Source organism: Osmerus mordax, chromosome 19 (assembly GCF_038355195.1).
Source record: "Osmerus mordax isolate fOsmMor3 chromosome 19, fOsmMor3.pri, whole genome shotgun sequence".
Classification (NCBI taxonomy): Eukaryota; Metazoa; Chordata; class Actinopteri; order Osmeriformes; family Osmeridae; genus Osmerus; species Osmerus mordax.
This window is the reverse complement of record NC_090068.1, coordinates 3,311,863-3,551,628: the sequence shown is the minus strand read 5'-3', so window position 1 is coordinate 3,551,628 and position 239,766 is coordinate 3,311,863. Positions and strand designations below refer to the sequence as shown.

Below are 239,766 nucleotides of genomic sequence, written 5' to 3'. Positions count from 1 at the left end.
GCATGTGTATTTTCTTCACATATTGTGATACGTTTTTCATGCCTCAGTTCACATAGAAACCTAAATCATTTTCACATTGGGAATACCCTATCAAATGTATTTGTTTTTATACATATACAAAACAGTTTACACCAATTAAATCACCATTGTTGCTTCCTGGCACTTTTCATGCAAGATCACTATTTATGAAACCATCAGTAAGGCAGTAGCAAATGTGATTTCTAGACATTTAAAGGGGTGATTGACTGGGTTTTTGGGGTATTTCACACTGTTCCTTAAGGTCTCCGAATAGGGTATGTAACATTGGTTGGGGTGAAAATGGCCCGGGTGCTTTTCGATACATCCAGTGAAATTTTCCCCGGAAAAAACGCTAGGTTTTCTCCTTTTATGGTATGCTCATGAATATATAGATGAGCTGGGCGCTGATTGGTTGGTTTACAACAAGTGAAGCTGCGGAGCAAAGACACAACACTCACTGAAACAACGAAGGTGGAGACTTGAAATAAAAACGTACAAATAAATCTATTGTGTCTACACAACACTGTTTTTAACAGATAACATGACTAGATATCATTTGAAATGATTACGTTAATTGTTTCCACTTCAGTTGTCGAAGCAAACAGGCCTTAGGTGGGTAACGTTAGCACTACAGCTTAGCAAACAAACTATCGTGATTCAACTTTATGGACGTCTTTGCAGAGCTTTTTTGCTCAGGGGAAAAGGCCCGCGGAGAAGGAGAGAGAATAATTTTTCAGAATAAAACGTCTTTCAGACTCTGATAATCAATTAATAGGAAATAATGTTATTAATTATTTTTTGTGGGGCCCGGTACGAAATGACCCACGGACCGGTGTGCACCGGTTGGGGAATGCTGCTCTAAAGACCCGGCAATTCAATCAATTTCCCGGCACATTTGCAATGTAATGCAATGCAGATGTGCACACCGCCCCCTACCAAACAAGATGGGTAGCTCGGTCAGCAGGGAGCTGAAGAAGAGCGGCAACTGACGTCACTCTGCTGCGCCGCTCAGAATGCTTTTTCGTTCATTTTGCATTTCTGCAAATGCATTTGAATTTGAATTATGGTCACGATTTTGCAGCCACGTTCTTAAAATGAAAATGCATTTCTGGAAATGCATTTGAATTTGAATTGTGGTCACGATTTTGCAGCCATGTTCTTAAAATGAAAATGTATTTCTGGAAATGCATTTTAATTTTAAAATTTTACTTTTAAAATTTAATTTTGGTATCTATTTGCTGGGGCATATTTTGAAAGTTAAATCTCAAATGTCTATTTATTTTTCATTTTAATTAAGAGAAAGATTAAGCACTCTTGAAGAAGAAAATTAAAATGCAAATAGGATGATTGATTACAAATTTCATTTATGAGTCAAATAATGCAGCCACATTCTTAAAATGAAAAAGCATTTCTGCAAATGCATTTGAATTTTGGTCACGATTTGCTTCCATACAACTCAGCTTCAGTTAGCTCTAGCTATCTTGCTGAAAAATAGATCTGGACAAACACGCATCTTGAATTGTAGATTTACATGACAACGCAGGTTATTTATTTAAATTAAACAGTCAGGAACATGAAATAACGTTAGCCCCATTGCCAATAAACTAGGCTAAATCATCACATTCTATATGCTCTTGCGTCTAGGCATGTAGGCCTGTAAACTGTAGTTTACAGGCCTACAACAGTCTAGGTGTTTTCGCCATCTAGCTGTTCTTGCATTCCTTCCAAATCAGCGTTAATAAAAAGCAGATGAGCTAGAGTGTAGCTAACTAGTCCCCCCAGGATTTCGCGGGCCTTTTTTGTGATAGTTGCGGGCAAAAATTCCTGATTTCGCGGGAGCTTGTCCAAAAAGTTGCGATGAAAGTTGCGGTGTTTTTTAGGTGTTTGTTGCGATGAAATTGCGGGAGGAAGTGAAAGTTGCGATAAAAAGTTGCGAATTTCCCTCTTTGTAATTTTAATTGAGTTATTGGTTGAAAATTAAGTCATTAACAAACATTCAGCAAAAAATAAAACCATTGAGAAATGGTCCCCTAAATAACCTTACTAACATGCCAATTTTCATCATGTCCCATTTTTTATCCTTATCCAACCAGGATTTACATTCGCATGCATTGAAGGGAGGAATCTCCCTTTTTTTAACAAAAAAGATTGAAATCTCTATCTGTCTGCAATACCGCTCTCGGCCTCTACACAACTCGCCGCTCTCACGCTTGCCAGGCATAGACAGTAGAAGAAAGCACACGCAGCAATTGACTGGTTGGGCAACCCTGGATACAGGACTGTTAACGGTGTGTTTTTCGCCTGGAAGTCTCTAGAAATCTGGCACCTTATTGAACAAAATTAAAAAGAGTGAAAGAGTTCACAGACACCAGAATGAACACGTTCACAGTATCGTTCATCAGGCAGTAATACAGTACGTTCAGTTCACCAAAATTATCAACAAGTTTACATTTACATTTAGTCATTTAGCAGACGCTCTTATCCAGAGCGACTTACAGTAAGTACAGGGACATTCCCCCGAGGCAAGTAGGGTGAAGTGCCTTGCCAACGTCAGTTGGCATTACCGGGAATCGAACTGGCAACCTTCGGATTACTAGCCCGATTCCCGCTCAGCCACCTGACTCCCTACAAGTTCATGAACTTTCTTTCAATGAACGCGTTCAGGCGCAACACTGGATTTAACCCCTACTGGAGAGAGTTGTGGGCGGCGACGATGATTGGTCAAAGTTGCGGGAAAATTGCGGTGATTGGTTAAAATTGCAACGTCGCGCTGAATTCGCAGGGAATCGTTGAATTTGCGTGAATTGGTGCGATCGCAACATCGCAAATTCCTGGAGGGTCTGGTTAACATAGAGATGCATGGCTGATGTTTGGCTATACCGTACTGTAGCGTAGAAGATCTCTGCAGTTCGACAATCGACACATTTGCGCGAACCATTTCACCAAGGACAATGTAAAGCAGGATTTGCTATGAAGCTGTTGCTGAAAAGAGGCGCTTTCCGACATTATGTTCATCACAACCGCAAGCTGTGGTATGATTTTGTCGGTAACAGTTATTAGCAATGCTAACGTATCCTGTATCTAGCACCTGCCTTTCTCCAATTCTTTAAAATAGATAATCTAGACAGGCGTTAGCAATAGGCTAGACTGCTATTCGTTTTCTGGCTATTTTTTTCGAAAGCTTCCCTTCTAATGCCGACTAAGGATAGTCTAGCTAGAGTCATTAGTAAGGTATGTTGATGTGTTTAGAAACATATTTAGCATTCTACCTATGCTAGATACAGGAGATGTTAGCATTGCTAATAGACTAACTGTTTGCGACAAAATCATACTTACAGCTTGCTTTTGTAATGAGCATAAGGTTTTCAGCAACAGCGGCTTAGCAAATCCTTCTTTAAAGTGTCCAAGGTTTTCATTCAAAACTGTCTTTGGTGAAATGGTTCAAGCAAATGAATAAATGAGTGTCGAACTTCACAGGGATCATCTCATAGAAAAACATAAGCCATGCCGGTCGAGTGTCTGGTTCCTTGGGAAGATTATAACAAATGTCAGCATTCCCTGTACAGTCTGGAACACTGCATTTACCACCATAGTCCATTTTCAATATGCTAGATATATGTAGCGCGCAGCAAATTTGTGGGCGTGACCAAGGTACAGACCAGAGGCTCTGGCAGAGCCAAAAAAGGTGGAGCCACCGAACTGACGTCCGTTCTGTGGCTTTTTCAAAACCTACTGTTTTACAGCTACATTTTTTAATTGTGAGATTTGCATAGGAAAGAGGTGTCAATGGACTTTGAGGTTCACTGTATGTCCATTTTACCCACTGAACTGTCGTTATTCAACTGTGACAAGGTAAATTCGGTTCTGCAATCAATGACCCCGTTAAAATAAAATAAAAACTAAGTCAGTTACGTAACCTAGGTAATTTAACAAACATTTAAATTTTTGGGAACCTGCGTCTATTTCTTTCATTTTAAATTTAAAAGCAGTAAGTGGTATCAGTTCTTTGAGCTTTAAATCATTCTGCAACAAATTAATAAGGACAGTATAGACTCCATGGCTCTCTTCATCGGTACTTACTATATGCTGTCAGACCAGATGAGCCCAGTATTAAAACTAGTTTTATTTTTCACAGGCGCAATGACTGGTGGTCACAGAGGAGCCAGTTGAATAGTGCCATAAACCCGACAGGCTCCTTTTTGTCTTGGGCTAAGATCATGTAGTCGCTGATTCCACAAAGGCCAAAGGGGGGAAAAGGTCTGACGTTGTTCAGTTCCTATGATGCTGCCCTTTGACGTTTTCTTCAACGCAGCAATTCCTGCCTCTTTTACAGTATGTTGCCTCAGTGCCATTTCAATCTTCCATTACCTGCTCTTCCCAAGGAGACAGAGCTTGATAGTTTGGAATAAGCTATCCTTTTCACCAGGTCTTAAAACCGCATATTCTAAAATGCCCGGCGCGGGGCGTCAGCTTCCAATTCATTTTCAATTAAATCAGGCGTTGACGCTCGCGTATGGCATTGTGGGAAGGCAAGCGGAGCGGAGCGTTGCAAATTGGATTTTCTCAACTTTATGTAAATGAGGAGTGTGAAAACGCTAGCGTTGGCCAATCGGATTGGTTTCTTATTTCTTGTAATGTAGCAACTGTTGGTCATGGTAAACATTTCTAGGTTTTACAATTTCAAGATGGAGGAGAAACTTATCGTATCAAATCAAATTTATTTGTATAGCCCTTTTTACACGCAAGCATGTCACAGAGGGCTTCACATACGCCCATAGAACTGCCCCTCAACCAACCTAAACCCTCAAATCGTATGTGTCTGCACACCCAGTTCTGTTCAGAACAAGTTACGTAATGTGACAAGTCTGAATTTAAAGATTACATTAACCCTTGTGCTGCCTACGGGTCACATTACCCAAAGGTTCATAACGAACCATCGTTGTGTTTACCCAATTTTACCCAATACAAAAACAAACCTTCGCAATGTGGGGGGGTCTGAGACAGCCCAACGGTGAAAAGAAAATGCTTCATTTTGTTTTTGTATGCGGTAAAGTTGTCGCAATACGACGGTAGGTCAGAATGACCCGAAGATAACACAAGGGTTAAAATAATAATGCATGGTGCAGGGTTGCCGATGTTGTCAGTGTCCCTCGTTTGTTTTTATACTTTAAATTCAGTCTCGTCACGTTACGTGACTCTTCTGTGCCATTGCTAGAGCTAGCTCGCACGCCCAGCCGACAAACGACTGCGTAACACATATTTTACTGTAATCTTGCACTAGTAAAATATTGTCTTTTTACACAAATGTTGTGTAAAAGTGGTATTTTGACCTATATTGTGAGTAGCCTACATGAACCCATGTCTGCACGCTTGGCCATGACTACAACAGTGACCTTAGAGAATTACAACTCTGTATTCACTTGTCTAACATGCCCCCGAGCGTGGTGTACTGTGGGAAGGCAAGCGGTGCAGAGTGTTAAACGCTCTAGTGGACACGCACCGCAAGTTGGCCATTATTTTACAGTGTGTAGCAGGGCTGGACTGGCCATCTGGCATACCGGACATTAGCCCGGTGGGCCAACGCATTTTTGGGCCGAATCGCCGATATAATTGAAAGGCTTTTAGTTTTTTTTGGGGTCGGGCCGGTGGTTGTTTTAGTTGTTTTTGGGCAATTTAGGCTACTTTGTTGCCGAGAAGATGCCACGTTGTTACGGTCAGTTGCTACATCTCCAAGGCAACCGCTTGTTGCTAGGTCCGTAAAGACGTTTATTTACCTCTGCGAACTTTCAGAAGGTATATAAACGGATTTATTAACTTTTGAGAACGTCTTCTGGACCAATAGGAACAGCGTATTGGTCCAATTATTACACTAGTATATAAGAAACTAAATCATCACACATTCTACCGATGCTAGATACAGGCAGGATACGTTAGCATTGCTAGTAACTGTTAGCGACAATCAGAATCAGAATCAGAAGGGGTTTTTATTCGCCATGAAAGTTTGCACAGACAAGGAATTTACTTTGGCAGGAGAGCCTACCTAGGCAGCCATTTTCGGCGCCAACTAGAAAGTTACAGCATAACATGAGGAGAGAGGAGGAGAGAAAAAGGCAACACCCAGACAATGCTCCTAGAGGAGTACAGTGTGGGAACAGACAAAAACCTCAGCACATAAGCACAACAACATTTACAAAAACACATGACTTGCAACGGGGAGGGGGGGGGGGGGGGGTAGACAAGCAGCATCTGGACCTGCAGCCATGGTAGGCGCTGGACACAGACCCGCCAGCCACCCTGGGGAAACAAGCAGGCGAAGGCGTTGGATGGGGGTGGGGGGGTGGTGATATCTGTAGTAGGTGAAAGTTAATGTGTGAGTAGGTCTGGGTTGGCGCCCTCGACCTAGGCCACAATCAGTCCGATTCTCCCTATGCAGATTGTGTTGGCCAGGAGACATCCTTGGTCATGACCCGGGAAGAGACCAAACCACAGATGTGGGTTGGGGGGGGGAAGGGAGGAGCAAGATAGTCTCGCTTCAGCGCTCTCCAGGGGAGTTGTTTTCCAGCAACGACCTTGGCCAGGGCCTGTGCTGGTTACGGGGCCGAAAGTGGATAAGATTGGGGTAGTTGTTTTGACGAGTAGCCGCAACTCAATTTTCACGTCCACCCTTCAGGAAGGTCTCCATGTCCTCCATCTTCCTTTGCAGAGCCGCAAACGTATCCCTGTTGTAATCAATGCTGCGTTGTAAGTTCACAGTCTGAGCTACAACAACAATGCCCACCGCATCAATCATATCGGGCAGCCTAACGGGGCTTTTGATGGCTGCAGCCGTTTCCTTGATTTTCCGATATACAAAGCCAGCGCCTATTCCAAACAGCAGAAAGCCTGTAATCATGGTTCCGAATATGAAGATGTCTTCAACGTCCTCCACGGAAAGCGCCGCTAGGCACACGACACGCCAATCCTCCCACGCGTCCATCGTGTAGCCAGCTGCGAACGTCCCGTCCGGACAGTTGGGTTCCCCCGCACCCGAGCTTCTCTACGAGAAGATGGTGTCAATAGCATTGAGAGGCCAGCTAATTAATTCCATGCTTCTAGTTTCGGAGAGCGATGATGAGAGAGTATCTTGAGACAAACAAGACACAAGACACAGCCAAGCAGGGAAGGTCAGGGAGGGGAGGAGAGAAAAATGCGACCGCCTTCGTCGAGAGCCAAAGAAGAACATCATACAGCTTGCGGTTGTGATAAACCTAAGGTCGGAACAGCACCTCTTTTCAGCAACAGCTTCATAGCAAATCATGCTTTACATTGTCCCAGGTTTTCAAAGCTCTCCTCGGTGACATGGTCCGAGCAAATTAATACTTTAGCGTCGTACTTAATAGGGATATTCCCATAGATCAGCCATGCCTGTCTAGTGTCTTGTTCTTTGGGAAGATGGTGAAAAGTGTCAGGATTCCCGGTACAGCCTGGAACATTGCATTGTGCAGTGCTCCATTTTCAATAGCTTGAAAACGTATTAACTTTCTTATTTGTAATTCCTGTGGAAGTACAGAGCAGCGAGCAGCTAGCTAAAAAAAGTGTCCGAAATCTACGCAACCTCCGTTTATATTCCTGGACCAGAAAACCAGAGGGCGGGTAAATGTACATTTTAGGCCGTGACAAAGTTGATGCTGCAACTTGTGACGTCACAAGTTGCACTGTTTCAAAAGCTAGCGTTTGCAAGTTGCAGTTTCAAAATAGTAGTGAGAAGTAAAATTTTGATAGGAAAGAGGTTTCAATGGACTTTGAGGTTCACTGTATGTCTATTTTACACACCAAACTGTCATTTTTCAACTATGACAAGGTAAAATCGGTTTTGCAATCAATCGCCCCTTTAAATATACAAATCATAACTCTAAGAATTAATTAATTATTTAAGTGTAAGATCAACAGATAAGTCTTGAGACCCTTCTTGAAGGATCCAAAACTATCACATGAACGCAGAATGCTAGGCAACTCATATTATAGAATGCACGCATATTTTAAGGACTATGTCTGCAGGGAATGTTTCCGACCAGTCACGGTGGATGTGGGCCGCCTGGGCCAAAAATGCCAGGGCCGATTTTTTGTCCCAGTCCAGCCCTGGTGTGAAGGCTAGCATGTAAGCCTAGGATTTTTATGTTCAGAGAACGAACATTTTAGTCCATGTCTGCTTATGCTGTGATACTGTAGGTCTAACCATCTGCATTTTATTTTGAACAACAGCATAGTTTTCGATTTCCCAAAAGGCTGATTTGAGAGACCGCATTCTTGTTGTGTCGGCTTTGGACGTGCTAAATTGGAATGATCTAATAAAAAGAATTATCTTGTTACTAGTCAAATGGCTAGTTCTGTAGACTATATACATGTGTATAATCAAAGACATGAAGCAAGATTGCAGGTTTATTACCTAAACTGAAATGTACAATTTGAATAATCTAGGTTAAAGATATCACATCCAAATCGAAATTATTTTCTTCGGCCAAGACAACAAAATCTTTCTGTTGCACCGTTCCCCACTCGTCTTCTACGTAAATTCACATGCTGCACTTTGTCTTGAAGTGATCAGCGCGCTCTGATGATTTGCATGTTAAGCAATCAATATTTTTAATTTCTAGTGAATTGTAAGAGATAACCAATCAGGCACAATTACAGTTAGGTCCATAAGTATTTGGACATTGACACAATTTTCGTCATTTTGGCTCTGTATACCACCACAATGGATTTGAAATGAAACAATCAAGATGTGCTTTAAGTGCAGACTTTCAGCTCTAATTTCAGGGTATTTACATCCAAATCAGGTGAACGGTGTAGGAATTACAACACATTTTATATGTGGCCCCCCCCTTTTTAAGGGACCAAAAATAATTGGACAAACAAACATAATAATAAATCTAATTGTCACTTTTAATACTTGGTTGCAAATCCTTTGCAGTCAATGACAGCCTGAAGTCTGGAACCCATAGACATCACCAGACGCTGGGTATCGTCCCTGGTGATGCTCTGCCAGGCCTCTACTGCAACTGTCTTCAGTTCCTGCTTGTTCTTGGGGCATTTTCCCTTCAGTTTTGTCGTTAGCAAGTGAAATGCATGCTCAATTGGATTTAGGTCAGGTGATTGACTTGGCCATTGCAGAACATTCCACTTCTTTGCCTTAAAAAACGCTTTGGTTGCTTACGCAGTATGCTTCGGGTCATTGTCCATCTGCACTGTGAAGCGCCGTCCTATGAGTTCTGAAGCATTTGGCTGAATCTGAGCAGATAATATTGCCCGAAACACTTCAGAATTCATCCTACTGCTTTTGTCAGCAGTCACATCATCGATAAATACAAGGGAACCAGTTCCATTGGCAGCCATACATGCCCACGCCATAACACTACCTCCACCATGCTTCACTGATGAGGTGGTATGCTTTGGATCATGAGCAGTTCCTTCCCTTCTCCATACTCTTCTCTTCCCATCATTCTGGTACAAGTTGATCTTGGTCTCATCTGTCCATAGGATGTTGTTCCAGAACTGTACAGGCTCTTTTAGATGTTTTTTGGCAAACTCTAATCTGGTCGTCCTGTTTGAGACTCACCAATGGTTTACATCTTGTGGTGAACCCTCTGTATTTACTCTGGTGAAGTCTTCTCTTAATTGTTGACTTTGACACAGATACGCCTACCTCCTGGAGAGTGTTCTTGATCTGGCCAACTGTTGTGAAGGGGTTTTTCTTCACCAGGGAAAGAATTCTTCTGTCATCCACCACAGTTGTTTTCCGTGGTCTTCTGGTGTTGCTGAGCTCACCAGTGCGTTCTTTCTTTTTAAGAATGTACCAAACAGTTGATTTGGCCACACCTAATGTTTTTGCTATCTCTCTGATAGGCTGAAAAATCAAAACAAACCTAACGATGGCTTGCTTCACTGATGGTGACAGCTCTTTGGACTTCATATTGAGAGTTGACAGCAACAGATTCCAAACACAAATACCATACTTGAAATGAACTCTAGACCTTTTATCTGCTCCTTGTCAATGAAATAACGAACTCCCTTTATGAGGGAATAACATACACCTGGCCATGGAACAGCTGAGCAGCCAATTGTCCAATTACTTTTGGTCCCTTAAAAAGGGGGGGGCCACATATAAAATGTATTGTACTTCCTACACCGTTCACCTGATTTGGATGTAAATACCCTGAAATTAAAGCTGAAAGTCTGCACTTAAAGCACATCTTGATTGTTTCATTTCAAATCCATTGTGGTGGTATACAGAGCCAAAATGATGAAAATTGTGTCAATGTCCAAATACTTATGGACCTAACTGTATATCAGCATTCGGTAACAGGACTGGTGACACAACGCTTATTAGTAATAGCACATTTTATAGCGGCTGAATCTGGAATGTCAAGTAGCTAGATTGAGTCAGTTAGTTTTTTGTACGTTTGTACATGTTTTGTGTAGTTGTCAAATCTCCCTTCTTACGTAGCCTGTGTTTCTTTCAGATGATCTCTTATAACAGTGAGGTCAATCACACAAAATTGTTTGATGAAAAACATTGATATTTATTGAAGAAAAAAAACAAATTTCAAATTTAGATTACGTAGATTTTCAGAAGTGTTCAGTAGAGTCTTGGTTGACCAAAGAAAATCTTAGTCGGGGACAGCCCAATTTTTTAACACCTAAACCCATGCATTATGATCAACATGAGCCTAACAAGTCAATTTCCTGAGAAGAGAAATTCCATTGAGCTAAAAGGCAAACAAGAAGACCCTTAGTGTGAAGAGGATTGTGCAGTGTGATGTCAGAGTGATGAAATGTATATGCGATTATAGAAGTCTTTCAAGTTGGCGCTTTATCATCCAGAGTTTGAGGGTTTCATATCACATCCAAATTGAGATTTTTCAAACTTTCTACATTGATAAATGGACAGACATACACAATGGTCAACTGGGCCAGCAGTGAATGCTGTGCTCAGTGAAGAGAAGCCTTTAATCTCTTCCCCATGACCCACATTAAATCCTGAGAACCACGTATGTTGGCAGAGTGCCGGGTGTTCAGCTCAGTGCCCCACCCACATCTTGACCCCTTCTGCTCAAACAAGTTAATATGCATCAACCGTAGAGCGGGACTTTGGCCACACAAGTGAGGTTTACACCCAATTCTGAAGGCACAGCTAAACAGAAAGGGGGAAAGGACAAACAAAACATTTGTACAGGAGGCAAAATGTCACGTGACTCAAAATACTTTATTAAAACATCAAACCACACAGATACCAATCATTGAATGGGATTGGTGAACACGACATTTGTTGAACTGTTTCCAACACGCTCTTGGCTTCAAGACATGTTGGCTGGAATAGTTACCCAAGCACCTGTAGATTTGATACATTTGAATGAGTAAGGAATAACCAAAAAGTTTCAGTAGCTAAGAGTTGGCATTGGTAGGCATAAATGTGAGGAACTGCATAAGCCCCTGAGGTGCAATCTCAAGTGAGAACTTGTTGCCCCTTGAAACAGCAAGCCAGTCATTGTGGACCTGCATTACATCCAGGGGCACTGCTCTGGGATCACTGCGTAAAGGGCCAGCAGCAGAATATCCTGACTGGCCCCCTTTGAATGTGATCCACATTTTCAATAGCAACGAGGAGCCCGCTTACCTTTCTAAAGGCGCCCCCAGTCTGTGCATACGCACCACCTGAAAGAAAAAGTTCACATTTAACACAGTTCATTGGAAAGCTTTTGCTTGTAACAAAGGGGGTAACTTGGAAGAAATGTTCCCAGTAGATCACCTCAGCATGGCTGCTGATGAGACCAACTGGGATGAGATTCACTTTATGGTCAATTCCACAGCAAGTCAGGAACTGAGTCTCCTAAAAGCCTTGGTAAATGACCAAATTAGCACTGACAAACATCCAAGGGGGAAAACAGCCAGACGATCTTACCCTTGGTGGGGCTACAGTTCCTCTTGAAACCATTCTTGGTACAACAACTCCCATTACGGGCATACCTGTAAGTGGAGGACAATTAAAAAAAGACTCACTTTCATGACATGCAATATTAAAACCATTTTAAGGACTTCCATTTGAAGCTCATTAAAAGGGTATGATAAGGTGCATGACTGTCAGTACAATACTTTTAGCTAGACCAGGGGTGGGCAATCTTGGGAAAGGTGATTACCCGGGTAATGAAGGGTCATTACCCAGCTTCCACAGAGCTTGAAGCATTCATTTGAAACAGGTGTGCTGGAGCAGGGACACATCTAAAACATGCAGGACAGTGGCCCCTAAGGACCAGGATTGCCCACCCCTGAGCTAGACTATCAAATCAGAGGTCAGAACAGCCAGAAATTCTGTAACATTCTGTAGCAGAGCCCTGTGACATCACCAGCTCTGCACATGGATGAAAGGGTTGGGTATGCTGGACACTTCCAACCCTGGGGCAGTCAGCCCACAAATGGCAACTAGTTAAAGAGCAGTTCAGTGTGAAGCAGTTAAATGAGAATAGGCGTGTCTCTGCACAAATACCATGGATCCAGCCACAAGATGGCACAGATCCCAACGATGCCAGATACAGAGTTACTATTGCACCGTTTTATGAACAGACCACCCTGTGGTGAGGGCTGACTGCAGATACCATACAGTGTGTTACAATTGGGTCCATTTTTTTTTTATCACTTGGCACTTACTTACATCAAGCAACATCACATTCTATGCATATCTATGGTCCTTGGCTGCAAAGTGAGATTCAGATGTTGGAATTGTGACGAGGTAAAAAATAAAATGTATTGACAGATATACCAGGACTTCAGGCACAGAGCATGGAGACCAACGATGCCTGATGTCAAATTGTTCTTGCACACAGTTATGAACAGACCAGACGGAGAAGCCACTGGATGCAGATACCATAGGGCTCCTTTCAAAATGGACAGCTACAAAAACACAAATTTCAGCTAGCATCAAGGAGGATTACTCAAATAAAGTGAAAGCTTTACTCACCAACAGGTAGACTGTGCTGGAGAGCCATCTAGTGCTCATTTACAGACCTACACCTGATCAAAGAAAATGGGTATATGAAACAAGTGAGACAGGCCACAATAACAGCTGTTATAGGAGCATTTTGAACTGTTGTTCTGCAGTAATATCCCACACGGCTAATGTCAGTAGCCATGAAGGTAAAGCAAAACCACAGGTATATTCTATGAGGCATTTCCAACAACTAGGCCCAACCGAGAAAGGTCTGTCGGGATAGGCCTCAGCAAAACACTGGAATGTTGATATGTTGTCAAGAATGACTAAAATTGATCAATTTACACCATGCAACAAACCGTAGCATGTGAATTCATCCAAGAGTATGCCCATCAGCCAAACATCTATAATAGGAAAATAACTTTTATATCATTTACATTTATTCATTTAGCAGACGCTTTTATCCAAAGCGACTTCCAAGAGAGAGCTTTACAAAGTGCATAGGTCACTGATCATAACAACAAGATAGCCAAAAAACATCGCGAGTAGCCAAAACATGAAGCACACATTGTGAACAACCAAAGTAAGTGCCAAAGGGAAGAACTATAAGAGCATGTAGTTAAACAAGTTACAATTAAACAACATGGACCGCTATAAGTGCAAGTGTACCTGTGGAAAAAAGCAAGCAACAGTAATAAAAACAATATATCACAGCGAGAACAAAAATTTAAAACAGTTACCACTAACCACAAGAGCAACAAGTCTCTAGTCAAGAGTCATTGTGATCCTTGAGGAAACTAACATCGGGTCAAGCGAACCATTCCGAACCAAGCGAACCAAGTACCGTTGTACTCACACACAATTCATTTGGGGTAAAACTCAGGTCCGTGTACCTTGTGGCCATTGGTTTTTCTATTTTGCAACCCGTGTTGACAAACGCAAAATAGGGCCGTAATATCGTTTTGTCACTTTAGTAAGTCGAACACACATTTAAGTATAACGGCTTGTTTTTGGTTGTTTAGGTTTTTTTTTAATGATGAAATAACCATATAACACAAATGGAATAACGAGCCATTAATCGTTGTTTTGATTATTCCATATCCTTTATGCTGATATCTGCAAAAGATGAAAAATAGGCTCGTAATATCGATTTGTCCATTTCGGAAGTCAGAACCAGATGATGGGGAAATGCGTGGTATCCGTTGTTTTGTTTTATTTTGGAATAACGGAATAACCATATAACACAAATGTTATTACGAGCCATTTACTCGTTTGTTTGATTATTCCATATCCTTTATGCTGGTATCTGCAAAAAATGAAAAATAGCCTCGTAATATCATTTTGTCCATTTTGGATGTCAGAACCAGATTATGGAGAAAGGCTTGGTTTCCGTTGTTTTGTTTCATTTTGGAATTACGGAATAAAACCACAGGTCGGGGGGGTCGACACATTTATATATCGTTCTGTAATCGTAAATATCACAATATAGTTACCATATTCATTCAATAACAGGTTGGCGATACACAGAAATGTTAACTTTATGGCAGGGAATATCGCCCACTATTACACTGACTGCCATAGTCAAAATTCACTCAATAAACACAGCGCGAGTGACCAGTGCCCAATAAAACAACAAAAAAACACCGCACGCGAGTGACCAGGCAGTGTGCAATACAGAAGCTTATTGAATCACCTCAGTGTAGTGGTGCGTTCTGCGTCGTGAGAAAGTGCAAGAAAGGTAAGTTTTCTATCTAATACCCCTAAAAATCTGTCACGAATGTATTTGTAATGGCTATTAGCTGTAGAATATTCACAAGAATGTTAATGATCGAAACATGGTTAACCACCAACTTAAAAGATCGCTAGCTCAATATCAAGCAAGATAGCTTCATTTGTCTGTCTCATAGCTTGTCAGAATCTGGAGAGATTTCCAACAACTTTATTTAGTGATGAACAGTCAGATATGTTGTAAATGTCTCTGGTAATTTTGTAAAGATCAACTTTTCTTTTTCAGAAAGAAATGACTACAAACAATAGTGTTTGTAGTTTTAGTAGTACGTTCGTGTGTGCCATTGTCGTGCTGTTTACTTGGTTGGGGCGGCGGCAGGGGTGAACTTCGTCCCGGTGGGGGGGGGGGGGGGGGGGCACTGAGTTGACCCCCCCCCCCCCCCCCCCCCGATGTCATTGTATAATTCGCACACTGGAGGCATCGACAACACAGCTGACAGGTTAGGCTCTCCCTGTCAATACACATGCTAGAAAGAGTTTTGGCTTGCTAATGTTGTTGCTAATGTTGCTAATGCTCTGACATTCTGATTCCGCTTCGGATGCCATCAAGCGGGAGCTCTGGTCGTATCAGTCCTTCACTAACCAATCAGCATTCATTAGCAGAATGCTAGCGTGTTATGGGCAACAACGACTCACCCTGTAAGAAATCAAAAGGACATAAGTACTCCTTCATTAAACTTTCGACCTATAATCCATGTTGAACATGCAAAAACTACAATCAAATCAGAGATTTCTCAACGACAATCAGGCGAAAGACACAAATTTAGCCGTTTAGCTCCATAGACTCCCATTCAACATGCACTCGCTCGCGATCACCCCCAGTGGAACTCTGGTGGAACTGCAGCCAAATTCGGTTCAATGGGGCTTAATAGGGAGTGGCAAGGCTCTCCTTAACCCTTGTGCTACCTTCGGGTCATTGTGACCCACCGTCGTGTAGCGAAACCTTTACCTAATAAAAAAAAAAGATTTATTATTTTTGTATTAACCCTGCCACCGCCGTGTCGATGCGACTCTTCCTAATACAAAAGCGTAGATACGTAGGGGAGGGGTATATCACATAATATCACCAGTTAAAACTAGGAGGAACACTCGCGCCGCCCTCGGGTCGTCGTGACCCAAATATATCAGGTTATATCACTAGTTAACACTAGGTGGAGCTGTCCGCGGGTCGTTGTGACCCACCGCAGTGTCTGTGTTGTCAATTACGGCGGTCGAATTAGGTAGGCGTCATTGGGCTCTCTCAACTTGACGAGGTTGGATCCACGCCTCCAACATCTCCCCTGAGTCTAATGACGCCTTTACGATTCGACAATCAGCGACCCCTCTCGGCGGGAGAATTTGCCAGGCGTCGGAGAAACCGCAGCTGGACCTCTCTGCCAATACCACGGTCTAGAGGTGTCATCGCAGGCCTCGAAATGAGACGGGCGACGTTGACCTACATTAAATTGATAAGGTCGGAACGGCGGGAGACAAATGAAATCGATGAGTGTCGCCGACCTTGTCTCGTCCACTTTATTTTTGGTCCAACCGCGGCCTTTACGGTTCGACGATTGGCGAACCCTCTCGGCGGGAGAATTGGCCTGGCTTCATAGAAACCGCAATGGGACCCGTCTGCCAAGCAACCGTGCGGCGGCCCTCGGAATCAGACGGGCGACGTTGACCTAGATTAAATTGATAAGGTCGGAACGGCGGGAGACAAATGAAATCGATGCGTGTCGCCGACCTCGTCTCATCCACTTTATTTTTGGTCCAACCGCGGCCTTTTACGATTCGACGATTGCCGATCCCTCTCGGCGGGAGAATTGGCCTGGCGTCAGAGAAACCGCAGTCGGACCCGTCTGCCAAGCGGCAGGTCGGGCCTCGGAAGCAGACGGGTGACGTGACGTCTGGCGTCAGAGAAACCGCAGTCGGACCTCTTCGCCGAACCTACGGCCGAGAATGGTCGTCGCAGGCCAATATCTCAAAGACGGCCTTTACGATTCGACGATCCGTGATCGCTCTTTGGCGGTCGAATTAGGGAGGCGTCCTTAGAATCATTTGTCCATGTAGTCACGTAAGCTGTAGGCAAGTGCTACTAACACACATTCCGTGGGGGTCAGGACAGCTTCTGTCTAGGGTCACGCAGCTATGGCTCGGGATTTCAGTGCACTGCAAGTTCTACAGCAGATGTTTGCCAATATCGAGCAAAGTGAGTCTGAAGAGGAGGCCGAGGATGTGTCAGAAGAAGACGGGGAAGAGTGTGCAGAGAATGTGGCAGAAGAGGAGGAAGAGGAAGAAGACGGGCAAGAGTACGACGCAGTCAACCACGACGATGACGACGCCGACCAAGCCCCTCAAATCGACAGAGATACTTTCTTGTCGAAAAACGGCCAAATTGAATGGTGTTCGATTGCGTATCGGAGGAATCCGAGGCTGCTGTCGCAACGTGACAGTACGGAGAGGACCCCCAGAGGACCCACAGCTTACGCCGTTTCCCACACTCACGACATCGTCTCCGCGTTTTTACTCTTTGTCACGCCACAAATCGAAAGAGTAATCTTGGACGTGACAAATCGGGAAGGTTATCTGAAATGCGGAGAGGAGTGGAAAGCCATGGACGCCACTGACCTACGTGCCTACATAGGGCTGCTAATCCTGGCAGGGGTGTACAAGTCCTGAGGCGAAGCAGCTGCCAGTCTATGGGACGCGCAAAGCGGCAGAGCGATTTTCCGCGCTACCATGCAGCTGAAACTCTTCTACACCTATTCAACGTCGATACGATTTGACGACCGTGGGACACGAGCGGCGAGTCGCGCGACAGACAAATTGGCGGCGATAAGAGAGGTCTGGGATATGTGGGTAGAGAGATTACCACGCCTCTACGACCCAGGGCCCGAAGTGACCGTGGATGAACAACTGCTCGCGTTCAGAGGACGGTGTCCTTTCATTTACATTTACATTACATTTAGCAGACGCTCGTATCCAGAGCGACTTACAGTAAGTACAGGTACATTCCCCCGAGGCAAGTAGGGTGAAGTGCCTTGCCCAAGGACACAACATCATTTTGCACAGCCGGGAATCGAACCAACGACCTTCTGACTACTAGCCCGATTCCCTAACCGCTCAGCCACCTGACTCCCATTCAAGCAGTACATGCCAAGCAAACCAGCAAAATATGGCATCAAGTCGTGGGTCACGTGCGATGCAAAATCAAGCCTCTGTCACGTCGTGCTCGACGTGACAGAGGGCCTGAAGGATCGCAATGTCACGTGTGACAATTTCTTCACCTCTTACGAACTCGGACGAGAGCTCATGGCGACGAGAAACATGACCATGGTTGGCACCGTGCGAAAGAACAGGACCGAGCTCCCATCCGAGCTGCTGACGACGAAGACGCGACGGGTGCTGTCGTTGCAGTTCGCCTTCACTCTCACCACTACTCTGGTTTCCTACCACGCGAAGAAAAATAAGAACGTTTTACTCATGAGCACACGCCACACAGACGCTGAAATCAGTGACAGAAACGACGGCAAACCGACCATCGTCCTAGATTACAACCTGAACAAAGGAGGTGTCGACAATCTGGATACGGTCATCACGGCCTACAGCTGTAAAAGGAAGACAGCCCGCTGGCCCCTCGTCATCTTCAGCAACATCGTTGACGTCTCCTCCTACAACGCCTTTGTGATATGGAGAGAGGTCAACCCCAACTGGATGCCGCGTAAGCGCAACAAGAGGAGGTTTTTCCTCAAGCAGCTCGGAAGGGCCCTCGTGACTCCACTGATCGAAAGAAGACGATGTCTGCCCCGCATGGGAGCTGCTGCCGCGGTTGTGAAAGATCTACGGATGGCCAGCTGTCGCGATCCACCTCCTCAACGGCGACCCGGAGAGGATGGCGCAGCAGCAGCCGCCGCCGCCGCCTCCTCATCGGCAGGACCGACCTCGCCGGTCCCTGCCAGTAAGAGGAAGAGATGTCAAGTCTGCCCAGTGAAGAAGGACCGTAAAACGTTCACCGTTTGTCGCGGGTGTAAGAGGTGTAGGGGGTTAAATATTGTCCAAACAACCAAAACAAATTCCCCTATGGTTTAAAGGAAGATGTGAAACTGAACAGTGTATTAGCATGAACCAAATAATGCCAATACAAATAGAATTCCAGGTGTTTGACTCTATGGATTAAATCAGAGCAAGAATGGTCAAAGTACGGTTAAATGAAATACGCATTTAATAACATTGCAAATTAATGAAATCAATTACAAGGCAAACATGTTACAATATGAAAGCTTTAAATCTTACCTACTCTACCATGATCATTGTAAATCAGAGAGAAAGCAAGAGGTGAGCAAGGAGTAGGACAGTAGGACAAGGGAGAACTGAGGTAGAAGGTCTCAGGAGATGAAGAATCCACAGAACAATGCATTACAATTCCCTTTATACACAAGGACAACCAATCAGACCACATCTTGAATGGGGTGTGAGGGCCATCAAGTTGAGACCGTCCAGAAACTCCAGACTTTAGCATATGAGAGGTGGGGGCAGGTTTGACACCCAGCCTTACAATCCTCCCTCTTGGACACAAAAGCACAGGCAAAGGCTGCAGTGTTCATCGTGTGATAACCTGCACCCATAGGAAAAAGGAACTTGATTGCAGACAGGTCAGCATTGAGATTCTAATGGTCATGGCTGTTTGCTCAGAGGATCACTTTTGGATCATGGCAATTGCTCAGAGGACCACTTTTGGATCATGGCTATTGCTCAGAGGATCACTTGGAAGAACCTTTGTATTGGCATGCAGACGTGCCCTTGGTTAGCATATTCCTGCTACTTAAGTTCTTGTCCTGTTACAGCAGAACACAATTGGAGCACAGCACTTGGTTAACAATGAACATTGTAAAGTTTGGAGTGACGTTTGGAGTGGTCTGGGGTCTGAGAGAGTCGGATTGGATACAAATGGAAATTAGTGAGACAGTGTCCTAAAACTCAAATGGAAAAAATAGGTTAACAGTCCTCCTTTTTGATAGATGAGAGGTACACAAACATATCATCTAGCATAGATGAAAATGGCAATTAAAGCAAAACAGTGTTCTTGGGTCCAAAATAAACAAAACATAAATTACACAGCAATAATAAAATAAAAGTTATACCAATCTACATTTACAGGTCAGGAACCATTGTGAGTTTAGATAAAACCTAGAACATTTAACACCAACTCTATAAAACACACAAGGTACATACTGATCCACAATACCCAATACTCATCCACACAAAACTCATGGATGGACAAACCATATGCACTATGCATATGCAGCTAAAGGAACTGGAGCAGCAACAAATAAACTGCCCTCAACGAATCTTTGAACTACAACAAACACTAACACAGGGGTAATACAGTAGGAATGTAGCAATATCACAATTTGGACCTGAATTACAGTTAGGTCCATAAGTATTTGGACATTGACACAATTTTCATCATTTTGGCTCTGTATACCACCACAATGGATTTTAAATGAAACAATCAAGATGTGCTATAAGTGCAGACTTTCAGCTTTAATTTCAGGGTATTTACATCCAAATCAGGTGAACGGTGTAGGAATTACAACACATTTTATATGTGGCCCCCCCCTTTTTAAGGGACCAAAAATAATTGGACAAACTAACATAATAATAAATCTAATTGTCACTTTTAATACTTGGTTGCAAATCGTTTGCAGTCAATGACAGCCTGAAGTCTGGAACCCATAGACATCACCAGACGCTGGGTTTCGTTCCTGGTGATGCTCTGCCAGGCCTCTACTGCAACTGTCTTGTTCTTGGGGCATTTTCCCTTCAGTTTTGTCTTAGCAAGTGAAATGCATGCTCAATTGGATATAGGTCAGGTGATTGACTTGGCCATTGCAGAACATTCCACTTCTTTGCCTTAAAAAACTCTTTGGTTGCTTTCGCAGTATGCTTCGGGTCATTGTCCATCTGCACTGTGAAGCGCCGTCCTATGAGTTCTGAAGCATTGGCTGAATCTGAGCAGATAATATTGCCCGAAACACTTCAGAATTCATCCTACTTCTTTTGTCAGCAGTCACATCATCGATAAATACAAGGGAACCAGTTCCATTGGCAGCCATACATGCCCACGACATAACACTAACTCCACCATGCTTCACTGATGAGGTGGTATGCTTTGGATCATGAGCAGTTCCTTCCCTTCTCCATACTCTTCTCTTCCCATCATTCTGGTACAAGTTGATCTTGGTCTCATCTGTCCATAGGATGTTGTTCCAGAACTGTACAGGCTCTTTTAGATGTTTTTTGGCAAACTCTAATCTGGTCTTCCTGTTTTTGAGACTCACCAATGGTTTACATCTTGTGGTGAACCCTCTGTATTTACTCTGGTGAAGTCTTCTCTTAATTGTTGACTTTGACACAGATACGCCTACCTCCTGGAGAGTGTTCTTGATCTGGCCAACTGTTGTGAAGGGGTTTTTCTTCACCAGGGAAAGAATTCTTCTGTCATCCACCACAGTTGTTTTCCGTGGTCTTCCGGGTCTTTTGGTGTTGCTGAGCTCACCAGTGCGTTCTTTCTTTTTAAGAATGTACCAAACAGTTGATTTGGCCACACCTAATGTTTTTGCTATCTCTCTGATAGGTTTGTTTTGATTTTTCAGCCTAAGGATGGCTTGCTTCACTGATGGTGACAGCTCTTTGGACTTCATATTGAGAGTTGACAGCAACAGATTCCAAACACAAATACCATACTTGAAATGAACTCTAGACCTTTTATCTGCTCCTTGTCAATGAAATAACAAACTCCCTTTATGAAGGAATAACATACACCTGGCCATGGAACAGCTGAGCAGCCAATTGTCCAATTACTTTTGGTCCCTTAAAAAGGGGGGGGCCACATATAAAATGTATTGTAATTCCTACACCGTTCACCTGATTTGGATGTAAATACCCTGAAATTAAAGCTGAAAGTCTGCAATTAAAGCACATCTTGATTGTTTCATTTCAAATCCATTGTGGTGGTATACAGAGCCAAAATTATGAAAATTGTGTCAATGTCCAAATACTTATGGACCTAACTGTAAGTGAATGTAAAAGATAGTTGGAATTGCATGTAATCACGTTAAAAAGTTTAAGGTTTGTTTGTCTTGATAAAGGCTCAGCTTATGCTGCATGAAAAATGGGGGAGGCCTACCCTTTCCCAGATCCCAACATTTGGACTCAGTGTGACCACTTCTTAGACAAGCATGACAAAATCTAACTTTGTTGTTAGCATAAAACAAGTGTGTGGGTGGAATAGGCATATTTCTACCAAGATCCCAACATCACATTTCGGTGTGTCCTTGTCTTTTACAGAAGTTACACTGTATATGAGGGGCTGCTGGGGCTTGGGTTTTACCTCTGTCGCCATTTTTATGGCAGCAATGCGTGGCGGATCAGGAACTCAACGGTTCTTTGTAGAACGCAGTTTGGGGATTTGCGCAACAATTCCACTGTCTGTGTCTGAACACTCAGTAGAATGTGAGCCAGTATGGCTGGTCTCTTCACTGTCTTTGTTAACGGTGTATTGTCTTGTGGAACAAAAAGGGGTCGCTGCTTTGAGGACAGAGTTGAGAAGACATTTGCCAATTAAATGTACAGTAATCTTCAATGTTTGTTTCTTTTCTGCTTTCTTTTTATGGACTCCTACAGTTCGCCAATGTTCAATTATTTCAGCTAGCGTAAAATCAGTTTTAAGACCGTTCTTGTCTTTCTTGCTCAATTCAGATAACGTTCGGTTAACGCTAACTTCTTCCCACAGGTTAAGTAATTTGTTAACTTCAGTTTCCCATTCCATTTTTTGTTCTTTTTATGCAGGAGCTAATAGCAGAAACTGGTAATAGGCTTCTACCAACAGAACCAGGCGGAACACAATTAATGTACATTTGTAAATGCTTACTCACCGCACCATGGTTTGAAACGCCGGTATACCAAACTGTAACTGAGTTGCTCGAAACATATCACGTCGGGGTCACCAAAACGAATTCCATTTACGAATGGTTTAAAGGAAGATGGGAAACTGAACAGTGTATTAGCATGAACCAAATAATGCCAATACAAATAGAATTCCAGGTATTTGACTCTATGGGTTAAATCAGAGCAAGAATGGTCAAAGTACGGTTAAATGAAATACGCATTTAATAACATTGCAAATGAATGAAATCAATTACAAGGCAAACATGTTACAATATGAAAGCTTTAAATCTTACCTACTCTACCATGATCATTGTAAATCAGAGAGAAAGCAAGAGGTGAGCAAAGAGTAGGACAGTAGGACAAGGGAGAACTGAGGTAGAAGGTCTCAGGAGATGAAGAATCCACAGAACAATGCATTACAATTCCCTTTATACACAAGGACAACCAATCAGACCACATCTTGAATGGGGTGTGAGGGCCATCAAGTTGAGACCGTTCAAAAACTCCAGACTTTAGCATATGAGAGGTGGGGGCAGGTTTGACACCCAGCCTTACAGAGGCCTGTCTGCAAATCCTGTTCGCATGTATACTGCCCCACATGCCCCACCGAGCTGGGCTTCGGCCAAGGAGAGGTTCCCGTTGACCCTGGAAGACCTGCGGGAGTGTGTGCTGAAGACTGAACAACTCAGTCGACTGCAGAAGAGGGCTTTGCTCAAGCCACAGCACAGTGCTGCTACCGCTACCGCTACCACCACCACATGCCTGGGATATATAGATGATGTATCAGGACGGCGGGCTGGAGGTCTATCCCTAGTGCTGTCTGCGGGTCGTTGTGAAGCACGGTGTCATGCGTGGTGTGACAACTTTTCATGATACAAACATAAATAAAGTGAAACCTTTCATTCCCACGCTGTGGGTCACAACGACCCCCGATACAGCGCGAAGATGGCGTAATAGACAACGCTGTGGGTCACAACGACCCGGAGACAGCGCGAAGGTCGCGTAATAGACAACGCTGTGGGTCACAGCGACCCCAGAGACAGCGCGAAGGTGGCGTAATAGACAACGCTGTGGGTCACAACGACCCCCAAGACAGCGCGAAGGTGGCGTAATATACAACGCTGTGGGTCACAATGACCTGGAGACAGCGCGAAGGATAAGTTCAGGTTGCATAGACAATGAGGAGAGCGTGAGGGTTATTGCGCTGTCTCTGCCTTTTTGTTAGACACGGCAACGTCTGTGTTGTCTATTACGAGACCCCGCACTGTCTCCGGTTCCTTGTGACCCACAGCGGTCTTCTGACAACTTTTCATAATACAAAAATAAATAAAGTGAAACCTTTCATTCCCACGCTGTGGGTCACAACGACCCGGAGACAGCGCGAAGGTGGCGTAATAGACAACGCTGTGGGTCACAACGACCCCCGAGACAGCGCGAAGGTGGCGTAATAGACAACGCAAAAACATTTTCGTTTGTTGGCACATCCAATTCTTGCACATTTTTTCTGTAGCTTAGTTCAAAGTTAGCAACTTTATCAGGCAATCGTCTCAACTACCTAAACTCTCCAACCAACCAGAACTTGTGTATCACCTTGTTAGCTAATGGAATGGTTCGTAACAGGATCAGCTGATAGTAAAAACAACCTAAGTGACCATGCGTCAAGTAGCCTAGTAAGCCTACAAGTCTCTGCACCACAATGGTAGCTCGTTGAGCTAAAAAAAACTTTTTTTCTTTGTCACTGTCTGTCTTTAATTAACCTTATTTTCTTAATTTTTTTAATCAGTGGCTGGTGATGGGACCCTGAGCTGACTGGAGATAGTAGACTGAGCTGGCTGAAGATGGTAGACTGAGCTGTGTCAACATAATCAAATGAGCGATAGGTCTCGGTCTGCTCTAAAAGTTATTTCCCGAACTTTAACCTTCGTCATTGTCTTTCTTGCTCTGTCCTTAAACATATAGTCCCAGTTTCCCAGACATGGATTACGCCTAGTCCTAAAGTAAGAGAAAAATTAAATTAAGATCTCCATTGAAAACGTTTTTAGTCTAGGACTAGGCTTAATCCATGTCTGGGAAACTGGGCCCTAAAGATTATGTTTTTTAATCTCTTCACTCTATAGCCTTTATTGTACAAACTCTACAAAGGCATTGTCTCCTCTCTCTTCAGCTTAAAAAATCTCGCTGACAACAGCATCTGAGGCTAGTTTTCATGATCTTATGTGACTTTCTCCCTCCAATGCCCGTCCCGTGCTTTTAATAAGCATGCTATGTACTGTAAGTCAACTAATTTTCAAATAAAATGTGGTGCACTTAGATTGTAACAGCAACATACAAAATACAGAATTTCATACACACCTTCTGTTTGGAAAACCTTCTCCAGACCTGCATTTTCACTCCTCTTACGTGCTTTAGCTATATTTGTTGTGTTGGTGAAGTTACTGTAACACCCTTGTGATATCCAGAATTACCTAGGTTCTGAGGTGCTGAATTTAAGTTGAATCTTTCCACTGCTTTTTCTGCAAGAATGCTTTCCTTGCTGTCAAAATGTTGCAATTGCAATGGACTCTGAACAAACTTGGACCAACTAGCTTCAGTAAATGGGTAGATTAAATATTTTGGTTTGCTACCTACAAGTAGTTGCATCATTGCAACTACTTGTGGCCTTGAATACACTGCTAGCAATACAATTAATTGTGCACATGCGTGTATTATGCTACTGAGGTTCATTTTCTAACTTGCCAAGTGTGCAGAGATGTCAATATGTATTGATAAGTGTTACTGATGTGGTATACCTACTTTTGGGTAATTATAATTACGTATGTCATTGATTCATGTCATTATTATATGTTTAGGCGACACACACTTAAAACAATACTGTATATTTATTTGAACAATGTTCTGCACATTTCATTATCACTTAACTGTTAACTTGCTCTGATGACTAATACAGCACTAAATTTTCCTTTAATTAGTTGAGAAGCTGAGCTTCTCATTATGCAGCCATCAGTGTGCTGCTGACTGAAGGCCGATTTATACTTCTCCGTTTTTACGGAAACGGACACAGGGAACGCCCTCTCCGATGAGGAACTCCCTCTCCGTGCCCTCTCCGAGCCCCTCGGAGAGCTCTACGTGCACCTCCTGATTTTCCTGACTATCCGTCCGTCTGTCATTTTACGGATACACCTTGGCTGTGATTGGTCCGTATTAAGAACCGCTTGCATCAGGGGCGGGGGCGGAGTTGCCTTGACCAACAAGATGGAACAGAATCCTTTGACCGCCATTGCTGTAAGTTTACAATTCATATTTCAGCTAAACAGTACATGTAAATCAGCATCTGAATTAAAATGTGACTAGAAATGGACAGTGTAGTTGTTGAAAATGTGCTTATTTTATTGATGAAACGGCTAATTTGTAAATTTGCTCCAGCTAGCATCGCAGTGCAGCGCCACCTACTCTTCTGGCAGTGAAGTGTTTTCAGCACCCACAGCCTTTGGAGTACTATAAATTCAACCAATCCATCCGGTGTGCACATGCAGTACATGACTCAAGGCCGAATTATACTTCTCCGACTCCGTTACGGACCGACGAACGGACGGAGTCGGAGAAGTATAATTCGGCCTTGAGTCATGTACTGCATGTGCACACCGGCAACAACTCACAGAATAGCAGGGGAGGCGGGGGAGGGGCAAAGTGAGCTTGAGCGAAGTAAGAGGAGCGGTGTTTGCACAATCACTATGATGTAAAGGGAGTTGTGTACTGAATGTAGAAAAGAGACATTTAAACTTAAGTATCGATCTTTTCACGCAAGTATCGATCAATACTGATACCAATGTTGGTATCGATACGTTAAATCGATCCGTCCACCCCTAGAACACACATTTTGGTTCCTCATTTCGCTTCCACCTAATGTGGGGACTGAAATATTTTCCCTCTGTTGCTCCGAAACGGACGTAAACTATCACACTTAGTCTTCCGTTAGCTAGCTACCGTAAATGTAGGCTACTTTCAAAATGCCATATTTTCCCTTTGGGCTCACCAAAACGGACGTTAAAGCATATTAACCATTCACTGCACGTGATCGCTAGTAAATATATTACACCTGCTAGTCTATCGTTAGCTAGCCTTTAGTGCATTTAAAGTGCCGAATGTGAAGCGGTCGAAAGTGTGGCTGTATTTCACGGCCAAGGATTCCGGCATCGCAAAATGCAACAAATGTTTCAAAATGATTACATGCAAAGGGGGAAGCACGTAGAATTTATTGAAACATGCAGCGACACACGGAATACTTCTACAAGCAGAGGGATACAGCAGTTCGACAGCTTTCGGACATCAGTCCCTGGTAGGGTTGCCACCCTTTTTTTCAGGTTCACGGCCAATCAGAGTCAGAGAAGGGCGGGTCTCTTGGTGGAGAGTCGATTTGAAAGAATGGCGGAGGCAGCTCCAGATACCCCCCGCGTAATAAGAAGTACGCTTATAAAAGGAAGTAGGCTTGACATGCTTCAATACTGCTCACTACTAATTCTGGTCCACTGATGTTAAAAGCCTTTTTTGTGGTCTCACTGTCAAACTTTGTTGGCCTATGGTTATTATATGACCACTTGAGTTGTGATAGAGAGACACATCTGTTCATACTGATTTCAATAGAAGATATCTTTTTATAATGTCCATGTAACAATCTTAGTATTTTTATGAAAACATGTTTTAAGTTGTGATTTACCACCACTGCCACTGCCCCCTAACCTCCCCCCCACCCCCCGTGGCAGGCGTCCCTTCTTATTTTTCTGTATTGAAGGTGGCAACCCTAGTCCCTGGTCCCGTGACAGCCCTCCACAATTTGCCCCTTATGAAACTCAAACCTGTCTGTACAGGCCTCTTCGACACTATCTGAGAGAGTTTTCTCCTTGTCTCCTGGCATGTCTGTGCAGGACATGCCAGGAGACAAGTCAGGAGAGGTCGTATCTTGCCAGAGAAGGCAAATATGGTCATTTTTCTGCAAATGAAGTGAAGCTGGTTTAGGTAGCATAACAATTCAGCATTTATTTTGTTGTTACTTGTTAATACTGTAACTGTTATTTATTGTTAAATTATTGTAGTTGTGTGTTAGGTGACTTAGATTTACTTATTATGTATTTAAGTAGGCTACATCGTTCTCCAGAACAATGTTCTCCGGATCTGGAATCAATTTTTATAAACTGTAAACATTTTTACTCGCCAAGAAAATTTGCGTCACTCATTTTGGTCGGAGTCTACATGGCGCCGGGTCCACAGGTTAAAGAGGCCCAACGCATGTTCGCCGACCAGATTCTGAGTGTGGAGCGAGCAAACTCGGATTCCCTTGTTATCGTACTCGGCGACTTTAACAAAGATAATCTCAGCCACGAACTCCCTAAATACAGACAATTCATCAAATGCCCAACCAGAGAAGAGAACACTCTGGATCACTGCTACACTACAGTCAGTAGAGCCTACCACGCCGTCCCTCGTGCAGCACTGGGTCACTCTGACCATGCCATGGTCCATCTGATTCCTGCATGCAGGCAGAAATTAAAGCTCTGTAAACCTGTTGTGAGGACATCAAAACAGTGGACCAGTGAGGCTATGGAGGATCTGCGGGCGTGCTTGGACTGTACTGACTGGGATATGTCAGTACAGTCCAGGGAGTCCAGGGAGTCAGATGGCTGAGTGGTTAGGGAATCGGGCTAGTAATCAGAAGGTTGCTAGTTCGATTCCCGGCTATGCCAACCAAATGACGTTGTGTCCTTGGGCAAGGCACTTCACCCTACTTGCCTCGTGGGAATGTCCCTTACACTACATGTACTTATTGTAAGTCTCTCTGGATAAGAGCGTCTGCTGAAAGACTAAATGTAAATATGTTCACGACTGCTACCAATAGTCTGGATGAACTCACAGAGGCTGTGACATCATACATCAGCTTCTGTGAGGACTGCTTACATTTACATTTAGTCATTTAGCAGACGCTCTTATCCAGAGCGACTTACAGTAAGTACAGGGACATTCTCCCCGAGGCAAGTAGGGTGAAGTGCCTTGCCCAAGGACACAACGTCATTTTGCACAGCCGGGAATCAAACTGGCAACCTTCAGATTACTAGCCCGCTTCCCTAACCGCTCAGCCACCTGACTCCCCAGCGAGTGCTGTATTCCAACATGCACCAGGGTGAACTTCAACAACGACAAGCCCTGGTTCTCAGCAGAGCTCAGAAGGTTGAGGTCAGAGAAGGAGGAAGCTTTTAGGAGTGGGGATAGAGACAGATTCAAGGAGTCGAAGAAAAGGTTTAGCAAGGCGGTGAGAGAGGCTGAACGACTGTACTCAGAGAGACTGAAGCGCCAGTTGTCTGCTAACGACTCCCCTTCTGTCTGGAGAGGGCTCAGGCAGATTACCAACTACAAGCCCAGAGCCCCCCACTCCACTAACGACTCCCGCCTGGCCAACGACCTGAACGAGTTCTACTGTAGATTTGAAAGACAATTGGACTGTCCTGATCTAACCCCTCCCACCCAAGAGGCCTCCCCCTCCCCCCTCTACAGTGACGACTCTCTCCATTCAGGAGAGTGAAGTTAACAGACTTTTCAAGAGGCAGAACCCCCGCAAAGCAGCTGGGCCGGACTCTGTCTCTCCTGCCACCCTCAAGCACTGCGCTGACCAGCTGTCTCCGGTGTTCACCTACATCTTTAACACCTCCCCGGAGACATGCCATGTGCCAGCCTGTCTCAAGTCCTCCACCAGCATCCCTGTGCCCAAAAGCCAAGGCCAACAGGACTCAATGACTACAGACCCGTCGCCCAGACCTCTATTAAGTCTTTTGAGTGCCTTGTGCTGGCACACCTCAAATCCATCACCGACCCTTTCCTGGACCCACTGCAGTTTGCCTACAGAGCCAAGGTGGATGACGCCGTTAACATGGCCCTCCACTTCACCCTACAGCACCTGGACTCCCCAGCATCCTACGCCAGGATCCTGTTTGTGGATTTCAGCTCTGCCTTCAACACCATCATCCCCGCCCTGCTTCAGGACAAGCTCTCCCAGCTGAACGTGCCCGACTCCACCTGCAGGTGGATCACAGACTTCCTGTCTGACAGGAAGCAGTGCGTTAAGCTGGGAACACAAGTCTCTGACTCCCGGTCCATCAGCACCGGATCTCCTCAGGGCTGCGTCCTTTCCCCTCTGCTCTTCTCCCTTTACACCAACAGTTGCACCTCCAGTCATCCGTCTGTCAAACTTCTGAAGTTTGCGGACGACACCACCCTCATTGGGCTCATCTCTGACGGGGACGAGTCTGATTATAGGTGGGAAGCTGACAACCTGGTGACTTGGTGCAGCCAGAACAACTTAGAGCTCAATGCTCTTAAGACAGTGGAGATGGTTGTGGACTTCAGGAAGAATACAGCCCCACTCACCCCCATCACCCTGTGCGACTCCCCAGTGAACACTGTGGAGTCCTTCCGCTTCCTGGGCAACATCCTCTCCCAGGACCTCAAGTGGGAACTGAACATCAGCTCCCTCACCAAGAAAGCCCAACGGAGGATGTACTTCCTACGGCAGCTGAAGAAATTCAACCTGCCAAAGACAATGATGGTGCACTTCTACACAGCCATCATTGAGTCCATCCTCACCTCTTCCATCACCCTCTGGTACGCTGCTGCCACTGCCAAAGACAAGAGCAGACTGCAGCGTATCATCCGTACTGCTGAGAAGGTGATCGGCTGCAATCTGCCTACCCTCGAGGACCTGCACACCTCGAGGACCCTGAGGCGAGCGAGGAAGATTGTGGCTGACCCCTCCCACCCTGGCCACTCCCTGTTCCAGCTACTCCCCTCCAGCAGAAGGCTGCGGTCCATCAGGACCAAAACCTCACGCCATAAGAACAGTTTCTTTCCATCTGCTACTGGATGTGGGAGTCAGGTGGCTGAGCGGTGAGGGAGTCGGACTAGTAATCCGAAGGTTGCCAGTTCGATTCCCAGTCATGCCAACTGACGTTGTGTCCTTGGGCAAGGCACTTCACCCTACTTGCCTCGGGGGAATGTCCCTGTACTTACTGTAAGTCGCTCTGGATAAGAGCGTCTGCTAAATGACTAAATGTAAATGTAAATGTACTGGCCTCTTCAACAAGGCCAAGGACTCCCATTGACATTCATTCATTATTTAACCCAGTATCTCACACAGTATCTGATTGCACTATGTTGACCACTCATGCTGCTCATTTGGGTGTGCTCAAGCCTTCGGCGAGAGCACAACCTTTGTTCTCTCACATATATATTATTATTATTATTATTCTTTTTGCCCCCCTAAAACTCAGTCAATATTTGGCCTACATAGACAACGTAGGTGTCAAAAGTTTCGTCTTGGTAGCGATTGAGTTGCTTCTATTGGAATTTACGTTCCGTTGCATGGTTTGGGCTTGAGTTAAGTTTTTGTGGCGAAAAGTGAAGCTAACGGTGGCTAATTTGCTAGCCACAGTCACTGACGTTACTAACGTCACTACGTCACTAACGTCACGAAAACACGCATGACTACCTGTAGCAGAACATTCGTTTCGCATCTGTTAACTTGGGGGATAGCTAGGCTAACTATAGCTTTACTGCAAGGCAGCTGCAGAAACGCCACAAGCAAAGAGGCCAGGGTGATAAATATTTACTCATTTTACTTTGTGATAAGACACACAATTGTGATGTGTAATGTACAATATAAGCTGATATTATTAAGGAAGTACATCTACTTTCGGAAACAGTAGTCTACTATTTCACTGAAATATTAGCATCATGACATTAGCCTGTGTTGCCCGGGCAACACATACTACAGTGGTCTATGATGTATCTGTTTTCAATCGTTAAAATAAACATTCCTCACATATACATTTTCGTTGTAGGATTTATTCTGACATTAGTAAACGATTTGTTGGTGAAATTACCATTACCTGTGGTTTCAAACCAGTGTAGCTCACTGCAACGCTGTAGCTTGCGCGAGACACACTACAAAAACATCTAGCTACAGCACTGTACACAGCTGTTTAGGAAGTCAAACGGCGACAGAACATGTTCGGCACTCCCCTTACTTAAATCAAAAGTCTTTCAATAGGTGAAACTATCTGACTACTAACCTGAACTTCATTGCCACAGCCTAAACTTTGTCAATCTGTTCATGAAAATAATTAATTTCAGCCTAAACCGTACAACGGAACGTTAAATCAAATTCAACCAACGCAATCGCTACCAAGACGAACACAGCAGTAGTCTAGTACTGTACCGTAGTAGTAGAATTTACCGGAGCAGCTTCTCCACACAGGGCTATATCGCATTTTGCGTTGCTACTGACAATGATCGCTACCAGTGAGCTTTTTATGAATGAGCGATTTTCCACTAAATAAATGGCAAGCTTATTTACGTTTTGGGGGGCATATTTTCAGTTAGCAGATGGTACTGTTTGAATCGCGATTCCATCTTCTACTACCGGGTAACGTCGTAGAATAATCTTTAAAGGGGGTTCTTTATTAATGAATGAATGCAATGAGTAGGCTAAATGCCTGAAAATATCATGAGAAGGGAAAAACTTAAAATGACGTTTAAGTCATAGAGATTAGGTCAATTTTTACACCGGTCTTCCAAATTTATTCGTTTTGATTCAACGATGAGGCTGCCTCTTGCAGGGGAAATGAGAAGACATCTATTTCATTCTACGCTTCACTCGTATTTTCAGTTGTAAATGAGCAGCAAAAAAAAATGCTTTTAAATCTATGTAATCTTTATAAATAATAAGTATGCATTTTTATATAAAATATACAGAAATATCAGTTGTAAAAATGTCATTCAAAAACTGACCCCTCTGCAACCGACGCAAGCAAGCACACCGTACAATTTCCCCAGAAATTGTACCCTCTCTAGTTATTATTATTCTAGTTCCATGGGAGTCAATGGCAGCCCCTAGAACCCTTGGATAACTTTTTGTGAAATTTGGCACACTCATTAAGGACAGTTCCTTCTATACCTACACCAAGTTACATGTATCCCATTAGACCAGTCTAGCGCCACCAATGGGTCAAAGTTGGCCAAGCCGCGAAGCGACAAAGCCACTTAAGTGTTTCTACCTTTTCTTATTATTATTACACTTCATCTGCCATTGGAGTCTATGGCAGCCCCTAGAACCATATGGTAAAAAGTTGTGAATTTTGGCACACTCATTAAGCACAGTCCCCTCTTTATATTCACCAAGTTTCATGTCTCTCATTGGAGCACTCTAGCGCCACCAACTGGTCAAAGTTGGACTTGTGTTTTATGGGTCATTTGACTGCTTGGCCACCTCATTGCTGCTTGCAGCTATATTTAGGATTCCTCCGTAAGGAGGAAACCTATTGTTATTGTTAGTTTGCATCCCCTAGAACCCTTGGATAACTTTTTGTGAAATTTGGCACACTCATTAAGGACAGTTCCTTCTATACCTACACCAAGTTTCATTTATCCCATTAGACCACTCTAGCGCCACCAATGGGTCAAAGTTGGACTTGTGTTTACACAAGCAACTTTTGAACCGTATGACTGATTTTCAAAAATGAGGTACTATTGGATTCCCTGGATCAAAACGAGTTCAACGCACCCTGTGACGTCAATTTCCGGTTATATAGATTTTCCGCCATTTCCGGTTTTATCAAAAACCTTTGAAAGCCTACTCCTCCTACATTTTTTTTTTGCAATCTTCCCCAGAATTGACACACATCATCGTCACAGCAGCCCTCACTCAGGTATTACTTTTATATTGGATTTTCAAAACCGTTTGTCCGGTACAGCCAATCAAAACTGGCAACAAAGCAACCAAACAGGAATTTGGGTCAAATCTCAACAAATATTTGAGATATCAACACCAAAGTTGGTATATCGGTGGAAGGCACTACAACATGTTACCATGTGCAAAGGCAACTTCATACCTCTAAAAATGATTGATATATAAAGCAAATCGAATTTATCGCTAACGCTAAAATAATGCTTTACACATCCGCCGGCCAAAAACTGATACTCTGATCCAATCACAAGTTCATATGAAGACTCTTGAGAATATTTAGTATACAAATCTGAGAAAAAGTTGACTGTAAGATGAAAATTTTTAGTGAATATTTGAAACATGCATGCTGGGCTAATTGCTAACGAAATTTCCAATGTAATGTCTCCCCTGCTCTTCAGCGCGCTTGTGCTCCACATTCTCACACACTCAGCCTTTCCCTTGACACACGCGCGGGCTTGGCGAGACGCATACACAACATTTCAGGCAATTGTGGGCTGACCAAGCCCCCACTCATTCCTTGGCTTGAAGTGAAGGCCCTTGTGGATCTTGATGGTAATGCATTTTAGAAAAAGTTCTCAAAATCCTGAAACATTGATAGTATGGGCCAGGAGTAACTACCACACCACAAATGACGCACCATTATCCATAGGTGGCGCTACGGCCAGGCCCCAATTGTCTATTTACAAAGTGATGCCATTCGCATCCCATTTGTACCAAAATTCTGAAATTCGTTAGAAAAAAGCGTCAAAAAAGCGTCAAGAACCTATAACGGCCGCCATATTGGATTTTTTTGTACAATAAAGATTTAGGAAACACGTTTTTTCGCTACTTCTCCTACAATTTTTGTCCAATCTTCCCCAGAAATGGCAGGTATCATCGTCAGAGCAACCCTCACTGAATTCTTCAGAGTTTTGAATTTCAAAACCGTTTGTCTGGTACAGCCAATCAAAATCGTCAACAAAGCAACCAAACAGGAAGTTGGGTCAAATCTCAGCAAATGTTTTAGATATCAACACCAAACTTGGTGTGTCACGTGGAATACACTACAACATGTTCCAATGTGCAAAGGCAACTTAATATCTTCAAAAAGGATTGAAATAAAGGAAATCAAATTTATCGGTAATGCTAAAATAACGCTTTACACATTCGCCGGTCCAAAACTGATACTCTGATTCAATCACAAGTTCATATGAAGACTCTTGAGAATGTTTAGTAGACAAATCTGAGAAAAAGTTGACGGTAACATGAACAGTCGATCTTTTGTGAACATTTGAAATATGCATGCTTGGCTAATTGCTAACGAAATTTCTAATGAAATGTCTCCCCTGCTCCTCAGCCCGCGCGCTCCACATTCTCACACACTCAGCCTTTCCCTTGACACATGCGCAAGCTTGGCGAGACGCATACACAACATTTCAGGCAATTGTGGGCTGACCAAGCCCCCACTCACTCCTTGGCTTGAAGCGAAGGCCCTTGTGGATCTTGATGGTATTGCAATTCGGATTTGGTATCCCATTGGTAAGTCTGGATTTTTCTATACAGTGACAATTTGTGAAGAATATACATTTTTCAATGGTTCGCAATGTTTTGGAGGAATCCGCCATTGCTGCTTGCAGCTATATTTCTTATTCTTATTTTTATATATATTTTTTTATATATTTAAATTTAGGTTTTATTCTTAGATTGTTTAGTTCTTAGGAATAGTTAAACTTCTGTACCTTTACTTAATTTAAGATTTGTATATGTTTAGTGTTTGCACCTCCCTGCCACAGTAAATTCAGTGTTTGTATAACATACATGGCAAATAAACCGAATTCTGATTCCGATGTCTGAGTATCTGCCTGTGTATCTGTGTAAAGGGGATTATTTTCGGGCAGCGAGTTTCCAACGGTTATCTTTAGAACCGGGCACTCTGCAAAGGTCATATTTCGCAAGTGTCCTTTTTAAAATCCAACAGAGTGCAGTGCCGAGATTGACGTTGTTTGGATAAGCATTTCAAAATATCCCCCATTTTTTTATTGCCAGTTGCTCTCTGCTCTCGACTCAACCATCTTGAGTTAACTGAGCTGCAATAAGTTAGCTCTCACACTCCGAAATGATATAGATCAACAAAGCCTATATTTAAAGTAGATGGCTTCTTTCAGTAGGTGTAGCTGGAAGGTAATTTGCTCGGCTACAATTGTTGCTGTGTAGACTACACCAGAGCGATGGACTACAAAGTCACAACGATTTAGCTTGGAAAGACAACAGGGATTTGATTTTCATTGCTTTAGGCGTTGTCACTTGCTGGACAACCTTTCAATTGGCAATTCACAAATACGTTTTTGGGTACCCTAAAGCCTACTGTTATTCAGAAGCAAATAGAAGCTTTTATAACCGATATGGCCAGGTTAGCAGTGCTGACTGCCGGCATATGAATCAGCTGCTTTTAAAGGGTTTACGGATGAAATGCTGGCAAGCTAACAGAACTACAATATAAAGTGGATACTTCAAGTATAGATAGGTGAATTTTGTTACATTTGTTACTATTCCAGAGTTTTACACTTTTATTAAAATTGATCAAAAAATTATTCCTGCAGAAGTGTTGAGGAGGTGAACCAACTGATGGAGGGTGGTCACCTAGAGACTTCCCCAGTAGAGCTAGGGGCTGACGTGTTGGTGAGCAAATAAAATTAACCATAAGTGTAAATTCAGCCCAACAAGAAAGGTATTGCAGCTAGCCACAGTTGTATATTAAACACTGAACAACATACAGTATGCTGAGCCCTACAGCACAAGCTTTTTAGGAACCGCAACAGTGTTTGTCTAATGACACGTCCTTTATTTTGTAGTTTGACTTACAAGGGTGACTAAGCAAATGGAGGTATGGAAGCTGGCAGGGATCAGTTTTAGCTTTGCTGATGCTCATGGCAGAACTGTCCTCTTCTCTTTTACTTTAACAGTTTTACAGAACAGGATTTCCAAGCAGACATGATCAGAGCCATGTGGAATGATTTTATTTTCCCTTTGTTGTTGTCAGTTTCTTTTCTTTTTTAAATTGTTTTTTTTTCCGGTTGATCTACGTTGTTGGCTTACTATCTGACCTTCTCTGATTATGAGTTATCAATTTACCTGCAGTAAATTATTATTTTGTAAGACAACTTTGATGTATTTGGTGTTTCAGGCTGTGTGGACCAACCCTATTGATATGGTCAAGATCTATGGATCCAAGTTTGAGGTATTTAAGGCAAATATATGTACATAATATTACTACACTTAGACCATAAGCCTCGGATCTCTCTAGTAGTAAATATTACTATTGATCACTTAACTTTTCTCTTTTTGCATATGCAGCAGTGAGACCGCTTTAAGAATTGGCCAGTGGATGGCACACACCTCCTGGGCTTGCAGAATCTGGTCAAGATGCTTAGCAATGAGGCCCAGCTGGCCCAGAAGAAGGCCTCAGAATCAGCAGTCGAGAAGAACAAGGCCAGGGCAGAACAGCAGATGGGAGGCACGGATTAACTCTTTATCGGCCCATAATATTTCAAAAGCTTTTGGCAGTCGAACACTAACACTTTAACACTGTTGTGAAATAAATAAATATTAGCAAAAAAGCACAAGGAAGATTAACATCTTCCTTCTAACATGTAAAAACACATTTTTTGGGGGGTGGGGTTCTCTACTTTATTTAACAGGATTACATTTTTTATATACAAATAGCACACCATTTGCCAGAGTAAAAATGGGGATAAAGTAATAATAAACAAATATGGAATACAATTGTGAACAGACTGGATTATGCTCTAATTTTAGTTTTTGCAGGGTCCAAAGAAATTCACTTACTGAATAGTGTGTCATCATGGTATTCCATGAATAAAGTAAACTCTTTAGTTATGAAGAATGAATACCCATGGTAGTCTGGCAACAGAATGGGAAAAGGTCTGTCTTTAACACCCTTAGATATATCTAAATATACGGAATACCTAATGTCATATACCAGGTATACTGTATTTATCAGTCTTTAGCCAAAAAAGACCAGATGTCATCCGGACCAGAAAACATTAAAAAACCTAAATCTGTTGCCTGGTGTGCCCCCCTCACCACAGATATACTCTGGAGTACACAGTTTATGCTTCAACCTGAACCTTGCACCAATGCCTTGACCATAATGACCATAACACAGTGTTTCAACACATTAAGCCCATGTCACTGGGGTGGAAAATATTTAACAAAATTAAACAGCCTTCTGACAGAACACACTGGAACATAAAGGTACCAAATGGTATCATATTCAAAGCGAATAAATTGATTAAGCTCATCTTTATAAAGTGAGCTTTGCAAAAATACACTGTTACAAAAGAAAAGACACGACAATTTGGCCATTTGGTGCAAGAGTAAGGTGAAAGGAGAAAAATGCTTCTTTTGTTAATAAAGAACTAGAGAACCACCAAATTTGCAAACACTTGCCTGAGCTAAAAAAAAAAAGACAAAGAACCGAGGAGAGATTTTTCAATACATGCAGGCACACCTCCAGTCAATACAATAGCTGCACAGGCAATGCAGTAGTGTTCAAAGGTACAAAATATTTGTCCAGAAGAAGGATTGACATTCTTGTAGCATCCATGATTGTGATTTTTTTCACAGAAAAAACAGCATTATCAAACATTAAGCAAAGTCATTTCATGACAAACCAAGAACACCTGCATGCATTTTTGTCATAATATTGAGTACAAAGGCGAACATTACAAAATGTCAAAGGTTAGTTCTAATAATGCATTCAATTGAGAGATCAGCATCATAATATACAATGCCTGACACCTGTTGGCTCAGGGAGGAGGGACTTGGGCAGGATCTTGCATTCAAAGAAAATTCTCATTTGTAGAAGAAAGGATGTTGGAATCTATAGAAACTTGCACCTTTCAAATCAATGTCCTTACAGACAGTGAGCTGAGACATTTTTGTCCATTTGAGTAAACTGGTGATATGAAGAAAAAGTGAACCTTAAGTACACCTTATTTACTGATGAAGATCTAATGGCTGTTTAAAATAAGACTTACAGAATTAGTAAGGAATGTGACATCTCTTGAAACATAACACTACAAAATTAATAACACTATCTTACATAAATTATTAAACAAATGAAATAGCTAAGAACAATGAAGGTATTATAATAGTGGAGTAAACAGAAACAAACATTTGTTAATAATAAAAAATAATATTATATTATTATAAATAATAATAAACAGTTTTTACCACTTAGGATCAAACTTTCAGCCATATTTATGTCACCGGCTCACCTCATAGAGCACAAATATGTATCTCTCACACACAAACACACACATGAACATACTTTTAGTCAGGCAGACAATGGGCAACAATAAAATAATTGCAAAGTTTATATAAAATAAATGTTGACTTCATAATGAAGCTAGACATTTTTTGACATATCATTAAATTAGTTTTGACACACAATCTTGTGTATATAGAAGCCTTGGACTAAGCACAGTTGTGCCTAGACTGACAATGACAGCCCTCGTATTATAAATTATAAACAATCAACAACAACAACAAAATATACATATACTGTACATATATAAATGTATGGGGATTAAATAATGTGATTGTTGATGCAGACATCATTTCTGACAGTTTGACATTGGGATTGAAGAAGTTTCTAGATTCCCTTCCCTCTGTCAATATGAACAACTTTGCATGCTTACAATCTCAAACCATGACTTTTCACGTATGAAAGGTTTCAGTAACACAGCACTTGGGTGCACATTCTCATTGGTGTTACTCTGGGATCCGGGGGTTATAATTACATACATTCATTGATACACTCACTGAGGAAGCTCACAATTTACACTACTTGAGAAAACAACATACGTAAGCAACAACATACTTTGCTAGTATAATAAAAATACCTGCACTACACAATCCAACCCAATCCCCAACCACACAGGATGGGATATTAGCAATGATCTTAAACTTATCTGTGTAAAGTGTACTGTATGTAATTTGGCCCTCTCTCCTGCAAAAGTTCCCTTTTCCAAAAAACAGTGGTACAGTTTGTGTGAATCTCTGTCCTGAAATGTTGTAAACATTACATGCTGATGTCTGAAGTAAACTATATTTTTGTATATCCCATGATTATAACAAAGTGCATGCCTTCAAACAATCTGGCATGTCTAACTTGTCAATAAATGATTAGAATCATGTGGTGCAGTATGTCATTGACTTGCAGTATTGTTGGACATACAGCTAACATTTTCTCAAAACACCAAACTGCTGTTGCAGGATCAACAGAAAAACCGTGTCATTACATGAGCCCTAAAGACACAGCACACTACCAGAGGGACAGTATCATAACTATGAATTTAACAGCTTTGGAGAGGAGAGAAATGAAAAGGAGCTTGAGGGTTGGAGAGGAGGAAGCTGGTTACGTAAACATCTCCAAATGCAGGCAAAAAGCTGGAGCGTCGGTCAAGGCTGGACTCTATATCCACAGAGACTCAGGAGTAAGGAGCTTGTTGGGAGTGGGAGTGAGGGGAGGGTGGCCCTTCAGTCACTAAACACAGAACCGGGAAGTTCATTGGTCAGTGTGTGCCAGCGCTCTATTTTCTTGTCCTTGTTTTTGAGACAGTCAAACCAGTGTTTGAGCCTCTCACCATTGGCATTGATGCCCAGAGAAACACCACCTGTGAATGGACACAGGAGGGAAATACAGATAAAACAAAGGGTTATAAAACATTTAATTAACCACGCTATATATAACCACGCTATATAAAAAAATTAGATAGGTATCAAGAGGCAACATGGAAAATGTTCCCTCTACTAAGATTTTGAAATGGGATTATCAAACATTAAAGGCAGGGTAGGCAATGTTGTTGAGAAGCACCTTTTGTCATCTTTGCCGAAAGTAACTTCCCGTCTTGATAGCAATCAATATATCTAAAGGTTTGACGTCAATATGAAATAATTCTGACATCTGTGGGCGTTGCAATACTGTGATAAACACAACCAATCATTAAGGGCTATTGATTGAACAGGCTGTCTGTCTACCTACCTACCTACCTACCTACCTGCACTCACTCTGCCCCTCTACTCAATGCTCGTTACTGTAGTTTTGTGGGAGTGGCTTTGAAGGGAAGAGGTGGTATATTTTGGTTTGAATCTTGTCAAAAAGAAGCTAAAATAGCTAGCGTCGTGCAACTTGTTTAGTGTTTTGCACCTCCCTGCCACAGTAAATTCAGTTTTTGTATAACATACATGGCGAATAAACCGAATTCTGATTCTGAACTTGCCTACCCTGCCTTTAACCACATGTTTGCAGTATTTATCACATTTTGTTTCTATTTAAATTTGCTATGTATGTACTGTACATGAGATATGATTACTCAGTCAAAGAGGCTATATGGCTATCCCGAACAATTGCACCTTATTCATCTCCTAAACTCTCCCGGTTTGGTTGTCTGATTGTTGTTTTAGGTGGTTCTTGTTTTAGGTGTCTGGCCAAGACAGATGGTAAATAGCTGGTGGAGTGTTACGTCCCTCGCCCTGTTTGCATGTGTGTTCTGTCTTGTGTGTCCTCCTGTTTCCTTTTAGTGTTCCTGTTGGTGTCGATGCGCAGTATCATGCTTTCTGTTATTTCAGTTCTTAGTCCAGTTGCACAGGGGGTTTGGAACAGGTAAACTGCCCACATAGGCATACATCCCATCACGTAGCTAACCTCTGTTAAACACCTTAGGTAAGGAACGTGTGCCACCCAATGTATGTTTAATATAGGGACTTTCTTTTTGGTTAGGTAGATAGGACACTTTTTTTGTAATTGCTTTTCTTTGCCACTGTTCGTTATTCAATTGTTCCCTGTGTCGTCTGTTGTTTTTTTGTTAAGAAATAAATTACTTTTCATATACCACAGTGTCCCGGTTTCATGGCATTTCAGTATTTAGGCTTGTGAGTATTGTTACGGCCTTTCCCCTAGACGAGGTTCGTAACATGGAGTATGTGTCATAAACAGAGGTGCCAGGTGCATGATGATCAGCGATCATCTAGTGAGTCTAATGCCAGTGTTTTCCTGGTGTGGGTGGTGTATGGCTTTGCTTTAGCTACAGCCATGGCTAAAAGTATTGCCAGTGCCAGTGACATACATTTTGTGTTTCGCAAAGCTTGCTGCTTCAGTTGTTGTGGTGCCGATTCACATTAATTCCAGATTATTGTGCAGATCTATCAGATGCATTTTAAATAATAACTTAATTGGCCCAAAGCATTCATCACACACAAAAAATACCAGCAGTCATATCAGCACATGGAAAAGTGTGAACGAGTACTAGTTGGGTGATATCACTCAATCTTTCTGATTGAAGAGCAGACTGATTGCTATAAAATGAATGTTTTTGCCAATAAGCCTTTAAAGGGGTGATTGATTGCAAAATCGATTTTACCTTGTCATAGTTGAAAAATGACAGTTTGGTGTGTAAAATAGACACACAGTGAACCTCAAAGTCCATTGAAACCTCTTTCCTATAAAAATGTCACTTCTCACTACTATTTTGAAACTGCAACTTGCAAACGCTAGCTTTTGAAACAGTGCAACTTGTGACGTCACAAGTTGCAGCATCAACTTTGTCACGCCCCAAAATGTACATTTACCCGCCCTCTGGTTTTCTGGTCCAGGAACATAAACGGAGGTTGCGTCGATCTCCGACACTTTTTTGGCTAGCTGCGCGCTGCTCTGTACTTCCACAGTAATTAAAAATAAGAAAGTTAATACCTTTTCAAGATATTGAAAATGGAGTGCCGTAAATGCAGTGTTCCAGGCTGTACCGGGAATCCTGAAACTTTTCACCATCTTCCCAAAGAACAAGACACTAGACAGGTATGGCTGATATTTATCTATGGGAATATCCCTATTTATTAACGCTGATTTGCAAGGAATGCAAGAACAGCTAGATAGCAAAAACACCTAGACTATAGGCAGGTAAACTAGTTTATTGGCAATGGCGCTAACATTATTTCATGTTCCTGACTGTGTTTCATTCAAATAAATAACTAGTGTTGTGATGTAAATCTACAATTCAAGATGCATGTTTGTCCAGATCTATTTTTCAGCAAGATAGCTAGAGGTAACTGAAGCTGAGTTGAATCACGATAGTTTGTTTGCAAAGCTGTAGTTACCCACCTAAGGCGATCCTGTTTGCTTCGACAACAGAAGTGGAAACAACTAACGTAATCATTTCAAATGATATCTAGTCAATCTGTTTAAAACAGTGTTGTGTAGACACAATAGATTTATTTGTTCGTTTTTATTTCATGTCTCCTTTCTTCAGTGAGTGCTGTTGGCCGTGTTGCGTCTTTTCTCCGCAGCTTCACTCATTGTAAACCAACCAATCAGCACGCAGCTCATCTATATATTCGTGAGCATACCATAAAAGGAGAAAACCAATCGTTTTTTCCCAGGAAATTTCACTGGATGCATCAGGGGGGCACAGAACAGCACCCGGGCAATTTTTTCAGCCCAACCAATGTTACATACCCTATTCGGAGACCTTAAGGAACAGTGTGAAATACCCCAAAAACCCAGTCAATCACCCCTTTAACATTTATTAAATGCTTTTATTATATGGCAACGACAGTACGAGCGTTCTGATTGGTTAATGGGTAGTCATGCCAGCCGCGTATTGACCTCATTGCCGGTCTGCGGTCTGATACGTATTCTTATTGCCCTGGTCTGATGTCATCTTCAAAATGAGCGAAATCGAGGAGTCAGCTGAGTTTTACTATCCAGACGAAACTGAAGACATCAACAGCACAGCGACGAAGACATTGTTAACTTTCTAAAAGAGTCGTTATTTGTGTTGGAATTAAAGGCATTTTAGCAGAACTGTGTTGTCCGCTTTCTATCAAAAGTAATTGGTTGCTAGGCAACACCCCTTAACACACCGTGAGAAGACTTGAGAACGAGCTACAATTCGCCTACCATTTATTTTCATTTGCAAAATGAAAAGAGCTAAAAATACCATATAATAAACAACTTACTAACCTCGACCGTTCGGTCATGCATGGAAATATCAAACCTTCACTTTGCCGTATCAACCTCGTTATTTTTGTTTGATATTTCCCGGCATGACCTCACTCTCGGTTGGTAAGTAGTTAATCATTGTTTTCCAGTATAGCATAGAAACATGTGAAAAGAATTATCTACAAATACTGAAGCAGCAAACGTTGCAAATCAAAATTGATGTCACTGCCAATATTTTTGGCCATGGCTATAGATCTGTTTGGTTCAGTAGAGATGAGACATGGTGTCCTATGCATACCTATAAAATCATTGGATTTGCCGATGTCGTAATCCCACACCGTCACCTCCAGGGTCTTCTTGGTGAGGTCTGCATATTTTATGTCGTAGAAGAACTCCTAGTGAGACCGCAACAGAAAAATTGGTTTAAAGAGTTTCATATTTGCAGAGTCTGAGAGAGCATTAATTAGAGCAGGGGTTCTTAACCTTTTTGACCTTGAGGCCCAATTTTTATAGTACAAAGTGGCCCGGGGCCCATTAAATATGAACTATGTATAGGTTTAATTGACTTCACTCTTGGTTTGATTTGTATTCAATAATGAACCAAATCCACTTACTGTTTAACATTCAAAAACCTTGTCAAATAAAATTACATGATAAAATGGGATCATCACAAAGACTTTTATTAAACGTTTATGTAAACCTGCTGTATCCATACTGTATCATGACACCGAACAAGCTGATAATTCATGGACCAATTCAAGCTGTGACAAGAAAAAATTTCAAGGATCAAGTCAGGCTTTTTAATAACAATAAAAAAGACCAATAGTAGGATTTTACTTTAAATTAATAAAAAATTAATTATATATCCATCCATCATCTTCCGCTTATCCGGGGGTCGGGTCGCGGGGGCAGCAACCTAAGAAGGGAGGCCCAGACTTTCCTCTCCCCGGCCACTTCCACCAGCTCTTCCTGGGGGACCCCGAGGCGTTCCCAGGCCAGCCGAGAGACATAGTCCCTCCAGCGTGTCCTGGGTCTTCCCCGGGGCCTCTTCCCAGTGGGACGTGCCCAGAACACCTCACCAGGGAGGCGTCCAGGAGGCATCCTTATCAGATGCCCGAGCCACCTCAACTGGCCCCTCTCGACGCGGAGGAGCAGCGGTTCTACTCTGAGCCCCTCCCGGATGACCGAGCTTCTCACCCTATCTCTAAGGGAGAGCCCGGACACCCTGCGGAGAAAACTCATTTTGGCCGCTTGTATTCGCGATCTCGTTCTTTCGGTCACTACCCACAGTTCGTGACCATAGGTGAGGGTAGGAACGTAGATCGACTGGTAAATAGAGAGCTTCGCCTTTCGACTCAGCTCCTTCTTCACCACAACGGACCGATGCAGAGCCCGCATCACTGCGGACGCCGCACCGATCCGCCTGTCGATCTCGCGCTCCATCCTTCCCTCACTCGTGAACAAGACCCCGAGATACTTGAACTCCTCCGCTTGGGACGCCGCACCGATCCGCCTGTCGATCTCGCGCTCCATCCTTCCCTCACTCGTGAACAAGACCCCGAGATACTTGAACTCCTCCGCTTGGGACGCCGCACCGATCCGCCTGTCGATCTCGCGCTCCATCCTTCCCTCACTCGTGAACAAGACCCCGAGATACTTGAACTCCTCCGCTTGGGACGCCGCACCGATCCGCCTGTCGATCTCGCGCTCCATCCTTCCCTCACTCGTGAACAAGACCCCGAGATACTTGAACTCCTCCGCTTGGGACAAGATCTCCTCCCCGACCCGGAGATTGCACTCCACCTTTTTCCGGTCGATAACGATGGCCTCAGATTTGGAGGTGCTGATTTCCATCCCAGCCGCTTCGCATTCGGTTTCGAACCGCTCCAGTGAGAGCTGGAGGTCACGGCCCGATGTAGCCAACAGGACCACATCATCCGCAAAAAGCAGCGACCCGATCCTGGGGTCCCCAAACCGGACCCCCTCAACGCCCTGGCTGCGCCTAGAAATTCTGTCCATATAAGTTATGAACAGAATCGGTGACAAAGGGCAGCCCTGGCGGAGTCCAACCCTCACCGGGAACAAGTTCGACTTACTACCGGCAATGCGGACCAAACTCTGGCACCGGTCGTACAGGGACCGAACAGCCCCGATCAGGGAGTCCGGTACCCCGTACTCCCGGAGCACCCCCCACATGAGCCCCCGAGGGACACGGTCGAACGCCTTTTCCAAATCCACAAAACATGTGTAGGCTGGTTGGGCGAACTCCCATGCACCCTCCAGAACCCTGCCGAGGGTATAGAGCTGGTCCACAGTTCCACGGCCAGGACAAAAACCACATTGCTCCTCCTGAATCCAAGGTTCGACAATCCGACGGACCCTCCTCTCCAGCACCCCTGAATAGACTTTCCCAGGGAGGCTGAGGAGTGTGATCCCCCTAAAGTTGGAGCACACCCTCCGGTCCCCCTTTTTAAAGAGGGGAACCACCACCCCGGTCTGCCAGTCCAGAGGCACTGTCCCTGATGTCCACGCGATGTTGCAGAGTCGTGCCAACCAAGACAGCCCTACAACATCCAGAGCCTTAAGGAACTCCGGGCGGACCTCATCCACCCCAGGGGCCTTGCCACCGCGGAGCTTTTCAACCACCTCGGCGACCTCAGCCCCAGAGATAGAAGGGCCCCCCCCAATGTCCCCAGACTCTGCCTCCACGTCGGAACGCGTGTTGGTGGGATTAAGGAGGTCTTCAAAGTATTCCTTCCACCGATCCAGGACGTCCCCCATCGAGGTCAGCAGCGCACCATCCCCACCATATACAGCGTTGACAGTGCACTGCTTCCCCCTCCTGAGTCGCCGGATGGTTGTCCAGAACCTTTTCGAAGCCGTTCGGAAGTCATTCTCCATGGCCTCGCCGAACTCCTCCCACGCCCGGGTTTTTGCCTCCGCGACCGCCAAAGCCGCATTCCGCTTGGCCTGCCGGTACACATCAGCTGCCTCTGGAGTCCTACCAGCCAACAAAGTCCAATAGGCCTCCTTCTTCAGCTTGACGGCTTCCCTCACCTCCGGCGTCCACCACCGAGTCCGAGGGTTACCGCCGCGACATGCACCAAATTATATATAAATCATTCAATCAATAAAAACGGGGTGATAAACGGGGTGAGGGATAAAATAAATGCATTCAAATAATATAAATCTATAAATATAAATAAATAAATTGTAAATGAAATTGAAATAAAGTGCAAGTGAAACTATAGCCTTATAATCTGCAAAGCCATTTGAAAATTGCTTCAGCAGTCTCCATTTTTGCATGGCAGAACCAGAAGAATCCTTATATCTGTGATAAATGAACAATGACACAAATAATAACAACAATTAACAACAATAATACAACTCCCTTTTTATCTTCACCTCTTAATGAGACACTTGGGCCTGCCTCTGAGACATAATCAGATCCAGTCTGGGTGGAATGGGAGAAATGCTCACTCTCAGAGTAGCCTCCAGTGTTGTTCTGAGTCTGTTTCGGGCTTTGGTCTTAGTTGTGAATGGGATAAGGAGTTTCACAGCCCTCAGTGCAAGACATGGGTACTCCTTTGAGACAGCAATCCAGAAGGAGCCCAGGTCCAGTTTGCCCCACTGCAGCTTTAAAGTGCTGTCAGTGGAAACTTCCAGAAGCTGGGATTCTAGGTGTGAGGGCAGAGCAACCTCATTTGCAGTGGAATCCACTGAAAATGGGTCCAAAATCCACATGTTTCCCTCTTTGAGATCCTCCAGAAAGTAGTCACCAAATTTATCTGCCAGTTGTGAGAGTTGCTGGGAGACTGAGTCACTGATCTTCACCTGAGGGGAGTTTTCCAAAATGTCGGACAAAAGTGGAAACATGTCCATCCTCTTTTCCTGGGCCCTCTTGGTCCACAAAGCAAGTTTCCTCTTGAAAGCTTCAACTTTGTCTGCAACACAAAATATGTTGCTGTTTCTTCCTTGAAGTGAGGTGTTCAGTTGGTTCAGTAAGGAAAAAATGTCACAGATGTAGGCAAGTTTTGCTGTGAACATTGTGTCAGCATAGTAATGTGCAAGATGGGAATTTTTCTCGGTGAGAAAAGAGAACACCTCATTCCTCAGTTCAAACGAACGATTGAGGACCAGTCCTCTTGAGAGCCATCTCACTTCACTATGATATAGCAGCTGGACATGATCTGCTTCTATGTCCTCACAAAGCTTAGCAAAACATCTGGAGTTCACAGCATTGTTTTTTATAAAGTTTATGGTTTTTACACTTGCATCCATCACCTGGTGGAGATCTGGTGAAATCTTTTTTGCTGAAAGGCTTTCACGGTGGAGAAAACAGTGTGTCCATCAAGTATCTGTCTAATGACACCATGATGCTTGCCAGTCATTGATTCTGCACCATCAATGCACACCCCGACACAGTTCTGCCAGTCCAGGCCGTTCTCAGTGAAGTAGTTATCCATGCAGCGGATACATTCCTGAGCCGTAGTTCGTGTTGGTAGCTCTCCACCAAACAGTATGTCTTCGTGCAAACTACTGTCCCAGCGATAGCGAACAAAAACTAGCAGCAGTGCAGCATTTGTGACATCCGTGGACTCGTCTAATTGCAAATAAAAAAAGGGCTACTTTTTATTCTTTCTGTAAGTTGATGCTGTATGTCTGAGGCCATGTCCGCGATACGGTGACTCACAGTGTCGTTTGAGAGTGGGATGGTCAGCAGCTTTTTTGCAGCGGCCTCTCCGATTAGCTCACGGCACATATCAACAGCGGCAGGCAGAACCAACTCCTCCGCTATGGTGAATGCTTTCTTACTCTGTGCCACACGTCCTGCTACGAGGTAGCTGGCTTTCAATGCACATTTAGAGTTGCTTGTCAGTGACACGACAGACTTTTTCTGCATCTGCAGCCCACTTTCCTTCCTCTTAAAATATTCCACCGGCTTTCCCATGAGCATCGGGTGCTTGGTCTCTAGATAAAAAAACTTTGTCTTTTGGGTGCGGGTGTCGGCAGGACGTTCGTCTTCTTTTTTTCTTTTTTTAAAACTTCTCAATTTCTTCTCTGTGTATTGGCGCTTTTTACACAACTGATTGCATTACCGCCTCCACATGGTCGAACTGAACATGGTCGAACTGAACGTTTTTTGCGGCCCTCTAGGGGGCGCTGGCGGCCCAAGTTTGGGCCACGGCCCTATGGCAAAGAATCACTGAATTAGAGTGCATGAATTCAATTCCAATTCCAACCCCTCATCTTCATGAATGAATTATTTTTCATTTACCATCTCTGACCATATTTCTGATCATCTTTATATAAATCTATCAATTCTCAGGCATATCCGTTTGCCTTAAATGGACCAAATCTCTTCCAAGTGTAGCAAATAGCTGATCTGTGGCTGAAATGCAAACGGACAAAGATGCAGAGCAAAATGTCAGTGTAAATCTCAAGTAGCAGGCCTGCGTGTGGCGATCTATGAGGGCATCCCCTTCTGATATGGCTGGATGTTCTAGGCCAAGGCTCTCCATGCCACTGTCAAGTCTCAGTCATGAATTCAAGTGTTCAAGGACCCGTGAGCAAGTGAAGAAGTGGTCAGCGCTGCGATGGAATCCTCAGTGACATGAGTATTAGGGTCTCTCCTTTACAGGCTAAACAGTAAACTATAAAGGCCACTGATATGAATGAGATTTTATGAGAATATTTGGAAACGCTGGGGTATGATGGTGAAGGCAGGAGACATGAACACAATCACTGTTATTTCCAAAATTGGAAATTTGCAGTAATTGTAATCAAGACATCAACTAATGTGGAAGCAAATAGGCTGACGACTAACACAGTACTTTGAGAACCAAACTGATGAACTACTGGCTTCGGTGATCAAAAAAACATTTGCGTTGAGAATACCCTGACAAGAATCCAATCTCAATTAGTTTTTGCAGACACATTGACACTTAATATAGCAAGGTTCACAGTAATTTGGAGGTAAGACTGTGTGGGAATAGACAGACTAGGTGAATAGCTTTTGGAAGCTGAGTTTGTATTAAAGTTCAAAAGGATAGTTAGCTGTGAAGACAACCAATAGACTGAAATTAGGTGATTGAAGAAGGAGACAGAGGGCACACTGTTTTACCTCATTAAATTCAGGATTTAGGGTCTTTTTCTTCACAGCAGTTTTGTGCTTAGACTTTTTGTTCTCGTCTGGCTTAAGGTACCTGTAGAGGAAGCAGATTGCAGGTTTAAAGCAACACTTATTTTGGTTCAGACTGTAGTCTTCTGGGAATTCTAAATCTAAGGACACATGCTTATGACCACACATGGTGGTCATAAGCATAGTAACAACAAATGGCTAATTCCCTATGTTTTCTAAAACACCATATTAGACTCACACAGATAGTATTTTCAGTAAAATAAAAAAAAGGGAGAAGACAACCAATACATATGTGCATTTCAATTTAACTTAATCAAATAAAAGACAGATATAAATGTTTCTCACAAGAGGGGGGTGTGGGATTGCATCCAATCTGGCAAGTGTATTGCATTCAACAAATGGCTGCCACAATTAGTATTGTTTTGTTGATTACCTGAGTATATTCATACACACATTTGCATGAACGCTTATGTTTGAAAGTAAGGCCCACTTATCAGGAAAATGTGTTTTACTCTTGGCACTTCAAATGTTGGGGTCTTGTGAATGGCCAATGACAATGCACATTCAGGAAGAGAACATATTCAGAATTTGAAATTGTTTTACTGCCTTGCAAGACCACATAATGTTTTGTCTGAGTGCTGAAGAGGAAGATGGTGCGAAGGGGTGGAAGACAGCTTGACTTTGCTGCGAGGGAATGGGATAAAAAAATGTTTTAATTTCAATTAGTAGATGCTATCATGCAAAGCAATATATGAATAGTGCACATATAAAATACAGAAGAAGAAATATGGGTTAAATGCATAGTTCTATAATAACATGGAAATTACAGTAGCTAGCTACAGTCTTAACAACAACATCTCGATTACAGCAGTGTAGACACTGTACAGTGCAAAATTAACAACATATTTGGCATAATATTATAAGTGCAACACCTGTAGGTGTAGTCTTTTGCCAGACAGTATAACAACAGGATATTGAATACAAGGTAGAAGTACTGCATAATAGGAGCGCGAGGACCCTTATTTCTCCCATTTCGTGCAGGAGTCGCAAGACGACCCAATGTCGCAGAGCGAAGTGCCAGAGTCGGTACATACGGCTGGATTATGCCCAGCAAAGACACGTGTCAGATATTTGTGCCTGATCCTTACAGTGATGTGCAGCCAGTGAAGAAACCTCAGGGGGAAGTTGGGAGCTTGAAGGTTAGACGGGCGGCTGCATTCTTGCCAATCTGCAGAGGGGCCTATGACCAATAAGGAGGTAGTTACGGGGCTCAAGATGGGAGAGGACTGTTGCCTACAAAAGTGCATAGGTCACTGATCATAACAACGAGGTAGCCCCAAACATGAAGCATACATTGTGAAACCAAATAAGTCAGAAAGGGAAGAACAATAAGAGCATGTAGTTAGACAAGTTACAATTAAACAGCAAGAACCTCAAAAAGTGCAAGAGTGTACCTGTGAGGAAAAAAAGCAAGCAACAATAATATATTTCACAGCGAGTACAATCATTTTAAGACAGTTACAACAAACCAACAAGAGCAACAAGTCTCTCAATAAGAGTCATTGTGATCCTGGAGGAAACTAACATCAGGTCCAGCCAATCATTCCTAAGTGCCGTTGTACTCCTGGAACAAGTGTGTCTTGAGCCTTTTCTTGAAGGTGGGGAGACAGTCAGTGTCCCTGATGGAGGTGGGGAGTTGATTCCACCATTGGGGGGCCAGTGAATGGAGAAGAGGAGCGGGGTAACATGGGAGCGTCTGGGTAGATTGAAGACCAGACGGGCTGCCGCGTTTTGAATCCTCTGGAGAGGGCGGGTTGCGCATGCTGGGAGACCGGCGAGCAGCGAGTTGCTGTAGTCCAACTTTGAGAGGACAAATGCTTGGACTAGCAGCTGGGTGGAATGCTCAGACAGGTATCTCCTGATCTTCCGGATGTTGTCGAGGGTGAATCTACACGACCGGGAGCATCGCTTTGCTGATTTCAGGAGAATGGCCGAGAAATTTGCTGTGATGAACCTGAAATTTTTTTGTCACCCTGATGCTGCTCGGAAAGTTAGAGCGCTTGTGGAGTTCTATTCGGAGGATCTGTCTAAGGCCGATGATGTGGTTTATGAATTTGTCACATTTCGTACTATGTACCGTGAGCTGAGCATGGAAAAACATGAACGAAACACACACAGCATCCTACCATTTCTCATTGACAACAAAATGGACCATGCTTTCCCCAACCTTGCCATTCTTTATCGCATTTATTTGACAATTCCGATAATCAGTGCTAAAGGCCGCAATATGCTTCTGCGTCTCCGTTTACGGATGGGCGGGCGCACGGATACGCACGGATACGGACGGATAGACAGCGTTTATGGTTCAGGCAGGAGGACTCAGTATGACTTTACGACTACTTTATTTCCCACTATACAAAACTCGATTGTACATTTGATTTGGCATTGTGGTTCTGCTCGCATCGGCTCCCTGCCGCATCCAACGAGACACCGTCTCGACCTCCGAGCAGAGACGCATTCCCCCTGAAACAGGAAACAGAACCAAGGGTGGAGGCCGGGGAGGCGGAGGCAGCAGGAAGACTGAAGTCTATGTCGCACTAGCGATGCATATGCCGGGAACCCCTTATATACCCCGCCCTATTAGGAGGGAGTGCCCTGCGCATAACATGACGCGTTGCTAGTGGCGCGCTATGTCTCACGTCCTCCTTCATGAACCAGCTCCGCTTGTTTCTCCGTAGGCTGTGGGTGCTGAAAACAATTCACCGCCAGAAGAGTAGGTGGCGCAACGGTTTTTTGTAAATCGTCGTGGAGTGTTTATTTACCTAGGTTATCGAGAAGTCGGAGCAAATTTACAAATTAGCCGTTTCATCAATAAAATACGCACATTTTCAGCAACTACACTGCCCATTTCTCGTCACATTTTAATTCAGATGCTGATTTACATGTACTGTTTAGCTGAAATATGAATTGTGAAAACTTACAGCAATGGCGGTCAAAGGATTCTGTTAGTCCTGTTTATCCCGGCAACCCCGCCCCTGACGCAAGCGATTCTTAATACTGACCAATCACAGCCAAGGGGGTGTCCGTAGCTCTCCGTCGCTCACGACGGATAGTTAGAAAATTCAGGAGGTGCACGTCGAGCTCTCCGGGGCTCTCCGAGGGCTGACGGAGAGCTCGTAGAGGGCGTTCCTTGGAGAAGAGGGCGTTCCCATGTGTCCGTTTTTCGAAAAGGCAGAAGCATATATATAAGCCTTAAGGCGGAGAGGCCTTTCAGCCGTCTGAAATTAATAAAGAGTTTCTTGCGATCAAGCATGGGAGAGGAGCGGCTGTCCAACAATCGAGATTGACATTAACGAAGTAATCGACAGATTTGCTAAAGATAAGAACAGACAGATGATGATTTAAATAGTCAAGGGCATTTGTTGTGGCCTTGGTTTCATGTCTGCATATATTCTGCCTTTATAAAACTAAAGTTTCATAAATGTGTTTGTGTTTTGACCTGTGTGTAGGCTATGAGTTTGCTGGTTTTGAATATCCCAATACATGTCAGTTCGGAAAAGAAAATGATTATAGTCTAATGGAATTTTAGTTCAATCGTAGCATGCCTGAAGGTGCAGTGCACCTTGTGTGTTGCGGATTCGGTTTTATTTTCTCATGGGGGCTTGGTTTGCGTGTAGCTCGCCCAAATTGTTGCTGAAAGAATTGTTATATAGGCCTATGTTTGTTTATTATAAGTTGTCACTGTTAGGATGCCTATAGGCTACTGTCTTTAACTTCATTTTGGGGGGCTTATGACCTCTTATCGTTGAATTTGAATATAATGTATTTGGTAAATGGACAGATCATTAATTTTATGCATGGATTTGTGTAGGCCTACTGTGTGTGAGAGATTCTAATGAATGCTGAATGCGAGGCTACTGGCCTAGGCCTACATTTTGTTCGCACATTAGGGGCTATGATGACTGAACACATTATATAGGCTAATATGTTCTATTCACAATAGAGGTTGCCATTGGTTACTTTTTATTGGTGGCCAAGCCGCAAAGCCACCTTAAGTGTTTCTACATATTATTATTATTATTGGGTGTGCTTTGCCTTCGGCAAGGGCACAACCTTTGTTCTCTCACATATATATTTATTATTATTATTATTATTGTTTATTTTCGCGCCCCTAAAAATCAGTCAATATGTGGCCTACATAGACAACCTAGGTGTCAAAAGTTTAGTCTTGGTAGCGATTGAGTTGCTTCTATTGGGATTTACGTTCCATTGCATGGCTCAAGTTAAGTTTTTGTGGCGAAAAGTGAAGCTAACGGTGGCTAACTTGCTAGCCAAAGTCAATGACGCTACTTACGTCACTAACGTCACGAAAACTCGCGTGACTACCTCTAGCAGAACATTAGTTTAGCAGCTTGTTAACTTCTGGGAGATAGCTAAGCTAACTGCTTTACTGCAAGGCAGCTGCAGAAACGCCACAAGCAAAGAGGCCAGGGTGATAACTATTTACTCATTTTACTTTGTGATATGACACACAATTGTGATGTGTAATGTACAATATAAGCTCATATTATTAAGGAAGTACATCTACTTTCGGAAACAGTAGTCTACTATTTCACTGAAGTATTAGCATCATGACATTAGCCTCTGTTGCCCGGGCAACACATACTACAGTGGTCTATGAAGCAATTGTTTTCAATTGTTAAAATAAACATTCCTCACAAATACATTTTCGTTGTAGGATTTATTATGACATTAGATTACAAGTAAACGATTTGTGGGTGAAATTATCATTACCTGTGGTTTCAAACCAGTGTAGCTCACTGCAACGCTGTAGCCTACGCGAGACACTACAAAAACATCTACACAGCTGTTTAGGAAGTCAAACGGCGACAGAACATGTCCGGCACTCCCCTTACTTAAGCTTATTTACGTTTTGGGGGGCATATTTTCAGTTAGCAGATGGTACTGTTTGAATCGCGATTCCATCTTCTACTGCCGGTAACGTCGTAGAATAATCTTCAAAGGGGGTTCTTTATTAATGAATGAATGCAATGAGTAGGCTAAATGCCTGAAAATATCACGATAAGGGAAAAACTTAAAAGGACGTTTAAATCATAGAGATAAGGTCATTTTTTACACCGGTCTGCCAAATGTATTCGTTTTTATTCAACTATGAGGCTGCATCTTGCAGGGGAAATGAAAAGACATCATATTTCATTCTACACTTCACTCGTATTTTGAGTTGTAAATGAGCAGCAAAAAAAAGATGCTTTTAAATCTATGTCAATTTTATAAATAATAAGTATGCATTTTTATATAAAATATACAGAAATATCAGTTGTAAAAATGTCATTCAAAAACGGACCCCTGTGCAACCGACGCAAGCAAGCACACCCTACAATTTCCCCAGAAATTGTACCCTCTCTAGTTATTAGGATTCCTCCGTAAGGAGGAAACCTATTGTTATTGTTAGTTTTATTATTATTGGGTGTGCTTTGCCTTCGCAAAGGGCACAACCTTTGTTCTCTCACATATATATTATTATTATTTTATTTTTTTTATTTTTTTTGCCCCCCTAAAACTCAGTCAATATTTGGTCTACATAGACAACCTAGGTGTCAAAAGTTTCGTCCTGGTAGCGATTGAGTTTCTTCTATTGGGATTTACGTTCCATTGCATGGCTCAAGTTAAGTTTTTGTGGCAAAAAGTGAAGCTAACGGTGGCTAATTTGCTAGCCACAGTCACTGACGTTACTAACGTTACTAACGTCACTAACGTCACGAAAACTCACGTGACTACCTCTAGCAGAACATTAGTTTAGCAGCTCGTTAACTTCTGGGAGATAGCTAAGCTAACTGCTTTACTGCAAGGCAGCTGCAGAAACGCCACAAGCAAAGAGGCCAGGGTGATAACTATTTACTCATTTTACTTTGTGATATGACACACAATTGTGATGTGTAATGTACAATATAAGATGATATTATTAAGGAAGTACATCTACTTTCGGAAACAGTAGTGTACTATTTCACTGAAGTATTAGCATCATGACATTAGCCTGTGTTGCCCGGGCAACACATACTACAGTGGTCTATGACGTATCTGTTTTCAATCGTTAAAATCCTCACAAATACATTTTTGTTGTAGGATTTATTATGACATTAGTAAACGATTTGTTGGTGAAATTACCATTACCTGTGGTTTCAAACCAGTGTAGCTCACTGCAACGCTGTAGCCTACCCGAGACACTAGTGAGTAGCTAACAAAAACATCTCCACAGCTGTTTAGGAAGTCCAACGGCGACAGAACATGTTCGGCACTCCCCTTACTTAAATCAAAAGTCTTTCAATAAGTGAAACTATCTGACTACTAACCTGAACTTCATTGCCACAGCCTAAACTTTGTCAATCTGTTCCTGAAAATAATTAATTTCAGCCTAAACCGTACAACGGAACGTTAAATCCAATTCAACCAACGCAATCGCTACCAAGACGAACACAGCAGTAGTCTAGTGCTGTACTGTAGTAGTAGAATTTACCGGGGCAGCTTCTCCACACAGGGCTATATCGCATTTTGCGTTGTTACTGACAATGATCGCTACCAGTGAGCTTTTTATGAATGAGCGATTTTCCACTAAATAAATGTCAAGCTTATTTACGTTTTTGGGGGCATATTTTCAGTTAGCAGATGGTACTGTTTGAATCGCGATTCTATCTTCTGCCGGTAAAGTCGTAGAATAATCTTCAAAGGGGGTTCCTTATTAATGAATGAATGCAATATGAGTAGGCTAAATGCCTGAAAATATCACGAGAAGGGACAACTTAAAAGGACGTTTAAGTCATAGAGATTAGGTCCATTTTTACACCGGTCTGCCAAATGTATTCGTTTTGATTCAGCCTGTCAGCTGCCTCTTGCAGGGGAAATGAGAAGACATCATATTTCATTCTACACTTCACTCGTATTTTGAGTTGTAAATGAGCAGCAAAAAAAAGATGCTTTTAAATCTATGTAATCTTTACAAATAATAAGTAGGCCCTATGCATTTTTATATAAAATATACAGAAATATCAGTTGTAAAAATGTCATTCAAAAACGGACCCCTCTGCAACCGACGCAAGCAAGCACACCGTACAATTTCCCCAGAAATTGTACCCTCTCTAGTTATTATTATTCTAGTTCCATGGGAGTCAATGGCAGCCCCTAGAACCCTTGGATAACTTTTTGTGAAATTTGGCACACTCATTAAGGACAGTTCCTTCTATACCTACACCAAGTTTCATGTATCCCATCAGACCACTCTAGCGCCACCAATGGGTCAAAGTTGGACTTGTGTTTACACACGCAACTTTTGAACCGTATGACTGATTTTCAAAAATGAGGTACCATTGGATTCCCTGGATCAAGACGAGTTCAACTCACCCTATGACGTCAATTTCCGGTTATATAGATTTTCCGCTATTTCCGGTTGTATCAAAAACCTTTGAAAGCCTACTCCTCCTACAATTTTTGTCATACTTCTTCAAAATGACCAGAGATGTGCTTCAGACCAAGCCTCACAAAAGTTATCCCATGGCGTTTTGATTTTATAAACCGTTTGTCCGGCACAGCCAATCAAAATCAGCAATAAAAGAAACCAAACAGGAACTTGGGTCAAATCTCAGCAAATCTTTGAGATATCAACACGTAACTTGGTATGTCACAAGGAAGACACTACAACATGTTACCATATGCAAAGGCTATTTCATATCTCCAAAAATGGTTGATATAAAGCAAATCGAATTTATCGCTAACGCTAAAATAATGCTTTACACATCCGCCGGTCAAAAACTGATACTTTGATTCAATCACAAGTTCATATGAAGACTCTTGAGAATGTTTAGTACACAAATCTGAGGAAAAGTTGACTGTATTATGAATATATACATTACAAAACACACTAACCATTTAAAAGCAAGCTACTGGAAAATATTGGATTAACAAGAGGCCTATATACTTACCAGCCTAAATGGCCCATATTACCTGAAACACCATAGGACACACAAAGCATTACAGAACATTTAACAGCAAGCTTGTAATGCTAGTTATGCAGCAAAGGTAACGAGCTAATGGAGATGCTACTGGCTTGTAAAGCCCGCTCAGCAGCAATAGTGAAGAGACACTGCAGACTATGATGTCCCTATCCATACCGCTGGATTTTAAAGCCACAATAAATAAAGAGATAAATTGGCGAGGGGCAATGTTCCTGCACTCCTTTTTTACTTTGGTTGTTCACAATGTGTGCTTCATGTTTTGGCTACTCGCAATGTTTTGTGGCTATCTCGTTGTTATGATCAGTGACCTATGCACTTTGTAAAGCTCTCTCTTGGAAGTCGCTTTGGATAAAAGCGTCTGCTAAATGAATAAATGTAAATGTAAAAGGTAAACACCTACGTTTTCACATAGGGGTCGGAAAAGCCGTTGGCATCCATGGCGGCCAAGTGTGCACAGCGGACGATGCCAACCACCAGGCCAGACTTCTGGGAGCTGTACTTGAGAGAGATCATGATGCGGCCCCGCTCCTCCAGGGACTTATCGTCAGTTTTGTCAATCTGGAAGGAGGGACGGAGGAATTTAGAGGTCAAAAAGCTTAATCAATGGATTTGATTAAGTGCCCCCTGTCACAGAAAACGGGGTTGTTTGAATGTTAAAAGTTACAATATCTGAGAGGAAAAGAAAATATGTTATACAACAACCAACACTAGAGGCCCAGCTTATATACCATTAAAAGCAATACGGTGCATCTGGAAAGTAGTGAGGGCATCTGTGTTTCTGCTGAGTGAACATCGTGACTGTCATCTTACTAGTGGGTTAATCTGAATGAATCTTGTTTCATTATTTGTGTTAGCTAGACTTAGTCTCACGGGCAGGGCTCTAGGGTACAAGAGCTAGATTGGTTTATGGTAACTAGCTAGCGATTAAACTTCAGGGTACTCGCCACCGCAGACCCAGCTCTGTTGACATTATAATTAGGGCCATCGTCAGCTGTGCCTTAGCATAATTAAGGCAGCCAGCACTGCAGTGGCAGCCTCGTATGGTGGCCTTGTCTGGCGGCCTCGTCTGGCAGCCTCGGTGCACGAAGACTCGGTCGAACAAAGACAGGGAGTCTACCTGCAGGAGTCCACCGAGGATGGCCGACGAGGCCGGATCACCTCGTCTGATAAGTATCACCCTATTTGTATTCTAATCCACCCAGAACATATTCATAGCTAGCATGTGTTTCTTCAGCATTCCCGCTCATTACACCACTCGCAGACGTAGACGTAGATATGTCACAAAGTATATACCGTCCACTTCTAATCTTATCTACCTATCCAGATCTTCTCCACCTGACCTTTCTCTTTCTATAGGGCTCTGGAACTGCCAGTCTGCTGTGAACAAGGCAGACTTCATCCCAGCGTTTTCATCCCATGCTTCTCTTCACGCCCTTGCGCTGACACAGACATGGATCCGCCCAGAGAACACTGCAACTCCAGCTGCTCTCTCCGTCAACCACTCGTTCTCTCACTCACCCCGCTCAACCGGGCGAGGTGGTGGGACAGGTTTGCTTCTTTCCCCACATATTAAATACACATCCATCCCATTGTCTGTTACTGCCAAATCATTTGAACACCATTATGTGATGCTAACTGATCCCATCAAAGCATTTTTATTTGTCCTCTATCGCCCACCAGGGCCGCTAGCCGACTTTGTGGAGGAGCTGGACATGCTCCTCAGCGTCGTCCCGGATGATGGAACACCGCTGATACTCGTTGGGGACTTCAACATCCACCTCGAAGGAACGCAGGCCGTCGACTTCAAGTCTCTTCTGACTTCCTTCGACCTGAAGCTGCTGAACACACCGGCGACCCACAAGGCAGGAAAACAGCTCGACCTCATCCTGACACGTAACTGTATCACTGACTTAACCTCTGTAACCCGACTACACATTTATGATCACTCCTTCATCCAATTCTCTCCTTCCAACTCCTCCTACCTCCCCTCGTAACTTTCCGCCGCAACCTCCGCTCCCTATCCCCCTCCCATTTCTCTTCCATTGTAACATCCTCCCTCCCTCCCATTGACGAGTTCACGTCCCACCCCACTGACACTGCCACCAACACCCTGTTATCCATACTAACTGCATCACTCGACTCTCTCTGTCCCCTGTCAACCAGGCCTGCACGATCCTCTCCCTCCTGCCCGTGGCTCACGGATGTAATCTGTGAAGAACGGTCCATCCTTCAGGCAGCTGAGAGGAGATGGCGCAAGTCCAAAGTCGGTCTGGACCTCAATAAGTATCACTCCCTCCTCAAATCCTTCTCTGCCCACATAACTGATGCTAAAACCCACTACTTCCTGAACAAAATTAACTCTGCCTCAAACCCTAACAAACTTTTCTCCACCTTCTCCACCCTTCTAGCCCTCTACTCAAAAAACCCTCCCTTAACCCAGCCGTCCTCCAGAACTAAAGACCGGTATCACTGCTACCCTTCTTTTCTAATACAATTGAACGCGCTGTATCTAACCAACTGTCTAACTTTCTCTCTCAGAACAACCTGCTTGACCCCAACCAAGCAGGCTTCAAGACTGGCCACTCAACAGAAACTGCCCTCCTGTCAGTCACCACTGCCCTCCAGTCTGCCAGAGCAGCTTCGAGGTCATCCGTCATCCTTCTGCTGGACCTTTCTGCAGCGTTTGATATGGTTAACCATCAAATCCTGCTCGCCAGACTTTCTGAGATGGGCTTCACTGGCACTGCACTTCAGTGGATCTCATCCTACCTGTCGGGAAGATCCTACCAGGTCTCCTGGGGAGGCAAAGTGTCAGGCCCCCGCCAGCTCTCCACTGGTGTCCCACAGGGCTCCATCCTTTGACCCCTCCTCTTCTCCCTGTACACCACCTCGCTTGGACCAATCATCACCTCCCATGGCTTCTCCTACCACTGCTATGCTGACGATATGCAGCTGTACCTGTCGTTCCCCCCGACTGATCCGGGGATCTCAGCTAGGACCGAGGCCTGCCTCACAGACATCTCCGCCTTGATGACCGAGCCAAACCCTCCCACGATCTCTCAATCACCCTGGGATCGGCGACGTTAACCCCTTCATCCTCTGCCAGGAACCTCGGGGTGACCATGGATGACGTGCTCTCCCTCACAGCCCACATTGCTGCGGTCTCCCGGTCGTGTAGATTCACCCTCTACAACATCCGGAAGATCAGGAGATACCTGTCTGAGCATTCCACCCAGCTGCTAGTCCAAGCACTTGTCCTCTCAAAGTTTGACTACTGCAACTCGCTGCTCGCCGGTCTCCCAGCATGCGCAACCCGCCCTTTCCAGAGGATTCAGAACGCGGCGGCACGCCTGGTCTTTAATCTACCCAGACGCTCCCAAGTTACCCCGCTCCTCATCTCCCTCCACTGGCTTCCCATCACGGCCCGTATCAGATTCAAGACTCTGGTACTGACCTTCCGAGCGGTGAACGGGACTGCAGCCAACTACATCAAGTCTCTCCTTCAGCCTTACACCCCCACCCACCACCTACGGTCTTCTTCTGACAACCATCTGGTGGTCCCACCGCTCAAGAGTGCCCGGTCCCAACACAAGCTCTTCTCCTGTCTGGCCCTCCAAAGATGGAATCAACTCCCCACCTCCATGAGGGACACTGACTGTCTCCCCACCTTCAAGAAAAGGCTCAAGACGCACTTGTTCCAGGAGTACAACGGCACTTAGGAATGATTGGCTGGACCTGATGTTAGTTTCCTCCAGGATCACAATGTCTCTTATTGAGAGACTTGTTGCTTTTGTTGGTTTGTTGTAACTGTCTTAACCCTTGTGCTGCCTTCGGGTCACATGACCCAAAGGTTCATAACGAACCATCGTTGTGTTTACCCAATTTTACCCAATACAAAAACAAATTAAAATACTTTTCTTTTAACCTTTGCAATGTGGGGGGTCTGAGACAGCCCAACGGTTAAAAGAAAATGCTTGTCTTAGTTTTTGTATGCAATACGACGGTGGGTCACAATGACTGATGGGTCAGAATGACCCGAAGATAACACAAGGGTTAAAATTATTGTACTCGAAATATATATGAAATATATTATTGTTGCTTGCTTTTTGTTTTTCACAGGTACACTTGCACTTTTGTGGTTCTTGCTGTTTAATTGTAACTTGTCTAACTACATGCTCTTATTGTTCTTCTTCCCTTTGGGACTTATTTGGTTTTCACAATGTATGCTTCATGTTTGGCTACCCGCAATTTTTGGGGCTATCTCGTTGTTATGATCAGTGACCTATGCACTTTTGTAAAATCTCTCTTGGAAGTCGCTTTGGATAAAAGCGTCTGCTAAATGCATAAATGTAATCAGAATCAGGTTTATTCGCCATGTATGTTATACAAACACGGAATTTACTGTGGGAGGGAGGTGCAAAACACTAAACATATACAGATCTTAAATTAAGTAAAAGTACAAAAGTTTAACTATTTATAAGAACTAAACAATCTAAGAATACAACAATTTAAATATAAAATAAAATATATATAAAAATAAGAATAGAATGAGCAGCGTGAATGGTCAACATAGTGCAATCGGATAGTGAGATAAAGTGGCTTATGCATACTGAATTGCCATTAGATGGACTTATAATAGTTAAATAAGTGAATGAATGTCAATGGGAGTCCTTGGCCTTGTTGAAGAGGCCAGTAGCAGATGGAAAGAAACTGTTCTTATGGCGTGAGGTTTTGGTCCTGCTGGACCGCAGCCTTCTGCCAGAGGGGAGTAGCTGGAACAGGGAGTGACCAGGGTGGGAGGGGTCAGCCACAATCTTCCTCGCTCGCCTCAGGGTCCTCGAGGTGTGCAGGTCCTCGAGGGTAGGCAGATTGCAGCCGATCACTTTCTCAGCAGTGCGAATGATACGCTGCAGTCTGCTCTTGTCCTTGGCAGTGGCAGCAGCGTACCAGATGGTGATGGAAGAGGTGAGGATGGACTCAATGATGGCTGTGTAGAAGTGCACCATCATTGTCTTTGGCAGGTTGAATTTCTTCAGCTGCCGTAGGAAGTACATCCTCTGTTGTGCTTTTTTGGTGAGGGAGCTGATGTTCAGTTCCCACTTGAGGTCCTGGGAGAGGATGGTGCCCAGGAAGCGGAAGGACTCCACAGTGTTGACTGGGGAGTCGCACAGGGTGATGGGGGTGAGTGGGGCTGTGTTCTTCCTGAAGTCCACAACCATCTCCACTGTCTTAAGAGCATTGAGCTCTAAGTTGTTCTGGCTATACCAGGTCACCAGGTTGTCAGCTTCCCACCTATAGTAAGTGTAAGTATTCTCAGTAAAATATTGTCTTTTTACACAAATGCTGTGTAAAAGTGGTATTTTGATCGATATTGTGAGTAGCCTACATAGGGTGACCAGACGTCCGGATTTCGTCCGGACAGTCCGGTTTTCCATCCCTTTGTCCGGACCGCTGTTGTATGTCCTCCTTTTCACCCTTTCGTCCTCCTTTTTGACCCTTCCTGCCCACCGTCGCAATTTACCACTCGCATAGGCTTTCAGATGCCAAAAAGAAAGACCTCCTTCAAACCTACGTGGAGTTTAGAACTCCACTTTGCCTTTAAGAGCAGCAAAGATCAATATCATGCCTTCTGTAAACTCTGTCGTATTGATATATACTTGAGTATTACGAGTAGGGGGAAAGGGCCGTAACGGCATAAGGATAATGCTAGTTCTGCCGGGCACTCTTCCTTAACATCCTTTTTTGCTCCGAACACAACACACAACAACAGCGGATGATAAAAAACCGCTGCTGAGCTGACCAAATTATATGTTTTAATTTCTATTACAATTTAAATAGTTTGGGTAATGGTACTGTCTTACTTTCTTATTTATCTTTTGACTAAACTTGTCTCTAACCAAAGACAACAGAAAATCAGTGCAAGTAATCAGCATTGACAAACTGCAAATATGGCCTTTTCGACAGGTCTGCAAAAGCCTTTGTAAACAGAGATTTGTTGTAGGTTGAGGTCAACAAATGTTTTAACGAGGTCAACAAACGTTTTAACAAATCGAGGCGACAAAGTGTTTGCTGACCTGTCGAAAAGTCCATATTTGGTTTGTTATATACTAAAACAATACGTTTTTAGCATTTAAATCCCAACTCAAACACGACGAATCTGGCAGAAAAAGGTTGTCAACGTACTGTTGTCAACGTCTCCAAGGTAACCGCTGACTAGGTCAGAAAATCGTTTGTTTACCTCTGCGAACATTTAGGAGGTCAACAAACGGATTTGTTAACTTTTGAGAACGTCTCAAATCCTCCCCCTTCCTACAGCTTTGAGGCACTCACCACCCAGTTACTCTGCCGGGGCTAATTAAGGGATAAAGAAAAACAAATTGTTGGCAAGTGACCATGGTATAAGCAGGATAATGCCCGACGAGGTGTACAATATCACCTGATAATGGACGATGCGGTGGCGTGAACCTTGCTTCGTGCTTCCGCGGAGGCCATTATCCCGCTTATACTATGGTCACTTGCCCAAATTTTTTTTTTACAAACATTAATTTATGTTTTCAAGCATTTTGCTAAATAAAATCTAAGGTTTTTTAACGTTAGCCAACACAGTCCGCTCAGCTCATAGAACCAACACCGGCTTTCCCTTGGCTGAGCTATTTGCCCGAAAGCTAATGTTATGCTAGCAAGATTCAGAGGCAATAACATTGTGTACGGTTGACAAACAGTAAATATAATTTTACAGTATGTTTGACAATAAGATTTGCTAGCTAACCAGCCATGTCACTGTCCCAAAATCAATATCAAGATTTTCACGAACAAAGTATCGGCCATAGGCCACTAGGCTACAGTACGGCCGCAGCATGTGGAGCGAGTTTAATAGCAAATGGATGTGAGATGATCGCATCAAAGTTGACATTTTCTCCAAACAGTAATTATAATTTGACAGTATGTTTAACAACATGACTAGCCAGCTATCGAGCCATGTCATTGTCCCCGAATAAAATCAAGATTTTTAAGAAGAAAATAATCGGCCATGTGTAGAGTTGCTGCTACTGTCGTGTTGGCCGCAGCCTGTCTGCAGTAGATTGACTAGCGAGGTGAATAGCGAATGGGATGTGAGATGAGCGGTTACGTGACACTGACACACTACATTCAGAAAAGTAACATTTTTCAAATAGGTTCAAATAAACATTGAAGTCACTCATTGTTGTAAATACAAGTTAGCTTGTTAAAGTCTTTCAAAATTGTAAATGGAGGCTTTGACCCCTGTTGTTATGGTTACTTATTTCAGACACTTTGTACAGGCTCATATACTATATAGCCAGCGCAATAATTCAGAACGGTGAAAAGACAGTTTTGCTGCAATTACGTAGTAGGTGTCCGTATATCAGGTAGGGAGTCAGGTGGCTAAGGGGTGAGGGAAGCGGGCTAGTAATCATTTAGCAGACGCTCTTATCCAGAGCGACTTACAGTAAGTACAGGGACATTCCCCCCGAGGCAAGTAGGGTGAAGTGCCTTGCCCAAGGACACAACGTCAGTTGGCATGACCGGGAATCGAACTGGCAACCTTCGAATTACTAGCCCGATTCCCTCACCGCTCAGCCACCTGACTCCCATCTCCCATCCCTTCTTGTTTTTTCCTAATTTTATTTTTGGTCTAGTGCTAAATTGAGCAAGATTTTCAAGATCCAGCAGTCACAGGCAAGGAAAACTTCAGAAAATATTATAATTCTAGATACTACAAGGTAGAAATAGTTAGAGGCAAGTACCAGCTTCAGAATGGTACTTGTACTTATGAAGACATACTGTAGGCCAGAATGCAGTGCAACTTAAGTGAAACAGCGCAAATGTTACAAGTGACTTGACTGCATTGCCTGAGGAAGAGCTCACCTTCGATGACAGCCAACCAACAGACACTAGCAGATGTCAAAGGGTTGAGACTGTCTATCTACTTATGTATTGTATCGGGCACTTAACATAATGAGTGACTCCCTTTCCAAATTGGCCTGTCCCGTCACAGCGCTGCTTTGCATGAATACAGAAGACCTGTTGAGTGCAGGTGGGTAAGCAGGCTGTAAAAAACGCAGATGGTCTTGCCTCAGATGTATGCAGAAATGTGTACATGTACACACCAAAACATATTTGTGTACACACACAATAAATTATCAGGCCAGCACACACACACAAACCCCCAATGTAGCAGCTGTGGTAGTGGGAGGTGATGGCCAAAAGAAAGCTCTAGACATGGATGCTTTTTAAATTAATTAGCAACTGTCTAATTCAGGAGTCGACACAATGACTGTGCGTTAGCGTAGGATGTGTTTGTCTGTGTGTGTGACATGGCATGAGGTTGTGCATGCTTCCAGCATGTAGCCCCACGCAACAGGATCTGTAAAGATTCTTGCTGCATGAATAAAGCAACAGTGCTGTTCTGTTACAATCCCCCAAAAAGGTCTGCACTACCATTTTCTAAACAAGAGAAGATCTTTGAAGAAATGCTCAGATTATAAACTGTGACAGTGAGAAAATATAATTTTAAATGACTGCATAAATATCACACCTATCCATCATTCCACCACTGAGAAACTGCAGCAAAGAATATATACAAAAATATTTTGTCATTTGCTAAAAAAACTAACCTAAAACATTGCACACATATATAGTACTGCATGTAATCAATGTCTTTACATTAAAATGCAGAACTAAATTGATGCCTTCCGCATTACAATATAACTATTCATATAGGCACTGCAGTAAGCAAGCTGTTGGTTAATCAAACCTCCTCACATATCCATGGTAAATTATCATCATAAACATTCGTGAATGCTCATGATGAGATCGTAAACTTGATGATGAGATCGTAAAATTTGTAAACTATCGTAAAATTCGTAAACATAATAGACAATGTGGATTATATGAAAAGCTCACTGTCATTCACAGATCTCAATCCCATAAACCATCCTCAAGGAGCGGGAAGTGATTTCCTACAGAATCCTCAGTGGGAGGTTCTTTGAATGAGAAGGCATGTTTCAAAACATTTTAAGGAATATAATTAGTTTTCAAGGCCTCTGTGTTCACAAAACAGACGTACTGTGGTTTTTGACAAAAATGAATTTAGTTGGAAAGGACAGAAAATCTACATTCCATATAACTATTTAAGTGTGGCCTTTTCATTAAGTTCTAGTGTATGTTTGTTATATTATAAATGACACAAATTACTGCTGTGAGGGACATTTAGTTTGAAAGTGGAGAGTATAATAAAACGAAGACTTTCTTCCGCCTCAAAAGGTTTTGAATTTCTACATTCAATTTCCTGCAATTCTACCTATTGTACATAGTTTCCTATAATTGTTTTTTGATAAAATGACCAAATGTGCTATACATTTGGAAAGTAAGTATTCAGAGCCATTCACTTTTTCCACAAATACTTTTGTTAGAGGCTTGATTTAAAATATATTTTTATAATATTTAACAAATATTCTTTGTCAGTGATTACTTCTTTGAGTCTGCTTGGGTGTGCCTCTACCATTTGGCTAGTTTTTCCCATTCGTCTTTGTAGATTCTCTCAAGCTTTGATGGGGGAGTCTAAATAATTTATGTGTCAATTTGTGTCATGTATTGTAAAGAGGAAAAATGACCACAAATACTTTTCTGAGGATGCATACATATTCAAAATGGGGAAATGGTGCTCTTGGTGCTCTTGGGTCAGGTGCACATTGTAAGAAAACAACAGGTAACAGGGAAACTCACAGGCAGCTGTTTCTCTAGGCAGTTATAGAAGTTCTTGGTCTGGTTGGGCTTGAGTTTCTTAAGGGGGATACGTGTCTCGCCGATGAACTCATTATGGCGGAACTTGTCCTCGTCACATACCGAAATTCTGAAAGAAACAAAACATGAAGCAAATGAATGGTCGGGTCAAGGTTTTGGCGGAAGAATACAAGAAGCATTCACCCATTTACCAGTTCACTCATTTATATAAATCAAAATACATTATTCTTATTTATCAATATACAAAACTGCCACAAAAAAAAAGATGGACAGAGTGACAAGAAGAGAAGACATTAACTTAGTTACATGGGGAGTAACTTAGTAAAGCTTATCTAAATGGACTGTGGGTCTTAAAATATCACATCCAGCCAACAGGTTTTCTAAGACAACTTTATTATTAGTTGGTGAGGAAGAATAATACACTTAATAATAGGATGTGAATATAAGTGTTAAACTTTGCAGCCCAAGAACAATCATTTTTGTTTCTCAGTCCTGGTTGCCAGATTTGCACAGTCCAAACAAACCACCCATTATCAGACACTCTCTAACCTTAGCCCACCATTTCTAAAATAAAGCAATAAGCAAGATTGTATCGTGGGTGTAATAAAAGAACTGTAGCTTTCAATGCACTTCATTGAACTACAGTGGTATGTGGCACATTTTTACTGTATGTTTATTGTACTGTAACAAGCTATGTGCACAGAACACCATGGTTTTTCTACTGATATAACACCTACAAGACAAGCATGTTGTTGAGATTAAAAGGAAAATGTTTCCTATGATTACAAAGCTCAAGCAGAGGTTTAATATTCCAAATAACTACTGTAGAGTATATTTGACTCTTTGTGAAAAGCACTTATGTGGATATACTAACCCAATATTAGTTTTTTTACATTTAGTTGGACTCAATTTACATTGAGCTTACGTGGTGTGAAATTAGTTTTCTTTTTGTATGTGTAATTGACAAAGAAGAGGTGGTCAAAGGATAATTACACAGTGCTTCTGGAAGAAAATATAATCCTAAAAAGCAGCATGATGGAATTTCACAGCACACTTATTCTTTGTATGGACAAGTGCTAAATTTAATAATAATATTTTTCTTTTGAATGGATTCCCTGGTAGTAAAACCAGTGTATTTAGATCATCAGAATCATAATCAGAATTCGGTTTATTCGCCATGTATGTTATACAAACACGGAATTTACTGTGGCAGAGAGGTGCAAAACACTAAACATATACAGATCTTAAATTAAATAAAAGTACAAAAGTTTAACTATTTCTAAGAACTAAACAATCTAAGAATACAACAATTTAAATATAAAATAAATATATATAAAAATAAGAATAGAATGAGCATGAATGGTCAACATAGTGCAATCGGATACTGAGATAAAGTGGCTTATGCATACTGAATTGCCATTAGATGGACTTATAATAGTTAAATAAGTGAATGAATGTCAATGGGAGTCCTTGGCCTTGTTGAAGAGGCCAGTAGCAGATGGAAAGAAACTGTTCTTATGGCGTGAGGTTTTGGTCCTGATGGACCGCAGCCTTCTGCCAGAGGGGAGTAGCTGGAACAGGGAGTGACCAGGGTGGGAGGGGTCGGCCACAATCTTCCTCGCACGCCTCAGGGTCATCGATGTGTGCAGGTCCTCGAGGGTAGGCAGATTGCAGCCGATCACCTTCTCAGCAGCGCGGATGATACGCTGCAGTCTGCTCTTGTCCTTGGCAGTGGCAGCAGCGTACCAGATGGTGATGGAAGAGGTGAGGATGGACTCAATGATGGCTGTGTAGAAGTGCACCATCATTGTCAGGTTGAATTTCTTCAGCTGCCGTAGGAAGTACATCCTCTGTTGTGCTTTTTTGGTGAGGGAGCTGATGTTCAATTCCCACTTGAGGTCCTGGGAGAGGATGGTGCCCAGGAAGCAGAAGGACTCCACAGTGTTGACTGGGGAGTCGCACAGGGTGATGGGGGTGAGTGGGGCTGTATTCTTCCTGAAGTCCACAACCATCTCCACTGTCTTAAGAGCATTGAGCTCTAAGTTGTTCTGGCTACACCAGGTCACCAGGTTGTCAGCTTCCCACCTATAGTCAGACTCATCCCCGTCAGAGATGAGCCCAATGAGGGTGGTGTCATCCGCAAACTTCAGAAGTTTGACAGACGGATGACTGGAGGTGCAGCTGTTGGTGTACAGGGAGAAGAGCAGAGGGGAAAGGACGCAGCCCTGAGGAGATCCGGTGCTGATGGACCGGGAGTCAGAGACTTGTGTTCCCAGCTTAACGCACTGCTTCCTGTCAGACAGGAAGTCTGTGATCCATCTGCAGGTGGAGTCAGGCACGTTCAGCTGGGTGAGCTTGTCCTGAAGCAGGGTAGGGACAAGCTTGTCCTGAAGCAGGGACATCATAACCACTAGTGCAGAAGAAGTTGGCAGCCCTGAGATCTCTGTATTTCTCCCATCCATGACTGGCCTCCTTCCAGGACAGTCAGGAACAGTGGGCAGCCTTCATTTACGGCGCCCGAGGGCCAGGACCAAGCACTCACCCATGTCTTGGCCAGGGACACGGGCAGTGTTAACCACTGTGCCACTGTGTAGTTTTCATTTGTCTGCTGTTTCCTACATTATACATCGCTAATGTTATGTTGATCAAAATGTACTAAATTGGTTCTCTGATCAATAATTGTACCACCTATCATCTAAACATTTAGTTCATAACAGAAGTCATTACATGCACAATAGTTGAGCCATTTGTCATAATTGCAGCCCTAATTCACCATACAGTGCTTGTACATTTGCAATGTGCAGGCAGTTTTGACACCAGTAAACACATTAATTCATGTAACAAAATTCACTGATCCAATCCACTTCATATTGTCGTTCTGTTAGCTAGCCAGCCCCTTTGAAAGCAGCTGATTATCGATGTTAAAAGCGAATCATTTTCTAAATAACAAACCTGAATTCCCCTATTTTGAATTCTGAATCCCCGTCCCCCCCCGTCCCCCCCCGTCTCGTGTCTCGCGTTGGAGTTACGTTTAGCTATCCCAGTGCTTCGGACTACTGTTTTGTTTTCTGTTATTTTTTCCCGTCTGTTACGGGCGCTTTACACACACACACAGATTCCTGTCATTATTAGAGAGATGTACAGAACTAAAAAGGTTACAAAGACACAGAATATAATAAAAGCGGGTAGGATTGGTTCAACAACTAGAGTATATCACTGATCAGCATTCAACATTTACCTTACCTACACCAGTAAATTAAGTAATGCTGTATATCTCTCTCACTCCCTGTCTTTTTCTCAATATCTCCCTGTTGCAAATGGCATCTCACTTAATAACTTCTTAGCAAATCCTTTTATGCCTGCTGCCTGCTCAGATGTAGCAGATCATATATTGATTATTTAATTGTGTTTGGGGGAAAATATTTGTATCAAATACCTTGTGAAATAGAAGGAACTTCAATAATTGATTAATAATGGCTAGCCCGTGCGTAGCTCTTATCTGAGGTATTGCACATTTCCCAACCTGATATATTTTTGGGGAACACACATGCACGCGTGCACATGCACACTGTCCTCACTTGCCTGTTGGACTAATCCAGCTGTCACACCTCAGCTCACCCGGACAGGATAAGCAGAGGCACCCACATTCCTCTGCTTCCCTCACTACCATTTTCTAGCCTGACCTGGCATCCCTCCGCATCCATCTCCATTACGAGCTGATAGGAGTGAGCCACGGACAGTCCAGATGGAATGGGAGCGCAGACCCAACACCAGTGAGAGCCATGCCAGAGCTATGAACTGCCCCACCCTATAATTTTAATTTCTCCATTTCATAAAATAACATAGAAATCCCCACATTTTAACGCACTTCAATGAGTACAAGCAAGATGAGCAGGTCTTCTCAAGTAAAGTATAAGACATGTGCACACATATCTCACTCAGAGGCATATTTGCTTTTCTCATTCTTGATCATCGTAACGCGTCCTTCTACTGGAACACACAATTATGCAACTGTACAGTAGCATTTGGTTCTTCAATCTTCATCTCTTCTGATCTAAACCAAACCTCAAACTCTATGAAACACACTGGATTGTTGTTTCACTTGTTACAAGAAATTAGTTTCAAATAAATTCTGAATGCTGACATTGGCTGGCACAGCATATAGAGAAGAACATATAAGTTGAGTGACAGCAATGATTTGTTTTCAGGAGCGTTTATTGGGTGTGCTTTGCCTTCGGCAAGGGCACAACCTTTGTTCTCGCACATATATATTATTGGGTGTGCTTTGCCTTCGGCAAGGGCACAACCTTTGTTCTCTCACATATATATTATTATTATTATTTTTAGTGTGTTTGCTGCAAGCAAAAACACTATTGCTATTCGCATACTTATTATTATTTTAATTTTATTTATTTTTCTCCCACTTTTTACCGTCGCCTACTCCTTTCACACCGTTTAAGCTAGAAACACCGTTCAAACTTCATTTGATAAAGTCTGAACTGCTCTAGTGTGCTATTACTTTTCTCATTGATAACTTAGGTTAAGTTTTTAAGGTATTAAAGTTTAAAGTGCTAAAAAAATGAATGGGTTTCAATGGTTCAGAATGTTCAAGTCAAATTCAATTGTGACGTCATGCACTGACAGAACTGTTTCTCACCGCGTCAATTTTTGACACTTTAACACTTTCCTGCCTGAATATGCAGACTTTTTCAAATAATATACCTGAACTGTTTATACCATTTTGAAGACAAGATTTAGGGCTTTCTAATGATGTAAATATTTATATGATCATGTTAGGCAAATCATCCTTTATCAAGACGAATTCACGGAGCCATTCTGACAAAAGTCTTCTCCGTCTGCATTACTTTTTTAGAAAACCTCATTTTTAACCACTTTCCCTAAAAGATAGAGGATAAATTAGAGCGTATGAAATGTGCGTACTTTTGTCATGAATTCAGAACAGCAGACATATTTAAGATAGACTATTTTGTTTAAAAGTTATGACCACTGAAGTGATGAGTGGGATAAAGCAATTCCAAGCTAGCGCGATGGCTCTCCATAACTAAAAACGGTTCTACTTTTTTCCACAATCGACCAAATTGGCCAAACAAGGTATGTACATTGAATTTAAAATGTACATAATCTAGCTAGATTATTTTCCTTTAAGAAAGTTTCACAGAAATCTGCAAAAATCGAGGCTCAACACTGTCATATCCGACTGTCACGAACAGCCAAACCGGGGTCACGAAAGGTTTACTGCAGCTGGCGTTACTACGAACAAAAGCTTCGTAACTGAATTTTTTTTACTTTTAGTTGACGATATTGAACACTATGGAGCTAAATCAGGGCCAAATGTTTTGTTAATTCGAAAAAAAATCTTTTGTCGAAAAACGAAAGCTTGACATTGAAAATGTAAGTTTTGGTCGAAAACTTGAAAAATAGTATTCAAAGAAAAAATAAGTGTACCAATTTTTTAGTTTCAGTTTATTTATTTTTTGAGTTTCATTTTATTTTTTTTATTTTTTTTAGTTTCAGACTTTTGGCCCCGATTTTGCGTAGGGGGCGTGGCTTCAACTCAGAGGCGGTAATTATGAGTGACAGCCTAACAAAGAGGCAGAAGACTCGGCTGTTGGCATGGCGTCCGCTCCGCCAAGGCAACAGGCTGGCGCCAGCGCACAGTTAAGACATGTGAAAGATATTAGCCTTTTTGAATAGATACTTTGGGACATTATCCCCGCAGTGGCATTTTTTTTGTCAATAACACGAAAAGGGGAAAATAGGTGGACAGCTGGACAAAGCTGGAAATTAAGCATCGCTAGCACTAAAGTTAGCATTAACTAACGTTAGCTTCGCACTTCAGTATAGTACTGTACGTAGCTGGTGTTTTTACAGTCAGTCAAGCTCAGTTCTTTTTTTTTTACTTTAACGTGTAGTGTAACCTAGTGTCTTTGTTAACCTCTGTTTAGTAAAACGTAATTTATCAGGCCAACATTAATGTAAAGTTGTATTTGTCTATTCTATTCTAGGAACAAATGAAAAGAGACCTTCTTCAGACACTTTTAACAAAACTGTCCCGGGCCACACAGAGACTCCCGCTGGATGTGAACTATTTACAGTTTGTAGTCAACCAGGAGATGGTCCTTTTTAGGGCATTGTCAGGCCATGTTGAGATGCCACAAGATGTTATGAATGCATTGACAGAGTTGTCAATACTTGTCAATGCAGATGACAGCTCTAATATGAGCCGGTGTCAGGTGCCAGTGATGCAAGCAGAAATGGGACGGCCAAAGTATGTTGTGTCTCCTCAGCAAATACAAAGCCTTGTAGAAATAAAGCCCCTTTATGTGTTAATGACAAAAAAAATGCCACTGCGGGGATAATGTCCCAAAGTATCTATTCAAAAAGGCTAATATCTTTCACATGTCTTACCTGTGCGCTGGCGCCAGCCTGTTGCCTTGGCGGAGCGGACGCCATGCCAACAGCCGAGTCTTCTGCCTCTTTTTTAGGCTGTCACTCATAATTACCGCCTCTGAGTTGAAGCCACGCCCCCTACGCAAAATCGGGGCCAAAAGTCTGAAACTGAAAAAATAAAAAATGAAACTCAAAAAAATGAAACTCAAAAAAATACAAAAAATAAACTCAAAAAAAAAAAGTTGAGCCGTAAAAATAAGTTTTGAATCTGAAAACATTAAATGTGAAACTATGTGAAAATATGAAAGTGAAAATTAATAACTTATTCACAATTATTCAAAAATGTTATCGAAATGTTATTCAACCTGAAAAAGAAATTGGTACACTTATTTTTTCTTTGAATACATGGTTTTATTTTTCAAGTTTTCGACCAAAACTTACATTTTCAATGTCAAGCTTTAGTTTTTCGACTAAAGATTTTTTTTTCGAACAAAACATTCGGCCCTGATTTAGCTCCATAGAACACAGACGTTAAGAAACTTGTCTTTACTCGAAATTTCTTCTCCGTTTTCAATTTGAAGCAGTAAATCTAACACAGTAGGAATTCTCCCACTACATCCGCTCGCTCCGCTTTGACAAATATGTTTTCTCAGTCCACCATACATTAGACAAGCTAATTTTCGAGCACTTTCAATACAAGATACAGGCCATGTTAGAGTTGATATATATATACATAATTGTGTGGGCAATGTAGAACAGCAGACAGATTTGAAATATGATCTTTTGTTTTAAAGTTATGGCCATTCTAGTGACGAGTGCTTACAACGCTGTCATCATAGCTGCCATAGAACGGCGAAACAAGGTCACATAGCTAGCTAGTTACGTCTATCGTTCGTTACCTAAAAACAAATGCTTCGTAACAGTATTTACTTTTTATCGGCGATATTGACAACAGAGGTTAAGGAACTTGTCTGTAATCAAAATATCATCTCCGTTTTCAATTTGAAGCAGTAGATCTAGCTTACTGTATGAAATCTCCCATTGAATCCTGTCTCTAGCTTCGCTTCGACCAAAGATGGACGACGATGATGACCATGCATGCATTATTCACGCCTACAGTACGGTGTTCTGTACAAATACCACTTTGACATACTTGATCCGCTGGCTAGATGTAACATGATCTTATCTACTACCCACAATAGTTCAGCCTTTTTGCAGCAGCATTTTGATCAGTTAGAGTAGCTTTTGCAGTTGCACAACAAAGTCACGTAATCAAAGTAAAAAAAGTATTAAAAAAACTCACCAGGGACAACGACAACATCGGCAAACCTGCACCATGGATTATTATATTTATGTAATCTTTAAATTCAGTGTCTGAACAGGACTGGGTGTGCACACATGATTAGTTTCTCCTCCACCTTGAACCTAAAACCTAGATTCTAGGTTTGCTGACAATTACCATCCGTTGCTACGTTACAAGAAACAAGGAACCAATCCGATTGGCCAACGCTCTTCATCGCTATATAGAAAAACTGTTCCACTGTTCAAACTGTATTTCTGTTTTTACATCTTTCAATTATTAATACTTTTCAGAATCAGAATGGGTTTTATTCGCCAAGAAACTTCAAACATACGTGGAAGTAGAAGTGCACCATCATTGTCTTTGGCAGGTTGAATTTCTTCAGCTGCCGTAGGAAGTACATCCTCTGTTGTGCTTTCTTGGTGAGGGAGCTGATGTTCAGTTCCCAATCGCGGAAGGACTCCACAGTGTTGACGGGTTGCACAGGGTAATGGGGGTGACTGTCTTAAGAGCATTGAGCTCTAACATAACGCTTTAACATTTATGAAATTAAATAAGATACCCTTTTCATTTCACTCTTTTTTCTCCTTTGTCAACCATAAGAAAATATTGCAATGCATGACAATGACAGATATACCTTTAACACTGTCTCACCATTCTGGTTTCAAAGCAACACTTTTTTCATCTTCATACTGCTGACATACTTTTGTCTGCTATGATATTGATAAAACTAACTGTTGTTATTTATGCAATATGGCAGCACAAAGCACTTAAAACATTAATAGGTTTAAATGTCACAAATGTACTTCCTTGCTGCTCACTACATGTTTAAAAGCTACCTACTCCATTCAAACATCAATGCGTTCTATTGACCAGCTGTTTACAGCTTTAAACCCCCCATCTTTCTATATTTTGAAATGGTCATGTTTTAAAATCAATGGAAGTCAATGAAACATAGGTTGCTAGCTTACTACCGTAGCTAGCTCGAGCGCGACAGTAATGAGCATTCTTGTTAGCTAGGTAGCTAACCATGGTCTGCTGTTCTAGCTGAAAAATTATGACTCGGAGTCAATGGGTGGAAATAATTTCTGAAAACAATCTTCTCTCTTACAGTGCTTGTCCAAGTGACTGCTGTACGCCTCACTGGCTTGTAGTGAGTTTTCTTATGCTCTGACTTACTGTACTGTAGTAACGATAAAATAAACCAAATTGGCATTAGTGTACTGTACAGTAAGCCGGGGAGCCCATTATAGGTCGGCTAGCTCTCGACACTCGGAATTTTACGAAAATGTAAATGGAGTTAGCTTATACTCCAAATATAAAACGTTATGTCACAGCATTGTACTTTAATATGTAAATAGACACCTACAGCATATCTAAACATCCCTGCTTAGAAATCCAATCCTAATATGTCGTCAACGTCAGAGTTTGAATCGTCGATAATGGGTCACATCCATACACTTTCACAATAGACAATGACTTTAATATGAATTCCCTTCTTTTAACGGCAGATACTCATCGTGGTGACCGTCCTACATTGACCTGTGGTGAGTTCGCATAGACACACAAATGCTGCCATTACATTTATCTTTCTATGAAGACGACGATGACATTGAAATACATTTCCTTTTCTTAACAGTAGACACTCGCTCTCCAGGCAGATATTTCTTCTCAAGAACTGGTAAGTTAGTTTTTTGAGGGTTTATTTTTTTCCTTAACATTATGTACAATGAGCTATTATGATTAATGTACAAAAATGTTTCAGACACATACAGCTCTGAAATTGTGTTGAAAATGTTATACACACATTACTCTAAATGGGCGGTAATATTTAATTTGTGTACAGCTTTATGAACTAGATATTCAACTATTTTTTTTATGGTTCTGTCAACTAAATTACTTAATTTCTTTGGTAGGTCTGTCCTGGGAGAGAGGAAGCTGTGTGCCTTGGGTGTGTTGGTCTCACCCCAACCAAATTCTCGGTGTTGGTTTGAAAAAACCTCACCTTGAACTGAAATAAATCTCTCTTGGTTTGGGTTTTCTTTAAACCTCACCTTAACAGAAATCTTTTCTTGAAATACGAGAATTATAAATCAACTTGAAATACCAGAATTATAACAACAACTTGAAAGATCTGAATCTCTCTTGGTTTGGGTTTTCACCTTGCCAGAAAAATCCTTTCTTGAAATACCAGAATTATAACAACAACTTGAAATATCTGAATTATCATTGTTGGTTGAAGAAAAAATTCACTGTGTCCAACTGTAAGCATTTGGGTGATATTGTGTTTAACTACACACCCCACACAAGTTTAACAACCATCTTTGAATACTACTGATATATATTTGTATATTGCTGGATTCAAAACAACTTCATATATATATATACACACACACGCAAACTTTATTACTGCAGGCTTGACAACTGTTTAACTTGTTTCTGTGAAATTCCCTAAAAGCATTTTAGAAATCTCCGACCTTCATCTTTGAGTAAATTATTGTCTTTAGTTTTTTTGTGAATTATAGAATATTGGTTCTTTACTGTTTTACATTTACATTTAGTCATTTAGCAGACGCTCTTATCCAGAGCGACTTACAGTAAGTACAGGGACATTCCCCCCGAGGCAAGTAGGGTGAAGTGCCTTGCCCAAGGACACAACGTCAGTTGGCATGACCGGGAATCGAACTGGCAACCTTCGGATTACTAGCCCGACTTCCTCACCGCTCAGCCACCTGACTCCCTTTTTCTGTAGTTGTACTAATACATCTGATTGTAACTCAAGTGTTTTGTTATTGTAATTACTTATCGAAATATTTCACTGTCATTAAAAAGAAAACTGCTGGTTTACCATTTATAATTAATCTCCTGCACAAAAATGCAGAGGAAAGGAAAAAGATCTGCAGCTGCAAAGCAGCGCTGGACGAAGTTGGATCTCACAACTGTAAGCATGCCAGATTTACAGAATCAGATGCAAGGTCCTTGGAACAGACAACAGGTGGTACAGCACACTCACATTGAAAATGCAGAAAACACCCACAGACTGGATGTTGTAAGTATTCAAGCTTCCCACAGTCAAAGTGATAATAAATACGGTTCTTTCTCCAATAATCGACAGTGCACTTGTAATGCGCTAACATTTCTTGTCCATCACTTTGAGAATGAGCATCTGCAAGGACCGGACCTTGATGATATATTAAAGAAAGGTGACGCCATGTACAGAGAGGTTAAGAAAAAGCTGATGAAAGAGGGAAAACTTGTATCTAATTATTTGGCATTTGATGAACTTCCATGCAGAGTAACGACTGATGGACATCGGTACATTGTATTAAAATCACCTGTTATGAATGGTTACAAGAGAGCTTTTGCCCCGAGTAAAGAGATGGAGGAGTGGTACCTTAATCTTTCAACAAGACTTGAGTCTTTGGCATCAGGTGCTAACTATGCATTGCTCACACTGGCTTCAAACACCATTGCTCTGTTCAGAGACAGCTCTGGAAGGTATGGAATCTTTGATCCTCACTCAAGAACGCCTGAGGGGTTTGCATGTCTGAATGGTACGGCCATAATGCTCACTTTCAAACATTTAGGTGAAATGATCGATATGATCCACACAATGTTTTCAGATGTGTCTGATGTCAGCAGCTATGATTTCATGCCACTTTCCTTCCAGAGCGTAATAAGCTACGCAAATGACAACCAAGACATACACGTATCCAATCCTCAGAGTCCTGCGATTGAAGATACATCTAATCCTCAGGAGCATCAACTGTGATGAACCTCCAACATTGAACCCCCTCAAGAAATTGAGCAAAGAGAAGAGAATTAAGACAATGAAAAAACAGAGAGAACAACAAAGAAATGAGTCAAGGAAGCAGAAATGTAGACAAACATGCAGATTCCGCATCTAAACAGCAGAAAAAAATGTTTGAGTCTGCTAAATATAAAAACAAACTGCTGCATGATAGGAACAAATATGCAAGTTGTCTTATGTACAGAGTGAAAAAACAACAGTCAGTACTTCATAGATATTCACATGACATACAATACCGTTCAAAACAGAAATCTCGTGCCACAGACCGCTATTGTCAAGATGAGGCATTCAGAAGGAAACAGAAATCTGGTGCCACAGACCGCTATAGTCAAGATGAGGCATTCAGAAGGAAACTGAAATCTCGTGTCACAGACTGCTATAGTCAAGATGAGGCATTCAGAAGGAAACTGAAATCTCGTGTCACAGACCGCTATAGTCAAGATGAGGCATTCAGAAGGAAACTGAAATCCTATATCACATCTCGATATGCAAATGACATGCAATACAGAGAAAAACAAAAACTGTACATTCTTAACCGGTACAGAAAAACACACATTTCAAACACAATCACGTTAAACGTTGCACACTTCGTTCAAATTACAGATATGTTAATGAACCATTTTAGAGAATGTTGCACAAAATGAGGTGTGCGGTACACATACAAAGAAAATACCAAAGGCACGTACACATCAACCCACAACTGACAAATAAAAATCAAACCCCAGTGGTTCAAGTGGAAGATAGGTTAATGCAACAAGCTATATCCTCCTTCAAGTTAAAGACAGATATGCACGTTTTTCACAGCAAAAGCACCCAGAGAAGTTTTACGGCACGTTACTAAAACTGTACCTTCCCTATCGCTCAGACTTGCAGCTGAAAACGGAACGTTTTCCAACGTATGAATAATTTTTAACTGGCGCCTCTGTGCAGCTTCCAGGAACAGAGTACCTGCAGTCTGTGTTTGATATAGACAACATGAACAGGGCCGAGTACGAAAGGCACAACACGGCAGTAGACAAGGCCATTGAGGAGTTTGAACAAAATGGACCCATTGAGAATGCGTGGACAACACTGGCTCCAGCAACAGAGTTGGTTCGGTTGGAAAGCATTGCAGAACGGGAGGAAGCACACCCTGACGAACATAACGAACAAGATGATGTTCCCGAATATAGCGCTAATGCCACAGATAGAGGAAGTAGTACCGCAGCAATGGAAGTTCCTCAAATAAACCCAGCAGTAATGCGAAAGATGTACCAAAGCCTGAACCAGACACAAGCAAGTGTATTCTATACAGTCCGAGACTGATGCAGAAAATGCGTTTGTGGTCAAAATCCTGATCAGTTTTTCAACTTTGTAACGGGTGGCGCTGGCACCGGCAAATCACACCTTATCAAGTGCATCCACACAGAGGCATCAAAGATACTCTGCAAACTCCCCCGAGTCCGTGAGGAAAGTGACATGTCTATGCCCACTGTTCTGTTGACTGCTTTTACTGGCACCACAGCCTTCAACATTTCAGGCAAAACTCTGCATTCCATCCTTAAACTACCTCGATCTTTAAAGCCTCCATACCAAGGACTTGGAAATTGCTTAGATGAAGTGAGGGCAACACTGTCAAATGCAGAGATAATCATCATTGATGAGGTGTCAATGGTTTCAACACCTCTTTTTGCATATGTGAATTGGAGGCTACAGCAAATCAAAGGGAGGAAGAAGCCTTTTGGAGGTATTTCTGTACTAGCAGTGGGAGACTTCTATCAGCTGCCACCTCTTGGAAAGGCTAAACCTTTGTGTGTATTTGAGGAGCACATCCTTGACTTCTGGCAAGACCACTTTCAGATGATCACTCTTACATAAATTATGCGACAGAGAGAGGATGTTGCTTTTGCAGAACTGTTGAACAGAATCCGTACTCAACAAAAGAAGGATGCTTTATCAGTGGCAGACAAAGAACTAATTTGCCAGGCTGTGATTGACTCAACAGATTTATCAAAGGATGTACTGCATATTTTTCCTACCAACAAGGAGGTGGACCAACACAATTCATATTCAATTTCTGCTCTATATACTGAAATTGTAAACATTGACGCAGAGGATTACAAAAAGGATCCACAAACAGGCCAGATGCAGAAACAAGCTTCACCATTTAAAGGTCACAAAGGAGATCTCCCTGACACACTACAAACTGCAATTGGTGTTCGTGTAATGCTCACCAGAAACATAGATGTGGAGGATGGATTGGTGAACGGCTCATTTGGCAAGATATGTAGAATAGTTACCCGTGTCCAAGATGGCAAGACTGTTGTACAAATGATTGGTTTAGAACTTGACCATTCGGGCGCTGGGCAGAGACACCGCAATAAAATACCTGGGGAACCTGAGAACTTGGTGTACATTGAAAGAACAGAGGAAAGATTGAGAAGAAATGGTGTGGTTCGTCGTCAGTTCTCCATGAAACTAGCATTTGCATGCACTATACACAAGGTTCAAGGGATGACAACCACGTCTGCAGTTGTGTCATGTAAGCGTATTTTTGAACCTGGTATGGCATATGTAGCACTCAGCCGAACAACCTCACTTGGTGGATTGCGCATCACTGATTTTGATGAAAAGAAAATATATGCCGATCCTGACATCTCAACCACTTTGGAGAGCATGAGAAGAGCCACGATGGACAACGTTATGCCACTTTTAAAGGATGCAAAAACAACCAGCCAGACACCAAAGCTAACCGTCATTCACCACAATACAGAGGGACTCCAATCTCATATCAATGATGTCAAGAGTCATCATGAACTGCTCCTTGCCGACGTTTTGTGTTTCACAGAAACTCACTTGTCAGGATCTGTTGTTGCTGAGAATCTCCAACTAGATGGCTATATGATGTTTAAGCGCAACAGGCATTTGTCTTACACAAACTATCAGCATTTGTCCAACAGAAATGGTGGCGGAGTAGCTATGTATGTTAAAAACCACCTCAAAGCACATATCGTGCAATACATGCAGAGTGTAACCGACCTAGAGTTTCTTGTCCTTAAAGTGGAATCCCCTGTAAGGGCATTAATTGCAACCGTTTACAGACCCCCAGATTACAGCCTGACTCAATTTTTGCCAAACCTGCGTAACCTCTTGGACTCTATGGAGATTTTGGATCACCACCCAGTCATTGTCTGTGGAGACTTCAACGAGGACCTGTTGGCCAACACAAGCAAGCCCATCTCAGACTTGTTACATAGTAGAGGGTTCACACAGCTGATCCAATTTGCCACCAATTTGCCACCGGAGTCAGGTGGCTGAGCGGTGAGGGATTCGGGCTAGTAATCCGAAGGTTGCCAGTTCGATTCCCGGTCATGCCAACTGACGTTGTGTCCTTGGGCAAGGCACTTCACCCTACTTGCCTCGGGGGAATGTCCCTGTACTTACTGTAAGTCGCTCTGGATAAGAGCGTCTGCTAAATGACTAAATGTAAATGTAAATGTAAACCACTGAGAAAAATACTCTGCTCGATCACATTTTTATTTCCAGACCACAGCATTTGGTCCATTCAGGTGTTTTGCAGACCTACTACAGTTATCACAACCCTGTCTACTGTGTCATGTCCTCTAACAGTTCATAAAGGTATCAGCTGAGTTTATAGAAAAATGTAAAGTACACTCTTGCACTTTTGAGGTTGATGTTGTTTAATTGTAATTTGTACAAAAGTACAAGATACAAATGTGTAAAGTAGTACAAATTACAATGTGTCTCATTCTGGTACACAAAAAAAATATCACTTGCCACAATCATGTTTTCTGTCTACATTCCTCCAACAGGTCTTAGAATTGTCAGGTAAGACCAACATCCACTGAGAATCATGTATTTTTGAACAATACCACATTGTTGTTAATCTGGGATCATGTAGCTGCTGATGTAAAGAAAATCTAATCATCTGGTTAAAATGCACTGTATCCATTTTTCAATATATACATTGTTGCTCAATATCCATTTTCAATCCATTTTTATGGTCATTTTAAGTGTTCACAATATTGGATAATATTATGGGTCATATAGTTTTCCAGGTAACCATGTTCTGTTTTGCAATATTTTAACACATTTTGGCCTGTGCATTTATCAGGGTGGGTTTGGGTCAGGGTTGATAAATGCACAGGCCAAAACTCTGTCAGCAGCTGTGTACAGCAGCTGTGTACAATGTGTACACAGCTGCTGACGTTTAGTGTAGCAGACATACATTACAAAGTATGTGTTCTAGATGTCATACTTTCTGATGTACGGATATAACTACCAGCTGAAACCCCACACTTCCATCCCCATTCATTTCATTTTAATTCTCCTGTGTCCTCTAATGTTAAGTTTCCTTTCTGATGGACAGGAGACACAGTCCTCTTGTGTCCTCTAATGTTAAGTTTCCTTTCTGATGGACAGGAGACACAGTCCTCCTGTGTCCTCTAATGTTAAGTTTCCTTTCTGATGGACAGGAGACACAGTCTTCCTGTGTCCTCTGCAATGTTAAGTTTCCTTTGTAATGGACAGGAGACACAGTTCTTGTGTGTCCTCTGTAATATTAAGTTTCCTTTCGGATGGACAGAAGACACAGTCCTCCTGTGAGTAATATGTAAAGACCCGTGCCGGTCTTGGCCTGGAGCACTATCTTAACTGTTCATCAACAGTGGACACATCACTGCTGGACCACAGAGACACATGTTCTCCCTGCCAGTGTCGAGGTTTCTTCACAACAGATAATAAGGTATTGTTTTCTTATTTCATTTTATATGTGATTCCCAATGTTTTGTTTTAATTCTGTTTTCATTCATGTGTTAATGTTGTATCAATGCGATCATTTTAATAACACTAATTGTACATCTAATATAACATTGTAATATTAACTTGTTCCTTCAGGTCTTCCTCCTCTGTGATCCCTCCACTTCACAGTGAAGACACTCAGGACTGCAGAGGGTAAAGAATGTATAATACATTACAACACATATTCTAGAACTGTAATCACCAGCTGCATATCAGGCACGACACTAACTATGATCCCAGTTATTAATATGTGTGGCATTTTAATCACTGAATGCATCACGGGCACTGTGCACGAGTGAATATAACAACAGGATTTATGAAGGAGGCATGTCTTAAAGAATATATTGTGCTTATTAAAGTTATGCATTGTGCTTATTAAAGTTATGAACTTAGAAGTGTGCCCAGGCTTAAACATTGGGTCTCACACTGAGTGTGGGAAGCAGGCTGTTCTTTGTGTCTATCTTTTCATTTTCAGAAACAACCTTGAATCTGGGTGGAGATGGCACCCGAGCAGGTGGGACGCGGAGGCAAGAACAACTCCCTGATGCACGAGAGAACAAGCTCAACCCTCTTTTCATCTCTCTGTGTTAATTGCACTGTATATTATATGCTGGGGCAGGGAAAGATAGCCAGTTGGACTTCGTGAACCAGCCCAAAACTCTGTTGCGGGTAGGGAAACGTAGACAGCCCCAGAGCTCTGTACTTGTTGATTTCCAACTGCTGCATTAAAGCTGATATTATCGGACCTCTGCGACTCCAGACCACTCTTTCTAGAACACAGATTTGTGTCATAGAATACCATCATTACTTATTGGAATAGACACAAAGATTTAGAATCCTTCAACTGGTGACCCCGACGCTGAAAAGAGGGAGTCCAGAGGGTTCCGGCCCGACCGACGGATCGGGGGAGAGACCCATACACCGGTGCGAGGAGACAGACGTAATCGTCAGAGGCCTCAACATAAAAAAAGGTAAGCAGACACCTGTTAATTCAAAGTACTGCTATTTGGAACTGAGAACCAAATTTAGACGATTACTATGTTTCATCGTACCTAGTCAAACCAACAGTGGTGGGAAATCAACCGTTTTTGTGTTTTGTCCTTGTCCAAGGGGAGGTTAGAGTCCTCTCCAGGGGTTAGAGTCCCTAAATTCGTTGTCTTGTCCAAGGGGAGGTTAGAGTCCTCTCCAGGGGTTAGAGTCCCTAAACTCGTTGTCTTGTCCAAGGGGAGGTTAGAGTCCTCTCCAGGGGTTAGAGTCCCTAAACTCGTTGTCTTGTCCAAGGGGAGGTTAGAGTCCTCTCCAGGGGTTAGAGTCCCTAAACTCGTTGTCTTGTCCAAGGGGAGGTTAGAGTCCTCTCCAAGGGTTAGAATCCCTGAACACTGTCTATTTGTGGGGAGTCAGATTGAGTTTAATAAAAATAGAGAGGAGTGTGGTGTGTTTTTTCCTTTGACCAAGAAGTTAAAGAAATCCCGAGGAGAGTTGGAGAAAGGTGGGGGCTAAAAGAGTCAGTTACGTTGAGATCTTACAAAGGTTATCCCAGAGGGTATACCCCTGGTTTATAAATAGGTTCTAATACAATTGGAAGAGTTATACTAGAGCAAAATTAAGTGAATAGACGGTAAACGCTAAACAGCTGTGTTGGTCAAAGAATGGTTTGAGGAAATGTATGTGAAAAATTATGAGGAAGCAATTGGAAAGTTACATAAAGGATTGGTTTAGAGAGGATCATGGAAGGTTATGAAATAAAACAAGAACGTTTTGTGGATGTGAAGAGATGATTGGTTTAAACACTGGTGTTTTGAAGAGGACACTATGAATATACTTTGAAGGTATATGGGATAACATTTTAAGTCAAAATAGTAAAATCTAGGGTTTTTAAGAGTTTTGATAAAGGTATTAGATATAATTTGGTTAAAAATGAGAAAGAGAAAATAACTAAATGTACTTTTATTTGGAGTTTAATTGTAATTTGGTTTTAAGTTTTATTTGAGAGTTTTATCAGAGCCTGGCATACTGTTTGGGATAAACAGTTAGGCTGTGATAATGTTGTATTATGAAGAGGGTTATTATAACATTAAGTTCTGAAATAATTTGGGAAGACTCATCAAGTCTGATAAATTGTGGTTATGATGGTTTGAGCTAATTGGCTCGTTTTGAACTGCAGCAAAACGAGTTATGAAGTTCTACCTATCTGACCTTTATAGAAAATATAGTTGGGAAAAATGTTTGGTTAATAGCTACATTAAGAACATGATTTGGTTTATATTTCATTTAAGAAGCATACGGATTCTGGTTTGGCATAATGAAAATTCCTTTGATCATATCTTTGATCAAAAGAGCTGTGATTTGGTAAAATAGAGAATCTAAAACAATATTGGTCTTAAACTTAACTGTTTTAAAAGACAGAAAAGGTTTTTTGGAGTGAAAGAAATTAGACTAACAGTTGATTTTCTAAAGAAGGGAACAAAGAAACAGATTGTCATTTCTAGGCATGACTAATAGGAGTTGACTATCAAATGATGATGTATGGTCTTATTAGATGCTGTTACATGTGTTTGCTCAACAATAAGAAAACTGAAGGGTCAATACTGCCTGGTAATTATAGATACAGTATGTTTACTATGTGAATTGAAGTCTTTCCCAGTCCTATACCAGATGCATAACACCATTTGAATTGATTTATTGGAGATCATATGTAATACCACAACTTAAGCCTTTCACATAGCATGATGAAGAGGCGAATCAAATGGTTAACCAATTTTATAAAAAATGCTAACTAGAAAAGAGATGTCTTCTGCTAAATTCTGTTCCAGGTGAAGCAGTAAACCAAAGAGTGGAGGAGTCAAACGAGGAGATTGGGTATTGATTAAAGTTATCAATGAAAGGAGGGATCTTATGAAATCTTTAAAATATCCTGTCTAATTTCTGGTTTTTCTATTTGTTTCGAATTTATTTTATTTTATTACAATTCTAAAAGCTTGGCTGAAGTTGTATGTATGTGGTGAAGGGGGCCTGTGAGCATGTCCAGGTCTGCCGTGGAGACATGGATGTCGAATGTCCACTCTGTGGAGTGACGGTGGGTTTTCCCCTATATCATCATTAGGGTTTTCCCACTGTGTCCAGTGTGTCCACACCACTTGGCCATAACGCTGCATAGTCTCATCATTATTGTTGATTTGTATGCCAACATTGTGTAATCAGTAATGGGATATTTTTAAATTTGTGTTTGTTGTCACACCCTAAAAGGGTGTGAAAGGAGGGATTTATTTGAACTTTAAAAATATCCACTTTAAATCCTTAAATGGGTTCTTGATTTCAATATCTGTGTTTAATCATTGGTGTTCGACTGTTCGCATCTCATTTGACTCAGTTACTGCTTGATCATGGGAGATAAGGTGATGCTGGGACTGTAACTCTTTTCTGCTTCAGGACGAGTCAGACCGGCGGGTCTGACTACCTAACCCCTGTTCTAAGGCCCCATTCCCCTGGAGACCCTGCCCCACCTGCCCCTATACATCATCCGATGTTCGGGGAAGCCTGTTGTACATTTATGGACAGGACCATTCAAGGTCATCGAGAGAACCTTGCACGCCCTAAGGGTGCTGGGGAAAGGAAGTACGAGGTACCAGTGGAGCATGTGTTGTGCTGCTCCAGAATCCAGTTGTACGTTGCAGGAGTTGGTGGAGAAGGGCCAGTGAACCTTTTGCTATTGCTACGAATGTGAGAGTCCGGAAAAGAGGGTTACGACTAGGCCAAGAGTGATACTGCTTGACCACACTAGAATTGTACTGGACTAAGAAGGTTTCCGCTATTTTACTTAAGAGTGTGCTATATCAATATCAACATGACTGTTGCTGTATCCCATGTATCAGGTCCCTGTGTAACAGGATCATTGTCTCGGCTGAGGATAACCCGACGAAGGGGTTCCAAATGCCGTTGCTGGGGCTGGCTGACCAGGACGAGGAGGCGGTGGTTGGTCCGGGCTATGTTGATTGATCTCTGGTGTTTTCAGAGATCAAAAGAGGGATTAAAGAATGTATAATACATTACAACACATATTCTAGAACTGTAATCACCAGCTGCATATCAGGCACGACACTAACTATGATCCCAGTTATTAATATGTGTGGCATTTTAATCACTGAATGCATCACGGGCACTGTGCACGAGTGAATATAACAACAGGATTTATGAAGGAGGCATGTCTTAAAGAATATATTGTGCTTATTAAAGTTATGCATTGTGCTTATTAAAGTTATGAACTTAGAAGTGTGCCCAGGCTTAAACATTGGGTCTCACACTGAGTGTGGGAAGCAGGCTGTTCTTTGTGTCTATCTTTTCATTTTCAGAAACAACCTTGAATCTGGGTGGAGATGGCACCCGAGCAGGTGGGACGCGGAGGCAAGAACAACTCCCTGATGCACGAGAGAACAAGCTCAACCCTCTTTTCATCTCTCTGTGTTAATTGCACTGTATATTATATGCTGGGGCAGGGAAAGATAGCCAGTTGGACTTCGTGAACCAGCCCAAAACTCTGTTGCGGGTAGGGAAACGTAGACAGCCCCAGAGCTCTGTACTTGTTGATTTCCAACTGCTGCATTAAAGCTGATATTATCGGACCTCTGCGACTCCAGACCACTCTTTCTAGAACACAGATTTGTGTCATTGAATACTATCATTACATATTGGAATAGACACAAAAAGACATTTGAATCCTTCAAGGGCTAAACACATAAAAGAAGCAGAACATCATGCAGCCGTATTCAGTTGTACTGGACATACATGTTGATCTGCCCTGCAGCAGAAAAGAAGGTATTTCATTATTGTGAATTATAAACCTTTTTAGCAAGTTTAGTTTCAGACTTTAGTTTATTACAATAACTTCCTGTTTTCTCTTGTCAGGACCAGCTCTGTCCTCCTACCCTCCATCTCAATTTGTGCATCCATTGCTGTGCACTGTTCAGTTCAGTAGAGACTAACTACAGTTGGTTCTTAAGCGAGAGATCAGGGGCCCGTTCTCCGTACGTCGCTTATTACATCCGAGATCAAATGACACATCCAAGATGACATAATCTTGCTTATCATGATCTGGCTAATTCGGTTCTTCGAACACACTTGTTGTTTATGATTAGTATAGCTGGATTGAGTTATACGTTGGTCTAAAAGGGGGTATGTATCGATAGTACAAACCTTGATCAGCAACGCTGCTATTGGCTGCTCACATAAGTCTATGGCTGCTCACCGTGGCCAAAATCAGCGCCCTGTTTTTTCCGCAACAGAGCCAACAGAGCAACAGCTTGCTCGAAGGTTACTCCGAATTTGAAGATTTTATCAGAACGGCTGGCAAAAAGTAGCAGACCAAATTAAATGTAGAGGAGTGACGCGTTTTATCGCTTATTACAGTAAGCTAGGCCTATGTTTTTTTATTTTCATACTTTCATATTTTCATTTATCATGTTTAATGTCATATGATGTGGTTTCAACAAATGTATTATGTAAATGACACCCTCAAAAAGTATAGGCTAGCATATCGCGCTGTGCTTAAGGAGCCTATCTATCACGCAATGAGCAATTAATTCGGTTTCATGTTAAATTCTGCTAATTCTTGCACCTTCTGCAACAGGTTCCTGTAGTAAATACGGACAAGACATGTCTGTGACAGACTTCCTGTATCACCTCTGCTTGTAAAGCCTCAATCTATTCGTGTTTACATAAAATAAACCTGCTCCCTAGCAGGTTTAAGTTTACGGACCTGGGCCCCGTTCGTCGTAAGGGTTGAAGCTAAGTTCATCAATTGTCCCTTTAGCCTGTTAACATTAGCGAGATGAGTGAGAATAGCAAATATCGGTTCGTCAACGGCTGATCCGCATCCAAATCATGTGGTTAATTTCAATCAGGCTAAACTTATCAGGGAAATTGCACGTGCACGTCCTACTTCAAAAGGCAGGAAAGGTTGATCACCAAAACCGTGATTTTCTAACGGTATGATGGCGGAAAATACGAAAGAGAGAGCGGTGATAGGCTATTCTCGCCATCCGAGCAAACTATTATAATGAGTCTCTATAAGACAATAAGCATATATTATCATGGCTAAGTCAAACACCGCCACCGCTGCCAGAGCAAGACAAGCAGCTTGGCAAAAAATTGCCAATAAGCTAAATGCGAAAGTTTTGGGGAAATGTATAGGCTCATCTTAAGTGCCTCATTACCCCAATCAATCAGATCACATTTCTTTAAATGTGCCTGCTGGTGTAGGCTTAATGGAAATTAATAATCGAATGAGATCTTGCTAGCGAAAATAATGATCTCAACTCTTTCAGAATAAGTAGGCTAGATAAAAACAAGGCCAAAGAGTATCGAATTGATACGAATTCATAGACAATTATGAGGATATACTGCGCTTATATCATGTAGGCCTACTATATATGTGCATGTAGGCCTATGTGTAAATCCCTCTTTGATTTCATTGACTGGGACATGGCCAGGGAATATGATGAATTGATTCATCAGCTGGTTAAGCGCCAAGTACACTTTTCTTACAGCAACGCATGCTGCGGCTTTGCCAATGTTTTCTGCATCGCCTATACTGTATAGAAATGTAGCCTATAGCCTACCTGACGCAAAAAATCTCAAGGCTATGCAGTCTGAAGCACTAGTGATGGGTCGTTCGCGAACGATCCGGCTCTAAGAGCCGGCTCTTGAAGGTGAACGTCGGGAGCTGGCTCGCATATCTGAAGAGCCGACTCTATTTTTAATAGATTAATACAGCCTATAAAAACTAAATGATTATGAAATAATGAATTTTAATTGTATTGAAAATAATTGACTAATTCAAAGAACAACAAAAAAATACTTGTAGTCTTAAAGGCGCACACGATCATCCTCACATTCTGTTCCTGTCAATCCTGCATGAGGGAGGGCCGAGCCAACTCACACAGTCAGAGAGTAGTCAAAACTCGGAGGAGAGCCATGACAAATCAATGCATTTTTAAAGATATGTGGTTACGGTCGAGTATGATTTCATTTCATAATTTAATTCAAATTGTTTTCACACCCATCATAGTCAAATTCATAGTTAAAACATGTCTTTTTTTAAGAGCCGTTCGGGAGCCAAAAGAGCCGGCTCTTTTTGGTGAGCTGAGCCATACGAGCCGGCTCACGAAAAAGAGCCGAAATGCCCATCACTATGAAGCACAGTTAAAGTTTCAAGTAGCTTTATTGTCAATTTCTTCACATGTCAAGACATAAAAAGGAATCGATATGACGTTTCCCACTCTCCCACAGTGAAAAAGCACAGGCACAACAGATAAGACAAGACATTTTGTAAAACATAGCGTTACATATTCACATACAGCAGCATAAGCTCATAATAAAGCATAAAGCTTGCTGCGGCGTGTGATATTTGCAATGCACGGCCCGAGAAGGTCTTGCAAATAGTCGGCTGAATCGATATCGCTCAAACAAGAACTCATCCGTGTGAAATAAAGGATCTTGGCAATCGCGAAGAACTCTATTGGTATGGAAAGCTAATAGAACTAAAATATAGCTCCTTGGTCTCTCAAAAAGGGAGCTGCCATGTTATTTTCCGGGGGTGTGGCAAGCTTATCCAGCTACACTTACGTTAGCCTGCTCTGGAGCAGGTTAATGCTAATTGATATGTTACTATGGTGATTTATCGAAAGTTGCTTCCACGAACCAAAAAGAGGGGCGTTTTGTATCTTAGCCTGACAATTAGCTCGCTAAACCGCTTAGCGAGCTACGACGAATACCCCCCTGTTGCTATGACAGCAAGTCCAGGATGAGCTTCGAAGAACCGAACAATCCAAGATAATGACAAATCGTCAACAATCAAATCCAGCTAACTGAGTTAGCGACGTACGGAGAACGGGCCCCAGGTGTACGACTGGAAGGAAACAAATTGCTGCAGATCAGTCATCAGTCAGTCATCACTGTCACAGTGACAGCCCCACCTTTGTGCAGCATCAAGCTCCTCCCTAAACCAGCTGTAAAGGTAACAATTGTTATCACGTCCTTTGTAAAATATCTCTCTTTGACCACAACAAAAAAAACACTGTTGGTCTTACTACTTGTATTTATTATTCATGTCATCCTGCCCTTTTCAGTCAGTTTTTTTAACAGATATATGAAAGATGAAGGATGGAAATGTGTTTTTGTTGTTGTTGTTGAAATGTGTTTTTGTTGTTTTTGTTTGTCAATTGTTTAATTGTTACATGCATATGAACTAATTAACCTTGAAGAAATTACATATTTGTATCATTATGAGTCATTAGTATGGGGTTTCAGCTGGTAGGTATATTCAAGGTTTTTCACGTGTATACCTATTCTTGGGGTAACCCAAACTCTAATGAAAAGACGAATATTCAAGTGTTAAATTGTAAATTGACTGTATAATCCAAGATAAATGTATTATCTTCAGACTTGGTTCATAGAGCCTTGTCAAAAGATTTAATTGGAAAACAGATTCTCCCAAGCTCGTCTTCTAATCTTGAGTCAACTAGTGATTCTAACCCAATGTTCCATCAAAGTAAGGAAAACCCAGTGTTTCAGTGAGTCTCAGTAAACTGAGCTTAATGTTGGTATAGTTTAAATGACAATGTTGATAAGACTGTAAGTCCAGGGGCCCGTTCTCCGTACGTCGCTAACTCAGTTAGCTGGATTTGATTGTTGACGATTTGTCATTATCTTGGATTGTTCTTCGAAGCTCATCCTGGACTTTCTGTCATAGCAACAGGTCCGTAGACTTAAACCTGCTCGGGAGCAGGTTTATTTTATGTAAACACGATTAGATTGAGGCTTTACAAGCAGAGGTGATACAGGAAGTCTGTCACAGACATGTCTTGTCCGTTTTTACTACAGGAACCTGTTGCAGAAGGTGCAAGAATAATTAGCAGAATTTAACATGAAACCGAATTAATTGCTCATTGCGTGAGGCTCCTTAAGCACAGCGCGATATGCTAGCCTATACTTTTTGAGAGGATAGCCTATCGTTTTTTTGTGACGGTGTCATTTACATAATACATTTGTTGAAACCACATCATATGACATTAAAGATGATAAATGAAAATATGAAAGTATGAAAATAATAAAAACATAGGCCTATAGCTTACTGTAATAAGCGATAAAACGTGTCACTCCTCTACATTTAATTTGGTCTGCTACTTTTTGCCAGCCCTCTTTCTTGGATTTTGCAGACTTTGAGGTGTTCCCTGGCGTTCTGATAAAATCTTCAAATTCGGAGTAACCTTCGAGCAAGCTGTTGCTCTGTTGGCTCTGTTGCGGAAAAAACAGGGCGCTCATTTTGGCCACGGTGAGCAGCCATAGACTTATGTGAGCAGCCAATAGCAGCGTTGCTGATCAAGGTTTGTACTATCGATACATACCCCCTTTTAGACCAACGTATAACTCAATCCAGCTATACTAATCATAAACAACAAGTGTGTTCGAAGAACCGAATTAGCCAGATCATGATAAGCAAGATGATGTCATCTTGGATGTGTCATTTGATCTCGGATGTAATAAGCGACGTACGGAGAACGGGCCCCAGGGCTACTGGTCCTTGAAGTCTTGAACTTCTGTGAGTATTAACCTAGATCTGGAAACAATGTGAAAAGCCTTTGACTGTAGGAAATGAACAATATTGTAAACTATTGAAATTCTAATATATTTATTCATAAATATCAAACAAAGGGCCCAATGTTCAGAAAAATCTGTGTTGATAAATTTGTCACTCTGGCAAAAAAAAAATTGCCACGAAATACATACAATTGTGTCATTTATTTACAAATATTTACTATTGTTTTTTCTCATGGAGAGATGGTGATGATTTTTTGTTTGTATGTGCAATATATGAGGCTTGTCTGCATGTTAGTTTTGACATGCTGATACTAACTACTGCTACTAATTATTTCAAAATTGTCGATTTCTAAATGTAAACAAATAAAACCTGTTTTTGATGAGGTCACCGTCTGCTTTACACTTTTAACATCACTATATTTGCTTGAATACTTTTAACGCTTTTAAACTGATGAAAGTAAATTAGATACTCTTTTCATCACTCCTTTTTCAACAGTAAGAAAATATTTAAATGCATATGTAAATATGTTTCTATCGTGATGGCATTAAATGTTTTTTCTCACCTATACTTTCACAACATACTCTCACATTGTTTATTGCACATACCTCTTTTAAAAACTTTTAAAAACCTTCTTCACTATTCAACTTTTCAACAGCAAACACACACATTTTCTTCAGGAAATGTACCTTTCTAGTTTTTTTTATTATTTCTTTTTGCCCCCCTAAAACTCAGTCAATATTTGGCTTACATAGACAACCTAGGTGTCAAAAGTTTCGTCTTGGTAGCGATTGAGTTGCTTCTATTGGGATTTACGTTCCGTTGCATGGTTCAGGCTCAAGTTAAGTTTTTGTGGTGAAAAGTGAAGCTAACGGTGGCTAATTTGCTAGCCACAGTCACTGACGGTACTAACGTCATTACGTCACTAATGTCACGAAAACACGCGTGACTACCTTTGGCAGAACATTCGTTTCGCATCTGTTAACCTGGGGGATAGCTAGGCTAACTATAGCTTTACTGCAAGGCAGCTGCAGAAACGCCACAAGCAAAGAGGCCAGGGTGATAACTATTTACTCATTTTACTTTGTGATATGACACACAATTGTGATGTGTAATGTACAATATAAGCTCATATTATTAAGGAAGTACATCTACTTTCGGAAACAGTAGTCTACTATTTCACTGAAGTATTAGCATCATGACATTAGCCTGTGTTGCCCGGGCAACACATACTACAGCGGTCCATGATGTATCTGTTTTCAATCGTTAAAATAAACATTCCTCACATATACATTTTCGTTGTAGGATTTATTATGACATTAGATTACAAGTAAACGATTTGTGGGTGAAATTATCATTACCTGTGGTTTCAATCCAGTGTATCACTGCAACGCTGTAGCCTACGCGAGACACTACAAAAACATCTACACAGCTGTTTAGGAAGTCAAACGGTGACAGAACATGTTCGGCACTCCCCTTACTTAAATCAAAAGTCTATCTAACTACTAACCTGAACTTCATTGCCACAGCCTAAACTTTGTCAATCTGTTCATGAAAATAATTAATTTCAGCCTAAACCGTACAACGGAACGTTAAATCCAATTCAACCAACGCAATCTACCAAGACGAACACAGCAGTAGTGTACCGTAGTAGTACAATTTACCGGGGCAGCTTCTCCACACGGCTATATCGCATTTTGCGTTGTTACTGACAATGATCGCTACCAGCGAGCTTTTTATGAATGAGCGATTTTCCACTAAATAAATGTCAAGCTTATTTACGTTTTGGGGGGCATATTTTCAGTTAGCAGATGGTACTGTTTGAATCGCGATTCCATCTTCTACTGCCGGTAACGTCGTAGAATAATCTTCAAAGGGGGTTCTTTATTAATGAATGAATGCAATGAGTAGGCTAAATGCATGAAAATATCACGAGAAGGGAAAAACTTAAAAGGACGTTTAAGTCATAGAGATTAGATCAATTTTTACACCGGTCTGCCAAATTTCTTCGTTTTGATTCAGCTATGAAGCTGCCTCTTGCAGGGGAAATGAGAAGACATCATATTTCATTCTACACTTCACTCGTATTTTGAGTTGTAAATGAGCAGCAAAAAAAATAGAGGGAAGAGACGAGTGAAAGGGATAGAGTGTGTGATGGGGGAAGGGTTACAGCAATGTGAATTTAGGATTTGAATTGGTTTGCAGTTGATGACACCAGTGGCGGTTCTACATTTAATTACACCCAGGGCGAGACGCCCTTCGCGCCCCCCCCCGCCCCCCCCCCCCCCCCCCGCCCCCATTGAAATCAAAAGGCTGTTGTGGTAAGACCGATTATTTTCTATACAGCTAAAACAGCCTGGGGTCAAATTGATACCAAACATAATAGGAGGGTTATATAAACATGCCCTTACACGCTAAATGTCTGTTATTACATGCTATATTAATATAAATTTTAGGGAGGAACACTTTTAGTTATGACGTTAAACTATACTTTGTCACGAAATATAGTTGTAGCAAATAGCAAATGTTCGTCTTTGAAACTACCTACAGATCTGAAAATTCCGTTGGCTAATTACAGGGCCTAACCTAAATAATGAAAATAAATAATAACTGAACTTGTTACAGTTTTGTTGCAAAGCACACTATTATGGTGAAATGTTATCTCGTGTTTGTTGAGTTAAAACCGAAATATTGTTGTTGCATAGCAAGCATCATAGCAAAAAGGCTAACAAACGTAAGAGTTAGCCTATACCCATTTTTTTCGCCATTTCACACAATAAAAAAACCCTAAAATGTGCAGGAACTTTAGGCCTATATTTATAATATTATGAATTGTCCGTTCCATTTGGGAGACCCAGTCAGATGAGCTGTCTGTCCCTCTCCCCTTTTTTCACACAGCTTCTGTACACGGCACCTTCTCAGCAAGCAGGGGTGCCTGCAGCTGCCTGAAGGGGGCGCCAATTTGCCAATTCCCCACACAGTGAAATGATAGAAAAGAGAAAACCGCTTGGCGGCGCAGAAGTAATATTTATTTATTTTATGCTTGTGCGCCCCCCACGTGACATGAAAAAATGCCCCGGGCGGCTGCCCGGTCCGCCCGTGCCTAAAACCGCCCCTGGATGACACTTCTTTGGCATTTCTCTTTGTACTCGTTTATTCTTGGCTCATAGAGTAAAGACTTGCTGACAGAGCACCAAATAGAATTACTACTAGATTCAGTTCACTTCAAAACACTGTGGAGCAACTCAAACGTCCACAAAACAAAATGGTGGGAAAAAGTGTTAAAAGTATATCTGTCATTGATATGCATGAATATTTTCTTACGGTTGAAAAAGCAGAAAAAAGAATGATGAAAAGGGTATCGTATTTAATTTCATGAATGTTAAAGCGTTGGACCTGCACACTTCGAGGACCCTGAGGCGAGCAAGGAAGATTGTGTCCGACTCCTCCCACCCTGGACACACTGGGTCCATCAGGACCAAAACCTCACGCCACGCAAACAGTTCCTTCCCATCCGCTGCTGGCCTCTTCAACAAGGCCAAGGACTCGACTTGACCACTTATCACTTCATCTGCACAAGACACCTTGCCATATTGCATGCCGTATTGCATGTTGCCCTATTTGTATAGCTATATAGCTATTTAATATTTGATTGTATTCTTAAGTTTTTTACATTTTTAGCCCCTTAGTATTAGTTAGACTTGTACACTTCTTATGTAAGATTTAAGATTCTTATATGTTTCATGTACACCACCTTGGACCGATCATCCCCTCCCATGGCTTCTCCTACCACTGCTACGCTGACGACATGCAGCTGTACCTGTCGTTCCCCCCCAAGTGATCCAGGGATCTCAGACAGAATCAAGGCTTGCCTCACAGACATCTCCGCCTGGATGACCAAGCACCACCTCCAGCTGAACCTTGCCAAAACAGAACTTCTCATCATCCCGGCCAGACCCTCTATCTCCCACAGTCTCTCAATCACCCTGGGATCTGCGACGGTGACGGTCGTCCTCTGCCAGGAACCTCGGGGCTACCATCGATGACAAGCTCTCCCTCACCGCCCACATTGCTGCAGTCTCCCGGTCGTGTAGATTCACCCTCTACAACATCCGGAAGATCAGGAGATAACCTTCTGAGCATTCCATCCAGCTGCTAGTCCAAGCACTTGTCCTCTCCAAGTTGGACTACTGCAACTCGCTTCTCGCTGGTCTCCCAGCATGTGCAACCCGCCCTCTCCAGAGGATTCAGAACACAGCAGCCCGCCTGGTCTTCAACCTACCCAGACGCTCCCATGTTACCCCGCTCCTCATCTCCCTTCACTGGCTACCCATCACGGCCCGTATCAGATTCAAGACCCTGGTACTGACCTTCCGAGCGGTGAACGGGACTGCACCTGCCTACATCCAGTCTCTCTCCTCCAGCCTTACACCCCCACCCGCCACCTTCGGTCTTCTTCTGACAACCGTCTGGTGGTCCCACCTCTCAAGAGCTCCCGCTCCCAACCCAAACTCTTCTCCTGTCTGGCCCCCCAATGTGGGAATCATCTCTCCACCTCCATCAGAGACACTGACTGCCTCCCCACCTTCAAGAAAAGGCTAAATATGCACTTGTTTCGGAAGTACAACGGTACTTAACCCTTGTGTTATCTTCGGGTCATTCTGACCCATCAGTCATTGTGACCCACCGTCGTATTGCGACAACTTTACCGCATACAAAAACAAAGTGAAGCATTTTATTTTAACCGTTGGGCTCAGACCCCCCACATTGCGAAGGTTAAAAGAAAAGTTTTTTATTTGTTTTTGTATTGGGTAAAATTGGGTAAACACAACGATGGTTTGTTATGAACCTTTGGGTCATGTGACCCGAAGGTAGCACAAGGGTTAAGAAAGATTTGTTGTATCCAATATTAGTTTATTTCCTCCAGGAACACAATGACACTTACTGAGGGACTTGTTGCACTTGTTGGTTAGTTGTAACGGAGTTAACTACTTGTACTCGCTGTAAATTACATTATAGTTGCTTGCTTTCCTACAGGTACACTCTTGCACTTTTGAGGGTTGTACAATGTGAGCATGTACAAAAAAAGATGGACCTCCTTCCGGTTCAGTACCACCGATGATGAGACAGTTGTGTTTCCTCCGTTAAGTGTACATAAATAAACCAGCTATCCTGCCCTTATAATGTCAGTGCCAACAAGTGTAAAGACAAGTTTCTTAACATCTGTGTTCAATATTAAAAGATCTGTTACGAAGCATTTGTTCGTAGAAGTAACGCCAGCTGCAGCACACACTTATGTGACGCGGTTTAGCTGTTCATCTGTGACATTGTTGAGCCTCGATTTTTGGAGATTCCTGTGAAACTTGCTAAAAAGTAACTAACTAAATAGTAACTAAATTATGTACTCTTTAACCCTTGTGTTATCTTCGGGTCATTCTGACCCATCAGTCATTGTGACCCACCGTCGTATTGCGACAACTTTACCGCATACAAAAACAAAGTGAAGCATTTTATTTTAACCACAGCACAAGGGTTAAGATAAATGTAAATGCCTTGTTTGGCATATTTGGTCGATTGTGGAAGAAGATAGAACCGTTTTTAGTTATGGAGAGCCATAGCGCTAGCTCGTTTTTGAGAGGAATTGCGTTTTTTTGCCATTTTCCCACTCATCACTACAATGGACATAACTTTTAAACCAAATGAAGCATAGCGCAAGTTCAGTCAGGCAAGACCGCTCCCCGCACTCGGGCATCTTCGACAACGTTTCACTACTAACTCCCCCCACTAAGAACGCTCTCCTTTCCCTCTTTCCTATGTTGGGCTGTCATATGGTTCGGTTCGATCATCGCTCCCTTCTATTAAGTAACGCTGTCAAAGAATCTCATGATCGTGCCTTTTAATAAGCTTATCTCCCCGTGTAGTTTCTCCAGGCGTGTGCGACTGTGTGATGCGTTGGCTGGTCTTGCTGTTGTACTTGGGGATTTTTCACTATGTCTGATTCCGAGCCAGAGCTTGAGGGAGTCATCCCGGTTTCTCGCCGTAGCTCTCGGCTTGCTTCCCGTCGGGGCTCCGACGGGTCTGCGGCGGCTGCGGGGCTGCGAGCTCAGGGCGTCTTTCCTGCTCCCGGGTTGGGACTCTCCCAGCTCCAAGCTCTGGCCGCCGAGGCGGACGCCGTGTCCTCCGACCGGGTCCAGTCGCCCCCGGCTTCCAGGGTCATCGGCTCTCCTGTTCGGAAGCCTGCAAGGAAGTCGCTTCACCAGGAGCTCCTGGATCCGGCTGATGCTCTCTCTCGTTTCAACTTTCAGGTTTTCAGGGATCTGTGCCCGGACGCATGCCAATGGCCCCTAGTTGTTCCCCCTCTCTCGTCACTGGCCCTAGATTAAATGAGCACTCACTGCAAGTTTATTTAGAGGCAGCAAAGGGCTATATGAGGAAAGGATTGGCGGCTTCCACCCTTCGATCCTACGATTTCGCTTGGAGAATTTACGCTATGTTTTGTTCATCGCTCTCTGTTCCCCTGGTTCCCGTGTGTGTCAATTTTGTATGTGCTTTTGTTTGTCACTGCATGGATGTTCGCCATTTCCAGCAGTGCTACTTTAACCTTTTCAAAATCCTGTTAAATTTGCCTGAAAACGCCTAAACAGTATACCCAAAGTAAATTGAAAGCTGTTCTTGAACCATTTGGAGTACATGCATGTAAATGGTCTCTTTTGAAAGCTGACACTCTGAAGTTATTTCCCCTGTTGTCAGGACCCCTGTCAGTCCTACTAGTGTTGAGTAATAGAAGCTTGAACACAAGGAAAGGGAAAGTTTCTATTTCCGCCTAGATTTTGTTTTGAAAACAGAGGCCTGAAGAGGCCTAGAGTTGGTAGGTATTAGCTGAAAGACTAAATTAGACCACAGGTTGAAGCCTTACTCAACTTTCCTTCCGTTGCACGGTTTAGGTTTAATTTAAAGGAGTCATTGACTGCAAAACCGATTTTACCTTGTCATAGTTGAATAACGACAGTTCGGTGGGTAAAATGAACATACAGTGAACCTCAAAGTCCATTGACACCTCTTTCCTATGCAAATCTCAAAATGAACAAATTTGGCTGTAAAACGGTAGCTTTTCAACAAAGCGTCAGTCCGGTGGCCCGCCTTTTTTGATAAGTTTAGCCTGATTGAAATTAACCACATGATTTGGATTGATTAACTTAGCTTCAACCCTTACGACGAACGGGGCCAACGTTGTAAGGGTTGAAGCTAAGTTAATCAATTATCCTTTAGCCCCTTAACATTAGCGAGTTGAGTGAGAACAGCAAATATCGGTTCGTCAACGGCTCATCCGCATCCAAATCATGTGGTTGATTTCAATCAGGCTAAACTTATCATGGAAATTGCACGTGCACGTCCTACTTCAAAAGGCAGGAAAGGTCGATCACCAAAACCGTGATTTTCTAACGGTATGATGGCGGAAAATACGAAAGAGAGAGCGGTGATAGGCTATTCTCGCCATCCGAGCAAACTATTATGAGTCTCTATAAGACAATAAGCATATATTATCATGGCTAAGTCAAACCCTGCCACCCTGCCAGAGCAGCTTGGCAAAAAATTGCCGATAAGCTAAATGCGAAAGTTTTGGGGAAATGTATAGGCTCATCTTAAGGGCCTCATTACCCCAATCAATCAGATCACATTTCTTTAAATGTGCCTGCTGGTATAGGCTTAATGGAAATTAATAATCGAATGAGATCTTGCTAGCGAAAATAATGATCTCAACTCTTTCAGAATAAGTAGGCTAGATAAAAACAAGGCCAAAGAGTATCGAATTGATACGAATTCATAGACAATTATGAGGATATACTGCGCTTATATCATGTAGGCCTACTATATATGTGCATGTAGGCCTACTATATATGTGCATGTAGGCCTATGTGTAAATCCCTCTTTGATTTCATTGACTGGGACATGGCCAGGGAATATGATGAATTGATTCATCAGCTGGTTAAGCGCCAAGTACACTTTTCTTACAGCAACGCATGCTGCGGCTTTGCCAATGTTTTCTGCATCGCCTATACTGTATAGAAATGTAGCCTATAGCCTACCTGACGCAAAACAAACTCAAGGCTATGCAGTCTGAAGCACAGTTAAAGTTTCAAGTAGCTTTATTGTCAATTTCTTCTCATGTCAAGACATAAAAAGGAATCGATATGACGTTTCCCACTCTCCCACAGTGAAACATATAAAAAGCACAGGCACAACAGATAAGACAAGACATTTCGTAAAACCATAGCGTTACATATTCACATACAGCAGCATAACCTCATAATAAAGCATAAAGCTTGCTGCGGCGTGTGATATTTGCAATGTACGGCAATGTAGAAGGTCTTGCAAATAAATGAGTCCTTGTCGGCTGAATCGATATCGATCAAACAATAACTCATCCGTGTGAAATAAACGATCTTGGCAATCGCAAAGAACTCTATTGGTATGGAAAGCTAATCGAACTAAAATATAGCTCCTTGGTCAACTGGGTCTCTCAAAAAGGGAGGGCCATGTTATTTTCCGGGGGTGTGGCAAGCTTATCCAGCTACACTTACGTTAGCCTGCTCTGGAGCAGGTTAGTGGTAATTGATGTTACTATGGTGATTTATCGAAAGTTGCTTCCACGAACCAAAAAGAGAGGCGTTTTTTATCTTAGCCTGAAAATTTGCTCGCTAAACCGCTTAGCGAGCTACGACGAATACTCCCCAGGTCTGTATCTTAGTCACGCCCCAAAATGTACATCCAAACCAGCCCACTCACTGGTGTTCTTGCCCAGTCCGAGGTAGCATAGATCTCTGATACTAGTTTAGCTGCGCGCTGCTCTGTGTAGGCTACTTCTAAGGAATTACAAAGAAGAACGTTTTGAATTATAACAATGATATTGAAAATGGACCACGGTCGTAAATGCTGTGTTCCAGGCTGTACAGGGAAGGTTAACACTCATAGTCTTCCCAAGGAGCCAAACATTCGACAGGCATGGCTGTTTGTCTATGAGAAGATCCCGGTGAAGTTCGACACTAAATTATTCATTTGCTCTGAACATTTCACCCAAGACATTTTTGACAACCTTGGACAATTTCAAGCAGGATTTGCTAAGAAGCTGAACCTGAAAAGAGGTGTTGTTCCGACCATATGCTCATCGCAAGCTGTAAGTACAGTATGATTTTGTCGCTAACAGTTATTAGCAATGCTAACGTTTCCTGTATCTAGAATAGGTAGAATGCTAAATATGTTTCTAAACACATCAACATACTTTACTTAGCAAATGATTCTAGCTAGACTAGCTGTAGTCGGCCTTAGAAGGGAAGCTTACGAAAAAATAGCCAGAAAACGAATAGCAGTCTGGCCTATTGCTAACGCCTGGCTAGATTATCTATTTGAAAGAACTGGAGAAAGGCAGGTGCTAGATACAGGATACGTTAGCAATGCTAATAACTGTTACCGACAAAATCGTATTACAGCTTGCGGTTGTGATGAACGTAAGGTCGGAAACGCACCTCTTTTCAGCAACAACTTCATAGCAAATCCTGCTTTACAATGTCCCAAAACCGTCCTTGGTGAAATGGTTAGCGCAAATGTGTCGAGGGTCGAACTGCACAGGGATCTTCTACGCTACGGTACTGTATATACACACATCAGCCATGCCCGTCTAGTCAATGTTAGCTAGACTCTAGCTCATCTGCTTTTTATTAACGCTGATTCGCAAGGAATGCAAGAACAGCTAGATAGCGAAAACACCTAGACTGTAGGCATGTGAACTAGTTTAGTTTACTAACGCAAGAGCATAGGTAGTGTGATGATTTAGCCTAGTTTATTGGCTATGGGGCTTACGTTGTTTCATGTTCCTGACTGTTTCATTCAAATAAATAACCTGTGTTGTTATGTAAATCTACAATTCACGATGCATGTTTGTCCAGATCTTTGTCAGGTTATTTTTCAGCAAGATATCTAGAGCTAGCTAACTGAAGCGCGAGTTGAATCACGACATAGTTTGGTTGCCAAACTGTAACGTTCTACCCACCTAGCTAAGTCAATACAGTTTGCTTCGACAACAGAAGTGGAAACAACTAACGTTATCATTTCAAATGATATCTAGTCAATCTGTTAAACAGTTTCACTCGTCGAAAACCAACCAATCAGCGCGCAGCGCAACAATACGCATGCGTTAATAACAATGCCTGTAAAATCAATAAACTGTGAGTCAGTGGACACCGACTCGGTGAACGAGGAGTTTTAGGTAGGGTTGGGTACGCAACCGGTAGGGATTGGACCGGATTAGAACGCAACATGAAGTTCCACTTCATGTGTCGACTGAAATATTTTACCTCTGTTGCTCTGAAACGGATGTAAAAATATCACACTTTCTCTGTAGTCTACCGTTAGCTAGCTACCGTAAAAGTAGGCTACTTTTAAAATGCCATATTTTCCTTCTGGGCTCACCAAAACAGACATAAAAGCATATTAACCATTCACTGCACGTGATCGCTAGTAAACATATTACACTTCCTCTGCTAGTCTATCGTTGGATATCTATCTTTTAGTGCATTTAAAATGCCTAAAGCAAAGCGGTCGAAAGTGAGACTGTAGCCTATTTCACAGCCAATGATTCCGACATAGCAAAATGCAACAAATGTTTCAAAACTATTACGTTACAGTAGCTTCAAAGGGGGTTCTTAATGAATTATGCATTATAAGTAGGCTAAATGCTTGAAAAATGAAAAGAGAAAAACTTAAGGAGACAGACCCACCTGCAACCGACGCAAGCAAGCACACCCTACAATTTCCCCAGAAATTGTACCCTCTAGTTGTTGCTTGCTTTTCTATAGGTACACAACTTTTGAGGTTCATGTTGCTTAATTGTAACTTGTTTAACTACAGTACTGTGCATAAGTCTTGGGCACCCAAGATTTTTTACGCAAATAATGTCTTATACTGTATTTCTTCAATTAAATGGTACAGCTTTTCTTGAATTACATGTTTCGATGAGGGCGGTGTGTACACGAGGGCAGCTTTTATTATTATTATTTAATTCGTAATTAAGAACAACACAGGAATTGCGCAAAGCAGTTTAGTAGGCGACGTCTCGTCGGTGAGGAGGCAGATGAGGATACTAATAGTGATGCAGAAAGTTTTGTAACGTACCTATTTGTAGTAAAAATAAATTAGAATTATAGTAAATCTAAATTTAATGTTGCTCCATTGTTTCGTTTAAGTGTATCAGATTTGAATGCAATGTTTAATCAAACAAATATATGTGAATTTTTTAATTTGTGCAGCAGTATAAAAGTGCAATTTTGCTAAACTTTAAAATTTATAATTTCATTATTTCTTAATGCATTTTTCCTTAACCTTTTTTATTTTTTATTGTACCTAAGACTTTTGCACAGTACTGTACATGCTCTTATGGTTCTTCCCTTTGGCACTTAATTTGGTTTTTCACAATGTATGCTTCATGTTTTGGCTACCCGCAATGTTTTGGGGCTATCTCGTTGTTATGATCAGTGACCTATGCACTTTTGTAAAGTTCTCTCTTGGAAGTCGCTTTGGATAAAAGTTTCTGCTAAATGAATAAATGTAAATGTTAAATAAAAATAAAAACTATAAAAGAGCCTTTCTTTGATTTAATACGTTTTTCAAGAATCGGTTTAGGAATCTGAATTGTTTTAAAAGTACCGGCCCGGCATTGGAATCGTAAAAATCCAAACAATACCCAGTCCTATTCTTAGGTCATTTTGCTACTTGCAAAGCTAGTTACAGCTGACATAAAAACAGCCCAGGGTGGTGTTATTGCAGAAAACAGCTGGCTACATCCACGGTGTCGCCCTGTTTGTTTAGCAGAACTGTCCGTGTTTTTGTTAGCTAGCTAGCTTCCAGGAGGTACTGTCTACTATCTGGCTATAGCTAGCTGGCAGAAGTGCAAGGCCACACAAGTACCCCTCATTGCAGAGTGCAATTCTGGGCGAGGCTCAATGTTGATTGACCAATGACAGGCTCAACGTGGCCTCAATGTTTTACAATCCTGGGGCCTGTACTACGAATCAAGATTTGCCGTTAGCGAGGTAACTTCAGGTTCAACCCAGGGTTTTCTGTACTACGACGTTGGATCACTTGTTACCGGGGTAGGTCGCCATGGTAACACATGCTGAACGGCTAACCTGGTCGGGAGCAGGTTAAGTTGGAGATCAGAGATCAACCGGTATAAAAGTCCCGCCCACTAACTCATTCTTGAGGATAATGCCGTCACCGTTCATAGAAGATCCTGTGGAGCTTGGTGCGCGGATAGTGAGAGGTGCGCTCAGAAGAGCAAGAACATTTAGAGACCGGCAAAACCCTTTCGCATTCCCTCATGAGTATCTTAATGAAAGATATAGATTCTCAGCAGAGGGAATTACGTATCTTTGCCAGCTTCTTGAGCCGTATGTTGCCAATGCGACACATCGAAGCCGTGCGCTCACAGTCCCACTATATATAGCGTTTCGTTATTTCGCTACCTACTTTTATAGTGTGGGCGATGCGGAGAACCTGAGCAAGAACACGGTCTGCCGCGCAATTTGTAAAGGATTTTCATCAATGGCTGTTGCCACCATATTCTGATTAATGGAGTGATGAAAAAGAGATATCCAAAGTGCCCTTTGTAAAAACTTTGGACTCTAATATCTTAACAAAATGAAACAAGGATTTTCATTCTGTCTTCATGCAATGTTCTGATTTCCGTTCTGGAAATGTATGCAAATTATATCATATTTTACAACTTAATGCATCATTTGCTCATTTAAACATACATTTACAGGAAACTAGTAATGAAACCAATATTTGACCTAATATTAGTTATCAGCTGGGGAGGTTTCATGTTGATGTTATCCCTGGGGTGTCCCTTAACCCATTCTGTTGTCCTTGGGTTGCTTTGAGCCTTTTTCTAATCATTTCCATATCAGAAATTTGTGTTTCTTTCAACCAAAACATTTCAAACCAAAAAGAACAATGTGTATGGTACCATACAATGCTCTTCACAAGTTAAATAAATGATAATTTCACTACTTTCATTGAATTTGGATGTTTCATTCACTTTTATAGCATTTTTCAAAAAGAATAAATAGGACATTGAAAGAAACAAATGGTGAAAACCCCCACAAAAGACTCAAAATGCACAACAAAAAAAGCCACAAAAAGGTATAAAAAGACCAAAACGTAGAACAAAGTTTAACAAATACATCCTTATGTGTTCTCCCTTCCCTAGGAACACAGAAACGCCAGCCTTGTTTTTTAAATTAAAAGCCTCTTATACTCTATATCGAGCTCCAGGGTTCTTTTATACAGGGCCCTCACATTGTCTGCTCCAACCTGAAACAAAGAACATTGTCCCTTTGCAAGGCACACTTGGAGAAAGTTGAAGGTGTCCATTTGACTACTGTGTTTCAAGGTTCATTGCTCATAATTTACATTTACATTTACATTTAGTCATTTAGCAGACGCTCTTATCCAGAGCGACTTACAGTAAGTACAGGGACATTCCCCTGAGGCAAGTAGGGTGAAGTGCCTTGCCCAAGGACACAACGTCAGTTGGCATGACCGGGAATCGAACTGGCAACCTTCGGATTACTAGCCCGACTCCCTCACCGCTCAGCCAACTGACTCCCTAATTTGTGTCTTTGTCTTGGCCTTGAAGTGGAGGTATAGGCTCAGGGGGAGGAAGACGTTCCTTTAACCCTTGTGTTATCTTCGGGTCTTTCTGACCCATCAGTCATTGTGACCCACCTTCGTATTGCGACAAATTTACCTCATACAAAAACAAAGTGAAGCATTTTCTTTTAACTGTCGGGCTGTCTCAGACCCCCCACATTGGAATGGTTAAAAGAAAATTATTTTTATTTGTTTTTGTATTGGGTAAAATTTGGTAAACACAACGATGGTTCGTTATGAACCTTTGGGTCATGTGACCCGAAGGCAGCACGAGGGTTAACACCGCAATTTAATCAATTGAGTCATATTTGAAATAAGCACTGTAAGGACTTGTGTCTCATGTTCAGACCACCACCATTAGCAAGTCATTACAGACACTTCAATCACAGCCACACGTTCACACAGTCTCACCATCTGCGTTGCAAGTGGTAAATAAAACTCAAAAGTGTACCTCCAAAATGCTCTCTGAGCAGGCAGACACAGTTTCCTGATCATCTAGGACCTCCACTTGAGAAAGTAACAGTAATACATTTCACTCCTACAATATTAATAAATAATTGTTGAATGAACATGGTCACATAGATTACTTGAAACATACATATGCTTGGGTTTCCGAGCTGCTGCCACCAGGGTCTGAAGAAATGCCACCTTCCACTCCTTCCATCATGGGGCGACCCTGATAGCTGGAGAGGGCCAGCTCCTCAGCAGGAGTGAAGTCCTGTGGAGGAGGGCCCCCTCAGTTTTCATGCCTTATTTTTCTTCCTGTTGGCTGCAAGCAATTTCATTGTTCTATAGGCCCTTTGTAGCTATACCAATATCCTACAAAAGGGACTGACTCAGGCAATTCAGCCTTGTACTTGTTAGCCTTAAAATATGTGCAAGTAGGTATTGCCTACTGCTACTTACCGTTTTGAATTATGGTTTTATATTTATTTTTCATTTGCTCCCACGATCGTTTGCCACTGCCAGGGTTTACATTTAGTCATTTAGCAGACGCTCTTATCCAGAGCGACTTACAGTAAGTACAGTGACATTCCCCTGAGGCAAGTAGGGTGAAGTTCCTTGCCCAAGGACACAACATCAGTTGGCATGACCGGGAATCGAACTGGCAACCTTCGGATTACTAGCCCGATTCCCTCACCGCTCAGCCACCTGACTCCCAGGTTGCAACTAAAATAATACAGCAACAAAAGTTTAACGTTATGGAATGCACACGTGTAATTATGGTCACATCTTGTGCCTGGGGCACAAGATATCAATAAGTCATGTAGCTTACGCATTTACAGCGTCTGCTATTTTCTGCCAGCTTGGCAGCAGCGACTTTGTTGATTTTTGTCTGTATTATATGTCTGTATTCCTGATATGTTTGTATTACAATATTTCATGCAGGAGGAGTAGACAAAGTTTGGAAGATTATTGTCGGCTCCTCCTGCGTGAAATGTGCGGCTCTTGTTTTGTCCATGTTTGCGATTGGACATACGGTGCAAACACCGCCCCTTTATGTGAACGCGCACGTCTCTAGATTGGAAAGATCTGGGTTGAGTTAGAGAGATGATAACCGCCGTCGTGATACCACTTATCGTGATTGCGATTGTTACGCTTCGCGTAGCCGGGTAACTGAAAGTGATCCAGAGCATGTTGATCTTGATTCGTAGTACAGGCCCCTGGTTTTAACAATTCTTAAGTTTTCGTTTGTTTTAGCGACAGTTAATAGCTAATTCTGAGTTTTGTTGCTATAGGTGACGAGTTGCCTCATGTTATAGTCATGTTGAATGCAGTAATCAATAAAGCAATAATTAGCCTATGAATAGGCTACTGTGTGGTTAGGAAATCTAATATGTCCAGAAAGAAGAGACAGAGAAAGGATGTTAAAATAGCCATATAGTTCAGTATTCCACAACTGAGCCAGAGCATGTTTTTATGCATGTCTGTTACTCGGTTGGAGCGGAATGTCTTCTTTTGAGTTAGTGGCAGATCGCATCGGAGCGCACTGTATCGTTTGACATTGTTAAGTCCGCCTCAAGTCAAGTGTCATTGGTCAATAAAAACGGCGAGCCTCGACCACATTAAGGCCACTTATTGGTCAATCAAAACTTTGAGCCTCGCCCACATTGAAGCCTCACCCCGAATTGCACTGGAATGAGGGGCTTCTCAGGTCATACGCACAGACACCAAGGTGATGTTTCATATGTAGCTCTAGCTAAGTAGCTTGATTTGCTTTTCTGTGATATCAACACTGTATTTTTGTCAGTGTTAGTCTACCTACCCCCTGCATGGAGCGAAGCACAACCATCCAGTGTTGGAGACAGCAGAGCAGAGCAGAGCAGATAGATTTAGCTATACTTTTGTTAAACAATATGTCCTACACCGGTCTTAACTGGTGTGTAACCTCAGCATTAACCTAACTTGCTCATTAAGTAATGACGCAAAAATAATTTCGTTTCCGAAACATAATTTATTTCACAAAACAATTAGCCTATTTTTGTAATTATTAGTCTCCTACCCCTGCTGGGGCTCCTTGGACACCGAGTTCTATTGTCGGGTTTTCGCTGCGCAGTCCGCCCTGCTCCTTGTACGGCGCTCCTTCCCACCCGACCCTGGAGTGCACAGTCGCGGCCCGCCCGGCCCCTGCCCCTTTCACCTCCTCCAGCCCTCCTTCCCCTCCCCACTCCATCACCCGCTGCCCCTCTGTCCGGCCCCGTGGGCACCGACCGCTGGGGATGCCCCATCTTGCTGCAGAAGGGGCAGATGATCTGCCACGATTTCAATGACAGAGGTTGCTCCGTGTGTCAAACCTCAAGCTTGTGTGGTTCTATGCTCTTCCTCTGAGGCTTTATTCACAAAACTGTTTATCTTACCACTAAGAGTTCTCATAAATAGAAGTAAAAGTTCTTAGCTAAGGTTTGGAGGTGATATAGTAACAAAAGAACTGGCCCAGCTGCAACCGACGCAAGCAACCCCACAATTTCCCCAGAAATTATCTCTAGTTTTTGTTTATTATTTTGCGCTTATTGTGGAAGGAATGAGCATTACACCAAGGCCTGTACTCTGCAGTGGGATTCATTTGGAGGTGGAGGGTTTGTCATGGTCTGGGGCTGTGTGTCCCTGCATCATCGGACTGAGCTTGGTGTCTTTGCAGGCAATCTCAACACTGTGCGTTACAGGGAGGACATCCTCCTCCCTTATGTGTTAACCTTCCTGCAGGCTCATCCTGAGAACTCCTAACACACAGAACTGCTCGTTCTGTGTGTTATTTCCTGCAAGACAGGGAGTGTCAGAAATATTAATATATCAAGCATTGCACAGTCAGTCGGTGAACAAGTTAAGAAAGCTGTATTGCTTGCGGCCACAAGGAGACAAAACATCACACGCCATTGTGCTACAAAGTTTGTTCGCTAGTATGTTGTACTAGCAACCTATTTAAACAGAAACGCTCTTGACAGTCATTGGTTAAAACGAAGGCATGCAAATGTCCCATGGCTCTTCTTTCATTGGCTCCCTTGCATAGACCTTGCGCGCGTGTGTGCGTGCGTGTTTGAGTGTGTGCGTGTTTACAACGTCAACCCTGATTAAAACAAAACAGCAGAATCTCCGGTCCTGATGTCGTAAAAGCTCCTCCATATACAGTTAGGTCCATAAGTATTTGGACATTGACACAATTTTCATCATTTTGGCTCTGTATACCACCACAATGGATTTGAAATGAAACAATCAAGATGTGCTTTAAGTGCAGACTTTCAGCTTTAATTTCAGGGTATTTACATCCAAATCAGGTGAACGGTGTAGGAATTACAATACATTTTATATGTGGCTCCCCCCTTTTTAAGGGACCAAAAGTAATTGGACAATTGGCTGCTCAGCTGTTCCATGGCCAGGTGTATGTTATTCCCTCATAAAGGGAGTTGGTTATTTCATTGACAAGGAGCAGATAAAAGGTCTAGAGTTCATTTCAAGTATGGTATTTGTGTTTGGAATCTGTTGCTGTCAACTCTCAATATGAAGTCCAAAGAGCTGTCACCATCAGTGAAGCAAGCCATCGTTAGGCTGAAAAATCAAAACAAACCTATCAGAGAGATAGCAAAAACATTAGGTGTGGCCAAATGAACTGTTTGGTACATTCTTAAAAAGAAAGAACGCACTGGTGAGCTCAGCAACACCAAAAGACCCGGAAGACCACGACCACCCAGAAGACCACAACCACTTCTGTCATCCACCACAACTGTGGTGGATGACAGAAGAATTCTTTCCCTGGTGAAGAAAAACCCCTTCACAACAGTTGGCCAGATCAAGAACACTCTCCAGGAGGTAGGCGTATCTGTGTCAAAGTCAACAATTAAGAGAAGACTTCACCAGAGTAAATACAGAGGGTTCACCACAAGATGTAAACCATTGGTGAGTCTCAAAAACAGGAAGACCAGATTAGAGTTTGCCAAAAAACATCTAAAAGAGCCTGTACAGTTCTGGAACAACATCCTATGGACAGATGACACCAAGATCAACTTGTACCAGAATGATGGGAAGAGAAGAGTATGGAGAAGGGAAGGAACTGCTCATGATCCAAAGCATACCACCTCATCAGTGAAGCATGGTGAAGGTAGTGTTATGGCGTGGGCATGTATGGCTGCCAATGGAACTGGTTCCCTTGTATTTATCGATGATGTGACTGCTGACAAAAGCAGTAGGATGAATTCTGAAGTGTTTCGGGCAATATTATCTGCTCAGATTCAGCCAAATGCTTCAGAACTCATAGGACGGCGCTTCACAGTGCAGATGGACAATGACCCGAAGCATACTGCGAAAGCAACCAAAGAGTTTTTTAAGGCAAAGAAGTGGAATGTTCTGCAATGGCCAAGTCAATCACCTGACCTAAATCCAATTGAGCATGCATTTCACTTGCTAAAGACAAAACTGAAGGGAAAATGCCCCAAGAACAAGCAGGAACTGAAGACTGTTGCAGTAGAGGCCTGGCAGAGCATCACCAGGGACGAAACCCAGCGTCTGGTGATGTCTATGGGTTCCAGACTTCAGGCTGTCATTGACTGCAAAGGATTTGCAACCAAGTATTAAAAGTGACAATTAGATTTATGATTATGTTAGTTTGTCCAATTATTTTTGGTCCCTTAAAAAGGGGGGGGCCACATATAAAATGTGTTGTAATGCCTACACCGTTCACCTGATTTGGATGTAAATACCCTGAAATTAAAGCTGAAAGTCTGCACTTAAAGCACATCTTGATTGTTTCATTTCAAATCCATTGTGGTGGTATACAGAGCCAAAATGATGACAATTGTGTCAATGTCCAAATACTTATGGACCTAACTGTAGGTGTCAAGCAAATGGTCACCAGACCTCGCGTTTCCATCTACCCCTGGTCAAACAGTATCTCTTTGAAACAAACAAACCCTCAACAGCTTGTAGTCTTAGTCAGTAACAAATGCTCACTCTTCCCCCAGGTCAAGATAAGGGCCCAGTATGTTTACATAAGCCTAGAGTTAATTCAGGCGTAGCCTCTCTTTGCACACAAAGCTCAACACAGTATCATTTTATACAGAATAAAAAGTTACATCTTCAAAGTCCTGCCATGGCCAGCGAAGAACCTGGATCTCAGTCCCATTGAGCATGTCTGGGACCTGTTGGATCAGAGGGTGAAGCCTAGGGCCATTCCCCCCAGAAATGCCCAGGAACTTGCAAATGCCTTGGTGGAAGAGTGTGGTAACATCTGACAGCAAGAACAGGTAAGTCTGGTGCAGTCCATGACGAGATACACTGCAGTATTTAATGAAGTTGGTGGTCACTCTAGATACTGACTGTTACTTTTGATTTTGATCCCTTTTGTGAAATCTTCGACGCAGCACATTATTTTTATTGATACGTGAGGTAAGCGCTAAGGCTCAAATGCTATTTTGTCAAGTAGCTTTTAATGTCTACAGACATGGAGGGCACACTTGCTACCAGAGTCTAGGAGTGCTGCTAAAGGAACAATGATTTCAACAGGTTTCCTTTCACCTTTTTGGAGTGATTTTTCAACAAAGGACTTTGGCATTCTTAAATGTTGATATCTCAAACAGTTAAATGCCCAAAAGTCACAGTTCGTCAGACACAATCAAATGGTTACCCGTTTTTGTCTTGTGGTCTCTTTCACAAGTTAAACACGACAGGTGTAACTGTGGTCTCCTTTGTGTCATCAGATAATCTCATCAGTGACAACAATGGTCAGTCATGTGTAGACAGTGTTAAAGTGCAAAATGGTGATAACATTGATCTGTTCTCATAGCAATATTTCAAACAAATAGAAGTTATACTTATGACTATTACAGCAATATATCAAACAGCCAGCCATACCCCCCCCCCCCCCCCCCTGTTAGTCCCATGTCTGTGAAACTTGTTCAGTTTATGTCTTAGTTGTTGAATCTTCATGTTCGTTCATAAAGGTATTTACACATGTTAAGTTTGATCTAAGGTCTCCTTTGATGTTTTAGTAGCTTTCCTCACATAAATGACTCAATCACATTGAGGGTCTAACTTGAATAGCGTCATGATGACCACATAAAAAATGACATACGATGTACTTTTTAAAATGTTTTTAGTTTTTTTGTGTTAATAAAACTAACAATGAACCAAAATGCACTCTGCATGATCATTTGGACCTTTGCAGTTGTAGACTACTTGAGGTATTACAGCTGCTTTATGTGGAGTGACAATGTCAGGACGCATTACCTAGTCACAAAAATAAATATTTCTGAATACTGTTTCTCCATTTTGCAGCACATTTTTGCCAGGGGCTGTGTGCCTTGTGCTTTACAAGGATGGAGATGAATAAAGGCCATATCTCCTCAGACTGCACATTCTGGTCCAAAAGGTTCAGTTTAGACATCCACAATAGTTCAGATATCATAATCCTATTTAATACACTTAGTTTAAAACTAATGTGAGGTACTGCATTAGCAAGTGATTTACAATGAGACGTGGTGAGAAAATGTTCACATATATATATATATATATTCCCTGTCCTATAATTTTTGTTGTTTACATAAGACGAGTGGCTCCCGATGGCAGGAGCTAGAAGAGATTTCAGTTCCCATGGCAACAGGCAGAGACAGTCTAAGGAAGGCTTTGGTGTGACCTTGTGAATCATCAGGTGGGCTCAACCTAATCATCACACCACATTCACACACACAGATGCACTAACATAGTCTCCAATCCTTATCTTTCTATTTCTACCCCTCTCTCTCATAAACACGGACACACCATGCACTAAACTAACACACTAACTCACTCAGCACAACACACAGACAATGTGTCTGTCTGCACCTGCTTGTGTGTATGTGTTTTGTCTGGAGGCCAATAGTCAGACAGACCATTACAAAGCGCAAAATAACTCACAAAGAGAGTGGCCAGTAACCAACCTTTTAAAAGGACCCCTTTCAAAATTTCAGTCTGAGTGGTTGCACTACCAAATTCTAAAGCCAATTCCTTACTTAATATGTAAATAAATGCAGATTCATATATGTAGAAGAGGTTGTTGGTACACAGGGGTAGTGGATGTTCTCTACTGACCGTCTTTTTGTTTAAACATGTAGAACTCTGATATATGAGAACTGGTACAAATCTCCTTAGAAATATCCACTTGGAGCAACAACAACAACAACAAATCCGAATTTGTTCGGCCCATTTGAAACACTATAATAATGGTTGGATTTCATATTCTAAACCCCCCTCAGTTTTGCTCACATCACTTCCAGTACAAAATCGTTTTTTTACTGCTTCAGTGATCTTTACTTGGATCAATACTGCGGATACAAGTCTTACAACAGAGAGTTAAGTGATTGGGAGCCCTTGAGGGTGGCAATCACTATACACTTACATTTAGTAGACGTTTTTACCCATAGTTATCCAGGATGCAATGTATACACTGCGCAACATTGAAGGATGGAACTTTCTCTTCCTACGACTAAGCAAGATCACTGTGTAGTATGCACAAACACACTAAGTAAACACTTATCACAGTGAAAATAGTGTATTGATTGTGGCCAGTTGATATATTTAGGCAGGTTGCGCTATGGGTTCAAATAAAATAAAGGTATCACAGACAAGTTTTATTCCCTTGGGTATAACACAGCACATTCATCAATGTCATTAGTCAAAAGACATTGACAGAGACCAGTGACTCGGATTTGAAATCCCTACTCTGGAACCAAGGCACCACCACTGACACTAGTCGGTAATAATACGCCTAGAAAAAAAACATTATTATTGACAGCCAATTAGTTTGTGTGGGTCATCAACACCTCTACTGAAACGAACAAAGCCCATCCACTGAAGCAGATAAATCAACTGCCGAGCTAATTAGCTGTTAGTTTAAATTCATAGTCATTAGTGTCCAATACTGGCTGATGGGCAAAACAACATCTCCCAATGATGGGCTAAATCATGTTGATTAGTTTATTTAACGAAAGCTGTTCTGTTCCCATTATCTCACATAGATTCAGAACAATTTAATCAGAAACAAACGGGGGATTTGTTTGTTGTGTGAAGCAAGATGATATTCTTTGGTGGTGTGCCTGATGACATAAATTACAGAAAAATACAGCAGGACCTAACCCCAAAGAGCGGCCCCTAGGGAAGAACAGCCCCTAGGGAAGGCCTTTTCATATACCATTATGTCCCAGACACATTACATTCACATTTATTCATTTAGCAGACGCTTTTATCCAAAGTGACTTCCAAGAGAGAGCTTTACAAAAGTGCATAGGTCACTGATCATAACAACGAGATCAGACATTGCAGGTAGCCAAACATGAAGCATGTTTGGACACCTAAGAGTCACCGTATTTCCTTCCAACACTTCAATGACTCTCATTAAATCCACTGACACATATGAGGGCCGCTTTTCATAATGTACACACTGATCAGCGTTAGACTGCTATACAATTAGTGGACCGGGATGGGAAACCTGCTGCCTTTTACCAACACTGGGTTTTTGTGGGCAGGGATTGAGAGATTGGGTCAAAGTCAATTACTTGGTAGGAAAAGCTGCAAATACCCAAGTCAGTATTACTGACATTTGTCGACAATATCAAAACTGTGTTAACTCTGCAAAACAAAGCAGCAAAGGTGAGAGTTTCTCTTTCATACACATCACTGACTGAAAAGAATTACTCACACAAAATGGACTGTGATTCCATTATATGCAGATTGTAGGAGTGAGAATAAACATTGGATATTGAACTGAATCAAATAATTGCTGTATTCAGGATAAAACGGCATTGTGGGTTGTATACTATCCTATTGCAACTGTATTTTGTGATAGGATGATGAGGATGAATGTAGAAAATATACTGTTAGAAAGCAGGAGGAGCAATTACCTGAGTGTTTTGCGGACCATATCCTCATCAGTGATGCCGTAGTAGGTCAGGGTCTCACTCCAGACAGGGTTGAGGGTGTTACGCAGGGTCTTGGTGCGCAGCTTGTTGGCCTATGTGACAGACAGAAAGGGAAGTAGTATTGAACTGACCATTCATTGTTAACAATAGAAATTAATATTCAACATGTGGTGTAATTTGATTAAAATGCTGATCCATTTCAACAACCTTTGCTCGGGTTAACACTGGCCTACAGGTCAACACCACTTGCACAGTTAAGATGCAAATAATTCATTTTTCTCTCATGTGAGCGAGTCAGCATTAGAATCATATGCCTATCCAAAAACATCATAGTGTATCAAACGCTGTCAGAGAAAGAATGTAACTGCCAGATTGCATTTACTTGAAACAATAGACACATCAAAGCATGCTGAGAGTATTATAAGAATCCACATATTCATTTTGGAGTGTTGAATTAACAGGAAATGTGACAAAGATGGAAATGTTCCTTCAATAACAGTCACTCAAATGTTTCAACATTTCAAATCTGTCCTGCTCAAGTCTGGAAGTGATTCCTACAGAGCCACCGTAAAAGTCGTTAACGTAACCTTACTGACCACTACTGTATAATATTGGTGATGCATAAGCTTTTGCAATAACAATTCAATAGGTGATTCTAACTTTGAGAAATTGTTAGATGTTTGACCTAGCAATAACGGGCTTATTTGTCACTAGAACCTGCAATCTAAAATATATGGGAAGAATAGGAATTATTTTCTTAGTAAAATAATCATACCACAGTCCATTTTGCTTTACATAAGACACCTCTCACAACAAAATCCAAAAAGAAAAGTCTGTATCTGGAATTATTGGCTTGTGGTAGTGAAGAATTTGGGGAAGACTGAGGCTGTGTGTATAAATTGCATTGACACTTTAATCGACTTCACAACCCTTATACACAGCCATTTTGACTAGATACGTCAGAGCTACAACGGTCCTATTATAGGTACATATGTAACATATTTTGTTTATGTACATCAACTCCATTTTCTAACACCTTCGTAGTAATCTCAATGGCATTTCAAAAGCACTGGGCCACAGTAACATGGCAACTCACACTCACAGTTGTGAGTTGACTCACCTGATGAGAGAAATACTGCAAGCTCTGAGTCCGTACCATCAGCGAGGCAGTGTTGATTCAAGCAAGAAAATAACACTTGTCTTTTTAGGATGCTGGGAACACCTGATTCTACCACTACCAATAGTCTGGAGGAGCTCACAGAGGCTGTGACGTCATACATCAGCTTCTGTGAGGATTGCTGTATACCAACACCCACCAGGGTGAGCTACAACAATGACAAACCCTGGTTCACAGCTAAACTCCGATGGCTTAGGTTGGACAAGGAGGAAGTGTTCAGGAGTAGGGACAGATCCAGATTCAAGCAGTCGAAGAACAAGTTTGGCAAGGCGGTGAGAGAGGCTAAACGGCTGTACTCATAGAGACTAAGACAGCAGTTCTCAGGTAACGACTCTACTTCTGTCTGGAGAGGGCTTAAGGCCGCAATATGCTTCTGCATCTCCGTTTACGGATGGGCGGGCGCATGGATACGCACGGATACGGACGGATAGACTGCGTTTATGGTTCTCCGTAGGCTGTGGGTGCTGAAAACAATTCACCGCCAGAAGAGTAGGTAGCGCAACGGTTTTTTGTAAATCGTCGTGGAGTGTTTATTTACCTAGGTTATCGAGAAGTCGGAGCAAATGTACAAATTAGCCGTTTCATCAATAACATACGCACATTTTCAGCAACTACACTGCCCATTTATCGTCACATTTTAATTCAGATGCTGATTTACATGTACTGTTTAGCTGAAATATGAATTGTGAAAACTTACAGCAATGGCGGTCAAAGGATTCTGTTCGTCCTGTTTATCCCGGCAACCCCGCCCCCACCCCTGACGCAAGCGATTCTTAATACTGACCAATCACAGCCAAGGGGGTCTCCGTAGCTCTAGATAGTTAGAAAATTCAGGAGGTGCACGTCGAGCTCTCCGAGGGCTGACGGAGAGCTCGTAGAGGGCGTTCCTCGGAGAAGAGGGCGTTCCCATGTGTCCGTTTTTCGAAAAACGCAGAAGCATATATAAGCCTTTAGGCAGATCACCAACTACAAGCCCAGAGCTCCCCACTCAATCAACAACTCTCGCCTGGCCAACAACCTGAACGAGTTCTACTGTCGATTTGAAAGACAATTGGACTGTCCTGACCGACACCTTACCAACCCTAGAGGCCCCCCCTCCTCCACCACCACACAGAAGAGGCTCTCCATTCAGGAGGGAGAAGTTAACAGACTTTTCAAGAGGCAGAACCCCCGCAAAGTAGCTGGGCCGGACTCTGTCTCTCCAGCCACCCTGAAGCACTGTGCTGACCAAGGGCCTGTACTACGAATCAAGATCAACATGCTCTGGATCACTTTCAGTTACCCGGCTACGTGAAGCGTAGCAATCGCAATCACGATAAGTGGTATCACGACGGCGGTTATCAACTCTCTAACTCAACCCAGATCTTTCCAATCTAGAGACGTGCGCTTTCACATAAAGGGGCGGTGTTTGCACCGTTTGTCCAATCGTAAACATGGACAAAACAAGAGCCGCATATTTCACGCAGGAGGAGCCAACAATAATCTTCCAAACTTTGTCTACTCCTCCTGCGTGAAATATTGTAATACAAACATATCAGGAATACAGACATATAATACATTCAAAAATCAACAAAGTCGCTGCAGCCAAGCTGGCAGAAAATAGCAGACGCTGTAAATGCGTAAGCTACATGACTTATTGATATCTTGTGCCCCAGGCACAAGATGTGACCATAATTACACGTGTGCATTACATAACGTTAAACTTTTGTTGCTGTATTATTTTAGTTGCAACCCTGGCAGTGGCAAACGATCGTGGGAGCAAATACAAAATAAATATAAAACCATAATTCAAAACGGTAAGTAGCAGTAGGCAATACTTGCACATATTTTAAGGCCAACAAGTACAAGGCTGAATTGCCCGAGTCAGTCCCTTTTGTAGGATATTGGTGTAGCTACAAAGGGCCTATAGAACAATGAAATTGCTTGCAGCCAACAGGAAGAAAAATAAGGCAAAGAAAACTGAGGGGGCCCTCCTCCACAGGACTTCACTCCTGCTGAGGAGCTGGCCCTCTCCAGCTATCAGGGTCGCCCCATGATGGAAGGAGTGGAAGGGGGCATTTCTTCAGACCCTGGTGGCAGCAGCTCGGAAACCCAAGCATATGTATGTTTCAAGTAATCTATGTGACCATGTTCATTCAACAATTATTTATTAATATTGTAGGAGTGAAATGTATTACTGTTCTCTGCAGTGACAGGAAATACAGTGGTGTTGCTGCCACCACCCAATGTTGTCCCATTGTGCCATACAGAGGTAACAGTGAAACTAATAGTCATATGCCAGTATGTATGCCATATGTGGTTGCTGAATATTGATCAAATATGCCATTTACTTTCTCAAGTGGAGGTCCTAGATGATCAGGAAACTGTGTCTGCCTGCTCAGAGAGCACTTTGGGGGTACACTTTTGAGTTTTATGTACCACTTGCAACACAGATGGTGAGAGTGTGTGAACGTGTGGCTGTGATTGAAGTGTCTGTAATGACTTGCTAATGGTGGTGGTCTGAACATGAGACACAAGTCGTTACAGTGCTCATTTCAAATATGACTCAATTGATTAAATTGCTATGGTGTTAAACTTAGCAGGAAGAGGAACGTCTACCTCCCCCTGAGCCTAGGGCCTCCACTTCAAGACAAAGACACAAATTATAAGCAATGAACCTTGAAACACAGTAGTCAAATGGACACCTTCAACTTTCTCCAAGTGTGCCTTGCAAAGGGACAATGTTCTTTATTTGTTTCAGGTTGGAGCAGACAATGTGAGGGCCTTGTATAAAAGAACCCTGGAGCTCGATATAGAGTGCAAGAGGCTCGATATAGAGTATAAGAGGCTTTTAATAAAAAAAAACAAGGCTGGCTTTTCTGTGTTCCTAGGGAAGGGAGAACACATAAGGATGTATTTGTTAAACGTTTTTCTACGTTTTGGTCTTTTTATACCTTTTTGTGGCTTTTTTGTTGTGCATTTTGAGTCTTTTGTGGGGGTTTTCACCATTTGTTTCTTTCAATGTCCTATTTATTCTTTTTGAAAAATGCTATAAAAGTGAATGAAACAACCAAATTCAATGAAAGTAGTGAAATGATCATTTATTTAACTTGTGAAGAGCATTATATGGTACTCTACACATTATAAAACACACATTTCTGATATGGAAATGATTAGAAAAAGGCGAAAAGCAACCCAAGGACAACAGGGGCCCGTTCTCCGTACATCGCTTATTACATCCGAGATCAAATGACACATCCAAGATGACATAATCTTGCTTATCATGATCTGGCTAATTCGGTTCTTCGAACACACTTGTTGTTTATGATTAGTATAGCTGGATTGAGTTATACGTTGGTCTAAAAGGGGGTATGTATCGATAGTAGAAACCTTGATCAGCAACGCTGCTATTGGCTGCTCACATAAGTCTATGGCTGCTCACTGTGGCCAAAATGAGCGCCCTGTTTTTTCCGCAACAGAGCAACAGCTTGCTCGAAGGTTACTCAGAATTTTAAGATTTTATCAGAACGGCTGGCAAAAAGTAGCAGACCAAATTAAATTTAGAGGAGTGACGCGTTTTATTGCTTATTACAGTAAGCTAGGCCTATGTTTTTTTTATTTTTATACTTTCATATTTTCATGTATCATGTTTAATGTCATATGATGTGGTTTCAACAAATGCATTATGTAATGACACCCTCAAAAAGTATAGGCTAGCATATCGCGCTGTGCTTAAGGAGCCTATCTATCACGCAATGAGCAATTAATTCGGTTTCATGTTAAATTCTGCTAATTATTCTTGCACCTTCTGCAACAGGTTCCTGTAGTAAAAACGGACAAGACATGTCTGTGACAGACTTCCTGTATCACCTCTGCTTGTAAAGCCTCAATCTATTCGTGTTTACATAAAATAAACCTGCTCCCTAGCAGGTTTACGTTTACGGACCTGTTGCTATGACAGCAAGTCCAGGATGAGCTTCGAAGAACCGAACAATCCAAGATAATGACAAATCGTCAACAATCAAATCCAGCTAACTGAGTTAGCGACGTACGGAGAACGGGCCCCAGAATGGGTTAAGGGGAGACAACCCAGTGAATAGGGATAACATATCAACATGAAACCTCCCCAGTTGATAACTAATATTAGGTCAAATATTGTTTTCATTACTAGTTTCCTGTAAATGTATGTTTAAATGAGCAAATGATGCATTAAGTTGTAAAATATGATATAATGTGCATACATTTCCAGAACGGAAATCAGAACATTGCATGAAGACAGAATGAAAATCCTTGTTTCATTTTGTCAACATATTAAAGTCCAAAGTTTTTACAAAGGGCACTTTGGATATCTCCTTTTCATCACTGCATTAATCAGAATATGGTGGCAACAGCCATTGAAGAAAATTGCGAGGCAGACCGTATTCTTGCTCAGGTTCTCCGAATCACCCACAATATAAAAGTAGGTAGCAAAATAACGAAACTGTATATATAGTCTGTGGGACTGTGAGCACACGGCTTCGATGTGTCGCATTGGCAACATACGGCTCAAGAAGCTGGCAAAGATACGTAATTCCCTCTGCTGAGAATCTATATCTTTCATAAAGATACTCATGAGGGAATGCGTTCATAGAGCTCCACAGGATCCTCTATGAACGGTGACGGCATTATCCTCAAGAATGAGTTAGTGGGCGGGGCTTTTATACCAACTTAACCTGCTCCCGTAGGCCGTAAGGTGAACCCTGTTATCGTTTCAACCCGCTGCACAGTCTGGCATCTACACAATCTTTAGCTCATAAAAAAGAACGAGTCCTGCTTAAGCTACCAAAAAAAAGTTTGTCGCTGAAATTCCAGTCGATTGTCGATGCGTCTATGTTTTATGCAGAACTACTTTCTTCAGAGCGTAATAGGATTTTGGTGGCACGGTTCGACACGTGATCCTTCTACACCAATAAGGTAGCTGCTTTTTGTCAACATGGATGGATATGGTTGTCAATAGAGGATGGGACCTTGCACGTTAGTGTTTCCTATGTTTATTTTGCCGTGGCGGCCCGCCACGACTACATTTCTGCCGCCATGGTATCAAAAATAGGGCTGTACAAAATTTTAGTACGTCTATGTGATTGTTAAGGCCGATTTATACTTCTCCGTTTTTACGGAGATGGACACAGGGAACGCCCTCTCCGTGCCCTCTCCGAGCCCCTCGGAGAGCTCTACGTGCACCTCCTGATTTTCCTGACTATCCGTCTGTCCGTCCGTCATTTTACGGATACCCCTTGGCTGTGATTGGTCCGTATTAAGAACCGCTTGCGTCAGGGGCGGGGTTGCCATGATAAACAGGACGAACAGAATCCTTTGACCGCCATTGCTGTAAGTTTTTACAATTCATATTTCAGCTAAACAGCACATGTAAATCAGCATCTGAAATAAAATGTGATGAGAAATGGGCAGTGTAGTTGCTGAAAATGTGGGTATTTTATTGATGAAACGGCTAATTTGTACATTTGCTCTGACTTCTCGATAACCTAGGTAAATAAACACTCGACGACGACTTACAAAAAAACGTTGCACCACCTACTCTTCTGACAGTGAATTGTTTTCAGCACCCACAGCCTTCGAAGTACTATAAATTCAACCAATCCGTCCGAGTCCGTCCGTCTGTCTGTCCGTAACGGAGTTGGAGAAGTATAATTCGGCCTTTAGAGTGCATGTCGGAGAATAGCATGGATACGCGCTTCACACCGCAGTTGAGATTGTGCGTCTTTGAGAAGTCGTATAGCTAACTTGTCAGTTAATTTAAGCCTGTTATTGTATTAGTCTATATTCTTGCTAATTTAAATTAAGTTAACTGGTGATCTGTATTATTCCCCTGCTAGCTAAATTGCACATGTCTGTTGATTCGATAGCGATTGCTGCCTTTGCTTACGTTTGTATTTTCGGTGCATTACTATGCAGAAGTAGTTTTAATTAATAAATAGTGGGTTTATTGTTATTATTTGCTACAGAATGCTTAGCCTATCAAGCTCAAATGAAGCAGACAGTGTACATGCTTTCGAGTACCTTAATCAATAGGCTACTGACCAACATCAATTATTAATACGTCAATGAATAATTGGCAGCATTTATGCCATTTAGAACATACTTTATGAGTGGAAGGTCTCTAAGTAGCCTAACCTTATTGCTTTAGGGGAAATAGTACGAAGATATGTGCAATATTATAGTTATTAAACTAGGCTATTACATTAACCTGAGGGGGGGGGGGGGGGGGGGACAGACTTATGTCGTTGTTGTAACATTCATTCATTAATTCTTCCACAAATGAAAACACTGATCAACCATAAAAACAATCGTAATGAAAAATATGAAATATGATATATAAAACTGTACAAAACAGAATAAGGAATAACAGATTAAGGACACTCAGTCCTCACTGTCAGTGTCAGGACAGTTATCTCCCAGTTCCTCAGTTTCTTTTGTGTGGCACAATTACAACAACGACATAAGTCTGTGCAACACAGTCCTGCAGAAAAACATGAACATCTGCCTGTCTCACACGCACTTTTGCAGCCGCAGTGTATCACATGCAAAACACTGTCAGGGGCCGAATTTCTGTTATGTGCAAGGTCCCATCCACTATTTGCCAAACATATCCATCCATGTTGACAAAAAGCAGCTACCTTATTGGTGTAGAACGATCACGTGTCGAACCGTGTCACCAAAATCCTATTACGCTCTGAAGAAACTAGTTCTGCATAAAACATAGACGCAACGATAATCGACTGGAATTTCAGCGACAAACTTTTTTTTGGCAGCTTAGCACGAATCGTTCTTTTTTATGAGCTAAAGATTGTGTAGATGCCAGACTGTGGAGCGGGAATCATTTTCTAAAAGACTTTTCGTGGTTCACCTTGCAGCCTACCGACCAGGTTAGCCGTTCAGCATGTGTTACCATGGCGATCTACCCGAGTAACAAGTGATCCTCCGTCGTAGTACCGAAAACCCTTGGTTGAACCTGAAGTTACCTCGCTAACGCCAAATCTTGATTCGTAGTAAAGGCCCCAGCTGTCTCCGGTGTTTACCAACATCTTACATTTAGCAGACGCTCTTATCCAGAGCGACTTACAGTAAGTACAGGGACATTCCCCCGAGGCAAGTAGGGTGAAGTGAATTGACCAAGGACACAACATCATTTTGCACGGCCGATAATCGAACCAGCGACCTTCTGATTACTAGCCCGATTCTCTAACCACTCAGCCACTTGACTCCATCCCTCTTTAACACCTCCTTGGAGAAATGCAATGTGTCAGCCAGCCAAGGTCAACAGGACTGATTTTATAGGGTATTTCACACTGTTCCTTAAGGTCTCTGAATAGGGTATGTAACATAGTTTGGGCTGAAAATGGCCCTGGTGCTGTTCTATGCGCCCTAATGCACCCTGTGAAATAGCCCTGGAATAAAACGAGAGGTTTTCTCCCTTTTATGGTTTGATCATGAATATATATAGATCAGCTGTGCGCTGATTGGTTGGTTTACAACGAGTGAAGCTACCGAGCAAATGTTGTGGAAAAAACATCACACTGTTGTAATTATGAACATGGGTAATGATTACGGATTAAATGATTGAAAATGAACCTTTTAATCACCTTTATTACTTTTATATGCTATATTGCTGAAAACCAGATGCAGAGCTGTAAACTGATTAGTATTACCACTCAAACATAGAAGAAATAGAGGCCAAATGTGGAATACCAGGGGTCTCATTTATAAAACTGTGCGTAGGATTCTTACTAAAAGTGTACGTACGCCCAAAAGCCTAAAATGGCGTACGCACACAAAAATTCAGATTTATAAAACCGTGCGTACGCACACCTGTACACAATGTTCCCTTTATAAATCACAGACTACCCACAAGAGTGCGTACGTGAATCTGCATTTTACCCCGCCCTGAACCCCGCCATTTTTAACCATAAATGGTCAATGCAAAGCACCTCATGAATGCTAATGCTAATCCAGTATATATTTGTACTCGCACAGTACAAAAACTGTGCGAGTGGCGTCAACTGTGCCAGTGATACCGCGAGTCGAGATACAATTTGAAAACAAAAGCGTTTTGTTATGAACAGTAATCTATTAAAGTCTGGACTGATGACGTGGAGTGTAGCGATTGCACGGGAGCTTAATGACTATTTCCAGTTTTTGACATATGATGATATATGCACAGTATTAAATAAATATATTTAGTTATACACTGTATTCTGCAATTCCGCTCAGCCATCTGGGAGTCAGATGGCTGAGCGGTGAGGGAGTCGGGCTAGTAATCTGAAGGTTGCCAGTTCGATTCCCAGCCGTGCCAAATGACGTTGTGTCCTTGGGCAAGTCACTTCACCCTACTTGCCTCGGGGGAATGTCCCTGTACTTACTGTAAGTCGCTCTGGATAAGAGTGTCTGCTAAATGACTAAATGTAAATGTAGTTATTTAAAAGTAGGATATGTGATATCTGCATTACATGCAGTCGGGCATTTCCCCCTCCTGCACTCCGGTAGTGGACAATATGATGGTGAGACAGCGCTGAATTTTGATTTAAAATTTGAGTTGATTGTACAAGGTGTTTATGGAACAATTATCACTCAGTACAAGCTAAAATAATACTGCTGGATTAAATCTTCATGATAATGATGAAATCGAGTGAAAAAAGTGTGTGAGGAAAACAAAATATATAAATATTAAGAGTAATCGTTCTTCCCACATTTACTTTCTGCAGTCTGACTACAGTACGGTCATCTGCGTCGCCAATTCCAACTGTTTCCAAAATGTGCGTAGGCCTACGGGAGGGTTAGAGTTTGCGTGGAGGACTGCACATTCTCCCATCAAGTTTGTTTTTTATAAATCACAACCTTTGCGTGGAAAGTGGCGTACGCACATTTTCAGCCCCGTTTAATGCGTACGCAAGCTTTATAAATGAGACCCCAGATAGAGTTTGAGTGCAAGAGAGAGAAGTATGTGTGTAGGCCTCTCCCATGAAGGACTACAAAGCCCAGATATTGAGAACTACAAGCGCCAGACATCAGGGGACAGATTTATGTCCTTAAACTCAGTATCCCTGTGCAGCTGGGCCGCAAGGCCTCACATCGGCCCTGGAAGGGGAAGATAGAGGAAAAGTACTGGCAATGTAAATTCTGTGACAATTGACCAACCGGGTGTGAATACATAAATGCATCTGTGACCAACTATAATGCACCAATGACAAAATATCACAAAATAATGGAAAGTAAATATATAAGCGAATGTCCAGAGAAAAATTCCAGTCGGACTCTGGGGTCTACTCACGTTTGTTGGAATCAATCTTTTGTGATGGATTCGAATGAACACTTTGCATCATACTTTGCTGCCGTTTCCGTGCTGTTTTACATTTTGATATTGGTTAAAAACTTAGCTTGTTATTTCGACGACACAAAGATGCAACACGGCCAACAGCACTCACTGAAACATCGAAGGTGGAGACTTGAAATAAAAACGTACAAATAAATCTATTGTGTCTACACAACACTGTTTTCAACAGATTGACTAGATATTATTTGAAATGATAACGTTAGTTGTTTCCACTTCTGGTGGGTAACGTTACAGCTTAGCAACCAAACTATCGTGATTCAACTCAGCTGCAGTCAGCTATCTTGCTAACTGATAAAAAAAAATAACCTGACAAAGATCTGGACAAACATGCATCGTGAATTGTAGATTTACATGACAACACGGGTTATTTATTGGAATGAAACACAGTCAGGAACATTAATTCACGTGTTAGCCCCATAGCCAATAAACTAACCCCTACAAAAAAGAAGTATACTTCAAGTTTATTTTGTAAGTATACTTAATATAAAAAGTATACTATTATCATGTTACTTAAAGTATACTAGCAGTGTACTTATTTATATACTATTTTTGTACTTATTTATATATTATTTTTGTACTAAGTAAACTGAATTGGTCCACTTTTTAGGTCATTTAGTACACTTTAAAGTACACTTATAGTGTATTTCAAGGTTTACTTTTGAATACTGTAAAGTAGCCTGTGTAGTGCACTTTCAGTTCATCAAGTATACTTCCTAAAGTACTTCAAAGTATACTTTGGAATACTCTAAAGTAGCCTGTGTAGTGCACTTTCAGTTCATAAAGTATACTTCCTAAAGTACTTAAAAGTATACCTTGGAATTTACCAGCTAACTTGCTTCGGAGACACTGAAAATGAATGGGGTTGAACGGTGGAAAATACAATGTTTGGAACTATAGGTCGCATGTGACACACTTTACTTCCGCATTCTTCGATAACATTTGAGGTTTGATTTTGAATACTGTAAAGTAGCCTGTGTAGTGCACTTTCAGTTCATAAGTATACTTCCTAAAGAGCCTCAAAGTATACTTTGCAATACTTTCAAGTGCACTTTTAATGAATGTAAGTACTTCAAGAAGTAAACTTAATAAATGTAATTTTACTATTACTTACTAATATATTATAAAGTTTAGGAGCCCCTCAAACGCCTCAGATTATAAGTCACTTAGCGAGAACGGGGACCCTTACAAAGTTCCACTGCAGATTCTTAGCTGAAAGAAGCTATTCACTACGCAAGCATTAAAGGAATCCAGCTCTTCTTATGAAACGTAACAGTCATTTAACTCATGGTTACAATGGTAAACCACCATAACAATGACCACGCAACAAAACACTACATTCTAAGCAGACACATTTAAAAAACGAAATTCATGAAGTTACATTTGTATTTCGAAACTTATCAGCACATTTTAAAACTATTTACCGCCTTGCATCATGGGAATTGACCAGCCAATGAGCCACGCTATCTTCATTTTTTCAACGTCGTTATTTCGTTCTTCAGTCAGTTTGACAGTATAACCTTCAAATGCATAATGCAACCCTTCTGTCTGCTTCTTTCTCAAGTAGCTTTTTCGTTTTTTTCCATTAATACTCCAATTGATAATTATTAGTATAAGATCATAGCGCTTCAGAATGTTTTGGCAGTAATTAAGGTTACAGCTTCAGTACCAAAAAAGATTCAATGTGCAATGCATAATAGATTTTCATATACATGAATAATTAGAATATACAAGATTTATTCTAAAATGTTTTACCTGTTATGTACTTTTAAAGTATTTTGACTGTTTTTGCTGTATAATAATAGAAAACGTACATCCTCCAGAAGAAGAAATGTATACGATTTCTGTTTCCAAGCATGCTTCTTAAAAGTATATCAAAAGTGAACTATTTTCTAAGTATACTTCTTAAAGGTATATCAAAAGTAAACTAGAGACGGTACAATTTCTGGGGAAATTGTAGGGTGTGCTTGCTTGGTTGCCGAGGGGTCAGTTTTTAATGACATTTCTTAACTGATATTTCTGTATATTTTATATAAAATGCATACTTGTTATTTATAAAGATTACATAGATTTAAAATCTTTTTTTTTGCTGCTTACAACTAAAAATACTAAGAGTGAAGTGTAGAATTAATTAGTTGTCTTCTCATTTCCCCTGCAAGAGGGAATGGTGAGCAGCCTAAATTTGGCAGACCGGTGTAAAAATTTACCTAATCTCTATGACTTAAAAGTCTCTTTAAGTTTTTCCCTTATTGTGATATTTTCAGGCATTTAGCCTACTCATATTGCATTCATTCATTAATAAAGAACCCCCTTTAAAGATTTTTCTAATAACAACGTTACCGGCAATAGCTCAGATGGAATTGCGATTCAAACAGTACCATCTGCTAACTGAAAATATGCCCCCAAAAACGTGAATAAGCTTGACATTTATTTAGTGTAAAATCGCTCATTCATAAAAAGCTCACTGGTAGCGATCATTGTCAGTCACAACGCAAAATGCGATATAGCCATAGACTTATAAGGATAGGCTATAGCCCTGTGTGGAGAAGCTGCCCCGGTAAATTGTACTACTATAGTACAGTACTAGACTACTGCGTCTTGGTATTTTCATGAACAGATTGACAAAGTTTAGTCTGTGGCAATGAAGTTCAGGTTTGTAGTCAAATAGTTTCACCTATTTAAAGACTTTTGATTAAGTAAGGGGAGTGCCGAACATGTTTCTGTCGCCGTTTGACTTCCTAAACAGCTGTGGAGATGTTTTTGTTTGCTACAGTACTAACTAGTGTGTCTCGCGTAGGCTACAGCGTTGCAGTGAGCTACACTGGTTTGAAACCACAGGTAGTTATAATTTCACCAACAAATCGTTTACTTGTCATCTAATGTCACAACAAATCCTACAACGGAAACGTATTTGTGAGGAATGTTTATTTTAACGATTGAAAACAGATGCATCATAGACCGCTGTAGTATGTTTTGCCCAGGCAACAGAGGCTAATGTCATGATACTATTGCTTCAGTGAAATAGTAGACAATTGTTTCCAAAAGTAGATGTATTTCCTATATCAGCTTATATTGTACATTACACTTCACAATTGTGTTTCATATCAAAAGGTAAAATGAATAAATACTAAATAGTTATCACCCTGGCCTCTTTGCTTGTGGCATTTCTGCAGCTTCCTTGCAGTAAAGCTATAGTTAGCCTAGCTATCTCCCAGAAGTTAACGAGCGTGAAACTTATGTTCTGCTAGAGGTAGTCATCACGCGTGTTTTCGTGACGTTAGTAGCATCAGTGACTTTGGCTAGCAACTCAATCGCTACCAAGATTAAACTTTTCACACCCACGATGTCTATGTGGTCCAAATATTGACAGATCCTTAGGGGGGGGAAAAGAAAATAATAAAGAGAATAAATAAAGAATAAATATATATGTGAGAGAACAAAGGTTGTGCCCTTGCCGAAGGCAAAGCACACCCAATAAATATATATGTGAGAGAACAAAGGTTGTGCCTTTGCCGAAGGCAATGCACACCCAACTATTTTCAAAGCATACTTAAAAGTATATAAAAAGTGAACTATTTTCAAAGCATAAAAAAGTTAACTATTTTCTAAGTATACTTCTTAAAAGTATATTAAAAAAAAACTATTTTCAAAGCATACTTAAAATCAAAAAATAGTTCACTTTTGATGTACTTTTAAGAAGTATGCTTAGAAACAGAAAATGGTATACATTTCTTCTGGAGCAGGATGTACGTTTTCTATTATACAGAAAAAACAGTCAAAAAAGTTTTAAAGTACATTACAGGTTACATTTTTTAGATCCATCTCATTCTAATTATTCATGTCTATGAAAATCTATTATGCATTGCACATTGAATCTTTTTTGGTACTGAAGCTGTAACCTTAATTACTGCCAAAACATTCTGAAGCCCTATAATCTTATACTAATAATGATCAATTGGAGTATTAATGGAAAAAACGAAAAAGCTACTTGAGAAAGAAGCAGACAGAAGGGTTGCATTATGCATTTGAAGGTTATACTGTCAAACTGACTGAAGAACGAAATAACGACATGAAAAAATGAAGATAGCGTGGCTCATTGGCTGGTCAATTCCCATGATGCAAGGCGGTAAATAGTGTTAAAGTTTCTTTCAGCTAATAATCTCCAGTGTCACTTGGCGAGGCCCCCGGTCTCGTCAAGTGACGCAAGATCGGCGGCGTTTAAGGGGCTCCTAAACATTTAAATATATTAGTAAATCATCGTAAATGGACATTTATTAAGTTTACTTCTTGAAGTACGTACATTAATTGAAAGTGCACTTCAAAGTAATCTAAAGTATACTTGGAGGTACTTTAGGAAGTATACTTAATGAACTGAAAGTGCACTACACAGGCTACTATACAGTATTCAAAAGTAAACCTCAGATGTTATCGAAGAATGCGGAAGTAAAGTGTGTCACATGCGACCTATAGTTCGAAACATTGTATTTTCCACCGTTCAACCCCATTCATTTTCAGTGTCTCCGAAGCAAGTTAGCTGGTAAATTGATGAAAATCCAGCATTTTTTCATATTTCTACCACCACATATCAATTGTTATTAGTAGTATTTCATTGAGCCAGCTTTAAATAAAGTTTATCGTAATATTATAGCTTGTTAGATTCTAAATGCAGTTAGAGCTAGACTGTAGGTCTAGTATCTAACGTAAGCAACACTTTTACTGAAGCTAGCTAGATAGCATGTGTATCATAACTATAAGTCAGTTGGTTTATAGTCTGTCAAATTAGTTCTTGTTCGTTGGCATACAAAGTTATATTAGCCTAGTTATTACATCTGATTAGCGCTAGCAACGATGAATTGCAGATTAAGGGGTCCCCTATCGTCCAGCTAGCTCTCAACGCTCGGCAGGAATTTCAGGTCCACTCACTAAAAACAAACTTGACCCTCTCACTGGACATATTGTATAATAAAATGTTTTATTGAATGCAATTGGTTGCCTTGCATATTCAGTTCTATTTACCAAACTCCTTGTCTGAAATTGAGCAGTTGCTGGGGGGTATTCGTCGTAGCTCGCTAAGCGGTTTAGCGAGCTAATGTTCAGGCTAAGATAAAAAACACCCCTCTTTTTGGTTCGTGGAAGCAACTTTCGATAAATCAACATAGTAACATATCAATTAGCACTAACCTGCTCCAGAGCAGGCTAACGTAAGTGTAGCTGGATAAGCTTGCCACACCCCTGGAAAATAACATGGCAGCTCCCTTTTTGAGAGACCCAGTTGACCAAGTTGCTATATTTTAGTTCGATTAGCTTTCCATACCAATAGAGTTCTTCGCGATTGCCAAGATCCTTTATTTCACACGGATGAGTTCTTGTTTGAGCGATATCGATTCAGCGGACAAGGACTCATTTATTTGCAAGACCTTCTCGGGCCGTACATTGCAAATATCACACGCTGCAGCAATCTTTATGCTTTATGCAGCTTATGCTGCTGTATGTGAATATGTAATGCTATGTTTTAGGAAATGTCTTGTCTTATCTGTTGTGCCTGTGCTTTTTATATGTTTCACTGTGGAAGAGTGGGAAACGTCATATCGATTCCTTTTTATGTCTTGACGTGAAGAAATTGACAATAAAGCTACTTGAAACTTTAACTGTGCTTCAGACTCTGCATAGCCTTGAGGTTTTTTTGCGTCAGGTATAGGCTCCATTTTTATACAGTGTAGGCCAGAGGTACTCAATTAGAAACCCAAAAGGTCCACTCACCAAATTTCCATTCAGTCCAGGGTTCGGAACAGTGATGGTTTATTTTTCTGGCCCTTACCTCAGAGTTCTGGGGGTAGGAATTTTGTTCAAAGTGTCTATGCTTTGTGTCATAGTGACGTTTCACGTTACCACTTTGGACAAGGGCAACCGTCTCATTGCAGATTAAACACATCGGTTTTGTGCTCCCCACCGGCAGCACAAATACATACTTGTCAGTCCACTCTGTCTGAAATGAGCGATTTTCGGAATCAACTTTTCGCTTTTTTATGGGTTTTGTCACGCCATGATTTTTGCTAAGAAAGAAACGGGTACCATTAGCAAATCGTTAGCCTGCGTTGTTGCGAATGACACACACAACCTGCGTGGCCCACAGTTATTACAGCTCCTGATTGGACCTATGGATTGGACACGGAAGATAGAAACCACATCTAGTAGGAAAAAAAATATAGGCTATAGCACAAAATCCTGCACCAATGAAAACTCGCTTGGATCATGACTATATTAGAATGTTGATTTTGTCTTCGGTCCAAATTGTATTGTGTCTGGGTCCGGATCTGGACCGGAGTCCGCCTATTGAGTACCCCCGGTATAGGCGATGCAGAAAACATTGGCAAAGCCGCAGCATGCGTTGCTGTAAGAAAAGTGTACTTGGCGCTTAACCAGTTGATGAATCAATTCATTAGATTCCCTGGCCATGTCCCAGTCAATGAAATCAAAGAGGGATTTACACATAGGCCTACATGCATATACACATATATAGTACATGATATAAGCTCAGTAGCCTACATATATCCTCATAAGTGTCTATGAATTCGTATCAATTAGATACTCTTTGGCCTTGTTTGTATCTAGCCTACTTATTCTGAAAGAGTTGAGATCATCATTTTCGCTTGCAAGATCTCATTCGATTATTAATTTCCATTAAGCCTACTGCCAGCAGGCACATTTAAAGAAATGTGATCTGATTGGGGTAACTTGGGAGGCACTTAAGATGAGCCTATACATTTCCCCAAAACTTTCACATTTAGCTTATCTGCAATTTTTTGCCAAGCTGCGTCTTGCTCTGGCAGCGGCGGTGTTTGACTTAGCCATGGTAATATGCTTATTGTCTTCGTAGAGACTCATTATAATAGTTTGCTCGGATGGCGAGAATAGCCTATCACCGCTCTCTCTTTCGTCTTTTCCGCCATCTTACCGTTAGAAAATCACGGTTTTGGTGATCGACCTTACCTGCCTTTTGAAGTAGGACGTGCACGTGCAATTTCCCTGATAAGTTTATCCTGATTGAAATTAACCACATGATTTGGATGCGGATCAGCCGTTGACGAACCGATATTTGCTGTTCTCACTCATCTCGCTAATGTTAACGGGCTAAAGGGACAATTGATTAACTTAGCTTCAACCCTTACAACGAACGGGGCCCAGGCGTGATTGCTATCTAGTACTTTCATCAAGTACTACAAATATAAATGTTGTTAACGTAGTCAATTGTAAGTGGGCTGATGAATAAAAAAAATTGTTTAACTCCCATTTCCCATTTAAGTCCCATTTCAGGGCTCGACATTAAGGCTCTTGTCCGCTTGTCCAGGTGGATCCACAAGTGGATTTTTCTTGTAGGGCAAGTGGAAGAGAAATGTACTTTCCTCACTGGACAAGTTAAACCTCAAACAAAATAAAATGCCATGTTATGTGCCATTCATGTCTATTTAACTGATTTTAAAGTAGCTAGCTAGATTTTTTCTTCTGTGTTTCGGTGAAGTTGATCATTTCATCTCAGTGAATTCTGCATCAAAAAGGTCAAGGAGGACAGCCTTTAAGAGAGAAAGCGATTCCCCATTGATCTGTCGCATCTTGATTTGGGTCACGAAAGTCTTGAAATTTGAGTAAGAATGCGTCGCCCGCATAGTCTTAGGCGGCAGCCTTATCTTGGTCCCCCGTTACACTGTTTTGACGTTAGCCTCAGTCAGACTCGGGTCACTCACTGGCAGTGAGTGTGTTCACAATGTTGTATTTCACTCCATTCTACACCAAAAACGTCAGGGAGGACTGATTTTTGTAGATACGAGCCTGCTGAAGATAGCCAGAATTTTTTAAACCCTTGTGCTGCACACAACGCACAACACAACGAACCATCGTTGTGTTGCGACAACTTTGCCCAATACAAAACCCAATAAAAAGCATTTTATTTTAACCTTCGCGATGTGGAGGGTCTGAGACAGCCCGACAGTTAAAAGAAAATGCTTCACTTTGTTTTTGTATGCGGTAAAGTTGTCGCAATACGACGGTGGGTCACACTGACTGATGGGTCAGAATGACCCGAAGATAACACAAAGGTTAACCGAGCCTGTTTCATTCGTCATTAGCCTGAGAATGCGACTTCCGTTAGCCAGGCTATTTGAAACCATTCAAACAGGTTGACAGCATTGTTTTTTTTGGAACTACAGCAAACTACGGCGCAGTAAACATGGCCCTCCACTTCACCCTCCAGTACCTGGATTCCCAACTATCCTACGCTAGGATTCTGTTTGCGGACTTCAGCTTTGCTTTCAACACCATCATCCCGGCTTTGCTTCATGACAAGCTCTCCCAGCTGAACGTGCCGGACTCCACCTGCAGGTGGATCACAGAATTCCTGTCTGACAGGAAGCAGTGCGTCAAGCTCGGAACACACATCTCTGAATCCCGGTCCATCAGCACCGGATCTCAAACAGGTTGACAGCATTGTTTTTTTTGGAACTACAGCAAGCTACTTGAACCACGTGATCATGTGTCGAAACTCTCTTTTTATATGGCTCTGGGTTGTTCGAATGGCGATGTCAAGAAGAACAGTGGGAAAATACAAGTTGTAAAAAGAGACCGTGTCCGTGTCTTATTATTTTATATGGTCGTGTGGACAATATTTAAAACGAACCTACAAAGAGTTCGGTTACACTACCGAAGTTGAATTAGCCAATGTTGTTAGTGATGCTAGCGTTAGTTTGCTAGCTGTATATAACATTTCACTTGGTCTTGCAGATGTTTGATTCACTGAAATTATTATGAAATGTTATGTTCTACTAGCCATTGGCCTACTTTAGCAAGTCACTGTATTTCTAAGCCCTGATAGTGTAACTGAGACGACAAAGTAGAAATAATTCCTCTTTCAAGTAATAAGCCAATTGTTGAGCATTAAATTAGGTGCAGGGTCTGTAGAGATCTTGGGAGGAAGCCACTATAAGCCTCTTCGAAATATAAGCCGTACAACCACAAGAAAACGGTAAAATCGGGGTACAAGCCGCGGCTTTATTTCCAAAAAATACTGTAAACTCGGTTTTGCATTTAATGACTCCTAATGACTACAGATCAGTTGCCCTGACCTCTGTGGTAATGAAGTCTTATGAGCGCCTGGTGCTGGCACACCTCAAATCCTTCAGAGACCCTCTTCTGGACCCTCTGCAGTTTGCCTACAGAGCCAACAGGTCTGTAGACGGCGCAGTAAACATGGCCCTCCACTTCACCCTCCAGTACCTGGATTCCCCACTATCCTACGCTAGGATTCTGTTTGCGGACTTCAGCTTTGCTTTCAACACCATCATCCCGGCTTTGCTTCAGGACCATCTCTCCCAGCTGAACGTGCCGGACTCCACCTGCAGGTGGATCAATTCCTGTCTGACAGGAAGCAGTGCGTCAAGCTCGGAACACACATCTCTGAATCCCGGTCCATCAGCACCCGATCTCCTCAGAGCTGCATCCTTTCCCCTCTGCTCTTCTCATCAGTCCATCAAACTCCTGAAGTTTGCGGATGACACCACCCTCATTGGGCTCATCTCTGGTGGCGATGAGTCTGACTACAGGTGGGAAGCTGACAATCTGGTGACCTTGTGCAGCCAGAAAAACTTGGAGCTCAATGCTCTTAAGACAGTGGAGATTGTTGTGGACTTCAGGAAGAATTCAGCCACTCCCCTCCGGCAGGAGACTGCGGTCCATCAGGACCAACACCTAATTTTCTCTGAGTCACCTAACATGAACATCACCAGGAACAAAGACCCTGCTGATTAGTTTCCTCTTGACAACCGACACACACCTACAGAAAATAATTTATAATTTTCAACTTTGGTAGCAGAATTAGACTCAAACTAGTCAATGTTCCCTGATAATATTTCTTCTACTTGTCCTGCAACATCTCTGTCTTTGGTAGCACTCATGGGCAAATGCAGGTGTGTGTGTGTGGGGGGGGGGGTGTTCGAAGGACACAGGTTTGACACTGCATGGATTTGATTAAAGGATTTTCAAGTCCTTAAGTCCATAATTCAGGCTGAAAGACTACTCTGGGGTTTTGATGAATGATATGAGGCCCCTCACCACATGGAATGGGAGATGAGGCTTGTCTAAACTAAATAGCTTGAATGACTGGACAAATTTGTTTTCTTTGTACCCAATCAGCATCTATTGGACTTCCAGTATGGTGTCTTATGACTGTAGACATTGTGTGGGAATGAATAATGGCTCAATAGTGATGCCCTTCATATGAATCAATCACTGTATAACTCTATTTAAATGACTTGTCATAATGTCAAATCTATACCATCCCAAGCATGAAATGACAGGTGTGATCAAGGTGGAGCCACCTTTCCACAATAAATTGTCAAGTTGGTAACATCCATAAAATAATGGCCACTGTATTAGCAGAATTCATGTTAGAAGTGCAAAGACAGCTACGTACCTTACTGGCCCCAGGCAGCAGATGCAGTTTGACATAAGGATCTGAGAGCCCATTATGATCCATTGGTTTCAGCCCCTGTGGACGAAACACATGTTAGAGGAAGTTTAAATAATAATGTTTACAGCCAAAGCACCACTTCATATGAAGACATAAGAAGGGGGGGGGAGGAACTTCTGCAGGAAAAAATCAGCTGCAGACAATTTAATTTGTTTGACTACAAATAAAGGTCAAAATCCCAAGAGTGAGATGAGATCATAACAGTTGGAGAGAAAGAAAATACTTTCTTTTTACCAAACGAGCTGCAACATTTGTATTGCTTACTGCAGGGCTATTCATTTGGCAGCCCGCGGGCCACATGCGGCCCGGAAGCAACCTCTGAGTGGCCCAGCCCGAGGTCCCACCAAAAACATACATTCCTTCGTAAATTCATGCAGTAGTACAGACCACGTAGCCTTGCAACACACAAACAATGCAGAGCATGCCGGTAGTAGCCTAGATTACTATCAATATTTCTTTCTCAACACTGAAATGTAAAATTGACAATGAAAACTGTCAGTTTAACCCTGCCTGGACTGACAAATACTTGTTTATTTTACCGCAACATCCAAACGCCAAACCTGCTGTCAGAGATGTCTGCTGAGCACCACAACCTGCTTTTGCATAATGACGCAGTGTTTCTATGGCATGAAATTAGTGCCAGGAGAGCGAGCTCTGTAAAAAGGATTTGTAACTTGCAAAAAAGATTTGTGTCTCTGTAGAAAATGATTTGTGTACTTGCAAAAAAAAAGTTTTGTGTCTCCGTAGAAGAAGGCAAGATTTGTGTACTTGCATAAAAGATTTGTAACTTGCAAAAAAGATTTGTGTACTTGTAAAAAAAAGTTTTGTGTCTCCGTAGAAGAAAAAGATTTGTGTACTTGTAAAAAAAAGTTTTGTGTCTCCGTAGAAGAAGGCGGGAACAATGCTCCCAAAACCATCTAAGCCAATCAAATATAGCCATTTCTGTGTCTAGTATCATTGGACATTTTCGTCTGTCTATCACACAAAGAACGTCAGCGAATAAGAACAAAACTAGAGTGCTGATGATTTCAATGACGAGTCATTTGGTAAGTAGTTCAAAATATCCATGGGCATGTACCTTTAATGCAACATTTAAAGATTATTCGGTTAGCACACTCTTAACAGTATAAATTAATGGATAAGAGTCGTAGTAAGTTAAATAGTTTTTTAATGTAAATATGTATACGGATATTTAATTAGAGGACCAGTCATTAAACCTAGCATTAGTTGGACAATGTGCAGCTAAATTGCAGCCGGTAAGCATCATACCAAGCGTTCACAACTTTACATGTTTTTTAATGTTGGTGTATTCGCCATGCTAAACTAAACATGAGCTGGACACACTGGATAGATCTCAAATGTTGGCTGGGAAAGTTAAGCGCATAAATTAAAAATATATGGATCTTTCACTCTAGAGTGTATTATTTACTGCCAGCTTTCATTTCGAATGAAAACCACTAACTATATTGAGTGATTTCGTGGCAGTTCGCTGCCATTTAGCTGCACATTGTCCAACTAAGGCTAGGTTTAATGACTGGTCGTCTAATTAAATATCCGAATACATATATACATTAAAAAACTATTCAACTTACTACGACTCTTATCCATTAATTTATACTGTTAAGAGTGTGCTAACCGAATAATCTTTAAATGTTGCATTAAAGATACATGCCCATGGCTGCATGCCCGGGAGTCAGGTGGCTGAGCGGTGAGGGAATCGGGCTAGTAATCCGAAGGTTGCCAGTTCGATTCCCGGTCATGCCAACTGACGTTGTGTCCTTGGGCAAGACACTTCACCCTACTTGCTTCGGGGGAATGTCCCTGTACTTACTGTAAGTCGCTCTGGATAAGAGCGTCTGCTAAATGACTAAATGTAAATGGATATTTTGAACTACTTACCAAATGACTCGCCATTGAAATCATCAGCGTTCTAGTTTTATTCTTATTCGCTGACGTTCTTTGTGTGATAGACAGACGAAAATGTCCAATGATACTAGACACAGAAATGGCTATATTTGATTGGCTTAGATGGTTTTGGGAGCATTGTTCCCGCCTTCTTCTATGGAGACACAAAACTTTTTTTTACAAGTACACAAATCTTTTTCTTCTACGGAGACACAAAACTTTTTTTACAAGTACACAAATCTTTTTCTTCTACGGAGACACAAAACTTTTTTTTACAAGTACAAGAATCATTTTCTTCTACGGAGACACAAAACTTTTTTTTACAAGTACACAAATCTTTTTCTTCTACGGAGACACAAAACTTTTTTTTACAAGTACACGAATCTTGCCTTCTTCTACGGAGACACAAAACTTTTTTTGCAAGTACACAAATCTTTTTTGCAAGGACACAAATCTTGCCTTCTTCTACGGAGACACAAAACTTTTTTTGCAAGTACACGAATCATTTTCTACAGAGACACAAATCTTTTTTGCAAGTTACAAATCGTTTTTACAGAGCTCGCTCTCCTGGCACTAATTTCACGCCATATGTTTCCGCTAGGATTTTTTTTTTGCAGTGGGGGCAGGTTAATGTCATAGTCTAATAGCTAATGTAATAATGCACTTTTTTTTCCATATTTCCCCTCAAGAAATAAAGTTAGGCTACTTAATGACACCTTACAGTCATAAAGTATGTTCTACATGCTGCCAATTAATAACTGACGTAACTTATTGTAAATGGTCAGTAGCCTAGCCTATCGATTAAGGGGCCACTAGGAAGCATGTACGCTGACTGCTTCATTTGATCTTGATAAGCATTATGTAGCTAATAATAACAATATACCCACTATTTATTCATTAAAACTACTTCAGCATAATAATGCACCTAAAATACAAACGTGAGCAAGGGCAGCAATTGCTATCGAATCGACATGTGCAATTTCGCTAGCAGGGGAAGAATAGCCTACAAACAACGAAAATCACCAGTTAACTTAATTAAAATTAGCAAGAACTATAGACTAATACAATCCTTAAATTAACTGACAACATAAGTTATACGACTTAGCTCTACAGTTCTCAAGGACGCACACACGCAATCTCAACTGCGCTGTGAAGCGCGTGTCCGTGCAATCCTCCGATACGCTTTCTAACAATCACTGCTGATAGACGGCCTTAAATTTTGTACAGCCCTACTTCTGATACCGTGGTTGCAGAAATTTTGCCGTGGCGTGCCGCCACGGAAAAATCAACATAGCGGAAACACTGTGACGTGAGGTGGCTGTCCAAAGGCAAAGCACTGGAGCGTTTCTGTGGTCTCAGAGAGGAGATCATAACTTTCCTCCTCCTCCGCAGCAAGTAAAAACAGGCAAAAACGCACTTGAGTCGCATACTGGACGACAACTTCATGGCCGATGCCTGCTTTCTGAGCGACATATTCAAACACCTGAATGATCTCAATTTGGGACTACAAGGCAGAGACAAAACTGTCATCGACCTTGAGCAACAGATGCGCGCATTACAAGTTAAACTGGACCTTTTCGCAACTGATTTGAGCACAGGCCGAATGCTGCATTTTCCAACACTCCGCAAATGCATCTCATCCCCCGCACAAATCACAGATTTCATTGCGAGGTTGAAAAAGCACTTTTTGGTCGATTGGATGGACTTGTTCTGCCCAGAGAGCTGAATTTTTTTTGCCAGAGACCTGTTCAGTGTTGCAATAGAAGGGGACTTATCCGCCAGAGCAAAGAAAGTGGTTTTGGACTGATGTCAACGTACATCAGTTCCCTAACATTAAGAAAGTAGCGATTGTCATTCTCAGTATGTTTGGATCAACATACACTTGAGTCAAGTTTTTCACACATGAACTCCATAAAAAGCAACTTTCGTTGCGCCGACTGACCGTACTCTCCACCAATGCCTTCGGATTGCATTGACAACTTACGAGCCTAAAGTCACTGTTCTCGTTTAAAACAAAAAATGTAACTTCTAATGCCCTTTGTGATCAGATATGTAGCCTAGGTAGGCCTAGGCAAGAGGTGCCTAGGTCATTTTTTTCTTCTTTTGTAAGTGGAAAAAGTAGGGGCTACCTCAGATTCTGTTCATTTAGCTCTTTTATTGTTTTTTTATTCACCTTTTGCTGTGCAAACTGACCAAAGAGAAACAATGAATAAACCTTAACCTTAATAAAACATGTTTTTTAACTGAATGGCCCAACTGAATTTGTAATTGAATATCCCTGGCTTACTGGGTTAGACTAAGTGTTGCAGGGTTGCTAATCTAATAACCTTGACTGCATAGACAGTTCACAAGGATGGCACTGCATCCTTATAATAAGAAAATAACTATCAGCAAGGACGCAATTATTTGTGTTGGGGCAGTTGGCTTTTTACACGTCCATCAACCATGGAGGGCTTTGCAAATGGACACTAATGAATTACAATACGATTGCCTTCCTCAGTGCATCAGGAGCTATCAATCACCATCAATACATATACAGCCATGGAAAACAAAAAAGGAAAATACAGCTTCATTATCATACACAACACTACAATATCAATTGACTGGAGAAGTCCAAGTCCAATTTTCACAAAGCAGTGATACAGATATTATTTTGGGTCCTGCTCTGTCAAACTAGATCTAGGTCCTTACAGTATACATCAAATATACATAGTGTATTTTCAGAGGGTTTATTCAAACAAATATAACAAACTTTATTCAATTTTACACTGTTATTTGAACACAACATGTTATGAAGCTCTGAATGGTGAATCCGAAGGTTGCCAGTTCGATTCCCGGTCATGCCAACTGACGTTGTGTCCTTGGGCAAGGCACTTCACCCTACTGTAATCATGAGTACTACTATATTGTGTGATTGCGTAGGGAAGGAGATAGTTCTTAATAGTCAGTAACCATTATTTAGAATTGGATACAGATATTGTACAGGGCATCTGGAAAGTATTCACAGCGCTTTACCTTTCCACATATTGTTATGTTACAGCCATATTCCAAAACGGATAAAATGAAAAATGTTCTTCAAAATCCACACAACACCCTATAATGATAACGTGAATTTTTTTGGGGGACATTTTTGCATCTATGAAAAAAAAAAAAATTGGTTACATTTACATTTAGCAGACGCTCTTATCCAGAGCAACTTACAGTAAGTACAGGGACATTCCCCCGAGGCAAGTAGGGTGAAGTGCCTTGCCCAAGGACACAACGTCAGTTGGCATGACCGGGAATCGAACTGGCAACCTTCGGATTACTAGTCCGACTCCCTCACCGCTCAGCCACCTGACTCCCTGTTAGTGGGTCGGCACTCGGTTAGGTTACTAGTGGGTAGGCAGGTAAGGTAGGAGAGGGGTTTATTACTTTTTACTTTATTTGCTTTGGTTCCATCCAGTCTCTTTCCCCCCCTTTTTACTGGCATTTTTCATGTAAAAAATTGCAAAGGGATATGCCAAATAATAAATATGATGCTATTTAAAGCAAAGGTTTTTTGCTTGTATTTTTTTTTGCTACTGTGATAACTCTATATTTCAATTTTCTGTCGCTTTTTCCTGTCTGTGTGAGAGATAATTTGTGCATCCGAGCTACAGTACCCTATATCCACAAACTGATTTGTTCAGCCATGTGTGGGATGAACATTCCTTACACTCTCAGAGAGAGAATCAACAACAATGGTAATTAGCGATTTCCTATTCTCCTGAGTTTTGGGGTAAAGTGGCCAACTGGAGTTTCCCGAAAGACAACTCTCTTGTGGAATACTAAAGCTCTTGTGTTCACTTTGTGTGATAAAATAAAAACAAACCTTGTGTCACATCCATATTCCTCTTCACCCAAAACTACTATACAATGAAACACTGGATAGTATTTTGTAAGGAAAAACAAAAGGTCTGAAAATTGCTCTCAGCCATCATTTGTTGTGCCTGGGGTTCTAATAGAGCTGCTACTCTAGGCTCTCTTACTCTCCCTGCGCTCTATCCCTCTCTCTTTCCCCCATCAATTCGCCGCTTCTCATCTCCTATACAAAGTTGCAAGTTCAGTCAGATGTTGGTCAAGATGGATGTTGTCTTTGATGTTGTGCTGTTGGAGTTGAATCTTGTCTGTCTGGGAGTGCCTTCAGAGGCCCTACACAGATGTGAATTGATAGGATCTGTCATAGTGCAATTGACTACAAAAGGCACCACATGCAGCAGCATGCATCAAGTTATTGTCAGGTCTATGTTGAACAAATGAAATACTGAGCAAATCTCTAGAGCAGAATTCAATCAGATTAAATTGGTTTGCGTCACGGCTGGCTGCAAGGAGGACCCAAAAGCGGAGTGCGGAACCGCACGTTTATTAAATGACAAATGAAATCTCACAAGCAAGGCTCTGGAAACAAAACAGAAAGCACGCCGTAGAAGGTAACTCAAAAAGGGGTGATCCAAAAAACATAGTCGAGAAAGGCAGGGTCCGAGATCGGGAAGCGGTTCAACGTGGCTGGAACAAAATAATGTATTGCAGGATATGGAACTGGTCTTTACACATCAAAAACTCTTCAGCAAAGAAGGAGGGAAAACAGAGGGTATTTCTAAGGGGTGTAATCAGCACACAACAGGGAACAGGTGGTGAGAAGGAGAACGCTGCTGACAGAAAGATGCGCTTCAGCTGAGCGCTGCCATGAAACACAGTGACCACTAGGTCACCCCTCAAACCCTGACAGGTTTGGATCTTGGACTGAGCTGTCTACTGAAGGCATGCATAACTATTTCTTCTCTGACAACCAGCTGGAGTCAGATGTACTAAGTATTGAGTTAATGCTTACCTTTGCCAAGGAATTTTTGTCAACGTTGTAAGCAGCCAAATGACACAAGCCGGTGCTTCTTCAACATCAGTATTTAGCTGAGATCAGAGAGGTTAGTAGATGAACAATATAGTACTGGGGGAACTTGGAGGCACTGAAGTTCTGCATGCAGTGAAAACACATTGAGAAAATAATCGCTCAATATTGACTGCCCAGCCGGGGTCTTATTATTCAGCCTTGACCTTCACTTCATTAATTAGGGTTCCTAATTAAACCTATTGTTTTTGTTAGTATTCTTCTTATTAGGGCAGAAAATATTAGATGACATTGTATCGAGGCCCAATTGTAGAAGAACCCATAGGATATTTACAATTGTAGTAGGCCATTAGATCTGTTTTAAAAGTTCAGGGGTGTTATTTGTTGGATATGAAGCCCCCACCCTCCACTCCAGAGACAGTTGGTGACAGAGAGGTGCAGACATTAAGTTAAACATAGTCATGCGTTAAAAATACTGAATAAAGTTCGACTGATCTGATGATTTCTGTTGCTATGAAAACCAGTTTAGCCAAGCTAACTAACATTGTTTATTTACATTTACATTTACATTTAGTCATTTAGCAGACGCTCTTATCCAGAGCGACTTACAGTAAGTACAGGGACATTCTCCCCGAAGAAAGTAGGGTGAAGTGCCTTGCCCAAGGACACAACGTCATTTGGCACGGCTGGGAATCGAACTGGCAACCTTATAGCCTTATAACCTTATAACCTTATAGCTAGCTTGCATTACATTTACATTTTACATTTAGTTATTTAGCAGACGCTCTTATCCAGAGCGACTGCAAGTAGGGTGAAGTGCCTTGCCCAAGGACACAACGTCATTTGGCTCGGCCGGGAATCGAACTGGCAACCTTCAGATTACTAGCCCGATTGCCTAACCGCTCAGCCACCTGACATTACCATTCAATAGCTAACAAAACATTGGTAAACATTAGTGTCCACATTGCCTCAATATCTTTGTGTCAATAAATCAAATATAATTTTGACTGATGGTTTTTCAAACCTTATTGGCTTCAAGGTGACATCATTCTGATGTACCATGCGCAATTTTATGCAATTTTACCTTGGAATGACAACCGTTTCTTAACCTTTGTCCCAAAGCTGAACAAAGCTAATACTCTGCCCTTTATACTCATGCAATCTCAACAGTTGGTGTGTAGCAGAGAGGATAGAGTGACTTGTGACTTTATGCTCATGAGTTCAAATCCCCATTCAGCCTATTGTTGTTGGCCAAACATGAAGTAGTTTTGCTCTCTTGTTGTCCAACTCTCCATCTTCAACAGTGTACATGTTTATAATATTTTGCCATTTTGCGGAGGAACCGACATCGCTGCTTGCAGCTATATTTAGGGTTCCTCCTACCTTAGTATTCTTATTATTAGGGTTCCTTCGGTAGGAGGAAACCTATTGTTTTTGTTAGTATTCTAATTAGGGTTCCTCCGGTAGGAGGGAACCTATTGTTTTTGTTAGTATTCCTATTATTATTTTTCCTCTTCTCCGCTAAATGGCTCAATAGTTCAAAAAGTCCTCGACCTGATTTTTTCAATTTGGCCCAATGATACAACAGGTCACCCACTACTCCCAGATGGCTAGTGGCCCATGTACGCCCATAGGTGGCGCTATAAGCCACGGCCAAAGTCTACGTGATTTCCCCAGCGCCCCATTACTCCACAATGGCTGAAAATTGGTATACTTTCCTTATTTCTCATGGGGAACAAAAAAGCCTCAAGAACCCATAAGGTCCGCCATGATAGATTTAGCTGTACTGTCCAAATTTGGTACAACCTTCAAAACCCTTCTCCTCATGAACCATAGATCCAATCGACTTGAAAATTGTTACAGATTTGTAGACCTCATGTCTTTCTATAGGGTGAAATTGAATAAGGAATGCAATACAAAATGGCTGAAAGAAGTGTATTTATGTAAATGTCCACATTGCCACAATATCTTTGTGTTAATAAATCAAATACAATTTTGACTGATGGTTTTTCAAACCTTTGTGCCTTCAATATGACATCATTCTGAAGTACCATACGCAATTTCACCTTTCATATATGATTGAATTCAATTGAATTGCTCCACAGCGCGCGTGCTCCAAATTCTCAGACTCATCCTGCCCCTTGACACTAGGGTGACCACCTGTCGTGCTTTGCGTTGTCCCGCACGTCCCATATTGAAAATGCTGTGCCATACAGCACAAAGCAGGAAAGGTGGTCACCCTACTTGACACACGTGCAAGCTTGGTGAGACGCACACACATCCTTTCTGGAAATTGTGTGCTGACCAAGCCCCCACCCTCTGTTTTAGCTCCTGTTTCATTTCGCTTACAATCGCAGCTCGCCGTTACGAATATAAATTATTTTTCGGCGGCCATTGTTGTTTTCAACTGAAATCGCCTGATCGTGTTGGAGGCAGCCACGTTCGGTAAGTCCTATTTATACACATTTTAAGCCCGAATCAATGATTGGTTTCGTGAAAGTACACTACTCTTGAATTATGGTGAAGGTTTTAGCACTTTCAGACCTTTAGATCGTGAGTCTGAAGTGACGGAAAACCGAACTCGAAAAGTAGCTACTGTAGCTCTAACTTTTTTCCTCTGTGTTTTTAATTAGTCAGTCATTTTGCATCTCGGCGAATTGTTCATCAAAAAGGTCGAGGAGGGCAGCCTTTAGGAGACAAAGCAATTCCCCACAGACCTGTCGGCTCAGAATTTTGATTTGGGGCGTGAAAGTCTTTGTAATAAGCCTATGCGCCAGGGAGACCGCATAGGCTTAGGCGGCAGCCATGTTTTAGTCGCGTCATGTTCATAAGTTCACCATTTTACAGTTAGGTCTACACGAAAAAGGTTGAGGAGGGCAGCCTTTAGGAGATGTGGGAATTGTGCTTTTAGCCAGATGCTCCGCTCCACTCCAGAGAGAGTTGGTGACAGAGAGGTGCAGACATTAAGTTAAACAGTCATGCGTTAAGAGTATAGTGAAAAATACAGATCCCACCTTTCTGAATAAAGTTCGAGTGATCTGATTTGTTGATTTCTGTTGCTATGAAAACCAGTTTAGCCAAGCTAACTAACATTGTTTATAGCTAGCTTGCATTACCATTCAATAGCTAACAAAACATTAGTAAAAATAGCTTGCTAATCGAGCAGAACTTGTTAATGCAGGAGACTCAGAGACCTTAGCGCGTCACTAGCATCTCGTCATATAACGCAGTCGGAGCGCTCTTGAGTACCCGGCATGCAGTGCGGCATGTCAAAAAGACTTGTGGAAAATAGTTCGGTTACAACGGCCATGCGAGGGATTTCAGTTGTTGTGTTCGTTCAGTTAGATGTTTGTAATGTTATTGTTTGTTAGTTAATATAATCTTGTTGGTCACCCTGAGTGTGCATGTTGTGTAGTTTAATGGCAAAAGAGAGTGGGCTTTTAACCATCAGAGGCTACACTCACAAGGAGCTGGAAGGGGGTTGTACCCGTAGCCAGTTGCCTATGAGGCTATTCTTGAGATCTACTCAGGAAGAAATCAGAATCAGAATTCGGTTTATTTGCCATTTATGTTATACAAACACGGAATTTACTGTGGCAGGGAGGTGCAAAACACTAAAAATATACAGATCTTAAATTAAGTAAAAGTACAAAAGTTTAATTATTTCTAAGAACTAAACAATCTAAGAATACAACAATTTAAATATAAAATAAAATATATATAAAAATAAGAATAATGAGCAGCGTGAATGGTCAACATAGTGCAATCGGATACTGAGATAAAGTGGCTTATGCATACTGAATTTCCATTAGATGGACTTATAATAGTTAAATAAGTGAATGAATTTCAATGGGAGTCCTTGGCCTTGTTGAAGAGGCCAGTAGCAGATGGAAAGAAACTGTTCTTATGGCGTGCGGTTTTGGTCCTGATGGACCGCAGCCTTCTGCCAGAGGGGAGTAGCTGGAACAGGGAGTGACCAGGGTGGGAGGGGTCGGCCACGATCTTCCTCGCACGCGTCAGGGTCCTCGAAGTGTGCAGGTCCTCGAGGGTAGGCAGATTGCAGCCGGTCACCTTCTCAGCAGTGCGGATGATACGCTGCAGTCTGCTCTTGTCCTTGGCAGTGGCAGCAGCGTACCAGATGGTGATGGAAGAGGTGAGGATGGACTCAACGATGGCTGTGTAGAAGTGCACCATCATTGTCTTTGGCAGGTTGAATTTCTTCAGCTGCCGTAGGAAGTACATCCTCTGTTGTGCTTTCTTGGTGAGGGAGCTGATGTTCAGTTCCCACTTGAGGTCCTGGGAGAGGATGGTGCCCAGGAAGCGGAAGGACTCCACAGTGTTGACTGGGGAGTCGCACAGGGTGATGGGGGTGAGTGGGGCTGTATTCTTCCTGAAGTCCACAACCATCTCCACTGTCTTAAGAGCATTGAGCTCCAAGTTGTTCTGGCTACACCAGGTCACCAGGTTGTCAGCTTCCCACCTATAGTCAGACTCATCCCCGTCAGAGATGAGCCCAATGAGGGTGGTGTCGTCCGCAAACTTCAGAAGTTTGACAGACGGATGACTGAAGGTGCAGCTGTTGGTGTACAGGGAGAAGAGCAGAGGGGAATGGACGCAGCCCTGAGGAGATCCGGTGCTGATGGACCGGGAGTCAGAGACTTGTGTTCCCAGCTTATCGCACTGCTTCCTGTCAGACAGGAAGTCTGTGATCCACCTGCAGGTGGAGTCGGGCACGTTCAGCTGGGAGAGCTTGTCCTGAAGCAGGGCAGGGATGATGGTGTTGAAGGCAGAGCTGAAGTCCACAAACAGGATCCTGGCATAGGATGCTGGGGAGTCCAGGTGCTAGTAGGGTGAAGTGGAGGGCCATGTTAACGGCGTCATCCACAGATCTGTTGGCTCTGTAGGCAAACTGCAGTGGGTCCAGTAAAGGGTCTGTGATGGCTTTGAGGTGTGCCAGCACAAGGCGCTCAAAAGACTTCATTACCACAGACGTCAGGACAACGGGTCTGTAGTCATGGAGTCCTGTTGGCCTTGGCTTTTTGGGCACAGGGATGATGGTGGAGGACTTGAGACAGGCTGGCACATGGCATGTCTCCAGGGAGGTGTTAAAGATGTAGGTGAACAGCGGAGACAGCTGGTCAGCGCAGTGCTTGAGGGTGGCAGGAGAGACAGAGTCCGGCCCAGCTGCTTTGCGGGGGTACTGCCTCTTGAAAAGTCTGTTAACTTCACCCTCCTGAATGGAGAGAGTTGTCACTGTAGAGGGGGTGAGGGAGGAGGCCCCGTGGGTGGGAAAGGGTAGTTCAGGACAGTCCAATTGTCTTTCAAATCTACAGTAGAACTCATTCAGGTCGTTGGCCAGGCGGGAGTCGTTAGTGGAGTGGGGGGCTCTGGGCTTGTAGTTGGTGATCTGCCTGAGCCCTCTCCAGACAGAAGCAGAGTCATTAGCAGAGAACTGACGCTTCAGTCTCTGAGTACAGTCGTTTAGCCTCTCTCACCGCCTTGCTAAACCTGTTCTTCGACTCCTTGAATCTGTCTCTATCCCCACTCCGAAATGCTTCCTCCTTCTCTGACCTCAACCTTCTGAGCTCTGCTGAGAACCAGGGCTTGTCGTTGTTGAAGTTCACCCTGGTGCTTGTTGGAATACAGCAGTCCTCACAGAAGCTGATGTATGATGTCACAGCCTCTTTGAGTTCATCCAGACTATTGGTAGCAGTCGTGAACATATCCCAGTCAGTACAGTCCAAGCACGCCCGCAGATCCTCCATAGCCTCACTTGTCCACTGTTCTGATGTCCTCACAACAGGTTTACAGAGCTTTAATTTCTGCCTGTATGCAGGAATCAGATGGACCATGGTATGGTCTACTGACTGTAGTGTAGCAGTGATCCAGAGTGTTTTCTTCTCTGGTTGGGCATTTGATGAATTGTCTGTATTTAGGGAGTTTGTGGCTGAGATTACCTTTGTTAAAGTCGCCGAGTACGATAACAAGGGAATCCGGGTTTGCTCGCTCCACACTCAGAATCTGGTCGGCGAGCATGCGTTGGGCCTCTTTAACCTGTGGACCCGGTGCCATGTAAACGCCGACCAAAATGAGTGACGCAAATTCTCATGGCGAGTAAAAAGGTTTACAGTTTATAAAAAATGATTCCAGATCCGGAGAACAATGTTGCAGAATCACTGTCACATCTACACACCAGCCAATGTTGATGTAGAAACAAATATCACCGTCTTTGGTTTTGCCGGAAAGTGCAATGTCCCGGTCAGCTCTCACGAGTTGAAAGCCTGCCAGATGTAATGCAGTGTCCGGGATCAAATCGCACAGCCATGTCTCCGTGAAGCACAAAACCGAAGATGAAAGAAAGTCTCTGTTTTTCACCATCAGTAGCTTAAGTTCGTCCATTTTATTGCACAGTGAACGTACGTTGGAGAGGAAAAAAACTTGGAAGCACTGTTTGGATTCCACGTCTGCGAAACCGAACTAACGCTCCCGCTCGCTTTCCCCTTCTACGGAGTTTCACTGCATGAGCAAAGCCTAGCGCGGCACTGGCTAGAATTCCCACTAAATCTGCCGCTGGAAGCAGAAAAGTGGGAAACAAATCCACAGGAGTTGTTGTCCTGATGTTTAGAAGTACTTATCTTGTTAGAGAACCCCGGAAATCTTGGCAGAACACTGAATTAACAGACAAAGTGAAAGTGAATAACTGTGGTTTTCAAGTCTTCTTTGAGAAAGTTTGAAAACAATGTTGCGGTTGATATGTATTGATTGTGGGAGGTAATTTTTGGACTAGATCTAAACATCATGCGGCTGATGCAGCATTTCTGCTTTGGCATGACCTGCGCTGGGAGAGAGGGAAACAGCATGGATGGGGATAGTGTGCGGGCAGATGTGTCTTTATATAGGGTGAAATGGAATGAGAAATGCAATACAAAATGTCTGAAAGGGGTGTATTTATGTAAGTGTCCACATTGCCTCAATATCTTTGTGTCAGTAAATCAAATATAATTTTGACTGATGGTTTTTCAAACCTTATTGGCTTCAAGGTGACATCATTCTGATGTACCTTGCGCAATTCTATGCAATTTTACCTTGAAATGTCAACCGTTTCTTAACCTTTGTCCCAAAGCTGACCAAAGCTCATACTCTGCCCTTTCTACTCATACAAGTTCAATAGTTGGTGTGTAGCAGAGAGGATAGACAGACTGACTTGTGACCTTATGCTCATGAGTTCAAATCCCCATTCAGCCTATTGTTTGTGGCCAAACAGGAAGTAGTTTTGCTCTCTTGTTGTCCAACTCTCCATCTTCAACAGTGTACATGTTTATAATATTTTGCCATTTTGCGGGGGAACCCGCATCGCTGCTTGCAGCTATATTTTTGACTGGTTTTTCAAACGTTAATGCCTTCAAGTTGACGTCATTGTGAAGTACCATATGCTATTTCACCTTCACCAGCCAACCAGCCAACTGACAGGGAGTCAGTTGGCTGAGCGGTGAGGGAGTCGGGCTAGTAATCCGAAGGTTGCCAGTTCGATTCCCGGTCATGCCAACTGACGTTGTGTCCTTGGGCAAGGCACTTCACCCTACTTGCCTCGGGGGAATGTCCCTGTACTTACTGTAAGTCGCTCTGGATAAGAGCGTCTGCTAAATGACTAAATGTAAATAATATGTCAATATATGATTGAATTCAATTGAATGGCTCCACAGCGTACACACACTCATCCTGCCCCTTGACACACGAGCGAGCATGGCGATACACACACATGCTTTCTGATAATTGTGTGCTGACCAAGTCCCCACCCTCGGTTTTTAGCTCCTGTTTCATTTTGCTTCCAATCGCAGCTCGCCATTGCGAATATAAATTATTTTATGGCGGCCATTGTTGTTTTCAACTGGAGTCGCCTGATGGCCTTGTTGGAGGCAGCCACGTTCGGTAAGTCCTATTTTTACACATTTTAAGATAGAATCAATGATTGGGTTTGTGAGAGTACACTACTCTTGAATTATGGTGAAGGTTTGAGCACTTTTAGACCTTTACATCGTGAGTTTGAAGTGACGGAAAACCAAACTCGAAAAGTAGCTAGCTTTTCCCCTTTGTGTTTATAATTAGTGAACCATTTTGCATCTCGGCGAATTCTTCACCCAAAAGGTTAAGGAGGGCAGCCTTTCGGAGAAAAAGCGATTCCCCACAGACCTGTAGGCTCCGAATTTTGATTTGGGTTGTGAAAGTCTTTGTAATTGGAGTCAGTTCGGACGCCAGGGAGACCGCATAGGCTTAGGTGGCAGCCATGTTTTGGTTGCATCATGTTCACCATTTTATTTACAGTTCGGTAAATTCTACAACCGAAAAGGGCAGGGCAGCCTCAAGAGATGTGGGATTTGTGCTTTTAGCCAGATGGTCCTATTATTTTTGTGATTTGTGGAAAACTTGCAATTTGAGTGAGAGTGCATTGTTTTGACGTTAGCCTCAGAGTTAGACTTGGTTCGCTCACTGGCAGTGACTGTATTTCACTCAATTCTACTCCCTAAATGTCAGGGAGGACTGCTTTTTGTAGACAAGAGCCTGCTGAAGATAGCCAGTATCTAGGATTTTTCAAAGCAATCCTGTTTCCCTCGTCATTTGCCCGAGAAAGCGACCTACGTTAGCCAGGCTAGTTTCACTCGGTCAGCCTATTTAAAGGTCTTTGGCAGTCAGAATCAGTGATTACAGGGTCGAGCTGGTCTTTGGTCAGATGTGTATATTGACCAGTTTAGAGCTAAATACTCTTGCCAGAGCCTGGAATCGAACCTGTGTTTGGAGTGACTTTGCATGGGTCTTGATGTGGAAAAAACATCATACTGTTGTAATTATGAAGATGGTTAATGATTATGGACTTAAAGATACTTGTAATCACTCTTTGGTATGTGCTGTATTATTGGAAACCATATTATTACAAGGTATATTAGTGGAAACCAGATGCAAAGCTGTTGGCTGATTATTGTTATCCCTAAACAATGGTAGGAGACATGAAGCCCAAATATAAGGTTTAAATAATTAAAGGATGAGTGGGGGAGAGCATGTGTATGCTTCCATAAAGAACCAGGAAGCCCAGCTATAACTTATGAGACATATTTGTGGCCTTTCACCCAGGAGCCTAGTGCAGCTGGCTGTTCAAGGTCAGAGTGGGCCTAAATTGGGAGAATTGTCTATGTAGGAAAGTACCTGGTTTGAATCCCCTGAGACAAGGGACGCTTGGTAAGATTACCTAATGTCTATGTAACCAACAAATATCGTACCATATTAACATACAATGGGGAGAAGACTATATAAGTTAAATTGTCCGGAGAAAACTTCAGTCTGATCCCGGGATCACGCTCACGTTCTATTGGGAATCTTTGTTACCTGAGAACCAATAAAACACTTTGCATCAACCCTGCTGAGTTCCAGTGCTGTTTTTAAATTTTGAGAATTGACTGAAGATGTACATAACTTTTGTTTCATCAAATTGCCGAGCTACAACCAGGAGAAGTTTGAGAGATCCACCACGGGCCTGTGGGAGGAGAGCACCTCGGAACACGCCTTGGCCAAACAAATTTATAAGGTAAGCAGAGTTTTTTATATACATCTGCTTAATTCTGTGCGTTTCCGAGGTGTGAGCCCACCCAGCAGGCCAGGTAAACTGGTGCAATCTCTTCTTTAAAAAAAACTATTTCTTTTATTTAAAGTAATAAAACTATCAGAGCACTGAAACCCAGGTTTGATGCAAACATATTGTATGTTTGTATGTATTTTGTATGTCTTGTACTGCTATGTCACGTTCAACTATAATCTGCTGGTTCCTTGTCTGTCTAACTTTTGCTATGGGCTTGATTTGGCTTGCACTGACAGCGCAGCGCTTGCGCTAGTGTATATATATAGTGTGCTTTCATTTATTATGTGGTATAGATGGTTTCCTGAGACAGTTTATCAAAGGAAGACATCTGATATTGGGCGTGTTGTGTATTTTAGTGTGTGAAATAATATGTGGTATAGATGGTTTCCTGAGACAGTTTATCAAAGGAAGACATCTGATATTGGGCGTGTTGTGTATTTTAGTGTGTGAAATAATATGTGGTATAGATGGTCTCCTGAGACAGTTTATCAAAGGAAGACATCTGATATTGGGCGTGTTGTGTATTTTAGTGTGTGAAATAATATGTGGTATAGATGGTCTCCTGAGGCAGTTTATCAAAGGAAGACATCTGATATTGCGCGTGTCGTGGGGTCTACGACAGGCAGCAAAGGGCAGGAGTTATTTGTACGGGAGTACATTTGATGCCCTTCCAGAGCGAGTTTAGCTCTATAAGCCGGCAGATTCTCTTGGTTGAAAGAGAGTTAAAGTACTTTGTCAATTAGATAACATTTGCGTGCGTCGCTGGAATAGCGATAGATAACATCATTGGCCAGAATTTAATGCTTGTGAATATGCTTATGTATCAGAATGAGTAGATATTAGACAAAAGTCATATAAAAAAACAGTTTTGTAAGCCAATGGAAAGCTCAACCCCAATGTTTCATGAGTTTCTTAAATTCTAAAATTGTAGGACATGCAAGTTGTGAATGAACATATCTCTGTACTATTGATATTTGCGGATGCTAGAAACAGTTACAAGTGATCAGAGAAGTCTTGTGATTAATATAATCAGAAGCATCAGCGGTTCATTTCTCACAGACTCTTTCTCTCTCTCCCTCTCAGACACACACACACATCTTTTCTCTCCCTCTCGAACACGTACATCCACATCCTTTCTGTCCCACTCCCTCACACACACACCCACTCACTCCCAGTTCCATAGACTCACACATACACACATACATCCACAAAACACACATCGCACTCACACACACTTATACCCACACACCCACGCATTCTCATCACACACATTCACACCCACTACAAACACACACACATTCACATCCTCTCTGTCTTTGTCTTGTCTCTCCTTCCCCCAAAAAACACCCTTTCTGTCTCTCTTTCCTCCTCTCACACACACACACACTCATTCCCAGTTACACACACACACACATACACATACATCCACAAACTCTTTTACACACATTTAAACTAACGTCTCTCATCACACACAAACAAACACTCATTCTCATCACGCACACACTCCTACACCCACTACAAACACACACATTAACATCCTCTCTGGTTTTGTCTTGTCTCTCCTTCCAAAAATACCCCCCACCCTTTCTGTCTCTCTCTCTTTCTTCCTCTCCCACACACACACATCCACTCATTCCTAGTTACATATACTCACACACACATCTACAAACACTGTTACACACAATCATCCACATTAACGGCTCTCAATCACACTCACACACTCACTCCCACTCAATCCCAGTTACACACACACACACATCCACAAACACTTAGACACACTCACTTAAATGAACGTCTTTCATCACACACACACACACCTACCCACTCACTCACTCTCATTCGCACACACACACGCACACACATACCCACTCATTCCCAGACACACATACTCGCACCCTCTCTCCGTGTCTAGCTATTTCTTGTTGTTTCTCCCTGAGTTGTGCTTGAGTTACCTAAAGGTAGACACAGGCTCTGCGGAGAGCAGTGGCACCTGCCACAAGTGAACAACTATTTTCACAACCAGGAGCAAGGTTGTGTGCGTATAGAGCAGGACGCGGCTCCATAGAGAGACAGGAAGAGAGGCACTAGGGATTGTGTGTAATACTGACGGCAATCAGAAGTATCAGTGGGAGTCAGGTGGCTGAGCGGTGAGGGAATCGGGCTAGTAATCCGAAGGTTGCTAGTTCGATTCCCGGTCATGCAAACTGACGTTGTGTCCTTGGGCAAGGCACTTCACCCAACTTGCCTCGGGGGGGGAATGTCCCTGCACTTACTGTAAGTCGCTCTAGATAAGAGCGTCTGCTAAAATGACTAAATGTAAAGGTAGAGTACACACAGAAAAATATTAGCAAGTAAGGTTATTACACTAATGAACATATTAAGGACCCCAGAGTTCCAATTTTGTAGACAGTGTGACACTTTACAGTAATAAATTGGCATACTAGACAACAGTGATAAAACACTACTTCTTATTTATTCTACTTTGATTAATGCAAACAGACACAGTAGTATTTTTGACAAAAACACACTTATTTACAAAAGCTGAGAATTAACAGAACGCTCAGCTGATAAACTTAAACGTTGGTACCAAATCACAAATTCAGCCCTAGAAGAGAATTCTTCCCTGACGTGTCTTAGCAGTAACACTGTTGTCCCTGTACTTACTGTAAGTCGCTCTGGATAAGAGCGTCTGCTAAATGACTAAATGTAACACAATTGGCTTCATTCTACAGGTCTGGCCCAGGTTGGAGCAGACCACCGTAGCCACTATCCTAGTGACTTCCGTTTAAAAGTGCCAGTAGGGCACACAATAGTAGTACGGGACAAGCCAGCCACACATCCATCACTCAATATTACCGTTGTTCCCAGTGGGTTAACTGGAGATAGGAAGGTGGGATTAAACAACCAGACCTCCACAAACGATAGACAAAAGCTGGTGTAGGACCACAACCTAGCTCCAGTGAGCTAACTGGGACAACAAATGAGCTAATATGCAGCTGCTCAAAGGAGCAGTGTGAAAGAGACTGTCACGGTGTTAAAACAGCTGGCAGAGCGAGGTCATAAAGTCAGTAGAAACAAGTTGCAGTTTTGTCAGATGACAGTTGATTCCGTTCCGTTGATCTGGGCAGGCGGCTTAGTGCTATCTGTCTCTTATCTCCACTGTCACAGATAAAGGCCATAGCCAAAGCTCCGAAGCCTCAGACGGTAGGGCAAATGCTTACTTTATTGGGAATGACGGGATACAGCAGACCATGGATTTGTGATTATGCCCTCAAATCAGCACCTTTGCATGCCCTTATTAGGGCTGCAGGGCAGAATAGTAATGCTGCTACGTTGCAGTGGACCGAAGAGGCGGAGGGAGCTTTTTTAGCTCTTAAGAGTGACACGCAGTCCGCCCCCGTCCTTGGTAATCCCGACTACTCAAAACCATTTCACCTGTATGTGGCGGAACAATCTGGATATGCTACTGCTGTATTGTTGCAGGACACGCCCATAGGGAAACAACCATTAGCCTATTACAGTACAAAACTAGATAATGTAGAGGCAGGACTGCCACCCTGCTATCAGGGACTGGCAGCCGCTGTTTTTGCTTTCAAGAAGGCTTCAACACTAATGATGGGACACCCAGTAACTCTATACACATCCCATCAACTATATGCCTTACTCACGAGCCCACGATTTGTTTTGACACGGGCTAGAAGGACAGGCTACGAGGTGATACTGTCAGCACCAGAACTCACCATACAGAGGTGCGATACAGTGAACCCAGCTACTAAGATGGTGTTACCTGTGGATGGGACACCACACGATTGTGTCCACGTCACAGATGTTTTTATGCGTGCACGTGAGGATCTCCACAATGAGTCTTTTACAGCAGACCTCACATTGTTTGTGGATGGATCTTGCTTTAGAGATGCTGTTGGTAACCTTGCTGGCTACAGCGTTGTGCAGCTCAAAGTTGACAACACTTTTGAGATAATCCAAACTGTAAAAATTGACCAACCATGTTCAGCCCAACTGGCTGAGATCAAAGCCCTTACAGCAGCATGTCAGTTGGCAAAGGGTAAGAGTCTTAATGTTTATACTGACTCTGCATATGCATACGGTGTGTGTCACGTGTATGGTAACATATGGAAGCAGAGAGGTTTCCGCAGAGCCGATGGTACAGTGATCAGCCATGGACAGTCTATTTCGCAACTGTTGGAAGCCATGCACGTTCCAATAGCCTTGGCCATTATTAAATGACACTCTCATTGCCCGAGGTAATAACATGGCCGATGAGGCAGCTAGACGAGCTGCAACGGGGACAGGGGCAGTAATGGGACCCATACAGGTGGCTGACGACCCTGCCCCACTTACCACCTTATCTTCTCTTTTGTTGGCACAAGACCGCGTCAGTCCTCAGGAAAAAGACATGTGGTTGAAACGGGGCGCAATACAACACACTCAAGATGGTCCCAACAAAGGTCTATGGAGGAGTAGTCATGGACATTTCGTCTTGCCTAGTACATTGTTACACTTTGCTATTAGGGTTGCGCATGGTAGTGACCATTGCGCCAGGGGGGAGATCATACGTCGTCTTCAAGCTGTGTGGTGGTCTCCATATCTAGCAGCCATAGTTGACAGTGTTACACGAATGCGAAGTATGTGCACATTATAATGTCAGGAAAACATTTTCTGCTCCCATTTCACACATTCCAACGCCAGACGGACCACTTAGACATCTGATGATTATGTAGACATGACGCAACGTATAGGAAGACTGAGATACATCTTGGTAGTAATCTGTCGGTTCAGTAGATGGGTAGAGGCAGTACCAACTGCAGGTCCAGACTCCCGATCAGTAGCCAAATTTCTGTGTAGAGAGGTCTTTCCAAGATTCGAAATCCCGGATAGCATAAGCTCAGACAATGGACCACATTCCGTGGCTTAAACATTTAAATTGGCAGTGAAAATGTTAGGAATCAGACAACTGTTTGGCTGTGTTTATCATCCCCAGTCACAAGGAACAGTCGAGAGAGCCAACGGTATCTTGAAAACCAAGCTAGCAAAGATTATGGCTGATGGCACGTTAAACTGTGTACAGGCTTTACCGCTGGCACTCATGGCAATGCGCTCAAGTACTAATCGCCTAACATGTCTAACACCGCATGAGATGGCGACTGGAAGGCCGCTTCCAGTTCCTTATCTAAGAGGACCCATTGAGGGTCCTCCCCTCAAAAAATTGGAAAGGGAGCTGCAAAGCTACCTACTACATTTAACGCAGATACATAAGGAAGTGTTCTCACAGGTGAAAGGTGCCACGGAGGAGAGTATGTGACGTGAAGGTATTCAAACGAAAGTGGAACAAGCCCAGACGGGAAGGTCCATTCAGAGTCCGTTTAACAACCCGAACAGCCCTAAAAGTCGACGGTAAGAAGTTTTGGTACCATTTCAATCACTGCTGCAGAGCAGAAGATCCAGAAAAGACTGAGGCGCTTAGGAGCGGAACAGCTCAACCGGAGTCAGAAGGGGCAGGTGTCACCGCCCCGCAGGGACTCCAGGATGTGGATGGACACTCCTCCCCGCAGGGACCCAGATGATCTCACAGACTGTTCCAGCAGAGAAACACAAACAATAATAACACTAACAGCAGCTGCTCAGCTATTAGGAAATAACCAAGGCAAAGCACGGCGGACAGCTAAGAGAGCACCAAGCGCTAGGGCCACCACGACAGGAAAGGGACCCCCCAAAATGTGCAACCATGATACAACTAGGGGTAGGGATAATGTTAATAGGAATAGCCATAGTATTGGTAGGCTGTTTGATAGGGCTATTACGACGACCAATACCCACCACATATCCCCAACCCGACCCAACTTTGCAACACTCTTCACCAACCAACGAGACAACATCTTCAAAGGGAGATATGCAGAGGGCCAGGTGTGCATTGGAAGTAGGGGTTATGGCAGCTAATCATGGGAAAATAGCATTAGCAGAATAAGTCAACTTAACATACTACAAACCACCAAACCAAGAAATGATAATAACTACTAGCTCCGGTAATATAACAATCTACAGCCTTTCCCTGACTGCAAAATGCAAGGAGGAAGAAATAGCGAGAGTAACAACAAAATGCTTAAAAACCCAATGTATTGATGTGAACGCAAAACGAATCATGAATAAACAAAAAGCCATGGGCATGATCAAAATCATCTCATTAACCATCGAGTCAGGCGAAGCCAGGACAGATTCAATACACTAAAAACGTCGCAGTTGAAATCCAACATGTTCTTTGACTGGCTGAGATACTCAGCTGAGCAAGTAAGCCAAGAAACCTGTTTAGCTTGTTACAATGCTAAAAGGCTTCCACAGATCAGGCCCATCCCAGGCAGCGAAATAGGGTCCTGTACGGACCTACACTAGTGTTTTGCTTACTGTACTATGCACATGGCAAATAGCTCATACCGTCGTTGGAGTATGGATGATTCAGTCTGCCCGCGCAAATTAGACGGAACGCGAAAAGGAGACCAATATATGACGCCACCCATAGTCAAAATCCTGCAAACTATTGTGTTTCCATTTTGTATAGTAAGGGGAGGAGAAATAGAGGAGGTGGTCAGGCTTAGAACCCTAGCCTTACGTGACTCCAAGAGACTAGTGAGTTGCAAGCAAGACTTTTTTGGTAAACAGTGCGCAACGACAAATAAGACAAAAATAAAGTGCGAACAACTGGTAGCAGACAGATAATCTATTATCCATAAATTAGGACCTACGGAAGCTGAGCGTTATAAAATACCAAGTTACGCCAAGGGAAAAGTTCCATTGGGAGACATATTTTGGGTATGTGAAGGAGACGAAAGGCTTAAAACTCAGCTGAAGCCGGGGTGGATGGGTATTGTAATAGTGGGAATTCAAGTGGCACTGTGTAGATCTGAGTAGTCAAGAGATGTGGTTTCAATACAATTTATTTACATTATACAATTACATAAGATTAAACAAAGCTTTGCTGATCAGTCATTACGAAGGACGTGCTAACCACAGATCGTTCGCAAGAGTGATGAAGAACAATCATAAACTTGTGCTTTTATACACTTAAAACAGATGTCCAAATAAATGATCAATTAATCAATACAGTGGTCTCTGTGATTGGCTAACACTGGTCAGTGACAGTTAAGACAATATAACCCCCCAGGTCAAGTGACCAAAGTCTTTTGATGTCACGGCTCTTTCTCTAAATTTACATTTACATTTAGTCATTTAGCAGAAGTATCCAGAAGTATCTTATCCAGAGCGACTTACAGTGGTACAGGGACATTCAGCAAGTAGGGTGAAGTGCCTTGCCCAAGGACACAACGTCATTTGGCAGAGCCGGGAATTGAACCGGTAACCTTCAGATTACTAGCCCGACTTCCTAACCGCTCAGCCACCTGACTCCCTAAATGAGGATAGTAAAGATACTCTTAATGAAACACAAACAGGACACAGGACACAATCTCCTCGGCCAAAAGGTCAGAGCTGCTAGATCAACTGATCCATCTACCCTTCTCCCTTTAGGCCACGGAACTCAAACATCCCCCCAACCTCCGTGCCCCTCCGTGATTCAGTCTGCCCGCGCAAATTAGACGGAACGCGAAAAGGAGACCAATATATGACGCCACCCATAGTCAAAATCCTGCAAACTATTGTGTTTCCATTTTGTATAGTAAGGGGAGGAGAAATAGAGGAGGTGGTCAGGCTTAGAACCCTAGCCTTACGTGACTCCAAGAGACTAGTGAGTTGCAAGCAAGACTTTTTTGGTAAACAGTGCGCAACGACAAATAAGACAAAAATAAAGTGCGAACAACTGGTAGCAGACAGATAATCTATTATCCATAAATTAGGACCTACGGAAGCTGAGCGTTATAAAATACCAAGTTACGCCAAGGGAAAAGTTCCATTGGGAGACATATTTTGGGTATGTGAAGGAGACGAAAGGCTTAAAACTCAGCTGAAGCCGGGGTGGATGGGTATTGTAATAGTGGGAATTCAAGTGGCACTGTGTAGATCTGAGTAGTCAAGAGATGTGGTTTCAATACAATTTATTTACATTATACAATTACATAAGATTAAACAAAGCTTTGCTGATCAGTCATTACGAAGGACGTGCTAACCACAGATCGTTCGCAAGAGTGATGAAGAACAATCATAAACTTGTGCTTTTATACACTTAAAACAGATGTCCAAATAAATGATCAATTAATCAATACAGTGGTCTCTGTGATTGGCTAACACTGGTCAGTGACAGTTAAGACAATATAACCCCCCAGGTCAAGTGACCAAAGTCTTTTGATGTCACGGCTCTTTCTCTAAATTTACATTTACATTTAGTCATTTAGCAGAAGTATCCAGAAGTATCTTATCCAGAGCGACTTACAGTGGTACAGGGACATTCAGCAAGTAGGGTGAAGTGTCTTGCCCAAGGACACAACGTCATTTGGCAGAGCCGGGAATTGAACCGGTAACCTTCAGATTACTAGCCCGACTTCCTAACCGCTCAGCCACCTGACTCCCTAAATGAGGATAGTAAAGATACTCTTAATGAAACACAAACAGGACACAGGACACAATCTCCTCGGCCAAAAGGTCAGAGCTGCTAGATCAACTGATCCATCTACCCTTCTCCCTTTAGGCCACGGAACTCAAACATCCCCCCAACCTCCGTGCCCCTAGCTTCTCAATCAGGCATCATAAAACAACACCATAAATACCTTAAGCTACATCCATTTGTTTAAACACAACCTCAGTCTATTAAATATACACTCTTAGTAACTATGTCAAAAAATGCCATCACAGTATCTGCGCCCCGACCATGTTGACCGGAAAAGTAACAATATTAGTACCCCCAAAAGCCATACAACATAAAGAGAAAAGAGACACACAGACTCAGTGGGAGACAGAAGACAAGTTATACATCTCCTACGACCAAATACTGTACGGTATGCCCACTGAACATTTGGCAATAAGTAATGACTGGATAATCTCAGGACGTATAGCAGGCTCACTACCCTTTTTCGGCCAAGTAATAAATGCATAATGCATAGCGCGAAACAGCCAATGGATAAATTACTTGTGGTATAATCAACAACGGTTCATAAATTACACCATAACTGCATTAGAAGGAGTGAAGGAACAGTTGCATGCCACATCACTGATGACCCTGCAAAACAGATTCATTATAGAAACTTTGTTAGCTGAAGACCAAGGGGTTTGTGAACTCATAGGGGAAGAGTGCTGCACTGTCATTCCCATGCACACTGGGGAGGGGGGAAATCTCACTAAGGCCCTAGAGAATCTAAAAGAATTAAGACTAGAACACGTAATACATTCCAATTGGAAAACAGGAACAAATGCTTGGTTGTTCCAAAAGCTGGTTGACGAATTTAACTTGGCCTAAACTTCTGAGGGCTAGCAATGGCCACAGCAGCGATTTTGATAACAGTAGTAGTAGCTGCATGCTGTATATTGCCGATGATAGGGCGACTGATTAAAAAGATGGCAGGGGTAATAACAGGACAGTTTCCCGTACAGATAGCTCCTGAAGGAGAAGATACTATTCAATCGTTGTATAAGGTTCCCACTAACAACCATGCCTGGGCAGAGGTTTACACTGAGATGATAGAACTAGAGGAAAGACAGACATTAAAGCATAAATCTAATCTGAATGAATTGAGCCAAGGGGGACTGGGCGACATCTAATGTTGTGTTATGTCACTAGATGAACATGGCAGACGATCCCAACCAGAAGAACGACCATGACAACTCAATAACCCCAAGCCCCCGGCAGATGCCGACTTCATCCAGGCCATCCCCGACAAGTCAGGACACAACACAGTCAGAAGTAGAGAAACAGCAGATAGAAATCCCGGTTATGCCCATACAGGATAGTCCAGAGAGTCCACCCCAAAGGGTCCCTAGTGAAGAAGAGGGTAATGCAGAAATAGACCCCCCATCCCCCATACCACGGTATAAACTCACCATAGTAGAGGAAGACGCAGGTCAAGGTCCCAGTAACCCCAGAATGAGACAGTGGCAGATTAACCCCATAGATGTAGACCTAAATAGTGTAATAATAGGGCCAGGTCAGCCAACCCAGCTGCAGCAGGTGCAGGAGCGGCCACTCCCCGACCCCGGCACACTATCCTCACAGCGACCACCCCATTTCAGTCCACCAGGACCGTCATACCGGATCCAGCAGCGCAGTACCAGGCAGTACCAGGCCACCCTTCCGCAGCCTACCACCACCTCCAGGAGACCAGACCATGGAAAGGGAATCCTCGGGAGACGGGAGAGAAGGACCAGAGGAAGACACGGATGCTGTCCCAGCAGAAGAGACCATCTACAAGGAGGCCACCGAGATGATCTTCGGACCAGGAACCGCAGAGATGGATCAGCGGGTGGGAGAAATGTCAACGGCCCAGTTTAAGAGCTTCCAGGAACAACTGACCAAGATGATATCGAAACGTCTGAAAATTGCAAGAAGTAGAGGACGAGCACAAATTCGGTGGAGTCAGCGTTATAAGGAAAAAGAGAGTCAGAAGGGCGAGATGGCGGCACTTCAAGACGAAAATCGGGTGCTGATGCGCCGTAATGAGGCGCTGAGGTTAACGCTGGATGGCGTGCAGCGACATTGGGGAAACTACAAACGCATGTACCCACCGGTTGCACCAGGACAGAATTATGATGACTACGAGTAAATGTTATTCACTCACCATCACCACTTAGTAGTAGTCAAACTGCTTCCCAGTTATTTGTCTGTCTTATGAATTGCAAGGAACAACACCTCACAAGATCAAGTCACAATGTATGCCATCTTCCTGTTCCCCTTACCTTTGTGTTATTGTCACTGCACTGTATTGTTTTTGTTTGAAAACCTCACAGTATGTCTGTATTAATGTCATTGTTGATTTCGTTTAGTCTCAAATACTGTTTGGAGATGCCCTTACGGTGTAGGTCTTCAATCACATGGGTGCAGAATTATGTGGGATGGGTAGAGGTGTTAATGGCCACTGCAATTCACATCTGCAGAATGTAGTGGTGGGGCAAGACCCCATCGCTCACTGGCTCATCATATGACCTGCAGTCCCTGAGTGTAAGACGCTCGCTGTCAAGGGAGAGACAACGAATGTACTAACCTAGAAGGTCACGACCACCGGCTGGGGTGACGAGTATAACCATATATACAACATATATAATCATATCCAGGGTTTTTCCTGCATAGAGAAAATGTTCGCGCGCACCAAAGCCGTTTTCCCGAGCGCCAATGACAAATCCCGAGCGCCAAAGGCAAAAAAAAGTCTGCGATGAAGAAAAGAAAAAAGCTGTGTTCATCACGCGTGCAATGCAAAATCAAAATCAAATGTATTTGTATTAGGGGTGTCACGATACCAAAAATTCAGTAGTCGGTGCCAATACCAGTAAAATATCACGATTCTCGATGCTGAGTTCGATACCACGTTAAAAAAGGGTTTTCTAAGATTCCATGTACTTGAACTTCTTTATTAACCCGTAGAGGAGTAGCGTCGCACATATGTGATCGTTCGAATGCGGGTCTCACATATGCGATTTCGAACATTCCAACTGAATATTTTCCGATGGACAAAAACTATGCAACAAACACTTTAGTATGGCTTCAAAATGTACTAATGAGAAGGCTAATTCAACCAATCCGTCCGTCCGTCTGTCCGTAACGGAGTCGTAGAAGTATAATTCGGCCTTAACAAGTAACACTAGCATAGTAGTAGAATTGCTACGAGTATTATGCTAGCTAATTTAGCCATAAAGCTAACGAAAGCTAGCTAGCTACTGTACCGTTTCGGATAAATAACTTGCGCTGTGTGGACCGTCGGAAATATTTAGAACTCACACGTCTAAAATACTTGAAAAATATCAAAATGTCATAACAATACATAAAAACATGTGCAATATAGCATAGAACAACATAATAAAGTGCAATTAATGCTTATAGTGCAACAAATACTGGAACACTGAAGCGTATGCTGCCCCCATCAGTTCCGGAACCGATGCTGCTAACACTGGCATCGTCGCTAACGGTGCCTACGGTGCTTCAAAAAAATGGGCATCGTCGGTGTTTTGACATTTTAGAACCGGAAGGTATCGGTAGTATCGGTTCTCGTGACATCCCTAATTTGTATATCCCTTGTTACACGCAAGCATGTCACAGAGGGCTTCACATACGCCCATAGAACTGCCCCTCAACCAACCAAAACCCTCAAGGAAGACAAGGAAAAACTCCCAGAAAATCTCAACAGGAGAAAAAATGGAAGAAACCTTGGGAGGAGCAATTCAGAGAGGGATCCCCTCCTCCAGAGACGGTTGGTGAGAGAGAGGAGCAGAACACAGGCTAAACATAGTCATACAGTGTCGATGGGTTTTGAAACACCAAAATCCATTGTTCAACTTTATAGATGTAGGACAGGACTGGGAGACTCGCGACCAGGTCCAGCGTTGGCCGACCAGGCAGGTGCTGAAAACTCAAACCCCCCACACCACAAGGGATGTGTGTGTGGGGGGGGGGGCAGAGAGAGAAGAGCAGGGATTAGAGAATGCCAGGAGCAGCTAACAGTTACAGTCATAATAGAATGAGATCCCCAAGTAGGCTACAGCTGAACCCTCGTTCTGTTTTGATCAATAGTAATCGAGTTGATAAGCGTGTCTTCTTGTCTGATCAATACGCAACTGTGAGGTGCGCGAATGGACAGTGGCCACTAGACTGTCTTTCCTCTGTGAGCGCCAGCCCGACGTGCACGAATACACCTGTACAAATGAAAATGAAAATATAGCTGCAAGCAGCAATGAGGTGGCCAAGCAGTCGAATGACCCATAAAACATGTGAGACATCCTCAGAAGAGGGTAACGAGTAAACGCAACAAGTTTGGTGTGAATCCATCAAAGATTTGCTGAGATACGACCCAACTTCCTGTTTGCTAGCTTAACGGCACATTTTGATTGGCCATACCGGGCAAACGGTTTTGAAAATCCAAAAAACATACGATGGCTTTTTTGAGGCTTGGTCTGAAGATGATCTCTGCCAAATTTGGTGAAAATTGGAAAACATTTGTAGGAGGAGTAAAGAAAAAAGTAATTTCAGTAATTCAAAATGGCGGCCGCATCAATTCCCATGTTATCGAGAGTTATCATGTGTCACACATGGGATGTCCCAAGATATCATGAGACAAAGGAATCACTTAATAAAGGCAAACGAATCAACAGTTATTGGCCAAAACAGTGATCACATGACACCAAATTGTTTGGACATCCTGAGATTAGGGTTCCGAGTCATCATACCAAGTTTGGTGTTGATTTCTCAAGGATTGGCTGAGATATGACCCAACTTCCTGTTTGGTGTCTTTGCTGCCGATTTTGATTGGCATTTTGAAAATCAAAAATCCTTTCAAAATTTTTAGTGAGGGTTGCTGTGACGATGATGTGTGCCAATTCTGGGGAAGATTTGACAAAAATTGAAGGAGGAGAAGCGAAAAAACGTTTTTCCTTAAAATTCAAAATGGCGGAAAATCTATATAACCGGAAATTTACGTCATAGGGTGTGTTAAACTCGTCTCGATCCAGGGAATCCAACGGTACCTCATTTTTGAAAATCGGTCATACGGTTCAAAAGTTACGTGTGTAGACACAAGTCCAACTTTGACCCGTTGGTGGCACTAGAGTGCTCGAATGGGAGACATGAAACTTGGTGAAAATAAAGAGATGACTGTGCTTAATGAGTGTGCCAAATTTCTCAACTTTTTACCATATGGTTCTAGGGGCTGCCATAGACTCCAATGGGAGAAGAAGTGTAATAATAATAAGAAAAGGTAGAAACACTTAAGTGGCTTCGCCGCTTTGCGGCTTGGCCACCAAATATAGCTGCAAGCAGCAATGGAGGGACCAAGCAGAGTAGGACATAGCACCATAGCCTCCATAGCAGTATCTGACCTATCTGATCACAAAGTGCATAAAACAAAATAGTGCAAAGTAGGCTATTAGCAATAACATTAAGGGCCCGATCTTGCACCCAGCGCAATTGACTTTGTCAACGACGCAAGTATCATTCCTAGTTTGCACTTGACGCAATGCGGACTTTTCCCTCCACAGATGCACGTCGAAATTACCTTGCACTCCCTTGGGCGGTTCAGCGAAAAAGGAGGCGTGTTCTGGCGCAAACGTTCCCTGGTGCTATTTTGCAGTTTCCGAAAAACTATTCCGCCACTGACCAGGAAAAACGTGGTCTAAAGTCAATGGCGCATTATTCAGATGCTATTTTAAGGGCGCAAGCTTGGTCCGTGCACACTGCTGGCGAGGCCAGGGTCTTCTTTCTGCAAAGCTACGTTACATTGTTTTGATTTATGGCGTGTTACATTTCTTCAATGATTATAAAAAGATTTTCATGAGAAATCTCTATGTATGTGAACATGATTTGTAACAATTGTGGCAATTTTCTCCCACGCCTGTTTAACCTAAGCTAATTTGGGTGGGGTTCTTCTCCCATCTCCATCAGAATTCGGTTTATTCGCCACGTAGCCTATGTTACACAAACACGGAATTTACTGTGGCTGGAAGGTGCAAACAATAAACATATACGGGTCTTAAATTAAGTAAAAAAGTACAATAGTTAAACTAATTCCAAGAACTAAACAATTTAAAAAATAAAATATAGGGTAGGCTATATAAAAATAAGAATAAGAATTTGAATGAGCAGCATGAGTGGGAAATTTAGTGCAATGAGAAAACTGCTCTGCCTTTCCCATACAATGCCACTTATCTGTTATGGCCCTGACTAGAACGTCGGTCTCCTTGGCTGTGAACCGCTCCTGGCGTGCGCCTGGCAAATCCGCCGTTATAATAGCAATCCGCCATGGAACAAGCGCTGCTCTTAAAGGGAATGTGAGATGACGCTCTGATTGGTTTATTGCACGTTACGCCCAAACCACACCCATTAATAATGTAGCTACTTCGGACCTACCCATTTTAGATTTGAGCCAGGCGCAAAGTCATTTATCCCGCCGGCAAAATAGCAACCGAGCCGGAGTCCCAACCACAAAGTTACTTGCGCTTTGCGTTTTGATACTTGCGTTTCAGATCGTCAAAATAGGGGGGTAAGTTTCCTTTTATAACAAAATAAACACCTTGCTCACATTTGACCCAGGAACATCTCTAAGTGCATAAAATAAAAAGTGCACAGTATTCACAACTATAACTAACACATGAATACAAGGTGTACTACTGCACCACGTGTAATTAGGCATGCGTTTGTTACACATCACACATTATATTGATGTAGGCTACAGTTACCCTGCTGACTTAGTGGGAGAAGTCACAGAAGACATTTTTAGTTTTGAACGAGAGCAGTGATTTTAGGCTCGTAAGTTGTCAATGCAATCCAAAAGCATTAGTGGACAGTACGGTCAGTCGGAGCAACGAGAGTTGCTTTTTATGGAGTTCATGTGTGAAAAACTTGACTCACGTGTATGTTGATCCAAACATTCTGAGCATGACGATCGCTACATTCTTAATGTTAAGGAACTGATGTACGTTGACATCAGTCCAAAACATTGCAGGCCGTTAGTGCAAAGCTCCTGTGTCATGGTTACAGATGACTGCATGTCAACAAGTTTGAATGTGAATTTCCCCTTGTCAATGGAAGGGACCACTTTCTTTGCCCTGGAGAAGTCCCCTTCTATTGCAACAGTGAACAGGTCTCTGACAAAAACGTCCCCCCCCCTCATGATGTACCCCCTCAACCAGCACGTACAACCCCCCCCCTCCCCCCCCCTTACGGGCTTTGGAAAAACAACGTAAGAAAAAGACATCCGCCAAATTCATGAACGCTTGAAATTGTGATCCTACGCAGCAGAAGTTTTCTGAGCTGTGCTCCCCCGAAAGAGTTTTCTTAAGTTGAAAGCGCGTCCTCGTGCTCCTGAATTTGCATACATACACGCCCCGACAGCTCCTTATAATGGCACGCAACAGCAGTGACATGTGCAGTCAGAATCGACACAATTAGGAAAGCAACAGGAACGCACGTTATATCCAAGCGAAAAGCAATTGTGCCATATTGTATGCTTAGGGTGCACACTCGTCCCTTTAAATAGGTCGAGTGATCAGTGATAATTGGATGGCCTGGTTGAATTTATATGATGTTCAAGTCCAAGTGCAATTTAAAGGTTTTATTTGTCACATACAACATCATACCAGTAAGATGAGCAGTGGAATTGTTCTCCACTGGATCTAACAGTGTGCACACTAAGCAAGGTAAATTATTATAATTATTTTAATCCGACGATGTCTGTAGAGTTGATGTGAACGCAATCACCAACGATTCCTCACAAATTTATTAACACTTCTAACACAGAGTTTTCTTAAATGCGATTCCCCTTGTGTTTTTTTAAGGAATCGCATTTGAGACAATTCTGGCCGATTTACGACTGCTATTTCGAGTTCGGAAAGTCTTCTGAAGTTCAGAAGAAATCCCAGATGAGAAAACTTTTATGAATGCCAAATGTTTTCCCAAATCCAATTCAGAAGAAATTCCTTCTTAAATTCTTCTTAACTGCGTTCGAGAATGAGGCCCATTGATTGTAATTTAGGCTACTACCGGCACGCTCTGCATTGTTTGTGTTGGAAGGCTACGTGGGCTGTACTACTGTATGAATTTACGTAGGAATGTATGTTTTTGGCGGGACCACGGGCTGGGCCACTCGGGAGGTTGCTTCCGGGCCGCATGTGGCCCGCGGGCCGCCAAATTAATAGCCCTGCTATAGCAATTCTCAAAATGCAAAATTCTTTAAATAAAAATCCTGATTGATGATTGTGTTGACTATCAAGCCAACATATTTGTCAGTTGTTTCTAAACAGTGTGTTTAAGAGCGAGATAGTCCATACGGTGGCCCACGGATGCACAACACAACAACATTAGCGAAGCAAACAAAAGTTGAAAACACAAAAACATTAACACACAACACAATGACATTAACAAAAACATTTATAAAAACGCTGCATTTCAAAAAACTATCAACTACTTAAAACACCACAACATTAAGTGACAACACAACAGCATTGGTTCACACCACATCAGCCACATTTGCAGAAACGCTGCATTTCAAGTTGCTCACAACGGAAATGCTCCAGACCACTTTAGCTAAAACCTTGCGCTAGTTGGGTTGATACAGCTAATACGGTTTATAGACATACACTTTTGAAGTAGGTTTTAGCTTTCCATGCTCCGAAGGTAATACCGTAGCCTTTGGGGGTCAGTTTGCATACTGTGATAGTGGTTAAAGTCCATATCCATTATAGAGATAAACGGCTGATAGGTGAATATGCTTACATTAAGGTCGGTGCCCTGATCAAGTAGCTTACCATTCTACTTACCTAGCACCAGTGGTGCTGGCCATACTTGATTAAAAGTAAAGACACCTTACTGGAAAATTACTCCAGTAAAAGTAAAAAGTAACCTATTAAAATACCATTTGAGTAAAAGTCTTAAAGTATCTGATATTTACTGTACTTAAGTATCAAAAGTGATTTTCTGATATTAAATGTACTTAAGTATTGAAAGTAAAAGTACAAGTAAATGCTGTTAATAATAAAGCAAAGGGTCAGAATTTTGAAGTTTATTCTTTTAAGTGCTGTAGCCACCATGACCAAGGGCAAGGAGTTGTGTTGAAAATATTTATGTTTATGCTAATTATTATTTCGAACATCTACATCGTGGCACATTTTCTACGCGAGACTACGCAAACGCACCTTGGGTGGCATGACAAATATCACATCCTAGAAGCGTGACAAATTTGACAGCTGGGATAGACAAAAGTGGCAGCAATATTTTGCACACTGTATCTTCTCACTGTTGACTTTTGTCAATCTTTTGTTGCAGCAGACTGACCCCGCATGCCACATTTAACTTGGCTCATTTTTGGTACCATTCTCTTTACTGAAAGAAATTAATTACTAATAGCAGCAATAAGGCAAAGAGCCAATACGCTGCCCCACAAAGAGATGACCCATAGTCATGATCAGGAAAGGGTTAATTCTGCCAGGGCCTCCAGAGATCAATGGGCCTCATTCATCAATATCTTCCTAAGTTATTTCTTAAATTTGTTCTTAAGAAAGTTCCTAAGAAAAATCTATGTGTGATTCATGACGTGTTCTTAAAAAGCAGAATAGTTTGCAGGTGTGTTCTTAGAATGATGAATCCCAATATGTCGTAAGTTGAAAGCTTGTGCCCCGTTGCTCCTATTTAGCATAGGTAAACGCCCCATTAATTCCCATAAAAGGGCATGCGATGGCAGGGACGTGTGCACACTCAGAGAAATAAAAAAGAAAAACGTGGTAAAAACGGTGGAGGCCTCGACAAAAGACAGAAAAACTTTAGTAATTCTGAAGTGAAGGGTAAAGCTGCAAGAAGTTAGCGACAAACGACACATCATATTTAGTAGCGTCAGCGGTGGATACAAAGCAGTAAATAAAACCGATGCATGGAATGCAATTACTCATGCAGTGAACGCTGTATCTGGCAAAGGGCGCAGAACTGATGAAGTGAAAAATAAATGGTTTGACTTTAATCTGAATTCTTAAGAAAAAAAACATAGAAATCAGTTGACTGTTACAAATATCCATGAGGACTGCTCTTTGTAGCCTAACGCGTTCCAACAGGTAGCCTACTCGTCGCTCTCTGCAAATAAATCGGTATGGTCAAGGAAGATGTGTTCCCTCCTCAGGCAACGATCTGCAGAATTTTGCAGCAGCAATAAATATGCAATTGTGTGGTGAAATCCTAGTGTGCGGAATAAGCCTACTTTGGGCCTATAAGTACAGTGATAAATCACTTATTATTGGATGGCAACGTTCCCTGTTAACATAATTGATTTGAATTGGAGGCTAAGCAAGGCTAGTTTACAGTTTTTTTACAATCGCTATGACAATCTTTTCAATACATCTAACAAGTTTCCTTAACTCTTAATGCACCAACACACCTACCACGCACAATTGGCAAAACTGTTAATTTCATGCTAAAAATCACACATAGTAAACTAAACTCAAACACTAATTTTCATAACACAAAAATACACTAAACAATACACCATGTCTACCAAAACACTAACACACATTCTCTTTCAACAGGAACATTTAATCAATCATAGCACGTCATAAAAAAACACTAACATCAGATGAAATTACAGAACCTGCATTCTATTATACAGTATGTGTCAGGTCTCACAGTATATGGATCATAGATTGTGTTTTGCAATGCAGTTTCTTTTGAAGCCTCTTAAATTTTTGTTTTGTTGGGTTTAGTAAATGCATGCATTTTGTTTCTTTTGTTGCAGAAATTCAGAACAAAAAATGAATGACCCATCTCAGAGTAGCTTTATAGAATGTACGGTTACTGTATTGAAAAAAAGAAGACAGAAACATCATTGCTGCAATAAACAGGACATTACTGCAAGAAATATGCAATATAACTGCCATTTACTATATTTAATCAGTTACCCTAGCTCTGGCCCTTCTCTGAGCACTAGTGATGGGCATTCCGGCTCTTTTTCGTGAGCCGGCTCGTATGGCTCAGCTCACCAAAAAGAGCCGGCTCTTTTGGCTCCCGAACGGCTCTTTAAAAAATACATGTTTTAACTATGAATTTGACTATGATGGGTGTGAATTTTTTTTGAATTAAATTATGAAATGAAATCATACTCGACCGTAACCACATATCTTAAAAAATGCATTGATTTGTCATGGCTCTCCTCCGAGTTTTGAATACTCTCTGACTGTGTGTGAGTTGGCTCCTCCCTCATGCAGGATTGACAGGAACAGAATGTGAGGATGATTGTATTTTTTTGTTGTTCTTTGAATTAGTCAATTATTTTAAATACAACTAGAGAGGATACAATTTCTGGGGAAATTGTAGGGTGTGCTTGCTTGCGTCGGTTGCACAGGGGTCTGTATATTTTATATAAAAATGCATCGGGCCTACTTATTATTTATAAAGATTACATAGATTTAAAATCATCTTTTTTTTGCTGCTCATTTACAACTCAAAATACGAGTGAAGTGTAGAATGAAATATGATGTCTTCTCATTTCCCCTGCAAGAGGCAGCTGACAGGCTGAATCAAAACGAATACATTTGGCAGACCGGTGTAAAAATGGACCTAATCTCTATGACTTAAACGTCCTTTTAAGTTGTCCCTTCTCGTGATATTTTCAGGCATTTAGCCTACTCATATTGCATTCATTCATTAGTAAAGAACCCCCTTTGAAGATTATTCTAAGACTTTACCGGCAAAAGATAGAATTGCGATTCAAACAGTACCATCTGCTAACTGAAAATATGCCCCCAAAAACGTAAATAAGCTTGACATTTATTTAGTGGAAAATCGCTCATTCATAAAAAGCTCACTGGTAGCGATCATTGTCAGTAACAACGCAAAATGCGATATAGCCCTGTGTGGAGAAGCTGCCCCGGTAAATTGTACTACTACGGTACAGTACTACACTACTGCTGTGTTCGTCTTGGTAGCGATTGCGTTGGTTGAATTGGATTTAACGTTCCGTTGTACAGTTTAAGCTGAAATTAATTATTTTCATGAACAGATTGACAACGTTTAGGCTGTGGCAATGAAGTTCAGGTTAGTAGTTAGATAGACTTTTGATTTAAGTAAGGGGAGTGCCGAACATGTTCTGTCGCCGTTTGACTTCCTAAACAGCTGTGTAGTGTAGATGTTTTTGTAGTGTCTCGCGTAAGCTACAGCGTTGCAGTGAGCTACACTGGTTTGAAACCACAGGTAATGGTAATTTCACCAACAAATCGTTTACTAATGTCAGAATAAATCCTACAACGAAAATGTATATGTGAGGAATGTTTATTTTAACGATTGAAAACAGATAACGCTACATCATAGACCACTGTCGTATGTGTTGCCCGGGCAACACAGGCTAATGTCATGATGCTAATACTTCAGTGAAATAGTAGACTACTGTTTCCGAAAGTAGATTTACTTCCTTAATAATATCAGCTTATACTGTACATTACACATGACAATTGTGTGTCATATCACAAAGTAAAATGAGTAAATAGTTATCTACCTGGCCTCTTTGTTTGTGGCGTTTCTGCAGCTGCCTTGCAGTAAAGCTATAGTTAGCCTAGCTATCCCCCAGGTTAACAGATGCGAAACGAATGTTCTGCCAAAGGTAGTCACGCGTGTTTTCGTGACGTTAGTGACGTAGTGACGTTAGTAACGTCAGTGACTGTGGCTAGCAAATTAGCCACCGTTAGCTTCACTTTTCGCCACAAAAACTTAACTTAAGCCCAAACCATGCAACGGAACGTAAATTCCAATAGAATCAACTCAATTGCTACCAAGACGAAACGTTTGACACCTACGTTGTCTATGTAGGCCAAATATTGACTGAGTTTTAGGGGGGCAAAAAGAATACAAATAATAATAATAAAAATAATAATATATATGTGAGAGAACAAAGGTTGTGCCCTTGCCGAAGGCAAAGCACACCCAATTAAAATTCATTATTTCATAATAATTTAGTTTTTATATGCTGTATTAATCTATTAAAAATAGAGTCGGCTCTTCAGATATGCGAGCCAGCTCCCGACGTTCACCTTCAAGAGCCGGCTCTTAGAGCCGGATCGTTCGCGAACGACCCATCACTACTGAGCACCACCACACATTCTAACTCCTCTGCCTTGCCCCACTCCTCTCCCTTGTCCTGGTACTTGTCTTCCTCTCCCTCGTGCAGGCATTACATATTCTTTCTTTCTTCGTGTTTCTCTGTATTGTTCTTTTTCCACAGCCCAAAGAGGTCCTCTTACTGTATACACCTGAGTGTTTCCGAGTTGGGAATCAGCTGTGATTTACAGTATTTGCATAACTTCAACCAGCTGTTTCTCAGTAGCAATGGAATAAAATACAGGGGATAAGTTTGTGTTCCAATTTACAATATGAACAGCTGTTCACTTTGGCTTTAGCCAATAAGTTAGGTTTTGAACATGATGTTATCTGTTCCAACATACAGTGTGAACGCATTGGTAAAATGGACAGTAAAAATCGATTGTTTTGGTCTTGGTTGAGCTTGTGTGTAAAAGAAGTTCAATCATGTAAGATTTGTATGTATTCTATGCATTTTGTGTCAAAGCAACAAGAAATGTGTTAATTGTATAGCCAACACAGACGGATGTTGTGCTAACTGTGTCAAGAGTTTAGGAAACTTTACAAAGTGCTTTACAAATGAGCAGAAGTGTAAGTGTAGTGTGTATTTATAAAAACAAACAAGAAATATGTGTAAAATTATGAAAATATTAGTTGGAAAATTATAAAGGAGAGAAATATTCTATTTTAAATTAGAACGTGTCAGCTCTCAATTGTGAGTAAGAGTGCGCTTGGGTGTGCGTAAATTCTGTTCTTACCTAAGAACAAATCCCAAATAAGAAAACATTGGTGAATGCCAGAATCTTTGTGAAAACTGCGTAAGTGGGGTTTGAGAACAAATTTGTTCGTAAGAACATTTGGTGAATGAGGCCCATTGGGAGGTGTTTAGTAATGCAATGGAGAGAGCAAATGATGAATCAATGGAGGTAGGTGTGATGGAGAACTAGTGGATGCATTCCATAATCTTCAACGACTAATATTTTAAACTGCTTCAGTGCGATCCGGAAGTCAATGTTTATCCAGGCTCATTTCATACATCTAGGTTGAAATGTGTGGGCAATGCAGTACATTAAGCATTTGCCAATTTCAATGCCGGTGAGGTTGTAAACAGCACATTTGTATTGGTTTGCTGTAAAGGCATGTTTGAACTGAAGACATGAAACAGACTGAAATTAATATATATAAAAAAAAAAAATATGCAGCCCAAAGTGATGAGAGAGAACAGTAACATCTGTAGAATGTTCCCTATGGACAATGATTCATCAATAATACTTCCTAAAGAGTGTGAAACAAGTTGTATTTTAGATTGCCGAGTTAGGTTTGGAAGGTTGCTGTTGGGTGTAAGGTGTTTAAGGATCATTTATGCAGGGTGTAGGTTGATTCAAGGACATTAGGGTGAAGGTTGTGTAGGGTTATTTGTTGGCTAGTTGGGGTTTAAACCAGGGTTAGGATTCTCAAATGTTGACTGGGATGGTTTTGGGTAATAAGGGTTGGTTAGGGCTTTGTCTACTCCACAGGGTAAAGTGGTTGTCAATGTCTTACCTTTTTATACCTGGGGATGGGGAGCTGGAGCCCACCAAACACAAAGTGGCACATGCAGAGTGGAAGAGTGCATGCAAGAGAGTGAAGGTGGAGAAAAAAAGAAGACAGCACTGAGACAAAACAGAATAAAACATGAATTGCTGAAGACAAGAACTGTAACATAACAGGGAATTTAAGAGTATTTAACAATCAATTGTGAAGAAACATTCCAGTGGTAATCAGTCATTCATATGCTGACAAACTGAATGAATGAGTTATAAAAAGTTGAATGTCTTGTACTGATATCATAGAGTGCTGTTTATAAAAGTAAAGTAAATACATAAAGTATGTGAAGTCTATCGGGTTGGTCAATAATTTGCTATAAAATATTAAAAATAAACCTATAAATTCCCCAAATGGTAAAAAAAGACATTGAGTCAGTCACCAAAAACAAAACAATATGATACATTTTAATTGATTATTCAGCAAAGTGACTGATGGGCTAACTTTCTGTTAAAGAATCTCTTGATCTACATAAGAATTCATAGTTCCCTTGATGTAGAGTCATCCAGGTCCAGAGGAGGAAAAGCAGCCTCAGATCTTGACCCCACTAACCACCTAGCTGGACTGTTGGGATAAGGTTCTTTTGGTGGTGGGCAGAGATGTGTTGTCCGCCTAGAATCGAACCGGCAACTTTCTGACTAATAGCCCGATTCCCTAACCGCTCAGCCATCTGACCCCAGTATTAATGTTCTTTTGGTCTCTGGGATATTTTGGAAGGGCAACCACTTCTAGTCAGAGTTGCTGTCATGTTAAATGCTCTCAAATTATTGCAAATTATTTGCCTCACAGTGGACTGATGGAGCTCCAATATTATTTCTTTAACTGATGTGCTCTCACTGCCCTCATCTTAATGCCCTCTGAGATATCCTTTCTTCTCAGCATGGTGTGCTTTGCATTCATCTGTATGGTTAACACCACATGCATCATTTTTTCTACATCAACATACTATGGTATTGGTTAACATAAACCACATGTTAAACCAAAATGATTTAACTTAATTAATGGGCTGTATGAGAGACCTGCTCCAAATACACCATAGTCCCAAAGTGCAGTTGCAGTGAAACAGAGACAGAAAAAGTCTTATATGATTGGGTCAACGTCATTTTGCACAGCCGGGGAATCGAACTGGCAACCTTCAGATTACTAGCCCGCTTCCCTAACCGCTCAGCCACCTGACTCCCACTTCAAACACTGGTTGGGATATGTGAATAAATAGACTTGATCCCATAACAATGTCCTCAGATTACTCAGTAGGCTAAATTAAGAGATGTGCCTAGTTTGTCAAGGAGATGGATTTTTACATTATCAAAAGACTTGTGTGTCACATCATTGAAGTGGGACCCCTCCGCATGGTTGAACCTGTTGCTATTGGTGACTAATGAGTATGACCCTTCCACAGCTGACTCCTTCAATGTTGAAAGGTCATAAACAGGTGACTTTGAGTGAGGAGGAGGGTTATACTTGCTCATTAAACACCATATGAGGGAGGTGTAGATAGATGGTTACACAGTAGGAGATGGTTACACAGTAGGAGGGTAAGCTATCTTTGTGATTCATTTGAGTGGAGTTGGGGTAAGGGTTAGAATCTGGATATCATCCAATTCTCCAGGCAAAATGTATCCAGACATGGTGAGACTGACTCCACCGTGTGAGTAAAATAATTTAGAAATTGGGCCGCTCCATTTAACAAATCAGGTGCCTGACAACACAAACAGAGGTTGTGTGAAATGAAGATATTAAAATAACCGCCAAATTTGCAAGGCTGAGATATAAATTCACTGACAGAGTAAATAATCTATGATTTATGGAGACACTCAACATCGGCCCTTCGGGACTGCTATGTCAAGAACTGTGTGCAATGATTTATCAACTGATTTGATTGGGGTAATTGATCTGCCTGAATATTGAATACACAAAAAATTGATTATTTGTGAATTCATGTCATGTCCTTTAGGTGCTCGTCTAGGCCCAATCCAAATACTCTTACCCCTAACCCTTAGTTTTGCGCATTCACGTGAGAGTAAGTGGTGTCCCAATACTCTTTTTGATTGAGGGGTAGGGCTAAGACGAAGGGGTATACACCCCTTAAAACCAAGTGTTTTCTAGAGCTTACTTGAAACCGAGGGGTTTGTGAATACTGCACAACCTGCAACAATGGAGGCCAGATCAGCCAGAGTCCCATAAATGTAATATTTTCAGCTTAAATAAGTGATTACAAAATGTCGAGAGTCTTGTTTTGTGCTCTACACAGTCCTGTACATATGTATTTGCAACCATGTTCTTAAAAATCGCTAGTGTGCTATGCTGACGTTACATTCATGAGCGTCGTAAGACCCTTTTAACTGGGGCACGTGCCCCAGTTTAAATCTGCTGTGCCCAAGTAAAATCTAAAGTTTGAGTTTTAACAATTTACTTTATTAGTCAGTGCATTCATTTAGATTAACGCAGTATCCCGATCAACGCTTGTAAAAGTGTTTAACCGAAAACACAAACCGATGCATGCAGAATTTCATGTCAGCGCGCTCTTCTGAGCTTGCCAAATAGCCACTGCAGCACGCACACAGAAGTCCATGTGTCGGACTCGGCACACAAGTCAGAATTGAGGTAGGCTACTGAAGAGAAACAACATGTCTCCCGAGTTGCTTAAGTCTTTTTACCACTGTTGCATTGAAAGTGTCATCACATACTGTATCACTGCATGGTACAAGACAACGCAAAGCAACCTGGCATAACATAACATATGTACACAAGTACACAGAACATAGATGTAATCTATGATAAGCTCAAATATAGTAAACCTCCTAATATACAATAATATAAAGGCTCAAGACGCACCTGTTCCGGGAGTACAACGGTACTTAGGAATGGTTCGCTTGACCCGATGTTAGTTTCCTCAAGGATCACAATGACTCTTGCTTAGAGACTTGTTGCTCTTGTGGTTAGTGGTAACTGTTTTAAATTTTTGTTCTCGCTGTGCTATATTGTTTTTATTACTGTTGCTTGCTTTTTTCCACAGGTACACTTGCACTTATAGCGTTTCATGTTGTTTAATTGTAACTTGTTTAACTACATGCTCTTATGGTTCTTCCCTTTGGCACTTACTTTGGTTGTTCACAATGTGTGCTTCATGTTTTGGCTACTCGCAATGTTTTTTGGCTATCTTGTTGTTATGATCAGTGACCTATGCACTTTGTAAAGCTCTCTCTTGGAAGTCGCTTTGGATAAAAGCGTCTGCTAAATGAATACATGTAAATGTAAAATGTAAATATACAATATTCAAAACAGTATACTAAACCTCTATATACACATAATACACATAATAACCTATACTAACCTTATAAACCTATACTAACCTAAGACAAATGAAGTACAATAGTGCAATATTGCTGATAGTGCAACCAGTAGCTGAAAGTGGCAGAGTGTAAAGTGACTAGTGAGAAGTGTATCAGTGTCCATATCAAGTCCATTCAGAAGCCTGATGGCCCTTGGAAAGAAACTGTTGTCCAGTCTGCGTTTGTGAGACCGAATGCTTCGGTATCGCCTGCCAGAAGGCAACAGGGTAAAAAGACTGAATGATGGGTGGTAACAGTCTCTTAGAATCCTGCCAGCTTTCTTGAGGCATCGTATGTGGTAGGTGTCCTGTAGGGCTGGGAGCTTCCTGCCGATGATGAACTCAGCAGACCGGACCACACTACGTAGGGCCTTGCGGCCCCTGTCTGTGCAACTCCCATACCACACTGTGATTCAACCAGTCAGTATGCTCTCTATAGTATATCTGTAAAAGTTAGTGAGGATGACCATGCCAAACTTCTTCAGTCTCCTCAAAAAGAAGAGGCGTTTTGGGGCCGCTTTGACCACCTTGTCCGTGTGAGCAGACCAGGTGAGATCATTGTTGATGTTCACCCCCAGGAATCTGAAGTAGCTGACCTTCTACGCTATGGATCCGTTGATGTATAGGGGTGCATGCTCCTCCTCCTGCCGCCTCCTATAGTCCACAATCATCTCCTTAGTTTTGCTGACGTTGAGAGAGAGGTTATTGTCCTGACCAGTGTTGGGGGAAGATACTCAAAGTAATATATTATTTATTACTTATTATTGTTCAGTAAAAGTAGTGTGATGAATCTACATTATTACTTTGTGTACAAAGTTATATTATTACTTATTGGGTGTTAGGGTTAGGGTCTGCAAATCTCTTGATTTTATGCTTGGATGAGCTTTTACCTGATTTATTACATTGACATTTAGTCATTTAGCAGACGCCCGTATCCAGAGCGACATACAGTAAGTACAGGGACATGCTACACTTCACTTTTTGTATTTTGAATTGTACATGAGCAGCAACATATGTAGGCTATGCTTTTAAATGTATGCAATCTTCATAAATAATAACTAGGCATTTTTATATAAAATATACAGAAATATCAGTTGTAAAAATTACAGTTAATAAACGGACCCATCTGCAACCGATGCAAGCAAGCACACCCTACAATTTCCCCAGAAATTGTACCCTCTCTAGTTAAATTACTTTTACTATTACTTTTAATAGTAGCGAGTTTGACTTTGTAAAAAATGTGCAAGAACATAGGCTACAGACGCAAAATATTGTTTCTTTAAAGAAGAACGTTTATTTCATACAATCTTAAACATCAAAAAGGCTTATAAATTCAAAAATTATAATATATTTGCGTGAATAAATTATACTATGTTAGCAGCCACTTGTGGAAAGGCAAACAGTAGGCTACTGCGCCCAGGAAGTGTCGTTAAGGCAACAATCTGTATTTATAAGGCTATTTTAGTGCTTTGTTGAATTCATGCAGTAACTTGGACAATTAACGCAAGTTACTTAAATAAGTAAATGTAATAATATTACTCAATGTCAAAAACTAACGGGGTCACTGGTCCCAACACTGGTCCTGACACCATGATGTCAGGGTATCAACCTCCTCTCTGTAGGCTGCCTCGTCACTGTCAGAGATGAGGCCCACAATGGTTGTGTTGTCAGCAAACTTAACAAGGAGGTTGGAGCTGTGCGTTGCCGCACAGTCGTGAGTGAACAAGGAGAACAGGAGAGGGCTTAGCACACAGCCCTGGGGGGTGCCTGTGTTGGTGATCAGTGTAATAAATACATGTTCAATTTGCAATGCCAATTTGTCTTGTGGTGGCAAGGACCCTAAACAATACACAACATCGCCGCTGTTAAAACATTTGCTTATGAAACATCCGAAAGAAATTCAAGAATACGAGTTGAAGGAATCTACAGACAAAATGCAGCAACTTCAAGTACGGCAAAGGAAGGACAGTCGCAGCTAAAAACTTGTGTTAACCAGATGACCATTACCAGCTTTGTTAGCCCTACACCGAACAAACAGTGGGCCTCAGATCACCCACGAGCCAAACTCATGCAGCAATTGGGAAAATTATAGCCATTGACTTGCAGCCCTATAGCATAGTGGAAGGCACTGGATTCAACAAGCTACTCCATCTGCTTGAGCCACGTCACAAAATCCCCTCCAGGCGCTTTTTTGCTGACAAAATCATCCCTGAAATGCATGAGTCCATCACTTCACACACACAGGCTTTTGCATTTACATGCGACATTTGGACTTGAGTACACTACACAGTCCTACATCAATGTGACCTCCCATTAAATTGATGATGATTTTAAGTGTACACATGCTATTCTTCGATGTGAAGCATTTGATGGAAGGCACACCATATTAAACATTGCAGATGCACTGCAAGAAATTATCAGAGCGTGGAACATACCTTTTAACAAGTGTCACCTGGTCTTGAGGGACAATGCTGCAAACATACGGAAAGCCATGTCCGAGGCAGGGGTTCCAAGTGCTGGCTGTTTTGCGCACACACTCCAGTTGTGCATCCACGACAGTCTTTTATCACAACAAAGTGTCTCTGACATGATCGCACTGGCCAGGAAAACTGTTGGTCACTTTAGGCACTCCAAGTGCTAAATCAAGGCTTTCTGCTCTACAGCAGGAGTTGGGGCTGCCAAATCACCATTTAATCCAGGACTTGTCAACCCGATGGAATTCGACATATCTGATATTCGATCGTTTGACAGAACAAAAACGTGCCATAAACATCTACATGTCTGAGGCAGATGGTATGCAACCAGTGATGCCAGTAACGCGTTACTCTAATCTGACCACTTTTTTCAGTAACGAGTAATCTAACGCGTTACTATTTCCAAACCAGTAATCAGATTAAAGGTACTTGTCCGAGTCACTGTGCGTTACTATTTTGTCATTAATAGTAAAATATATATGATTTATTCTTGCGTCTCTGGGAGTGAAGTCATAGCCTGGCTCTGCCCTCCCATGTACTTCCGCTCAATTTTGATTTTGCTTCTGTACTAGGTCTGGACATGAGGTACGTAAGTCAGATGTCTCCGGTTAATTTTCTACCTGTCCAATCAGCGAACAGAGGGAGTGGCTGAGAACGATGACGATGATATCGTGCGCTAGTTTGTGTTGTAGTTCCATAATGGCGGTGGAGAAAGATGCGAGCAAAGCCATTCGGTCCGTTGTGGCAACGCTGCCGAATATCCAGAAATAAAGCCGGAGCAAGAACAATCTTTAAAACCCACAGGGTTCGTTTGATTTTCCAACTAGCTCTGTTAGTTGTGAAGGAGTTGGCTAAGGCGAACGCTAGCAATTGGTTATGGCAGATCCAGAGTGGCTCTGGGCAGATCCAATAGTTTTAAACTTCAACAGAGTACCCGCCTTCAAGGAAGTTAACGCTTGTCAATGGAGTGAGCCCAGACTCTGTACAAATGAAATGTACGAGAGTCTGGTTAGGACCAGGCTAGTGAAGTCATGTAGCCTATGCAACAATTAAGTCACGTTTTCAGCATGAGGGTCACGTCACGTATATATACATAGACCTACCACGCAGCGGCACAAACAACAATGGAGGAGGAGAGAGAGAGATGGGCATTTTTGAGTTGGAAATACAATCACTATTTTGAGTATTTGTCAGCTAAAGATGGAAATATCAAGGTTCATTGTACACTCTGTGCTGGTGGTGACAAAGTGCTATCAAACTACAAAAACATGACGTCAAATTTGAAGAAACATGAATAGGGACTGTTGGCAAAACCGGTTGTCATTTTTATGTTGAGGCGGCGGGGGTGTTTTCGGCAGCTGCTGAATGTAACTAATAAAGTAACTTGTAATCTAACTTAGTTACTTTTAAAATCAAGTAACCTGTTGTGACGATTCGTCCCCTCCGTCACCGAGTATGTTCCCCCCCCGGGTGCAGGACAGCAAGAATGAGACGCTGAGACGGATAGTTGCAGCAACACTTCAGTTATATATTTTTTTCTCTTTTCAGCGGAGCCAGAACGCTAGTAGACACACTGCCGTACTAGGTAGTCAAAACGGGAAAAATAAACACTTTGCGTCAAACAAGGAATATAAGTAATTGGACAATTCTCAGGCGGTCCCTCAACCGCCATTGCACCAGTCATTCTCCGGCTCCACTCTCCTTCCTTCATCTAATCGGGACCTTTTAAAGCAAGCACAATCAGGAATATGAGTTACACCTGTTTACTTGATCCCATCAATTAAGCGTCCTTAGGCCTACCTCCCAGGAGAGGGTGCCCCCGGACCCTGTATTCCACCTGACCCCTCACACTGTAAAATAACTAAGTTACCTTTTAAAGGAGTAATCAATAATCAGATTACTTTTTCAAAGTAACTGTGGCAACATATTCATGCACAGAGGTGGACTCTGATGGAGGATGTTCTCAAGGTGCTCAGACCCTTCAAGCACAGATAAGCGCAGAAAATGCATGTATACCCACTGTCCTGCCAGCTGTGATAATGTTGAAGTGCTATATCCACAACGAAACAGACGGTCATGGAATCAAGCAGACGAAAACCCGCTTGCTGAAATCTAGGTTTGATGGAAGCAAGCAGAATAGCCACTTAGTTGTGGCAACAAGTCTGGATCCCAGATGCAAGGAGACATTTTGGGTGAGTGACACTGAGGGGAGTCAGGTGGCTGAGCGGTTAGGGAATCGGGCTAGTAATCTGAAGGTTGCCAGTTCGATTCTTGGCTGTGTAAAATTACGTTGTGTCCTTGGGCAAGGCACTTCACCCTACTTGCCTCGGGGGAATGTCCCTGTACTTACTGTAAGTCGCTCTGGATAAGAGCGTCTGCAAAAAAAAAATTAGACTAAAAGACAGAACAGTGCCGAGCAAAGTTGCTTGTGCAGGAGGCTGTATCCCTTTTATCTGAATCAGATCAAGACACATCTGCTAGGCCTACTACTACAGCAACTGAACAGCCTGAGGAGGAACAAGGCCCGACAGTTCGCTCTAAACGACACTGTTCAGGAATCTGGAGCGGCTGGGACTATCTGTACCGCAGCAATACTGAGGCAGTCACATCGGGTGCTGACGTGGAGATAAGCGCTATTTTCAGCGAGCCTCTGACTACTCTTAGAGAGGATCCTCTTCAGTGGTGGAAGACAAAGATCTACCTCTGTGCGCCACCAACCTCTGTGCCCAGTGAAAGACTTTTCAATACTGCTGGGGACATTCGTTCCCACACTCGCAACCGGCTGTCACCTGTTAATGCAGAGCGTAAAAAGAAAGTAAATGTTCAATAACATTAATTTCAGTTAAGTCACCAAACATATTCTGATAAGAAAAAAGAAAAACACTTTTCTTTGTATTTTGCACTTTTATCGAAAGGTTTTGGTTTGTACTTGGGGGTAGCCTACTATGGAGGATTATAGGGGCCAAAACTAAATAAATACATAAATAATGATTGAATGGGTAAATACTTTAATTGATAAATAATTATATAATACAAAGCTTAAATAAATGACTCAGTGTTTCCTCTATGTTGATTTTGCCATGGCGGCCCGCCACAATTTCTACCGCCACGGTATCAGAAATTGTTAGAGTCCATGTCGGAGAATAGCACGGACACACGCTTCTAGGGATGAGTATTGATAAGATTTTAACAATTTCAATTGCTTATCAATTCCTGCTTATTGATTCGATTCCTTATCGATTCTTATTGGGCAAAGGGGGGAAAAAAGAGCACAAACGGGTTTATTACATTAATTTTCTTTTATGATTTTCTATAATGCTGCATACCATATACAGTATGTATACATACACACTTACATTTTTCCATAGCTTTTCTTCTACACTTTTATTAGCTACGCTAGCTTAGCTATAGAATCTTCCATTTTCAGCCAAGGTCAAATCATATAATTTGACAGTGTCAAATATCGGCCATTCTGTTAAACAATTAAAATGCTAAGTTTAACTAGAGAGGGTACAATTTCTGGGGAAATTGTAGGGTGTGCTTGCTTGCGTCGGTTGCACAGGGGTCCGTTTTTTAATGACATTTTTACAACTAATATTTCTGTATATTTTATATAAAAATGCATAGGGCCTACTTATTATTTATAAAGATTACATAGATTTAAAAGCATCTTTTTTTTGCTGCTCATTTACAACTCAAAACACGAGTTAAGTGTAGAATGAAATATGACGTCTTCTCATTTCCCCTGCAAGAGGCAGCCTCATAGCTGAATCAACGAATACATTTGGCAGACCGGTGTAAAAATTGACCTAATCTCTATGACTTAAACGTCCTTTTAAGTTTTCCCTTCTCGTGATATTTTCAGGCATTTAGCCTACTCATATTGCATTCATTTATTAATAAAGAACCCCCTTTGAAGATTATTCTACATTTACATTTAGTCATTTAGCAGACGCTCTTATCCAGAGCGACTTACAGTAAGTACAGGGACATTCCCCCGAGGCAAGTAGGGTGAAGTGCCTTGCCCAAGGACACAACGTCAGTTGGCATGACCTGGAATCGAACTGGCAACCTTCGGATTACTAGCCCGATTCCCTCACCGCTCAGCCATTCTTAATAATTTAAGATGGCAGCACTGGCATAATTCAAGATGGCAGTGGATTCAATGAATGAAATATTGCATGCTACAGTGGTCGAAATGTTGGCTGTAGCTGAAGAGATGGAGGCAACTGCCAATTCAATTTCTTTTTACATCATATTGAGAGCTTTGCTGAAATTATAACAATGATATCGGCCCTGACTGACACAGACATCAATGACAATGTGTTCACGATCCTTGGTGAGATGGTACCGCATAGGGGTGGGCGGATCGATCTGAAGTAGGCTATCGATAGTATCAATAACAACATTGGTATCAGTATTGATTGATACTAGGGATGTAACGATATCAAAATCTCACGGTACGATACAATTTCGATATTGACCTCACGGTACGATATTTATTGCGATATTGTGGAAAAGCTCACGGTATTGTTAAATAGCTCACGATAGTGTTTGTGATGATAATAGCAAAAAGAATACTGACATTTATTCTGCTTTTGCCAGTCAACAGGCAATTTATTGTTGTATTTATGGATCATGACAACATAAAATGCTGATCACACAAATCCTTTGCCATCTACTGCAGAAAAGGGACGTAAATCACACGCTATGTATTCCGCGATGTACCTCGTGATTTCTTGAGCCCTTGCGCTGTTGTGTGGCATAGTTGTTGAAAATGCCTCCTTCAGGGTTTTTTGACCGGAGATTACTTTCTTTGTGAGAGAATCTGCAAACTTTTCGGGATGATGGGTTGTCAGATGACTTCGCATGTTGCTTGTGTTTCCCGTGTTGTATCGCAGTTTACTGTGGCAGTGCTTGCACATAGTCCATTGTCTGTCCACCACCTTCTCTCCTTTTGCGTTTTTTGACACGGCAAAACCAAAATGTTTCCGGACATCTGATTTAAAAGCTGCAGGGGCTGGCACAATCTCAACTTCGGGGTTGTTGTTTTCATCCTTACAAGTATCGCTGTCGGCCATGCGGGCTTGCTGTGAGCTTGTGTGGACAGCGTGCAGCGTGCAATCCTATTGGCTTAACAATGGTTGTTGTGACGACGCAGCGCAAAGGATCATGGTCTATGTAGTTAACAATGATTTGTTCCGCGGGACTGTGTTTATTCCTCTTGCTTTTTGACGGACACCTGTCCTTTTAATATTGGAACCCAACCACGACGATATCGAGACACGTTTACCACCGCGATAGCGCGATATCGTCAATATCGTTACATCCCTAATTGATACTGGCGTAATGAAATCGATTTTTTAGTTTCAATTTCTCTTCTCTACATTCAGTGCACAACTCCCTTTACATCATGGTGGTTGTGCAAACACCGCTCCTCTAACTTCGCTCAAGCTCACTTTGCCCCTCCCCTGCTATGCTGTGAGTTGTTGCCGGAGTGCACGTGCAGTAACACGACTCAGCAGCCGTTATACTAACAGTATTTTTGACAAAACTCTGTCCTGTGTTTTATTATGATCATAATCATGAACAATTAATTAAAGGAAAAATCACAAAATCATTCAATGATCATGAAAATTCAAATTTTCAATTTACATTAAAATTTTCATATTGATGATGCATTCACTTCATAAATTATGAGCTTTGCTTTCCCCGACACAAAAGTAGATAAACTGCTTTTCTAAGTAAAAAGTATCGGTATTAGTATTTGCAATACTGGCCCTGTATTTACTTGGTATCGGATCGATACCACATTTTGCAGTATCACACAACCCTATTGAGGCTGCAGAGTGGGACGATAGAGGATCCCTCTGGATCGAAGAGAGCTTGATCAACTGGTTGAGCCTGCCTGGTGTTTAATACAGTTCATTCACCAATCAGAGGCTTTAACCCGCCCCCTGACTTTTGACGGGTGACGACAGATTTATTTTGCTGCAACAAGTTACACCGTGGATAAATGAAAGTATAAATAAATAAATGTGAACACATAAATGTAAATCTATATATATACACACAAATACATGTAACATTTATATATTTAGTGTCTCATTTAATTTGTAATTTATAAATGTATGTCAATTAGGCATTTAATTATATATAATTAGTCATTTATTTAAACTTTGTATTATATAATTATTTATTTATTCAAATATTTAACCATTCAATTATTTATGTATTTAGTTTTGGCCCCTATAATCCTCCATAGCCTACTTTATTGGATTATAAATCTAAAAGGCTTATATTTTGGATATTGGTTAAGTCGATGACTAAATGTAAAAAAAATGACTAAATGTAAAAGTCACCAAATATATATATAAAAAACAAAAAAACACTTTTCTTGGCATTGTTGCACTTTTATTGAAAGCAGGTCTGGACTGGGACTGAAAAACGGCCCGGGACTTTGAAACGCAGACCGGCCCAAGACCCGTGTATTATTATTGGGTGTGCTTTGCCTTCGGCAAGGGCACAACCTTTGTTCTCTCACATATATATTTATTATTATTTATTTATGTTCCCACCCCTAAGCCTTCGTCAATATTTGGACTACATAGACAACGTCGATGTCAAAAGTTTCGTCTGGGTAGCGATTGAGTTGCTTGTATTTTTATTTACGTTACATTTCCCGGTTTAAGTATAAATTAAGTTTTTGTGGCAAAAAGTGAAGCTAACGGTGGCTAACTTGCTAGCCACAGTCAATGACGTCACTAACGTCATGAAAACTCGCGTGACTAGCAGAACATTAGTTTAGCAGCTCGTTAACTTCTGGGAGATAGCTAGGCTAACTGCTTTACTGCAAGGCAGATGCAGAAACGCCACAAACAAAGAGGCCAGGGTGATAACTATTTACTCATTTTACTTTGTGATATGACACACAATTTACATTTACATTTAGTCATTTAGCAGACGCTCTTATCCAGAGCGACTTACAGTAAGTACAGGGACATTCCCCCCGAGACAAGTAGGGTGAAGTGCCTTGCCCAAGGACACAACATCATTTGACACGGCCGGGAATCGAACTGGCAACCTTCTGATTACTAGCCCGCTTCCCTAACCGCTCAGCCACCTGACTCCCAATTGTGATGTGTAATGTACAATATAAGATGATATTATTAAGGAAGTACATCCACTTTCGGGAAACAGTAGTCTACTATTTCACTGAAGTATTAGCATCATGACATTGATGTCTGTTGCCCGGGCAACACATACCACAGTGGTCTATGATGCATCTGTTTTCAATCGTTAAAATAAACATTCCTCACAAATAGATTTTCGTTGTAGGATTTATTATGACATTACAAGTAAACGATTTGTTGGTGAAATTATCATTACCTGTGGTTTCAAACCAGTGTTGCTCACTGCAACACTGTAGCCTACGCGATACACTACAAAAACATCTACACAGCTGTTTAGGAAGTCAAACGGCGACAGAACATGTTCGGCACTCCCCTTACTTAAATCAAAAGTCTATCTAACTACTAACCTGAAATTCATTGCCACAGCCTAAACTTTGTCAATCTGTTCATGAAAATAATAAATTTCAGCCTAAACCGTACAACGGAACGTTAAATCCAATTCAACCAATGCAATCGCTACCAAGACGAACACAGCAATAGTCTACTGTACTGTAGTAGTACAATTTACCGGGGCAGCTTCTCCACACAGGGCTATATCGCATTTTACGTTGTTACTGACAATGATCGCTACCAGTGAGCTTTTTATGAATGAGCGATTTTCCACTAAATAAATGTCAAGCTTATTTACGTTTTGGGGGGCATATTTTCAGTTAGCAGATGGTACTGTTTGAATCCCGATTCCATCTTCTACTGCCGGTAACGTCGTAGAATAATCTTCAAAGGGGGTTCTATATTAATGAATGAATGCAATGAGTAGGCTAAATGCCTGAAAATATCACGAGAAGGGAAAAACTTAAAAGGACGTTTAAGTCATAGAGATTAGGTAAATTTTTACACCAGTCTACCACATTTATTCGTTTTGATTCAACTATGAGGCTGCCTCTTGCAGGGGAAATGAGAAGAAATCTATTTCATTCAACACTTCACTCGTATTTTGAGTTGTAAATGAGCAGCAAAAAAAAATGCTTTTAAATCTATGTAATCTTTATAAATAATAAGTATGCATTTTTATATTAAATATACAGAAATATCAGTTGTAAAAATGTCATTAAAAAACGGACCCCTGTGCAACCGACGCAAGCAAGCACACCCTACAATTTCCCCAGAAATTGTACCCTCTCTAGTTACATATAAAATTGTTTTGCATTATGCTGCGGCCGTTTGACCGGCCGTTTGGGAAATCTCCCGACTCTCCCGACTGCCAGTCCGACCCTAATTGAAAGGTTTTGGTTTGTACTTGGGGGTAGCATACTTTATGGGATTATAAATCTATAAGGCTAATATTTTGGATATTGATTGGATCTTGACATAGGCTTATGGTAATTTCAAAATATTTGTTTCAATTTGTCGTCCTGGCATAATGTTGCCTATTCTTCCTTTTTTACAGTTAAAATAAAATTTAAAAGTATTCGGTATTCGGTTTCGGAATCTGCAGAATCTTAACCAGTGGATTCGGTATTTGGCCGAACCCCAAAAATCTGGATTCAGTGCATCCCTACATATATGTATGAGAACATTGATGCCTTGCTGAGCTAAGCACACTAAAAAGTGACATTAATTGTTCAAACATACTGATACGGACCCTTGTTCTTATTTATTTTAAGTTTGGATGCCACCTGTGCACCACACATTATTTCTACCATTTTCACACAAGCAATTTAGTCTGATTTCCACTCTTGATACACAGCTATAACAAAAAATCTCGATGTTAATAAAAACCTTTGTCTTTTCATATAGCTTACGCACTATTATTATACTTGCAATAATTTTATTTGTGGTGATATTGAACAGTTTTTATTTATTTATTATTTCTTCCTCTTTAAACCCTCAAACTAGAGTGAGCTTGGCGACCCCCAGGTTGGGAATCGCTGATTTAGAGTGTTAACCGCTGTATTACTTATTTATTCTTTGTCATGATGATTCTGGTTTGGACCTACCGAGCACCAATCTGCCACGTGAGACCATCAACAATCTTCTTGGGTTGGCTGGGTAAATTGACCCTACTTTTCTTGAATAAGACAAGGTAAGGTAGGAAATAAGCTCCATGAAATATGTCTCTTCAACCTTGAGTTCAAAAAGAATACAAAAATATAAATTATTTGACCATTCTTGCCACCTTTTGCATTTTAATAGCAGGCAGCTTATGCTGAGTGTAAAACAAGTGCTCAGGTACCCTCTAAATAATGATAGCCATTTTTGTATTCCGTGCACCTGGGCTTCTATGTTGAGGGTGGCTATCAGTTCATATTATGGTGCCATGATACGGGTCAGGGAAAATCCATCTGAAATCACGCAAGTGATCAATGTCACAAGAAATCTGTCTGGAAAATGTACTGAAGGAGACGTACAAATGTCTACATGCATTTCCTGCTTACTGAAGCTTAGCGGGTTTCTGCTATTTATGATTTCTTGCCATATTCACAAAATGTGTGCTTATGAACAGCATCTTAGCATGGAATATTCATTACAAAATAGATCTGTAACATGTCTTTGTTTTAATTATTGAGTGATATGTGCATATAGAGTGTGTATAAATGAATGTGCATGCATGTTGCGTGCAAACAAGGTGTAGGGACACCAGATCAAAAGCTGGATCTATAGCTGAGTGGACAGCAGCAGATGATACCAGCAGCTTGTTGTCAGGGGTAATACCCTTCACACACACCACTGCCAGGAAACACCATAGCTAACACAAGCAACTAATGACTCTCTGAGATGTTGACAAAACCAGTGGCCTCTTGACTTACTGTGCAAAAGCTATTTGAGGCGGTAAGGTTGTTTTATTGGCTGTCACACAGACTAGTACATGAAGCACTGTGTGTTAGATAAATAAAGGGAGTGGGAGAGAGGAATGGGGGCAGAGCGTAAGCAGTGCTAGTCAAACAAATTGAGGCAGAGTCAGTAGTGAAAGAGTGGCTATCTTGATGGACCCTTGATGAAAGTAGAATTGGGTAGCAACTGTGATGCAAAGATGGCATCAAAACACACTGGTTTCTGTGAGATTGAGTTACAGTTTCATTCTTTGACAGAATTTTATTGGATACTTTTGGTGAAGACCGTCACTACATTCAAGCGAGATTCTAATCAAGGCTTTCTAGGAATCAGTTGGTTCCTAGTACAGGAAGCAGTGACTTATTTATCAAAGACTGATTTGGAATGTTGTTTGTACTTGACATCAAAGCACTCTAAGATCCAAAGAGCTCTTATTCTCCATTGTTAGTCTCCCTGTCTTTTGAGTCTGCGTTGCTTGTTCTCTTTGTTCTGTTTCCCCGCTTGTATATCTCCCAGGTGTGACGGCATGTGTGTTTCTTCCCCTGCAGGGTTACTCCTCTAGTTCTTTGTTGTGGTACGGTCCTATGGCGTTGTATTTGTGAGCTAGTCAAAGAATGTCATTTTTAAATTTTGAGATTTCGTGTTTTGAGATTGTGTTTTGAGATTGAGGTTTGCGTGCACGGAGCAGGTAAAATTGAGAAACGGATTCAGGGCTCGATAATAACGATGGCCTGGGGACAGTTAAACTAGTAGTGAGTGACGAGTGGTTGTCAAATTGTAATTCTCTAATCTCAATAATTTTTTGGTGCAAGACACTGAAGTGAAGATGGCAGCAAAGGAGGGCTACAAGCTCAAACGGTAATGTAACTAAGATGCACTGTGTTGTCTGTCGTATGTTCCCGTCTAAAGCCAGACATCCCAACCTGCAGAGACCCATTTCAGGGAGGTGGCTCCCCTAACCGCTCAGCGGTTAGGGAATCAGGAATGGGAATGTTTTGCTGACTATTACCTTTTTATTTTTTATTACTAGAAATTTGATTTTCATTTTTGTTCTTTTTATATCCAGGATGTGTTTAATAAATGGTTAAACATGTTACAGAATAACATAATTTATAAGTCTTTGGTTTTGTTGTAACAATGATAAACTAGAGAGGGTACAATTTCTGGGGAAATTGTAGGGTGTGCTTGCTTGCGTCGGTTGCACAGGGGTCCGTTTTTTAATGACATTTTTACAACTGATATTTCTGTATATTTTATATAAAAATGCATAGGGCCTACTTATTATTTATAAATATTACATAGATTTAAAAGCATCTTTTTTTTGCTGCTCATTTACAACTCAAAATACGAGTGAAGTGTAGAATGAAATATGATGTCTTCTCATTTCCCCTGCAAGAGGCAGCCTCATAGCTTAATCAAAACAAACAAATTTGGCCGACCGGTGTAAAAATTTACCTAATCTCTATGACTTAAACGTCCTTTTAAGTTTTCCCTTCTCGTGATATTTTCAGGCATTTAGCCTACCGCATTCATTCATTAATAAAGAACCCCCTTTGAAGATTATTCTACGATGTTACCGGCAGTAGAAGATGGAATCGCGATTCAAACAGTAGCCTACCATCTGCTAACTGAAAAAATGCCCCCAAAAACGTAAATAAGCTTGACATTTATTTAGTGGAAAATCGCTCATTCATAAAAAGCTCACTGGTAGCGATCATTGTCAGTAACAACGCAAAATGCGATATAGCCCTGTGTGGAGAAGCTGCCCCGGTAAATTCTACTACAGTACAGTACTAGACTACTGCTGTGTTCGTCTTGGTAGCGATTGCGTTGGTTGAATTCGATTGAATGTTCCGTTGTACGGTTTAGGCTGAAATTAATTATTTTCATGAACAGATTGACAAAGTTTAGGCTGTGGCAATGAAGTTCAGGTTAGTAGTCAGATAGCTTCACCTATTGAAAGACTTTTGATTTAAGTAAGGGGAGTGCCGAACATGTCCTGTCGCCGTTTGACTTCCTAAACAGCTGTGTACTGTAGATGTTTTTGTAGTGTGTCTCGCGTAAGCTACAGCGTTGCAGTGAGCAACACTGGTTTGAAACCACAGGTAATGATAATTTCACCAACAAATCGTTTACTTGTAATGTAATGTCATAATAAATCCTACAACGAAAATGTATTTGTGAGGAATGTTTATTTTAACGATTGAAAACAGATGCATCATAGACCACTGTAGTATGTGTTGCCCAGGCAACAGAGGCTAATGTGATGTTAATGCTTCAGTGAAATAGTAGACTACCGTTTCGGAAAGTAGATGTGGGCCTACTTCCTTAATAATATCAGCTAATATTGTACATTACATTTCACAATTGTGTTTCACATCACAAAGTAAAATGAGTAAATAGTTATCACCCTGGCCTCTTTGCTTGTGGCGTTTCTGCAGCTGCCTTGCAGTAAAGCTAGCTATCCCCCAAGTTAACAGATGCGAAACGAATGTTCTGCTACAGGTAGTCACGCGTGTTTTCGTGACGTTAGTGACGTAGTGACGTTAGTAACGTCAGTGACTGTGGCTAGCAAATAAGCCACCGTTAGCTTTACTTTTCGCCACAAAAACTTAACTTGAGCCTAAACCATGCAACGGAACGTAAATAAAAATACAAGCAACTCAATCGCTACCAAGACGAAACTTTTGACACCTAGGTTGTCTATGTAGGCCAAATATTGACAAAGATTTAGGGGGGCAAAAATAAATAATAATAAATATATATGTGAGAGAACAAAGGTTGTGCTCTCGCCGAAGGCTTGAGCACACCCAATAAAGAGAAACAGGAAAACAATAGTGTGATTATTAGCATTCTCACAATAAATAATAAATATATATATGTGAGAGAACAAAGGTTGTGCCCTTGCCGAAGGCAAAGCACACCCAATTACAACTTTTGGTTAACAGAATAACATAACTTATGTCTTTGGTTTTGTTGAAACTATGATAAATTACAACTTTTGGAGGGGGGGCCAGAAAAAATTGTCTTGGGGCCAGTAAGATTTAAACCAAATTACAATTTTTTTTTAATGTTGAGACCTGAGTTTGAAGGGGTGTGAGGGAAAGAGACACTGTGAGTGAGTGTGCAACGGTCTGTGTGCGCACATTAAATACATTTGATGAGCACAGAATAGAAGTTTGCTTGCAAAATATCTTCCTTTGCTCCTCAGGAATGTGGCACAAATATAACACCATACGGTTCAGCCCATTCATTTGTGACACGGTCCAGTGAAAAGGGCTCTTGTCGGCATAGGTCATTTCTTGTTTTTTTTACAGATTGTGAAAGTGCAGATTGCTTTCAAAACTCATCAAAATCTGTCACACATCGAAATCTAAAAATAGTTAATGATACGCATAACTGAATGTTAGTAAACCTGGAATGCTCTAGCAGAGAAAAAAGATTCTAGACTTCAAACAGTTTTTGTGTTAATCATTAAGCAACAAGCGATAAGTCAAGATAGCAATCCTGCTATCTTGACTATTTTTTTCTTCAAAATCACACTGGGAAAAACTTTTAAAGCTCCTTTCCTCCTGTTTCTGCGATTCAGCAATCGTTTCCCTGCCTTACAAGGCTGCAATTCACTTTTCAATCAGCAGATGTCGCAAGGGTTTCCTTGCACAAATATTTTATTGGGTGTTCTCAAGCCTTCGGCAAGCACAACCATTGTTCTCTCTCATATATATTTATTGGGTGTGCTCAAGCCTTCGGCGAGAGCACAACCTTTGTTCTCTCACATATATATTATTATTATTATTTTTATTTTTTTTGCCCCCCTAAAACTCAGTCAATAGTTGGCCTACATAGACGTCAAAAGTTTCGTCTTGGTAGCGATTGAGTTGCTTCTATTGGAATTTACGTTCCATTGCATGGTTTAGGCTTAAGTTAAGTTTTTGTGGCGAAAAGTGAAGCTAACGGTGGCTAATTTGCTAGCCACAGTCACTGACGTTACTAACGTCACTGCGTCACTAACGTCACGAAAACACGCGTGACTACCTTTGCCAGAACATTCGTTTAGTCAGGGGAGTCAGGTGGCTGAGCGGTTAGAGAATCGGGCTAGTAATCAGAAGGTCGCTGGTTCGATTCCCGGCCGTGTCAAATGACGTTGTGTCCTTGGGCAAGGCACTTCACCCTACTTGCCTCGAGGGGGAATGTCCCTGTACTTACTGTTAACTTGGGGGATAGCTAGGCTAACTATAGCTTTACTGCAAGGCAGCTGCAGAAACGCCACAAGAAAAGAGGCCAGGGTGATAACTATTTACTCATTTTACTTTGTGATGTGTAATGTACAATATAAGCTGATATTATTAAGGAAGTACATCTACTTTCGGAAACAGTAGTCTACTATTTCACTGAAGTATTAGCATCATGACATTAGCCTGTGTTGCCCGGGCAACACATACTACAGTGGTCTATGATGTAGCGTTATCTGTTTTCAATCGTTAAAATAAACATTCCTCACATATACATTTTCGTTGTAGGATTTATTCTGACATTAGAAAACGATTTGTTGGTGAAATTACCATTACCTGTGGTTTCAAACCAGTGTAGCTCACTGCAACGCTGTAGCTTACGCGAGACACACTACTGTACAAAAACATCTACACTAAACAGCTGTTTAGGAAGTCAAACGGCGACAGAACATGTTCGGCACTCCCCTTACTTAAATCAAAAGTCTATCTAACTACTAACCTGAACTTCATTGCCACAGCCTAAACGTTGTCAATCTGTTCATGAAAATAATTAATTTCAGCTTAAACCGTACAACGGAACGTTAAATCCAATTCAACCAACGCAATCGCTACCAAGACGAACACAGCAGTAGTCTAGTACTGTACCGTAGTAGTACAATTTACCGGGGCAGCTTCTCCACACAGGGCTATATCGCATTTTGCGTTGTTACTGACAATGATCGCTACCAGTGAGCTTTTTATGAATGAGCGATTTTCCACTAAATAAATGTCAATCTTATTTACGTTTTGGGGGGCATATTTTCAGTTAGCAGATGGTACTGTTTGAATCGCGATTCCATCTTCTACTACCGGGTAACGTCGTAGAATAATCTTCAAAGGGGGTTCTTTATTAATGAATGAATGCAATGAGTAGGCTAAATGCCTGAAAATATCATGAGAAGGGAAAAACTTAAAATGACGTTTAAGTCATAGAGATTAGGTCAATTTTTACACCGGTCTGCCAAATTTATTCGTTTTGATTCAACGATGAGGCTGCCTCTTGCAGGGGAAATGAGAAGACATCTATTTCATTCTACACTTCACTCGTATTTTCAGTTGTAAATGAGCAGCAAAAAAAAAATGCTTTAAAATCTATGTAATCTTTATAAATAATAAGTATGCATTTTTATATAAAATATACAGAAATATCAGTTGTAAAAATGTCATTCAAAAACAGACCCCTGTGCAACCGACGCAAGCAAGCACACCCTACAATTTCCCCAGAAATTGTACCCTCTCTAGTTCTTTATAATTGTCCCACCCCTAATGATCCCTCAATAGTTGGACTACATAGACAACGTAGGTGTCAAAATGTTAGTCTTGGTCCCGATTGATTTGCTTGTATTTTTATTTACGTTCCGTTGCGGGGTTTAGGATTGAATTAAGTTTTTGTGGCAAAAAGTGCCTTGTATCACACAAGGGAACTCAGTGCTAGCTTAACGTCAGCACACGTTAGCAACGACGCATCGATACAACGTTCTAGTAAGACAGACAGCGATACCAGCGAGCCCTCAGCATTAGTACCGTAGCCAAAAGTCTAGGAATGTTGAGGCTACTTTTCACTAGGTACCTACGAACATGTCTTAATCTGCTAGACAAGTGGGTTCCCCTTTGTTCTTTTGGTGAGCTGTCTCACAAGCTCTACTTAACCGGCGTCATGGAGCCAACCAGCTAGTTATTTAGCACTAGCGTTGCTACTGTATCCCTGCCTGTGTTTGCGCTTTTGCTCAGCTATTTAAGCTATTGTCATTTTCAATGAGTTAATGGTGGCTGTCATTCATTTCCATTAAGTGGTTGGTTTGCTTCTCCAAACCTTCAGTTCTGTCCATAAATTAACTGTGCAATTAATACGATAAACTCTCTCTGAAACCTGCTGCAGCAGGGACTTTCTTCGGTCCAAATATCAGGGTTTTTATCGGTTCATTTACGATCCAAAATCTTTATTGCCGACTGAAATGCCGGTCAAATGTTTGAACATCAATTCAAATTGTAGGCTAGGCTACTCAGTAACGAATTGTGATTTTAAAAGTAGTAAAGTAGATTACTTAGCTTAATTTGTACTAAAGTACAAATACAATTATAGACTTAAAAATTAAGTACCCAAATACCCTGAAAAAAACTACTTAATTACAATTCAAGAAAAGGCTCAAGACGCACTTTTTCCGGGAGTACAACGGCACTTAGGAATGCTTGGCTGGACCTGATATTAGTTTCCTCCAGGATCACAATGACTCGGATTGAGAGACTTGTTGCTCTTGTTGGTTAGTTGTAACGGTTTCAAATTCTTGTACTCGCTGTGAAATATTTTACTGTTGATTGTTTTTTCTACAGGTACACTCTTTCACTTTTTGAGTTTCATGTCGTTCAATTGTAACTTGTTTAACTGCATGCTCTTATGGTTCTTCCCTTTGGTACTTATTTGGTTTTCCACAATGTATGCTTCAGGTTTTGGGTGCTCGCAATGTTTGGGGCTATCTCGTTGTTATGATCAGTGACCTCTGCTCTTTTATAAAGCTCTCTCTTGGAAGTCGCTATGGATAAAAGCGTCTGCTAAATGCATAAATGTAAATGTAATTACAGTAGCGTGAGTAATTGTAATTTGTTACTTCCACCCCTGGAATCACCCTGAATCTTCAAGTATTTAATTGATTTGGCACCACACACGTTACCTTCTCCAGTTCCCCGTAAATTGTCAACCCCATCGTGTTTGTACCCAGTTGTCTTCCCTGTCAATTGGCCTTGCTATTTGTTTCCCCCATTCCAACATTCCCATTTTTTATTTACTTTCTCTTGTTGTTGGGGTACCTTTTGTTGCACTCTTCCCACACTTTTTCCCTCCTACACTGACCTGTGCATATGCGGGTTGTTTCATTCCTTACACCACTCCCTGGTCAACTAACACCAGTGCATTAGTCCAACTCTGAAAGCTCTGCCTTACCTTTGCTTTGTTGATGGTGCAGTGTAGGGCGTTGTTCTCTTGATCGTACAGCAGGCTGAAGTCCAGGGTTCCCAGTGTGGCTGTGAGACAAGAATAACAAGATGTGAGTACTAGAAAGGAAGCTCTGGCAAAAGTTCAGTCAGGAAGACCATACTTGTGCCTGCTAAGGCCTGTATATTTCCCATACTATCCTTCCTTCAATCCTCTCACGCATGCTCACTCATAATTTACTTTCTGTCAATCGTGATATCAGATGTTCAGATTAGCTGGTCACATCTATCCAATAGCAAAGCAACACACCATCGTTAGCCTATCATCCCGTTGCTGTCTTTTTTAATATGATTTTCTCTCGGCAGAGAGAGATCATAGGTGGAGTTCTCCCTGGGAAGACTTCCAATAGAAGTTGCCTTCTATAGGACTTTGTATTAGAAGTCTAAGAGTGACTTAAATCTCTAATACAATTGAGATGCTGGGGGGACCAGGCAATCAGAGATCAATGCTTATGTTTTTCCCCCCTAGATAAATTGCCTCACAAATGTATCTCCTCACAGACCCTAACCCCAATCCTATCAGCATCAATTTTCTTGCTCTTTGGTTGCCTTGTAACATGTTGTACCTTGAAACAAATACATTTCTAAATTGTGTTGTACCGTTATTTTGATGGTCAAACATAAAAATGTAAACTGAAAAATAAAACTAGGGAAGCAATTTAGGATACTGAGGTTGGGAAATGGCTCATTTCTTAGCACAAACATATTGTTCAACTACTGACAACAAAGGCGTAGGTTTGGTCTCAGCTTTGGTAGGGACACTTGTTTATTCCGTTTTTTTTTTTTTTTTATACATGTAGGTAATTGGTTCAGGTTTTATGGAGCTGTACTAGGCCTACATCATCTGTACTGGACTTCTGAGCAATTAAATCATATATGATGCATACATTTGGGCATACCAATTAATAGCACCTTTTTACTATCTACAAGTATAAGTGTGAATGATAACATTCATGGGTAACATTGTCTAAACATCCCTTAAAAAACTGCAATTTAATACAATCTTTACCAAAATGGACAATTCAACTTCTCACCTGAACCCCTGATGCTGATTCATCATCAACCTGCTCTACATCTGTATCTTCAGGGTGCTGTTTTTCCTGCACAGTAATTCATCAATTTAATACAGACACTAACCATGCTTATTTGACTGCTGACATTGGTCGAGATTACAGGGATAGGCATATTACTATCCAAGGGATCATATAGGCCTACTTATTATCAGTTAATATCACTTTTGAGTTGCTAGCCTGCTGGTACTAGGCTAAACTAGCCTAGTACCAGTATCTATAAAGCACAAAAGGGGCAACTATCTATAAAGCACAAAAGGGGCAAAAATATCAATGCTGAGACCAAACAAAATACTAATATGAGGCTTTATGATTTCCTGGCGTACTGCCAGCTCTCTTTCTGCAAGTCACGATTCACAAAGTGTTTCTGACTCTGCCACTTCAGCCAATTAACTTAAATTACATATTAGGTGCGTTCGACATGGACTGACTTCATGCAGCGCTGCAGCCGGCTGCAGGCGGCTGACTTGAAACTGGTTAGACTTTTTGTCCGACTTGAGACAGCGCCGAGGCTAGATCACTGTGACGTAGCCATCAAAGTACCGTGAGATCGATTCGAGAACTGCCGGCTGTGTAGCCGAGCGCATTTTCTCAAGAGCAACTGCACGGGTTCTAATGACGACACAGCTATATCATGATTGGCCAGACTCACACACGACAACTTTGACGCGTGTTTAGTAATTATCCGGACCAAACAGTTTAATTGAATAAAAAATGTGTTGAACAAAGGGTTTTAGTCCGCCCCTTCATTAACGGAAAGACTAAGTTTAATTATAAATAAAGTAAAGTAAGCAAACAGCGCTTGATCGGCCATGACTGACGTCAACGCAGCAAACCACGAGAAGCTGGAATGTCCGACTTCACAGATCCGTTTTCAACTCCTCCCCGACTGCAAGCGGCTACTCTTGCCGGCCGTTTCATGCAGCCGCAGTCCATGTCGAACGCACCTATTGTCTCGCAGGCTCGAGGGTGCATTGGTTAACTTGGAAATGTATTTTTCACTTTTCTCGGCGATAAACATAGTATAGATAATAATACGAATGAGTTTTGCAAATAGATATTGTTTTTGAAAATTAACAAAATATTGGTGGGGACGATTGTGTCTTTCCCAAACTTTGGTCGTGACTAGTCCCTATGGTACCTATGCAAACCTACGCCCTTAAGGCACAAGGAAACCTATTATCTCTTTGTCCTGTTTCAAACTAAAAACACTGTCATTTTCCAAAATAGCAGAAAGGTTCAATAAGTTAGTCTATATGTCAAACAAAAACAAGCCAGCACAATTTCAGGCATTTGTCTGCTTGGGAAATGAATCTCAAGAACTAGATCAGAACAGTTTTGCACTACTAGCACTGACCCACAGTCAGAATAGGGAGGGATGGATAACTTCACAACTACAAACCACATTTATAGCAGGTCACATTATTTCACCTGCAACTTCAAATACAAAAGAGAGCCCATGAAAACAGACAGAAGGAATTTGTCCAAAGGGCAAGTTACTTTAAACCATGGTCTGGGTGAAGACTCCATTGTGATTGGCTGCAGGGGTGTCCGTTATGTGATAATGTACACCTACTAAGTAGTAGTGATGGGAAGTTTGGCTCATTTTAAATGAACGAGTCATTCGTTCGTTTCAACGGGGGGGGGGGGCTATGACTTTGCCATAGAAAAGAGTGATTCAGAGTGTGCATCCAGTGCTTCAAGCCTCTGCTGGGGACTGAAGAAATGGACATTTATGGTAAGTTGTGTAGTGTGGTACAATGTATTGTAAGTTATCAACTAACTCTCCTACAGGGCCCCAAAGTGAGCATTGAGAGCACGAAGAGGGAAATCTCTGCAGTTATAGACTTCCTCCAAGATTTCAGAGAGCACGGATTCAATGCCACCAAAATAGACACCAGGGAAATTGCAGAGAAGATTGAGATGGAGATGATCTGGCCAGACGTTCAGCAGAAAAGAACAAAAAGGCAGTTTTTAAAGTTGTATGGATTTCTCTACTCCACTGATATGATCAGTGCTTGAAGTGGAGAAAAAAAGGTGCCGGTACTCTCTTGCATTGTCAAATCATTATGAAATTTGAGATTTCTACAGTGAAAAACAAAACTTTGAGATATTGCTGGTACAACAACAATTTATTGTTAGGTTATTTATTGACAACATAAATGCATAGCCTCGGGAACATATTTTTTAGGGTGGCTTAATGTTGCGGGGCGGCAGGGACGGACTGGGAGTAAAAATAGGCCCTGGACTTTTATCCAGACCAGCCCACCAGAACCGGCCCCCGTATACGCCACCACAGCTGCCTGCTAATGCATGCATAGTCTGTGTTTGATGTGATGCTAGTTCGGGAGTTCGATACTTAAAGGCCAACTTTTTTGGCCTTTATTTGAGCGCAAAATCGTTTTTTGAGCTTTGTGTCAAATAAAAATAGCCGTTTTTTAATTGGTAAAACCTTGTCTAGTGAAAGTGATGTCTTTTTTTCTCTTTATTTTTCAGCCCCACCCTTACGTTTCTTATCCTAGTTTTCCATCGTTATTCTTCTCCCGGTGTTCCCGATGGCCAGTCCGCTACTGCGGGGCTATTCCGCGGTGGTGGATTTTAAAGTCATATCATTTTAAATTCTCGTGCTGTCAGGGGGTGCTGCAGCACCCTCAGCACCCCTAGTTCCCGCAGCCATACATAAATGTATGTGTTTATTTAAACGAGTTTGAAGCTCATGATTCGTAGCCTACCCGATGTTTCTGTTTTACTCAGGCATCAGCTGATACTGTCTCGATAACTTTTTCGAATCTAGCGTACCGGCACGCAAGAAAAAGTGCCGGTACGCAAGAAAAGGTGCCGGTACGCTTAAGAGTAAAATGTAGAGGAGTACCGGCCGACTTCGAGCACTGGATATAATGAAAAGCATCATACATCTCTTAGATCTTTATCCAAATCTAAGCATAGCACTGCGGCTCTTGATTACTTTTCCTGTTACAGGTGAGAGAAGTTTCTCTACACTGAAACGACTGAAAACATATCTGCGCTCATCTATGTCACAAGATAGACTGTCATCCCTGGCTGTCATTTCCATCGAACATGAGATAGTGGAAACTGTTGATACAGACTCCATAGTTTTCTGAGGACAAGGCTATGAACATTGGTATGAACATGATGAGAAAGACAGAGGCCTCGTTTACACGGAGGAAAAACGCATATATTTTCATGTGGTTTGGCCTTTCATTTACACGAAAACTGAGGTTTTATCACGGAAAACGATCATTTCTAAAAACTCCGGCCAAAGTGGAGATGTCTGAAAACTCTGTTTTTGTGTTTGCGTGTGCACTAGGTTAAACGGAATTTTAAGTTCTCAAATGTCACAGTATGCGACTAAAAATGCATCACGTCATGTGAGCGTCCTGTTTGTAGTAATGTAATGGGGTCATTTATTTGTGAATTGCGTTACATTTGTGAATCACGAAATACATTTGTGTATCGCGTTACATTTATTTGTGAATCATTCAAACAAATGAACCTCGCGCCTGAAAGGTAAAGGAAGTCGATTAGTGATGGGTCGTTCGCGAACAATCCGGCTCTAAGAGCCGGCTCTTGAAGGTGAACGTCGGGAGCTGGCTCGCATATCTGAAGAGCCGACTCTATTTTTAATAGATGAATACAGCCTATAAAAACTAAATGATTATGAAATAATGAATTTTAATTGTATTTAAAATAATTGACTAATTCAAAGAACAACAAAAAGATACTTGTAGGCTTAAAGGCGCACACGATCATCCTCACATTCTGTTCCTGTCAATCCTGCATGAGGGAGGGCCGAGCCAACTCACACAGTCAGAGAGTAGTCAAAACTCGGAGGAGAGCCATGACAAATCAATGCATTTTTAAAGATATGTGGTTACGGTCAAGTATGATTTCGTTTAATAATTTAATTCAAATTGTTTTCACACCCATCATAGTCAAATTCATAGTTAAAACGTGTATTTTTTAAAGAGCCGTTCGGGAGCCAAAAGAGCCGGCTCTTTTTGGTGAGCTGAGCCATACGAGCCGGCTCACGAAAAAGAGCCGGAATGCCCATCACTAAAGTCGATCGTGTTATTCGTAGTTGTTGATTTTAAGAATTCTGATTGGTTTGCATGGCTTTATCCTTCACATTACACTGCAGCCTACAGGTTTGGCATAGTTATGATGGCGCTCGGGGGCGTATTAATGCTTGTGTGTACGACGTTATTTTTGAAAACGGAGGGGCAGAAATATTTGTTTCTGTAAATACCTGGCTATGTGTAAACGTGGCCAGAGAAAGACAAAAAAAAGGCATGAGGAGGAAGAGAGGGAGGAGGAGAGTAAGGGACAGAGACAAAAGCAGATGGAACACTCAGCACAGTCATAAAGAAGAACAGGAGAAGAACAGAAAAAGGAGGAGGAAGAGAAAGAAAGACAAGGGAGAGAAAGAGTAAAAACAGGCATGAGGAGGAAAAGAAACAGAGGGATGAGGAAGAGAGAAAGGAAGGGACAGAGACACAAGAGAGAAGGTAATCAATTCACAATACAACAAATAATATTATTTCTTAATCCCAATGATTGACTGCTGTTGTTTTTTGTTATCCTCTCACTTCATAATAGAAGAAAGAAGCCCATCACTAACTCCTGGATAGCTAAGGTAATTGACTCGACCTTTTATTGGACCAAAAAATTGGCCCACACTCATTTTGTTGATATTGTTAGTTGGTGACAGTTTTATTATTATTATTTTCCAGGTACATTTCCTACATCTGCGCATCATGTTGGTGTGAAGACCTGTGAGAAGATGTCAACAGGTAGAACTCACTGTGTCAGAAGCGTGTGATGTGGAGAACGATCTCTCTTTCACTCACTCTCACACTCTCACACCACACACACACAAAAACACACACACTATCATGTACATACGTTTGTTTGTAGAATGTTTGAAATGTTCAATCTCATATGTTATGTCAATTCACTTACAATATCCTGTATCTTGTACATAGGTTTGTTTGTAGAATGTTTGAAATGTCAATCTCAAGTGCAATGTCAATTGCAACTTCACTCACTCACTGCAGGGTTTAAAGCGGAAGGTTTTTTTCTTCTCCTCTCCAACCTTTAGTTCCCCGTAGATTAGCTTTACCTGCCTATCCACCTTTCAGTCTTAATTTTTTCTTTTAAAGGGGTGATTGACTGTTTTTTGGGGGTATTTCACACTGTTCCTTAAGGTCTCCGAATAGGGTATGTAACATTGGTTGGGCTGAAAATGGCCCGGGTGCTGTTCTATGCCCCGATACATCCAGTGAAATTTTCCTGGGAAAAAACGCTAGGGTTTCTCCTTGTATGGTATGCTCATGAATATATAGATGAGCTGCGCGCTGATTGGTTGGTTTACAACGAGTGAAGCTGCTGAGCAAAGACACAACATGGCCAACAGCACTCACTGAAACAACAAATGTGGAGACTTGAAATAAAAACGAACAAATAAATCTATTGTGCTCTCTTTCTTTGGCTCTCGGCGAAGGCGGTCGCATTTTCTCTCCCTCTCCCCCCCCGACCTTCCCTGCTTGGCTTCTATCGTATTGTCTAGTCTTGTGTCTTGTGTCCTATACTGAGAGACTCTCTCCGCACCACTCTCCGAACAAAAAATCATGGATTTGATCAGCTGGTCTCAATGCAATTGACACCATCTTCTCAACGAGAAGTTTGGGTTTGGGGGAACCTGACTGTCCTGACGGGACGTTTGCAGCTGGCTACTCGATGGACGCGTCGTGTGCCTAGCGGTGCTTTCCGTGGAGGACATTGAAGACATCTACCTATTCGGAACCACGATTACAGGCTTTTGCTGATTGGATTAGGCGCTGCGCTGGTAAATCGAAAAATTAAGGAAACGGCTACAGCTGTCAAAAGCCCCCTAAGGCTGGCCGACATGATTGGACCGACGGAAACCGGTGGAAAAAGGAGTAGACGTGCAAATTGGAATGCGGCCACTCGACCAAACAACCTCAATCTTATCTGCTTTCGGAACCCTAACCAGCACAGGCCTTGGACAAGGCTGTTGCTGGAATAACAACTCCCCTGAATAGCGCTCCAGAGAGACTCTCTTGCATTCCCTACCCCCTTCCAACAGACACCTGAGGATTGCTGTCTCTGTCTGGGACCTGATCAAGGCTGTCTCCATGGCAATACAATCTGCGAACTGAGAACTGTCTGATTGTGGCCTAGGCGATGGCGACAACCCAGGCCTACTCATACACTAACTTTCACATATAACAGATATGCACGCACCCCCCCACCCCCATCCAACGCCTTCACCTGCTTCGTTCCCCCAGTGTGACAGGCGGGTCTGTGACCAGCGCCTATCATGGCTGCAGGACCAGATGGCTGCTTGTTGCGCTGGCTTACCTCCATCCCCGTTGCAAGTCATGAGTTTCTGTAATGTTGTAAAATGTATGTGCTTATGTGCTGATGTGTTTTTTTCCTGTTCCTACACTGTACTCCTCTAGGAGCATAGTCTGGGGGTTGCCTTTTTTTCTCCTTTCTCTACTCATGTTATGCTGAAATTTCTCCCTCAACCTTGTCTGTCTACCCCCTTGTCATGTTTGTGTATTAGAAACTGCAAGTGATATGATTGATGCGGTGGGCAGAGTTGTTGGAGCTCAGACTGTGAACTTACAACGCAGCATTGATTACAACAGGGATAAGTTTGCGGCTCTGCAAAGGAAGATGGAGGACATGGAGACCTTCCTGAAGGGTGGACGTGAAAATTGAGTTGCGGCTACTCGTCAAAACAACTACCCCAATCTTATCCACTTTCGGCCCCGTAACCAGCACAGGCCCTGGCCAAGGTCGTCGCTGGAAAACAACTCCCCTGGAGAGCGCTGAAGCGAGACTATCTTGCTTCTCCCTCCCCCCCCCCCCCCCCCCCCCCCCCCCACCGACATCTGTGGTTTGGTCTCTTCCCGGGTCATGACCAAGGATGTCTCCTGGCCAACACAATCTGCAAAGGGAGAATCGGACTGATTGTGGCCTAGGTCGAGGGCGCCAACCCAGACCTACTCACACATTAACTTTCACCTACTACAGATATCACCACCCCCCCACCCCCATCCAACGCCTTCGCCTGCTTGTTTCCCCAGGGTGGCTGGCGGGTCTGTGTCCAGCGCCTACCATGGCTGCAGGTCCAGATGCTGCTTGTCTACCCCCCCCACTCCCCGTTGCAAGTCACGTGTTTTTGTAAATGTTGTTGTGCTTATGTGCTGAGGTTTTTGTCTGTTCCCACACTGTACTCCTCTAGGAGCATTGTGTGGGTGTTGCCTTTTTCTCTCCTCCTCTCTCCTCATGTTATGCTGTAACTTTCTAGTTGGCGCCGAAAATGGCTGCCTAGGTAGGCTCTCCTGCCAAAGTAAATTCCTTGTCTGTGCAAACTTTCATGGCGAATAAAAACCCATTCTCTTCTCTTTCTCTTTAAGTGGCAGCTTGGATCTAAGATGGATTCGAGAGACCGCAGATAGAGTGCGGCTAGTTTGTTATATGTTTTAGATCAACACTTGTATTATTGTTTTTGTTGATTTTATGTAAAGCACTTTGAGCTGCAATTCTTGTATGAAAAGTGCTATATAAATAAAGTCTTACTTACTTACAATAGATTACAATAAACTAGGCTAAATCATCACACATTCTACCTATGCCCTTGCGTTAGCAAGCTAAACTAGTTTAGATGCCTACAGTCTAGGTGTTTTCGCTATTTAGCTGTTCTTGCATTCCTTGCAAATCAGCGTTAATAAATAGGGATATTCCCATAGATAAACATCAGCCATGCCTGTCTAGTGTCTTGTTCTTTGGGAAGATGGTGAAAAGTGTCAGGATTCCCGGTACAGCCTGGAACACTGCATTTACGGCGCTCCGTAATTCCTGTGGAAGTACAGAGCAGCGTGCAGCTAGCTAAAAAAGTGTTGGAGATCTACGCAACCTCCGTTTATGTTCCTCGACCAGAAAACCAGAGGGCGGGTAAATGTAAGTTTTGGGGCGTGACAAAGTTGATGCTGCAATTTGTGACATCACAAGTTGCACTGTTTCAAAAGCTAGCGTTTGCAAGTTTCAGTTTCAAAATAGTAGTGAGAAGTGAAATTTTGATAGGATAGAGGTTTCAATGGACTTTGAGGTTCACTGTATGTATATTTTACACACCAAACTGTCATTTTTCAACTATGACAAGGTAAAATCGGTTTTGCAATCAATCACTCCTTTAAAGATTGGATGGGGGGGGCCCCATACATACCTTCGCCTTGTGCTCCCAATTTGCTAAATCCGCCACTGCCTATGCAACAGTCCCGATGCGCGGCCATGAAAAAATGAACGAATCACTCTTTGAGAAGACTAGTTACTCCCGAGTCCTTGTAAGGATTCGTTCAAAAGGAACGAATCGTTCATGAACGACACATCACTACTAAGTAGTTCCAGTAAAACTGTCTGTTCCCAGTTCTAAATTATTGGGCTGGCTGCATAGTATGAGCCTGGGTCTAAAAAGGAACCATAGCAACAGGGATGCAGTCAAAGCCTCCGTTTACAATTTATTGAAACACTTTAACAAGCTAAAATTGTGTCAGTGTCACATCATGACACTGACACAATCTTGCTAGTCACTTCAGCCAGGCTGTGCCCGCCAGCCAACACGACACAGTCCTTTAGGCTACACCAGAGGCGTAGACACGGGTAGGCCTGGGTAGGCACACGTCTACCCAATTTTTTTAAAGTCCTACCCAACAAAGAAAATATCTCAGAAAAATGCAAACATTTGTGAAAATCGCAAAACAAACTGTAAAGATGCCTATTCATATTTTTCTAGGCCCACCCAAAAAAAAATAATTTGGGCCGATTATTTAGTTCGGGAAAATCTTAATATTGATTTGGGGACAACAACATGGCTCGTCTTGTTATTAGACAGTGTCAAATTATATTTACTATTTGGAGAATGTCAACATTGACGCGATCATCTCACATCCATTTGCTATTTAACTCGCTACAGGCTGCAGCCGGCGACAGTAGTAGCCTAGACTATGGCCGATAGGCTAGGCCTACTTTGTTCGTAAAAATATTGATATTGCTTTTGGAACAGTGACATCGCTGGTTAGATAGATAGTCCTCTTGTCAAACATAGTCAAATTATATTTACTATTTGTCAACCGTACACAATGGTATTGCCTTTGAATCTTGCTAGCATAACGTTAGCTCTCTGGCTAATGGCTCAGCCAAAGGAAAGCCAGTGTTGGTTCTATGACTATGAGCTGAACGGACTAGACATATCAGAGTTGGCTGATATGACATTGAAAAACTTTACATTTCTATTGCAAAATGCATGAAAATGTAAATTAATGTTTGGAAAAATAAATTGGTGGCAAGTGACCATGGTACACCCACGGCACACCCGATGAGGTGTACAATATAATACAATAATGGACAATGCAGAGGCGTGAACCGTTCGACGCGCAGCGGAGTCCATTATTGTATAATATTGTAGGCTACACCTCGTCGGGCATTATCCCTTACGTAAACCCCCACAAACATATTTTCAACCCGATAGAAAACACTGAGGAGAGAGCCAAAACATTTTAAAACTTGGCTAATCTGCTCAATTTCTGCAGTGTAAAAGAAATTCACAAAGAAAATCCCCCAGGCCAGTTGCAAACAGAAAATCTCCATTGCTGCAATTACAAAGCTGGCTGTGAGGATAGACAGTAACCATGAAAATGTCAATAATACAAAATCCTGGCCCTGGTACAGAGTTTGTTTGAGACGAGATGGAATTATAATAAGTCCACACTGATGAGTTTCACCAGCAGTGTTCTATCGGACAGGATAGAGCTTCCTCTATCTCACTTATAGGCTGGCAAAATAAAAATTAAATGTGTGGACTCAAATATACATATAGAAACATTTCCGGCGCATTCAAACAATCCCCTCAGTGAAGTCATAGAGTTAATATAACTAGAGGAAGCAACTTTTGTCTTCCAAGATGGCGTCCCCATTCATTTCTATGAAAAGTGCTCAGTGGCGCAGTGAGGGAAGCGAGAGTACGAAACTGGACCGCGCCATCTTTCCACTTCCGACTCTTCCGGTCTAGCTTTAAACAGTGGCTCTTTTTTTCCCTAGCTCCGAGACCTCGTGCACGCTTGCAACTAGCTGTACACGTCATACTTTGTGACAACCAGTCGCGAGCATAGATTTATATGGTTGCGAGCATGTGAGCTAAGGCATTGCAGTGGCAGAATGGGGTACAAGTCCGATAAGAATCAGAGACATGATGCAAACTTTACGGAAATGTATGCTGTCACTGTATAGTCTTCCTTTCACTTGGTTTTTAGAAATAAGCTATAGGGTTAAATATAGGGCTATTCTAGATGGAACTCATCACGTTACACTACTCACTCCCCCCGCTAAGAACGCCCTACCGTCCCCCGTTCGGGCGGTCACTGGGGTTCAGGTCGATTAGCGCTCCCGCTATCAATTAATGGTGTCACATGATCCGTGCCTTTAAATATGATTCTATCCCTGTGTAGTTTGTCCATGCTATCAAGTGCGCGACCCTCCACCACCCCGTCGCCGCCCGGTTCCGTCTCAGTCTTCGGCTCGATTGGTCGTCGGCTGCCGCCACCGCCACCAGTGTCTGGACTCCGTGGGGGATTCTTCTTCGGGCGTTGGACAGGCGCCCTTTGATCTATATAATTCCCCGTGGGGTTCAAGCTCCAAACACCATAGTACATTTATTAGTCTGTAATAAACATCTTTCACTCATCCAAGGCCTCTCCTGATTGAAATATTTTCATCAAAGGATGATGACGATGATGATTAAGATGACGAAGAAACATTGACTGCTGCCGCAGAAAATGGATGCAGAGAATTATGTATGGTAGCTACTGGTAGTTCTCTCCCCATGTACTTTTATTTACAGGCTTGTGTGGAATTGTCAGTAACACTGACATTATGAGAATAATGAATATAAAACGATTTGCACATTCTGATCCTGTTGAACAGAGCATGGATGCAGTATACAGTGATATGTTCATTTAATGGCAGGTGAATTCTGCATGTGGAACTGTGAAATGTAATACAATCCCATGTATTCCCAGTTACAAGTAAATGAGTTGTACAAATTGCACCTCATGAAGAATTGCCAAAAACTGACCAAGAGATGGTGTAGGCCTACTTAGGGTAGAATAATAAAGGATAATCTTGAAAAAGATTTACTGGAACACCAGTTACAGGAGGATGCATGTAACAGGTGATGTTAATTGTAGAAACAATAATCTATATCAATATTAATTGTTGAATTTGCTGACTTTCTATTTTGACCAAGAGATGGTGTACTTAGGGCAGAAGAATAAAGGCTGATCTTGTAAGGCTATCAACCTGCCCCCACCTCTCATATGGTAAAATCTGGAGTTACTGGATGGAGTTTCAACTTGATGGCTCTCACACATCATTGTGTAACTTACTGTGGCATTGCTAGTCATGTTAAGTAAGGGTCAAGATTGTGGTGTTATTAGTTGTTTTGGGTATAAAAGGAATTGTGAAGCATCTGTTGATTCTTGATCTCCTGAGACCTTCTCCTTAGCTCTGGCTTGTCCAACTCCTTCTTCCTCACCTCTTGCTTTCTATCTCTAGTTTACAATAATCATGGTAGAGTAGGTAAGAGTTAACCTTCATTGATTTCATTCATTTGCAATATGATTAAATTATTATATTATTTTACCTTACTTTGACCATTATTGCTCTGATTTAACCCATAGAGTCGAATAACTGTAATTCCATTGGTATTGGCATTATTTGGTTAATGTTAATACACTGTTCAGTTTCCCATCTTCCTTCAAACCATAGGGGAATTAGTTTCAGTTGTTTGGCCAATATTGACCCCCTACGATGTTGAAATAGATTTGCTGAAACACCAGTTACAGGATGGTACATGGTCACAGGTGAATCATGTAAATTATAGGAACAATAGCCAATAAACATACTCATTGTTAGATTTCTATTTGTAGGCAATGAAGAAGACCAAATACAATTTCAATTATTTGTCTTTATTTCAGTGCCAAAAAGCATTTGGTCAGTTCTGAGTGCACGTCCACGGCGAGTAACATTAGCGATGTTGGCCTAAGGGCTGACAATGTTGCTAAAATACATTACAGATTGTGACGGGAAACGGTAACGTTAACCTAGGTATTCATCAGGGAATTAAAGCACATCGAATCGCAGTCTTAAAATCCTCTCCCGGCGTATAACTAAGCGAATTAAATTTTGTTCGAGATCGGTTGGCTGAACCAGGAAAGGATATCCCTAGTCTGCCAACGCTATCAGGCTCAGAAAGAGGGGGGGGGTAGATAAAAACGCAGAGTTTGGCATGGAAAACCTTCTAGCGAGCAGGTTAGTTTCACGTAGTAAGTTACCATGGAAACTTACCAAAAGGTTTCGTTACCTCTCTTTCTGGAACGGACACCTCGGAGTAAGCCTCTTTTCAGGGTTAAACAACTCAAAGTTTTCACTAAACCTGCTACCTGGAATACCCCCCAGGTCACGTGAAAAATGATCCAAAGACTCGTACCCAAACACACGGTCGGCAGATGAACAAATCATTGATCCAAAGACTCGATTGGCAGAAGAACGAAACATTGATCCGAAGACATGGTCGGGAGGTGAACGATTCGTTCTTTCCTTCTTTCCCCCCGTTCATTTTACTGAACGAGATTCAAAGCACCGAGTCAGTAAAATGATCCGAACTTCCCATCACTTAATGACTGACCTTATAGTGACAGGTTATCAACTTATGTTTTGACGACCCAATCATTTGTAGCAGATAAACATCTGAAAACATGCAGGGCTAATAGTAGTTTCATTATACACTCTTATTATTTTAGAAATGTAAGTGAGCAGCAACAAATGTAAACTTTTTCATCCATACATAATAAGTATGCATGCTTATTTGAATTACCCAAATATGACTTGTACAATTTAAGTTTAAAAAACGCACCCATCTGCAACCGACGCAAGCACACCCCACAATTTCCCCAGAATTTCCCCAATGTACCCTCTCTAGTTTCCCATTGTGTTCCATCAGAGACTGAGAAAGAAAGAAAGTAATGGACGACCACATTTGTTGTCACTGGTGCCGAGCTGTTAGTCATCCAGATGGACATGCCAGCAGGCTTTAATGTTATGTAAGATGAAATGCCAAGGCTGTAAAGTCTCAAAGAGGGAAAGGCCATGTCTGGATATGAACAGTGTAGCAACGGCAAATTGGGATTAAACCTGACCCAGGAGCTTTAGCGGGGTTGAATCCAAAAAGGCCAAACTGTTCAGCACCATGGGAGCCAAATCATACGATATGAATGCGATGCAGCATTACTTGTCTCATGTTAATAAAACCTTTATGACCCATTCTGGATCAGTTAAGGCATTTCAACAGTCTGCAAATAGCTGTTTAATTAATGTCATGTATCAATAACCAAAATCACAAGACTGCCCAGGGGCTTAGCAAGACATGGAACATGGAAAGCAGGTTCTTCCTATATCAGTTGTTGTGCAGCCTCATAATGGCGGAACATTTGGGTTTGTAGGGATGATAGTGTAGAGAGTACAGTGCACTGTCCCAAAAGACTATAGATCCACATGCAAACCCCTGCCCTCATTCAAATGAGTAATTACTTTAGCAGCAGCATGTAACATGCACAAAATGATTAATTAAATTTCTACAGTGCGTGTTGACTGAGACCTTTCATGCATTTCAAATTACAAAAAGATTTCTCCAACAAGAACAAGGCCTGTCTCAGAAATGGCATCATTACAGGATTATCTAAAAAGGTTCCCCGCTGACCTTTCCACTAGATTTGATTTTCATTGATTCATCTTTGACAATCCACTAATTTGGCCCTTTTTGATAGCATATCTCTCTTGAGCTTTCTTCTCAATAGGTAGTTGGATTGGAGAAAGATCAGAGGGGAGAGAAGGATTACATTGAGGCTGTACATGCTACACTAATTCTTAAGTCTATAACTACATAAATGAGTAAATCCACTTCACTGCTTTTTGTTATTAAAGGGGTGATTGTGTTTTTGGGGTATTTCACACTGTTCCTTAAGGTCTCTGAATAGGTTATGTAACATTGGTTGGGCTGAAAATGGCCCGGGTGCTGTTCTATGCCCCCCAGTACCGCCGCTCCCATAACGCGCACTACGCGCTGTGCGTAGGGCACCAAGTCCTGAGGGGGCACCAAAAAATTGCCAACTCTAAAATCATCATAGTACTAATAATTATAATGCCGATATTATATCAGTACATAAATATTAGGCACCTTTTAGGCATGTATATCACAAAATAGGCAGAACAAGAGATATATTTAATTGCTCAAAAAAAGTTTGTGTAAAATTCCCCCCCCCCTGACGAACTTTGACAGTAGGGTTCAACTTTTAGAAAATGGCCTCAAAAAGACAACAGGAGTCAGGGGCAGAAATAATAAAGAGAAAGAAACTGCGAAAAGATGCCCGTGCATAACTTTCAGGTAAGTCCATGTTTAATCATTGTTAAAATACGGGAAATGTGCTGCTAATTTTATGGTTAGCCTATGCATACACCTCGAACTAGCTGACGTTATTACTAATGTTAGACATTTACATTTAGTCACTTAGCAGACGCTCTTATCCAGAGCAACTAACAGTAAGTACAGGGACATTCCCCCGAGGCAAGTAGGGTGAAGTGCCTTGCCCAAGGACACAACGTCAGTTGGCATGACCGGGAATCGAACTGGCAACCTTCGGATTACTAGCCCGATTCCCTCACCGCTCAGCCATCTGACTCCCTTAGCACACTCAAATATGTTAGGTGCAAGCTAAATTGAGATTTTACTGTTAAACATTATCTATGCATTTTACAAGTAACTGCCAGCTAGCTGTTACTTTACATTCTATGATGCTTTTATATTTGATTTATCAAATCGTTTTTAAATGAGTAATAAAGGTGGAGAGCTCCTTGGCTGCATGCTTACAGTTTTAAATGTTTATAATTTGGAAAACCAGGCTAAGAAATGTAAGGGTGGGGCTGAAGCATTAAGAGACAAAAATACATCACCTTCACTAGACAAGGTTTTACCAATTGAAAAACGGCTGTTTATTTTACATGAAGCTCAAAAACAATTTTGCGCTCAAATAAAGACCAAAACTTTTCGCTCGCGCGTGTTGCGCACTCAAATTACGTTGGGAACTCCGTAACTAGCATCACATCAAACACAGAATGTGGATGCATTGGCAGGGCAGCTGTGGTGGCGTATAAGGGGGCCAGTTCTGGTGGGCCGGTCTGGATCAAAGTCCAGGGCCTATTTTTACTCCCAGTCCGTCCCTGCCAAGCCCTGATCAACCACCCTCAACCAGCTGTTTAGGGTTTTGTGATGCTGCTGTTGTGTTAGGCTATTGGTATTGAGTTATTTGTTTGGTAATAAAAGTTAAACTGGCAAAAACAATCTGTTTTTTTTAAGGGGGGGGGGGGGGGGCATCATAAAGGAATTATGCGATACACTGATGCCCCCTGATGCTTCCAGTGAATTTGTCCCGGGGAAAAACGCTAGGTTTTCTCGTTTTATGGTATGCTCATCAATATATAGATCAGCTGCGCGCTGATTGGTTGGTCTACAACGAGTGAAGCTGCGGAGCAAAGACGCAACACGGCCAACAGCACTCACTGAAACATCGAAGGTTGAGACTTGAAATAAAAACGTACAAATAAATCTATTGTGTCTACACAACACTGTTTTCAACAGATTGACTAGTTATCATTTGAAATGATTACGTTAGTTGTTTCCACTTCTGTTGTCGAAGCAAACAGGATCGACTTAGGTGGGTAACGTTAGCACTACAGCTTAGCAAACAAACTATCGTGATTCAACTCAGCTTCAGTTAGCTCTAGCTATCTTGCTGAAAAATAGATCTGGACAAACATGCATCTCGAATTGTAGATTTACATGACAACACAGGTTATTTATTTGAATGCAACACAGTCAGGAACATGAAATAACGTTAGCCCCATTTCCAGTAAACTAAATCATCACACATTCTACTAATGCTAGATACAGACAGGATACGTTAGCATTGCTAATAACTGTTAGCGACAACATCATACTACAGCTTGCGGCTGTGATGAACATAAGGTCGGAACAGGACCTCTTTTCAGCAACAGCTTCATAGCAAATCCTGCTTTACATTGTCCCAGGTTTTCAAAACTGTCTTCGGTGAAATGGTTTGAGAAAATGTGTAATTGAGGGTCGAACTGCACAGGGATCTTCTCATAGACAAACATCACAGCCCGTCGAGTGTTTGGTTCCTTTGGAAGACTCTGAAAGTGTCAGCATTCCCTGTACAGGCTGGAACACTGCATTTACGACCGTAGTCCATTTTCAATATCCTTGAAAATCGTTCTTCTTTGTAATTCCGTGGAAGTACACAGAACAGCGCACAGCAAATTTTGGGGCGTGACAAAGGTACAGACCAGAGCCAAAAAAGGTGGAGCAAACTGTAGCTTTTTCAAAACCTACCGTTTTACAGCTACATTTTTTAATTGTGAGATTTGCATAGGAAAGAGGTGTCAATGGACTTTGGGGTTCACTGTATGTCCATTTTACCCACTGAACTGTCGTTATTCAACTGTGACAAGGTAAATTTGGTTCTACAATCAATGACCCCTTTAAATCATTTGAAGGGAGAAAGATTACTGGAAAGTATTAAAACTCCTTTTTACTTTCCCAAAAATGACGACATTACATTTAATGTACTTTTTGATTACATACAAATGTAATCAAACTCTTTGAGATCTCCACTTTATGAATGATTCAGATATTAGCCAAAATGTGATCCCATCTATGTGCCTTCAACCTTCTTCAGCAGATTATGAAGAAACTATGAAAGTAAGCCTCCTTCAATATCTCTCTGGATCAAAATAGTTTTCAAAAAATCTGTGCTGGTTCTGCATACTCCTGCCTAATGCACACCATACACACCCATTTTGAGCACTCATCGCATTCCCTCTGATCTCCATTGACGGAAATGTGTGTGTCTCCTTTAATACTGCCTAAACAGTTGCCTACAACTCCCAACAACAAAACATAAAAATGCCATGTTTTTTTACATCCGTAAAGTGTGTGTCTGAGTTTGAAACATTTTGAAAAAAATATCTTTAACTGAAATATAGCTGTTCATATTGTGTACAACTTCAAAACCCTCCGACAGAAGGAATAACCAACAGGATAACCCAAACCCTACAGTAATAGAATGTCTGCTTTTGGCAATGCAGTAAGTACTGTGGCTAATTGAACATTGACATTGAACTTGCGGGAAATAATTGGATCACATTTGAAATGCCATAAATTAGATGCCATTTTTGCATCCTGACACATCCTGTGTGTGGGCGTACATACACTATGTGCCACTATAGCTAAGAAAACATGCAGAATCAGCAAGAGTTGAATAGGGTAGAGCTGCAGTCATTGCAGAGCTACATGAATTGCATTAGGACGTTCTGAGCTTGAGAATAAATGCAGTTTGATGGGACCATCTGTGGTTGTTTCTGATAAGACAGGAAATGGGCCAGAGCTCATGTGTCAGGGAGATGTTTAAGGACATTGCGAGAACCAAATCAGAGTTTTAACCATACACATTAGGATGGCTGTACTGGTTCTGATACACTGCAAGGAAACATATAATCATTTCAACAGGTTTATGACAAGACTGTATAAGGTGAAGGTACAAAATACTATGTTTGGCCTGAATGTATGTACAGTAGGTGCTAATGCCATTGTTGCAGTGTTGGATAATGTTCTGAGCAATAACATAATAATAGTGTATCAATATAATAATATTGTCATGTCCCTGGGTTGGACCTGCCCTTTTCTTTCTCTCTGTCTGTTCTTTGTCTGTCGGTCCCTTTATTTTCAATTACAGGCTCCTGCATTCCTGTCCACACGCTCCGTGTTAACGACGCACATCTGCGGATCATTTACTCATCACCATCTGTATATCAACCCCGGTTTCCCATCCAAGGTTCGCCAGTTCAACGTCGTCATTATCTTCCACGTCAGTCGGCCGTCTGAATTACCTTAGTCAGTCTTGCATCGTATTCTGTTAAATAACCAGATTTTTCCTGCCTGTTTCCAGACCCGGTTCATACCCCTGCTTGATAAGAGCGTCTGCTAAATGACTAAGGCTGTTGACCAGTTGTTTGAGTATGTGGTATTGCATGTGTCTAACCAGAAAGTATGTAGTAAATACAAGAACATAATACAGCACACCCCTGAATCACTAAAAAGCAGGGCATACCGTGGAGGCCGGAGCCAAAGCCTGGAGAAGCCTCTCATTGCAATGTGCAATTTGGGGCGATGCCTCAATGTGGGCGAGGCTCAACGTTTTGATTGATCATAGACACAGGCGGAAGTAACATTCTCAAACGAGACAGTGCGCTCTGTTACTATCTGCCATTAACTAAAAATAAGACATTCAGCTCCTACCGAGTAACAGACATGCATAAAATACATACATTTCCTTTTAGCAGACACTCTTATCCAGAGCGACTTACAGTAAGTACAGGGACATTCCCCCGAGGCAAGTAGGGTAAAGTGCCTTGCCCAAGGACACAACGTCAGTTGGCATGACTGGAATCGAACTGGCAACCTTCGGATTACTAGCCCGACTCCCTCACCGCTCAGCCAACTGATCACCAGGGACAACGACAACATTGGCAACCCTGCACTATGAATTATTATTTTGATGTCATCTTAAATTAAGTGTCTGAACAGGACTGGGTGTGCAGGCACACATGATTAGTTTCTCCTCCATCTTGAACCTGAAACCTAGATTCTAGGTTAGAAATGTTGCCAGTCTGTTGCCAATGACCAACGGTTGCGATGTTTTTTCAGCAAGTTCAAGTCATTCCAGTGTTGTCCTTTTACCTTCAAATTCGTTCAACCCAGACTTCAGCAACTGGTTTTCTGCTAAATTGTCACATTTTCCTGCAGCTTATCTTGCTGAATTTTTGCCCTTATTGTTTTGCATTTTTCTTCTTTTCTTCTGTTTTCTGCCTTCATCTTGCTCCAGGTCCTTTCAAAAATACCTTTCACAGCAGTACCTTCCAACTGCCAGTACTTTTGCATTTTTCTTCTCTTTTCTGTAGTTTTATACCTTCGTCCAGCTCCAGCCCATTTCAAAAATACCTTTCAGGCGCTTCAGTTTATAACTTTCTACTAAACTTTCTACTAAATTTTCCGCTTTTTTAGAATGGTCAGCTATCCCCATTCAGGTTTTCCGCATTATCACTGCTGTTTCGCAGGAACAGCCGTTTCTAGTTATTATTTTTATTATTTATTTTTGCCCCCCTAAGCCTCAGTCAATATTTGGACTACATAGACAACCTAGGTGTCAAAAGTTTCGTCTTGGTAGCGATTGAGTTGCTTGTATTTTTATTTACACCGTTGCACAGTGTAGGAGGTTACAACGTTTTTGTGGCAAAAAGTATCTTCTGTCAACCAAGGGTACTCAGTGCTAGCCTACGTCACTACGTCAGCAACGACGCATGGATACAACGTGATAGAGACGTTCTAGCACGCAAATTGGAGCTTGGACTATGAGTGAAAAATGCCAACCCCCAAAATTACCAACCATTGGGCTTTGTTGAGAAAGCAATTTAGAGTGGAACTGCCGTCTCGGATTTTTGATTTAGGTCGTGAAAGTCTTTGTAATTTGAGCGAGTGCGGGTCGCCCATGAGACTGCCTAGGCGGCAGCCATGCATAGTAGTCTAGTATTTTCGTAATTTTATAGTTTGGTCAATTCTACACCAAAAAACAGAAGGAGGGAAATGTTATGACGATATGACTATTGTGAAGACAGCCAGATGGTGAGATTTTAATGTAGGTTGCTGTAAAAACTTTGATTGGTTTGCTAAGTGAGAGCCCCGTCAGCCTCCGTTGACGATTGCGTCAGCTGTTGTCGATCTCTGATGAGTATTTTCTTAATTTCTTACCAAGGTCAATTCTACATCATAAATCAGAAGGAGGGCAGTGTTTTAAAGATATGGCGATTGCGAAGACAGCCAGCGGGTCAGCATATTTTTGTGATGTGTAAAACTTGGAATTTGAGTCACACCGCGGCTTGTTTTGACGTTAGCCTCAGTCAGACTCGGCTCGCCCACTGGCAGTGTGTAGTAGTCTTCAAAGCCACAGCTAAAATGTCAAAAGAAACGTTCTCATTTCCGGCGCTTTCAAACAATCAGTGAAATGTGGAGCAACAGCAGCTAGCTTGCCTCTAGCAAACTTATTTTGAATTAGCCATTTCCCCCTACATTAATGTCAAACTTATTTACGTTTTCGGGGGCATATTTTCAGTTAGCAGACGGTACTGTTTGAATCGCGATTCCATACTGCCAGTGACAACGTTGTTACAGTAGATTGTTTCAAAGGGGGTTCGCAGCTGTTTCAAAGGGGGTTCGCAGCTGTTTCAAAGGGTGTTCTTAATGAAATATGCAATATGAGTAGGCTAAATGCTTGAAAATATCACTAGAAGGGAAAAACGGTCGCAAAAAAACGACGCAAGCAAGCACACCCTACAATTTCCCCTCTCTAGTTGCTACAGTTCTGTAACAGGTGTCAATGTTGCGTGATGGAAAATCCTTGATACGGCATTGGTAAAGTTAAGATTTTGGTGGTCTTTTGAATTTCTTTACTTTTGAGGCTTGTCACCAAACCATACTCTCATAATTTTTTGGGTTTGTTTTAAATTCCTATTAATACTAGGGTTAGGGTATCATGTTATTATCAGGTTATTCATTCATCTCATCCTTCTGGGAATAACATATACTGGTGTGTAGACTGCTACATAAAGGCCTAAACTACAATACATTTTTGTTTTACTGTTCATTCATGTCAAAACGAGGTTTCAATTTTGTTATTGTCATATTATTGTCCTTTGTCGGAATTTTTACGTTGTTATTTATGTGCGATGCTGTTAAACTGAATGGTAGTCTGTCTAGTCTAATCCAGTCTTGTTCAGTCCAGTTCAGTGGCCCTCCTTTGATGAAGCGAAGGTTGATTGAAGCAGGGTTTTAGCTTTAGTTCAGTCCTAATCACTCCCCCGACCGATCATTGTCAAGCCCCAGTCCCTCTGTAGGGTCTGTCAGCCAGACAGACAGAAGATGAGTCAAAGCAGTGAGAATCTGATCTGTGGATCTCACAGTCTGAGAGAACCAAAAAAGGGGAAAGACACAAAAGATAATTTTTTTTGAGTGTGTGTGGATTTTTGCTGTTGGACTGTTCTTGATAGGCATTTTCATATCAACCACTCCAGTGACAATTTTCATGCCTATGGCATGAGCGAATGTGTGTATGGCCCTAGTGTCTGCCAGCACACACAATGCCTGGAGACATGTCAGTGGGTGATGGTGTAATCTTCTTGAAGCCCCAGGCCTCACTAAGGGAATCAGGCAAACAGGGGAGTGGATAAGGAGCACTAAACCAAATCACCATCAAATAGCCTTCATATTGAACCAAGAGTGGATCTGATTTCACCTGTAACAATAAATGGCCGGGTGAAAGAGAATATGCAATGACAGACATTAGATTTTTTTTTAATGAAAAAGCCCACAGGGAAGGCAGGATATTGTGCAGATTCATAACAATATGTCCCCGTGGCCTGTTTGGTTAATATACCCATCATCCTCATGGCTGTAAAAGAATGTTTGTGTAATGAGGTGCAGGGAGGACCCAAATGCAAGGAGACAAGCGAGGCAGGATGCAGGAACAGAAGGCTACAAGAAACACACTACAAGAAACACGACGGAACAAATAACAGGGACTTAAATACCAAACCGAACAAGACACAGGTGAACGCAACAACACTAACAACACCATTGACAGACAGGTGACCCAAATAAACACAGAACACAGCGACACACTAAGGCAGGCAAACAGACACGGGTACGGTTGTGGATGTGACAGTTTGTGTCACTACTCAGAGTCATTTTGCTCAAAGTGTCCAGAAGGTGCACCTTAAACGCAGATGCTGAAAGTTTTCCTTCTCATAAGTTCTCCTCCAATCTTCATGTGTCAGAAATATGCCAAAATGATCCTACGATGCTGTCTGGTACTTTTTCTATACACTTCTCTTCTCTACTGCATGTGTGTGTATGTGCATGTCCTTGTCTACGGTGCGGATTAGGCTTGGAGTTGCAAGGCCCGAAACATAGGGCGAGTTGAATTGGGGCAGATCACATAAAGAAAAGATTTAAGGATCAGCAAATACATACCTCTATCCCTACATCCCTAATAGCAATGTGCAGAAATGTTGTTCAAATCAACCCCCTTTAACATGATAGATTGTGTTGGAGAGAGCTTCCATTTTCCTTCGATATCATTGATAAAAAGTGAGGTGTATCAATAACCCCTTGTCAGCCATGTCTTGAGGGATCTCTACCTTCCCATCCTGGGTAGAATACCAAAATTTGGAATCATTGTCTGAGCCTGTCTTGCCAGCAAATGAGGCCAGAGGAAGCTGAAACAGCAGGGAAAGACGTTGAGGCTAGGATCTAAAGAAGAAAGCTCTTATTACTCCCCTTTTAGACTTGTATCTCTATGATTTATACTTCATGCAGTGATAAACAAGATTGTGTCTCAAGGCTTTATGCTGAAATACTTCAGAAGTTAACCTGTTTCTATATTATATTTAAAAAAGAAAATTGCAACCTATTGGAACCAATTGCAACCAATTATACTCTTTGCCAGCGCTTGAAGTGGAGAAAAAAAGGTGCTGGTACTCTCTTGCATTGGCAAATCATTATGAAATTTGAGATTTCTACAGTGAAAAACAAAACTTGGAGATATTGCTGGTACAACAACAATTTATTGTTAGCCTATTTATTAACAACATAAAATATGTTCCCGAGGCTATGCATTTATCAGGGGGGTGGCTTAATGTTGCGGGGCGGCAGGGACGGACTGGGAGTAAAAATAGGCCCTGGACTTTTATCCAGACCAGCCCACCAGAACCAGCCCCCGTATACGCCACCACAGCTGATGCTAGTTCGGGAGTTCGATGCTTAATTTTTTGGACTTTATTTGAGCGCAAAATCGTTTTTTGAGCTTTGTGTAAAATAAAAATGGCAGTTTTTTAATTGTTAAAACCTTGTCTAGTGAAAGTGATGTCTTTTTTTCTTTTTCAGCCCCACCCTTACGTTTCTTATCCTGGTTTTTCATCGTTATTCTTCTCCCGGTGTTCCCGATGGCCAGTCCGCTACTGCATGGCTATTCCCCTGTGGTGGATTTTAAAGTCATATCATTTTTTATTCTCGTGCTGTCAGGGGGTGCTGCAGAACCCTCAGCACCCCTAGTTCCCGCAGCCATACATAAATGTATGTATTTATTTAAACAAGTTTGAAGCTCAAGATTCGTTGTCTACCCGATGTTTCTGGTTGGACTTGGACCTCTGTTGACGTGTCTGGCTCTGGCACACGCGTTCTTTTAGTGCATTTCTGAAGACTGGCTAACATAATTACTTACAAACGAAAGTCGTTTAGTTTCGAGGTTTGAAAGCAGGAGTGAAAAATGTGTTTTACTCAGGCATCAGCTGATACTGTCTAGATAGCTTTTTCGAATCTAGCGTACCGGCACGCAAGAAAAGGTGCCGGTACGCTTAAGAGTAAAATGGAGAGGTGCTGGTACTGCGTACCGGTGAGTACCGGCCCACTTCGAGCACTGATCTTTGCACAAATGCACAACATGTACAGTATATCAGGTGACAGAAACACCCATACTGTAAACATACACAGCTAAAAAATAAGAACCATTGACAGCTCAACTGCTGCTGCAGCCAGACATTATCACAACACTTGCCTCCGCAAGACAGCTATAGATGCCAGCTGGAAACAGCCTCTGACCCCCTGTTGATCTGCTGTCTGTAGTCTCATCCTCATTCACTAATACACCAAAATACTTTTAACCTTCGCAATATGGGGGGTCTGAGATAGCCCGACGGTTAAAAGAAATGCTTCACTTTGTTTTTCTATGCGGTAAAGTTGTCGCAATACGACGGTGGGTCACTGACTGATGGGTCAGAATGACCCGAAGATAACAGAAGGGTTAAAAAGCCTTCCCTCATTGCCACACCACAAGACGTGTTATTCTGTGACGAATATTGATGCAGAGTGTGTGTAGCTCTGACACAGATTATTTGTGGAGAGGGGGGTGCCCAGAGTCTTTATCTCCTCTTTGCAGGAATAGGGAGGCAGAAGTATGCACCATCACCCAACCTGAAGCTCCTGAGCAGGGTTTTGGAGTCAACTCTCTGAGCGCCTGATCAATACAGCCAACCAACCAGGAGGACATCACAGAATCCATTCAAAGTATGGCGTTATCACAAGTGATCAAAATGTTAGTGATGATTAGACCTAATTGCTGTGAACTGGTCAATGCAGGTAGTTGCTTCAATGTCAAGCTTTAGTTTTTCAACTATGGATTTTTTTTTCCGAATTAACAAAACATTTGGCCCTGATTTAGCTCCATACATTTGTCGCTGGTTTTTGTAATCCAAAGAAAGGGTGTTCTTTGGCTCAGAAATTGAGTCAGGAAGTTCCTCTCAGTCTTGTCTTTGTTGTGTTACATTTATTTCAACTTATTAATAAGTAATAAGTTATTATTAAAATAAATTATTTACATTACTGCTTTACCTACTGCAAAAAATAATTTGTTAAAAGGAGTTGTTGAAAAAGGAAAACCCCTTTGCGACTTGCACATGTTGATTATACAGATGTGTTCAAATTTGTTGGTACCCTTACAGCTCATTGAAATAATGCTTAATTCCTCCTGAAAAGAGATCCTATTAAAAGCTATTGCATCATGTTCACTTGCATGCCTTTGGTATGTCATAGAATAAAGCAAAGAAGCTGTGAAAAGAGATGAATTATTGCTCATTCTACAAAGATATTCTAACATGGCCCAGACACATTTGTTGATAAAATATAATAATCGAATTATAGTGATTTTCCAAAACAATTAGTTACTTTAATTAGTATCACACATCTCCAGTCTTGTAATCAGTCATTGGGGCTATTTAAATGGAGGAAAGTAAACTGTGCCGTTTGGTATCATTGTGTGGACCACACTAAACATGTACCAGAGAAAGCAAAATAGAAAGTTGTCTGAGGAGATACAGTTAGGTCCATAAATATTTGGACATTGACACAATTTTCATCATTTTGGCTCTGTATACTGTACAGGGTATATTGTATTGTATATTGTACAGGGAGTCAGGTGGCTGAGCGGTTAGAGAATCGGGCTAGTAATCAGAAGGTTGCTGGTTCGATTCTCGGCCGTGCAAAATGACGTTGTGTCCTTGGGCAAGGCACTTCACCCTACTTGCCTCGGGGGAATGTCCCTGTACTTACTGTAAGTCGCTCTGGATAAGAGCGTCTGCTAAATGACTAAATGTAAATGTATACCACCACAATGGATTTGAAATGAAACAATCAAGATGTGCTTTAAGTGCAGACTTTCAGCTTTAATTTCAGGGTATTTACATCCAAATCAGGTGAACGGTGTAGGAATTACAACACATTTGATATGTGGCCCCCCCCTTTTTAAGGGACCAAAAGTAATTGGACAATTGGCTGCTCAGCTGTTCCATGGCCAGGTGTATGTTATTCCCTCATAAAGGGAGTTCGTTATTTCATTGACAAGGAGCAGATAAAAGGTCTACAGTTCATTTCAAGTATGGTATTTGTGTTTGGAATCTGTTGCTGTCAACTCTCAATATGAAGTCCAAAGAGCTGTCACCATCAGTGAAGCAAGCCATCGTTAGGCTGAAAAATCAAAACAAACCTATCAGAGAGATAGAAAAAACATTAGGTGTGGCCAAATGAACTGTTTGGTACATTCTTAAAAAGAAAGAACGCACTGGTGAGCTCAGCAACACCAAAAGACCCGGAAGACCACGGAAAACAACTGTGGTGGATGACAGAAGAATTCTTTCCCTGGTGAAGAAAAACCCCTTCACAACAGTTGGCCAGATCAAGAACACTCTCCAGGAGGTAGGCGTATCTGTGTCAAAGTCAACAATTAAGAGAAGACTTCACCAGAGTAAATACAGAGGGTTCACCACAAGATGTAAACCATTGGTGAGTCTCAAAAACAGGAAGACCAGATTAGAGTTTGCCAAAAAACATCTAAAAGAGCCTGTACAGTTCTGGAACAACATCCTATGGACAGATGAGACCAAGATCAACTTGTACCAGATTGATGGGAAGAGAAGAGTATGGAGAAGGGAAGGAACTGCTCATGATCCAAAGCATACCACCTCATCAGTGAAGCATGGTGGAGGTAGTGTTATGGCGTGGGCATGTATGGCTGCCAATGGAACTGGTTCCCTTGTATTTATCGATGATGTGACTGCTGACAAAAGCAGTAGGATGAATTCTGAAGTGTTTCGGGCAATATTATCTGCTCAGATTCAGCCAAATGCTTCAGAACTCATAGGACGGCGCTTCACAGTGCAGATGGACAATGACCCGAAGCATACCGCGAAAGCAACCAAAGAGTTTTTTAAGGCAAAGAAGTGGAATGTTCTGCAATGGCCAAGTCAATCACCTGACCTAAATCCAATTGAGCATGCATTTCACTTGCTAAAGACAAGTTGCAGTAGAGGCCTGGCAGAGCATCACCAGGGACAAAACCCAGCGTCTGGTGATGTCTATGGGTTCCAGACTTTAGGCTGTTATTGACTGCAAAGGATTTGCAACCAAGTATTAAAAGTGACAATTAGATTTATGATTATGTTAGTTTGTCCAATTATTTTTGGTCCCTTAAAAAGGGGGGGGGGGCACATATAAAATGTGTTGTAATTCTTACACCGTTCACCTGATTTGGATGTAAATACCCTGAAATTAAAGCTGAAAGTCTGCACTTAAAGCACATCTTGATTGTTTCATTTATAATCCATTGTGGTGGTATACAGAGCCAAAATGATGAAAATTGTGTCAATGTCCAAATACTTATGGACCTAACTTTATATTCTTTCTCATATATTATTTATTTATTTATTATTATTATGATAATTTTCCCACTCAATATTTGCACAACATAGACAATGTCAGTGTCAAAATGTTTGTCTTGGTCCTAAAAGCATTGCTTGTACGAGAGAAGGTTCCGTTGCCTAGTTTAGGCATCACTTTTAGTTTTTGTGGAGAAAAGTGAAGCAAACGGTGGCTAACTAGCTAGCCACAGTCACAAACGTCACAAACCCATGGGTAATTACCTATAGTAGAACATCAGTTTAGTAGCTCCTTAACATCTGGGAGATAGCTACCTAAAATGGCAAAACATCTTCAGAAACGCCACAGGGAAAGGCCAGGGTGAACATCTACCTAGCTGTGTTTCTAAGTTGTAGTATCAACACCCTGTATTTTTGTAAGCCCTTCAAGTGGTTAGCTCCTGCGATTCCCACACAGCGGTAGTCGAGTAGTTTGCTCAGCTGTACAACTTACTTACCAGTCCGAGGGTTAGGTCTGAAGCTAGGAGCAACATTTTAGGAAAATGGTATATTATGTCTGCTATGAGGTGCTGTAGCAGATTATTTAAGTACACCCTCGAAAATTCTTCAAATGTTTGGATGTTTGATAAAAGTTTAAACAATAGGTTTGAAGGTGAAAGTAAAAAAAAAGGTGGTTGGGCCTCGCCCAACCACCTTTTCTGTTCTCTCAGTATATCTTTAAAGCATGACGAGAGTGCCAATGCTTTAGTGGTATTCAACAAACCAATGTGAACAATTCTTTGTGTAAGCTCCCTTTCAGATAAAGATATTCTGGGGGGACTGGGTGTGCATACTAACTGCCTTTAATGTCATATATGACAGTGAAATGTCATTGGGATGATGTAGTCAGTGCTTGACTTGTACTGCTCTGCAGTACTTTATCTTTTACTGTGCCCCCACCAATCTGTGGAAGGAGCTGACTTTGCTGTGTCAAATGTGGGATGGGCGCTTGCCTGGACTTCAAAGAACTACCAATCACCAGATGAAAGCCAAGTTTGATAGAATGAAAGAAGGTGGGCATGAGGGTGGGCGGGGGCGTTAATAAAATGGAAGGATTATTTAAACTAATATATTAGTCATTGTCTGAAGCAAAGTTTGTTTTCTTTCAAGAGTGTGTTTAAATTAAGTTAAGGTTTTTCATTCATGGTTGGGAGTCACTGTTGGTTATTGCTAACATTACTGTTAAAGAGATGAATTAACACATCAATTTACTATTTATCATCTGGAAATGTAAATAAATGTTCATAAAGTTTTTAAGTAATTGTATAGCGGGACAAGTTAATCCTTAATTCTCAGTGTAAGAAATGAAGCGTAGCACAAGTTCAGTCGGGCAAGACCGAACCCCGCACTCGGGCACACACGGTAATGTTCCACTATTCACTTCCTCCGCTAATAACGCTCTCTTCCCTCTTTCTCATGTTGGGCTGTCATCTGGGTTTCAGTAGGCAATCGATTAGCCGCTCTCTCTATCAATTAGCGGTGACAGAACTTTCTCCGCCTGCCAGCGTGTTTGCACATTCCCCAATTGCAGTTTTCACCATGTCTTCAGGGGCTGTCTGCTCGTTTGCCCACGCCGCTTTCGCCCTCAGCAGGATAGTCGAGGTGCGCCTGAATGAACGTGTTTCTCCCCGTTTAGTTTGTCCATGCTAACAAAGTGCGCAACCCTCCACCTCCCCGTCGCCACCCGACTTCGTTCCGGCTCCTCTGGCTGGGTCGTCGGCTGCCGCCACCACCACCAGTGTCTGGACTCCGTGGGGATTCCTCTTCGGATACGGGGCAGATGCCCTTTGATCATTTAATGATCGCTCCAAACACTTGTAGTACATTTATCATTCTGTAAATACCCTTATGGAAAGAAAATATATTCACCAATATATGACTTGAAATATATTGTAATATATTAATTTCTATTACATATTCCAATATATTATATATGGAAATACATGGGATAATATATTGATGATAAACCCCTCAAAAAAGGTTTGGAAACCTTATTTCGGTCGATTATTCCTCCCCTTCAATAATACCAATTGGTATTGTATTTTATATTGTTGGAAAGCCTGATTGGTCACCTTTACAAAGAGGTACAACTTGTAAGGATTGTGCATTCGTGGAACGAGCAACACAGCTAACCATTGGGTAGTGGCCCAAAGAAATGTGCCAAAATACCCAGCAATATTCTTCTGTTGGTATTCACCTTGATATGTGAAAATATGACTGAATTACAGCTGTTTGAGCTTGGACCAAGTCTGGCAATGCTCTCCATAGGAGAAACGTCTTATTTTATTATTCAGTTACTGAACATGGCAGAACCCAGATTTGGGAATGGCTCAATTGAATGCGAAGTTGTGCTGGTAAACGAAGGGCTGCAGGTTCAATTCCAGGCATAGGCATTTTTTTGTTGTTGACAGAATAGTTACTAGTTCTGGGTAATCCCAGTGTAACTATCTATTATGTCAATTTTACATTTTGCCATCTTGAAGGAGGAATCCACCATTGCTGCTTGCAGCTATATTTTTTTAACATATATTTAAAATATATTCTACCATATATTAAACATACATGTGACACTATATCTTTACAAATATTACCAATACATTTTCCCATATAAATCGGAATACATTATGGTGGTATTTGTAAATATAATTGCATATATTTTGGGATTTATATAAACACATATATTGTATATTCATGTTCAATATGTTGCAATGTATTATAAAATATAAATATTAAATCCCACATATGGAAATATATTGCCTAATATATCGCATGATATTTTCCAATATACTGCAATATATTTTCCTTCCATAAGGGTAAACATCACTTTACTCATCAAGGTCTCTCCTGATTGAAATACAAGGTGTTGCGTGAGAGCGTCAGAAATGGTTGAAATTTGTGAGCTCATGGCGAATGCGTGAGACTTGACACACCTGAATTAAATTGATGCCACATTGAGGACAGAACAAAGTCCGTCAGAGCCGTAAATAAGGGGTTTATCCCCACTTGTGGCGAATGTCATGAGAAATAAAATGTTCAGTGATGAGTCTGTGCTAGTTTGTTTTTTGTGAAATCCTTTCTGTATGCAGTTGCTAGTTTCTAATTACCTGACTCAACAGATGGTTTGTTACACATATCCATCTGGGCAGATGTCCTTGGAAACTGTTTGGAATAGGGCAGGCACTTAGGCCAAAAATACCTGGCAGGTTATTGGATAAACCATGTAAGTATCTCCATCCATCACAGGCAAACTTTAACCACGCACGTAGTTGCCAGTATTACTTTGGCAAGATATATTTTTGCGTTGTCAGGATCTCATATACAGCTGTCTTGCAAGGTTAAGTTAAAGTTATAGTGTTTTAGATGTTTTCAACGAACAGTAGTGCAGTGTCCGTTGGATGAACACTAGTCAGCGAACCCATTTATATTCAGTATTTATATAATGTGTCACATTTGTATATTTATGTGTCATGACTTAGTCAACACTGCACATCCTTGAGGCCCAGTGTTGTAGATGTATTAAAGTACAATTACAGATCTAATATCCTACTTCTATAAATATTGGGAACGTTTGAACACTATGAAAGAAAAGCGTGACGTCATTCACCAATCAGTAAAAGGTTAATTTGCTGCTGCTCAACAACAAAAATGGAGATTTCCAAAGTAGTGGAAAGTCACTAGGTTTGTCTCTAGTCTCTAAATGAGTTTTTTTTTTCGTAGGGAAGGTGAAAAGTCCCTAAATCTAGCGCAACACTGTTGGGACCTGAGCCTGAATTCATATAATGTCGTTTGCAAGACAATCGAGCCAAAGACACACAGATTCTTGGAATTATGGTTATATTCTCATCTATTTGTATGACTTCTGTACAAGACTGAGGACACCCAAAAAAAAATTGCTACAGTACTGGATCACAAATCCAAAATGCTGAGGTACTGTCATCATGATCAACACTAATGTTTATTGGGTAGTAAACCACATTATTTGCACTTCAGCTGCTGTCAAATAAACACCCACTCCCCCTGTGGCATGTGAATGTGAGTATTAGCATTTGATGAACTCAACTGGAGGAACTCTCGGACACACAAACGCACACGGACACTCCAATGGTAAACAAAACACTCAAACCACAATGCACGCCGCTATGTCCACAAACAGACACTACTGGTTCCCCACAGATGGAAAACTGTGCATTTTCTTGCCATTATATATCTGCCATTGTGAAGACAATAGGGTTGGGAAAAGGAAGGGGTTCAGCTTGTATTTGCTGTAAACCAGAACAGCTCTCAAAAACAAAGACGTTACATGGATTACTGTGGTCAGGGATTACAAATAACATTCGCCACCTCCCCCACCTGCCTAACCCCCCCCCACACCCATAATACCACTCCACTAATGTGGTTAGATGGGAATTGGGTGTGCCATGTTAGCCCTGCGGCTAGCTACTTGAGTTCACCACAGTCAGTCATTACCAGAAGACAGTTTGCATGTAGACTTCCTATTAGGATTTTTTTATTTTACCAAACGGTTCAAGGCTGAAACCAATGATAAAGTGGGGGATTGGAGTTGTGAAGTGAGAACAATTGTTTCACCTTCTCCTCCTTCTTTATTTGTGCATGTTTTTCAATAAGATATTTTTGACACACTCTCGCTCCATTTCCTACCCACCTCTCAATATCTCAATATCTATTTCTCCCATACCTCTACCATCTCCATATCTCCCTCGCTGCATCTAATTTCCGATCTGCTCTATATCATAACCCCATACTTACAACATGCACACAGCACCCAATTTCCAAATCTTGCTAATGAGAGACAAAGACAAAGCAAGTGAGGGGGATCGTGGGGAGGGGCGTTTAACCCTCATCCACCCGAGGACATCCTGGGCTATATGTGACAGCCTATTCAAATGGTGTGGGTTGCGATGCCAATGAGTGACACTCTGGATCCAATCATCAGGAACTACCATTAATTAACGTGCCCTCGAAGATGCGTAAGATTGGATTGGGTCTGATTACCCCCTTGGTGGAATGGGGTGGGGAGAGCGCTTGGCAGGTGATGCACTTTTCCTTTTCAATTAAAATCTAAGTTGAGCCAAAATTGATGAGAAAATGTCTCGGCCCCTGCTGCTGCTGTTATGCAAATTTGACAACAGGTAACTAGCCAGAGGCAGGGGAACAAAACCACATGTGCCTGGGTTGGTGGGTGACGGGCTTGCTGCCCTAGGGAGATGAATACATGCACTAGATCCCTTTGCAGAAGGAGGAGCTCTAAGGTTTAGGCTGCCGGACTTCACAGCTGGCGTCACAAACACATAGTCGCCATGAAATCCTCTTAAAATCCCCAGACACAGTATCAAAGTCAATCTTTCTCTTTGTAACGTAGATTCTGACGAGCTCATGAACAGAGCAGGAAGACATTCTAAAATGCATGGCTTGGGTTATATTTACAACTTTTTATCATAAATTGCAGTGGGGGATTCACACGATATTAGATTGATTACAAATAACCAATTTACTCTCCTACATTACCAATCAGAGCAGATTTGAAGGAAGGAAGAGGTCCCAGACTAGTAGACAGTCATTACGTACACTGTTTCCATCAAGCCACTCCTAAACCTTCATAAGTACTAGTACAGTGTGATTGACTTTATTTGGTTCACAACTAACAGGTCAAATTAAGTCACTCATTAAAGGCAGGTTAGGCAAGTTTTGCGAGCCTAGCAATTTTATCTTGAGTTTGAAAGGATTCAAACCAAAATATCCCACCCCGTCCCTTAAAAGACAATCCTCCAAAACACATGAACGCACTGCCTGACTACTGTGCGGAGGTAGGTAAGTAGACAGACAAGAAGCCCGTCCAATCATTGCATTCGGTCCAAATGCCTTCCAATCAGTAGGGTCGGCCCGACCTTGAGTGTTTATTACAGTCCTGCGACGCACACAGATATCAGATTTATTTAATTTGACTGTCAAATCTTTAGATTTATTTATTTCTATCAGGATTTGAAGTTTATTTCAGCAAATATGTCAAAAAGTATTTCTCAGCAATATTACCTGCACTGCCTTTAAGGAGCTGGACACAGTAAATCGGCCTTACTATTGGCCTATTGCTTTGTGCCCACATTTTGGCTATATGGTGTGGCATGTTTCTGTGATGTCCTTAGACAAGACTACCCAATAGCTCTGAATGATCAGATCAACATAACTGATATCTGGAATGGAAGACAATGGCACAAAACAGTTATCCAACGGATTTTAGTGTCCTGATCTGACATTGCAACTGATTAAATATGAATGTCCACCTTGGAATGCTCATTAAATGTGTAACATGCCACATGTCACACTATTTTCATCTTACACATAACTTGAATAGGAAAGGAATATTTAGGCACACTAAATATCTCTTAGCTCAATGTGTCACTCTATTACTTGCACTAATGTAGCACTCAATTCTTAATACTTATTCCTCTGTCGCTTTCTCTCTCTCACACCGAGACCCAGAGACGCATGCACACACACATATAAACAATCATCTTTCCCCCATGTTTACAGCCTCATACCAGGTTGTAGGTCAACATCTGTTAGAGGCTGCCTATCCTACTCTCTGCCATCCCCCAATACTGGCGTGGGGGATTAGAAAAGCTTTAAGCCCGCAAACATGTCAACTCTCCACTCCACTCTGGATGGCTTTACCCTTTAACCAAGCCACACTGTTGTCACGCTCACCTATAAATGAGGGCTTTTATAAAAACAGCAAGCACCACCATTATATCAGCGGGATGCATTTAAAACTGGATTGAAGGGTTAGTTGGGTATGGAAAGGGCACAGACTGTTTTTCAGTTGTGTATTCATGCATTAGTAGCCTGATAGTCTGTCAGAGGGACTGGCAGACTGCACAACAACAGGGAAAATGTGTGTCTGGTGTGTCAGCTCTCTTCTGATGTTGCTGAAGGGGACATGACAAATTGTCTCTGTGTAGCAACTGCCTTCCCGCTCGCTAGAGACTGGCGGAGTGAGGAGCGTCCTCAGCAAGCAGCGGCATCATTGAAAACAGAATCATTGCATTCATAGGTAGAACATTATATACAGACATGGACACACAGCTCGTAAATCTTGAACTGCCAGTTATGTTTTTTGGTCTTCTGTCTTGCGTGTGGATGTGAACAGCTCCCTCGCCAAAACCCAACAGCACACCTACAAACCAGAAAGTCTGTATTGTTGCTTATTTAGAGACCAAGCATGAATCACACACCCTGATGAGCCTTTTGATAGCACAAGCAAATCACTACAGGGTAATTTCCCTTTCTTTTCTAACACATAAGGAATCTACACAGACACCCCTTGTCTCCTGAAAAAGAAACAGTTGGCGCTAGATATGTGTAATGTCAGAGGGTAGGATTGTTCACATGGCATTGGAGCAACAGCCCTTAGCTGAAAGACAACTGTTGCTGTTGCAACCAGAGTATCTGCTACGCCACACAGATGCACAGACACACCGCAGACAGGAACCTGGCAACCGTGGGTGGGTGGGTGGGTGGGTGGGGGGGGGGATTGATAAAGGGTGTAGACACACAGTTGTATTGTATGGATACCTTAGAAGGAAAGACAAGTGAGGGAAGGATAGAACAGAGAGAGGGGTAGGATTAAGGAAGAAAATATGTAATGCAGATCCATCATTATTCTATTGACAACTGACAACCCAGGAGGGACAGTAAATAAGAGTGTAAAAGAAACAAGTTGTCTGAGCAGGGGGGTATTCCAGAAAGCAGGTTTTGCAACATAACCGGGTAAGTTAACCCCCCAGCTGATTCACAATGTAGCAGCAACCTACTGGCAATGTTGCTACAACGCTGGGTGTCAGCTGGAGAGCAGCTTTCTGGAATACCCCCCATAAAGATGATGAGCAGAAGACACAATGGAATGAAAATAAATAGTAAATAGTAAAAATAATAGTCGAGAAAGAAGGAGAAACGTGAGGAAACGAGAAAAGAAAACAGGTAACTGTTGTGGTACTCACTTGAATCATCTGAGTCATAGCCCTCCACGTCAGGCTCCTCCTCCTTTTTGGTGGATGGTGATGGGGCAGCAGTAGCCCCAGCAAAGGCTTGGTCCAGGTCATCCTCACCAACCAAGATGTCAACGGTAGCGTTCAGCGAGGCGGAACGCAGGGAGCCCGTCCGGCTAAGAGGCGGGGGCGCTGTAGGGGGGAGACCCCGTGGGTAGCGGGGAAAGTAGTCAGAGATTTGCTTGATGGGCTGGATGGGGCCCGGGCACACATCAATGGCCATGTGCTCCTGGATGCTGATGGTGGGCTTCTCGCCTTTGCGTTGTGTCATGCATGCGGTCCCTCGGGAATGCCCGCCCAGCCCAGACACCAGCCCAGAAATGAAACCAAAACTCCCCCCACGGCAAACACCTCCACTTCTCAAAAAGTACAAACCCTACAGGAGAAAAAAATATTTCGGTTAGGTCAGGTTGTTGCATCCAGCAGTATGGTTAGATATATGTCCAGGTGTTGTCTCCTTTGACTCCCCCCCTCTAAGCTCTGCTGGTACTGGGACTACATGGAGAGTCGTTGGCTGGTCCTAGAACTGCCTGCAATCTTCAACCATGCTGTCTGTCTGCCTCCACTGACACACCGCTATTCTGTCTGCCCGCACTCTCCCTCTACTCCAAACCCTGCCCACGGCTGACTAATGGGTGTGTGTGAGTTGGTGTGTGTGTTCAGGGGAGTGAGGGAGGGAGGGAAGGGGATTAGACTGGAGAGAGGGAGGGATCAGCTGATGTCACTGCTTAGCAACCGAGCGGTAAACAGGAACCGCCAGCCGGGTACTTAATTATGCTATTAGTCCCCATCCATCTGTCAGTGGAAGAAAGGTTTTGCCACCGAGTGCAGGCATGTGTGTGTGTGTATTAGAGAGAACAGAATACCTATTTTTGTATGTACAAGTGTGTATCAGAGCAAGTTAGGATATATACAGTTTATAGTTTTCGATTTTCTGTTTAGGAATATTTCTAAATGTGTGCATATGTGTGTGTGTATATGTGTCTATCTGCAAGCCATTAATTCCCTTGTGTGCCTATGGGTTCTGGCTGTTGAGTGACAGATAATCTGCATCCGCGTAAGGGAGCAGTCGAGTAAGAAAGAATATATAATGACAGAACACATGCACAAGCACACACAAACACATGTACACATCTTTAACCCTCATATATATATATATATATATATATACAGTGTGCACACATGCACAAACACACACATTCTCATTGGGGGGGACAGCAGTTAGCACTGGGATCTAGGGTATTTCAACAGCAATCCCCAAATCCCCAGCCACTTAATACTTTGGAATGAACAGGGAGTAGTTTTGTGGTGCCAGGTCACCTTTCCTGCAAATGAATCCCTTGACCAACAGGTGCCAAATAACGAATCATCAACATAGTAACAATTTACTCCTTAATATATACATTTAAGTCTGATTTAAATTTACAGTGCTGGGCAGTTGCGGTCACTACATTTCCCAGTAGCATGGTGGTAGTTTCGCTGTTTTCTGAATTAAATTGGTTTTCCGCTCTTCGTGATCAAGTAGTGCAGCAGCCAGTGTTACCAGTTTAGCGACTTTTCAGCTTCCCGAGCTACCAAAAATCGTATCTAGCAACAAAGCTTGCGACATTCCGCTACTTTGGCTATCTATGTTGTTGTTGAGCAGCAACAAAATAACCTGAACTGATTTGTGAATGATGTCAAGTTTGCCTTTCTTACTGTTCTATCGTTCCCAATGTTTACAGAAGTAGGCTGTTAGATCTGTAATTGTACTTCCATGTTGTCATATGTACATTGAAGCGAGGTCAGCCAGACCACACCTGTAGAGCCTGATTTGACCACACAAACTTAATCAGCCCTCTTGACACCCACAGTATGCTGATTACCCACCAAACACCAATGCAAAGGAACCATAGAGTTGGGGGGGAGCCTCCCCCCTCTGCATGTGATGCCCTCCTGCTGGCTTCCAAGGTTCAAAGGGCCTGCTTGAGATGACACATATCCAGCAACAATTTGTGCTCTCCGTTTGTGGTTGAAATTTGAACAAAGAACATACCTCGCCCAGAACTTTTAATCCTCTCCAGAGGATTCAGAACGAGGCAGCCCGTATGATCTTCAACCTACCCAGACGCTCCCATGTTACCCCGTTCTTCATCTCCCTCCACTGGCTACCCATCACGGCCCGCATTAGATTCAAGACCCTGGTACTGACCTTCCGAGCGGTGAACGGGACTGCACCTGACTACATCCAGTCTCTCGTCCAGCCTTACACCCCCACCTACCACCTATGGTCTTCTTCTGACCAGTCTGGTGGTCCCACCTCTCAAGAGCGCTCGCTGCAACCAAATGGTCGCAGTTCGCGACCACTTTTTGAGACAGTGCAAACATTTTTTACAAGTACTGTATTTCTTCGAATAAACGCCGCCCTCAGATAAACGCCGCACCAAAAATGAATGTTGTGTAATAAACGCCGCCCTCGAATAAAACGGTTATTCAATTGGTTAAATTCAACCCCAGTATTTATTACACATGTAGGCCTACATAACTTTCTGCACAACTTTCTGTTTGAAAGCTAACGTTTATGAACATTTCGGCATGCTGCTTCAGATTTCTACACAATGTAGAACACTTGTATTTGACTACCGACGCACACCTAATTAATAGCCAATGAGAAAGGGAGTTGCCGCACTCATAGACAAACAAAGAATAGACAAGGAGGTCAGCGGTAATAAATTAAACCTGTGTTTGTAGCTGCATGATTCATGCAGCTACATGCGACGATCTGACAGGGACCTGCACACAGAAGGAACATTAAATAGACAGGGTAATCAGTGGGGTAACACAAGACAGGTGGTGATAATGACCGAAGACAAACGGGCTGACATTGAATCTGACAGACAAACACACACCCACAAGGGGAGGGGAACAGAAAGACAGTCATGACAGTACCCCCCGGCCTAGGAGCGACCCCTGGCGCTCCTGATGGGAGGCGGCTGCCCTCGATGGAACACGGATATCAAGGAACGATCCAGGATGTCCCGGGAAGGAACCCAGCACCTCTCCTCCGGGCCATACCCCTCCCAGTCAACGAGATACTGAAAACCACGACCTCTGTGTCGAACGTCCAGTAGCCTCTTTATAGTAAAGGCAGGGGCACCGTCAACCATACCGGGAGGAGGGGGGGTAGCCGGCGCCGGGGCCAGGGGACTGAGCCCAACCGGTTTGACTCGGGAAACATGAAAAACTGGGTGCACCCGGCGGAGTGATAGCAGGAGCTTAAGGCGAACCACTGCAGGACTGAGAACCTTAGAAATGGGGTAAGGCCCAATGAACCTAGGGACCAGCTTGCGGGAGGCAACCTTCAA

At 41.9% G+C, this 239,766-nt stretch overlaps 1 protein-coding gene, 1 long non-coding RNA gene, 1 other non-coding gene and 1 pseudogene across 4 annotated transcripts; 1 reads left to right on the top strand and 3 right to left on the bottom strand.

Moving 5' to 3' along the window:
* Positions 1 to 11,247: 11,247 nt before the first annotated feature.
* On the bottom strand, positions 11,248 to 13,398 carry LOC136963607 (uncharacterized). Of its 2 annotated transcripts, XR_010878997.1 has the most exons (5): positions 13,339 to 13,385; positions 13,010 to 13,062; positions 11,957 to 12,021; positions 11,672 to 11,709; positions 11,248 to 11,386 (listed from the first exon to the last, which is right to left on the bottom strand). It is a non-coding gene; the product is annotated as an uncharacterized lncRNA (long non-coding RNA). The 2 variants fall into 2 exon arrangements; XR_010878996.1 differs by having other exon boundaries at positions 13,010 to 13,398.
* LOC136963681 (small nucleolar RNA SNORA18) lies at positions 13,137 to 13,270 on the bottom strand. Its single transcript, XR_010879027.1, has one exon. It is a non-coding gene; the product is annotated as a small nucleolar RNA SNORA18 (small nucleolar RNA).
* Positions 13,399 to 16,894: 3,496 nt separating the features above from the next.
* Positions 16,895 to 36,986, top strand: LOC136963518 (piggyBac transposable element-derived protein 4-like; annotated as a pseudogene).
* A 3,039-nt stretch (positions 36,987 to 40,025) lies between these two features.
* doc2b (double C2-like domains, beta) lies at positions 40,026 to 236,693 on the bottom strand. The gene is made up of 9 exons (XM_067257791.1): positions 236,375 to 236,693; positions 200,147 to 200,226; positions 137,427 to 137,501; positions 116,406 to 116,515; positions 67,402 to 67,528; positions 58,055 to 58,212; positions 49,610 to 49,691; positions 43,784 to 43,880; positions 40,026 to 40,162 (listed from the first exon to the last, which is right to left on the bottom strand). The coding sequence occupies exons 1-9, from the start codon at positions 236,691 to 236,693 to the stop codon at positions 40,026 to 40,028; spliced, it is 1,185 nt and encodes a 394-aa protein (XP_067113892.1).
* Between the last annotated feature and the right edge of the window lie 3,073 nt (positions 236,694 to 239,766).

Excerpts from the sequence above, each read along its gene's own strand:
- doc2b (XM_067257791.1), bottom strand. The coding sequence starts at position 236,693 with ATGACACAACGCAAAGGCGAGAAGCCCACCATCAGCATCCAGGAGCAC. Across the intron at positions 137,502-200,146 it reads GCACCATCAACAAAGCAAAG|GGGCTGAAACCAATGGATCA; the intron begins GTAAGGCAGAGC and ends TTTCGTCCACAG. Across the intron at positions 67,529-116,405 it reads ATGGTCCGCAAAACACTCAG|AATTTCGGTATGTGACGAGG; the intron begins GTAATTGCTCCT and ends TGTTTCTTTCAG.